At 36.5% G+C, this 288,358-nt stretch overlaps 1 protein-coding gene and 1 non-coding gene across 7 annotated transcripts; one reads left to right on the forward strand and one right to left on the reverse strand.

Moving 5' to 3' along the window:
• Positions 1–4,115: 4,115 nt before the first annotated feature.
• Positions 4,116–134,787, reverse strand: ASXL3 (ASXL transcriptional regulator 3). 6 transcript variants are annotated; one of them, XM_032697709.1, is made up of 14 exons: positions 134,569–134,601; positions 110,503–110,566; positions 108,599–108,681; positions 108,298–108,300; positions 77,685–77,793; positions 76,214–76,325; positions 66,641–66,762; positions 54,155–54,272; positions 53,113–53,232; positions 48,529–48,692; positions 24,197–24,293; positions 23,618–23,723; positions 16,038–17,976; positions 4,116–12,991 (listed from the first exon to the last, which is right to left on the reverse strand). In XM_032697709.1, the coding sequence occupies exons 3-14, from the start codon at positions 108,652–108,654 to the stop codon at positions 9,320–9,322; spliced, it is 6,618 nt and encodes a 2,205-aa protein (XP_032553600.1). In that variant the 5' UTR covers positions 108,655–108,681; positions 110,503–110,566; positions 134,569–134,601; the 3' UTR covers positions 4,116–9,319. The 6 variants fall into 6 exon arrangements, with proteins under 6 accessions (XP_032553600.1, XP_032553555.1, XP_032553566.1 ...); XM_032697664.1 differs by lacking the exon at positions 110,503–110,566 and having other exon boundaries at positions 134,569–134,787; XM_032697675.1 differs by lacking the exons at positions 110,503–110,566; positions 134,569–134,601 and adding an exon at positions 134,081–134,105.
• Positions 134,788–190,799: 56,012 nt separating this feature from the next.
• On the forward strand, positions 190,800–190,870 carry TRNAG-CCC. Its single transcript has one exon. It is a non-coding gene; the product is annotated as a tRNA-Gly (tRNA).
• Positions 190,871–288,358: the final 97,488 nt, after the last annotated feature.

Below are 288,358 nucleotides of genomic sequence, written 5' to 3' on the forward strand. Positions count from 1 at the left end.
ACCAGCAATGTGAGACTACTGAGGAACAGCACAGAAAAGTCGGCCTTCAGATTTCTGGCAATCCTATTTTTCAGGTTCTAAATTATATGAATAAAATCAGCCTTCTTTTTGCAGCAGAAGAAATTATCTAATATTTAATCCTAATTTAAATGTACTACATAGCCTACTTTCTTAATGCTTTGCTCTGCTCCAGTAGTCCTTAAATATAATCTTTTTATTTCATAAACATGTCACAATCATTAGATGCCAGAGAGAAGAACTCCTTGTGACTGACACCTCACATGTATTTCTTTCTATTCCTCCCCAGTGTTACTTCATTTTCCGCCCAAGTGTCTATAAATCCTTTTTAATTCAATATTCAAGTACCACTGGCACCACTGTACATATCATTTCTCTTTACTATCACCTACACACTTCATAAAGGTCTTGATTTTATTTCTCTGAAAATTTAGAAGATGCAGAATGAAGGTCTGTGCTTTAAATCCAATAACACTCTAAATAAATTCCCTTGAATCACATGGCTATTTTCCCTGCCCTTTCATTTAATTTTGAAGGAACTAAAAAAAGAAATGCAGATTTCCCCCCACCCAGAATACTTAATTGCAACAGGTGACACCAAATATTTTTCTAGATTACTTTTTGGGCTTTCCCACACAGCGAAGAACGTAAATCAGATTTGTGTGGCAATGTAAGCAAGGAATTTTATAATCAGGAAACTAAAGTAAGGTTTTGAAATTCCTATTTTAGGAAATCAAAACAAAGACCCTTAATTTGAAAAATGTTGAGCACACAGCAACTTTTAAATTTATAACCAGAAAAATACCTTCAAATGCAATTTTTAAGAAACTATCCTCGAATTTTTTGTAATTTTATGCTATCAACTAACCATGGACCTGTTTTTCCTTAAATATTTCTATTTCTCTCCCAGTTTAGAGCTGTAAAAGATGTTTGCAATTCTATAGATACTGAAAATTTAAAACAATTGGCAGGATCGCTTGTTCCATAAATGTAACTAAGCTTCTTTTTCTCCAGTCTCATGCTACCTCTTTATCCATGCTTCTTTGCAGTTGACAGTTGGATTTGAAAATCTTAGAGATCTCTTCCAACCTTTTCCAACCTTAACAGTTCAATGATTCTATCTTTGTTCATTCTGTTTTCCTAATATTCTGAGGACACTTTGGACTTTTTGAACTGTGAATGTTCACTCCTGGATGGAACCCAGGTCTATGGTCTATTCTAACTTGTATGGGTCAGCTCCTGCTCACAGTCACTAAAAAAACTGAGGCATGGACTTTTCCACTCAATAACCTAAAGGAAGTCAAGGAACACATATTATGATTATTGCATTTTCACAGTTAATTCTATTATTTTCCCTAGAGACTCCATCCTTCTCTGCAGAATGCAGAAGCAAAGAGTAAAGGGTGAGGCACTGCGTACAAGTCTCTCCACCATTGCCCAGATTTGCTACTTTAAATGCCAGAAATGCATACAGCAGTAGCAAAGATTCTGTACAATGGGTGTGAGGCTGAAAATTCACAATCAAGGGGCATGAAAATGTGATTTGCTGAACAGATCTCATCAGTTGGGAAAGAATCAGAAGCAAATAAGACTACAGCAAGGACCAATATGTTAAAAAACCCACCCTAGTAACCTTCTCCTTTATGGTGATATCAACATTTATTCACTCACTATAGCATGATTTCTTATTAATATAAGTCAATTATCCAACATAACCAGCTTATTTTCGGATGTGTTTTTCCTATGTGGGATATTTAACTATTCTCTGCTCTGGTGGTAGATGCATACAGGAAGATGCTCAAAGATACTGGAAGAAAGCTCTTAGCTTTTTGTTGGAAAGACATGGAGATAAGACCCTGATGGCTGAATTAAGCTCTACAAGACTGGGACAAAGGACACAGAGGAGAAGGGCTATAGAAAGGTGACCTGTACACAGAAACTCACATTTATCCAAGATAATCCTCTTCCAAATCATCCACTTCCAAAAAGTACAGTCCAGGTATTTTTCCCCCATGAATATGTGAAACAACTGTCGATTTCATCACTGGTGGTGAATCAATAGGCACCTCCCAGGCTGCAAGCATGAACCTTCAGTACTTTAAAGTAAATGGCTGTCATTTAAAAGAGATATAACAAACTTCTCTCATCAGTGCCTGCTATGGATTTGCCAATGTCCAGGTGTCTGAATCATCTCAAAATGTGACTTTATTTCTATGTCTAGCTCAGTTTTGACAAAAAACCCACCATACTAATAATGTCCTCTGCCTCCACGAGCAGATACCAGCAGGTATCAGTGTCTGTGACTGTCTATGTTCCTTGTCATGGAAAGCTGTCTCCAAGGTGGTGGTACTCCAAGGTTTTAAAACTGAAAGAGGGCTGGTTTACACTAGATGTTAGTAAAAAACTCCTTGACTGAAGGTGGTGAGGCACCAGAACAGGTTGCTCAGAGAAGCTGCAGATGCCCCACCCCTGGAAATTTTCAAGGCCAGGCTGGATGGGGCTGCAAGCAACCTGTTCTAGTGGAAGGTGTCCCTGCCCATGGCAGGGGAGTTGGAACTGGATGGTCTTTATCCCTTGCAACCTAAACCATTCTATGATCACAATTTGGTGGTCCTTGCACTGCAAGTCCTGTCATCCAAAAAAGGTCAGGCTTGATAACAGCACATCCTCTGCACACCAAGCAGTGGTACTACCTTCATATATATCTGTGAAGCACCTCGATACAAAGAGCTTTGTCGCCGTCTGTCTTCATCCATGGGTAACAAAGGAAACTGCAGGAGACAAAAAAAGAAAAAGCTCTGGCTCTGGCCTGGGGAGGAATTTTTTCCAGTGTATCAATACTTCAGTTCCAGACTGCACAACTCAGACAATGCCAAGCACAGGAAAGGATGATGTGAGCTTCAGGGCATCATGTCTACTGCAAGCCAAGTTCCAGGACTGGGGAGGAAGGAAGGCTTTTTTCACTACAGCTAAACCTCCCCAGAGAAGGAAGACAAACCCAGAAACCTACAGTATTCGTGGCTGCCTTTCTCTGTGCCGTGTGCTCCTGCTGAGGGACAGGAATAGGGAGAGCATAGCAGCATGTTTTCTCCTGATGCCATCTGCTGGCTGAACTGCCAGGATAAAGCTGGGCTGACCCAGGGAGAGACAAAACACAGACCCAAAAGCAATCACAAGGCTTAACTTATTAATACTTACAAGGTCCTTAGCAAACACCACAGAAAAACTGAATACTTATTTTTCAGGATCCAATAAAAACGTGTAAAAACATTTCACAGGTTTTAAAAAGTAAAAAGAAGGGAAAGGACAAAAGTGAGTATTTAGCTAGTAAAGATTTAATGAATTGATTTGTATGACGTTGCTTAGATGAACAATAAAATAATAATAATAATAATAATAATAGAAGCTGTTACTGTCAGAGCCAGAGCTGGTCCCTGCTTCAGCACAGGCTCATGCAAAAAAAAAAAAATAATAAAGAATTCTAAAATTCTAAGCAGAACAAACTAAGTTGAATTTGCCAGGTGGGTATTCGATATGAAAAAAAGGTCACTGGATTATAAACTACAGAGGTTGGTACTGTCTTCTTTCTGCATTTGGACAGATTTTGGCCAACAGGACTGTCATCTGCTGCTAACAAGACCCTCAGATGGTATCACATCTGAAATAAAAGTGACAGGAGGCTGGACAAAAGATAGTGTTTAGTTCTGATATTTCTGAGCAAGCCTGTGAAAAAGCTGTTTGTTGCTCCCCCTGTACCACAGTACTCAAAGCTCTCTTAATTTTAAGAGTAACAGGATGAAAATATTGACTTTTTTTTTTAATATAATGGCTACTGAATTTCCATTTTAGGAAGGCCTTCCAGACCTGAAAAGATAACTGCTTTGAGGAATATAACTTGGACTGGTTACCTTTCACGTACCATTGACATTTAATTTCTTCTGCTGTGGGGATGACAAATAAGAGGGGTGTATGCTGGAATGGTTGCTGTTAAGTGCATTCTGGTTGGGGTTGCAGACAAAGTACCAAATTACACCCAGCATTAACTATACAAAGCAATATAATCACTTTCATACACAAACTATTCTACTTACAACAACTTAATATACAACACCTAGTTTTATTTTACTAGTATAAGATTAATACTTGAATTACATCAGAAGTCATTCAAACTATGTCTTACATCATCATAACTGAAAAATCCTTTACAAAGGGCTGATTTTTCTCGCACATTTCTAGTTCATCAACCTGTACATACAATGGATGTGCACAAGCAGGATCTTCTGCCTAAGGCACTGAACATAAAATAAATAAACAAATGACAAATATTATTTTATCTCTTTATTTTTTTTCCAGAATATTTTAATATTGAAGCCCAAGTTGTTATTTTCAAGGGATAGGGAAGGGGGAAAGGAAAGGGAGAAAAGTTATGAAGACAAATTATTTCATTTAATTTATGGTTTTGTGAATGGTCATTTCTGTAGGCAACAAAAGGTTGTTTTCTTAAAAAAACCAAAAAAACCAAACAGCACCATTAAAGAAAGCATGATCCCTGAATTCTAAACAAAACACTGTCTGGAAATAAAAAAATTGCTAAAATGCTTGTTTCACCCAGTCACATCTGGTGGGGTAACAAAGCAAAGCATAACAGCATTAAACTGTAGCAATCTTGCTGAAACCAACTACACCCCCTTCTGAAGACTCAGAGAACCACTTTCCAAGCATGTCCTGTGGGAATAATATTTTCTTTGGTAGAGGACTGAAGGAGGGTACTTACTTCATTGAATGCGGATAGAAAAAATATCTATGCACATTAGGGATCTCCCCAAGAAATCTGTATTTCTCATGCATGTTAGGTATGAGTGGATTTCACATTGCTGTTATACTGCAGGAGTAATACTGCCCTATAAAGGCATAGAATGGCTAATGTTGAACAGATGTAAACATTCAGAATACTGACAAAAAAAATACATACACACAAAAAACCCTGTACTGAAAATGTGAATCGAGTTAAGTTTCTGTAAAGCAGAAAAAATATTTTACAGCAGTACAAGAGAATTATGGCAACAAAGTAAAGCACTTTTCTTGTAACATTCATGAACAGTACAAATACAACAAAGTTATTCTACGGACTAAATTATTCTTTAACTATCAAATATAGTACAAAGCGAAATATTATGTGCTATAAAAGAAGCAGCTCCTTAAATTAGACTAAAAAATGCTTTTTTTAACTTTTTGTTGGTTTTACAGTGACAAAGCATGATGACCGAAGACAACAGGATTTCATAGATTCAGAAACATTTAGCTACACAGGTCCATGATAAATCCACTGAATATTTCATTGCCTCCCACTCAGTGTTCTGCAGAGCCACAGCAGATGAACTGCTGCACTGCTGCCAGGAGACTGCAGAAGCCATTCAGTGTTCAGAACAGGGTCCTTCAGGTGTGTCAGCTAAAATGATCCCTTTCTGTGACACTTCTCAGCTCATCTTGAGTGTTTATCCTGGTACTTCACCACACCTTGGAGAAACTGCTAAACCAGAGGCTACAATAACGATTCTGAAATTGTGCGTGTGTTCATAAGGGGAAGGGGGTGCAGCATAAGGTAATTTTACTTCAGAAATTGCATTATAAAGCACCATATGCACCAGCTTAAAAACTGTGCAAGGAATTGCAGGGCCCTGAAAAACCATCTGCACGTTCTGTAGCTTACCCTGACAACATGCACCACCCTCAAGAAGAAAGTCTATAGCACAGAGAATATACCTTTCACTTTATGGCTCAACCTTTATTTATGTCTTTTAAATGCTATTTCATGTACTAGATCTCAACAGATAAATAAAATGCAAAGAGGGAGCATCCAGTTCGTAATTTCTTACTTATTTTTTAACATTATTTCAAAGGGAGTTTCTGCTTGAAAAATTATTTCAGAACAGAAAAACAGACACACACTCACTGCAAATGCCCTAACATCTGCATATCTCACAGGTATGCAATTAAAACAATAAAGAGGGAGGAAAGAAAAAAGTGTTTCTCCCTCTCACCCAAAAGTGCTGCTCCAGGGGTAGGAGTGGGGGAAAAATTTTGGAACTTAAAAAAAAAGGTAAATTATACATGATGGACACTGGGACACATGTATGTACACACAAACATAGAGCAGTGTGTTCTTAAGTAATTCTTTCACCACTTTTCAGTGCATAAACTATTAAAACCCCACGGTGCAAACTGCATGGCCATTAGAAAACATGACATCAGGCTTGAAACCTGAACAATTAAACAAAAAATCCTCAAGAAGTCATTTAAAATAAGCCTCTAAATGTGATTGGGTTCTTATTGAAGACCTAGGGTCACTCTCCCCTATGCATTTGTGTGATACTAGAATCCAAGTAAGGTTTTCAGTCACACTAGGATTCAGTCAGGCTTCCATATCACTGTGTTTGCTTTTGAGTATTATAATACCTTAAACCTAATCTGTAAGAAAATGTTACCACTGTTGCTGACTAACTGGCTAAATTTATTCCTGGTGCAACTCCAATGACTCAAGAATGAAAAGAGTAGAACTGCACTATGGCAGAGTTTGGTTGGTTGAGTAATATAACATAGCACCATCCAGTCCAATGCCATTTTAAATAACATTTTATCATGACCTCACACATGCAAGTTGCAATCCTGATACAAAAATGACAATATGACGTGAATGACTCACCTACCATATTAGTCACACTCTTACCCTTTGAACAAAATAAAACTATTTTGTGGCCGCAATTTATTTCTGTATTATGTCAGTCAATACAAGAACTACTTCAAGATGCAAATACAAACAAATATTGACTTATGTGCTGTGGACAGGAAAACCTGAGCTAGAAATAAGGATTCCCAGCAGGCTTATATAAACATAGGTAAATAGAAGTCTAAGACTGGTTGCTCTTTTTTTTTTTTAAATAGAAGTATCCTACCTCTACCAAGTATAAATACAATGCAATACAATTCTGATACAAAGGCTCCTCATATATGAATTTGATATGTATTAACTGACTATACTCATGCTTAGTCATGAGTATTTCCCAGTTGCTGTTTTGCCAGCAGCTGGACTAATTTTCATACGGTTACTTTAGGTTTTTGCTTGGCTGGTTTATTTTCCTACCAGAAGACCTGAAAGTGCTGAGAAGCCATTCCTTAGTTCACATGTCATATTAAGGAGCACTTTTGTATAGAAAAAATATATTATTGTATCAGCAACAAATTTGTTAGTTATTACAAATGGCCTTTGTACTACACAGTGTCAAAAATAATATTGATATGTTGCTAATTACAATAAAAGAGAACATCAAGGTGCACCATAGAGCTTCCTATGACAGGAATGTATGTTGTAGATATTCCAGCTCACTTTTAAGACAATAAACAGCATTTATCATGTTTGTGAAAATGGTCCCACAAGAAAATAAATATGGTTCCTCCATTCAGTAGAACCTCACTAATATGCACATGTGCCAAAGAGACTGGTTACAGCTGATGAGTAAGGATGTAATAATCAGATAAAAAAGGGTAGTGTAAAATGTAGGATAATTTTCATTTCCTAAATGCAGTTCTACCATTCACATCAATACTTCAGAATGCAACAGTAAATGCATGATGAAATCCAAGCAGCATTACATCTCACACATTCTTACTACACTGCTTTCTTAAAACCACGGAAGGAAAATCAGTTTTTGTGAGCAGGCCCTAAGGTCTTCAGATTAGTGAGGTTCTACTGTAATGGCAAAAAAACCCATTTATCTCTGATGCTGACATTTGGGCAGACCCAACCACATCTTGGCAGATGGATGACTTGCACTCCACGTTTTGTGTTCTTGAAGTGAAATTAAAACAAACCCAAGGTGTTTTCATCTTCCCAGCAACTGCATGTGCTTTATCCCTTTATAATATTTTCCTTTTAAGTGAATAGGGCCCCAAAATCACCATTTTTCTTCTCTGCTGTTATGGTGGCTAGCGCATCTGGAATGCAGCTATAGTCCTGAATGTAAATACAGTACTGGATAAATACTGAAAGTTACTTTAAAGATGCAGTATCCCTTTTAAAAATACATTTTGCTTCCAATTTTCTAAAAGGGTCTGAATACCTTTGAGAAAAAAAAAAGTCAGTGTTGTAAATAATTCTAAGAATTACTTTAAATGGCAAAACTCTGAGATGTTATTTAAATAGAGTAACTCACATAAGAGGAAAAAGAACTGACATTGTAACATTCAACCAACATGCAATTAAAGTCCTTCCTTGTTATTAATCAGAAGTATCCATCATTTTTAGGCCACAGAAAGGCTAAAACCTCAATAACCAATTACATAAGTCTGATCTCATATATATATATATATATATACACACACATATATATATATATATATTTGGGACTGATAAACCTAGTGAACAGATTAGACAGAGAAATACAAATAAAGACCATTTGAGTGGGAAACAGGAAGAGAAAACAGGTTTATAATCTCCAGGAGAGAAATTACTTTCTCCAGACTCTACCGAAGCCCACGTGATTCCAGTGTTGGTCCCACTAACCCATTGCATATACAAATCTTTCTCAAGGAATCAACAACAAGAGATGATGAGTAAGATTTGAGTTCCACAGTCCTTGGCAGGCACATAAAGAAACTCCTCTAAAAATCTAAATTCCTCTTTTAAATTTTTTTTGTTACGTGAAGTGACTATAATGAAAGTCAATTGAAGAAAACAATCTTATCAGCAGAAAAACTGCAAACTGACTTTGAAGCTACGATGACCGATACCCCGCACCTTGCCACTACCCCCTCAAAACAGTTGCTATTCAGTGTGTTATTCATTCTGCATAGTTACTCCACTTCTTACAGTGCTATTCTTCCACTGATCTTTAACCTGCAGCTTGTATCAACTATCAAAAAGTGGAGAAAAAAATGTGCTGCACTTTGTGCAAATAAATAGAAGCTACAAATGACATGCATTAATGCCTTTTTCTTTTTTCTCTTTTTTTTTTTTTTTTTTTTTTTTTAGCACAGCAAGAGCTCATAGAAGCTTCAGTTACAAGGCTATCTTTTTTTTAACTACTTCTACAGGTTTCCTCTTCTTCCCAGAAAATGGCACTCAGGTAGAAACAACTAAATTCTGAAAGCACCACATAGAAGAAAACAAACAAAAAAAATTTAAAAAAAAAAAAAATCAATCCACTAATTGCAAACCATTAGTGGCCTAAGCTGTTTCAATTTCTCCGTTCCTTTGTCCTGCTCTCCCGCGTTGATAAGGGATACTGCATCTTTGATTCAGCTCCTACCGCACAACTAGACAAGCTACACACAGTTTGGAAGGCCCTATGCAGTCATCATGACAGAAGGCTCCGCAGCCTTTGCACACGATCATGGCTTTCAGCCTGCAAGAGCATTTCAGTTCCAGTTCATCGGCATTGCTGCTGTCAGCAAATTTCTGAACCGGGATCTGCGCGTTCTGGTTAGACAGGCCTGTGGCAGTGTTTGAGCCACTTCCTAAAATCCCAATCGATTTCTCAATTGCAGATGCTGCCCTTTTGAAGCTTGTGCTACCGAAGTGTATTGTAGGATAATTTCCACAGAGCTGCTGCTGCTGCTGCTGTGGGTGCTGCACTTGTATTTTCTGAGCAGCAAGTTGGGTAAAAGGCTTCTGTGGCTCAGAAAGTAAATAGGAAGAGAAATCTGCATTTTTTAATGCAAATGCTTTTAACTGTTCTTTCACTTCGTTCTGATCATAGGAAGCTTGTTTCATGCCCAGTTCGCAGCTGCTGCTTAAACCTTCCTCAAAAGAAATAGGTTCAGATTTTATATTGCTACAGATGCTTGCTGGCTGAGGCCAACTAAGTCTTTTAGTGGTTTCCATAGTAACTGTCGGTTGTTTTTGATCAGAGGGGACTTCTGCATTTGGGTGAGGAGGGGGAGGAGGTGGTAGGGGTGGAGGGGGAGCAGGGGGATGCACTAATGTTTTACTCTGGAGAGTTTGAGAGGCACTGGCAATGTCATCACCTTCCTTAATCTGAATATTAGGGGAAAATACACTTCCTAGCCTCAGCTGGTGAGCTGCTGTAGAAATATTCACGTCTCCCAAGCCCTTCTGTTCAAGGTGTCTGCTAAAAGCAAATGTGTTGCAGCCAGGTGGGCCTTTTGAAGTAGTTTGCAACAAAGCTGCCGTAGGAATGGGGCCTCTTGCAGCCATGGACATTTGGTAAAAATGCTGTCTATGTGAGGTACTAGCTTCTGCGTGAAAGCTGCCATTTTTATCAATGTGAAATAAGCTCTGCTGGAAACTGCATGAAGGCAACGGCCTCTTCTGCTGCTTGATCTCTGGACTGTGAGCAATTCGGCTCTGAATGGCGTGTTTGTTCAGCCACTCCTGCTTAAATGGCTGTCCGTGGCCTAGCTGATTCATGCTGGAATTAATTACACAGGGAGCCACTTTAACATCTGTGTCCATTGACACCTTCCCAGGCTCACATTTAATTTGAGCATGTTCCCCTATAGTCCTGGCCATCCTCTTTTTCGGATGGTTTTCACGCTTTCTGATTTGTAGCGGGGCTATGCTGCCTGCTGGAAATCCTTTACCATCTGGATTAGGAGAGTTGGAAGCATGTTCAACAATATTTCTCTCGGACACTGCTGTTTTACATACTGAGGTAGTTTGCAAAGGCAGTGGAAGCCTATTAATTTCTAGTTTGGCTCCTGATCTGGGCTGCGGCAGCACTTTCTCTAAAGGCAGATTGCCTTGCAGTAACTGTGTCACTAAGGGATTGTTGGCCTCCACTGACGACAAGCGACAGCTAGAGCCCCCGGCACTCGTAACTCTCTTTAGGGTTTCTGTTGTCAGGGAGAGGGAGTCTTCCATGGAGTCTGCAATGGATGTCTTGGATGTTTGAGGTGGCTGTGCACTCGAGTTTATTTCTGCAGTCTGGGCACGCATTTCAGGTCCTGTAAAATCCTCGGTGTCCATCCTGAAGCATTTGTCAGACTCATTAGTTTCTGATTTAACAGGAACAGCAATGCTCGTCAAAAGACTCCTGGATTGCAGTTCTGACATTTGTGTGTAACTGGAAGGTTCAGTTTTGACATTTTTCAAGCAGTTTTGGTCTGCATATTCCTTATGCTTACCAGAGGAAAGATGGCTGACCACTGGCTGGTCTGTATTCATTGCCTCTTCATCACGCCAACAAATTCTGTTGTTGGCATTGTATTGATTGGTACAGGCAGCATTTGCTTCATTTTTCAGTGCTGAAGGACCTCTTAATTGCTCAGCAAAACCTTGGCTGGGAGTAACCACCTCAATTAATTTATCTTGAGGAGCAAGAGGCACTTCTCGAAGACTTGAACAACCTGCCTGCAAGTTCTTGCTGTCTTGCTTTGCTGTAATGGCGATAAAGCTGGAACTGTGTTCAAGGTTTTCATTAGGGACCACTTCAGGCCTACTTATGACAGACACCTGAGGACAGGCTATACTTTGTAAGGCAGCTTCTGTCCTTACAGGTCTGCTCTGCAGGTCAATGCTGTTTTCTGTGTTTTCAATAGAAGAAGAAAGCGACAGACTGGAATTCTGATTTGTGGTGTGGTCAACAATGACTTTGCAAGGTATAGACCTATTCATGGCAGTTTGCGTAAAACTCACTGGCTGAGATTTACCAGGGAGATCCATCCGGTTTCGTGCTCCAGAACTTTTTTCTATGAGATCAGCATTCAGTTTAGTAGCATTATCATAAGAGCTTATTGTCACCATGTTACCAGCAAACATGGAAATGGGTGGCCTTGCAACTGAATCTGCTACTGCAAGGGCCTCACTGCAACTTAAAGCTGACCTGACGGTAGTGTGAATGGAGACAGTGCTCTGCTCGTTACACCCAGTTATGGCTATCTTATCAGAAGGAAACCTGCTGGTAGTCCCCACCGGGGGAATCAGTACAGAACTACCAGAGAGATGGTTTGGCAAATTATTTGCAATAGATGAAGCTGGCACAGTGGCATAATGACTGGAGACTGTGTTATTCACACTGCTACTTGGTAGCGGCAACCTTTTGTCATCGATGGCATTTGGTAAGACTGTGTTGTCTATGGAGACTGGGACATTATTATTATCAATACATTTTGGTCCAACAGCTATGCATGGAGTATCAGCCCCTTGGATGGTTTTCAGCATATTTATATTACAAGCTGAAACTGCTGTGTTTGCGCTGTCAACAGACATTAACACAGAGGATTTATCAACAGAACTTGCAAAAGAAAGTTCTTTAATTGCTCCAGACATAGCAGTGCTGCAAACACACACAGAGACCGAACTTTTATTATAAAGCACTGGCACACTGTTACTTTCAGTAGAGGTAGATGAAATAATTTTCTCACATAATTGTGGCACAGGTATATTTTCATCAGAACTGTGCAGAGATATCTCAGTAGCAGTTTCTGGTAACGTAGCTGTGTTAAGGGACTGCTGCAATAAAGTGGTGGTCTCACGGTGATGAGCAGACTTGTTGCTAGGGGACCTGCAGTTAGGATTCACTATAATGACACCAGTAGAACCTTCAATCTTTGTGTCAGTAGACATTGGTATCTCCAGAGATGAGGTACTTTCCTTTGAGCTGAATTGTGACTTTGATTCTTTATTAGTCTGGAGTAAATGAGCTCTGGCTTGATGCTTTGCAAATAGCTTGGCCTTTGTTTGCTCCTTGATGTGTGCCAGTGTTCTTGTCTTTCCACCTTCGCATGGGGTCCCCATTGCTCCAGAGACTATGCTTGCAGCTGCTGCCACGGCTGCTGCAGCTGCAGCTTCTCTTTGGGCTCTTGCTTGCTGAGCTCTTGCTTTGATATCTGCCAGAGTCCTAGCCCCAGTGTTCCTCCCACTGCTGACCGATGTACTTGGGGAAACTCGAGGTTCTGGTTTAGAAACAGGTTGGCTCTTGATGATAAAAGGTGGTCCAACTTTTGAAAGCTGAATCTAAAGGAAGAAAAAAAAAACCCAGTAATTTTAATGAGATCATTGATTCACTAAAACAAACAGTTGTCTTTTAAAGGGTCAGAGAAAGGTAATGAAGGGAATTACTGTTTGGTGCAGCTTGACAGAAAAATGCTAAAAATTGATTATATTTATGCTTCGATATTCTATCATCCTACAGCATGAATAACTGACACCTGTATTAGCCTTCTCATATTGATCCTTCTGACAGGAAGAAAGATTGAACACGCTAACAACACGATGCTTATCTGATACAATTTGTCAGACCTGTTTTATACGTAGTGCACCTAACTGAGAAGGTCAACAAGCCTTGCGTAGTGGTACTGGAAAAGAGCCAACGACTAAGCACTTCCTGCAAATGTCTGAAAAAATAATGACCATGTATAGTGCTTTTCTCCTTGGTCTCCAATGATTAGGATACTAGGAATAGGCTGTGTTTTGCTTACATACACCACACAACAAATCTTGCCTTCAGACAGGATGTAGCGGTGTCTCCACTGAGCCTGTCTTCCAAATTCCATCCCAGAGGACTTTAGAGCAGTGCTATAGAAGTGAGTCACTAAAGGATACACCTTTCCCTTCCTCACTTGCAATTTTAAGAGACTCGCTTTAGTACATCCCTGGGATAACTCCTACACTACTCCACTTCAAAAACGAAATCCTCAAACCTATAAACATTTGTGGTGGTTTGGGCTAGGCCTTCCTTGGTGACCAGTTTGTAACCAAGGAAGGGTCCAGATTTACCCAGTATTCCCTATGATTTTTACGTAAGCCAGATTATAAGAAGAAAGGAGGAGAGGCCTTCGCTCTCTTTCCTTCCGGCGGCTTGGAGGTGCAGGTTCCCTGCTGTTGAGTCTGCCGTGTTGGGGAGCGAAGCCTGGTAGGGCCTTGTCGACCTTGGGAGGCGGAGGTTGCCGGCGATCGTACCGGAGCGACTCTCGGTTGTCCCAAGGAGAGTGGTGGGATATTTTCTTTGCTAACTCTTAGTTACTAGATCTCGGGCTACTGATTGGGATATATATATATATATATATATATATATATATATATATATATATATATTATTTTGGTTTTGTTCCCTTTCCCTTCCCCCTTCCCCTTCCCTTGTGAAATTCTATATATTTTTAAATTGTGTATATATTTCAATTGTAACATAAGTGTAAATATATTTATATATATCACTTTAGCTGTCTCTCTCTCGTGTCAGGTTTTCTTAGTTGGTTGGTTTTTTTTTCTCTCCCTTTTCTCCCTGAGGTTTGGGGGGGGGGGGGGGGGCTTCTGGTGGTAAGGTTTGGAGACTTGGCAGGGAGCCAGCTTCAAACCATATCAACATTAAACCCAAAATATTAAAATTTTAAATACTGAGCAGTTTAAGCAAAATAATAACCTGTAAAATCACTGGACTTATTAGGATGTTTCCTATTAGTCACATCTGTTTTCAGGATTAGAGATTAAGAGTCTTGGGACCACTTTGTAACTCATACACTCTCAGAATAAAAGGTTGGCAAAAAAAAAATTAATTTCTTAAAATGGACATATGCTTACTTGCTGTCCGCAGCAATTGGACTTAGCGGTTAATGCTGTGGCTTACCTTCTGAAAGGAACTGAGAAGAAAACTAGGCAGTATTTGTAGAAAAAGTAGTCATGAGATATGATGGGAAGTGACAGCCATATAGCAGAATGACTTAGGAGAACTGGGGTTCTTTCTCCTCTTTTAGTGAAAAGCATAGGGGTTTGTTGGTGAGATGACACAAGAGCCAAATATTTGTTACACAAAAAACATACTAGAATTGATTGTTCAAAATTCTTCAAAACATTTTGCTTTCTGTTTCAGCAGCAACTCTTTTTAGTTTCCACTTTGCACTGCCAAAACTGCTAGAGCTCTAAATGCTCGATTATTTTTATTATTATTATAGTCATGACCTTTTTTTATTCCCTAGTGATCTATTTTCCTTTGTGCTTAGAGAATTCTTAGAAATTATTAGGTTAGATAGATACCTTCCAAATATGAAAGAATATCACTAAACTCAGAGCGGGGCTAACTTCCAATTTCATCACTGCTCATAAAAATAAATTATATGAAATATGCTTCTGCACTAGTGATTAAAACAGTTAGCCTATTTGCCCTCCCGGCCATATTAACAATGTTCAATGACTGCAGCAGTTAAAAATAAATGCAGAAAAGGTCATTTCTGAATAATCAGGAACTAGTATTGCAAAGTCAGAGGCTTAACTTCAGGAAACTGGATCTTAACCTTGGCTGATGTCATCATGTACCAAATTGAAAGGGTCAAAACACTGAGCCTGTATGTAATTAAATCTATAGATTTAATTTCTGTTAGGAAAAAAACACTTTTAACTGTAATATGCTTTCTTATACAGCAGAATGTTACACATCAAAGTGTTTGTTGGGGTTTTTTTGGTTTGTTTTTTTTTTTTTTACCTTTTGCTTTGTCATTAACAGAGACACCTATACACAGATCACCCACTTCCCCCTGATAGTTAGGTCTCTGTTTCCAGTTAATTCTACAGGAAAATCTTATATTTCAGCCTACCCCAATCCCTGGGCTTGCAAAGGGATCTTCGACTACTCTGAATTCAGGTTCTCTTGCTGGATTAAGGTGCTGGTTGTTTTTAAAAGTATTGGTAAAAGTAACATTTATTATTCATGCTTGCAGAAGAAGACATCCACAGCGGAACAAGCAGATAATACAGTTGGGCAATTAGAAAAACAAGGAGCGCCATGTGAATGATGGGAAGCTCTTGAATTAGATTAAGCCATAGATCCTGGAAAACTTTCTTGCACAGAAAATCAATTTTGTAACAAAGACCCCAACTGAACAGCTACAGATACATTTGTATCAGAAGTAATTTGGCATGGTAGAAAGGTAATAGTAAAGTAAAACCATTAGTATTAACAGTCCTTATACCTCCTTAAAAAATACACCATTCACTGTGTCTGCATGCAGTTAGGAGGGAGATAATAACCCTTTATTTCCCAAGTACGCTGTTTTTTTCATTACTTTACCTTAAGGGGTGGAACTCGGGGTTCCTCTCTAGGTGGCTGTTCTTTATCAGACGGACTCGTTGATGAAGCGCTACGGTTAGGTTGATCATCATCTATTCTAGCTCTCTTCTCTTTGCAGATTCCAAAACTGTGCTGTTCTGCTGTTTTCCTCTTTGGGATCTCTGGGTCTCTACTTTCACTCCTTGCTTCTGGTGATTTTGTGGGTTCTAATGACTTGGAAGAATGCAAACTCTCTAGGCGACTTTGGGCACTGCCTGTTAGCTTGTGAGATTTATTTCTGCACACTTCAGGGAATGCAGTTTTCTCTAGAGATGAGGTATATAGTTTATCATGTGGCTTTGATGGAAGCAATTCGATATTTTTGCCAACTGATCCCTCTGATAAGACAGATACCTCTGAAGGCAAGAGTGTACCTTTCTTGTCACCTCTTTGCTGAACACTGTGATTTTTATTTTTGATCACCTCTGGAGGCGTGTGTTCTGGGATGGATGCAATGTAGGATTTCTCAATTTCAGAATGTGACTTACATGGCTGATGGCCGAGATTTTTGCTTTGGGGATCTTCCAGTACTAAAGTATCAGGTATAATTGCTAATGGACAAACTTTCATATTTTCAGGAGCACTCTGATGTTGCTTTGGTTGAACAAGTTTCTCTTCTTGAACCACCTTGGTAACGGCAGAGCTTTCCTCTTTCAAAGTGGGAAGGGAGTCTTCCAACAAACATGGTGATTGCCTTTGTTGCAGAGTAAGTCTTTCATTGCTTGGGGTACTGGAAACTGGAGATGTCTCTGATGGAAGAGGCAAACTATTTGTCACAAATGTTTCAGAAGTTAGAAGAACAGAAGATACTGAAGATGTTTCTGATGTTAAAGGCAAATCAGACATTGGAGATGTTTCTGATGTTAAAGGTAAATTAGAAGCTGGTGATGCCTCTGATGTTAAAGGTAAATTTGACATCAGAGATGCTTCAGAAGTGACAGGTGAGGTGGACATTGGAGAGATTTCCGACATTAAAGGTGTGTGCAAATTTTCATCACTGGCCTTTTGCTGAATATCACCTTCAATGTTTTCAGTACTGGACCCTTCAGACGAACAAGCTGTTTCAAGAGATGCCGGAGTACAGGGTTCCTCTGAAGTCGACTGAGTGTCTCCTCCAGGAGAGGCAACACAAACTTCTGGACTTCCAGAGGAAAAGGAAGTTTCAGAAATACAAGCATTCTCAGACAACTGTTCCTCAGGGTCACTATGAAGCTCCATATCCACTGCAATGCCTCCACCAGTGAACAAGGAGGCTTCCAGAGCAGCATTTTGCATTTCTGGCACAATTAGTTCTTTTGCAGACTCAGAAACCTTCTCTGCTGTACCGCTGGCAGAGTTTGTGGGTGAAACTGATTGTGCTGGTGATATGCAATCCTCCAGCTGATCTATCACAACTGACATCTCTTCCTGAGGGCATTCTGACTTCAACTCCACTTTAATTTCAATGTGAGATACAGTATCAGTTACATCATTCATCATGACACAGGACTCAGTGCTGTCTGCAAGCTTTACTGCTTCTGTTTCCTCATTTGTGCCAGTTGGACTTACAGACTCCTCAGAAAACTCATGTTCTGGTTTATGGTTCTCCTCTTGGCACTCACAAATACTTGTCTCGACCTCTTCAGCAATTTCCTCCTGAATGATTGACTCTTCAGGTATCAGTATATCCTCAGAGTCTGCCGTTAAATCCTTAACAGGAACCTGTTCCATACTACCAAGAGAAGGACTATAATCTCTCTCTGGCACAGGTGGAATTTTAGCACCTTTCTCCTCTTGATCCTCAAAGGTTCCTTGCTTAGAAGGACCAGGTGTGCCAGAAGATCCACACAAAGAACTGCTTTCATCTTCATCGTTCTGCACTGCAGTGAGTTTCATTGATTCCCCTCTTGACATTCCCAATCTAAATAAAAACGCACAAATAAAGAGAAGTATTTTCAGCACAGACAGGATAAAAGTATAGGATCACCTTTCCCACCCACATCTCTTGTTTATAAAAAGACATATTTTCTAGTTTAAACAGTTTGCTTAAGTGGTGGCTGACTAATTTACATATGGTTTTATATATTTTGCAAACCTAAATAACCAGATTTTCTTACAAGTGTTAAAAAATATGAATATTTTTAAAATAAGCAAACAAAATGAAAACAAAAAAGCAAGCTACACAGATTCACCACTACTTATACTCTGCTTAAATTCCTGTGTTTGGGTTTTGTTTTGTTGTTTTTCTTTAATACCAGCACAGCAGTGCAACACTAATACAACATGCATTTCAGAGTAAATGCACCACTGTATCTTCTTCTAGCAGTAACAGTTCTAAAGGAAACCCCTTTTTCCTTCCTACACCTGCTTTTAGGGTCAACACAGCCAGCAATATAATAGAAGTTTAGCATTCTCAAGAAGCTAAAAAGACACATATTTATAATCTGTGCATTCATTTTCAGGTATGAACTGCAAAGGAACCATTCCTAGTATACTTTCTTACCTTTGGTCCTGAAAATATTAGTTTAAAAAGTTTTATTACTTCAGCAGAATTACAAATTCAACAAAAAACCAAAACAAATCTAAAGACAAGAGCTGAAAAAATGGTTACTTTAAAAAATGTATGTGTTCTGGCATCCTCATTTCCTTCTAAGGCCAGTGGGAGTACAAGCGTTCAGCATTTTCAGTAAGATTTTCCAAGCAGACTTTATGCCTCAGCAATTCCACAGTAACACGAAATACACAAAAGCTTGGTTGGAAGCCTTAAAAGAAATTTCACGGTCTTAAGATCTTCTAATCTAATAAACAGATCCCTGTTATCATTTTAATCAAAAAGTAAAGAAAAATGGAAATAAGCAAGCATAAGAGACATTCAGAAGTTATGGAAGCAAGATGGCTTGTTCAGGTGCAGCTAGAGGATAGAGAGATCACAAAGGCCTGTGCATATGAAAGTACAGAATAAACAGGTGAAATACCAAAATCTCCAGTTGCACATTTTAAAAATACTGAACAGATGTATTACAGTGACAGCTGTAAACACAAAATCCCCAAACTCAGCCTGGAATTGGCATCCCAAAAGCACTATCACAGTAATTATTAGTATTGCCTGTTACTAGTAACTTAACATGAACCGTCTTCCTATGCCATGAATATGCTGAGGAATAATCCTCTAGAGAGAAATTCAGAGCAGCAAGTTCACCTTTCCCATATTGAATGTATTTCAGAAGATGTTTCTTTCTTCTCTATAGCCTATAGATTCCCCATATAGTCTAAGTTAAGGTTATAAGTTTAGGTGAGTAAAGTTAAGTTTATCTAGGTTTAGGTGAGTACCTTCTCCTAAAACTCCTTGTGTTAAGGAGGCAAAAGTTATCTCAGGAAAATGAGAAAAGAAAATGAATCCACTGCATTACTAAAAACTGAATCAGTAGCCTATTTTCTCTAGCTGGCTTATATCATGAAAAGATATTGCCTGATAGTTATCTTTAGGGATTGAAAATCAGCAAAGGAATGAAGGACAGGATAAAGGTGAATGCGACTGTCACACGGACACTACACGAAAACACACATTCTAGTAACATACTGAAGATAAAGAATTGTAAGAATAATAAGATAAAGCAGGATTAAGGCCATCAGAAGATGTACTGAATCTTAATAGTTTTTTTCAGTATTGGAAATACTACTATGTTGAAGAAGACACTGCAGTGAAGAAAAAGGCTTTCTAAAGAAGAAGTCTCAAGATCAGCATGTTTAAGGTAATCTCAAATTGCAAAATAAACAGCTGATCTGCCTTCTTCCTTAGAGAAGACACCTAAAGTTTGCAAATCACCGCAAAAATGTGAGGACAGCAGTAAGCAGCCTTCAGTGAAAGTGCTAAGGACAGGATTCAACTGATAGAGTAAGGGCACTCAGTCATCCAATAAAAAAAACCCAGACACCTACTCAAAGATATATGGATGCTGATATTCTAATGCTGTTATAAGCAGTATTTGAGAGAAAACCCTCAAAACAAAACAAAACAGAAAAAAAAAAGGGAAGGATTAAATCAGCAACAAAATTTAGAGAATGTCTACTTCAAATTAAAGCTTTGATTCAGTGAGCTGGTAGTACTATCTTGAAATATAACTCTCAAAAATGATAAAAGAAATATCATATTGAGACAAAAGAATATAACCCTTGCAGTCTTGAGGCAACAAACAAAAAGACTGCGGATTTCTGGCACATGCATCAGCTGATCTTAGATAAATGGCTGCAGAATAAAATTTTTGTATTTTGAAGAAAGTCAGAGAGAGGAAAAATGAACGAACATGAGGAAGTAGAAAGAGAACAAAAATGGATGGAAGTGAACTACAACTGACAGAACCATGATAAACTGCCTGGGTAAAGATAAGAGCAAACACAAGAAGCAATGCTACAAGGGAACAGGCACTCTAAAGTCTGTGAATGCCATGAACTATGGAGTGTGTAAGAATGTTTACAAAGATTCTACATCTATTAATGGCTCTTCTGTAAGGATAAGGTGAAAACTGAATTTACTTACGCAACATTGGAAGATCAAATTAGCTAAGGTCAGAGCAAAAATACATTGATTGTAAACTGAGCAAGTTAGTCTGTAAGAGAGATTAATTTTGCAGACAGTGCATGTGAGAAATAGGTCAGGAAGCTTACAAATACTGCTAGTTCAGTCAAATCAACAGAGCCGAAGAGGGACAAAGCCCAGGCATACTGAAAGCTAGTTTAAAAAGAAAGCAAAAAAAGGTGAGGCAATCATAGAATTGTAGGATATCCTGAGTTGGAAGGGTCCCACAAGGATCACTGAGTCCAACACCTGGCCCTGCACAGGACACCCCATGAACTTAAACAAGGTGGAAACTTCAGCAAAAGCTACCATTCAGTCAATAAACAATGAGAAAAAGTACTTAAACCAGCAAAGCAGATCTGCCTACGTAACAGCCAGGCAGAAGAATGCAAGTGAAACAAGTGGGGGAAAGGGCAGGCAGGACCAGATTCAATACTTTCAGTCAAAATGTAAATTATGTGCAATATGACATTTTGCATAACAATGTTGATGTCAGAAACCTATCAACCCAAAGGACATGTATGACCACAGACTGAGCAATTATCTGCCAACCATTATAGTGCCCAGCATTCAGCCAGCACGGCAGGACTGCTGGCTCTGCAGAATTCTGAGCATTCTTCTCTGTGTGTGTGACAGTCGTTTGTGACTGAGCAGCAGGCTTCAGCTGGACTGAGGTGCTCCTGTGCTGATGGTAACAAACTTCTTGTGGAAAACCCTATGCCAATACCTTACACAGCCCTTTCCTCCATGAAAGGTTGGCAACCAACTCTTCTCTTGACAAGCAGAATGAAAGGTTGTTATGTTCCTTATCTGAAAACCTAATTAATATTTTTTGATACTAAAGAGATCAACAACTGGACTAACCTGAGGTCTCAAAGCTGTTTAGAAGAAATTAAGCACTTTACAGTAAGAAAGTCTGCCACATTAAGACCCTAGAATTTCCATTACATGTAAAGATAAAGTGGTGTAGAAATAGCATTCACAGTGAGGGGAAGCACCTAGCAAGGACGTGCAAAATAAAATATTAAAATGGATCTGTCCATTTTTTGCCTTGTTTTCACTACATTTCCCAGTGATCCAAGGCAGTGGATTGTGAGAACTAGCATTTTTACTGCAGAAACAGTTAATGGTTTAATTTTTAAGTTAATCACTTGTTGTAATGAGTGGCACAGAGTGCATTTGGAGGCCTGTCACTAGTGGTGTCCCCCAAGGTTCAGTACTGGGCCCAGTATTGTTTACCTTATTCATCAGTGACTTAGATGAAGGGGCAGATGCCTCCTCAGCAAGTTCACTGATGACACAAAGCTGTGAGGAGTGGCAGATACACTGGAGTCCCTGCAGTCTTGACAGGTTGGAGAAATGGGCAGAGAGGAACCTTCTGAAATTCAGCAAAGGAAAATACACCTGTATAGGTGTACAGGCTGGGGACCAATCTGCTGGAAAGCAGTTCTGTGGAGAAGGATCTGTAGGTCCTGGTGGACAGCAAGCTGTCCATGAGCCAGCAGTGTGTCCTCGTGGCCAAGAAGGCCAATGTATCCCGGGGTGCATTCGGAAGAGCATTGCCTGCAAGTCGGGAGAGGTGATCCTGCCCTTCTACTCAGCCCTAGTGAGATGACATCTGGAGAACCGTGTCCAGTTCTCAGTACAAGAAAGACATCAAGCTCCTGGAGCGGTTCCAGTGAGTGATTAAGGGACTGGAGCATCTCTCTTATGAGGAAAGGCTGAAGGAGCTGGGCCTGTTCAGCCTAGACTGCATCAATGTCTAAAAGTATCTGAAGGGATAGTGACAAGAGGACGGAGCCAAGCTCTTCTCACTGATGCCAAGCAGTAGGACAAAAGGCAATGGGCAGAAGCTGATGTACAGGAAGTTCCACCTGAATATGAGGAAGAACTTCTTTCCTGTGTAGGTTACTGAGCACTGGAAAAGATTGCCCAGAGAGGTTGTGGAGTCTCCCTCACTGGAGATACACAAGAACTGTCTGGATGTAATCCTGTTCAATGAACTCTAGGATGACACTGCTTGAGCAGGGAGGTTGGACCAGACGACCCACTGTGGTCTCTCCCAACCTCATCCATTCTGTGGTTCCGTGATATAATTAAAACACGCTTGAAAGTAAACAAAAAAAAATCCCTTTAAGTAACTAGTTTATAAGTTCTAATAAAACTCTTAATATTTTTAAAAACAGATATGTAATTCTGAGTATTGATGAATTAACTTTCCAAACAGTTTTTAAAAGGAAAATTCTTGAATTTTAGGAAGAAGTGAATCTCCTTAAATTTTTTTTTTTTAAAACTGCCAAATATAAGAACTGAATCTTCAGCTGCTGCAGAATGCCATCTCTGTATCTTCATCAATGAAATTTTGCTGACTCACCCCAGTTTTGCACCTGGAGTGATACTATAATTAATTTTAGTCAGTTAAAGGTATTTATTTATTCTTTGCATCTCACTTCTAAAATTATATTAGTCAAAGCCACTTTCATTTATCTCTAGCCAATATTTCTTCTATGTCATATATTCTTCTCCAGTCAATGGGCCATCTCAGTGAAAAAATAAAAACCACTATTTGATTTTAGAAACTTTGCAACTAGCTAAGAAAAAATAAAATAAACAAAAACATGTTACAGAAATATCATCTTCTCCTCTGTGGAAGCTGTATTTATATTTTGCAGGAGGGAAGAATAGCCCTAATGTTGCATTTTAGAAGATAATTAAAAATTTCTCACATGCTTGGCTCTTGTGTCTTAAGTTCTCTTTGGAATGAATTTTTATAGATGAGTATGACTCTTAAAAACGCAATTGTAATGCAAGTGCAGACACAGAACTATAATTCTACCCACAACTTCTTATACTGGGGAATGACTGCCCTTGATAACTGCTTTGTTGAGTTTTACTGCATATGACCGTGTTATGTGAAGCATAGAATTACGTTTTCATTTCCTCCTAAAGAAATAAAAAAAATCACTTTATTTGCTTCAATACTTACTTTTCACCATAAAACCGTTCAAAGAATTTTTCTTTCCAAGGTTCTGTTTTCTTTTCCTTTTCAATCTCTTGTCTGATGCGCAACTGCATTTCTGGTGTAAATTCTCCTAAAAAACAAATACTAACATATTGAATAAAAGTTGTCAAGGATTAGCTTAATATGGGTCATGATAGATTACAGATACAAAGATGACGTACAGTGATTTCTCTTACAGTCATCCAACAATGTCAAATGAAAATAATGAAAACCAAAAGTGAGCGTGACATAGAAAGATTTAATTTACCCTATAACATCAGTAGTTCAAAAGTACATTTATAGGATTTAGTTGCATGCGTTTATGTTTCCAAGGCTGACAGTGATAAAAATGCTTGGGTTTTTTTTAAATTGTCAAAATAAGCTGCTACAGCAAGCTGTAAAAATGTACTCTAAATTCAAAATGGAATCAGCAATTTTTCTTTTGCTGAATTACTGGTGTATTACACTTTCCATTCGAAAAGTATTTCTCAAATGTAGAAAAAAGATACATTCTTCATAAAAACAATTAACCTTGGGTAAACCTGAGAAAAAGCAAATAGTTACCTTCTGCCAATCGCTGCTTCCACCCTTGTGCTGCATATGCAAAGAATTCATTATTTAGAGCAGAACTACTGAGGCGCAAAACTCCATCACTTCCCATCTAGAAAATAAGCCGATGGTAGCAGAAGATAGCGTCAGAAATAGCATCAGATAAGATTACATCAAAACAGAGTTTCAATTAGGGGAAATGGGGAGGGATAGGGAGTGGGAATAACAAAGAAAATGACTACTACTAAACCACCATTTTCATTATAGTCACCACTGTAAATGGAAGTGAACTAATCCAGCATCAACTTGCTCTCTTCAGTCATTAAGTGTTACTGATGATAACTCAGTTTACAACTGATTGATATGTTTTAATCACAGACCTCTGTCTTGAGCCTATGTCTAGAGGCATCGTACACAATCAAAAATCAAGATCGTTACTATACTTGTGCATCTGTCTGTAATATGGTACAAAACAAACTAATTAAATGCAATGAAGAATAACTTTGTTGTTTCTAAATAAACCTAACATTCATCCTCACTAATAAGCTGGAGTGGTCAAAGAATGGATGACAGGTATCCTTACCACCAGAACTGATATAAACTCAGCACTGAAAACTGAAAAGAGCTATACAGAAAATTTTATATGCATCAAAAGTGAAAACTGTGGAAGAACATTATAATTATTTTTATTTTCTACATCTATCAAGCATTCAGTGGTAAGACAACATTAAAAGCATTAATCACAGTATTTTCTACAGTAACTTTTAAAAGTAATCCAACGATTGTGTTTTCTTTTACCAAAAAATTTAATGGATTATTTTTAGGTTTCTGCGGATATGTCTGGTTACTGAAGGAATTCTAATAACTGGAAAAAGTAATTATATAAAACAAATTAGCAGTAAGTATCACCTCTAGCATAATAAATGAACAATAAAAACAAAGTAGCAAATAAAAAAGAGAAAGAGAAAATGGCAGAAGAAGTTATGTTACTAGAACAAACACTCTCACTATTTTACATCCGTCAAGGTAACTAAGAGATAAATGTTTGACAATAGTATTTGTAATCTAGCAGTAAAAACCAGCACATTTTCCAGCATATTAACAGATGCTTTAGCTAAGTAATATCCCCTAATTCTCAATGCTTGTTTCACACAGGAGCCAGAAAGATGCAGACATGTCAGAAACATTAAATGATATTTTGCTGTAGCTCCCTTGCTGAGCTCTATACTTCATTGATAACACAGGCCCTTATTTGAGAATAGTTTTTGCTAATTTACTTACTGCCTAGTTGACATCCCATCCCACAATTATCTCAGAAGAGTAAACCAGAAAGACGTGAAGTAGTAAACAGAGAAATAGTGAAAAGCATGGACTCTAAAAAGCTGACAGTGCTAGAGGAATTTGATTACAGCAAGAAAACAGTATGTGTATGGTACTAGGGTCCCTCAGCAGGATATGAACCTACAGTACTGCTGCTGGTGATTTCCTGCTATATGGCATTGTTTTGCCAACACATCATAGAATTTGCATTTAAGTGGGGTGGATATAAAACATTTCTACACTTCTCATGATGTGGGTTGTGGAACACATGCATATTAATCACAGGTAGGCTATGAGTAATGCTCAAACTAGAGAAAAAACGGAGAGAAACAGGGAAACATGCAGCAGAAGCAGCAAGAAAATAAAACCAGTGAGGTGAGAAAGGCCAGAAGGAACATTTATGTATTGTATAAATCATAATGGCATGACGCATTATCTTCTTTGTGCACAAATCAACTTTGCCAGAAATATTTAAATTCCAGAATTAATATACTAAAGTGAGATTTTTAAATGCCAGTGCCTCTTGCACTTGAACAAACAAAGCAGTAGATGGTCAAAACCAGCAGCACTTACACAATTTCCTAAAAATGTCAGATGAGAAGTTACAAAGAAAAGAATCAGAAAAGTAATTTAGAAATTACTAAATAAACAATTCTTTGTTCCTCAAAGAAAGGTGTTCAAGCTACCTTCAGATTCAATGCAAAAGGAGATGAAATAGAAACACCCGCTCACTTGTCAACATAGGTTATACTCCAACCTTCAGTAAATTAAAGATTTTGTCTCTATGCCTATCCGTGTCTTGCAGAAGAGTCACACAGACACGAAATTCTTTTATTATCATATTTAACCACATTTAACTGCAGGATATCTCTGCAAGGCATGGACCTTCTGAAATGCTCTGAAATGCTATGGCTCAGCTGATGGCAAATAGTGTAGCCATATCACTAGCCAGATCAATAAATGTCATAAGAAAGTAATAAATAGCATACAATGATTTTTGGTAAATGAGAAAGATGATCCAACTTATCCTAAGGTCATATGACCATTAGATCTCATAGAAAGTTTGAATGTACCACAAGAGGTGGAAATAGAATGCCACTTTTCAGCAGCAATCCAGTATCAGAGTGCACTGAACATCATATGAAACTGCAGCCAAGTCTGACTGAGCTATTTCACCAGGATGTATAAGTCAAGAGCATTATGAAGACTGCCAAGTTATATTAACATGTGAATACAAGAAGAACAGTATTATCTTCATTGTAACCCTGTCGTAACATGAGAAAAGCAAGCTTTGCAGGAAGAGTACTCCACCTTTCATTTTTGCTGGCTAATATACTTGGGAAGAAAAGTTCCAGGTGTCTGTGTGCAAATTTCTTATGAAGTTTGGAAAACAAACGGTGAACCTCAAGGTAAATGCTAGAAAGAGGTTCAAACAAAGTCAAATGTGAACTAGATCACCTGAGATAAAAGCACAGGCTGGAACTTCAGAGCAGAAGGCAAATGTTAGCAAGTTCATGGACAAAGCTCATTAGTTCTTGTGGACCAGAAAAAAATGCCAAGTAGGAAGTATCTGTGAGAAAAAAAAAGGTGGGGAAAAAAGCTCCCTGAAGAATAGCAAAAAGGGAGAATTAGAAGATTGAAGTGGGTTACCTAAGAAGGAAAAATACTATAGGTCAGCTAACAATGGAACAACAGTACATTTGTGAACTGTATCAGAAAATGGATGCACACTGCACTGACCACTTATAGATACTGACTGCAGCAGCTTACAAGTGCTGCGGAACTATGCTACAAGATTGAAAAGATGATGCTAAGGATGCTTAGGTTAAGAAACATAAGAACAACAAACAACAAAAAGTCACTGCTTGACTTCATGATAGACATTGCCTCTGATGAACTGGCAGAGGAAGACCTTTCTTGAGACCTGTGTTTATGGGATCACATAACTTATGGAAGATTTATGTAGCTGGAATAACCGAAATCTAGACATAAGAGCATCTAATGATAAAGAAGGTAGAAACGCACTAAATAGAATAGATTATTGGAAGCTTCTGCTCTAACATGACATGAAAGAATCATTTCAGGCTTAAACACTGTGGAGGGATGCATGAAACTAGTCATCATTATCTAGATTTGGTGCACATATGGATACCAGTGGAAAAAATGACGGAAATAAAGAATTGTCCAGCCCCAGTGACTTCGCCAAACTTGCTCAGAAATTTGAGATCAAAGAAAATGTTTGCTGGGAATGGAGCAGGAAGAATTTATTCAATCAATTAAAACTCAAAGAGAAAAGGACAAGGACAAAAATCCTAAAGGAACTCAATAGCCAAAGAGATTAAGTGAATGAAACAGAAATTTTCCAAATGTTATAAGAAGAAAAAAGCACTAGGCAGAAAGCAGATCCACTACCAAAGGAGGGAAACAACCCAAACTAAACTAACAAGAAGTTCAGTCGTTTGGCTATTTTTGATTCATTTAAAGATTTCTACCCAGGGAAAAACAATTTGAACAAGTTCGAACAGACAAAAACCAAGCAATTTTACATCTGTTGTTTTTAAAGACTCTATCAGAAACTACAAAACTAACAAGGATATTTCATCCCTCTTCTCAATACTCTAGTCACGCAAAACCAGGCTGATGTTTTTATGCTCTGTTAAACTTGGAAGGACTAAGAGGTCATCCTTCTACAATATTAGCTAACAACCTCTACTGAAACCTTCTTTTTTTACCTCACCTGGAGAACGCATTTTCACCTAAAGTCAAAAAGTTAAAGTGGAAATTGAAAATTTTGAAGCCCGGGGGTGTGTTCACTTCTCTAAGCTCTGATGACAGAAATAGCACAATTAATCACTAGCTCTAAATTAGAATTTGAAGAAACATGCCAATAAAGCTGTTCTTAAATACACTGTTAATTTTTATGGTATTTAAAAACTGCTGTCCAACAGAGACAGTGTGTTAATGACCTGGAAAACCAAAAATTTCTTGGAAAGTTTATGTTTTATTCTGTTGAGCTTTACGTTTCTTTTTTCTCTGATTAAGCACAATGCTAGAATTATGTTTTCTAATTAGTACTTCTATGCAGAATTCACAATAGCTTTTAAAAGTTCCTCTTTTTATTGAAAGCAAAAAAATACCCAATTCCAAAACATATCTGCTAAACCCCAGCATCTGTTGGCATTACAGAGCAAATGTCAAACATTCTTAGCGAAAGGAACCGAGCAACCTTTCTAGAAAAACTACTTCCATTATTCTCCTCCAAGTTTCACTGAAAAGTCTCTTCTGAAAATAAGGCTGGGATTATTCTTATAGCTCAACCTGAAGATACACACTGGTAGTTTTAGGGATACAGCAAGTACTGCACAGATGTGTACTGGTAGGTTATCTGATCTTGGCTAGAATCTTAAAAGACAAAGAATTAGCAAAGCTATTATTTCTCTCTTTCAAACGATTCAAAATTCTCCCAATGTATTTATTAGACTTCTAACGATCCCCTGTAGGCAGTTCCTGCGTAGTATATTTCCTACATGAAAGTTTATGTGTGAACATCATGCCATTTGACTAGAATCATAGAATAGTTTGAGTTGGAAGGGACCTTTTAAAGGTCATCTAGTTCAATCCTGATGCAATGAGCAGGGACATATTCAACTATCACAGGGCCACATTCACAATCAGGTGTCCAAGAGCCTCATCCAAACTGACCTTCAAAGGTTCCAGGGATTGGGTCATCTACCATCCCTATGGGCAACCCTTTCCAGTGTTTTAACACCTTCTTCATAAAAAAGATTCTTTCTTATATCTAATCTAAATTGACCCTCCTTCCGTTTCCATTACCCCTTGGTCTGTAGCAACAGGCTAAAAAGTTTGTCCCCATCTTTCTTACAGGTCCAACAATCCCAATTCTCTCAGCCTTACAATGAAAATACGAAAAAAACCAAACCAAAAATTAAAAAAAAAAAGCAAGAGAAGTGAAGATTCATCTAAATGAAGTGTACAGTTCCACTCATTTTTTATACACTTCCCACAAACTGCTGCTAACGCTCTATTTTATCTTGGGTGAAGAACAATCCTATAATTCACATACTTTCCCAAAGGTATGTAAAATAAATTATTTGCAAAAAAAGGGAAGATATGAGAAAATACATTTTGCTGCTTTTGCATTAAAGCTTCCAAAATATTAAAAATGAAAAATTCAGCAGCGTCTATATCACACACAGGAAAAATGACATTTTATTTATGTGAATGGAGAGACACCACTGCCATTTGTAACATGAATTTGTAACAAATGCAATTCCACAATACTGGGTACCAGAATCAAACTGACTTGTGATGCATGTACAGTGCAAATGTAGCATCTGAAGATGCAACCTTAGTGACTGACTTTCCGAAAGCAAACATTTTGAGAGCTAGATAGACAACATGCTGGCTCATGTTACTCTTGACGATCATAGAGCAAAAGTTCACAAGTGACAGGGAAGACCAGTATCTATGTTTTCCCCTAAAACCCTCCAATACTAAGAAGAACTCTCTCCAAGAAGCAGAACTGTTTGAATCCAAGTAGACAGAAATAAACATTTAATTTAGGTACTCTGCATCATCACTCTAGAAGAGCTACTCTTTTTCCACTAACAGTAAAGAAAGCATAAAGAAGATCAGACTCCTAATTAGGGTCTCTATATTTGCTACTTAAGCTAGTCAGCATGAAACACCCACTTACAACCTAAATCCACAGAGAACATCAATAGATAAGTTTGTAGTGTACCAGATGCTATCCTGATCCACAAAATCCATGAAGGATTAAAAACTGCTATCAAATCTAGTAAGAAGTGATAGTAAGCTCCAGAACAGTTGCAAAACACAATGCATGCCTCTATATGCATGACCTTTTACCAATTGGACGTTCCCTAAATACTGACTACTGTGAACTCTGTGATTACTTTGGAACACACACTTTGTTGACTGATATTTGTGCTTTTCATACACACCCATTAAATTTGTTATGCCAACCATGTCCAAATTCATGTTTGTTGATCCTATAAATTTCCACCACTTCCTACTCGTGATCATGAAGTCTGATGCATTAATTATTCTTTCACGGCACAATGTCTTTGTCAACAAAAAAACAGATCTCAAAGTGCTTAACACCAAGCCAGGTGTTCATGCTGTAACAGGAGGGAACTGCCTTCTCTTTCAAGGTTCCTACTTCTTAAAATAGTCAGCATACTTACTCAGATTACTTTAGGCACCCAAATACAGTTGTAAGCAATAACTGTTTGTAGCTATTAACTACCTTATTAGGAAACACTGACCTTTGCCCCAAGACTTTTTCAAGGCTTCTGAAACACTATATGGAATGGAAAACAGGAAGTGAAAAAATAAGATTAGCCCATTTGTGCTGGTTTTGTCTGGCCTACAGCTAATTTTCTCCATAATAGCTGGTATGGGGCTATGCTTTGGACTTGTAACCAGTACAGTGTTGATAACACAGGTATGCTCTTGTTATTGCTGAGCAGGGCTTACACAGTGTCAAGGCTTTTTCTGCTCCTCATCCTACCCTACCAACAAGCAGGCTGGGGATGCACAAGGAGCTGGGAGGGGATATAGCTGGGACAGCTGGCCCCCAGCTGATGAAAGGGATATTCCATACCAAGTGGTGTCATGCACAGCATATAAAGTTGGGGGGAAAAGGAAGAAGAGGGTGATGTTTGGCATGATGGTGTTTGTCTTCCCAAATCACCACTATGCACGATGAAGCCTAGCTTTCCTGGGGATCGCTGAACACCTGCCTGCCCATGAGAAGCGGTGAATAAATTCCTAGGCTTACTTTGCTGGTGTGTAGCTTTTGCTTTACCAATTAAGTTGTCTTTATATCAACCCATGAGTTTTCTCACGTTTACTCTTCCACTTCTCTCCCTCATCCCATTGCGGTGAAGAGAGCAAGCAGCTGTGTAGGGCTTTGTTGTCTGCCAGGCTTAGAACACAACACCAATTCACAAGCAAGTCCCCAGGTGATACTATCAAATATCTGTGTACAGCACCAAAACTGGATGCTTGCCACCTGTGATCAGTGGTTTCAGGCCACTTCAGGCCACCAGTTCTTCTGGGATTCTTTGAGAGTGTGAATAGAAGGGGTGACTGCTAGCAATCATAATGAAAACAATATCCAAACTCCCACTTTTCAACTACTGTTTGATGACAAAGATGAATATTTGCTATTAAGCAAATTTGCTATTTGTGTTAGCGTCAAAGGCATACTGGCCTAGGCGCTACAGCTCTCTAAAAATGTAACTTAGAAAGTAACGGAGGATTGTGGTATTCCTGTCTGGCATGCTGCTTAACATTAAAATAAGTAATGTAAATATCTAGGTGTGACCCAGGTTTCTAATTCCCTATGACCATCAATAGAGATCTAGCTGATGCAGCCAATGGGGCCTAGAGGACTATTGAGCTGACCGGCATCCACTTTGCAGTGAGAAAAACAGCTCTTAAGGGTCTTTGTTCATGTATTGACTCAATCTGTATCATCTGAAATGAGGGAACGAGGACAACAGAGACCATCTGACGAACCTCATGAAGGTGTTGGTAGGCATGATGGCTGCAAAATCTAGCAATGTCACTGTTTATGATGGCCCTCTACCTTCACTTTAAGAATACTGCCAGAAATGGAGTGGATCAGAAGTGACAAGGAGAGTCTAGGAATCATCATGGAACCTAGGGATCTGTTGATAATTTTATCAGCAGATATAATATACTGGGTGATTGTCCTACTCTACTCTGCACTGGTGCAGCCTCACCTTGAATATTGTGTGCAGTTTTGGTCTCTGCAATATAATAAAGATATTAAGTCATTAGAGAGTGTCCAAAGGAGGGCAACAAAGATGGTGAAGTGCCTTGAGGGGAAGCTGTATGAGGAGGGACTGAAGTTACTTGGTCTGTTCAGCATGGAGAAGACGAGACTGAGGGAGACCTCCTTGCAGTCTACAACTTCCTTGTGAAGAAAAGAGGAGGGACAGATGTTGATCTCATCTCTGTGGTGACCAGTGATAGGATTTGAGGGAATGGCCTGAAGTTGTGTCAGGGAGGTTTAGGTTGGATATTAGAAGAAGGTTCTTCACCCCAAGGTTGGCTGAGCACTGGAACAGGCTCCCCTGGGAAGCGGTCACAGCAACAAGCCTGATAAAGTTCAAGAAGCATTTGGATGATACTCTCCGGCACATGGTGTGACTCCTGGGGACAATCCTGTGCAGGGCCAGCAGTTGGACTCAATAATCCTTGTGGGTCCCTTCCAACTCAGCATGTTCTGTGATTCTGTAATGAAGTGGTGATTTAATAGGTGCTATGGGCAGAATGGCTTTGGCATCTTCACCCATGTGGCCCCAAAGTTTAGAGATATGGCAACAGGTAAGCAAAAATGGAAAATGGCCGTCAGAGACGAAAGGAACATGCTCTAAAAAACAAACTTGCTAATTTCTCCAGAATTTGAACACTGTACTTATATACACAGCACCATAGTATGGGCAAATCAAATACAATAAATCCTGTTCTGTGGACCATTGCCAAAACAAGTTTATTTATAAAAGGATGGGTTAAAGAAGAGGCTAATGTGATGAAAGCAGTACATTTATCTCAGTCTTTGATGATTGAACACTAATGCAAGAACTACAAATGGTACGTAGGAGGACTTGGAAGGTTTAGTTGACAATCAACATTTTGCCTTAATTGGCAAAATGGAGATCTGATAATTCATATGACTGATAGCAATATAAAAGACTAAAGCTTGTTTGGGAAAAAAAAAAAAGAAAGAAGAAATTACAACAAAATTAAAAAAAAAAAGTCTTTCAAGTAGGCATACTTTCATAAATGCACAATTAGTTGGAAGAATCCCCAAGAATTTGGTGCTAGTGAAAAAGGAGTTAAAAAACCCCTCATAGTTCTTTAAATAAACAATGCTGACCACATGGAGTGTAAAACCTCCTGTGAAGGACTAATGGAGATTGTATAATAAGATCACATTGTCTTAGTTAGGACCTCACTGTCGACCTCACAGCATGCAGAGAATGGAAACCCGGTCAACCTACTAAGCAAGAATACCACAGCAGAGCATGGTATAATGGGCCAAAATTAGACACAGTTGGAAGGGGACACATCTGACTCCAGATGAAGTAATTCTGTGAGTACATGAGGAGTAAGAAGATTATGAAAGAAAAAGTCCACTATGCAACACAATGGAAAAACTAGAGGGATACAAAGACAAAGCTAATGTTCATACTCCCTTTTTTTTGCATACATCTTCACCACAAATCTACCGGATTGCGGTGCTTAAAACAACGAGTATCAATTGCAAAAGGGTAAGAACTGACCTTGAACAAGCAAAGAGCTGAATAAATATTACTTAAATGCATTCAAATCATCTGGGCTTGATGGACTAGCCTGTTAAAATGCCAGATATGAATCTATTTCAGAACTGTTAAAAAACGGATTTTAAAGTAGTGAAGTGGACAAATACAAAATTATACGTGCTAGTTATACATATATAACACACATGTATCACCTGTGTCTAAAGAAGGGTATAAGTGCAGCTAAGGACTTACAGATTTAGCCAGCTTTAGAAGAACTCTGTGGCCTACACACAGACAAGCAATTCTTTTTGAGATGCCCTAGGCACATTCCGGGCAGACTTGACTCAGAATCTACAGGGGACCTATAACATTTTGAAGAAAAGTTGGGTACTAGACGACATACCACAGTGTATCTCAGTTGACACAAGAAGCCTATGTTTAAGTATCTTGCTTCTTCCCCTTGTCTTCATGCTCCAGAAAATATGTGAAATGGTTAAATGGTGAAATGGTTAAAGCACAAGATAGAATCATAGGACCATTTAGGTTGGAAAAGACCTTTAAGATCATCGAGTCCAACTGTTAATCCAGCCCTGCCAACCATGTAAGATATAACACTATACACAACTGCCTGGAAGTTAATCAGGAGTTGAGCGACAGCCAACACAGATTTGTCAAGAATAGGTCATGTCAAATCAGTCTGTTTTCTCTCTGACAGCATAAAAGCCCTTGTGATAGAAGAGAAGCAGCACAAGTTTTATATCTTGACTGTAACAATGCATAACATTTTGTTAAGCAAAACCAGGATACAGAAATTGTAATTTGGTCACCACAGAACTACTCAGAACTTAGGGAACTATTGCTTATTTATTATCAACTGGGAGGCTGTATTTCAGAGGCATCATAAAAAGATGGAAGTAATTGGCAAATAACATAAGTCAGAGAGTGATTGAGTACACTGAAATGTAGAACTTAAACTCAGAATTTTCTTGATGGTTTTGTGAATCCCTTTGAAAACATTAGGGATAAGCAGGGCATTGCAGCAATGGCAAATGCAACATTTCAGACTCTTGTAGTAATATATAACTAGAGAATTACAAACTGAAGAAACAAAGTGACTATGCAATCCTTCTGTGGAAAAGTATTTGTAGCTTATGAGCACATGGGCTGATCACAAACTGAATATATGTCAACCCTGCTGTAAAACTGCAAAGAAGGTGAGCACAGCACTGTAAGTTACAAACAGGAGCACTGTGTAAACACACAGAAATCAGTTTTGCTCTCCTTGGTGTTACTTATCACTTAAGTTGTAGTAATATGTTCAATTCTGACTGTTGCAACTCAGAACTGGTACAAAATGCAAAGGAGATAAATGAGACTGAGAACAGATTTAAGGTCCTAGATCTACAAAGACCATATTAATAAGGGCAGCTTCTCAAGAAAAAGAAACAGGGACATGGTAAACTCAGATGCCAAACTGAACAAAGAGTAACAGACAGAATTGCAGCAACAGAGATTCAGATCAGACCCTGAGGAATAAACTCTCTAACAGTGAAAACAATGAAGAACTAGACTTTAGAGAGGCTGTGAATTCTTCATCAGTGAACAGCCAAAAAACCTTTTAGACAATTTAAAGACAAGCAGACATTGTTGATTCTGTCTTAGTGTAGAGAAGACTAGATAAATTTTCCTTGGCATATTTTCTATGTCAAGATATAAAAGATGGTAAAGAAATTTAAAAATAAATTAGTAGTAAGAGTATTTCACAGTTTAAAAAGCTAAAGGATGGCATATCAAATTTCCACCTATTACATCATCATTAAAAAGAAAACTGTTGCATGCATTTTTCTTCTGACCAATTGCCAGCCTCCATTTTCAAAAACAGGTGCTTAAGTCAGTCTTTGCATTCTGGTTTCCAGGTCTCTAGCCTCTTAAATGCCTTTCCAATGGAGTCAGTCTGTGCAATCTAGTGTAACTGACCACAGCTCATGATTCATATCCGAAACAACCCCTCATTTGGACAGAATGGCCTTCAGAAACACTGTGATTTCATAACATAATGGCTTAGCTTGCTGCATGCAATTAAAACCTTAGATTACAACTAGTTTCAAAATACCTTAAATGGACGCCACAGCACAGAGCACTATGCTGCCTTCTGGCTCTGCTTGTACTGCGGACACACTCTCAGTTTCTGGAACCATTGTTCTCAAACACAGACCCATTGTATCCACCACCAGTTATGCTTCATGGTGGCTGGAAGGATCCTTACTCACTCATCATCTTTTTTGCTAGCAGTTGACAGGTTGAGGCATGCTAAAAGTCAAGGCAGATACTTTCTGCCTTGAGGCTAAGTGTGGCATCCCTGCAGAAGAGACCTCTCATTAAGCCCAAGAAACAGAAATTCTCATTGGGAAATACAGAATGGCTGCAGAGAGTAGTATTATAAGGCCATATACTTTCTCCGTACCAACATTTTCCATCATAAAATGGATGAGGTACTATAAAGTGGAACAGAACTTATTACTACATCTGCCCTTGTTAGTCTCTGGACTGCTCACATTCTGACTGACACAGTCTTCAGAAACTCTAACAAGATCTGCTTGCACTTATAAAAGCCTAAATTCTCTATAATAATGCAAAACAATCATTATCCTATTCAATACTTCGGCTAATGATCTGGCAACCAATTATGTCAAGGAGCTCTCCACAGCTAGAGCCCTCACTGCAAAGTAATAGTTGGCAATTACAAAACTAAACTTTTATCCACCTGAAAAATACTTTTAAATGAACTTGCATGTATTTCTAGTATGAAAATAATTGAGGAAGTTTCTCCATTTTCTATAGAATACTACTGACTGTTCAGGTATGCCACTATCTATCTAAAAGTAATTTTTCCACTTATACAACTACTATTCAAAGAGATTGTGATAAATGGGACCAAACTAAAAGGATGCTCTAACAGTTGGCAAGTCTATAATACAGAATGAGTGTGGAAGCACTTGGGTAAGAAAAGGAAAAGCATCTGTAGTTGTCACAAAAAATCCGTAAGTTCTGTTAAACAATGGTTGCATTTCTGCTGATAGTGTTTCTGCTACACAACTTGATGCTAAGCAAAGATGCTATATTTTTCAGCATCTAGTCATATCTGAGTGGTACCATATGGTAACACCATCAGATCAAAGCAGTGGTGGAACTAACCCTTGATAACTGCAAGGAACAGACCATGTAGATAAGGCTTGTAAAAGACCACATAATAGCAAATTACTAGAAGAGTTATCAAATAAAATATTTCTATTTCTATTTAGCTTAGCTGGCATAAGACTGAAAAAGGGGATTTTTATTTTCCATAAATATTTCAGTCCGTTTGATATAACTGTGGCTACTACTCATATACATGCATCCACCTTCTACTTATATCAGTTAAACCGTGCCAGCAATCAATGTTAACTTCTATGATGCAAAAGACTTCCATGGATTAATTGCCTATTGTATGAAACAGAAGTTGACTGTATTAAAGTTGATGCTCTTCACTTTTAATTTTGTTCTGACAGATTAAAAAGCTAAAATCCAGTATTTTTCTTTAGAAATTTTTATGGTTCGTGCAAGTTTTGGCGCCCTTTTCTGAATTCTTTCCACAGCTTCTGAAGTGAGCTGGCCATGCTTAATATTCAAGATGATGACTTAGAACTATTTTCTTAATGAAACAGTGTTTTCTTTAGAGCAGCATCCCTGCTATTGTTACTTAAAGGTTGACTGAACAGATGTTTCTGCAACCATATTTTCTTTACAAATTTTATTTAGAAACTAGCAATGGAATAACCCACATAATTTCCAGTGCAAAACAGTGTATGCTTTCCTACACTAAATCATAGAATCATAGAATGGTTTGGGTTGGAAGCAACCTTAAAAGATCATCTAGTTCCAAACTCCCTGCCATAGGCACGGACCTTCCACTAGACCAAGTTGCTCTAAAACCCATCTGATCTGGTCTTGAACACTTACAGGGATGAAGCATCCACATCATCTCTGGTCAACCTATTCCAGTGACTCATCATCCTCATAGTGAAGAATTTCTTCCTAATATGTAAGCTATTACCTAATCTAAACCTTCTCCTTTTCAGTTTGAAGCCATTCTCCCTCACACATTTAAAAAGTCCCTCTCCAGCTCTCTTGTAGTTCCCCTTTAAGTACTGGAAGGCTGATCTAAGGTCCCCTCAGAGCCTTCTCTTCTCCAGGATGAGCAACTTCAACTCTCTCAGCCTGTCTTCAGAGGAGAGGTGCTCCATCACTCTGATTATCTTCATAGCCCTAATCTGGACTTGCTCCAACAGGTCCACATCATTCTTATGCTGGGGTGACCAGAGTTGGACACAATACTCCAGGTGGCACATGAGCAGCCCCACTGCCATCATTAAGCTTCAATGTCTAGCTTAGATTGCCTTATTATAAACTCCTCAATACTGGATTACTTCTGAACTCTTGGGTAAACCTCACACGGTAAGGGAAATGGCCACAAACATACAGAGCTCAAGAGTCCACAGGAAGTACCTGTAGGTGTGACAGATAACCTAAAGCACAGGCCTTTCATTAATCTCCAAGACCTGAAAGAATCACACTGAAAGTACTAACATGACTGTGTTATTGAACTGTAATAATACACTTCAGATGGGAATGAAAATCAGTTAGTTTTTAATATGTCCAAGGATGGAGAACCCACAACCTCTCTAGGCAGCCTGTGCCCTTACTAATAAAAGTTTTACTCTATGTCCATAGGGAACCTCCTGTCTTTTGGTTTTTGCCCATTGCCTCTGGTCCGGTCACATCCTTTCTTCCGGTATTTATATATTGGTAAGACAGCCCCTGATCCTTCTCTTTTCTAGGCTAAGTCCTAGAACTGGACAAGGCGTTCTAGGTGTGGTCTTACCAGCGTTGAGTTAGATTGGATGGTCTGTAAAACTCCCATCACAATGGCATTCATGTCACTCATCTCTTCTTTGACCCTGACCACTAAGATCTGAACCAGACTGTAATCCACCTTATAGAAGAGGTCCATACATATATGCTGATTCCCTTGAGGGCAACAACCACTCTCCTTTTCTTCTTGGCCTGTCTTTTGTCTCAAGAGAGGCAAAGGCTTGTCAACGGTTCTGATATACATAAAAGGAAAGAGAAACTTGCAGAGAAAGGCACAGCGTAATATTGGAGAAAAGCAAAAAAAAGGAGAGGAATGAATAGTTAAGGACTTAGTAATTACCAAGTTTAATACAAAACATTGATGATTTCAGGTCTTGAGAACACAGATGGTAGGAATGTGGAAGAAGTAATGCAGTCGAAGACACAGAATATTTAAAAAAAACCAGACAGGACTTGCAAAAACCCACAGAGACAAAAGGATAGCAACTGTTTCTTTGCCTGAAGATAAGGAACATTCATCTCAAACAGAAAAATGCATGCAGACATTTACACACAGTGCAATGACTGATGAAAAATCTATCTTTTCTTAAAAGAGTTACCAAAACAAACAATGGAAGAGTTTCTGAGTAGAAAGCATATAAATAGGTGTATAAGGAAAATGCTTCTGACAAGGTGCAACTATCAGGACCTTTTTGCTGTTGTGAACACAAAATAGTTACAGTAACAATGAGAAGTAAATGAATGGTAAGAGATACATCCAACACTACAGAATACAGTAGACAGCAATACATGGATCTGACTTAAGAATTGCTGCCAGAACAATAAACTCAGTCACCACAAATTCTTCTTTGGGTAGGTGGCATGGAAAGATACCAGCTCACACTATGGCTTTCACAGCAATTCTGATGTAATACAACTTGAATGTTCACATGCAGTTCCCTTCCATGGGTCTCACCTCTTCGCAGTAAAGTATAACCTGCCCCAGGAAATGCCTAATTTTATTTAGTTCTGATTAGGAGGTTATCAGTCCTTATAGGAAAAGCTCTCATCATTCCCAACTGATCATCAACATAACATTAACAGTTTGTCTTCAAATATGAAATGAAGACAGATGGTGAAAGTAATTCTGAGTATTGCTTTGGTCCTTTAAAAAATAACCAGACTAAACTCAGAAGTTAAACATCAAAGGATGAAAAAGAAAATATCTACTACTATAGGAATAATTGCTTCAGACAAGAAGAGAAAATGAAGAAGCATCTTTTAGAGAAAAAACAAAGGACATTTTCCATCTTCACTGAAGTGGGAAATATGCCAAGTAAGACTGAAGAATTGCAAACATATGTTTTCAAAATGAAATGTGACTTGTTAATTTAGACCTTATCTAAATCAAGAAGACAAGTGGGATAGCTATATTCGTTCCAATACACTGTAGTGTCAAAAAAGACAATAGAATCCAATCTGTTTGAGCTCAGATGCAAGAAATTAAATGAAGAATTTAAGGCGTGTAATAAATCTGGCAAAATGAAAAGATAAAGCATGTTTTAAAATGAAGTAAACCCCAAGAAATATAGAAGGAAAATCAGAACATGCAGCAAACAGTACCTTCTAAGTGCATTCAAATTCTTGGAATAACAATTAAAAATCTTCTTTCTCATAGATCCTTCATATAAGTCCTGATCCCAAGCATGTCAGAATACAACACAAACAGCAAACATTTATAAAGTACCAGAAAAGGCACATAGGCCTTTTTACCTTGGGGTTAAAAAACCCCAAAAACAAAATAGAAAAACATATATGGATTGTGATCAAGCCAAACATCTATGGAACTTGTTTAAAAAAAGATGATTGGAGATTATGAGAAAGTAAAACATTATTAAATTATCCAAGAATGTTCATACGCTGGGGAAGGTACAGCAAAAGGGATGTAAGCAGTCAGGGTCTATTCGGCTAACTTTTAATAAAAATGAATGACATACACTTTTGAGCCTGAAGAGTAGAAGGTGAGAGGAAGTTACATGGAAGCATCTAAAATTAGTTAGTCATTTTTGATGAGTGTCATAAATGAAAATCCTGCAGTCAATCCCTTTTCTCTAGGCATTAGAAAACACTACCCTTCTATGCAAAAAAATGGCTGCATGCCCTTATCATGAGAACAAGCTAAAGGAAATTTGAGTTTAAATAATTAAAAGACAAAGAACAGTAATTTTCTGAAATAATTAGGAAAAAAGGCTCAGCTTCTTTTCCCTTTTTTATTTAAGCAAAACAAATATAATGGAAAATGGGGAAAAAGGAGGGGAGAACGGTGAGGGGAAAGGCAGAGAGAGGGTGAGAGCAAGGGTGAAGAGGATTGGTGCAGAGGCATAGATGGATCACGTCTTGATCTTCCTTTTGCTGCACCTGCATCCAATATCCTGTTTCAAGTCCTTGGCTGTCTTCAGATTCAGAACTGTAAGAAATCTAATTCCAGTGCAGCCCTACAGTGGCAACACTGGAGGTGCTGCAGACCAATTCATATAACTTAATTATCAGCACTTTGTTAGGGCAGAACAGTTGAAACACTACACACTGCAGCACTGCAATGAACCCTTAATACCTACATAACTTGAAGCACGTCAGTCCCTCGTGTCCATATAATTTGCCATTTATGTCCACATATTAGTTAAACTCTCGCAACATAGCTCCTAGAACAGTCTTTTAAAAAGGCACTTATGTAAGTACTTTCCCACTGGAACAAAGGTGTTTTATCAGTTCTCTTGTTAAAGTGCTAATAACTCTGTCAAACATAAATGAAACTTGCATTGCATTCAAGGTCCTCTTTTTTTTTAAGCACTAACAGCTGTGCACCGTACTTTACAAAACTCACTTAGAGGGAAGGAGAGGGGAACAAAAGCTTTACTAGTTTGCATCGGAAGAACAACTTCGACTGCAGGGCCCCTCACACATCAGAAGGACTTACGGAAAAGGATGCTGCAGAGATGGCTGTGGCTCTTGTATTTTTAGCTTTCAGTGGGCACAGCACCATTGCTATGTCCTACTAGATGTTCCAACTGACTTGAGCCTTGCTACAGACAAAAGCAAATGCAATAGTTCTGCTAAGACCTTGGCAAAATTTGTTTGTAAAGGTGAGACATGCCTTAAGTGTGACAACAGCTTGTAACTAGGGCTTCAGAAATCAAACATGAACTTCCACAACATGGATGCAGCATGGTGGAAAACACTGATTCACACTTCTGAAATACAGTGACCAAGCCAGCAGAAATACAAAAACATGACACTTAATCAAAAATGTAAACCTTCTTATTCACATATGTAGACATACTGATACTGAGGGGGACCTCTAGGGATTACTGCAAACAAGCAAACAAGAATTCCATTACCACATCAATCAGAGCAGCCAGATTGCAATGCAACTGCTGTGAGCTTTCCTTACTGGACTGCCTAGGGAAGCTAAAAGAATATTCGTGTAGGTAAAGACAACTAGAATTTTGAAGTAAAATCATTTCAGCTTTCAACTCATGTAAAGTGAAACTGGTATTTGTCGTTAATGCATGACTGTGAAATGTGCACAATACACCATCCACACAGCTGTGTTAGGAAAAAAGGTATTAACTTGCTGCACAAGGACAACAGGGCCAGCTGGGAGTAGTAAACCTGTCTGAACACTCTTGGCTAGCTCAGCTCAAGAATCAGAGCCCCAGAATCTTATTGAAAAGGCAGTTTAAATGCTTTGGAATTTTGTCATCTAGTCTATAAGATACCTACATTAAAACTACCTTAATAAAGATGTGGAAATAAAGCACATTACAATGACACCATGCTGTCCACATTAACCAAAGGAAAAAAATGTCAATTAAAGGGAGAAATGTGACATAAAATGATCTTCAGATACTTCACACACAGGGGTGCCAATTTAACAGCTTTTTAAATATGCTTAGGTGCAGAAGACATATGTTGCATTTAACCTTCAACTGCAAATGTTCTCCTCTGAACTAATTGCTTTTGTCATAACCTTAAAACTATTTCAGTGTAAAACTCAAACATTTACAGGAACATAATAATAAATATTTGAAAGCTACTGATGATAGAAAATTGAAAAGGACACAGCTAAAAGGTTGTAGTATTAGCAGAAAAGGCAGCTAAGTAAGATAAGGTAACCATTAGCTACTGCTACACAATAATTCCATGGATAGAAACATAAAATAAACCTGGGAGCACATAATACACGCAGCACTTATTTCTGCAGTTGGTCCTTTTATAAAGGAAATTATGGTAAAGACCAATGGCAAATATAATCCTCAAGCACTGATGAAGTTAATAAAGCAAACAGGAAGATGGTTACACTGCTACAGGAAAGGAACTGTGAAATCAAGCTTCACTTACTCTCTTTTAATATAAAACTAATATATAGTGAGATACTAAATACTAAGTATTCAGAATGTCAGATACCAGACCTCTCTCCTTGTCTTTTTCAAACACAAGAATATTTTGTATTATTCATTACCCGCTCTCCACTGTAGAATTCAAACTGATGTGCTTAGGAGTATGAGTAATTTGTGCACATCGAAAACGATGGTTATCTTTTGCCATCATTGCTCAAATGGTAGGAATGATATTAAGCTGATTCATACTACATGAAAGCAAAGAGGTTTTGAAGTGGAATTCTGTAGATAACCTCCCCAAAATTACTTCTTACTATTTTAAACAGAACAGAGTATATCACTAACTGACATCGCCCTGTACCTTTTTTCAATGCAAGGTGAGAGGGAATCTTTGCAAAGTGACAGAATTAAACTGGGAGTGCAGGCACCAACCTAAATTGAACAGGCCACGATGGAAACACAGAACCTGCGCCAACCTTAAAATAAAAGGATGCTGTGATGTTATGGCATGGCAATACTGGCACCGAACCAAAAGAGAGTAATTATTTTGGGATTCACTGATTTAGAAATTAAAAGAAAGAGATTAAGGTGCTGTTTGACCCATTTTAGAATCCTTTGATTTGTACATCATGCTTTTCTTTTTAGTAGACTGACTTACTACAAACTTGAAATATTCACAGATGCTTAAGCAATACTGCATGGCTTAAGTAATTCCTTAATAATATTGAAGTTTTTAATTTAAGTAACTAACTTGACTATCTATAAACTGTAGATAAAATATTGCTAAATTTCTTTCATTAAACAAGTAAAGCTAGGACAAGATGTAAGTATTACTATAATTTCCTCTAGTGTTTTAAATGCTCTTCCTGAATAGGTTTGGTCAGATAAAATGGCACTGCCACCTAACACACATGTCCGAGGAGGCTTTGAAGTGTTTTTGTAGGAAGAAATTCCCATCCTATGTGAAAGGGCAGGGAAGGTGCAAATCACAAGAGGCTCAGAAGATCCCAGTATTACCAGAGTAGAAAATATAGAACAGGGAGTTAAATTCTCAAAGATCAGAAATCGTGTTAAGCGTTTGTAGAGTCTGGAAAGACACATTTTTTTCACAGCATTCAGGAAAGAACATTTTCTTTAGCTCTCTAAGGATTAGTAAAATAATTTCAGCTTTCTGCTACTATTCAGATGGGGCAGTAATTCTCTTCCTGGAAGCTTACTAGATGGGTATTTTTCCCTTCCTATTGCCCATACCCCAGTGATAATAGCAGGAATTTGACTTCCCAGTAGCACCAACAAGGAAAGCTGGTGTAGACACAATACTGCCATTCCTCTTCAGCAACCTGTTGTACAGACCTGTTACTTCATCCTTGCACAATATATGTTGTTTAATTAATATTTAAAGAGGCACTGATACTGTATATCAATCTAGATACAGAGACAAACTTCCAGCTTTGAAGATGAGTATTTGCTGAGATGTGGACAAGAAGGCTTCTGTTACATGTAACTATCGCTTCATGTATCAACGTTAGAAGCAGGTATTCTTTGATGAAAATTCCATTGTTCTTCAGGTGTAGAATGTTCTAATTAGAGCAGAAAAATACTTTGCTGGAACTTGTGTCAACTGTGGAGAGACTTTGCTTTCCATATAGTTTCTATATTTACAGCTTAGTCGCCTCGGTCTCCTGTGGGATCACCCAACAGGCAGAAGCCTGTATCAGCTACGCTTCAAGGTTTTTGAGTCCATACAGATCAAAAAAGCTGAAAATCTGGATGTTCAGATTTCAGTCATGAGGTTCCCAGTATCCAGTGATGCAAGGTTTTGGACTAGTCTGCTAAACAGACAAGTCTAGGACATGCCTGCTTCTCAGGCACTGAGCTTTTCTCTCCAGTGACCAGTGACAGTACCCAACAGAACAGCACGAAGCTGTGTCAGGGAAGGTTTAGGTTGGATATTAGGGAAAGATTCTTCACCCATAGGGGTGGCTGGACTTTGGCAGAGGTTCCCCAGGGAAGTGGCCACAGCACCAAGCCATCCAGAGATCAAGAAGTGTTTGGACCTCAGGCACATGGTGTGATTCTTGGGGCTGTCCTGTGCCTGGACTCGATCCTCGTGGGTCCCTTCCAACGCAGGATGTTCTATGATTCTATGATTTGAACAATGTTTACATACTAATTCAATCTGAATCCAAATGAAAACAAATAAAATCCTTGATAAAATGTATCTACCATAACTGCCAACTTTCTCCAATTTCTTTTACAGGCATTTTCTTACACACAAGCCTCATTGCTACTCAAATAGAATATAAACTAATATACAAGCTGAAATCAATTTCAATTGTGAATAATGAATGAATTTATGTTTTCCCAAGGAAAAAAAACCAGCAATGATCATGCACTTCCTCTTTGTCAAAAAAATGACAGCACCAACATCAGCAGAGTTGTTCTCAACTTCTCCCATTCTGGGACATCTTTTCTAAGGCTTTTTGTTCCATGGACTCCAATGGCTCCCTGATAGCAACTACAAAACTTGAAAACAAAAGAAAGACCAGAAAACACATCCCAGTAAGCCCCTAGCTTGGCCCTAAACTTTTTTTGAACACATTAGACTTATCAGGGTTGAGACAGAAGTCATTTATTTATAATAAACACTTCCACACAAAAAAATAGAAAACCTCAACTCCCTTAACTAATGGTTTCTAAAAATGCTTATTCAAACTGACACGTGCATGACAAGTTTCGGCTCAGTACTATTTAAGGAGGAGGAGTTATACCGCCCAGAAAAATGGTGTTTATGACAGAAATGACAAAGAATCATTCATCATAGGGTTTTTCTATGTGGAGCAGTAATAAAGCCTAAATGAGACTGCACTTCATTAGTAATTTATTTCACAGATCACTATATATACACAAATAGCATAACTCTATTACATTTTTATAGTGCCATTTATTACAGTACTTCACATACTATATTCACATGACAACACAGAAATGCAGCTTTCTCTGGGGAAGACAACAGCAGCCAACTGCAGAGCAGCACACAGGGAGGAAACACTTCAGAGCCAGAGGAGCAGAAATAAGAACTCTCAGACAAAACAAGAAAAGGACAATAAAAAGCAGTGAAACTGAAGATTTGCCCAGAGATGGGCAGCTAACTCAAAGAATAGTTTTGCACTGGTTTTGCTTGCCTGATGTCCCATTTGATTTAGACAGCAGAAATAAAAGAGGAAAACTGAATACCCTTGCCTCGTCCAGTCAGTGACCAACAGCAGAGACTCCCACCAGAGTTCCCAGGCTAGAATACCCTCTCCTTCTCACTTTATTCCCGAGCACTACACTGGCATTTTCCACTTGTCACAGGAAACAAAAGAACAGTAGTTCAATTGCTTTCCTCAGTCTGTATCTGGGATGCCACTCTTAAGCCATAGCCAAGGGCATATTCTCAGATATTAAGAGATATCTTTCTCTAATAAGACTTCTGCAAAGTGAGGGTTCAGGGCTATTCCACTCTCCACCAGAAAACAATTTTCAAACTATCACTCTTAGAGGTCAAACATTTTCATTAAATTTCCAGAGATGAATGGTGACTCCTGCCTTCCAAATGCATGTGAAAACATGGTATGCTACATAAACCAACAGAATGCTCTGAGGAGATGACAGACAGGAGGACATCTGAAAATGTCTCATCACAACTGCTTTTTTTGATTAGTTTGCTTACAAAGTAACAGTGTCCAATTATGTAGTGTTGGGGCTCTGCAATAACATATTATATGCATTATGTGAACACTTTCTAAAATAAAAATTAAAAAGAAATGCATTGCTTTTAACTAGTGAGGAATGTTTAAACTCAACAAATATTCTCTTGATTTTCTTGCCAAAAACCTCTGCTGTAAGAACACTGATAAGAAGGTAAGGGGTTTGTGAGTTCTAGAGTCTTTATTTTTAAAAATAAGTTTTAAAGTAAAAACTGTACTTGAAATGTAATTTCGGATCATTGGAATTTTTGGTGAGAGGAGAGAAAACATGATTTTACCTAGTAATTATTTTTTTTTTAATCTCTTCTGATGAATTAACTAGAAAAAGAAGAAAAAAACCCAAAACTATCAGGAAAATATTTCCTGGGCACTATGTTAAAATCTGTTTCACAGCAGAGAAAAAAGTTCTCTTAATATTTGTTAATACTGATTTTGACTGCACTGTGGGAGCTTGAGAATAAATACACTTACATTTACATTGTTTCTCCTATGGCTCTTGTTTTAATGTTCCTGCTCAAACATTCTGTTATTAAGTGCACAACTACAGTTCAGTTCATACAGTATCTAATTTGATAAGAGGTTGAGTAAATGTACATCAATACAATTTTTCTTCCTCTTTTGGTCTCATATTGCACTGCTTTCGCCTGCATTGGTGGTAGGCTAACTACTAATAGTTTAAGAATGAAACCTGCAATACTGAAATGAAATACTGATTTAAGATGCAGGTTTTAATTACTCATTTCAATGACCTGCATTCTCTGTTATTACATAAAAAGAGGGATACTGACCATCTGCTAAAAATATAATTCTCTATTTGGGTAAGTTAATGAGTCTGAATTAAGTACATGAGTATTCCCCACTGAAACTGGTAAGACTGTTTAAATCCCTAAGTGAGGCAAATGAGTAAATAAAATGGTTTTGTGCTCTCTTTGCCATTTTAACTACTCGACATGCTGGAAAGCCTTTTTTTCTTGCTCTAAGAAACCCTGCAATGTGACCCACAAATGCAGGAAGGACAAACATTGTAGGAAAGATAATGAAATTAAAATTTTATTTCCAGCCTGTTAATTCTCCAAATCATTCTCCTCAACAGAACCGATTAATGACTTGTATGAGCCAACAACCATAAGCTCTGGAGAAGAAATTCCTTACAAAAGGTGTGAATCAATGGATTCAGTGCATTGAGGCTGAGAGAGCATACACACGCCTGCATAAAAAGTGAGGAGGATGAGAAGAACCTAACAGAACTAATATTGACCTGGACATTACTGACAGAGTGCAAAGGAAGATAACAGGTGAAAAGAGACTCAACGTAAATAAAGTCTTGAAAACGAGAAGTTTATCTTCAACACCAAAGGTAGAAAAGCTAATTAAGAGATTTGGCAAGTTTGGAAGATCTGCTGGCCAGTTTCCATCTAGGCAAATCAGGGAGTTGCAGAGTTTTCAAGAAGAAAAGAAGCAGGAGATGGTTGACACTTAAAGATAAACTTTACAGTCATTCCACATCTAACAGTTTTACCTAAGAGAGTATGGAAACTTTCTCCTTATTCTTTCCTGGAACAATTCCTAGTCAATCAAATCAGCCTATAAAAACACACCGTAAAAAAGTCTCATTAAAGAAAGAAATATTGCATGATGCTACTTACCTGCCTGTCTACTTCTGGAAGCAAAAGCAGGAGGTATTGTTGAAAGTGCTGAGGTAAAGAAGCAAAGGTGTGTTTATTTATTAAAGCCCTCAGGTTAGTGTTCACTAGAATAGATCCCGGTGTTTCTATGTCAATATCCTCAGCTTTGGTCCATTTCAAATGTCCTGGAGTAAATAAACAGAAATAACTTTAAACACAAATAAAGGAAGAGAGCAAGAACAAGTTTTTAGCTTTTATTGTATAATATAGTAAGCTCCAGAGAAACGGTACTCTGACAAGGGTAACACAACCTTTTCCAGGTGTCTTAACAGTTTCTTTTATATTCCCTGGATTTGTCTCTTGAGTTCTTACATGATCCATGTTTCAGTCAGCATCACAGCTGACATATTCATACTTTCAGCTCAGGAGACCAACTCAACAGTAGAAAATACTCCTGTCATGTCATCAACAATAATTATAAGCATCTATTTTCAAGCAAAAGGCTGCCTGACGAGGCTGATGTGAATCAATCATTATGGACAGCTTCTCTTTTGCCATGCTCCACATCTGCAGTTTCCCATAGCACCTGCTAAAAACCACCTGTATGAATAGACAGTGATCAAAGAGATGAGAATATTTAGTGTGTTCAGAGTCTGAAAACATGCATTTTTCAGAATTTTCACAAGAACTGATGATCTAAAATGATCAACACACAGAAGGCAGCGGGAATTATGAGAGGTTTCGAAAATGGTCTGTGAGGAACAGTAGAAACCCAGGAATAAGATAAAGACTCAGCAGAAGGAAGGTGAAATGCATATATACCTGATGCACAGGGGTACAGAATAATGTCTTCTTACTGTACACAGTGGATAGTAAAGGCAATGAGCTTAAACTCTTGCACAGTAAGAAATACATCTGTTAAGATACTGGGAAAAGAAAGCATTTAACCACCAAGGAAAAGGAGACACTTGATTAGATAAACAGGGAGACAATATAGTCTCCATCAGTGGAAATTGTTAAGAATATGTTAGACAAATACCTGTCAGGAATGGCAGGTGTATGTATGATTTTGCCCTATAACTGGAGGTCTGGTTTTGTTATTATTTCTAGGCTAATATTTAGAAGATGCTTTTTAAAGCTTCTTAAAGAGCAACTACTGCTACTTACTTCAAGGTGTGTGTGTGTGTACATATATATACCCACATTGCTACAATCCTTTTTCTTCCTTTCGGTCTTAACATATTATGATACTCAATGGGGCAAAGGAAAAAGTGGAGTCCAAGTGGCTGGAAAAACTCAAAAGCTTCTACCCCTCCCAGGAAACCCCTTCAGGTTTCTGTCTGTTGTACTTTTCAATATTTCAAAGATGCAACAAAACAGGCATTAACTAGAAAATATACAAACTCCAGCAGAATCTCTTAAAAAACAAGTGAAAGACTATTCTACTATGAGCAATGATGGCACTTGGCATTAACACAGAACCTCTCAACAAAGATTACAACTGACATGTTAGTGAGGAATAGATGTTTTACAAATGGGGGAATTTAGGCACACTGATTATTAGTAATGTCTCAAATGCTACAAGCTACTTAACAGTAACACTAATAAAAAGAATGCAAGTATGTGTTAGATTTCTTTGAAGACCTATGGTGGTCTCTTTCCTGAAAGGCTGTATCACCACCCACAAAATGTACAAAATGAAAGAAAATGCAGATCTGTAAATTCTAAAAGCTCCTTTTCAGTCACAGCCTCCCACAAACATTCTTGCAATTTCCTTTAATTTTTCAGCAGACAATACTAACTGAATGAGACCAGGCACTGTGTACCCAGCACAGGATAACCTTTTCCAACATGTATTTCCAACATACTGTATTTCAGTATAGCAGAGACTCCATTACAAACGAGTGCCCTGTTACACAGGACAATTGTATGGAAGAAGTGCTCATTTTCATGAATGCACCACAATAAACTGTCCTCACCATCTGTTCCACCCACTAAATATATATGCAAAAAGAACACAAGCATAACACAAGTAGTATGATGTATCCAATTTTATTGCTTGTATGTATATTCTATTCTTTAATAAATACAAAATACATATCTCCATCTTCTAAGTGATTCCAAATTAGAGCAACATTTTCACCAGCTAATGTTTCATATCCTATGGAAAGACATACACATAGAGATAATCCAAACTAAAACAAGTTATATGGCTGCAAAGTCAGTAGCATCTTTGAGTGCCAGGTATTTTAACAGCATGAAATGCCCAAGTCAGAAAGTAAAACCTAACTCTATGTGCCTGGGTCACACATTTCCTTATTTATTTGATCTGCTACCACTTACAGACTACTGTGGAAGTTTTATCAACTTGCGGAAGAAATATGTGTATTATTTCTAGGCCATTAGCAAACTGTGGATGCCCAGCATAGTCATATTTAAAAAAAAACCACCTCAAAATCTGTTCAGAACAACAAGAACAAATTCTCTCTCCTGCACCCTTCCTATGGTTAATTTAGCAGGTCTCAAGTTTGTAATCAGATTTAGTGAAGTGTTTGGGAGGAGCATGGAAGTATGCCACTACTTCACCACTAATCATAACTCTGAGAGGAGTTTATGACAAAACACATGCCAATGTTTTTTATGTTGTTTCCCACAGAGAAAGACACTTTGAATCCTTATATAGCTGCTATTAGAGTTCAGGGACATCACTGTCCAGATCAGAAATAGAACCTGTAAGATGAGAAACTCAGGCTTGCAGTCTTAAAAAAAAAAAAGACATTAGTCTCCAAAACAGAGAATTAACTATGAAGAGATGGGATCACCATGGCTCTAAATCAAAGTATAAAAATGAAAACAGGAAAAGGACAGAAATCACATATTTGGCAGAATCTGTTAACCAAAAGGGGAAAAAACTCATCATATTTAATCAGAGCTCAGAAAGTCTACCAAACACATGTAGTGAACGTTGGGCAGATCAGTGAATATCTGGAACTGAATTGTGCACTATACAGGATGCTGCACCTATTCTCAAAGATGCTCAACAACTGTTCTTTTAGCATCCCAAGAAATATTATGTCATAAGAGATATATTTCAGCAGGTACAAGAACAGTGATCCTTAAAACTTTACAAAAGGCCCTGCATTCCATGTGTGGTATCCCAAAAGGCCAGTGGATTTTTTTTCTGAAATCCAAAAAACCCCTAATTAATTCACTCTACATTTGATATCATCAGGCAACAACTGAGGTAATATCTGGAGATGGGGAGGAAGGACTTGAAATTATGTATCTCAGTCTTAAATGTAGAGAAAAGTTACAGGAAATCATCTAAAGTTAAACATAACTTTGCATAGCAAAAGCTGTAATACTGAAGGAATATTGTCAGTTTTGAATAATGCCATTGGGTCAACATAAAGAATTAGCTATCTATATGGAACTGATTAATAACCTGCAGAAAGATCACATATGAAACCAAAGTGCACTTTCATGGGAGGCTGTGATACAATATGGCTTATGGGAAACAGTTTGCCAGGAACTGGCAATAGCATATTTAAAAACTTACCTACGGTATTTTGGAAGTAAAGTGCCTTGGATTTTACAGGACGATTATATATAAAAATAGGACTAGGCTCGATGATTAATAAAGAAGAACAATCTTATCACCACAAAGAGAGGCATAAGATAACTTTTAGGATGATATAACCACTACAAAGAGCTTGTTTGCTAACTTTTCCAACATGGCCACATTGCAAATACTTCTCTAAATGATTCAGCAGTCTGCTGAATGCAAAAAGGACTTTGAAAAGATAAAGAAACAGTTATGTCATTATTCAACTTGACTTTAGCCAAGACAAGAGTCTTAGTGAATGCTACATTTTATGCTCCCTAGGGAACTTTTCCAATTAAATTTCATGCAGAGCAGGAAAATCTGCCTATCACACGGAGTTGCAAATTTACTCTTAGCATCTCTTCAGAGAAAATTCTTTGTTAATTACAGAACATCATCCATGAATCTTGCTAAAAAACCACTGAAAATAAAACCAGAAACTCTATCTACAGTTTTCTGAAGAGATGTAGCTTCAAAATAATTACAGATCCAACTGAAGAAATAAATCATCCAAAGAAGGAGAATCAACCAAAAATTATATGCCAAATCTCTATATGACATGAAATAATGCAAATGAAAGAAGGAGAAGGTTAATTTCTAATAGGGCAAGCACGTTAGCCAATATTCTATTATCTTTGGGAATAAATGCATAATAGATGGCAAGCAAATTTACCATGAAGAAAGAATATCTGCTGCACCCCGCCCCCATCTCCCACAAAATCCTTACACGACCATCAGAACCTAATTGCTAAATCACCTCTCTGCCTGCAGTTGCTTGGGTCTGTCAGACTTTAAAAAGCAACTACAGAAAAACATTCTGGGAGAAAGAAAAAAGACCATGGATTTTCCGGGTAGCCAGAAAGATGTCTTCTTGAGAGAGGGTAAGCTGCTGAGTTTGAAAAAGGGACAGATAAACCAGAAAAATAAATTTTTTAAAGAGAACACAGAGTTTAGAAAAATATCAGTATTACAAGTAAGATATTTATTTTACTCCTACTCACCTAAACCAGATTTTTTTAACCTCTTTAAGTGCTGGCTTGTTTGTTTTCCAGTTGGAGACTTTTGCCCATGTTTCATCTCTTTATCAGAACCATCTGCTTCACCATTTTTAGATTCAGATCCTTAGAAAAAATAAAATCCCTCAAACATGATGCTTTTGCACTTTTACCAACATCCCCCCAGCACCCCCCACACCGTAAACAAAACAGAAATAGGATTAAAAAAATTGACATCTACTTGCTGACAGGCAATATAACTTTCTGGTAACAATATGATTCCTTATCATCAGAGGAAATGGAAGTAAAAGCTCAATAAATCAATTAAGTGCTGAAAACCTAAGTTTACTGAACACTGCAGTCAATAAAAATGTTCACTGATCTAATAAAAATAACATAGTTCTATAATGCCCAAGAGGTACCCTTAAGAATATTTTAACCTCAAGTTATGGGGCAGCAAAGCAATCTAAAGCTGAAAAAAGATAATTTCTTTGTGAAGAAACATTTATAGAAGGGATATGCTTGGAAATACAATTGTCAGTTTGTGTTAAACATAGACATAGAAATCTCTTAAAATGAAGCAACTTAACCACCAGAGCTAAAGGTCAAGGTTATGCTGCAGTGATAAGCATGGTAACAGAACAAGAAAAGCTAACAAAAGGATTCGAGTATTGCAACGCAGAATTGAGACACAAATTCACATTCACAGAGAAGCTTGCCTTTTTTTCCCCCCTCCTCCCCTTTTTATGGCATTGAATACCAGCATGTGGTCCTCCATTAGAGCTCCAGAGCCAAACAAAATGTTACTTTGCATTCCTTTAAAGCTGTTGCTATTACCAATTGTCATTTTACTGTGTCTTCATTTCTTTATTAAAGAAAAATCTTCATCCTCAAGACACCAGATTTGATAAGGAAATAAAGACATTAAACAAAGCCACCCAGTGGAAATATTATTTCAGCAATTCCAAATTCTGTATGCTACACAGCTGATTCAGAGGAAGGCTCTGTGACTAGAGTTGATCTTGCAAACGGTCCTTTAGCTATTTACCTGAAGGTGAATCCGACTGCTCATCAGACACCTTTAATGGTGTCAAAACAACACGAGGAACAGTCTTGTTTACCATCATTGAGACTCCATTTCTTCTTTTCTGCTGCTGTCTTAAAGCCTACAAAAATGATAACAAAACATAGAACTGTAACAAAAAATAATGCTTATAAGTAAATTACACAAGACATTTCTCTACCATTAAACTGAATCCCTTCAAATAAGCATAATTTACATAGCTACTGACTTGCCAGACTTCATACTTGTCCTCTTTATGTCATTTTCCTTTAAAATATAAAATCAGGCTTTTTTTCCTTTTTTTTATAAAGAGAAAGAAGATGCACCTTAGAACATTTTCCAACCCAGTTTTTACAACAAAGAAGCACATAACTGTTTGCTCTACCTTAACAGCACAATGTGATAACCCATGGAATCTGAAACTAAGACTTCCAAAAAAAAAAGTAAAACCAAAATGCTTCAAAACCAGAATAAAAATATATATGTCTGCACATCTCTCGCAGGTGCATCCTCTCCAGTATACTGCTCAGTCAATCAAGTTAACACGGAGTGTCATCAGTATGTACAGCATGTAAGGACTACAGTATTGATGCACTCACTCAGCCGTGAGTAGTGCTGCACAAAATCACTGAACATGGCAGGAATCATTTATTTTCGTGAAGGGAATCAGTCCTAATCTTGGAAACCTTGCAGCATTTGGCTTCTGTCTGTTTGACTTTGGGCATTAACCTTCAGAACACGAACATGATGGTGTTCTGGCAGATCTGGGGAAAAATGATACACGAATAAATCTCTAAAAATGGGAGTGCTTTGTGTTTCATAAATGTATTGAATACAGGGTTGATAATGTAATACAAAATATTTAAAGATTAGAAATAGCAAATAGCCATCAGACTATTTTACATGGAAAATGATATCGCATTCAAAAGATCTTAAAACACACAAATATGAATACCTGCCAGTTAATACATCTGCAAGCATTAAAATTCTGGAATTAATCAGAATGGGCTGGGCTTAATATAGATCTCTCCTATTCTCCTGTCTATTTTTTTCCAATCTTACTGTGCACTCTCTTTTTACAGTTGTGATTTGTGTTATGATCTTGAGGGGGATTTATTAGAGTAATACTATATGAACAAGGAACATATTTAATATGAATTATCCCTATAGGTTTATGAGCATGAATGACTGATGCCTTACAAGATTTAAGTCTGTAACTTTAATGAATCTGTAATATCTTTCCAAAATGTTCACATAGTTAAATAATAGAAAAAAAAAACCAACAACCTAAAAAGAAAGAAATCGATATTGGTCTATTCCTCTAAATAACACACTACACAACACAAAATACACCAAGCCACACAGAAGCTATTTCATCGATTAACCCCTTTTATAGTACTTCTTAAAAGACACATAAGTACTGTGCAATAAAAAGCAAATTAGAACACTTGAAAGCAAACAAAGAGAAGAAGCTGGTCAGATCTGCGCTGAACCAAAGAAACAAACAGAAAGCCATAAAGAACAGCCTGTACTTCAAACATTTTTAAAACAGAAAATTCATATTGGTCTTGAGCAAGCACAGTAAGACTTACAGACAGAAAACTCTAAAATGTTAACACTTCTGAAAAATTCCCCACATTTCCAAAAATGACCCTCAGTGCAGTCCTGTCAAACCAGGTGATCCTTAATTAACAGTAAAACCACTGAGACGGTAGCAAACAGTTCACTAAAAATTAACTGAAAAGAAAGGCAATGTCTGCACTAACCACACACCAATATAACCACAACCCAAACTTCGTATCATTGTGCCCCACAGCCTTATTTGCCCGATGAAAAGCAAAGCAAAGAAATATCCATCCTCAATGTCATCCTCCCTAGGCAAATGGTTAGAGCCCAAATGATGCTCCATGTTCTCCTCCAGCCTCCTTCTGACATTCCAAGACAACTTCCACCTCTACCAAGGGTTCATAGCCTTGTTGCCACCATCCACAAGAAAATACTATTTTAATGATTTATACAGCCACTGTGACAAAGGCAGATTTTTTTGTAAAGCCTCACAGTTGATTTTCAATGCTTTAGACTGAACTCTCATAAGGAGAGAAAGTAAACAACAGTGTATCCTCCACCAATGACAGGCAGTCAGCATTTGTACACCTCAGGTGACACACATGCTGCTGGAGTGAGGGGAGTGGTACCCAGTCTTTGTCAGGTGCACCACTTACCTTCTTTTGTGTTACAGGAAGGCCCCTTGTGGACCTTAAGCACACATTTCTGCAACTCATCTGGCATTTTCAAGAAGTACAAGCCACTCCATGCTCACAGAGCACTAACGCAAGACACTCCCTGGACAGTCAGAGCCATAAAACCAGGGAACACAGTTGGAAGCAGACAAATGTAGCTACCAGAACTATTTACTTTGAGGTACAGCCCACTTCCCAAGCTACAGGCTAAGCTCCTCAATACGTGAGGGTCAAGACACCACTTCCCTTGGACACACATTTGTTTTTCAGGGTTTCTTTTTCCCTGAAAATTCAGGCAGTCAATTGTTTCACTGCCAGTCCCCTATCTCCTCCAGTTTTAAAACGCAAGGAACCAATTAGCACACTAGGCCCATAGTAAAGTATGTAAATCAGTCTCTATGGGATGGCTCAAGCTCAAGCTGACAGTAAAGCTATATACATCTAAAAGACAGGTTGTAGAATGAAAAAAAAAAAACCCAACAAACCACATGGGCACTAAAACACAAGTAAAACTTCTAACAGAAAGTGTCAATGAATTACCCTGTGTACTGAGACTAGAAAAATAACCTTCCCTATGCCTATCTTTCCATTTGTCAAAGGAATGATATGAGGCATGAGAGGAGGGTACAAAAATGGCAAGTAAATAATCTAACATATGATTTGCAGGGCTGAGATTCTGTGCAGCCATTCTGTTTAGTGGGACATATCATGCCCAGCTAATCACAATTTTGTGTTAAATTCTCCTTTGAATGTGAAGCTGCAGGGTCTGAAATTTTGGATAGACAAGTCTTTGCAAGACAACACTAGAAGCAACCCAGCAGCAGGAGAAACTGCTGACTGATACCTAGTTACAAGGAAAGCCAAACACCAGAAGGAGTTAAGTATAAACCAAGGACACTCTCTGTACAGTCTCTGTTGAGGACAAATATATAACTTCTCTACACTTAGCCTGAGGGATATTAATTTTAGGATACAAGACTACTGTAGGATAAGACAAGAATCTTGTATCCCAAGATTGATTCTACTTAGCTGGGAAGTCAATGAGATTACTCCAAGTAAAACATGCACCAAACGCTTTGCTATATTAAGCTTTTAGTGCACCAAGCTAATTTAGTGCTTTCCTAGTCACCATGATAAAATAAATCTCTAGTTTTGGCTCTTCTGGTGATGGGAATAAGCACAAAGTAGATGAGTCAAATTTGTAACTAGCACTGAAGAACATGAGAAATGTTATAACTTATTCCAAAAAAAAAAACCAAAAACAAGTTCCAGATTTCACTGTAGATATGAAAACAGTAACTAACACAAACCACACTGGCTTCTTTTACCAACATGCCTTTTGCATCTCATCCATATTAGAGATACAACCTCCTAGCTGGGTTTCCTACAGAACTGCAAGAAACAGCCAATGATATTAACAAATGGTAAGGCATCATTTTCTCCATGGAAATTTAGAGAAAAACACATATAGTGCATATGATAGTTTACTTAAAGCATATTTTTCTTTAATGAGACTATATTTACCTTTCAAATACATTCAATCACTTTGTGCTAAATTCTTGAGTTAAAAAAGCTGCAAGTTGTAAATACCTAGAACTGATCACTGTTGAAGTAAAACATTACTACCACCCTAACTGTACAGCAAAAAAAATAAAAAAAAAAGATAAAAAAATGAAAGTTCATGTGATATACAAGTCAAAACATTAAAAGCTCTCTTAACAGTACCACCAAAATACAATACTTACATCCAAGCCTTTCACAAGCAGATTTGCAAAGGACATCTGTGAATCTCTCGCATATAATGAGTATGAAGAATTCCCAATATTCCCATTCATAAAAATGAACCTGTGACCATCTGTTGAATAATACTGCCATGGTCATTACACAGGGCTTGGCATAATTATTTTGTTTAATGAAATTATTTTTATTGCTAAAATCTTTAAGTAACCTATCAATTCACTTTCATCTGAAGAACTCAAAATAAAATAAAAATATGAGAATTAAGAAAACATAAACTCTGAAGACAGATGGCAAAAGAAAAACACCATGAAATTAACAGTGAACTTCTAATTCCAAGCAGTTTTTTAATAAGGAGGTGACAAGAGCAAGTATCCTTCAATTTTTCACGGAGTTTCTGTCCCTGGAATACTGCAGTGTGTTGGAGGTTTCATGCATACCATTATATGCTTTTAAAAATAATAATATCATTTTAATTGATCTTAACACAGGAAAGACTTCTTCACCCATGTGACAAAATGGTTGGCTATCTTCAGTAAGAACGCACAAAGTCATTTTTGAAGAAGGAATGAAAGGAAACAATATGACCTAAAAGGTAACTGGAGAGAGGGGCAAAATGCATCCCCAAAAGAGCACCAGAAGCAAAATGTCAAGCTCTATGCTCTGATTTTACTGCTGCTTTGGATTTTTTTTATTATTTTTCTTTCCCACATCTTTTCAACTCAGAATGAAAAAATGCAGCACACAGATAAACCATTAATGCAGAAAAACACTTTCATTCGAGCTTAAATGCATGACATGCTGAGAATGTTAAAAATTAAGTTATTAACAACAAAGACATGTAACACTTGGCTGCATTAAGCAACATCGTCCCAGATTTCTATTTGTTCCATAAATGCCAAGTCTACATTCTGAAACTTATATCATGAAACATAAGCTTTGAAATTGCACACATTATGGATCAGAAATGTAAAGCTATGGAATTCTTCTGTTCTGCAATGTGAAAACACAAGCTATGATACACTGAGCAAAGTCTACTGCATAAAATAAATAACAACTCTACATCATGGTCATGGATCCCAAATTGACAGAGTTGAAATAGATTTATAATTTATCACTGATTCACTTAACACCACCATAAAATTCAGTCTTTGTCCTCTCTCTCATCCTCATTTTCTTAGTAAAACTAAGACAGCCTTAAGATTAAGACAGCCTTCTCGTGTCTCTGTTGAATTAAAATTTCTCAGTGGCAACCTGTTTCATGGATAGATGGAACAGTTAAACTAAAACAGTAAGCACGAAAAAATCATGAAGAAAAAACACATTATTATTTTCAGGATAACACTAATTCTTATATTAAACATACATTCAAAATACTTGGTTATAAGCATGCGAACATAAGATTAAAGCATAATAAAGGTGTCCTATGGAAAAAACTACAAAGTGCCATTTCCAAAGCAAATAAATTCATTTCCGACCAGACTTGTACCCCAAGCATATCGGTATGATGCTGAGTGTACACAGCCGAACATGTGGAGATGAACAGCAGTATTGGAATCACCAGGATGGAAGTCTGGAGACCTGGGGTTTATTTTCAAATAAATGCTAATAACTTCTCAAATAAGCATATTTTCTTGCCCCATGCCATCCTTCTACCTTGTGACACTTCTGTCTGTATTTGGAATACAAAGAATTTCTTGTTGCATATTTGTTCTTTAGGTCCCAATAGCGTTCAGGGTCTTTCTGTAGGACTACAGTATATATAAACAATGAACATTTACCTGTGTAGTAACCAACACTGAACTAAAAACTTGCATGTTTGCAGGGCAGAGACAGAGAGACGTGTGTGTTTATGTGCATGTCTGTACACCTGCAAGCCAGCACTGCTTTCTATAGGATTACAATAATGCAGTTACAGCTACAGTTGCTGCAGATCATGACTGCAAAGTAAATGTTTTTGTTGCTTTCCCAATCACAGAAACAAAAGAAGGAAAAAAAAATGAGATGTGTTCAACATTTGTTCTGACTTGTATGTGAATGGCAATGATGATGGCATATGCATCAACCCAGCAAACATTTTTTTCCAAAGAGAAGTGTTGTGGGTTTTTCTAATTGTTTGTGTAGCACTAAACTAATACCATCTATCAGCTAAAAAGTGGGGAAATCTGTTTTTTGGCGCAACAAAACACATATAGGTAAGGAAATAGTTTGTAAAACACAGTTTAAAATCAAACTAAAATAAAGACAGCAATGTCAATACAAAATCTTAAAACAGTAATCGACATTTTCCATTAGGTCAAATTCGCCAGTGTACTCTGTATAGGGTCCAAAGCATACAACACAGGCTTCAGGGCTAGACTACCACTCTCCAGAAAAAAAACCTTCTCATATTACCTCTCAGAGAATTTACATTGCACCAATGTAAGCAGTGTAACGCCTTTCTGCCAGACATCCTGTTTCAGCTTGGGTTCTGCCACGTGCACACGCATCCTGAGCACACAGCCTTCTGGGGACCTACTCTACAGCTCTCGGAACAGCTTGTCAGCATTTTGTAGGAGGCTTCCTCGAGCTAAGAAGAGTTGTGAGCTGTTCCAACTCCTGTCTTCCCCCAAAAAGGCCAACAATTTCTAGGATGCACTTCAAAATCAAGGCCTGATTCATTGTCACCTGGGTATAAATTCATATTACAAACTATTCAAATCAAAAGCTGTTCTTTTCATATGGCCCAGGAGAAGATACTCACTTCAACATTCACTGCCACTATATGGAAAAATCACGTAACATCATTGGAAAAGCTTAACTGGATTATATTTGCCATTAATGCAATCGCAACGACCAATACATCTTAAATAGTTCCCCAGGCTACTTAAAGAAAAACATGATCAGATAAATGCAATGCTTACTACTCGGCTGCTATCCCCAGCTTGATTATCTGAGGCTTGAAAAAAGCAACAGCAGCTACAGAACAGAAGAAAGTGAGCGCTTTCAATCCATAATTCAGAAGAAGATTCCGTTACGTAGCAATGGTAGGTTTAACCAAAGGTAATGCTTTTGCCATATTTTAAGCGAAGGACACTATCCTACAGTGAGGTAGGTGGGCAATTACACTTCAACATGGCACTGTTCTAAAGCTGCTTTAAAATTCCTTAGTTATTTCTCAGACTAAGAAATTCTGTGAAATACATTTATTAAAACAGAAAACGTGCAGGAACACTGTAAAAAGCACGCTATGCAAACAACCCCATAGGAGAAACAAACAAGCAGAGTGCCCCAGTAACTGGGAGCCAGTTATTAAAAAGCAGTACAAAGAGAATGCAGGGATTGTGTGGATTCCTGTCCCTTTCTTTCCATCACGGGTAAGGGATGAGGACCAAGGGGATGACCCAGAAGAGAGTCTCATAAATATTGTCTTGCGTCTTACCAAAGCACTGTGTTGAGCAGCTGGTACATGCTGCCCATGTATATGGACCTTTAGAGGGACATACCGTGCAGCCAGCCTTCGGGCAATGCATGTACTCCCTGAACAGCTTCGGCTGGAACTCTTGCTCTTCCAGCTTCTTCTCCCCATTATGCAGTCTCCCTGCCATAGCTTCTCTGTTCTCTTCCCTAGATTTGTCTTGGTAATCAGAAAATCAGTTTAGTTTATCATCTTCAAACTTCCATTTTTCTGAATGCATTTTGTAAATTCCATTGTCCCTTCCCAAGTCTCTCTAGAAGTCAAAAAGCAACATGTTTTCCTTCTTTTCCATTTGTTGACACGAAAATTTGTCAAGAATCACCACTTATGTTGCCAGACATCTGATGAAATGCTTCAGCTAGGGAGCCAGAATTCTCCAACTGTGGCATTGGTAAATTTGTAGGATCTGAAATGAAACACAGGAAGATGGTTAACAGAGACACTGAGGAACTGCAGCAAACTCTCTATATCGAGGAATTCAGTACAAAAAATACCTCTCAGTTCAGTGGATTTTCAGAGCCTTTCAGGAAGACACCCTGCACTTAATTCTAAGTGATAAGGACAAAAATCATAATGATCCTCTCTGTCACCTTTGCTTCTTTGGGGCGAGGAAGGGAAAGGAGGTCAGGCAAATCTATCAGGCTTACGTCAGAGCATGTGAGTGAGTAGTTGCTCAAATGAGTCAAAGGAGAGACACCACAGACAGACTCATACAGGATTACTTCCTATGGACAGCAAAATGCTTTGAGATAGCCTGCATCTGGCTGTAGTCAAGGAAAGAAGCCCTAACAGAATGAGTGTGGAGGGAGCAAGACTGGTGAGTTTGCTCTTGTTCTTCTCTCAAAGCAAGATAAGCAGTGTGAGCTGAAGACAGGAAAGCAAATTCACACCAGCATCATGGGAGATCAGGATTCTACCTTCAGTGCCAACCTAGGCACTTGGACACCTGTGTCCAAAAAAAAGAAACAAACAAAGAAATCTTGATAAATGACTTCTGTGAGTTGGGTAAATCAGGGCTAAATTACAGTGTTAACCATTCTGCTCCAAAATTTAATCTCCTGTAGGCTGTAGGTTGGTTTCTAATAATTATGACACTTGCAGTAGAAAAGTCAGCCTGAAATGTTATTTGGAGCTGTATAGGTCTATTGTCCTATAATTCTGAAGCAACACATGAGCTAAACTATAACTTCCCCATAGCTCTATTACTGCTTGGGGCCTGACAGCATCCACTGGAAAAAAAAGGGGTGTGAAGTAGCCATTGCTACTATAAGAACAAATCATATGGATGGGTGCCTTCCTTCTAAATAAAAAACTGCATCTACCCACTTTATGAATCAAATAGTGGCACATATATGAACCCAGCCACCAAGCATGCAGACAAAGCCCAAATTTAAGAAAAACAAAACAAACCATGGCAGTAACATACCTTGTGTTGATTCCCTTAATTCCTGAGCTTCTCTCCTCCCAAACCCACTTGGCTGCTGTCTCTGGAGTTTCTGTCTCTACAAAGAGATCTGGATGCCCAGCACAGTCTCAGACATGTCCTGGTCTGTATTCAGATCCTGAGTCTGAATGAAGTATCCTTCTCTTCTCCCAACAGAAAATTTATGGGTACCTTTCTTGGTGCTGATTCCAAAGTGCCAAAAGTGAGGCAGTATTTTCTTCCATGTCTGGGAGGTCTACTATCAACCCAGACACCATTATATCGTATCTTCTTTATCCTCTCTTGGTACTGACCCAGGAAACAACTGGTACACTGACGGACAAGGTGCTCTTACATTTGGCTATCAGAGTCCAAAAGACACTAATACCACCTCAATGTCCTGGATATTCACACATTCTCAGTGTTACCTATGTGAGGCCAGTTTGCAGGTATGATCGTTTCTTCTGAGAAATGTTCCAAGAACATCTTGATAGATATAGACAAATCTGTATATAGTGAAGACTTCCAAAAAAAGTATCACCTCAAGTCAATGGAACAGAAATTGGACCAGAGAGGAGCATGTAGATACTATGCCATGCCTTGATGTCCGTACTTGAGTTAGCCTTGTCCAGAGCAAGCATAATTCACACAGTAGTGTGACCATGTAACACTGCTAGCAGATGCAGGTGTAGTTCAGTACTTTCCCAGGAAGAGGTCCTTACATGAGTCTGCATGCCAAAACTCTCGAGTGTGAAAATGAGGTAAATCAGTATGGAACTGATCAGTATTGATAGGAAATCAGCATGTGACAGCGTGCCATAAGCCTTCTTTTCAAAGGTATTAGATCAGCAACAGCTGGGCACACATACCCAAGCTCTTCCATTAGCAAAAGGGAAACAGAAATATGTAAAATCTGCCATCAGAAAGCCAAACATAAAAGGCAGCTCTACACCATAGGCTCTTTTGTCTAAACCCCATGAATGGGAACTATGTTTTGGACATTACACCCAGAGCAAAGTGTAAGCATTACACAAAAGCGAAACTGGAAGTCCCTTAGAAACAAAAAAGAAGCATGAAACACACTCAGCAGTAAAACACTCAAAATCTCTCTCCCAACAAGGACACCATGGAAGGTGGTGAAGCTAGAAAGCTTCCATACCAAAAAGGCAACCCAGCCTTTGAAAGGTGAGGAGATGAGGACTGATCTGTGACACAGACCTTATGAAAGTCCACTGCAACTGCAAACCTCCTTACCCCCTGCAAAGTACCCCAAATCCACTGCTACTTGAGAGAAATCAAGACCAAGAGGCAGGGCTCAGAAAATGCCCTTTCCTCCAAGCTCCTCGCATAGTTCAAGATATGCAGTGTTGTGACTAATTTGATTCATGGAACATTCTAAAGTGAAGGCTGTTTCAAGGTAATATGAGATTGCTCTGTGTAATCTAAACCCAGGAATATATCTCTAGAATCCACTAAAAATCAAATCATATGTAAATCCAGTATATAATAATTTAAAGAGAATTATATATGAGTAGAGTGGTTAATAAGTAGATAAACGGTGGAGAAAATCTTCTAATTCCAGCTCAGATCTTCAAGCAGAACTTTCCTCTCACTTTAATTTTAATGGTTACAAAAGAAACACACACAAGACCAAGGTAATGTTAAGAACTCATTGGTTTTAAATAAATTAAGTAGGAAACTGAAAACTATCTTGTAGGTTTTCATTCTGTGAAGATTGTTTAGTAATAGATAAAAAGTAATAGCTAAGGAAGACCCCATCAAAATATATACATACAGTATATATACATCTATATAGCATAAGCACTTGCTGAGAGTGCGATGACACCTCATCCTCTGTTACTTTAGCATGGAACCGGTGAGTTTGTATCAGTTGAAAGAGTTTTGCATACAAATGTCAAAAAGCTGCTTCAGTATTCAAAGGTACTACAGGTTCTTTGTACAAATTTTAGCTACTGTGTATCCATAAAAGCAATAGAAAGTGAAAGAATAAATTTCCAACAGCAATTTTATAAAGGAAATCACTGTTAAAGTTTATTCACCTCCGCTACAACGACAAAGCAAATCTGCAGTGTATATACGGCAGTAGCCAACACTTGAAACTTTAGAGAACAAAGCAAAAATCCACTATTCCATCATAAAAATGTCCATTTGTCTAATATTGTACAGAGAAAACATTTTGCTGATAGATGTAATGCTACTTTCATACTCTGAAGTACAGGATCTAATTACCATCAACCTAATTAAAACTAATTTTTTTTTATCGATTACTTAACTTTCTGATGTTGCTCTAACCTCAGCCTTAGGGAATGTTTTCAAAGATTCACATCAGTGTTATGACTTTTTATATTAATTAAGCTATTCTGACTAATTTGCCCTTTTAAAAATTATTCTCAATGCTATATAGCTGCTAAGTGACAAATGGTAGAGTTTAAATGATTACAGAAGTTCAAACATCTGTGGCTTTGCTCTTTTTGTATTCTCCTTTCTCCTTTGCCCTTCCCTTTGCCTGCTCCCTTCACCTTAGGGAATTTCACATATCACAAAAGACCTGTACAGAAGAGTTTCCAAGAAGCTTGTCTTTTTCACAACTATTCTCATGGTTAGTGAGCTGCTTTGTACCCATTGTTCAATTCTCCTGACCAAACACACGTAAGACCACAATTTAATAATCCCTTCCAGTCCTCAAAGCCTCTAAGTACAATATAACCTTCTGTGAATGATAAAGGTCTATTAATTTTACTGGATTTAAACTCAGCCTGCATGAAAAACTAAAGTGTTTAGAGGATATGTGGACAGGTTTTGCTTAACTTAAAGTCTAAATCAAGAACTTGGCAATAAACTACCACATGAAATACTAGATCTCCACTAACCATAACTGAGAGCAGTTATGAGAAAAATTAAAACATCATCATCTCATTATACTAACACTTTAGAAAAGTTGCAACCCAGAACTGAGAAGATGTAATGATAATTTTTATTTTTTTTTAATACCTAGTTTTTAGTTTTTCATTTGCCTGGCTGTAAGCTTAACTAATTTAGCACTGTTCAAAAATAATTTTCACGCTTTTATGCTTTCAGTTAATAGCTGACTTTGAATAATCAGCTACTTTTACAAGCTTTACTACTTATTATGGAACATAAATTATCCAAATCATAAGGTTTTTTTTCAAAAAAACTACCCCAGTTTTATACTCTGTAGTGTCAAATACAGTATGAAAGAAAAATTACTTAACAGACTGTAAAGAAAAACTGAACAGCAAGTATACCTAGATTCTTATCTATCAGCGGCACTTCTCTCAAAGTATTTTTTTTATTTAGTTTAAGCCTCGAATAAAATTTCCAACATAAGTACTTACACAGAAAAAGTAGGGATGTGATAATATAAACAATTCTGATTACCATCAAACTCACAACAAATAAGACTGCCCCATCAGTTAAAAAAAAAACCAAACAAAAAACAGAGAAAAAACCCCAAGCATTACACCACTAAACATCCTCAGAAGATCCTTTAAATTCTGCTGAGAACCTATGCATATAGGAATGACACACATGCTAGAGGGAAGCCAATTGATTATTAGTCAATACAAGCTTACCTGTTTAAGTGCTTTCTTTGTGTGCTGCTGGAAGGAAGATACTAGCTTGCTTTGCACCGGTGCATTAGTAAGGCTTGAATCACGATTGGAAGACATTTCTTCAGATGTCTGCTTTGGGCAAACTTTATAAAAAGAAACAAAAAATCAGAATACTGTTATGGGGTTTATCTTCCCTATGTCTTGAAGAGCCCCGAGGACAGGAAAAAACCCCAAACAGGCAAATGCTCGGAAAACAAAAAGCTCATTGTAAAATATTCAGCTAATCTTGAGGTCCAGATCAGCTGAAAATCCACCCATATTCTAAGCAAAATGCAATGCTTCACAAATATTTGTACCTCATCACACCCTTTCTATGCAGTTCTGGAGGCCTTGCATATTTTGCCTTTCAGGTCCTGAAAGGTAACTGAAATAGTTTAACTATGGATTTCCCATAGAAGCTGGACAAAAATTACCTTCCTCACCAACACATTTTTAATGGATTGTAAGGTGTCTAAATATGCATTTATACAAGAGACATTGATGATCCTTGGTTCTAGAAATATTTATACATATATAACTTCAGACCAGTTTGTAATGTCATCTTAGGAGACAGACTCATCTGTTTTATACGTACTTCTTGGTAAAGCTAAGAACACACACTTTCCTGTTTAACGGGTAGACTGGAATCTCCTGCAAAGAGGAATTCTGGTCTCTCAGGTAGTACGTGCTGTTATACTTGTCAGCCTTCTAAATAACACATGCTTTAATGGACAAATACTACAGCGCTTGCATTGAACAGCCTCTTGAATAAATGTTGTGTGAGACACAGAAAAAAGTCTCCTGGTTAAAAATAAATGGAAATGTAATTAATTTTTTTTTAACAGTTTTTTTTAAACAGATATGAAAGCTGTAAAAATAGCTGGAGGATCCTATTACTAGTCAGCAAGCTCAACTAAAGAGCTGTAGAAACCTTCACACCCTTAATGCCTTGTATTATTACTACTCTTGCTCTCACTAGTGTCCTAAGATCGCCCAGCTAAACCAGCATTATCATGGATCCAGAAATGAAGTAGTTTTTTCCATTCTCCTCTGCTGACTCAGTTCAAGTCTGCCTTCCAGCGTTGCTCAAAGCTGGTTTGTGTGCTGACATACCTTCTTTATAATGCTTTGCAGCAGTAAATGGTTTTCCAAGATTTACCATACTTTGCACACCACCTGAATAGTCTGAAGACAGTCAAAGAAGCTGTACAGACATGTGCCAAAAATAATGTAGCCTAATTTTTTTGGTCTGTTTTCTCCTCCATCCTTCAGTGGGATGAGCAGACACCTGAAACAGCCTTCTAACTCCCTTGCCTTTAGCAATGTTTCATAGAAGAAATATTGTAATTTTTTTTCTTTGTGTTTGCAAGAAAAAAGATAAAGACAATTTAGTTATCAATAATTAATGGCCATCATAAGATGCATGTGTTAAACTTTTTTTCACACTGAAAGAAAAATAATTAATACTTCAGTAACAGAGAACACACTCTATGGCACTGGTGTTATATTAGATTAAAAATTTTCATTAGCAGATAAGACAAATGTTGTTTTGTCATAGTTTACAACTGATATTTGTCATTTTTTCCCTTATACTTGAAGGATTTATCAAAATATACAAAGAAACTGCAACACAAAACAGTTTCTGAGTTACAGTATCACCTGGTTTGGATCAATCTTTTCCACATGATGAGCAAAGCTTACTATCAAAAAAGACAACTTAAAGGAGCAGCAAAGTGCCAGCAGAAAACAAACAATAACTGGTTTATATAATCTACATCACTGTAATCGCTAAGCTCCTGAGACAAAGAACACCTACACCAAAATAAAAACTTGACATTTCAAATTACACAGCTTCTGTCTTCTCTTTTAAAGAGAATTTTTTTTTACTGTTTTCTGCCAAAGTCTGAGAGTCAAAGAACTGAAGAAAAACCCCCATAAATAGTGTGAGCACACAAACCCGAGTTAAGGAGAAGAGAACAGGAAAAACTTAAAAATGCTTAAAGAATGGAAACTGTTATATACTTAACTGCTCCTCCCAAAAGAGGATAGATACCACATGACCTGTCATGAAAATCCTATTCCTGTTCTCCAGGATGACTGCAACTCCTATTACTGTCCTGTTCAAATGGGAAATTTCGATTTTCATTATGGTGATGTAGGATGTTACCTAAGAGTCTCCCCTATTTATTCTGGTGATAAAGTTCATCCTGAAGAGGTTTGACAACACTAACTGATGATGCTCAACACTACAACCATTAATGTCAAAGTCATCACACAGCAGGAATAAAAATAAACATAGCTCTATATTAATTTTGTGCTTTCACTCATTTCTCCTCTAACAAATAAAGTCTGAAGTTGTGACACGATTTATTAGAGGCTATACATTTTATTTCTATTGTTACTTCAATTTTGCATAAAAATGTTACCAGTGTGTTGGTTTATTTTGCTTCTGTTTGTTTAAAGCTTTGACAAAAAAGTTAAACCACGGAACAGAACAGGAAGTGTTCAAATGAGTGAAGCAACCGGTACTGAAACTCACTGAAAAAATTAATACCTTTCCATCACTGTATTCTCTTCTTCAGGTACAGAAGGAATACCTCATTTCAGGTTGGTTCTGTAGGGTAACCCAAACCTAGTTTCTTCAGAGCTTTGAAAAAAAAAAACAACAAAAACCCCCACAAACTTTTTCCTGTAGTCTATGATTAAAGAAATATATATGAGGTTGAAATCTGCTGCTTAAAAAAATCTAAAATGACACTGTGAGTAGAAAAAGTCAACCTCATTTATTTACAAAAAACAATACTTCCTTTCTAAAATCTATTTTGTACATTATATTTTTCTTCATATATCTAGTAACTTTAAATAGTAAGTAGCTATTTCAAATATTACTTTCTATGTTTTAATTAAATTTCCAATTTAAAACCAGCTTGAAACAAATCATGGCTATAAAACCTAATCATCTAGTAAATAAAAGAAGTCATTGCCTATTTTCCAAAAGTAGAAGACATGAACATTAAAAATCTAAATACACTGTGTCAATTTATACAATTGCTTAGTGACATACAGTCTATAACTTTATTAGCAAAAAAATAACACCAAAATTGACATACAGGCTTTATTTAGAGGGTAATCACGATATTTTTTATGACTTTTCTGGAGGAAATTAAACAGAAATATGAGACAATGAATAAATTTAATCTTTTAAAAAAATGTTTTGCTACTTAGTAATTTAAATCAAACTGTGCCAAAAACTCACTGTACTAAAATGCTTGTGATCACAAAAAATTATATTTATTTATTAATTAATTTCTATGGATGAAGTCCAACTGCTTTTCTCTGAATGGGTCAAACATTCATTTCAAAAGGGAAAAATATGACAGCAAAACATGTAAGTGCTTGAAATGAACACCGATGATCGTAGCGAAAAAAACCAATACCTTAAGAACAGAGCAGGCATTTCTGATATGGAGACCAAAGAACACAGTAAAAGAAAAACAAATTCAAGAAGAGACAGTGTTCTCTGTACATATATACAAATTTGGAAAGCTGCAACTAGTTTGTCCATAAGCAGTGAAGATCCATGAATATTATCAGATCCTTGTTCACTTGAAAAGCTAGATCAGAAAAGAATGCTAAAAATAAACTGGATGCTAGGGAGGAAAAAAAAAACCTGGAAGAATGTGACAGATAAAGGGAAAATATTTGGGTAGCAAATAAAGAAGATTCACCATTATTGCTACAGTAGAAAAAGGAAACAAGAGCAGTTTTAAGCCTACAGGAGGCATTTCCATTTAGTGGAGAATAATTAGACTCCATTCTTTAAATCGGCTTCCTCAAGGGCCAGGACCAAATGAAGGAATAAAGCAAAAAGCAACTATTAAGCCATAAACTGCTAGGTTATGAGCTGGAAGAGCAGCTGGGTTTCTGAAGATAAGACCTCCTTAGTGAGTGTTCAGAGGCTGTTAACATGAATGATAGAATTAGAATTACTTAGAAAAAAGAGCATGTTAAAAATGTTTTCACCAAACTCCATTTAAAATAACTTCCTCTCTTCTATTTTTCCAAGACTAGTTTTCTTAATTATTATGAAAGGCTACCATTTATAAAAATCAGCAATATTGTCTTTGAATTTCAAATTTTATAGGCTATCTCTGTAATGTTTTATTACCTTTTACGTTCTCCGCCCAAGAAATGACACCTATGTAAAACAAATTAGAAGACACGTTTCTTCAAAGAAACAATTTTTAGAGGAAATTGGCCACTGAAAGTTATTTGGAATAACTGTAAACAGATTTATATAACTAGATGGACAGAGAAATTCCTGTCCAGTAAGGGGCTTATTTTCCCAAAATCAAGAGTGCAATTAATTCCGATTTCAGTCAGACTATACTGATTTAAAAGCAAACCAGCAAAATCAACAGCAGTTCACTTCCTTCTTTGTTAAAGAAACCACAGCAGATGAGAAGGATTGTTTACTAACGGCCACATTACAAAACACAAATTAATATTGTTAACATATGCTGAAGACTAGAGTCTACCTCAAGCATAAAATGTATGCACACACTCAGGAGATATGAAATTTCACAGAGAACTCCCTTAGGAAAACACACACATAAAATCTCTCTCTAAAATACCCATAAAATTCAATATTTTCTTTGTGTGACACAGATCTATACTTGTATTGACATAAATGGTTACACTTTGCCAACACAGATGTATCGAGTAATTCACCTCCATCACTCTTTGATCTCTAGAGCCCAACTTGCCAAATCTGAACAATTCAGAACTCGGCTGTTGCCATCAGCTCTTGAAAATGAAAACCAGTTTGAGAGTTAGTTAATTGTATGAGTTCGCCAAAACAAGCAAAACCAGATGTATATATCAAGGGTACTACTGTGACTGCAATATTCTTTTTGAAAACTTGTACTGTGAATTGATTATTACTGTTGAATAGTATTTTTCGGAAAAAGGCACCAAATACCACATCAGCTTCATAGCTTGCACTGAATCCCACTATATTCACAGCATGTTTTTGAGCCCAAACACTTCACAAAGCATAGAAAACTGTGAACCCTTATTCCAAAGGAAGTCAGCATTTTCCGCTAAAAATATACAGCCTGTCATCACTAAGCCACCAATTTCTAAGGCCTCATTAACTACTGTACAGGAAAAAAAAGCAGATGAGAAAGATCCTCAAGCTCCACAGTATCTTCTCTCATTCTTACAACTCCCCTCAAATGGCAATGAAACAAAAGAAGTTAAACTCGATCCTGGGTATTGTATTTTTATTTTATAGTTACCTGCAGAGAGATGAAACAAAAACACACCCAAAAAAATCTAAAGCAAAGTGAAAAACTATCTCTTGCTGATGTATCATCCAAAATTCTATATTCGAGCTGCTACTCCATTACTGCTCTTCTCCTTTTAGAAGATTGTATCCCATATCCAGATGTTGTCATGTGTCACAAACATTTTCAGTAGAATCATCCAATATTATTCCCAAGAAATGAGATGGTAAGGGTAACACGTTTCCCTGAATTGCCAGAAATTCCACCCCTGGAAAGAAACTAAACATTTAGATGTGGACTCAGGTTTCAAACAGAGGTGAATACACATTCCCCGCTACAGAGTTATCCTAGGGTTTCCTAATCCAAAAAGTATGGAACACAGTAGCTACAAGCAAAATGTCAGGATTCAGCACGAATCTGATCCTCTGCTGTCCATCATTTTGTCAACTACCTCTAAGAAAACTGCCTAGAAAATTAATTCTGCCATTCCATGTTCACAGTTGAAGAACATACAGTTCTAGGAAGTGCTGAAAACCAAAGTGTCTCCAGAGAAGATGTACGTGGCTCATATTTGGGCAAACACCAGAACCTGTGTTTGGGCTGGGGTAGGAAGTCACGTTACCCTAGGAATTGCTGTCTCCTCCACAGTTACATCACTGTGCATTCCATTGCTTGCATGAAGACAATTTCTAATCAACTGTGCTCCGTGGCTGATGGATTAGCCCTGGCTTCAGAAACCCCAGGGACAAATGCTTTTTGAGAACAGAACATCCTATTGATGGGCAAAAGGATATTATAGTCATCATTTTCCCAGGCAACAGTAATTGGGATTTTACTTCTTTTACCGACAGCATCTTTACATGCTACTGCTGTATTTGAAGGAAATGGAATTTTAAAGATACGAGACTGCTACAGAGCCTCTATTAGAAATCCCATTCCAAACAAAATCAACTGTACCGTAAAGAGTTTCTTTAACATATTCCTTTGGATAAGGTGGGGAAAGAAAAAGTCTCCATAGCATTTGAAAAATCCTGAGGTGTGACCATTCCACTTGTCCATTTAGTAATACTGATGTGCAGTAACAGCTTTTGCCAAATCATGTGTTTATAATTGTTAGGAATTTTCATATTATTCTGTTAATAAAATTGTTAGCAGTCTGCCTTTGTACTGGGAAAAATGTGCCTGCTGAGGATATGATTCTTCTGTGTTTGAGTGTCAGTTGGTACTTTTTATTCCAAAAGACCACCATCTAAAAGCCCACAAACAGACTGAAGTTGTCACTTACAGTTTCATCCTCTGCTTCCAGCTACATTTAAAGAGGCATTTTTTAAACTTGCTAAACAATTTCTGATCACTCTGTCAGATTTGGGACTTCGGGACTCTATCACAGTGGAAATGAGCAAATAAAAATGCAATCAATTGGGTAATTAAAAATTCAATGTGCAAGCAAAGCCCATCCACATATGTATCACACATATTCTAAAATCAAAGTCAGAGAATTTCATAAAGTGTTTTTTGCACTGAATTAAATGTTACTTTTATGCAACAGAATGGTTTCCTGGAAAGAGAAAAAATGCCAGCTTTAGTGTGAAAAGTGTAATTGCTCTGTTAGATCAAATATTTTCCATAGAAATACCTTTCCTCAAATATTAACAAGTCATCATCTCATCTTTGATAAACTTATTAGACTGTCCATATTAAATTTCCCAGTACAAAGGAGGTATTTTTTCACTCAGGACTTCTTATATGTCTTTTCTAGATCCTTTCCTGTTTTCCTTAATTTCTTCTTACAGCTATAATGAATGCAATACACTAGTAATCATTTAACTAGTGTTATACCCAAAGGAAACACTGTGCCTATATTCTTTAATCAGTACTATCAGAGTTATAGTCTAAGAACTGCATTGGACTAATTATCAAAAGCATCTCATTTATGTTCAATTCATTTTCTGTTTTGATCCTTAAATGCTCTTCAGATACACTGATTTATTGAATATATATTTCTGCTGTGCAAATGTGACCTTTTTCTTCACTTTAAAGTCTAAAAAAACTCACCCTGTTCGACTGTAATAATTTACAAGGCAATCAAGAGAAGTCCCAAAATCATTATTTATTATCAATAAATTTAAGCAAGAAGGATTTTATAGTGTTCAGAAAGTATTGAAAAAAAAATATTGAACAGAGTGGTTAAATCACACCCTTAAGAGCAAAAATGCCTAGTGTGGATGGTCTTTGCTGATTAAATACTTTGTAATTTCAATCCATTAAAAACTGGCTGTATTTCTTGGGCATGTTCCTATTTTTAAGCCAAGCCTTCTATACTGTAAATGAAATCAGTTACAGAATTCTATGTGCATATAAATGATACCTTTAACAACAAAACTTTCGGTCTCAAGAAAAGCTATTATCAAACGTGTTTGACAAAACTATGCTCTGTATTAGCTGACTGATACGCTATTTATGAAATATATGTGGCTTTTAATTTTCTATTGATCACATCCAGCACTGGCCTTTCTATATGCAATATAGACTCACTATTGCCATCCCATTTACTCTTTTTTAATACACCCATTGCATAACCAAAAAAAATTAAAATGTCTTGTTCTCAAAAAATTAAATATATCACAGTTTTCCAAGATTTGTTAAAGATTACACCAGGGGAAGTTCTCAGCTTTAAAACCAATCTAGGTGTAATTTAATGTTCTACTCCAAATATTCTAAAACATAAAATTTTAGCAGCTTCTCTTTTATGTCACCACAAGTGCTAGAATTATTTTTATTATTGTGAACTATGAAAACAGTACATAGCCTCCTCCCAGTCAAAACCCATCAATTTTCTACTTCTGGAATTATGACATCCTATTTACATCCTAAATAATTGCCTGGTTTTTGCCCGGAGTTTTTATTTGTTTGTAACAAGTGACATCAACTTGTGCTTTGTATTTGTAACCGTATTTCCACCGTTTTTTACTGTTCTATTCTTCCTGCAATTTGAGGAACTGCACATTAACAACATCAACAAGTTTTCTGAGTATCGAACAGGAACTGTTAAAGAACTACAAGCATGTAAGTTCACTTACACATGCAGCATACACTACACAAGCATAAAACCACTCCATGTGCAGAATTTGATAACTGATAGGCATAATAGATTAAAGAAAATGAAGACGCTGAAGCCATTTAATAACTCTTGACGTTTTTGTTTTCCACAGAGCTTCAAAACTTCACTACTAGATAGATCCACAACAACCTGTCTTGTACTCCCATCCCTGAACTCTTTGCGATTTCCAGTGGTGCTAGAGACCAATACTGAAATTGCAGTATCGGTCTTGTACAGGTGCAGCATGGAAGCTAAGTAAGTTGCTCGAGATCAAAAAGGAAGTCTGTAGCAGAACAACATGAGCTGAGCCTTTTCATGTCCTAGTTATAAACAGGGCACCCTCTCACCATACACCAAGTAAGCCAAAACAGTAGGCTGCAGTCCAGTGGTGGGACAGGTTGTGGGCGGGCAGCAGAACAAAACTGATTAAGGAAAGGTTTCAGAGGTCCTGGGAGGTTTGTTGTTTTGTTTTTTTTAATAAAGTATTCACTTTACAAACATTATATGAGTTTAGTTTTAATAAGAATAATAATCACTTCTGTTACTTGCAAGTATATTTAGGTGACTAATATTTTCTTTATGACCAATTATTAACTCTCAAAAAGAAAAAATATTTCTAAGGTTGCCATTTTCAAGTTCTTTCAATGCTTCAGTTTCTCATTATCTTAGAGAAAAAAAAAAAAAGCACAGCATTTGATACTTCAACATGTCTTTGTGAGGATGGCACACAGGAGAATCTCTGCCCGAAACAAAAAAAAATACAAACCTTTGTCCTCTGCCCAGAAGTCCACTGAGGGACCAAGCCCACATGTCCACACTGAAATCAGTGAAATGTCTATCTGACAACTGCAAGTCTGAAACTCGGTAAAGACAAATTACTCTTTTAGTTGTGGGTCCAAGAACGAAAAAATTGTAAGTCAAAAAATTACCTACTGAAAACACATCCAAAGCACTATTCTTTGTCTTTTAAAACCTTAAGTCAAATAAAGGCACTTAGTGTTCCTGGTTTCTTTATAAGGCCAAAAAAGAGAGGGAGTCACTCAAAAACAGTTCCACTGAGTATAAAACATTACTTATACTGCTTGGAAATCACACCACAAAAATCCCAACAATACTTTTTTTCTTTTCCCAAAACATGCCCTCTAATACTGAAATTAAAACACCTACCACCATTTTCTTCTCCATTATTATTGTTTGTCTCAGCCATTTCAGTACCATCTAACTCAGATTCACATCCTAAATCCAATGTTCCATCAGTAGGGCATGTTGATTCTTCTTTCTACAGTTAAAAAAGAAAAAGAAAACTAAAATTAACAAGAAAAAAAAATCAATCATGATCCTGCTGCATCTCTGAAAATAGATTACTGCAGTGTACTCTCATGCTTACATTTCAAAAAGAAAAAAAGAGAATAAAATAAAATATGCTTGTGAGTTACTTTAAAGAGAGCCATAAAAACAGACCTTGATTAAAAAACTGCAAATCAAAAGCAAAAAAACTGTTTTGTGAAGTCATAACATGCTATTTTAAAAAGAAAAAAAGTCAAATAAAATGCAAGATCTTCCACTTTTTCTTCTTCTTTTTTTTTTTTTTAACAGAAACAGACTTGTTTGGCTGTTAAAAATCCTAGTTTTCCAGTTGAGTGTCTACAACACTGCAGCAAAACACAAATCCTTTAATGTTTCTTTTCTGCCTTTGCCTGTTTCCTGAATTCAAATAGCTGAAGCAACCTGGAGCTCAAGCATGGGAGTGATTGTGAATACCTGGAATTGTGCCAAGAATCTCTCCCGATTTAAAGAAAAACAACAGCATTTGTTCTAGTGAATTAGGAAACAGAGCTCCTGAAAACTATTAATTTAGTTTCAGGTACAGAATTTTTAGTTATCAGGAGCAGGTAAATCTATATACTTTTATATTTTTATACCCTTATACCAAATACATCTGTCATAAATTACAACAGATCCTTCCTCTCAGCCCAAAATTTTAGTTGATTACATTTAGACTGCCAAGCAGATAATCTCACTTACTTGTTTCTCATCTCTGCCTCACATTCCTCCACTCCTGTTGTGAAACCCCTCTAAGTTTGATCATACACAACAAGAAAAAAATTTCACCCACAGAAAACATGTTCACAGCAAAAGAGAAAAACAAAACCAAAAAGGAATAGAAATAGCATAAAGGGAAAATGCTATCACTATAATTATATTCCTTCCCAAAAGCAACCATGCAACCTGTAAATTAAAAGCTGATTTATATTAGACTTGCAAATAATTTTTCACTATTCAAAAATCAAACATTAATACAACTACTTAATGAGAAAGTCAATGATCCTCTTGAGCTCACAGCTCATAAAACAAAGGCCTTTCTGTGAACAACTCTGACACAGCAGCATTTTAGCTAAGCTGCATGTTTTTTATACCATGTGCCAAATTCAAGAACATGTATACGCTTTCTAGGATAAAACATTCAATGTTTACTTTCATTATAAATCCTTTTAAAAGACATCTGAAAGCAGTTAGAAGGACTATCAGGTCATTTCCTCTCCAAAGAATCTAATCTGTTTACCTTTATATCTATTGAGACATTCATAAAATGGATTAATAGCTATATGTACATTCCATTTACAAAATTTAAACTTACTTTGAGAGCATAGAGTCCTGATTTCCCAGGGATTTTGAAGAATGTTCCATCACCTACACGAGTGTTAGTATGAAGCATTGCATTCAGGCAAGCTAATGGAGAGGTTCCACTGAAAAATAAAATTGTGCAGTCCAAGATTGAGTGCCTCTTGCAAAACTATTCCCTCAGTCTATTTTTTTTAAACTCATGCTTGCCTGGCTTTTTTTTTTTTTTGCCCCCCCCCCCTTTTTTTTTTAATTCTCTCAACCCTGAAAACATCTACATTACAATAACAGGCCAGTTTCAAACTTAATCATATGCATCTGTCCCCTAGGCTTGAGGCAAAAAGTCTGTGAATTATAATTATGCTTTTCTTCATACAGCAACCAGTTCCACATTCTGAGAGAACCAAAGTCCAAATATTTATGTGAAATTACTTCATAAATAACACCACGAAGCCTCATTTTTAAAATGTTACAGACAATGTGGCTGCTGCACATGAATGATCAAAACAGTACCAAGTTCAAGGGCAGCTGCATCCCATAGGATGAAAGGCAACAAAAGAATAATAAAGAGCCTAGAAAGAACACATTTAAAATTAAAAGTAATATATAGTAAAGCCACCTTCTGCCTTAACATGGTCAGCACGCATTATTATACATAAATATGAACACATTTGTACATTTTATGAAGCATTATCTTTTCTAATTAGAGTTGTTTTAGAGATTAAGAGATTGACCTACTCAAGGTAGTAATTGTAATACCACTGTGGAATGCATATTAAAGGACTATTTAAAAGAAAACATAAGTATTTGGACAGAGATGTCTTTGTAGTATATGCATGTTTACATCTCAGAAAAAGAAAGCACATGTTTCTAACCCTAGTTAGACATACACTATTCTGAAAAGTTGATCTAAAAATGGTGGGCAAGGAGGTATTCATAAATTATTTTATTTTAATTTAAAAATTAAAGTACAAGATTTATAGATGTACTACCACATCTTTGTCCCCATTTACTGGCTACTGTACATGGTGTACTCAGGGACTGAAGCTGAAACTGTGCTTCTTCCCTGGGGTCCCTAGTCTGCACGCACGCTTATCTTTAGCCACGTAAATATATTCCACTTGGTTAAGTGGAACAATGCCTGTGCATTAAATTAAGTGTGTTGCTAAGTATTTCAGGATTAATTATATACTCAACTATAAACCAAGAACAGGGCTTCAAAGTTCATCAGAAAGTACTCTTCTTTATTCTGCAGAATTATAACACAACATCTAATCTTTGTTGAAAATTGCATGTCCAATCTCTTTTTTATAAACAAAACTGGACTGAAATTTTTGTATTTCATATGGTGATGTTTTCTGTTGATTTTCATGGTTTCATTACAACAAAATTTATCCTTATTGTACATGTATTATTTTAATGGCAAGATCAATAGTGTGGTAATTGCTCTTCCAGTAAAAATTAAACTACAAAGTGTCCTCAGGCCAGGAAGTCCCGTCTGTTATAATTTATTTGCTAGAGGTCACCTAATGTATCACATTACTAACTCTAAAATTAAAAATTTCAGGTAAAAATGCTGCTTGTTGATAAACACAACAGATATGTAACAAGTATCTATTTTATGACTATCCTAAATATAATCACACAATATGAAAATTCTGGGAAGTGTTTTTGTTTGTTTCTTTCTTTCTTTTTTTCCCCTCTGCAAATAAAATTAATACCACATCTGGTTTTGATATAATACTGTAACAAAATACAAACCTAACTATATTAGAAATAAAATGATACTGCTAGGAGTGGGACAGAAAACATTAAGAGAGTTCATTGAGTTTAATGATTACTTAAAACACTTTTGTAATATCTAGAATACTTATCTTTACACATTTTCCTTACTGCAATGATGTTTGACAAGAAAAGACACAAAGCTTTTAATACAGCATTTAGTTGCGTAATCTCTTCCATATGTTAACATACATAATGTGAAGCAATTTCAACTCTCTCAATCTTGGATCTTTTTAGTGAAACGTTATTACCGATCAAGACTTTCTCTGCACGATAGAAAGAACTTGCTGACTCTGCAGTGGAAGACAAACTCAGTATGTCAACGAGAAACAAAACTGCATGCACATGTATGCACGATTTGTATCCTCCTATTCTGACAGAGACACTCTGGAATCCACACTTATTTTTAGATACCATTAACCAATTAAAATGATACAAGATGAATGAACCCAAAATAGAGGATTTGGCAACATCTCATGACCACTACTGTGCTCACAGCAGATATCTTAATCTTCAAAGTCTAGACAACTGGCAAGTCGACAACAGAAACTACTCTTTGACTTACAAAGAAACCCGTATTGGCTACTGAGCCAAGATTTACTTTAACTACTGCAATGCTTGTTGCCTACAGATATCTGCAACTCCTAATGGCATGCAACCAAAGAGCCATACCTACCCTTCTTGAAAACTGCACTTGGGTATGTCTATAACGAGCACAAAACAAACCACGCACAACACACTTAAATGGAAATGAAATAATAATCTGGACACAGTGAGATGGGATTTATTTATTTTGAGCTAGCAGATCAAACTGAAGTTCTATGTTGCCCTTTTTCACTGCTATGTTGACCCATGTTAACCAATGACTTTCCTATTCTTCTGGCAGCACTGGCATCCTTGAAACACTGTATTAAAATTCCCAGATGTTACTCACAACTGATACTGGAAAAGTTTGCAACACATGCTATCACAACACATAGGACTGTGGTTCAAAAAACCAGCAATCAAAGATCCCATGATGCAGACTGATGTCTGAATCACAGAGCACTTTCTGAGGGATCTGTACTACTTATTGCATGCTTTATAAATTCTCCTACAGCCTGAGGACATGTTTCTTCTGCTCACAGCTCCTGGCAGGTATTAATAAAGCAGTCGAGGCCTGCCAAATATAAGGCTGAGTATCTCTGAATATCAAAAATGGCACAGCTTGACCTAAGTTCTTGAAACACTCCAAATCAGTTCAACTTTGATTCAGTCAAATGAAATTGGATACAATAATATTCTACTTTGCAACTTGATATCTGTGAATTTTAAGAGCCATAATATATTTCAAACCGATATGCTGCAAGTTTTATTGCCATAGTCTGCACACAAGAAATATGTTTACCATTTACAGCCTTCAGATGCAGAACTTTCATACTATTTATCATCTTTTGGGTGAGACTGCTTTAAACCACTGTGGTATTCTAAGAGTCATTCACACACATGAGTTACCATCTGTAGCAGTATGTCTTTAAGACTGGTATTTTTCTGCTTGTCTGTTTATTTTATATGCGTATACATCTATACACACATACAAGCAGTGTACCCCCCCCAAACACATACTTTCAAATAGGTTTAAAAAATGAAAAGTTACTTACTTTCTGTGAAGGTGATGTGATGTTATGATGTTACAACAACCAGCAACATAGGAAAGAGAAAAAAAAAATCAAAATACAACACTCATTAGCTTTCCAATATAAAAGTTGCTAACATAATTCTATCATTTAAAAAATATCAGGCATTTCAATGTTCCATAAATTCTTTTCCCAAAATCACTATGAGTTAGTAGTATTCAGCACATCCTTTCAAAATTCCTGTTCATTATCAAAGCAAGCTTTTTACCCCAACTCCCCCAGTCAAAAATTTCTCCAACATTTAGTGATTCTGGGCTCCCTCTACTGGTCACGCAGCCAGTGTTACCTAAATCGAAATGCCAGACTACAGTTTCCACACACAAAACTCTGCAGAAACACGAGGGAGTACACATTTCAGTTATTTCCTCCTCTGCCACCCTTCCCCAAATCCTACAAAAATCTGTAAAAACACCAGCAAAACCACTACTTATTTTTAAATTGTGAACTTCTCAAACACACAGTTTCATCAGAAAAACCCTGAAAATGTCCATGGTTATACTCTTAATTTTAACAGTCTTTGCTAGACTGTTTGCCAAGAGACAACAATTACAATCTTGGCAAAAAAGTATTTTAAATATGGAAAATAAATTGACTAAAGCTAACTTGTCTAGGCAATATAGTGTGGAGACCATGAAAGTTCCCCAACATTATGCAGGCAAAAGGCCTCAGGTCCTGCAGCAAGGCAGCATTTCAACCACTCAGCCCCACTATATGTGCAGTAACCTCTCCTTCCTGTTATGTTCCCAAATCTATGACAACCACTGTAAGAGGATCACTGAGGTATCGCAAATTTGTTCCGTATTTATTTGTTTGAAATCATCTGCTCATTTCACAGAGATACATAAACAGTCACAAGGGAGCAACAATTTTTCCTCACTGCTGGAAAAAAGTAAAACCAAAAGGTTTCAGAACTAATTTCTGATTCGAAGTCACACAGAATAAAATATGTTTATAATGCACATAAGTTACACCAGTTTCAGAGTGACAATAGATAAAGAAAATAAAACATATGAGGGAAGGTTGTAGAAAACCCATTTGTGTGGTACAGTAAACAGAAAAGTAAAAGAAGGTATAAATTGTTATTTTCCAGAAACATGTAAAAGGCCACTGAAATTAATTGAGATAAATGTTCTTCATGGCCACTGGGGAAAGAAAAAGAAAGTTCATACATAGTCTAAAACTGTGAATGTAGCTGTTGATGTTTTAATCAACACCAGAACTGAGCAGGGGAGTCTGTAAAAAGACCTTCCTGGGAAGCTCATACACACACCAGTCCTGGCTGGTACATAGATGGGAACCTGTCCCAGTGTTTGCATCGAATGATCTCTTGAGCATGCATCCAGCACTGCAACCTATGATTCTTTATCTCTTCAATAAGTCAAAATTCTTATCAAGACTGAGCTAATAATATACCCTAAGTATACTTTTTCCAACATATACAGCACCTAGAAATGCTGGAAAATTGACTAGATGTCTATACATGCATTGCTTGCTGAAGTGTTCCACAGAGCACTACATGAAGCACTAGATACACCAAGTGTGATGAAGCCATCTTTGGCTGCTTCTTAGAAGCTTTCTACAATCTTCAAGGAGCTGTGTGCTCATGGTCCTGCAGTCAAGTGCCAGCAAAATGTCCCAACTTGCCTTACAAGATTGTAGCCATGACCTAGCTTGGGAATGCCACACAAAACCACCAGGAACCTAGGCAGCTATACCAAGACAAGAAGACAGCTGTCCTATACATGAGGAAGATAGGCAAACTGCTGCTGACTGGTCTAGAGCTGCTCTCATCCCACAGCCATACTTGACTGAGCTGGTAGTGTTGCAGCAGTTGTTAGTGCTGGGGCTGCAGCAAGATCTTCCAGTTGGGGCTCAGAAGGAATACCCAGGAGAAGTCCACTAAAGTGAGGACTGAAAACAAGACCTGGCCATTTTACTATATTCAAATGGCACAGGCACAGGATCCTTCCCTTGGCACAGAGGGAAGTAGAGAGCACAGGAAAACAGAAGACAATGTTGATCCTGCCAACCACTTGCAATTTTTTCAGCAATAAAAGTTTCAAATTAGTCTAAATAAACCAGCCAGCTGACCCCGGCTGGACATCATGTGCCCACCAAAGCTGCTCTATCACTCCCCTCCTCAGCTGGGCAGGGGAGAGAAAATATAAGGACAGGTTCATGGGTCAGAAAGAAAAGGACAGAGAGAGATCACTCAGTAATCATCATCATGGGCAAAACAGACTCAACATGGGGAAATTAATTGAGTTTATTACCAATCAAATCAGAGTAGGATAATGAGAAATAAAACAAAACTTTAAAACACCTTCCCCCCACCGCTCCCTTCTTCCTGGGCTTATCTTCACTCATGATTTTCTTTACCTCCCCCACAGTAACACAGGGGTGATGGGGAACGGGGGCTATGGTCCGTTCATCACATCTTTTCTTTCCTGCTCCTTCCTCTTCAGGGGAAGGACTCCTCACACTCTTCCCCTGCTCCAGGGTAGGTCCCTTCCACGGGGTGCAGTTCTTCAGGAACAGGCTGCTCCATCATGGGTCTCCCACAGGATCACAAGTTCTGCCAGCAAATGTGCTCTAGCACGGTACTGGAAGGAGCCTGCTCCAGCATAGGCTTCCCATGGGGTCACAGCCTCCTTTGGGCATCCTGTTCCAGTGTGGAGTCCTCCACAGGCTTCAGATGGATCTCTGCTCCACCACAGACCTCTATGGGCTGCAGGGGGACAGCTGCCTCACCATGGTTCCGCACCACAGGCTGCAGGAGAATCTCTGCTCCAGTGCCTGGAGCACCTCCTCCCCCTTCTTCTTCACTGATCCTGGTGTATGTAGAGTTGTTTCTCTCATATATTCTCACTCCTCACTCCAGCTGCAACTGCTGTTGTGTAGAGCTTTTTTCCCCCCTCTTAACTCTGTCATCCCAGAGGCATTACTACTGCTGTTGATGGGCTTTGCCTGGTCAGCAGGGGGTTTCGACTTGGAGCTGGCTGGCGTTGGCTTTATAGGACATGGGGGAACCTTCTGGCAGCTTCTCACAGAAGCTACCCCTGTAGCCCCCCACTACCAAAACCTGGCCATGCAATCCCAAAACACACAGGAAGACTGCAAGCAGTATATTTGCTTTCTTGGCCAACGTTAAATACAGACTACACATTTGTATTGGGTCTGGCTGAGATGGAGTTCAATTCCCCATAGTAGCCCTCACAGTGTTGTGCTTTGCATTGGTAGCTAGAACTGTGTTGATCACACACCAGTCTTTTGGCTACTGCTGAGCACAGCATCAGCACTGTAATGTTCCTTCTGGGAGGGGACACAAGTAGGCCAAACTAACCACAGGAAAGGAAAAAGCTAAGGAAAGAAGCAAGAAGGGGGGCATTCGTTGTTTCCAATGGCTGCCTGCTAAGGAACCATTATGCATGTTGAAGTCCTGCTTCTTGGAAGTGGCCAACCGTCGCTGCTGATGGCAAGTAGAAAATAAACCTTGTTATTTTTCACTTTGCTTTTGCGCACACAAGTTTTTGGTTTAGCCTTAATAAACTGCCTTATCCCAACCCACGAGTTGTTTTCCATCTCACTCTCTCTCCCCTTTACGACTGGGAAGGGGAGTGATTGAGCAGCTGGGTGGGCACCTGGTGTCCAGACAAGGTCAACCCATCACCAGTATTCCAGGTACAATTTCATTCAGAGTCATCCTTCACTCAACAGCAAAATCACAGACTAAGCATGTTAATCCAAACTAAACCAATTTAAATTATCAAACAGAAAACTTGATTTTAATAATCAATTAAAATCTTGCTTTTGATTTTTTCCCACTTATTTTCCTACTGCAAGGTTAATTTGTTCATTGCTTAAAATTATTAAAATACCCCAATCAGCCAACAAATAGAGCTTTAATGTAATCTTATTTTTTGATATTTGGAGACTACAAATGCATTCAGCAATTATCTAACTTAATGTACAGAAATTAATTCAAGCTGTATTTTCTGATGTTAAAATAGCAATGACATCTTATTTACCAAATCATTACAAGTATTTCTGTCAAATCATCTTTGGAAAGAAACTGTAATTTGATTAAGGGATTGGCTTTTAAATACTGAATGAAAATATATTAGATGTGCTGGATATAAAATGAAAAAAAGGGAGACTTTCCAAAATATCACATATCCAATATAATTTACTAAACAATAAAACCACCTCTTAATATATAGAAGTAGTAGCTAGGGAACCATCTACTACTTCTATATATAGAGACTAGTGAAACTGTAGAGCTGAAAGATCTCAGCCTCTCACACAAAGTACTTATTCATAAATTTGAACAAGAAAAAAAGCATTTTACTTTTTGAGGTTCCAACAAGCTTCTTCATTTTAAAGAAGCCAGAACTTAATGAGAACTACAGAAAATACTCCTGATACCTACAGTTGATGTGACTATCCAAACTATTTCTGTTCTGAAGTCTTAACTGCTAAAATAATAAATAAAGTCACAATAAATAAAGTCTTAAGCCTTAAGTCACTTGCTAAAGTTCTACAGGAGTTGAAATACATAGAGGTAGAATACTATTTATACAGTTTGAATAAATCATACTTAAGGTTTATTCCTATTATAAGCTGTCACATTTTGATCTTTAAATGTATTTTAAAGGATTAAAAGAAATTCCTTAACATCCCTATTTTTTATTTTTAATGAATTTTATCCATATTAGCCAAAATTAACACCAGTTTTGTTCCCATATTGGTAGCACCATGAAGAAAATTTTTACATCTCTGGTCTTCACACGTGGTACCTGACTTTCAGACTTCAGATATCACCAACAGGGCTACTGTTCTTGAGCAGGGTAAATAAGCCAGGCTATTAGGCTACAAGACAGACTAGCACAGCTCATTCACCTATAGTCTCACAGACTGTAAACTACCAGCAGATGGTAGGGGAAAAGACCCATTATATGTACTACTAACATTGCTCCATCACCAACCCTCATATAGATTTCTTGTTTTTCTAAATCAGATGAAGATAGAGACAAGATCATTACTAGTATGATGGAAAAACCAAGGACCAGTACAGACATGCTGTAATGTCATAGATACCCAATGTCTGTCTCAAAAACTAGCAGTTTTCACTGAAGTTAACCAAAGCAGTGAACGCCAAATATGTAAAGCAGAAGAACCTAGTAACCAGAACTCTGCCCTTTGCAGCTTGTGAGGGTGTTATAAGCAGCCAGAATCACAGCTGACTGAACTGATATCTCACCAAGAAACCAAACCTTTTCAGTGTCCTTCAAATGTAAAATAATCTGGAGCAATGCTGTAGAGAAACTCAACATGGATCCTAAATTCAAGCTAGGTATCATGAAAAGGTTTTTGGTTTGGGTTTTTTTTTTTGCCATTCTTAGCAGGAAATCTCGTTTACAAACTCATCTAAGTCTAGTTTTACATTTTGAATTGACCAAAACTGGAATCAGGGAAGGAGCTAGAAGTGAAGCTCCTTTTACAGAGCTAACAGGTGTCCTCAGTCTCTTATCAGACCACCTTTGAAGCATTAAGCAATGCTGTCTCTCCTTGGAAGAGAGACACACAAAAATTATTTTCAAGTCTTGTGTGAAGGATATACATAACAAACAAATACTGGAGATTATGCCACCACCCTTAAGACCCATTTCAACTACTTCTAGGATCCTCCTGCATGAAGCAATATCCCTCTGCGCCTTTTGTACATCTACACACAGTCATCGTTTCAGTGATTACATGGCATTGGTATATACAATAAAGACCAAACATAATAAACTTCTAGCCATGTGTCATCATGGAAAAACTAAGGGGGACAAGTGAATGAAACTGCTAGCTGCAGGTGAACATGACAGAAAGACAGGGGGTGTTGGCAAGAAAATGTTATATTATTTCTTTGCTGAAAGGTTTGCCAAACTGTTTGCATTCACCCACAGTCAGTCACAAGTGACTAACTGATCACACAATGTAAGACGTTTCTTGGAAAGCAAAGCTCTCATGCATGACTACCCATACATTTTTATTCTAATTCCCTCTCAGTATCCAAGAATTTGGCTCGCATTTGCAAATGATGGCATAGACTTCGGGGTTTTTTCCCCTCTTAGCTGTGTTGCAGCACTATGGTATATCTAATTTATTTTTTTTTTTCTGCAGGGGTAAAGATTATTGAAAACACACCTGATCCTGCCTTCTGCTCTGTGCAATGGCCTTTCACAGACATTTCAAGCAAGTCTGGCATTTCCACCCTTACCTTTAGAGCACTCTGTGGTCTGAGGCCAGGGTAGATGAAATTCTGATACCCTACAACACTGAAAATTAATCTTTTTGTTATCTAGAGCAAAGTATATTTTATCTCTGGCAGCCTGAGAAAACTTCTGATAGTGTCAAATCTGGTGACAATAGCCACAGTAATGTTCCAGAAGAACACAAAAAATGGAGTTCACCTGTAGTGAAAATGGAGCTTTATTTAGGACTGGTCTAAACCAATAAAATGAAAAGCCCTGGGAACAAAAGTTCATCGCAAATCTCAGTACTCCTTAAGCCAGCAAGGCTTTCTCTCTTTTTTTTCTTTTTTAACCATTTTTTCTCATAAGAAAGCCTTTATTTACAAAAGTTCCAGAACCCGTATAAAATTTAAGTGTTCCTGAACATAATTTTATAGAACTACTGTGATGGATTTGCCCTCGAAAATATTTACAATGTGTCTGAAAACAAGATGCCAGCAGTATAGCAGGTAAATTTGAGAAGAAAGAATAAAACCCACACAAATCTATCATATCAATCCCATATTATACACTACAGACTGAAAGATACTGACAAGTTTTTCCAAAATTTAAATACCCCATCTCATTATTTTTGTTGATTACCTTTACTCATGCCTCTGAGTAAGTCTCCCTGAATACCCTGAATGTTCTGAAAAATATGCTTGAAACACCATTACACCTCATTAAATGATATTCACATATGGCAACAAGCATTCCTCGACCAGAAAGGAAATGAGAATACAAGTTTTATAGAGACTGTTTACACTTTTCTGTGTTCCCTAACACCTGAGAAAACCCCAGGTTTTTCTTCTTTGTGAAGAAAAATCTCAAAGAAAGGATATATGTAAATGCATCTCTGCACTTTGAGTCTTTACCATTTCGTTAGATGTCACACAAATAATACAAGAAAGAAAGCAATGCTAACAAAAAAAAGGGCATTTGAATGTGTTTTTGAAAGACACAGGCAAAGATTAAAGAGTGCCTTTTGAAATCATCCCAAAAGAAAAATGTTTCAGAAAGAAAACTACCCCAAAAGAACAAGAAATCAGCATGTGTCAGTTAGTCACGACAGCTAAGGTGTCCCCTGGACTGAGAACACCCTCCTCATTCAACATCACTTAAAAGAAACTATTTGATTCTTTTGTGTAACAAATTCTTATACTGGTCAAATAACACTGTTCTTTCTGACAGCTACTTCCTATTCAAAAATGTATGGGGTTTTCTCTTTTTTCTTTTAATAGTTTTAACTGATTTCATTAAAAAGCACTAGTACATTTTTCATTTTCTACTCCAATATCAATGTTCACCATGAATGAAAAAACTATAAAGACAGTGAAAAAAAAAGATTTCTTGCCACATTAAAGGAATTCTGGAATAGAGGTTAAAAAATGGCTTTCTTAAAGAAACCATGGGTTTTATATATACGATGTCTTATTTTAGTATCAGATTTCACAGACCCCTGTGGGCTTTAAATACATATGTTTAGAAAAATGAAGTAATGACTATGCTACAGTCAAAAATGTACTAAACCCAAGAAAAACACTGCCACAAAATGTGCAATGTATAAAACGAAAAAAAACACCCCACCCTTCCAAATATTCTTGGCTTCAAGGTGGGTGAAGCTTACTCCTCAAAAAAAAAAAAAAAAAGTCAAGGTGGAAAGTAAAGTGACTATGCTAAACAAGACGTAGTCAGTAATCACTGAATGCCTTTTGGCCTCTAATATTTAATCATCCTACACAAGGGACCTCTATGAACTTATCCCAAGTTCTCTTGTTTAATTTGGCTTTTTAACTGGCCAGTCTCCACAACTGTCGCTGCAGAGTTTTAAGAATCTCTTGTGCATGTGTGTAATTGATAAACAACTGGTCGGTCAAATGCAAAAAGTACAGCCCACTCCCCCCCCCCCCCCAAAAAAAGTTACAGCTATTTTTAAGAACATTCAGCTCCACCAAGGTTCACACACTCACATAATTTACAGTGGGAATAACTTCCAGAAGTTATCTAGTCCAACATCCAACCCTCTACTCAAAGCAGGGCCACTTGGATCTAGGCCTCATCCACTCAGGTTTCGTGCAATCTCCAAGAACGGAGACTTCACAGCCTCTCTGGACAACCTTCCTCCTGTGCTTAACTGCTCTCACCGGGAAAGTATTTTTCTTAGTATCAAATCATAATTTTTCATGTTTCATGTTCCATGATACATGTTGTGTCTGCTGCCTCTCATTCTTTGCTTTTCATGCTGTCATTACGCAACCTCCAAGAAAAGCCTGGCTCTGTCTCCCCTACACCCTCCCATTAGTGAGCTGTGGAGTGCCATGGGATCCCCCTGAGCCTTCTCTTCTCCTTTGTGAACAAACCCAGCCCTCAGCCTTTCCTCATACACCATATGCTCTAGCCTCCAGCCATCCCGGTGAACCTCCACTGGACTCACTTTGATATATCAATCTCTTTCCTGGACTAGGGGCCCCAAAACTGGACATGGCTCTCCAAATGGGGTCTCACAAGTGCTGAAGGGGAAGGATCAGTTCACTTGACCTGCTGGCCATGCTCCTGCTAACAGAGCCCAACATGGGGTTACCCTTTGCTGCAAGGGCACACTGATGGACTAATGTATGCCTTGTTAACCACCACAACTCCCAGGTCATTTTCTGCAAAGCTGATTCCTGGTCTGTTAGCCCCCAACCTATACCACTACATTAATCACTATGCTCCAGAGGAACAGGTTTGCTCTCGCCTTTTTTGAGTTTCATGAGGTTCCTCTTAGTGCAATTCTCTGCTGTCTTGATCCCTCTGAACATCAGCCCAGTCTTCCAGAACACCAACTGCTTCCTCCAAACTTGCTGAATGTGTTGAATCTGTCCCGTTATTTAGGTGTTTAATAGTATTGTTACATACACCTAAATATTTAGGTGTTCAATGTCTGAGCAACACCACTTAGTAACTGGTTACCAACTAGAGTTAGCATGTTTGATCAAAACACTTTGGGGCCTGCAGTCCAGGCAAATTTCCCTCCCCCTTACTGTCCACTTCTAGAGTTCCTATTTCACCAATTTGACTGTGAAGACACTAAGGTCTTGCTAAAGTAAAGGTAAAAAACATCAGCCTCAGCTGGCTCTAATTGTCTCCCCTGACAATCTTGCTGATGTCCTTCCAGTGCACTGCACCTATCCTTCTCTGAAGGCAGAGAAGCTTCCTTCTATTGTCCAAAGTCATAACTTTCCAACTTCCCAATCCTATGAGTCTCTATTCACAGTCGGCTTGTGACTACTATGTAGGTAGTCCACAAGAAGCAAGTAGCCAACATAAACTGTTTGTCAGAACTGAGAGAGTCAAATGACTCCTTGGCCTTGACCTGCTGTGGCATGCCACCAAAGTCCCCAGAAGCTGGAGCTTCAAGAAGATTTTCCCTGAAGTTTCCTCAGGAAGCTCAAGAAGCCTGGAAACTTCTGCAAACTGCTCGATATCCAATTAGCTGCTTCTGCTGGAGGTCTGCAACAGAGTAACAAAATATACTGCAAAAGAACAACAGGACTTCTGAGCCTCTGTACCACCCACTGAGGAAGCCCATGCAGCATCTGACAGTGGCTTCATTAACTCTGTTGCGCAACGAAAAAGGGAAAAGAAGGCAGAACAAAGTGTTGCCAGAAAACCACTGTGAGCCAGGCCTAGTTCAGAAGGCTGAGTAGGATTCCTGCTTTATCATGCTATACTAGGAATGTAATCCTGATGCAGTCACAGCTACCAGCCACACTCCTCCCTTGAATGATTAGAAGAATTTCCAGCCTTTCTTATCATCCACAGCAGAGATTTCTGATACCACAGCCGTAATGGTTGCAAGACACCACCCTGCAGTTATACCAGCAATAATGCATCTCTGTACCTGTATGTAAGGCCATAGAATAGTTTCTGCTTTCACCAACGAGGTTTGCACCAAGACTAATACTGGGCTCACGTCACTTTCTGCCAGCTCTGCCACTTAATGAAGCAGTCTGAGTGGCTTCCCTCTAAGTCAGACCACGTGTTCCTGCCTCCATGACATGTTCTTCCCCAACGCCCCTTTCTTCTTTATTTAGAACTTGATTATTTCCCCAGACAACCATGTGAATGCTTGTGCCAGCATCCAGGGAGGTGGGCAGCCCAGAGCAGGAAAAGCAGCTTGGTGAGAGCAGGATTATTATTTCGGCTACAATATTGGTTTACAGTAACTGGAGAAGGATGGCCTCAGACTGACACAACTGGTTCCCATTTCAGACTTCTCAGCGCAAGGCCTGTATTTCACCTTTTGTCAGTTAACACAATGCGCTCCCTCCAGCCGCTCCCGAACCTACATGCCAGATGCAGCTGGCTCGCCTCAGCTATAACCCCTTGGGTTGCTACATCTGGACGCAGAGGAGGGGAGAGGCGGAGGTACCACCCTGCTGAGGGAAAGCAGAATTACCAAGCTTGAAGGAGCTCCACACCCCCACATGTTCCTCTGCTCGAGCCTTATGTCATGTCCCTGCTCTCTCACGCAATATCAGTGAAGTTTTCCAGTTGTTGCCATTAAAACCAATTGCAACTAAATTTATAAAACTAGAAGAGGTGCCGATGTACATACATCTCCTTCTACCTTCCCCCAGTAATGAAAAGAAAATAGAAGAGGCAAATCACAACACGCTGTTAAGACCTATTAGAATTAAATTTTAAAAGGCAAGCATATTTCAGTAAAACGGCTTAAATTATGGCAAGATTTAACCATTTATGGAAATAATAAAAAAGTATTGCCAAGCAAAGTACTGTACAAAGTACTCTACTAAGTACTATAGAGTTTAAAACTGTTTATAATTTATGAGAATTATGGATTTCTTTCTTCATATCAGAAATCTTTAAATCTTTAATGTTACTCAATGTTGAGCTACCAGACTGTTATATGACATTATTTTATTAAATAATATTTCTCCCTGATAGAAACAACAGCATTAAAGCAAATTGCTATGCTGATCTTAAGAGTGATTAATTTTTCTTTCTTTACACTCACAAGTAAAATCTTACTGAGTTATCCTAATTAAATTGGCATATCAACTTTGCCCATTCCTAAAAATTGATGCATGCCAACATGCTGGGCTGCCAGAGCTGGCTATGCTGTGCCATTTCAGTCACACCATCCACCTGCCGAAGTAATCAATTGTCCAACTCAGTAAGAAAGTTCTTAATGCTTATTACAATTTCTTTGGAAATTTTTACCTGGAAAGAATGTATCTATTCATTGAATGGCAATGCTGAAACCAAAGTTATTTTAATATAGGGATTTTACTGCTTTTACTTGATGGAAAGTAAAAGGGTCTTGGTTACCACATACAAGCTCTTCCAGTCAGTCAAAAATTTTTACTTCACTGCTAACAGCATGCAGTTACAGATTCCTCAACCAAAGTGGACTTGCTTGGACTTGTTTCCTTTTTATTATTTTTTTCCCTCTCGTTTTCTTTTGTCTCCTTTTCTTTGGTCCTTTCCTTTCTCTTTCTTTTCCTCCTCTCTCATCTCTATTTCTCTTCTTTCTTCCTCTTTTTTCTCTCTTTTTCTCTCTTCCACCTTGCATTTCTCTGTTTTTCTTTCCCCTTACATTTCTCTCTTTTTCCCTTTATATCTTCTCTCTCTCTCTGTTCTCCTCTACATCTCCTGTTCTCTCCTTTCTTTTCTTTCTCTCATTTTTATTGTCTTCTCTTTTCTTTTCTTTCCCTGTATATATTTTCTATCCTTTTCTTTCCTCTCTTCATTTTTCACCTTTTCTCTTTCCTTTCTTCTTTGTTTTCTCTTTTCTCATTTTTAATTTTTTCCTCTTCTTCTTCATTTCTCTCATTTCTTCCCCTTTCTTTCCTCTTTTCCTCCTCATTTCTCTTCTCTTTACCTTGTTTCTTCCTCTCTCTTTTTTTCCCTTTATTTCTTTCCTCTTGTTAGCTTTGGCCATAAGCCAAATGCCCACCCAGCCATTCATTCCCACCTCCTCAACAGGAATCTGGGAGGAAAGGGGATGAAAAACTTGTGGGCTGAAATAAAGGCAGGCAGATTGCTTACCAGTTACCACAAGAGACAAAACAGATTCGACTTGAGGAAAATTAATTTATTGCCAATTAAAGTAGATCTGGGTAGAGAGAAACAAAAGCTTCCCTCTTCCAGGCTCAGCTTTCCTTTTTCATTCCTGATTCTTTTACCTTCCCCTCACTGAGTGGTGCTGAGGGATGGAGGGTTACAGTCAGTCCACAGCAGCTTCTCTCTGCTGCTGCTTCCTCCTCACACCTTTTGTCTGCTCCAGCCTGGGCTCTCCAGGGGCAACACCTCCATCAGGAAATACCCAGATGTCCCAGCATAGTATTCTCCACATGCTGCAGTGAGGATATCTGCTCTGGTGTGGCCCTCCACAGCCTGCAAGGGCCTCCCCTCTGCACTGGTGCCCAGGGCACCTTCTCCCTTCCTTCTTCTCCGGCCTTGGCATTCACACTTCTGATCCACACACTCTTTTTTTATCCTCTTCTTCTGCCTGAGTGCTGGTTTTGTCCTTCCTTAAATATGTTACCAGAGGCACCACTGTCTTGGTTGCTGGGCTCAGCTATGTCTTGTGGTGGGGTTGTTTGAGTCAACTGTGTCTGCACAGAGGCCAACCTGCAGCCCCCCACTGCCAGTGCTGTGTTATGTACACCTCTCCTCCTTTTCCTCTCTTTTCATTTTTTTCATTTCCCTTTCCGCTCTCCTTTATCCTCCTACTTTCCCATCTTCTCTGTCTTCTCTTTTTATCTCTCCTCTCTTCATTCTTCTCCCACTCTTCTCTCTTGCCCTCCCCTCCATCCTATCACATCTTATTCTGATAAAAGAATTATATTTCTTTTAAAGCAGAAGTATAATATAATAATAAACCTTTTTATGAAGCATGAACAACTGAAATCCCTAAATTTAATTTTAGTTTTGTTCATTTCTACTCAAAATCAAAGAAAGTGCACCATGTCTTATGCCTTCTCTTTCACAAAAGTTCAGGAAAATTCCCACAGTTTCTTTTTTTCTTTCTCCTCAGTTTTCAATTAGGATATGACTTCTAACTGAAGGAATTTAGAATTTTGAAACTAAATGTCAAATTCTGGCACAACTATGCAAAAGCAACATGTTTAACATCCAAAACATCGCACCCAATCCAAAAAGAGAAAGCCAGAACATATGAGAATGACCTATTTCTACATGTTCAGCTCTTATTCAATTGAAAAAAATAATTGTGAAGTCTATTGTATCATGCAAGAGAATGAACAAATAAAAATAAACATTCCTTCCCTTACAAAAGATTTTTCTCAATATTCTTGTATTTGAAGAGTAATTCAGTACTTGAGAAAGTTTTACTCAATTACTCATTTTCTACTAACAAACAGGTAAAAAAAAATCAAATTGATACAAAGAATAAGGAAGCTCAGAATAATCACAAATAAATAAAGATTAGATCCAACAATGAATTACTGTTTTCTAGTAATACTTATTCCTACAATAACAGTTGTATAAGCAGGACCATAATTTCACCTTAAACATTATAATAAATGTAATTACTACAACTTGGCTGACTAATAAATGCCAATTATGTGCCTAAAATATTTTTGTTAAGGCTCTCATCTGTAAGAAAAACCTGAAAATAAATGCAGAATGGGCAATCACAGTACGCCCTGTAACTTTAACAATATAGCAACAAATTATTTGTTTTATTGTGTCAAATTAAAATATTTGTGTGGATGTGAAATGTTTAAGTTATACTTGTTGTACATTAGGGAGTTTAACTTGGCAAAACAGCATAGTAAAATTTCTTTCCTTCCCTCAAAGGACCAAGCAGATACTTTTATTTTTGTGTTTTAACTTACTCCAGCTGTTGCAGTTCAGTCTATTAGTAGATCTCCTTATTCTTTTTTGACTTAAAACAGTTCCTTAAGTCTGGAACTGAGAGACTTAAGTTCCTATTTAACTTAAAAGTCAACCTAATTACAAAATGTCACACACAAAATTTTAAAATTATAACAGTAGAAACCACCAAATATTTTGTGAAAACATAGGACTGATAGCTAAAAGTTTTAGACTGGCCATTCCTGATAGGCATATCATTCCATCTGAAAGGAAGCTTGATTCTGCTGAAGTCATTAATAAAGTCCCTCTGAATGCAGAAGCTGAGACACACATGCCTAAGAGAGCCAAAGAAACTAAAAATAATGTGGCTTTCAAAAAAATTCAGTCTTAACCACAAATTGCTTACTGTTTTTAATAAAGAATTAAATGATACATTTAGTATTAAATTAATTAACAGTACAAATTATGTCACTACTTCGTGGACTGTAGCTCAGGCACAAATAATCCTGTATCAACACTATTTTAGTTTATACAGTTCATTACATCATCTGACTAAACGACATTTTGATGCAATAGTTTACATTTTTACCATTAAGCTACTACTACAGAGAAAGGTTAATGGTTGGATTGGGTTTAGTGGTGCTATGTTTTGGATGAAGGGGACAGAGTTAAGAATATAAATACTGTTTGACTGCCTAATCTTCACTGGCCAAGAAAAGATTCCTGGATTGAACCTAACAAAACCAAAACAACAACTTCCTGCTTGACATTCATTCTTCATATCTTCCCAAAGAGTTCCTTGTTGTCATTTATAGGTCAGGTTTTTTATCTTTGTGATTACTGCAGGGGACACATATTTTTTACAAAATGATTTCATATTTGATAATGGTTACCTAAAATATTTATCAGTCTAGAGGACAAGAACTTCAGGTGTACTGGTAACATAAAAAAAAAAGAAAGGAAGGAATAGCAAGTAATGGAGGACATTTGCAAGAAAGATTAGTTGTCTGGATCCCGCACTTGTTTTATTTTATTTTCTAATTAAATATAAAAGCCTGCCAGTGAAGCTCTGAATGGTGTATCTTGACGGATTCCTGACAGCAAATAAACATATCATAAGCTTATTGAAACGCAAACTATACAGCAGTAGCTACGGATGCTGTAAGATCCTAAACAGGGTTACTCAGCTGTGTTTGCTTGGTATTTTCTTGCTGAAAGGTAGTACTTACTAAAAAGAGCTACGAGATCCCATTTTCCTTTCCTCATAATAAAATACAAGGAAAACCAAAAGAAATTAGGGGAAAAAAGTCAATTTGTCCTCTCTTTAGCTGTTGAGGACAGACAGCAAAACAGTTCTTAGGGATCATTTGAGCTCTTTCCTGTACTCTTTGCTATTGGAGTAACTGAGCAAATGACACATTTGAGTATAATTTTGTGATTTACAACTTTATATAAGGGCACGTGTATGAGTAGAGAGGTGAATTTGTGTCTGCAGGTGTATTTACACACTCGCCCATAAACACAAGTTTCATACATACAAATTTTAAATTCTTTTATTTATACTTTGATTTGAGGTATATGTTTTGGTTCCCTGTTCTCTGTTAATGTTGAAAATATTTGCCAGCCACACAGTTACCGGTTCTAGCAAACAGCTATCATAAAACAGACTCACTGACAAATGCAGAGTTTATTGGGATTACAAACAGAAGATGGGAGCTTTCGATATTGCTGAAAGAAAATAAAATCTTGAATAAAACATGTTCTTCTTAACATGACAGTACATAAGCAAACAAAATATGTTCAGGCACTTTTTAAATTCTGTTTTGAAATTAAGAGCTTGCACATAATTTAATTTCACAGTAATTAAGACTACCTATGAGACTCAAAATTAATAAAATGGAATGGTTATCAACTGGACTTAGATAGAAAAGAAATTCATGTACATAACAAATTTTCTGAACAGTTATACCTGATCTTTTTCATTGTCCTTAGACAGTGAAATTCTGAGGCATTTCTGGGGGGGCCTTGATTCTAAAAAAATGTACCTCAAAATTTTAAATCAAATGTGCCAGTGCACGGCTAAAAGAGAACTAGGAAATGTTTCAGCTCATGCAATACAAATAGGAAAAAAAAAAAGAAAATAAAATAAAAATCCTAGATTTTTCCATATTTTTTCCCCTTCAGTTAAGAAATGGTTTCATTACAGGTAAACTGAAGCATATACACCCATATCTTTATAGAAACAAAGACATCCACAGCAAACTGTTCCAGAAAAATAAATTATTACTAGAAAATTATGCTTTCATAGAAAGCCTGACAATGTTTTCTTCTTTCACATTCAAGTAAAACAGATTTAATTCAGTCTGCCAGAAATGGCTATGCTTCTGCTCTGTGAAAAATATGCTAATGATGAAAATAAGGACTTGACAATTTACTGAATACTAAGCGGAAAATCTGTAATGAATTGCCTGTGTTGTAGTGTTCAGTTTAGGCTCATTTTTCTTCCTCAGTTGCTATGGAATACTAGAAATAGCATAAAGAAGATTATACTATTTTGTGGGATGTTGTGCATGTCCCTTAAGACAGAATGCTTAGAAATAAAGACAAAAGTCAGCTGTGGGATAAATGAAATTCAAAGCAGTAATAAATAATAGGCTTAAGTACTAACTTTTCAATGCAAAAGAGAAATACAGAGAACAAAACAGAAATGCCAAAAAAATTCAACCCCAACAAATAAATCTCAATCAGCAACTAGCAAGTTGAAACCTACAGTAATTCATTTTACACCTGCAAGGAAAAGTAGCTTCTTAGGTTACTCAGATGGTGCAACAAAAGCTCATAAATCCATTAAATGAAGGCACGTCTTCAAGTTCCCAGCCAGACTTCAATTTTGACTGCAGGTTTTAAGCCTTCAGCAGATTAAACCTTTTTCCTAAGAATATTTTATCAGAGTGTACATTCAAAAGGTGACTCCTTCTAGCTAAAGTGTCTGTATCCTTCTGTGTTTGAAATTTTTATATATATGGCTGCTCCTGACAGGCTTATGTGTTGAATCGCATTTGTCCAAATACTACCTAAAGTAAATACAGGAGATTATTCTTGCCTTTTCCAAGCACAAGAGAGCTGAACAAGGTTGTTGGCTACTCAAGAAAGATTCTTGCATTTTGCCCCTAACCAGCATACACTGATACTAAGTTCTCTTGCAGGTCTTGCTTCTGACTTTTATTTTAAAATACCAGTACCTATGTACTATAATTTTAATAAGTGGCAGATCTTCATTTCAGAACAATGATGGAAAGAAGAACACATGCTGTCAAATCTCAGTTTCCCCAAAATTTTTTTGAAAATTTTGCATATGGACAACAATGGACAACTATTATTGGAAAGCTCTTCTATGTCCTTGCTTTCCTCGAAAAGATGCTAGCAAAACAATCTGATAAAGGAAGTAAAATAGAAGAATGTATTCAATCTAGTCATGGTTCAGTTTATAGGAACTGCAGGCAGACTTTGGATAAAAAAGAAAACACTCTGCAGACTGGAAGATCTCGTCTCTTCAGTCATTTTTAGAAAAGAAATCAGGCTTAAAGCACTATACTATAGGAAACATACTACACACACACAAAACAAAACAACCACCAAATAAAACAAAGCCCCCACCCCAAACAAATAAACCAACCAGAAAACTTTCACTGCTCAGAGGACGGACTGAAGATCTGGTGAAACCTTCATAACGTAACTTCTGCGAGTATCTAACTGTTTTGAACGTGTTCAGGATATTTTTATTTAATTTCTCTCTCTATGAAAAAGAGACATTATTTTTAAAGCAGACCTACTCTTTGAAATACCGAAACATTAAAGAAAAAAGATCTGTAGCATGCAGCGTAGTTACGCTGTCTAGGAGAAATGTGAGAAGACAGATATGACACAATACACTCTTTTGGGATAATGCTACGCATATGGTGACACCAATTTATAATGCAGAAGGTTTCTCTTTTCATCAGCCTGAACTACATTATTGCTTTTCAGTCTCTTTCCATAGCAGTCTACACTGAGACACAACATAGAAAAAAGACAAAACAAACTCTTACATTAAATATGAAAATATATTGATAAAAGAATCATTACACTATGAAAAACAACACTGAAATCGTTGAGTAATTTATATTATTTAGTCACAGTTGATGTCTCCTATTTCAAAATAAAATGTCCTTTATAGGAAGTGTTTTCATGACTGTACAAAATAAACAGTAAATCTTTTAAGATCATCAGCATCTGCACTGCTATCCATTATTTGTTACATTTAAGTTGTTGGATTTACACTTGTATTAAAAAAAGAATATCTTTAACGTTACCTTAACACATTATGGAGATCTTAATTTCAGCAAATTAGGTTGTCATAAAGAGGACTTGCATTCAAAAATAAAATATTTTTCCCATACAGATCTTTAGAATTTGAAATATGTCTATCACATCACAAAATCTAACACCACAATTTTTCCTATTACAGCTAAACAACTGAACTTTTAAAATTCTCACATATCCTCTGAATTATTGTAACTTGAATATCTAACAATCCTACAAGTCACTCTCCCTTACCAGTAAAGCAACCAACAAATAAAACAAAGGTTTATGCAGTGCACAAGCATAGTACTCTTTGAGAATATACAGATTGGGCTTGTGTGGAAGGAATAAAAATCTAAATGGCTGCAAAAGTAAAATAAAAATATTTTAATAGCACTGTGGAAGCAAGTGTGTCACACATACTGGATTGCTGTTTTCCCAGTCTTTGCAGGTGTGTTTTGCAGAACTGCTATCAGATGTAAAGCAAACAAGTTTCTAGCAGATCTTTCAAAAAATTAAAAAAAAAAAAATCAAACAGTACTATTTCCTATTACATGAGAGGTGGAAAGGTGGTTACAATGTATGTTTTAGCACACAAACACAGAGAAATATTGTACCAAATGGAAAACTGAAGTCCTGAACACTACGTGAGCACAAATGCACATGAAAATGCAGCAGCAACATGCTAATCTTAAAAAAAAGAGACAATCAACTGTTCTGAAATCTAGAAAGGAAGCTATAGGAACTTTTCTAAACTGTTTTAAACCATCAATTTAAGGTCATAATAAAATTCTGGAATTGTTCTGTTTTCTCATAACTGGTCCTACAATCAAACTAAAGAAGGACACTTGATTGGTCCCCAGTCAGGACATGAAATAAATACTGGGATGTCTACACTGTAATACTTAGGAAAATTGCAGGGACACTGAATGGAGTTTGAGTCCTCAAAGGAAGGGAAAAAGGATGACAGCAGATTAGGATAACTGGAGACCATGGGATAGGTGATGTAGTATGAGAAAGAGTGAAGATTCACCTTGCAGAAACTCTTGGGATAAGGGATTCCATACAGATGGGAACTAGAAGATACTGCACTGGCAACACCTCCTTCACGGACAAGATATTGGGAGTGGAGGAGCAGAGGACCAGGATATATTCATACCTCTGCATTTAAGCTTTGATAAATATTACTTTGCTTCTGTCTCCACTCTCTTTTTACATATGCTCAATTAATACTCTCAAAAGTAAGAGCAGTATCCTCCAAAGTATTCTGTGTCATACTCAAAAGGTTCTTACAATTTACATTGTCATTTATAATCTGAAATACTTCTAAAATTAAATCCACCACTTAATAAAACTAACACAAGACTTTTCATCTGTGACATAAGCATGATTTTTAGCCTGCCTGTAACAACTGGGGTACCTGCTACTTAAAGGAACCAAAATGAAACAAAGGTAATTTTATAAAAAAAGCTGACACGCAGACTGATTTTACTGGACTGTTTATTAAAGTCCCTAGTCAGAGACTCAACTGTCCTGTGAAGGAAAGAAGAGCAGCATCGAAGCTAACACAACAGCCCGGATAATTTCTAAAATACTAGAAATATGGAGAAGAAATTAGGTCAATGGTGGGTCAGGCAAAAAAAAAAAAAAGTACATTCAAGGTAGTTAAATGTCTTATATTGAAATATATCTTGTATAATATATATAATGGAAGATTCACCATCACTAATAAATAAAAATTCTGTCATCTTTGCATTAGCTGAGGGAAAACATTTGAGGTTTTATTATTTTACACCTGTTTAATCTGCATCCAAAACTAGTTTTCCAAATCAATACAAAGGTGGGATTACTGCTGTCCAGACATAAGCAAGCTAGCTTTAAACTAACAGTAGGGTAATCACAATGCAGCAACATGGAGTCCAGAACTCACAACCCTGATGTTTGGTTTGAGCTAATACCATAGTTGTTTTAGGGCTACATCACTCTAAAACCTGAAATAATTACCACAGAGGTGACAAGGGTGTGATTCTGCAAGTTAAAGTGCCAAGGCTGGAATGCAGTAATATAGGAAATTTACCAATTTTTATCAGGCTAAACTGCACCGTGCATAACAATGCTGGGAATGCCTAAGCAAGAAGGAGCAAGCCTGAGATTTTCAGCTGGCAAATTGCTGCTATCAAAACGGCCTACCAAATTAGGCAGTTTGTTGTTACACTGGGAAGAAGTGCGTTTCAAAGAGGTGTCTGAAGTGAATTTATGCAGAAAGACAGATTGTACTGAAAGTTTGTTTCTTTCACTACTCTACAGCCAAAAGCCACATCTGTAGATGCATGAAAATCAACCTAATAATGCCAGGCAAAAGAATCTGAATAGCTTTCTCTCTCTCTCTCCATCAAGGTTTCCTTTCAGTCCATTGCAGGGAATAACTATCTTCAGACAAAACAATGCACTCCCTTCAGCTGAAGAGGCTCCCAAATAAATTCTATCAGACATATGCAACCACAGAAGCCTTTTAACGTGCTCTTCTATTAACAACCAGAGCCTTAAGACAAAAACTGTGGTTCTTTCAATTAATTTTTTAAGGGTGTTTGGTAATTGGAGAGCATTTTCTTTTTTTCTTTTTTTTTTTCTTTTTTTTTAGTGAAAGATAAAAACTATGACTTAATTATGAATCATAATGACATCTTGGAATGACTTTACAGAGAAAGAAAGCAAAAATTCTGTCTACATGCATACACAATAAAACAAGGAACTTTAAAACGATAAACAACAGAAGACAGTTGCCAGCTCATTTAGCCTATTTACAGAAACAGCAGCATTCAGAAGGGATTTTATTTTTAAGTCAATAGCTCTAAGGATGAAGTATGCAAAGGCTTAAAGAGACACTGTCAGAAAGATCAAAGGATTCACAAGTGATGGTAATATTTTCAGGAGTCCCCTCTAACTTCAAAGCAAAATACAGACCCTGCACGGATCATGTGTTTTATTCCACTGATGACTCCCCTCAGCAGTTTGAAGTGGGTTTAATTCTAGCTAACCCACTAGTTTCATATTTCTGTAAAAAGTGTGTAAATCTAGTAAGAGCGTCTTCGAGACTATTATTAGCGTCATACTTTGCTGCTTTCCTAGGCTCAGAAGACTTAATATGTTATGATATAATTCATGATAAATATTATCAACACTGTGGAGCGGAGAAGAAACAGCACTATTGCCAGTGCCAATGGCAAGCACCTCTTCTTAGTCTTCTGAAAGACTACTGTCACAACAATAAGTCAATAGATAGCTTAGTCTTGCGGAGCAAAAGACAAAATATGCAGAGGAAAAAACTGATGATGAGGAGATAGGACTTTGATTCCCACAGCTGAAACTAAGATCAACAAAGAAACATCAAGAGAAAGAAGTTTAAAACTCTTATTGGAAAATGAAAAACAGAATGAGACAAAGGGACTTCTTTTAAACTCTTCTATGAATTACCTGAACAGAATCAAAGTTACTTGACCATACAGAGGTCAGTTACTCTAGCTGAACAGCAAAACCACTATGAAATTATCCCATTCCAGTCACAATCCTGAGTCTAATGCAGGAGGAAAGCAAATAGCTAGCATAGCTGTGGGCTAAAGTAGCACTCCAAGAAATTAAACAGTGCTTGTCCCATTTTGAAATTTTATTGGCTTTTAACTTGGACTGAGAAACCTTGGCTTTAATCTTATCCAGACAAGTCAATTTCCCAGCCTCACCATGCAAAGGACAAAAGGAACTACAGAAAGCCAAGACATAATCTAGGGTTATTAGCATCAAACATTTATCGGAGTTTGGCTGGATATTCTCCCCTAGGACTCAAACAATATGTAGGGCCCAAGTACTGAAAACCGATCTTAAAAAATTCATAGAAAACCGCAGATCAAGGGATATGCTAGTTCATTTCTCTAGTTCAAGGCAGGATCAACCAAACCTTCATTACTCCTGACAGACATGTATCTACATTGGCTTTGGAGAGATGTAGAGATCTCTCACATCTCTCCCACAATTCATGACAGAAATCAATTAAAAAATTTAAAAAAAATTTCTGCTGTCTAATCAGAATCTTCTCTTTCCACAATTTTAAAAGGTCTTATTTCTCGTTCTGTCCATATCAGACATTCAAGATAACCCTCACTCTTTCATATCTGTTATATAGTTGAAGACTCACTATGTCTATAGTCAATCTTTTCTTCCTTAATCCAAACACCTCGTTCATACCAACTTCTGTCTTATTTTTGTCTCCCTGATAATTTTAAGCAGTCTCAATTGGTCCTATTCTTCATGAAGGTGCAGTGTCCCAAACAGAAGGGAACAGATCGGTTATTTCTGGTGGTTCTACAGGCAATTTCCAGGTAATGACAAAAAAGGACAAAACTAAGGATGATACTTGGGTCAGAGTTTAATATAGCAAGAAACCAAGAGAATTAGAGAGAAGCTTTTTTTTTTTTCTGTGAGAATCAGCAAAAATTTTTCAAACACATGATGACCTAGTTAAATATACCCATTATGACCACACAGGTATCTCCTGGGAAAAGAAAGACAGAGACAGAGAAGCATCTGGCAAGTTTCTGAGCCTGTGTTAGGAACAAAAATCCTTGAACAGAAGATGCAAAAAGCAGTTAGAAAGGAAGGCAGTACTAGGTTTGACTTGAACCCGTGGGGAAGAGCCAGCTGAAAACATTGAGTGGTCATGCAGGAATGATTCTTCATTTTTAGGAAATTAAGGGAGAATACAAAAAAACCAAAATTGGCTTCAGGAAATTAAACTTCAGCAAACTCACTCACACAACATGCATAAAGCTGTGTAAGCACACTAACAGATAGGAAACTGGTTTGCTCTTCCATGGAGGGGTAGCACTGAGCACTTATACCAAAAACAGAGGTGTTAATGCCTAATCAGAAAGGTGTCTATGATTAGACAACTGCTAAAATCAACACCAGGAAAAAACACGGAAAAATTGATTAGATGATAATTAAATAAATTAGATATTCTCAAATCAGTTAAATCTACTGATTTACTATAGGTAATTAAATTTACTATAGGTAATTCACTATAGGTAATTAAAGCTGACTGGATCAGTCTCAGAACTATCAAGTCATTTTTGAGAATTTGTAGAGGATAGCAGTAATTCCAAACAGATGGAAAACACTTAGTGAATAGCTTAAAAAAAAAAAAAGAATGAAAGAAGGCTGGTCCAAAGAAGTAGAGATGCAACAACTGAATTTCAATTCCCCTCAAATATGGAATAAAATTATTTGGAAGCATTTAGCAAATAAGAAGTTGAGTAATACATAGAGTTGTCAAGAACAAGTTACTTCAAATCTATCAAAATATTATTTGTGACATAGCAGCAGACCCTGTAGCTAGAGAAGCAGCAGTAAGTATCCTATAGCCCAAGTAGGCATCCTACAGCCTGACTTAATGATTGTTTGGAAATTGTTTCTCATGGGACTTCCATAAGCAAAAAAGAGAAATGTCATGCTGCAAAAGGAAACAAGTTCTAATAAGCAGTTGACACTAAACTTGGAAGAGCTGCAAGCATGCTGAAAGATGAGAGTACATGGTTAAAGCAATCAATTATTGAGTTAGAGAAGCAGTCTGCAGAAAACCTGAACACAATTCAGTAATGGAAATTCTAGACCTTAACAGGAACAAGTAACAGGAGAAATACAAGATGGAGAACAACTATTGAGGCAGCAGACCAGTGAAAAGGAGCACTGAGGCTAGTGTGGATCATACTCTGACTAGTAGTCTATGTCACACTAGCAAAATCTCACACCTGGATACATACACACCAGGTTGCAAGTCTAGAAATTTACAACACGAGAGGGAAATGTTTTCAAAACATTGGGACAGCAGGTTCTAGGATAGAAAATCCAGAGCACTGTGCACTGAAGTGAGCTGCTGTCTGTTTTCCTTGTAAAGAGACTTCCATGTCCAGGACTGTTGGCCTGACACTGTTCACAGGTGTGAGTGTAAAATAAACACCTCTCCTCCCCACCACTCACAGAAGAAAACCAGCTTTTTCTACATCCTCAAAATGTTTGCCTTAAAACTTTTTATTCCTTCTAGGAAGCAGACCTGCCTGCCGACCATTTTACAATCAACCACCATAACAGGAAAAGTATTTAACAAGTACCCCCTCAAAGACACAGAAAACCAGGTAGGCTATAACCTCTCACAGGATATATCAGTGAAGTTTTTATTTTTGTTTGTAACCTATATCTGCTTTGTAACTCAGGAATTTTCCTCCTTTTGCATTTAATTATTTGAGTAATACAAAAATAAATATGCAACTTGATGTCTTTATGGCAAACAAAGAAAAAAAGAGGCTGTATAGTCTGACAGTGCCTTTTTAAAGATTACACATAATGACAATGAGATTGCTGAAAATCATACATTATTTTTTCAGATTTACTACCACAGCAAAAAGCTTTAGATTAATTAATGCTGCAATAGATATGAAAAATGACTAAGCCAATTAATCTCATTCATCTAAAAATGGAACAGTAGAGAGGAGAATTTTTGAAGAACTTCATTTAGAATTACCAAGGTTCTCCTGACAATGATAATCAGTATAAAGGAATAAGTAAAGTATATTAAAGTAGTAACATATTCCTGGCACAAGTTCAGACTTAGAAGAATGCACAAATCAATACAGAATAAAATACACTCATGCCATTCTGCTGCTTATGGCCAGGTGACTGCACATCATAAATTTACATCCCTTGCTTATCTTAGCTGGCTGCAGCAAAGAGACCAGGAAAGACCATCTTTAGTAACAGCAAAGGCACCACACTGGCAGAAAGGTACCAAAAAACATTGCAGGGCAGGATGAACTGAATGGGAGACTTTAAATTCAAGTACTGTGAAAACATTACATACACACTGAGGCCCAATCAACAAATACATGTACGAAGTCAAATACCTTATTGGATCCTACTAAGAGTTAGGCAAGAAGATAACCTTGCAAGTTTGTGCCAAATCAATATTGAAATGCAGCAGAAACAACTTTAACATGAAATCAGAAGTTAAATGCAAATTCAAAATACTTTAAAAAAAAAAATCAATACAGAATCAACATTTTTTCATTTTACAATTGCAGAATTTAGAATATTTAGGCTAAGGAGTTTAGGATCACCGAGCCTATAACATAGTAGAATGTTTCGAGTATGGAGAAAAGAATATTAAATTTATCCTTCTCAGTTTTCTAGGTACTCAGGACCACATATAGCATCCTGCAATCTACTACACATTCACACATATCTGCACATATCATACTATGAATAAAAATCATAACAAATCTGAATTTCTTTCCTATTTCTCTGCAATTCTGTTTCCTAGTAACTGAAGAAATGAAAGAAGTTCTAGCTTTGAACCTCTTTAAAGGAATCTTTCTCTTATTATCCATTCTGCAACAATTAAAAAGGGCTTTGACATTTTCTATACTTAAAACATAAAACATTGCCTTCATTCCCTCCCATAGGTTTTCCACGCCAAATTTTATTCATGTTCTGATCACGGATACAAGAATTTTTAAAATTACAAAGAAGTGCTATTATCAGGCATTTGAGCCCCTCCCATGCAGTTGTCTCATATCACAAGACGTAAGAAGAAGAAAGCAATCTAATCACTGCTGTGAGAAACAGTATCTTAGTAAAACAGATTTTCAAAATTGTGTTTTCTTGCTTTTTTGTTCTTGTATGCAAATCGTTGCAGCATAACACACATTTGGACATTCATTTTCTAAAGTTTTCATCCCCTTGTTTCCTTGGCATCATTGCCAAATATGCTTGAAGCAGTTTCTTGACAGGAACTAATACACTTAAATCTGTAAAAGGTGGCAAATTCAACTTCATCTTCCACACCACCTCTTTTTTAATTTTACCAAAATACAGCTATTATGAGAATGTTATGAGGCTACCAATAAAGTAGTGTACCATTATGCAGTGCAAACAATCACACAGAATGCTCTGTTTCTTAGGAACAACAGTGAATTCAGCAAAAATATGTCCCATGTTTACTTCTGGTTCACCTTTACATGGGATTTGAAGTTCTCTTGTCCTAGGCTTTAGGTTCCACACTAGAAGGATATAATTAAAATAAAAGCAGATTTCTACCTTTGGTTTGAGACAGCAACAAGTATTAAAACAATTTATTAAAACAGAAAGATTTTACTATAACATTTGGAGAAGAGGAAAGTGCATCTTGTAGGAAACCCCACCAAACAACCAATTTTTCCTTATTTTTACTTCCTGCTCAAGTTTCTATTTGCAGGTCACTAGAGAAGCTACCAAGTAGACAGTCACCTTTCAGACAAGAAGCTGCGTGCCCATCTGAACCAGGTGTCTATGGAAGACAACTGTTTATTTCTGTAGGCTCTGGATAACCCATCTATCCCCCTAAAAGCCTAATCATTATCGCTGAAATCTACATCCAGACTATGCTGTTATTAAGAAACTCTGCAGTGGAGTTGCTGCATCAGTTATCAGTTGCTGTATCCATCCTCTGCAGCCACACAGATAAGCTCCCAGTGCTCAAACACCCCTATCCTTCCATTCCCAGTTCTTTATCGGCATAACCCCTGTAACCACAGGCAACACCATCATGTCCTAACAGTGATTTAAGTGCCAGACCACAAACCCAAGGGAGAGGAGAAGTGTGCCGAGCTTCATCTTGCACTTTCTCCATGCACACAGTGGCAAAAGTAACCCAGCTGTCAAGCTTCAGTACTTGATCACACCCTCTTTGTAAAGAAAAGCCACTGGACTTAAGCTGGCCCACAGACTCCTTTTAGAAGGTACGAAGTTAAACCAGCCAGCAACCATTTTAAAAGCCTTGAACTAATAAACCTATCAGCTGTATTTCCCACTTTGGTACTGGAAATCAATTCAGACAGCACTTTAAGTTTTGTAAAGATTATATACCACTCCTGGATGGTTTTCAAAAATATAGCAAAAATACAGAACAGATAAACACTGACCTTGTTTCTTTTAACCCTTCTTTCTGAATGACTTCCAATATTTGTTTTGCAGTCATTGGTGAGTTGGGGTACTTTTCCAATGCCTGGAAAGAAATAATAAATGTGTAAGTGACAAGACACAGCTGTCCTGTGAATCTGAAAGGTTATATGATCATGCAGTTTTTATCTAGTCATTTGTGAAAGGCAGGGAACAGTAGTGTTGAGACTGGAGTCCTCTGTCTGTTGAAAGGCCAGATACAACCCAGGAAACTGCAGCAAGAAAAAGACTTACTTGCTGTTTTTGTACATCATCTGCTACATCTGCCTGGGAAAAATTCTTACCAGGTTCCAAATACAAGAATTGAAATATGCAACTAATTTTATGACACAGCAACAGATTTTCTTTCAGGCACAAGGGGGGAAAAAAAAATCCCCACAAAAACCCAAGGGAAAATATAATAATAATAAAAAAGACTAGCACTTTCTTTGATTTTTATTACTTTAGAACTATTTGAGGTCATTTGAATATTCTACACTTAGGTTTCACCATGACCTTCGAAAAAAATTGGCTAAAACCTCCCACTTGTACAGCAGGAGCTACTGTGAGAATTGACACAGTGAGGTTTCAATTTTAAAATGCTTTTTGCTTCTAAAAACAATGAAAAATGAAGCAGTCAGAACAGTCACAGCACATAAGATGCTACATGACAGAGTGCAGTATATTTTTCCAGTTCAGTTCAGTTTTCCACTTCTTTGCCTTTTCCAATTGAGCCCAAAGTAACTCACTCCTCTTTACAGATAGAACCATCTTGTATGGATTTTTCTGATTTTCCACTTCCTTTTTGTCCCCATCAGTTTTATGCTGTTAAACAAACAGCCATTCTTTTGCTCATGTGATGTGCCAGACTGACAGCCCTGGAAAATGAAACCTTTCAATCAGCAGTAAAAGGTGCCGCACAGGCCATGGCAATCAAGCTTCCCAGAGCATCTTGACCACATATCTTAGCCAGAACTTGCATTTCTACCCTGTGCAAATATAAAAGCAGTTTGGTCCGATTCTGTTTATCCTGAGCTTCTCTCTAGTAGTTACCAAATGATGGCAAATGTGAAAGTAGCTACTACTATATGGATACCTGCCCACCAGGAACTAGAGACATCACCACATCCTATCAGCAAGTCAAGCTGTGAAGGGTGCTAGCCAGGGTTGTAATTCAAGTAGCTCACCTAAAACCAAAGCCTCCCTACTCACTACAACTTGACCAGCTCAGCCCTCTCCTGCCATTTTACAGTTCCGATTTACTGCCTGTTCTCTTTTGCAGCCAAAACACAGTTTACCAAATCCTTCAGTTCTTTGTTAGAGATGAGCTTTGTATCCTTTATCTTTCAGTTCCACAAAGGAAAATGTAGAAGTGAGGGCTGCACTAGAAAGGTCTGGGAGCTGAACTGAGCTTATCTCATGTACATTAGTAGGCAAGATTCAAAAGGGATCCATCAGGAAAGGAAAATCCAAAGGTGATTTGAAAGGAGAAAAGGAAAGAGTAAGAGTACAGCAATGAGTAAGGACGGAAGGAACTGCACACAGGGCTGGGAAGAGGGCCACTGCACAGCAAGGGAAGAGAAATGATATGATGTATTAGTGACAGAAGCACAATGACACATTGGAAGAATGACAATGTGTATGAAGATTAAGACTAGAATGAGAAAAGATTAATGGCGTGAAGAAACAAAAGTGGAAACTTTAACCTTCAGAAAAAAGACAAAGAAAAAGGACAAGGTAAAATGAGAACATACCAAAATAAAGGGAAAAAAAGAACTAAACTGGGAACATTCCAGAGAGCAAACTGGAAAGGACAAAAGAGGATACTACACTGTACTGGACACGGCTATGAAGGAAACTGTGTGCACTTGAAAGTGGGGTTACTCACTGTGGAGGATTCCCTGTTTCTCTTCCTGAGTACAGGCCCCTCAGCACACCTGGGCAGCTCCTCCCTGCAATTGAGAAAATTTGGGTAGCCCTGTCCCCTTCTCTACGACATCACATCCTACTCTATAAAGTCAGTCAAGTGCCAAGTATTACCATGAGAGTTCAACAATAACAGTAAGGAAACAATAAAGCTACGCAAACATCAGAAGTCACCCTGTCCTGGACAATGGGAGAAGGGAGAGCACTTTGTGCTGAGGAAGCTGCACTGAACTGGCTGTGGAAACAATGGCCAGACATATGGATAGGGAAGATCATCTTCACCAAACAACAATGAAACCAACAAGTAGGATGCGTAACACCACTACAGAAAGTTTAATGAAACCCACAGGGTAGATTTCAAATACCACAGTATGAAGTGAACACATTCAGGGTATAATGACAAACTGAAATGCACAGTATGTTAGACAGGCTGAAAGTGCTGGGGTAAACAATTGCCCATTGTGTGGACTTGCTTTACGCCAGACATGTAGCGTGGGCTGCAGTTCATATACCCCATGAATTTAATTCTGTTCATCTAACCCTTTAAACCCTGTTATTTGAAGAACTGTTCATACCCTAACTGAAAAGCATTAATTCTCCAATTCAAACACTGCTTAAATTGAAAATACTGTTATTGTGCATATGATTAAGTTTTCTTTATCGGAATGAAGATTAATTCAGCAGAGAACCTAAGTAAGGATGGGGTTTTTTTCTACCCCTCCCACTATCCTGTCCGTCCTCACCTCTATTCCCCCCCCCCCCCCAGTTTTAAGTTCACTGTTTATCATAGTAAGAAAATAAAAATAATTACTTGTAAAAAACATTTCAATGATAACATCACTTTATTCCCTCAGTTACAGAAAACAGCATCAGAGTATTCTTTAAGATTCTATGAGCAAATGAATACACTGAACTGATAATTACACTAGCCTATCTTGCCTCTGTGTCTCACCATCAGTACTGCTAAAAGCCTGCAATCCCTTTTGCATTTCCAAGACTTTTAAAAATAATATTAGAAATTCAAACTGAATAACTAACTGCCTTAAGGCAAGTAACATACTAAAATGCAGTAGTGTAGTTAAGTCACAGGCTCACAGGCTTCTTGGTCAGAAAAACTAATGCACATCGGGGGAGAAAGCTCTAATCTGTTTTAAATATCTCTCTCCTTCCTCCCACTCCATCCACCAACACTCATATCGTATATGGGCAGTGACTAATAACACTGAAATTAAAGCATGCCAAAGGACTGTCATGAAGAATATGACTGTTTCGATGTATTTTGTTAAGAAGGACAATGACAGAAGAATGGTTTGCACTGACTTCAACCTCTATCACAGAGGATCAAATATGCTCTATTTATTCCTGCCATTCAACTACAGCCTTAAAAAGGGACAGCCGCTAAATAACTGGGACAAATAATGTGATACCCATCAGGACAATCTGAAAGAGAACAGAAGTAGTCATTGCACAGAACACATTCTTGGTGTTCATTCAAACCCGGGTTAATGGTTCAAAGAGAAGATGGCTCAGATCCTAACAAGCACAGCGGAAATCAAACCTCCCAGCAAATGGTAGCAGCCTGACAAATTGTTGTATTTGTGACACCTCCAAGTATCAACTTACAACTTCATATTAAATAATCACACAAATGCCACAAACAGATGTATTCCCAGTTTCATTGGAAAAGTCCTGTCAGTTATATGGGACAAGAAGAAAACACAATTCCTTTTCTCACCATAGCATCTATCATCTTTTGTGTGTTGACAACTGCTCAAAAAAGATCAGCTGCCACACCAGGGGAAAAACACTTTCCAGTGAACTGCTAACAAGAAAACTCTAGTGCAGAGTCAAGACTCTCAGCTTTCCATAAGAGAGAAATCCTGAATGCTCAGCTTGCCCACAGTATCGGAAGAGAACCTCCATATAAGTGATGGAATTGTTAGTCTAATTTATATACACAGCTGCTTGTGACTACCTGAATAAAATCTGTCCAATCATTTGCATTTTAACCAGTAGAGGGAACACAGCAGAGGGACAGAGCGAAGAAAGGCAAACTAGAGAGTCAGCCCTCTTGTCACCCATAAACATTCCTGCAGAAAGTGGGAAGTTTTGCCTGCAGCTATCAGTTATTACACTGACAGAAAACAATTCTTCTAAACAAGAACCAAGTGTGGCCTGATACTGTGCTGTGGTCCAAAAGCAGCAGGCAGATCAGTCTAGTGGGCTTGATGATCCTGATTGTGTGACCAGACTATAGTTAGCTGGAAGGGGCCAAAGCTTCTTAAATTTCTGGAAGCTGCTGGTAGGGATCTGAAGGTCAGACAGCTGACAAAGATCAGGATCATTTTATCATATCTGCTTGGTCAAACCATAGTCTGAGCCACTAGTCATAAACTGAAGCTATTCTCCTTAGAACATTATTTAAATTAACTCAGGAGGAGAAGAAAGAGGAAGACTACAGTTATTCCCAGTGCTCCTACTCATCAGCTAAATATGAGTCAGGCTGAACTGCACAATGGACAATCCTGATTGCCCAAAGACAGCAGGGTGAATTTAGAAGAACAAAAAAATTAACTTTCCTTCTCCTAAGCAGAAAATATAAAATATTTTCTAGCCACCCATTACTAAATTAATGAATTGAAAGATGGAATATCAAACAGGGTACAAGAACAGTGTCCTGGAAAAAATCCAGCATTGTCCTATCCAGCTGCTTATGTGAGGTTAACAGGAGGACTGATTTCTATTGTGGGAAATGCCCCACTAAAATCTTTTGTGTTCATTTTTGATTAACAGCTTTAGTCATTGGGGAATTATCAGCAGCCTGGTAAAAGTTCAAAGCCCTTTGTGTGAAGAAAGATGGGTAAATGGTTCAGAGAGGAGGGGAGGGTACAGAGTGGGGGAAGAAAGGAAGTGCACAGAGATGGATAAGCAGGCGAAAACAGTAAGGAGGAGTACAAGATAAATGAAAAAGAGGGGTGATAAAAAGGGAAGATGCACTACGATCCATTTTAACACAAATTCTCACATAGATATTAGTAGAACTATTGCTGATGGTGATCAAGAGAAAGGTAAAGAGTAGTTTCCAGATACTAAAATATTAAAAGAAGCTGAAACGGGAATAATAATTCTCCTGGTAGGACTTTTGTCTTTGAGCAGTTGCAATTACAATAAGGAAATTATACATTCTAAGTAGAAGAAAGTGCATTTCATAAGACATGTCTTTCATAGTATGCCCCGTACTATGAATTTGTCTTTGTAATCCATGTGACACTACAGATAAGCAAGAAAAGTAAAAAAGGAAAGGAACAAAAATGTAACATGAATAAGAAAGCAACACAAAATTTCCCTAACCTGCTGAAATATATTAAGTTTTAACAGCAGTTACATGCATACTTGCTAGTGCACACTTTTTTTAGTTTCAGAGGTAATGCTACTGACCCATAGAGTTCAAATGGTTTAAAGTACACTCATAAAATAATTTTCTCCAACTCTCTTTCACTCAGAAGTACTTTAGTGTGAACTGGAGGGAACAAATAGTAAAGTATTTCCTGCTAGAGAATTTCTACTGCAGAATTTGCTTACTAGATGTTCTGAAACTGTCTAGCTTTGCTAACCTGCCGTAAGATATGTAAGGCATGATCATCTCCTAAAACACTGAATGAAAGGAAAGAGCAAGAAAGAAGCTGAATGACTTCTTTGTTTATGCCATTGCTTTAACTGGATCATTTAAGGCTTGTTCTGAGATGTCTGAACACGTTTATTGTTCTTTTTTAAATTTATTTATAATGTCATATTTCAAACAGATAAAAAGGCAGCAACAGTGCTTTGGAAATTCCAGGTAAACTGTACACTTGACATTTTGAATTCAAAATGAACTGGATTAAAATTCAGTTAAAATTAAACATACAGTTGGGCTATTCCTTTAAAAGGCACAAGCTCTAACAGCAGTGACATCTTACATCTTGCCATTGCTAGTGGTCTCAAAGATCAAGCCAGAAAACGTAAAGTTTTCAACCCTAAACAACTTACAATAATTTATTGATCTGGTCTGACATACTGAAACAAATGGAAACCTTCGCACTTCTCTCCTTGCTAATGCAATCAGCCTGTCCAGGCAACCAGGAACTTCCACTCTAAAGGCTCTGTCAGCACAGACCCATAAACACCTCTGTGACTGTAACAGCATGAACCTAGTGACCACACAGAATCCTATCAGATTTCTGTAAGATCAGGATCAAAGATACCCCAGTATGATTTCAAACCTGCTATGCCGGTATGGGTTCCACTGTTAGCAACAGGATTACCACTGATGATTTCAGTTCAAGCATCCAGATTCCCAGAATGACAGCTCAGTTCTGACAGGCTCAGTCCAGCCTCAAGATTTCTGATTAGCCCTGTAAGACATACCTCTTCTTGCATTCTACTCCAACACTGCATTGCCTCTCCCTCAGCCCAGCATTTCCCTACTCTCCAAGTGCTACTCTCATCTTCTGAGGTGTTGCAATACTCCTAACTTCCGTATCTCCCACCTTTCCACATCCCTACCAAAATACCTTTTCTTCCCTAGTCCTTACCACAGTTTGTACTGGGATATTCCCATGCCCTCTACCTCCTCAAACATGAGCACATTCATACAGATGCAGTTCACTGCCATGGGTTCCCCAAAACCCACACACAGGTACACAAGTGCTGCCCAGGCAGTCAGCACTGAATACCTTGTCAGCAGCACACTGTACCTCTTAGGTGCTGACAGGACAAATTGCGTTGTCAACCTCCTGTGGCTTGTGGACCATATTCTTGGACTATTTAATTTAGAGAAGTTTCATCAGTGCCTCCAGCTGAAAAACATGGGTCAAAGCTGTTTAAAACTGTGAATAATTATTCCAGAGAAGGGACAAGGAGCAAAACATGGCTCTGCTGCCCAAAAATATTACTGAAACTGTACTCATTCAGTGATCACACAGGCCACAGTCCTGAAATGCCTCTGATTCCAGCAGGGATAAAAATTCTCCTTTGGCACTTACCCCTGTATAAATCAGAGACCATGCTTAGGTGACTGGAACTAATGGAGCTGAATGGACATGAGGGCCCTGTCAGCTGCCTTTATATTACAGATAACAGAAGAAAGAACTACCACCAGTGTGAATACATTCATCACTACCAAGGGAACAAAAAAAAACCCCAAAATACTAAGTAACATCAAACCTCAAGCATATTTGCTTCCATATATGCTGTTTTCTCTACTGAAAGATGATACAGATTATTTTTTTCTGAAAGGTTTGCTGTATAACTTACGTTTCATCATGGAAAAATTAAAAAAAAAGAAATTACAAAGAGTAAAACTTCCCAGAAAAATCAACAGAGAGAATGAATATGTGTTTATTTCAGAAGCTTTCATCGCTTAATTTCCTCAGGCAAACGTAATGTGTAAGGGCTACTTTTAATGTGAGAAATAAAATTCCTACTGGCTACTCTCTGAATGTACCAAATTTAACAGGAGGTGACAGTTGCGCCGATTTTCTTGCCACTGCTTTACTATCAGAGCTTATCTTGTTAGACAGTATCCTAAAGATACAGACCTAAGATTTCCAGAAGGCAAAAAAGAAAACAGAAAAAAAGGAAAAAAAGAGGAGCACATAGAATACAAATAAAATATTTTAAACTATGCACTCTACATAAATATTCTTACATACTAGTTTGGGCTGTTTTGGGTATTTCATCCTGGTAAAACTCATACACTAAAAAGATAAGAGAAGTTTCATAATGCAACTGACATTGACTCCATTAATGCACCATAAATATATTTATGTTTCTAAAATACATTTAATGACAGCAAACATAAAACTGTAAAAATTATACTTCCACTTTAATTTTGATAGACGGTATGAAACTAACTCATGAAATTTACAGTATATGTTGATATTTAGGTGAACAGCCAGTATAAGTCACACTGATCCTCTTAACCTCACAAAAGAAGTCCATAAACTTCACAACTCGTTTGTCTGGATTGTTCCTTATTCATTGGGTGATACTCTCTTCAAAATAATAAGCAAACAGAGATGCAGAAAATAACTAAGAATATTTCTTAGTAATTTTTTCCCAGAAAGAAAGACCAGAATGCATGCAAAACCTGGAATGAAATTCCTAAGAGGTGTACAGTAAGTGGTAAAGCTGGAAAAAATGAAAGTCCCTTGCAATCACAGACACAGCAAAAAGGCACTTTCACTTCTTTAAGTTTCCTGAGCCCACCTGTTTAAGTACTGGAGGCAAAATAGAAAACCAAAATCTCCACAAAATGAAAAATTATGATTTTGGTATTGGTTTGATTTTTGATTTTTTTTTGGGGGGGGGAAGGATGCTCGTTTGTTTGTTTATTTTACATAGGAGAGCTATTGTTTCTTGTCAGAAGAGACAATAGAAAAGCGCAGAGTCTTACGAGTCCTTGGATGTTATGCACCATTTCCTTCCAAAGCTTGCACAGTTATTTCACATCAGGTTTTATTAGTCTGAATCATGACATCATGATGTACAGAATACAGTTCACTGCCACAATTCAGATCTACTGCTTAAATTGCTCTGAGAGCAGATATGATAAGGCATGTTTTTGAACTAAAGAAATACAGCCTTCTCATAGAATGTGTAAAGAGAGAATTCTTTTGTTAGCTGTCAGTGAGATTTTGCTATCTCTGTTAAATATATAATGGTTAGTGTCATAACAAAGATCAGCCATTGTGTTATGGCATTTATCTTCATGAGTGAAGAGAGGAAGGGCTACTGTGATTTATTCTGTCTCTCCTCATGAGACGATTAACGTCATAAGAGATTAGTCTTCAGTACTGACTCGTATACAGAATAAAATACAGGGCAGGAGTGGGATGCTAGGCAGTTTTAATTGCCACAAATTTGGAAGCCCACATTACTTACTTACATATGGCATGGTTGACAATTAGTCATCTAAGATTTTCAAAAACAGGAGAATATTTTGCAGCTCAACAACTCATATCCATTTTGTGTCATTTATTTGTTCAGTCCTTTTCAGCAGTCTTTCCACACAGCCCTTTTCCCCATCTCATCACCTAACTCCACCCACACTTGTCCTCTTAAATACACCCTTTATTGGAGAACTAAAGTCCATATTGGTTGTTTACAGCAATTTTTGGTAGCATCTGTTTAAACATTTAAAAAAAACACTATTTAACAACTATTACTAAGAAACATTTGTCACAATACAGGCAGATTATAAAGAAGAAATAATGGCTCTGTATTTGTGTCTGTATAAGCTGTACAAACAGTTTTCCTGAAGATTTGAGAAAAGTTACATGCTCACCTCTTCCCAGCAACCTTGTAAAATAATCTGAACATCCTAAATTGAAGATAATAGTCTTTCAAAAGCCTATCACTTTGGAGAAATACACACAGAATATTTTGTTTACATGCTGCCTGCTTCTTCTTATGAAAGAAAATACTTCAAATAATACTGTGCTGGAAAAAAAAAAAAAGTACCAACATCATAAGCAAAAGTTCTGTTAAAAAGGGAATAATTATTTTTCTCCAGAAATGGTACACGAGTTGTCTGCATTTTCTTAAATGCGCTTCTTCTGGATACTGCTAAATCATAAATATTCTTGATATAAAAGGGTCTTTTTGTTAAAAACAGCAATTCTTTACTACTGGTGTACATCAAACAGGACACATTATTAAAAAGCTCTCACTATAAAGTGTTATCTTTATCTAGGCTTCTCAAATATTGACTTAAACATTTTTATCAGGCTGTTGATCACATCCACACTCAATGCAAACAGCAAACGAGACCAGTCCTGACAGTGTGACCAGACAGGTAACAGGGCAACATTATGGCAGGAAAAAAGTATTGTGAAAGCTAAGGACATTTCTTATTGATGGTAAGTGGATAGGAGAGAAAAATCAATGGGTCCTCATCAGTACAACTGTCTACCAGCTGGATGCTGATTTCCCTTAGAGATTAAAACCAATAGGAGCAATCACTTGGCACAGGTGTACAAATTCAACAGGACACCCAGCCTACAGAGAAGAAAAGTGAACAGTGACTTCAAAGCCGGATTTTGTGAAGAGATAAAAATGCTGATTGTTAAACCTACAGTTTGTAATCAGATCTTGAAACAAAATACAGAACGTGCCTTCCCCCATGGGGGTACAAACTGAAAACATTCAGGATAATCTGCAATTGTTGTGAAGGCTCCAAACTCCTGACCCTAATTGAAGGAATTATTTTGAGCTGCAAGACCGGCTGACCCCTTCAAGTCAAGCTGGACAAGCACTGACCAGGTTACAGTGCAAGATGGGCATTAGCCACACACATAATGCAACTACCATCACTGAATGCCAGAAGCACAACAAAGTAATTGGTCAACTGAGAGGAATCACAGAGGGTTTTATAAGGGAATATAAATACCGAGAATTCTCATAAAGCTAGGCTTCCTGTTCCAAGACAAGCTTCTATTTTTAAGGGCCCTTAACACCACAGCACATTTCTTATCCCAAGACCCCTCACTATACACTGAACAGATTAAACTGTTACCTGTTGGGATGGTGACTGTAAAGCAAGAAAAGCAAACAAAGAGAAAGTAAAACATGGTTGTTATACAGTATATTCTGCTATGGGTTTTATTCTTTTCTTATGTGAAACAACATAGGTACACATGAGGATCTGAGTTTTCCCAAAGCCTTATCTCCTCAGCAAACATAGCACTAAAAATTGTCAGCTCCTAGGAAATGCTACTGGCAAATAAATTCAATGTCTGTGGGGTTTAGGCATGTAATTTTATATTTAAAGTTTTAGAAGTTGATAATAACATGTTTTAGCTGTATGGAAAAATTACACTGCCAAGACTTGGGCTTCCAGTGTAACTACTGAACTAACACTGTACTTCTGAAATAATCACAGAATTACAGTATCATTAAGGCTGGAAAAGACCTCCAAGATCATTGAGTCCAACCTTCGAGTGAGCACCACCATGCCAACTAAACCACAGCCATGTCCGGTCATTTCTTGAACATTTCCAGGGATGGTGAATCCACCACCTCCTTGGGCAGTCCATTCCAATGCTTAAGCACCCTTTCAGTGAAAAAATTCTTCCTGATGTCTAACCTGAACCTCCCCTGGTACAGTCTGAGGCCATGGCCTCTTGTCCTGTCACTTATTACTTGAGAGAAGAGACTGAACCCCACCTGGCTATAACCTCCTTTCAGGCAGTTGCAGAGAGCGATAGGGTTTCCCCTGAGCCTTTTTTTCTCCAGGTTAAATAACCTCAGCTCCCTCAGCCACTCCTCATATGCCTTACTTTCTAGACCCTTCACCAGCTCTGCTGCCCTTCTCTGGACACGCCTCCAGCACTTCAATGTCCTTTTTAAAGTGAACTGGATACAGCTCTTGAGGTGCAGCCTCACTAATGCTGAGTACGGGGGGACAATCACTGTCCTGGTCCTGCTGGACACACTATTGCTGATCCAGGCCAGGATGCCATTGGTGTTCTCGGCCACCTGGGCACACTGCTGGCTCATGTTCAGATGGCTGTCGACCAGGACCCACAGATCCTTTTCCGCCAGGCAGCTTTTCAGCCACTCTGCCCCAAGTCTGTAGTGCTGCGTGGGGTTGTTGTGGTCAAAGTGCAGGACCCAGCACTTGGCCTTGTTGAACATCATACCACTGGCCTCGGTCCATTGACCCAGCCTGTCCAGGCCCCTGTGCAGAGCCTTCCTGCCCCCCAGCAGATTAACACTCCTGCCCAACTTGGTGTCATCTACAAACTGAGGATGCACTTTATCCCTTTGTCCAAATCACTGATACACATGTTAAACAAGACTTGCCCCACACTGAGCCCTAGGTAACACCACTGGTGACCGAACACCAGCTGGATTTAACACCATTCACCACCACCCTCTGAACCTGGCCATCCATCCACTTTTTAACCAGGGGAAGAATGCACACATCCAAGCCATGAGCAGCCAGTTTCTACATAAGAATGTATTCTACACTGAGGGAGACAGTACCAAAGGCTTCACTGAAATCCAGGTAGACAACATCCACTGGCTTTCCCTCACGCACTAGGCTGGTCACCAGGTCATAAAAGAAGATCAGGTTGGTCAAGCAGGACCTCACATTCCTAAAGCCATGCTGGCTGAGCCTGAGCCCCTGGTTGTCCTGTACATGTTACGAGATGGCACTCAAGATGATCTGTTCCATAACCTGCCCCAACACCAAGGTCAAGCTGACAGGCCTGTAGTTCCCTGGATCCTCCTTCCAACCCTTCTTGCAGGAGGACACCACATTGGCCAAATTCCAGTCATCTGGGACCTCCCTGGTTAACCAGGCCTGATGATAAATGATGGAGAGTGGCCTGGTGAGCTCTTCCACTGGCTCCCTCAGTACCCTCAGGTGGATCCCATCTGAACCCATAGACTTCTGAGTCTCTAAATGGCACAGCAGCTCACTAACTACTTCCTCCTGAATTGCAGGGGGTCTATTCTGCTCCCCATCACTGTCTACCAGCTCTGGGGAATGGCTGCCCTGAGGATAACTGGTCTTTCAGTTAAAGATGGAGGAAAAGAAGGCATTAAGTACTCCAGCCCTTTCCTCATCCTTGGTTACACTATTCCCCTCTGCATTCAATAAAGGATGGAGATTTTCCTTGGCCCTCTTTTTGTTGTTAATGTATTTATAAAAACACTTTGTATTATCTTTCACAGCAGTGACCAGACGGAGTTCTAGCTTCTAATTTTCTCTCCATTCTAATTTTCTCTCTACAAGACCTAATGACATCCTTGTACTCTTCCTGAGTTGCCTATCCATATTTCCCAAGTCACAAACTCTCCCCCACTCCCTCCTCCAAGCTCCAGCAAAAGCGCCCTATTCAGTCAGGCCAGTCTTCTTCCCCAACAACCCATGTTTCAGCACACAGGGATGGCCTCCTGCTGCACCTTTAAGATTTCCTTCTTAAAGTATATCCAGCCTTCCTGGACCCCCTTGTTATTAAGGGCTGTTTCCCAAGAGGCTCTCTGAACTAGTGTCCTGAACATGCTGAAGTCTGCCCTTTGGAAGTCCAAGGCAGAAGTTTCGCTGACCCACTTCCCTACTTCACTGAGAAATGAAAACTCTATCATAACACGGTCACTATGCCCAAGACAGCCTCAGACCTAGAATCCCCAACAAGAGGGTTTTTTTGTTGTTGTTGTTGTTCTAGAAATAACCTAGGCAATATAAATTGAAAACAATTCTGCAAATTCCAATAGGAGTTTTTACTACCAAACAAATGAGAAAATATTTCTGACAAACTGTTTGGGTTATTTTTTTCAATTATTTTTAAGGGATTACCTATAAATTTCAACAATACTCCTTTGGCTAAGTTAGACCATAGGGTAACTTGTTCTAAAAATAAACAGAATGCAACATAATGTAAACATAATATTTCATTTCTAAGACAAAGGCCCTGTCTTTTACAAAGGAGGGAAGACGGGGGGGTTTTTTTTGTTGGTTTTTTTTCCCTCTTGGTGTTTCCTTGCAATTCTTGTACTCCTAAAGCCCGAGAAAAATCCTAACTTCAAAGATGAAGGTTTGGGGACTTTTGCTGATTATCTAATTAAGTGAAATGGTAGCAAAATTAATAAATAAACAAATTACATGCAATTTTATCCTTGAACTGAGAAAGTCAGGGTTTTTCTCATTTTTTCATTGTCGGTCAGATTTTCTCCTCCCTTAGTATCTTTGCTATTCTACCTCTCATTGGTACAACAACATCTCCATTTTATTGTTTCCCAATGCAGTGCTGTCATTTTTCTCCCAAGGATTACATCAGTATCACCCAGGCACACACTCTTTTCACCACATGACATGTCAACAGACATAAACCCAGTTTCATTATCTTCTACTAATCCCAAAAAATGTATGCAAGTACTAAAAGTAATAAGCTTCATAACTATTATTATGTATGTATGGAGCATTTAAAACATTTTTTTTTTCAGAACATTAAATCTCAGAATGCTTTCCCCAGATCCCTTCCCTCCTCCTCCACACCCATATTTTTCTATAAAATTAAGTCCAAAATTTAACACTTTAACACATGAAGCTTCTTGCCATAACAGCTCCAACAATGCTGATTACAGCAAACAGGTGCAGTGTTTTTTTAATTTTCTTAAACCTCTTATTCTCTTTGCAGCTCCTTTAGAACCATTTTCCAACTACCATGCATATAACCAATCTCACTTATCTAGGCAGCCTATTTTGTAGATCTGGCTCAAAATGACAACAGGAGCATTATTTCAGTCTACTTAACATTACTTTAAATAGCTTGAAACCTTCTCCTACAAGCTCAGACACTAATATAATGAGTTAGCACATAAAAACTACAGTATGAAACTGAGTCTGTCATCATTAAGGACAGTTAAAATTTACTACACAGATAGATACTTATTTTTGTTGTTTTTTTTTTATTTAATGGAAGTGTTAAAGACTCTGAAAATTACAGAACCATAGAATGGTTTGGGTTGGAAGGGACGTTAAAAATAATATAGTTTCAAACACCTGCCATGGGCAGGGACACCTTTTACTAGATCACATTGCCCAAAGCCCATCCAAGATGGCTTTGAAGACTTCCAGGTATTGGGCATTCACAACTTCTCTGGGCAACCTGTACAGTATGATGAGAATGTTTTGAAAATACGACAAACAGTATTTCCAAGAAAAGTAGGTAACTCTAAGAATTAATGGAGACAGAAGTGTTTTCTTTTGCAAAATAACAATTATTTAATTAAATATTAATCTACAAAAAAAAAAATCTAACAGGTCCCTGAAGAAAAAAAATGTTTTTATTACAATTTTATCTACTTTTACTAAGGTACCTTGGATTGTTTTTTTGGTTAGTTGGTTTTTCTAAACAGATTAAAAGTCAGTAAGACAATGCTTTTCTATCTTTTAAAATCCATACGAAACATTTTTGATCAACTGTTTGGACTCCAGTACTTCTAATTTTTTCTAGTTCCCCATCTTCTATTGGAGTTTCACTGTGTAGTTCACAGAGCAGTTGAAAGACCACGGTTTTGGAGTCCATGGAACACAGTAGCTCAAATCGTTGCTCAGACACTCACTTTATCCTCAAGGCCTTTCACTCTGCCCAATCCTATTACTGCTTATCTCTTGCCCTGTATCCTGCACCCTTCAGTCAGTTATGCATCTGTTTGTTCACTTCTCCAACATTTATAATCTCTTTCACTGGAAAACTCCCCATACAGCAGTATACCAGTTCTGAAATCTCCTCTTCAGGTGCCAATGCTGCTGCGGGCCTGGAGGCTAAATTAACAAGCCACCACGGTTACAGTTAACATCAAACGTTTCCTGCGAAGGGCTGACCAATAGCACAGGTACTGAGAAGTTCCCATGGAGTTACTTAGTAAATGCAACAATCATCAGCGACGCGTGTATAACAAGCACGCAGTAACTTGCACAGACGGATTGATAAAAATCTCCGAGTTTACTTTAAGAAGCCACAGCCTTCTACTTCTTAAGTGCTTCTACAAATCTAAACCAGAGCATGTTTTAACATCACAACCACTTAGTAGGGCTCACCGTCATTAGAACTCTGTCTCGTGAAGAGCAGGAAAGATCCTTCTCCATAAAATAACTGCAGTGTTCAAGCTAGCTTAAAGCAGTAATTCCTTTTTCTTTCAGTGTCTGCTCTTTGAGTGCCCATCCCATGCTCTAAAAATGATAGATTTCACTAACAGACTTTTAGTAAAGACAAGGAGCATCAATCCAAGACAAAGTCATAAGGTTGGTTATCCTTTACATTCCACTCAGATGGGTAGCTCTCATTCCAAAAACGACAGGGGAAATTGCTAGCTGTGTGCTAGCTGATCCCTGAACACTGACTGGAGGAACAGCATTTTAGCATGAAGAATTTGACTGGCAAGACAAAACAATCACAAAAAACTGGACCTACCCAAGAGGTGGAAACAGCATCCACTTCTTGGTATTGATAACTGTCTACCCAAAGGACGCTGAGTAGATCAAACGTCCAGTAATGTAGCCTATTCTCCAAGTCAGTTTCACAGGCCTGTAACCCAATATTTGAAAAAAAAAATAAAATATATATATATATATATATGTAGAAAAGATTTGGACTGCTAAGTCAGGAATTCAAGGGGTCACATCAAAAATATTCAATCCTTACTCTGTCCTCCCAACAAATATTTCCTTTTGGGATAACTGGCAAAAAGCACTTTAGTTATTGCCCAGGAGGCCACTGTTGTACTGTGATCTGTATTTGAAGTCTCCAGCGGCACAGATGTACTAGGCAGGGCGAACGAAATCATCACAAGAACCTCCACCATTATTTCAAGAGATCAGTAGACTTATCAAAGGCAGCTCGTGCTCTACAGTACCACTGCCCTCTTGTTTTCTATGATCTGGCCTGATGGACCCAAGCTTTTGCTGAACTGCCCAATCACTCTGCTGACATGTGCTTAACAGACAGGAGATGTTTAGCAATGCAACACAACTTGACAGCACAGCATCCCAGGAACAGGAAAAAAAAAAGGCTAGCAACCTGTTGTACAAGGATTGTCAATGTAGCAAAATCGGCTATTTTTCTTATTCTTGACCAAAACCAACCAACTAAACAAACAAAAACCAACCCAAACTTTAAAACCAAGAGACCTCAATACAAGAGCAATCTGGGCAAACACTTGGTAGTCCCTGACATCTTCAGAAAGTACACACCTGTGGAGCCATGAAACATCTTGAAACCAGTAATAAAAAGGTATTAACATCTCTTCAATATAAACTTATTTGAAGATTTCTTCAACAGTGAATTATGGAGCTTGTTCCACAGATAGACAGTGAGCCTCACTATGTTATTATACTTTTTTTCTTCCCAAAATAGAAGACGAGTGCTTGCAAGATGTCTCAAAAATCTGCATTATGAATGACACAAATTATGAAATAGATCAGAATGCATTAAGCACTACTGCTCTAGATACAACCTGCTGCAGCATTGCTATATCAAACTGCCAAAAAAATCAAGCGTCTAAGTCCAAAATGCCTCAAAATAAACAGAGAATATGAATGAGAACCACTAACTGGACACAGAATTCTCAATCTGTACAAGAAAATTGATGCTTTCTGTCTGGTCACTGTCAGAAAAAAAGACTTAACAATGCATCTGAATTCTAAATCACATCCATTGGACAACTTTTCATAATCATTTCATTTTCCTAGTTCCCCCATTTTTTTTAAGTAGAATGTGAATTTCCAAAAAAAAAGATCAGACCGTGGCAAAGGCCACACAAGTCATAGCTTCTATGGGTAATGTAAGTTACCAAGAAATTTTACTGATTTCACAAAACTGTAACTAGTGTGACTGCTTCTCAAGTTCGAACAGACAAGGTGACCTTCAGGCCCTTTCCAACGTTACCTTCTATAATTATCAGAGTAACGCTCTAATTAAGATGCTTTTCTCACTCTCGAAACCAAATTCCAAAGAGGTTCACATTGGTCTTACCTGTCTAGAATTTCTAAATGACAGAAATGTCAAATGAGGCTCAAGAAGTTGGTATGATCAGGGAACGTCATGATTTTGAGATAGCTGCCTATCTGAGGCTTGCTTCAGAAGTATGACAGCAGGCTATGGATAGTAAGGGTCTATTTTCTCCCACTACCCTTGCTAGGCAATATTGGCAGGCAGGCAGAGTGACATGGAATGTCACTTGCTTCTCTGATACAGCAATGCCGGCAGCTGATGGATAACTGGGAATTTTGAGGCATAAAAAGAATTAACATTTATCCAAAACCAGATATAACAGAAGTTCACTTACAACTGATGGTACAGAAATATAAATAATCAAAACAGGAAGTTAACACTTAATGAAGAATGAAGTTAAGTATTTTGGCAATACAATAGTGGTAGAGCCTCATCTTATATAAAAAGAAGGTTCAAATCACAAAAACAAGAACAAATCATATGGAATATGAAAGCTGACTGTGATTTATTAGAGTTCTGGACATTTTACAAGGCATCTCACCACCTATGTGAAACCCTACACGGTTAGGCAGGCTCTCTAGACTGCTAAGTGTCAGCTGAAATGGAGTAAAACTTTGACCTTCAATGTTTGATATATACTTCAGTTAAGACTCCCTTCCCTCTCTAGACATCAAGTTACACAGAAAGCTAACTAGGATAAAACAAACAAACCCTGACTAGAATGATTGCTTCACTAAATTGCTGATCCTGTCTATACTTAGGCAAGATCAGAATAGAGAAAGAAAACAGCTTTGAGTTCTCTGAAACAAATAATCTAGTAGCTCAAGATCTTGTCTCTCAAGGAACACTTCCGAAGTCATAGAGGTTTAGGAAATGTTGTTATCTGTAAGTCAGATTATGCTTTATAGGATGCAACTGTCATCCACAGGATAATGATCTCTAAAGCTGAGCCTCTACAAGCAGCGAGGAGATTCTCATCATCACAGGCTTGGTTAGACCAATCTATGTATATAGGAAGACAAGTTTTAAAACAGAGCATGTAATACATGCCTTTTAAAGAAATCACATTCTGATGCTCCAAAATCATGAATAATAATCTAGGATATGACCTGGAATGTCTTCTACAGACAACTATAGCCCAACCCTCTGACGAGTCTGATGATTCCAGAGCAATAGACTGAACTGTGGTTGCTGATCCTGGCAGATGCTGTCAGACAGAAACTAAACTCAATGTTGTACTACAAAGCAAGTCTTTTCAGACACCTGAGGTACAGGAGGCCACATGACAGTCATAACCTGCAATCTAACAAGCTGTATCCTGTATGTTAAAAAACTCATGTAAAAGGTCCTCCAATATTGAGGAAAGTTACATGCCAGAGTCCACACAGATTTTGTCCTGTTGAGCTCAAGCGATTAGAAAGAGCTGAACTGTTAACAGTCAAAGGATGGAAACATTAGATCACCCAGAGATTCCTGTTCCAACTTCAGAAACACCAAAGTGGATGGAGCTGCTCTAGACCCCTTCGACACTAAGTGCCACCCCTAATCGCAATCAGTGGAGACACCAAAGAAGCTCCAGAAAGACAGTATGCACTGCCAGATGGCTTATTAACTGTCTCCTGACACTCATGATGCCTGTGCTAAAGCACTACCACCATTCTGAAAGTCATAGGTCATTCTTTCAAACTAAGATTAGCTTCAGGGTAATCAGCAGGCACCTCTCTACTGTTTTTCCATTCCCAGCAAGTACATCTCCTCCCAAGAAAGCAACTCCAGCAACAGAAAACTATCTAGCAGGACTTTGCAAAAACAGAGCAGCCTCAGAGGGACAGTACACCAATGATATGGGGGGAGGGTAATTGTAATTCAAAGTTGGCAAGTGATTAAATGGGTCACTTATGAACAAACTGTTGCACTGGAGCAGCATTAGGATTTGCTGCCTGAACTAAAAGGATGAACAAATGGGCTGTACCAGGATGTGCAGCTTATTATTCTGCCTTTAAATTTGAGGCTGACCCAGAGTGAAGGCTAAGGGATTTGATTCCTTCAGTCTGCAAGTTCCTCAGAAGGAGGATTTGCTCCGTTTCTAGTGGAACCCATGGAACCATAATGAAATAACTTCCACTAATCACATCCTCTCCGACGTCTTGGTAGCCCAAAAGGAGGCCTCTATTTAGTTATTGCTATTTACAGGGAACGCCAAGATTATCATCATCATACCCAGCAAAAGGTATGATTTGAAGTTTACAACATTAAACACCTTGAAGTTTACAACATTAAAAAAAGAAGAAGGAAAAAAACCCCTATTACTCCAAAGCCAAGAGGTCAAGTTTAGCAAATGATTCTCCAAGTGACTGCTGATCACAGTACAAAGAACAAAGAAAAGCTTCATCAGGAAGGACAGTTAAGTTTGGCTTTTCACCTTGAGGACAGCATGCTACCTAGTCCAGACTGGGTTGCTGCAATGACATGTTTTGATCCAGGGAAGTGGTCAACTGGGTTAGCAAATCCAAAGGAACTTAGCTGTGAAGGGTGAGCAGGGTGTGGTTAGTGGAAACTATTTCACTGTGGTTCCACAGGTTCCACATGCAACTGAGCAAATCTACTGGAAGAAAATAGATCAGTTACTTCAACAGAAACATGCCATATGTCAGGAAAATACTGATTCTTCTACAGAGAAAGGCAAGTCAGATGACACAGGAAACATTCACTAAACATTAAATCATACCTTAAGGCACTGAGAACACCTTCACACTATTGAGGAATGCTCACATTTAGGTTCCTATAAGGGTATTCTCCTATGTAACCCTGCTTTGATAGAAGTAATGTGAAATTACTGAGAACAGGTTGCATTCCTGGGTCAGGTTCCTGCCCACCTAAAGGTCTGCGATGCCATGGATTAAAGGGCTGTCTCAAGACAAAGAGTTAAAATCTCATTTTTTCTCCATCTACCCTAGAAAGATGCAAAAGGTGAGCTGTAATAGATGAAATTACTATTTTGTTTGTAGATCACCTTTTAAAAAGCATGGGTTTAATATTTTTTATTTTAATAGTGTTATTTCATACTAACAAAAAAAACTACCAAGAAGGTAGGAAAAAAAAAATAACTTCAGGTTCAACCTTGTCTAACAAGTGCAAAAATTACTTTGAATAAAACAAACTGAAGGAAACCCTAGAGCAAACCAAAGTAAAATATAGCTCTTCAAAGCAGCATTGATTGTGGATCAAAGGGAAGGGCCATCAAAACTTCCCAAGCCACAATGTTTCTGCATGTCTGAAAAAGAATTAACTTGGAACAAATATGGAAATAATAGTAGGTCTGTTAAGCCAGCAACAAAGAAATCCTTAATACCATAAAACAAAGTTATGTCAAATCTCCTATTTTTAAAGATACACGAAGCTCCTTTCTCACAATGCTTTAAAATGCTATTTATAGTAAGAAAAGCGAAGACTTAACATAAAAGTCAAAGGGATTATCATCACTAGTCTAGCTATACAGAAGTTACTCTTTTACTTTTTTGTTTCATCTGCAGTCTTCAAATATGAAGATGTAGTACAAAAATATTTCCATACCGCAATATGATCTGTTTCAACTACACTATCTCAGCATACCAGATGAAGCAACAATCAGCTTTTGGACAGTCAGACACATTAAACAGTAGCATGCAAGCTAACAATTCTAATGGGTTTTTGTTGTTTTTCATGTTTTTTTCCAGCATCGGTTTGCTTATTTAATTAGTATAATTTTCTTAAAGTTTACAAGAGCAAGTGAACAGTTCTCAATTAAGAGCTGGATCCTGTCAGGAGACTAGTGCAAAAAACACAAGAATTTAGGTATGAACATTAGGCACCCAATATGCACATGTCACCCGAACCACAAGGACTCTTCATAGCACTGTAAAGCACGCAAGTCTTCAAGAACACAAGAAAACCTTTCTTTCAGAACAAAATTTGGAGAAGAGCAAAAATATTAGAGAGGCAATCCAACACATGAATAACCAAACAAGGACTGCTGTTCTCACTCTTGGGATTTTCTTCAGCTTTATTGTCAGTTAGTTGCAGAGACTGGACTGAACTGCGTTTCAAAATACGACTTACAGGAAAGGGCAATAATAAGGGCAAGCTATTCAGAAAAGCAAAAAATCCTTTTAAAATGTTGCCATAAACTATCACCCTTCACAGGCAGATGGTCTGTGCTTCTCAGCTCTGCATTCCCGAAGTGAGCAGCCTCCACTCATTTTGTTCAGGCCTCTTTCCACCTTCTACAAATAACAAAAGGATCGTGTCTAGAAGTCAAACGATAAAAGTTGGATCACTGCAACCTACTTAAAACCTATTTGCCACTTGTGTGGCATAGTATCCTTCAGCACATTTCGTTCTCAGTATTTTTCATTTCACTATTTTTTATGCAGAATTTTATGGCATACAATTATTACGAGGCAGAATTCACTATTTCAGGACTTGAGGTAACAGCTTGAGAGAGTTCTTGTGAAACTAAATGTATAAAAGTTTTTTCAACTGAAAGGAATCACTACAAATTGCTTTAGCTACTCAAGTGTTTAACCTTTCTTTTCAATTTTAATGAGTTCCATGTATGACCAGAAAACAACAATACGGTTACATCAAATGACGATCAACTAAAAGACAGGATGTTTCTCCTCCTTCCTTGAAAGATTTTCTTTTGTTCTTTCAAGTGTTCTATCTTAGTCTATCAGACACAAAGAGCACAAAACTCGTATGGAGATAACGCCGATGTCATACATAAGCACTGCTGTAGTCTGCTGCAAAGTACAAAGCTGACATATCGGGTCTACATCAAAGATATGCCCTTTGGCAGGTTGCAAAGACAGGTTGCAACTTTGTCCATAAAAATGCGCGTTCTACAAAATGGGTTCTGTAACATGAACTGTTAGTGGTATGCCACCATTCCATTGATCCTGCACATGCGTTCATTTCTCAGGAATGCTTGTAAGCTGGGCTATGCCTTGCCCTAAGATAAGCAGACTTGCATGAGGAAAAAAGCAGCATGTCGCAGACAGAAAGATTCAACTCTCTGCAGGAGACTTCTTCCATAAAACACAAGTTCTGATACAGGACATGCCAGTGGTTCCTGCTTTACTGCCTGTATCACGTGGTATTTACAGCAAGAGATTAATAAAGGGGCAGTCCTTTCCTGCTTAGGTTTTAAAAATTAAGAGAACAGCTTGAAAAAACGCTGCATTGCAGGAACTTAAGTTTTCAAAGACTCCTTAATCAAACACTAAAAATTAGTAAATACAACACTATCAGTTTGGAGTCTCACCACTTCCAAGTTACAATGTATTTTAAGACTGCCATGTAATATATTTTTCTGAAGTACTTCTGCTTTTTTCATTGTGAATGTGGGAATTGGAGCACTGTGTAACGATTTCGGGCTCGAGTCCAGTTTTTGTACTCCTTTTTATCCATAACTATTACATGGTGCATTATGAGTTTCAATATAGATTGAACACAGAGAGATGACCATATCAATTTCTCTCATAATTACTGTGAGAGAAGCAGTAATAGAGAATGAATGAGGCAAAAGTGTAGCCACAGAAGGAAGATGATTTTACAACTATGAAACAGAACGACTACAGAGACGCTGTTGGTACCATAACTACCTCTCCCACAGATTTCCTGAACAGCTTTGAGTAAGGTACTTAATCTTTCCATGCCTCAACTCGGCATGGGTAAAGCAGAGGTCAAAATACTTAACCTCACAGGCATGTTGCAAGTATAGAAACATTTGCATTTGGGAAGCTACTGGGTGCTGCCAATAGCAGCTGTGTATGTACGATTGAAATATAAAACAAAAATCTGCTTCAGCACTGTCTGAAAGGTGTATAAAAATTAAGTACAGTACCTCACAACAAACAAAGAAAATAAAACTAAAATTCAGCAGCTCTAGTGAGTGAATTTAAAATGCTTGGGAAACTAGCATGCAAGTACAGCATTTAAAGTGCACAACAGACTAATAAAACAATGCCAGCAATGTTACCTCTGTCATTTCACACTTTTTAGCACTTCACTTTGAAAGCCCAATATTGTTGTAATGTAAGGGTTTTTGTAAAAAATTAACACATAAATATTCGTACAGCTCCTGTATGTATTAATTCACCCTCTTCTTCCTAAAAATAATTCAGCAGCATACAGTTTTACAACATATTGATCTAGGTAACTCATGAGTCATTTTTTGTGAGTAGGTATCAATCACTTCATTGTTTACTTGTCTGTGAAAAGAAATTGATTTTAATCGAACCTTGCAGTAATACCTTATTGATGTATCCCAAGAAAACAAAGACAAAATGAACCATCAGGGTCCAAACATAAAACACTGTAAGGAACAGCAATTTTGGCTTCAATCTTTCATTGTGATTTGCAAACATACATGACCATAAAAGTAGTAAAGCTCAGTGCAAGACTGTAGTTGGTCTGAGCAGCAACACATTCACATAACAGACTTGGGGCAACCTCTAAAGAACTTGACAACCCCAGGAGGCTGGACAAAATGACACTGTGGACCTTGCGTACCTCCACCACTTATTTACAGCATTGTATCAGCTTACACTTTACTTAATTTTAGCAAATCATGATTCTTCTGTGGCAAATGTGAGGTAATACAACATCATGAAAATAAGAGTCTTAGCCCTTCTCCAAAGCAATGGCTTAGCCTTTGTTCTCCAGAGGCTTTAAACTTTTCCATGTATTCCACCACAAGGGAATAGCAATTTTACTTGATACACAATAAATCCTTTTATGTGCGTTTGTCAAACAAAATACAGCTTACAGTGATAACTGCAGCAGCAACTTGAAAGAGTAAAGTTAGGATAGCAATTGATGTATTTTATAGATTTTTGAATACATGTTGTCAGTTTAAATCACAGAGAAACGAGTACTGTAGCAACATCCGCTGCCAAAATTATTCTGGCAAAAGTGAGTGTTTTACTGCAGTTAAACTTCTGTTAAGATCGTGAGAAGACATGTGGACAGTAGCGACACCATATCAGAACATCTTCACTAAAGCTGCATTCTTACAAAATGTTGGGGGATGTACAGTGAGCCACATCAGAATTTAGCGCTGCCCAAGCCTACGAGAACACCTCGATACAGCTTACAGAGACATCTATAGGTAGTGGCTGTCTAATACCTTATAATTACTTACATAGGAGAGAGGCTGGACTTCCTATCTAGGAATTCATATAACAAGGTGAAAACATTTTTACTAGAAAAGTGCTTCACAAATTAACTAAACAAGATATCACTATCCATTACCAGAAAGAGATGCAACATTAGTACTGGCATGTTACTTAAGCAATTCAGTCTGTATCAGAGGTGAATAAAAGATAAAGTTGGTGTAGATACAAAAAGCAATGTAACCAGCAGCCTGTCTTTCCAGCTTCGTCATCTTTCTACACACTCGGCTGAAGCTGAACCAATCCCAACTTCGCAGAAGACACACATACGAACGTGTACAACCATACGTGCTGTACCGTGCATAAGTATTGGTTTTAAAATCCCTAGAATGGAGAGAACCCGAACATACTCTGAAACGGAAAAACAACATAAACAACGTGCTCTGTTACATTTAGCAAACAGTAATACAGAATCATGAAAACAGATACAGTAGGGTAGGGGAGACAGTTTCTTAATGAAGTGGGAATGGACTAGCTCTCTAGAGCCACGGAGCCTTTTCAAAAGAGAGTTTGACTGCCCTGGATATTTGCAGGCTCGGTGGGAGAAGTAGAGAGGGTGAAGCGAAATCCCAGGACAGTTGTCTCTAACGCCCCTCACCCCGGTCCTCCTGCCCGCACTAAAGGGATAAAAACGCCATTCCCGGCTATTTCACTTTTCTCTACATTAAAAGGAGGGATTTCCTTGAGATATCTTATGCACGAACTTCGCAGAGATAAGCACAATCCCTAGGCATTTACACACACACACACACGCACGCAAAAAAAAACCCAAAAAAACAGAAGAGAAAAGAACAGAGGAATTTCCTCACGCACACACCGCAGAAAGGACGCAGCTATTCCCCCTCTCCAGGCAGGCAGGGACGGGAGGAAGAGTCGCGGGCTGCACGGACCGCCAGCCGGGCTCAGCCCGGCACTCGCACCCGCACCCTCCCGCCGACCGCTCTCTCCCGCACGGGCACTCTCGCGCCCCTTCCCGCTCCTCGCACACACACCCCGGCTCGCTCTCCCTCATCCTCCCTCTCGCTCGAAGTCCCTCGCACACTCTTCCCCTCAGTCTGGCTCATACACACTCTCTCTCGCTCCCTCTCTCTCTCCCCCCCTCCCGTCCGTCCCCAGCGGCCCCGACCGCCGGCAACAAAGCGGCGGGGCGGGCAGCGCGCCGGGCTGGCGGCGGCGGGACGCGCTCGCACCGCACACACACGCACACATACACACATACGCTCACACACACACACACACACACACACACACACGTACGTACATATACATGCACACACACAATGCTGCCGCTGCCGCGGCACCTACCAGGCGGGCAGCCTCGGCCCAGGTGCGGTCCTTCTTCTTCCTCTTGTCTTTCATGTTTGCATCTCATTGAGATGGTTCGGGGGGGGGCCGGGGGGGAGGGCGGACCAGGGAGGGGGGCGGGAGGGGGGGCGCCCGGAGGGGTTCCGCACGGACAATGATACGGTGACACGGAGCTCTGGAGCCCCCGGGGCGGGAGGGGCGGAGGAGGAGGAGGAGGCGGAGGAGGCGGAGGTGTGGGGGGGAGGCTCCCCGCGGCGGCGGCACAGCTGTGACAGCTTGAGGGATGCTCCGCCGCGCTCACAACAATGCGCTGTGACGTCACGCGGGGGGACCGCGCCCGCGCCGAACATCCCCCCGGCGGCGGCGGCGGCGCCCCCCGCCCCAGCGCGCGCCCGGCCCCCGAAGCCTCGCGAGAGCGGCCGCGGGCCGGGGGCGGCGGGCAGGGGAGGGCGATGGCGGGCCGGCCCGTGCCGCCGGACTACAACTCCCGTGGTGCACCGCGCCGGCCGGGCGGGGCGCCTCCCCGGGGACGCGGCGCTGGGGGCGCCGCCGGGGCGGGGGTGGCGGCGGGCGCGGCCCCTTCGGCCCCCTCACTGCCCTGCCCCCGACTCAGGCCACGCCGCCTTACGGACACACCCAGCCCGAAGTAGCGCCCGGCCCTTTCCCGGAGCGCGCTCTCCTTGCTGGCGCTTACTTACGGCTGGGGTAGCCCCTCGCCCCGGCGGTGTCTGCCCGTGCCCTCGTCGCTCCGTCTGGACCCGCTGCCGAAACGTGCCGAACCAAACCCAGCCCCTGCCAGCTCGCAGCGATCGCGCGTTAGCGCCTCAGCTCCTTCCCTTGTCGGAACAGGAAAGAACATCTTGTTCCAGTGTGTAAACAAAGGGAGTTGATGTGCTGCGCTCGTAAAACCGCCGAAGGAGGTTTTCTTTAATTGGATGACCCAGGATTAAGATGCCCACGAAATGCGAAGCAGAGGGACTTGGCACACCTTCCTGAGTTGCAGGATATTGTGATGAGGGTTCCCCCCCACCCCCCCCGTTTATTCTTCTCGTCCAGATATTAAAGTGCATTTGGCATATTATTGAAATACATTTGGTATTTTGTTTGGAGAGAAACGAGTTAGAAATTTTTCTGGGTTTTGTGTAGTCATTGATGCAGTGCTTTATCCCTCCTTAGTCCTTTTCTCAGCAGCACCCGTGTTCCGCCTTGCTGCGTTCCTTTGGTAACATTAAACCTTCTTTTTCCACAGCAGTTTGCTGGGGGGGGAAATCATGCCCAGCTACGACAATGCTCAACCTGTTCTATCAAGAAAAGGATCGGGGCAGCCCTGAGAACATTTAGGCCCCGAAGGAAGCAGAAGTGACATCCTGATAGCATTACCCAAACACTCTAAAGAGCACTCAGATGGTCTGTGGTGGTTTGCTCTTCCTCATCATCCTTATGTTTTAAGAGGAAACGATGCATGAAAGATAGTTCATGACCGTAACACCTTTCCAGATTTCAAAATTCACTCCCACTTAAAAATATTAGCAAAATAAAATTCTATTAAAACAGCTGCTTCTAAATTTTGGGTTGATTTCAGGCTCTATAGTATTGATCAGAGGATTTGAGTATGCCTCAGAAATGTTCTTGAGAAAAATGTTGTTGCAACTGCAATGTTTCAGGTTCAACAATGAGGTTGTGTAAAAATTTTAAAATCATCCAGTCGTTGAAACAGCTACATATTCCTTTCTTATTTTCTGAATGCCTTCTTTGTCACCTTAGTAACATTTAGAAAGGAAATGCTTGCTGTTAATATCACTTCTTTGTCTATGTTTTGTTTCTTTGACTTTATTTTTAACCTTTTATGTGTCTTTCCTACTTCCATTTTTTTCCCTTTGCATCTGCTCACCTTTAGTAACTTTTTATTCCAAACCATACAGGTTTTATTCACATCTCATCCCCCATGCTAAAATCCTAAGTCTGTAATAATTACGTACCTCATTAAAACTGCCTTTGAAATACTCTCGTTGTTTTAAGCATTGAAGCTATAACAAAATAAAAAAGCTCAGGCAGATTTATCAGTCACTCCCATCATAACTGGCTGTTATAAGTCTTAAATAAATATTCTGCATTACTTCCCATCTATTCATGGGTAGCTGCTTCACATACATAACATGAACTTCTATTACTCATGAGACCTCTGGTGTTGCAGGGTTGGTGTTGGACAGAGGAGGACATTTGTCAGGAAAAATAACTTCAATGAGCTCCTAAAGCTTATCTGATTGTGTGGATTTTTTGTTTGATTCAGCTGGTTTGTACCATTGCTTGTTGTAGTCAGGATTAGACTTTAATTTGGTATTTCTATGGACAACTGGAATAATATTTTTAGTATTACATCCTTTCAATTCAGCTGGTGAATAAACAAGACCAGTGTTGTACTGTCATTTATTTTATTTACATTGTTCCTACACAGTCCACGTGCTTGTAAGTTCATACAGTTGTACAATTGTTTGGGTTGGAAGGACCCTTAAAGACGACCTAACTCCAACCCCCTTGCCATGGGCAGGTACACCTCCCACTGGACCAGGTTGCTCAGAGTCCCATTCAAGCATACACAGAAACCAAATGCCTCAAGAGAACAGTTCAGTTCTGCTTTGAGGGATTTAAAAATTATGTGTAAGTCTAGAAGCACAGCAGAAACAGGTCAAGTTCATCTTATGGAAGAAAGCGTTTCCTTTTGATTATAGATAGTATTTACTGCATGAGTTGGACACTACAGGAGATTGTGATTGTTGCTTCTCTAACTGAATTAGCAACACGAAAATTGAGAAATGGTGAACTGCCTTTGAACTGCAGCCATTGGAACTATGGCTAAAAGCTTAGTATGTGTAGCACATATAAATGTATATATGTGTGTGTGTAAATATTTACAGCATATTGTAAACCAGATTGGATAACCTGCAAATACTGCAGAAAGATGTTACATTAAAATATAGAATGAATTTTTACCTAACCAACATTTATGTGATGTTACAGTGCCAGATGTTACTTTTTGACCACAGATGGAAGCAGTTATTTATTATGGATCCATTTGAGTTCAGTTACTTGTGTCAGTAGAACTGTCATATGATACTAAAATAACATTGGAGGCTGGTTTCTGAGCTGCAGTACCCAGTGAATGCATTTACCTGAAATGTTATAGAAGTTTGAGGCTTGACATTATCTAGTGAGCTACCTGAAGAACACTGTTATTGTTGTTTCATGCATAGAAAAATTACTTTTGATAAGTGCTGTTGATTTTTATTTTTGTGTACAGTAATACTCCTTTTCACAGAAATCTGTGAACTCGACTACTTATGCAAGTATATATATGCATAAAAATATGCATTGCTTCAATACAATGAAACACTGCTGCAATGCAAATTCCAGTTTCAGCTCTTACAAAAGAAGTAGTATCAGCTGGTACGTGGAAATGCCATATGTGTGCAGAATGATTTATTCACAGCATGGCAATTCAATCTAATGTGCCACTTCTACAATGGAAATTATATTCTCTACAATTGAACAAGAGATGCTGAGTAACAAGATAATTAAAAAAATATCCCAGAATGATACTAATGGAGAAATTACATTTCCTAAATTAGTGTCAGCACAGTGGTGACAGAAAGCAAACCAGAGTATTTGGTTTTGTGTGGACTTAGGGAAACCAAAGCCATTTGGATTGACAGTTAACCATTTACAGATACTGCTGTCATAGTTGTAGAGTGTGTTTTATACACTTGATTTAAAGAATGTCTATTTTCAAGTATCCAGACAGTTTGAGTTTCATAGCATTTGTTACACTTAATGGAACTGTTCTCTTTTAATCATACTCCATATGGACCTGAATCAACATCCAGAGCTTTTCAAATATTAGTATTAATAATTCTTAATAACAAGCTCAGAATCTAGTATTATCTGAGTGATGTTACTGTATTTGGAAAGTCTTCTGAAACTGATGAAAAAAAACCCTACAGGCTATACTTGAACATGTCAATACAGGAGGGTGAAAGTTAAATTTTGCCAAATACTAAATCAGATGAACAGAGTAGTCTTTTCTTGAGCACGCCATCTCTTCTTTGGGATTGGAAAAGGTCATAGAATATGAAGAAGAGCTCACTCTTCCCAGAAAAAAAAGAAAAAGAAGAATCACAACCATATTTTTCAGGTCTCAAATCAGGGTGTACATTATTTATGTACACCTAAATTATGTGCATTTATTTCTAACTGTGCAGTACATGCAGAACTATTAATAACAGTGCATTGTAATATCTAAAATTTACCTGAGACGTATTTCACCATAGCAAATTTTCAAACAATGAAAGGTTTGACTGTGAATACACAGAATCTATTCTGTTGGCTTTAGAGTTCACCTCAATTGTCGTTACTTTAGTCTCAGACCAGGAATGGCCAAATACTCTCGATGCAGGATTACTTCATTTTCTCCCTCCTAGCCCTTCAGCAACCAGATAAACACTCAAGTCTTTTTTATGGTGTTGCAGCTGATCTAATAAACTTGGTTGCAGCTAACTTGAGGTCCACTTTACCCTCCCAACAGATGAGCAGTGATACCCCCAGCATGGACACCTTCCAAACTACCTCCAGGCAGAACTTCCCTCAGCCATGCTGGCCATCATTTTTTCATACTACACATATGAGGCCACCCTTACCCAAATCCATGGGGACAATTTCTATGAGAAGACCATTGTCTTTGAAACATGAACAGTTTACAAGATGCCATAAAAATGTTGGAAAGAAAATATTTCTTTGTTCATACACAACAGAAGAGTAGGGAACCTACCTCTGAGGCATTGCACTTCAACTACATACAGATCACACCTCCTGGCAGTTCTATAAACCTCAGAGGAGCAGGAACTGTCTGCAGATAGCTCACAAGATTACTTTCATTTTTATATGACACAGTTTAGTCAAATCAAAACCACAGCAGCTGATAGCTTATCTCATCTGCTCTTTTTTAGATGCTTATCTAGATGATTATATGGAAGTTGCTGCATGGTTTATAAATATGCAATTACAGCAGAAAAATTTCAAACTGTTTACTTGCAGTGTCTGATTTAATAGAAATTATATATCTTCCTATCTAGAAAGTGATTTGGGATTTCCAGATGCGTGGATGCTGTTCTAATACCATATTTCAGCCTTCAGAATGAACTTCACCCACAAGATAGATATGTAATGAAATATCACTTCAAGTTATATGGTATTTCAAGGAGTTGTGAAGGTGTTCTAGAGGAATTTCAAGCAAAATTTGTACAACATGCTCATGGTGAGTCTCAAGTTGTCACATCAAAGCAACAATTACGGGACAAATACTCATGGCCAGAACTTGATATGAAGGACTGAAGCTTAATACTTAAAATTAAGACAAGTTACTCATGCAATACCATTACAGCCTACCCCTTGCATTATTTTTTTCTGTGCATTACTGATATCACAGCCCCTTTGGGCAGTTATTTCAGCTATCTAGCTATCTCTCTGTAGTAGACAATCATAAAATGACCAAACAGAGTGTTTACAATTGCTTTCTTCTCTGTTTTTGGCCAAAAATGAAAGGTGTAAGAATTAGTACAATTTAACTTCTTACGATGAGTAATTTTTTTTTCTGAAAATGTATATGAACGGTCATCATCAAGTTGTGGTGAAGCTGATGAACTGGAATTTTAAGGAGAATTTTAAAAGAGACTTAAAGGCTAACCTAAAAAAAAAAAAAAAAAAGAAACAACCAAAAAAGCTTGGAAGACCTTCTCAATGGACTAATTACAAGTTTAAAGGAGTAACCGGCCATGTAATCACATAAATAATTTCCTGAACTAATGCCTGGAGTTACACACATTGAGCTAAATGTTGCTAGGTTGAGGATCTCTAAACTTGCTGTAGTAACGCAATCAGATGCAAAACACACAGTCCAACAGCAAGAAGAGTAATAAAGATCATTGTTGTACTACAGAATTGCAGTTCAAATTTGACTTTGTAAGTGCAAACCTCTGGAATCCTGCAAAAAGGGGAGTCTGAGTTTAGGTTGTCTCTCAAGCTTTTTAGGGGTAAAGGACTACATAAATTTAAGCTATCTTTGGGATAAGTGCACACCTGCTTGCCAAGGGCAACTTAGAAATATTTTGAATTGTTTGTGCGTAATAGATTGCTTTTCCTTAACTTATCTGCATTACAAGACAAATGAACAAGTCACTCTTGTATGACTTCTGTAGTCTTCTTCTACTTGCAGGTAACTATCTGCACGGATCAGAAACTTTTAGACAACAACAAAAAATAGCAGAGAAATAAAATATTAATTTATTAGCACCACATTCTTAAGAAGGAGAATATGGTTGATGCTGTATTGGTGCAAAATGGCAGAGGGTATTTCTCAGATGCGCTGATGTGAAAAAGCAACTTCAGTTTGGGGAATCTTTTTTTGTGTTTAGTCAAGGTTCTTGCTGCAGATGTGGTGGAGGGTTTTCTCCTTTGCTGCTCCTTTATGGCTGTGAAAAGAACCATCAATTATCCCACACATCATGTGATGCTTCAGTACAGGTCAATAAACAACTCTGGTCTAGGTGTATTACATTACATTTCTCTATGGGAGCTGTGCCAGTTCTGCAGGAAGAATAACCATCTTCTCTCCCAAAGTTAGAAGAGGAATCTGTGCATTCTTGGAGCAAAAAAGGACACTGAGGTTCTGGAGCATGTCCAGAGAAGGGCAACAAGGCTCATGAGGGGTCTAGAGATTAAGTTATGTGAGGAGCAGCTGAGGAAGTTGGAGTTTTTTAACCTGGAGGAAAGGAGGCAAGGTTGGCATCAGTCTCTTCTCCCAGTCAACTAGTGACAAGAGAGCGTAGCCTCAGGCTGCACCAAAGGAGGTTCAGGTTGGACATTAGGAAGAATTTCTTCATGGAAAGGGTTTTCAAGCATTGCGATGGACTGCCCAGGTTGAGTCACCATCCCTGGAGGTGTTCAAGAAATTACTGGACATGGCACTTAGTGCTGTGGTTTAGTTGGCATGGAGGTGTTCAATCAGAGGTTGACTCAATGATCTTGGAGATCTTTTCCAGTCTTAATGATTCTGTTGTTCTGTGATTCTGCTGATCAAGGCCCCAGCTCTGCAAGACACCCCATTCACACCAGTACTTGCAGCACTGGTGCCATTTTACATATTGTCTTATATTAGTCTTATATTGTCTTATATTATAAGACAATATGTAAAATATAAATGTAAAATAATAGAAGCCAAATGAAAACCAAGTAACATAGTTATTCAAATGACAGCATTTTCTTATTATCTGTAGAAATGTCTATGTTGTTATTTGGGGCAAAGATTGGTCTTTGAGAGTGTGAATGTAGTGGGGTAACCACATAAAACATTAGTTTGTAGGCATCTCAACAAAAACAGTACATATGTACGTGTGTGTGTGTGTGTGTGTGTGTGTATGTATATAAGTTAAAGCTATGCACATTTGACTTATACTCTTTTTAAACTGTTAATACATAACCAGTTTAAAAATTCTATGACTATCACAAAGACAGCAATAGTCTTAATTAAAAACATGCTAGTCAGAACAATGAGGTTAAAAATTTTAATGTCAGAGTTTTTGGTGCTTGATTTCTTCAATCATTTTTCTTTTTTCATTCTCAGCTACTCTCTGTTATATATCTCAGATAAACTTATGCTCATGCTAGGACAATTCTATTCCTGTGAGCCATCCATTTTCTATACTCCAGCCATTCAACCACAGATCACTTAGACCTTTAAGAAATAGAGAAAATTAATATTTCATACTACCTTTTACCTTTTGTAAGAAAAAATTTCCCATTATAGTTAAGAAGTAAAACTTTCATTTCTATTCGTTTATACAGTTCATCATGCTCATTATAGGCTACAAAACTAAATCAAAATATAATATCAATACTGAACATATGACACATCAGAGTTTAATTGGCGTGTATTGGCCCAGCCGATGATATTCCAGTTTAAAGCAAGATGAAATCTGAAGCCCTGACTAGTCCCAGTTCTATACATTTTTCAATTTGAGATATGTGAGTAGCCCATTGAAGTTCATGAGATTAGTTGTGTTAGGAAAACATTTAAACGTTAGTAGAACCAGGCTTACGACATGGTAGCAGGTGATACATATACTGGAAACTATTTGGCTGGATTGCAGAGAGCACATAGAGGGGATGCATACCTATGATGTCTGGATCTGCTGTTTCTTTGTAAATTATTAAAAAATGGAAAGTGAATGTAGCACTTTTCTAGTAACAGGTCATATAGTAAGATATTGGGATAACATATAGAAATTAATTTTTTAACTCTCTAACCTCTAGATATTTTTTTAAGCATCCTTTTAAATATGTGAGTTTATAAGGTAAGAAAGTTAATTTTAAGTAACCATTTAAAAACTAATTAAACACAGACACAGATGATTTTGTATGTTCTCTAGAAGGATTTGTATCTATGGATGTTCACTGTCAGTACTGCTAGTTAACTACATGGATACACTGGGTTTTATATGGGCCTTGTGAAGTTTATGGGTTGGAAACACTTTCAATAAATTATGACAAGTTACTGGAAGGCTAATTTGGAAAATTTAAGGATTTGCATGGCAGATGACTCCTCTTTTCAGAGCCTGAGGGTAGGACAGGGACAGGAAGTAAAGGTTACAAGGCAGACTATAAGTAAGCATGCAATTTATAATAAAGGTTTGTGGACTGTGAGCTTTTTAGATCAATCACTTCAAATGGGTGGCTTTTAGGTTATACTGAGTAATTATAAGGGGGGAAACCTGTAAGGGAGTTATTTGGGGAAATAAAAATCTAACATGGTTTTAACAGGGAAGTATCATCTCTGATAACTGCCTTTATATCTGACTAGGTTGGTCTACTCAATTTGCATTTAAGAGGCAATTAAAATAACCTTATAATTTGCTGCCTTCATCCTGCTACAACTTATGAAAAAGGAAATAAAATAGTTATGCATAATTACTGAAAATAGTTGCAAAAGAATAATACTCTGCATGCACAGCATGTACCCTGCCTTTATGAAGGCCAGCCATTTACGTACACCAAAAACAAAAGAATTTTTATACAAAAAGGAGAAGTTGCCTTTATTTGATCAAAAAGGTCTAAATTGATTATTTATAAAAATCAAGGTAACTGGTAAAAGGAGCACATTACAAGCAGTTTTTCAGAGCATATGACGATGTCTTTTATTAATAAGCATTGTTGAAATGAAAACATCACTTATACCAATCTGGTTATGTTTCAGGTAGCTAAATTGGAGTGTTACAGCTCAGCAGCAAAAGGCCAACTGTAAAACTTCCTTAAACAAAACACAGCATATGCTGGCTTAATTCTTAGGTGGAAATTTGCCATTGAGGAAGAGGCCAGCTCACAGCCTATACAAAATTTACATGACATGCTGCATGACAGTATACGTTAGCTATTATGCAAGAGCACGGACAGCAAAAATACAAAGATGTGTTTTTAATCTACCACATGACAGAGATAACTGCTACTTTTCAGCTAATTGATACTCACTAAGCAGCCCAACCCCATACACTGCAGCCACATCCTATCCCAGGTCCACTCAGCCTATAAGTGAATTTAGCAATTTCAAAGAAAAATTGTTCATTTTCAGTTTTTCACATCAGGATTAGTCTAGGGTTACTAAGATGTATACAATGCTGTTCCTCTAATTAACTGTTTTGAAGGCCAGTTCTGTAAACGTTTACATGAGGGATTAATTTCATGCATCCATGAGGTAATCCTAAGAAATATTTCTCATGCTTACAGGCCAAGAAAAGGCTCAAATGCCTGAATTAGGCTCAGGCACGAATGCCTTAATCCAAAGTCACAAACCCCAAATCTTTTCCCTGAGATTTTCTTTTTCAGGAAATGTATGAAGTCTCATGGAGCCTGCTTGTTGAGCTGCCCATTACACATGCTTGCTACCACGCTGCTTCTGTGCATGGCTTCTGTGAACAGCCAGGCAAGGCACCTAAAACTGTGCCTTAAACGTAGCAAGCAGAGTACGATGGGACTCCTGGTTACGTTTAGTGATTTATTGTAAGAAAACAGTCTACTTGTAATCAAAGAATTTAGCAAGGCACTTAATACTCCATCTCTACTTCTGAAAAACAGGATGGTATTATCTTATCTATGTACTTTAATGTAGTTATACTTTCTAAAATAGTGAATAAGCTAGCTAAAATATACACATTTTCTTTCATAAGATCAAGTTTCACATAAAATTACTTTAGCTTTACTGTTGTGGTTATCCATACGTTATTAAAACATTCTTTTCCTTTGGCATTTCTTCTGTTGGGAAGAGGTTGGAACAAGAGTTTCAAGTTCCAAAATAAATGTAGGGTGGTTATTCTGGTCTGAACAAGCAAAACTGTGGTCGCTGTAGTCAGGACTGCAAACCAGATTTGGTTTAAAAAGTATCATATGTGAAATCCTGTGAGGCGTAGAAAGAAAATGTTCAAATCGAGGTGCTGCACTATGGCAGAAATTGTACACTCGGATCCTGAGTACTCTGCCTTTCAATCCCAGGAAGTCAGTTGTTTTTTTCTATAGCACAGTTCTCCATCTCAAACTAGAGATATTAATATTTCATTTCTTCCTCCATTTGTCTTCCTTGCTTATTCAAATTGAAAGCTTGTCAGAACAGGGACTGAAAATCTCTTGGTATGTATGCATCATGGAATAAAGAGGAAACCTGATCTTGGTTTGGTCTCTCAGGCTACCATGTGAAAGAATTCATATATATTTCTTTATACAATAAATGGCAGTTGTATGATATTTGAAAAAGACTGCACAAACTGAGGTAATAAATAGGTCTACATTATTTTTATGTGTTTCCAGGGAGAGGTACACAACATTATTCCTGCTGTTTGTTTTGTCCCCAAATAAATATATGCACTTTCACTATGCAAAGAAGTGGGTTTTGTTTTCATCAGCAATGAGAGAGAAAAGGTAGGAGAAACTCACAAGATTAAATAATATTTTGTGATCAAAAAGTGAGGAATAAATATAATTACATTTAAAATTTGATGTATTGACTCTTTTAGCTGCCGCTGTTCCATTTTTTTCCAGACTGTTATTCTTTTAAAATGCAAATTCTCAGTATTCTTTGAACACTGGCAGTAGTGTTCTATCTTCTACAATTGGGTATTTCAGCTTACAGAATATTATTCTATCTGAAACTTATAGGTTTTGACCTTTTTTCCTAAATGCTTTTTCCTAAATTCAATAGCTTTTTGAAGTTCAATAATCCTATGTGGTATATTTGTTCCATATTTTAACAGTCTCAGTGTGTTCCATAACTGTTGGATTTAAAATGTAAAAAGATTGAGATGCAGGTAGTTTGGATTTATGCACCTATGATGGGTGGGTTGACCCTGGTCTGGACACCAGGTTCCCACCAAAGCTGCTCTATCCTTCCCCTCCTCAGCTGGACAGGGGAGAGAAAATAGAACGAAAGGCTCTTGGGGCAGGGAGAGATCATTCACCAGGGAATGGGAGTTGCAGTCAGTTCATCACACGCTCTCTCACGCTCCTTCCCCTGCTCCATCATAGGTCCCTCTGACAGGAAACAGTCTTTCAGGAAGAGGCTGCTCCAGCATGGTTCTCCACAGGGTATCAAGGCCTGCCAGCAAACCTGCTCCAGTGTGGACTTCCCATGAGGACACGATCTCCTTTGGGCATCTACTTACTCCAGTCCTCCATGGGCTGTAGATGGATCTCTGCTCCACCATGGACCTCCATGGGCTGCAGAGGGACAGCTGCCTCACCATGGTCTGCAGGGGAATCTTTGTCCCAGCACCTGGAGCACCTCCTCCCCCTCCTTCTCCACTGACCTTGGTGTCTGCAGGGCTGTTTCTCACATATTTTCACTCCTCTCTCTGACTTGAATTGCACATTTTTTTTCCCCTTGTTCTTAACTCTGGTATCCCTGAGGTGATGTCAGTCATGGGATCGGCCTTGGCCAGCAGCAGGTCCATCTCAGAGCTGGATGGCATTGGCTCTATAGTTCATTGGGAAAGAGCTTCCAGCAGCGTCTCATAGAAGCCACTCCTGCAGCCTTTCTCTACCAAAATCTGGCCACACAAACTCAATACAATTCTTCAAACAGTTCCCTTACATTTTGCTTGGAAACTGATACTTTCTTCTTCCAAATAAATAATTCAGAAAATGTATTACGTTTTGTAACTGAGGAATGAAAGTCAATACTATTCATAGTGCTGTTGACATGCCTTCTAGTAATTTATGGAATAATTATGACCTTATTTGGGATATATCTGTTCCCTACATTTTTGATTTGTCCTCCTCCAATACATCTTGACAATGTTGTTGTAATTCATGTGTATTGTACAGACTGAATAAAGACAAGCAATTCGTTCCAGACAAATACATTAAAAATGTAACACTGCTGTTTGGCGCTCACTTTCTTCAGGAGACCTTTACAGAAGACATTTGGTTAGTAATGAAGGAATGCTTCAATTCTACCCTTTATTCTTAGTCTGTGAGACCAGAAATGATAATTTGTATTGAATCATTATTTAAATCTGTTTAAGCCTCTAAAGAATTCAGATGATAAATGCGCAAAGTGCTTTCTTTTATGAAGAGAGTGGTAGGCAGCATTTTACATATATGGAAATAAATCTTCAATAGCTTTGCCAAACTTTATACAAACATCTAGCCTTTAATAATTTTCTCAGATTTTAATTTTCTCAGTTAAAAGAAGGACACAAAGGTATGAACTTATTTCACCTTTAGTGTTTTTGATAATTCTCCTTATTATTGTATTTTGCAATCTTAAAAAATGTCATTCATGTTGAAAGAGACAAAGAACAACACAGAGAACTTTCAACTGACATTAATGCAAGTTCAAAATTGGGGAATTAGAAGAAGAAAATTAGAATTGAGGTCAGTCCTCACTATATAACCTGGTAATGTTGATTTTACACATCTTGCTGAAATTCACACTTGTGTAATACATAGATCATGGGCATCATTCTATGAACCTTAGAATTTGCAAGGGCAGCAATACTGACAAGTAAAAAGCACAACTAACACTTGCCAGCGCACGTAACGTTTTGTAAACCTACATGCATGTTGTCTTTCATTATCATCTAAAAGCAGAGTTCCGTTGGAAGTGACATGGCTATTCACTTCATAAAAAACAACTAGTTCTAAAAATGTCATTAGAAAGTAACAGATTTGTCATGTTTTCTGAACTGGGTAACTGAAAATATAATTAAAATATCACTGTTGGTTTTATTGAGAGTAATAAACTTAGTTAACAGGCTCTCTTTTGTGTAAATTGACTATTTTCTTTAGGACACCATCAGTAATTCATTTAAACTAATTCCTCATGAAAATTAAGTATTAATTATAAATTAGTATTTCATAATGATACCATAAAAATGCAGATCAGTTGCAGATAAAGATTGGCATTTTTAATTGTTTTTGTGCACTATTCATTTTCTTTCATTGTAAATGAACACTGGCTTACTTTCAGTGATTACCAAGAATATTCCAATAATATTAGAATATTTTAAAACCTTGACTATTGTTAAAATGTATCTTGTCACTGTTACTTGGTTATTCACAGAATTAAGAGAATAATCAGTCTCTGAATGTGGATTAAAAACTCCGCCCAGATAAAACACATTTGAAAGAACGAGAGGTAGACTACTGTCATAGTTAAATACTGTTTGGTAAGTAGAACTGTTATTAAATCTGGAATGGCTGAATAGGGAATATTAACTAGTTTTATTGTGAGTATTTAACATAATTTTTATGTGTTAGGAATTGTTTCTATTTCTTTTTCTCTCTGGTCAGAACTTTTTATTGTAGAAATCCATAGAAGATACTCTCTGATTTGGGACAGTGTTCATTATTTAAATGTAACAGAAATACAGGCAGTACGAAAATATATCTGTGCTTCATGCTAAAATGTATAAATATATAAACTTCCTGTACCAGTGAATGTTTTTAGATTATTTCCATATATGTAACAGCTCTAAAAATTACAAGGAACAGTGTTATTATGGGAACACTAGCCTTTTTTAGAAACGAATTGCAGTACAAGTATTACTAATAAATTGTGAGACCCACAAATAAAGATGTGATAGGTAACGTATTTCTTTCTGAATGTTCCCATAACCAATAGAGCATTACTTTGTGTAGATATTGCTTCTGTAGACTATGAAAACATTACAGAAGAGCTGTTCTGAGAAATGAAAAGATAAATTTGGAATGGAATAGTTTGGAGACTTGAAAATATCATTTTAGTGTCAAAGCAAAGGACGTCAAAGCAAATATCATCAACAGAAAATAATTGAGTTTATTAAAGGAAAAGGTTTCAGTTTGGTTCATATTTTTATATGAATCAACCATGTTGCTGGAAATATGAACACTGTTTTTGTAGACTCTGATTTAGAGTGGCATTCCCTCCCTTCCCCAATTTACATTTCATTGAAATAAAAATTTCAGATTCCAGATGCATTTACTTTCACCTTTTATTTCAGATAACTCATTCAGCAACCAAACACCTCTTCCCTAGACTCTACTACTGTAGACTAAATCTTCAGGATGCCTCTGGCTTCTCACTTGTGCTTCAACAAACAATGTAAAAATCCAGGTGATAAAATAGTGAATCTTAATGGAATTAAAATTCTAGATTCATTACAGAACTTCTGGAAAAAGCTTTCCACCCTCAAAATCCAAGTAATATTAGCGCTTCCTAAAAACACCTATATTTTTGTCAGATAATTCTATTTTACTCAATCTATAACAGCTTTTAATTCATCTGTATCTGCTGCAGTGTTTTGTAAATGAAGGGTCAGAGGATCTTGCGATGGAACCACTTTATCCAGAAAAGAAATTCTGTTTGAAATACGGAGAAACTACAGGAGTGGTGTGTCCAAAGTACTAGGTGCATTTATACATACTGTAGAGAAAAGAAACATTTCTTTATTACATAGTAAGTTTTTACATGACTTCATTTTCACCTTTGAAATAAACATATGTTCTTACTTTTGAATGTATTTAACAAGTTTTGCAAGTATTAAAAGTAAGATAGCAGATAATAGTTCACATGCTTGAACATACAAATAAGAATAGGGGATCCATTTTTTCCTTTCTCTTTTGTTCTTTTATTACATATGCTTCTAGACAATTTAGACAGTATGCATTCATGAGCATTTTATTGTTCAGTAATATCTGTGAAGGTAATGATGCAAAATAAGAATTCACAATCATTGACAGATAACATGCATTTTAGACTTATCTGAAAATCTTCGCTAGGTTAAAAATTTATTACATTCATTGTAGATTTTAAAAATTCAGAAAAAAAGTCTCTTTACTATTGGATTCCTTAAAACTTTTCCTATGATGGCTATTTTAGTAAAAGATCAAACTATAAAATATAATTGCAGATCTAAGAGCATCAGTGCTGTGAGTACCTGGACGATTGTCAATACATATGATTTAATTATTTGCATTATCTAGGCAACATGCTGATATTTAGAAAACACAGTTGCTTTCTCAAAAGTCAGTAAAGTGTATGATGCTTAATCTTCTTTCTTCTTGATAGCTAATCAAAACTACAAAATTTTAAGACATTAGAGTTTTTATGACACAACTTTTGAATGTCATTTCAGACAGAGGAGATGCATATTTGAGTATATCAGTTGTGGTTTGAAAAAAATGAAGAATATTTTGAAAACAATTATTCTTTTTATCTTTCTTAAAGTATTTTCCTTAAGCTTCATTTAAGGCATATAACAAACAATTAAAAATATTATAGTTTGCCAGATGTGTGAGATAAGATGAAATTATTGGCACTTCAGCTTTTAGACAACTTCAAAGTGAATAAACTGTTTTGGTTGCCAGGAGCACACTTTGGGAGGTATTTACATTTGCTATTTTTCTCATTGTTAAGTGTATTGTAAATTTTTTGAAAATGTGGAAAAGCATCTCAAATTTATACCACTGTGTTCTGCTGCTGTTATTATTATACTGTGTATAAATATTGTCGTGGTTTAACCCCTGCTGGCAACTAAGTACCTTGCAGCCACTTGCTGTGTATGATTATGGTAATCTAAGATATATTTAGGAGCCTCTTCTGGCTCAGTACCATCTTATAGGAGTGCTTAGTTAAGGAAGGGATCTTAGGGGAGAAGAAAAGGAAAGAATACATGTGTTTTTCTGCATTAATTGTAATAAATTCCTCTAGGTTAAAAATTTGTTTACAGGATATGTGTTCTTTTTATGTTTGGAGGTGTGTACACATTAATTCACACATTAGTCTACACTAAAGCCTGTGGAATGCTTGTCTTTGTCCATGGTGGGCTTCGTATACTTTTTCAGGCAAAGATTTATGATACTACACTGTTGCAAAATAAGAACTTTAAAAAGTGAAGTAGTGACACTGAATCAGTGGAATAGCTACTGGTAGTGGTTTTCCTAATGGGTAATTTCTAGTTAGGAGTGCTGAAAATCGTGAATTAATGTACCTGTTCTGGATTATGTAGAAACACAGATCCATATTTTAAGATTTCTTAGACACAAATGTATTTCTTGGGAAGAAATGCTCAACTGGTTTCAATTAATGTTTTTGTTTTGCTTATTTTCAAAAATTGATTTTTATGTCATTTTTAAGTCTTGGTTTCAGAATTTTCCAATCCATAACTTACCTTTAAATGAATATAAAGTCAACCATAGTTTTACAGCTTTATGTCCTTCCACACAGTGAAGCATTTCCATATCTATTATTAATACCTTGGTTGTAACTGTCTACTTTAAATTACTTTGTGTGTATTATGCCTGTAGCCTGTGTTTGTGTGTATTATCTTCACATGCCTCATCTTGTTTTCCTGTGTAGATCTGAGTGGGTAATTTTTCTTTTTAAATTCACAGCAGCATCTTCTGAGTTATCAACAGCTCTGTCACAAAAATTTGCATCTCTCACCTCATAATGATCAGAAGACAACGTCTGTCTCCCTGTACCTTGTATTTTGATGCTAGATATGATCTTTATCAGCTGTTCAATGCAAATCAACTTGACTCAAGTGAGAAATTCTACTCTTTTAGTGACAATTTCTTTTAGACTTGCAGGAATAAAAAAAAAACCCAAAAATTGGTTAGATAGAAAAAAGTATGTAAGTATCATCCAGAATCCCTGTTACAGTTAGAGAATGGAACAGAAATGGCATTTATATACATAGAAAAACTAACCCTTGTCACTGAACTTGCATTTAACACATGAAATATTGCAGTTTTGTGAGAGGTGATGATAACAATCATGTACAAGGGTATTAGTTTAGGCAGCCAAGACACTGTTTTTAAGCATAATATTTGGCTTTCCAGCATTGTCATAGCTGCAGTGTGTTCTAAAGAGATTTTCATGATTATTTGCCTTCTCAGGCAAAGTGAAAAATATATGTGGTGGGAGTGAGTCATAAAGAACAAAATTTCTGGCTTTTTACACTAGGAAAAAAGTTTTATGCTAAATTAAACATATTGTTTTGCTGTAATATAATTTTTATTTTCCAGCAACTGAAAGAAAAGAAAAGTTTGTAGACATCCACATACAGCAGACTGCTTCTATTCAGTAATCCAGTAATGAAGCAGCCAATCCAGATGCAAGAAACCTATACCTAGCGTTTCTCTGACTTATGTGTGTAATTCCTTGAGGGATTAAAACTATGCCTCCCCAAATTTAACTCAAATACTTCAGCATTTCACGCAGAATCACAGAATAGTTGAGGTTGTAAGGGACCTCTGGAGGTCATCTGGTCCTACCTCCCTGCTTAAGCAGGGCTAAATACAGCGTTTTTGAGACCCTAATAAAAAAATGTGAGGTTTATAACTTTTTTGCCCTGAAATGTAATTGTGAAAACATTTACAATTGTTTTGTAAACATTGGGGACGATGGTAGTACATCCTGCAGTACACTTAATTTTCCGTCACCCTAAATATTATGTGATGAGTTGTCAGTGTGATACAGGAAGAACTTAAACTTTCCTCTGTCATACTAGGAGTTTCTCAAAATTGCAGAATGGAAAACTCATTATGCTAAATACAATTAATTTTGCACTATTTGATTTGTAGAAAGTAGACATTATGAAGTGAATCTAGGACACATATTCTATTTTCCCACATGAGACAATACTGTATTATTAAAATATTGCATAAAGGCTGAAAATGTAAAAATTTTTTGAAAGAAACGTCAGGTTTTGTTCCAAAAATGTACTTAATGCAAATGGTGTGCTTCTAAACAAGTAAATTTTCTCCTTGAATCTGCTGAAACATTTGTAATGCATTTAATGAGCAATTGAGGGGGAATGTCAACTTTATATGTTGCTATTAGCATTGCAGGCTGAGTAGGACTATCTTGTAGTTTATACATTGCCAAAATTTGTGTTAAGCTATTAAATTTGTGTTGAATTATTAATAAATTTGTGTTAAGCTCTTATTGTGTTAAGCTACACAAACTTTGTGTTAAGTCAGTTACGCTCTCATATGTGTAATTGAAGCCACAATTTTGACATCTAATCATTTATTAGTGATGAAGTATGAAAAGGAAAAAAAAAGGAAGGGAATAAAAGTTGGGTTATTTTAGTGACACTTGGGTTCAAGGCCACTTCAACCACTTAGACAAATCAGGCTGGGCAACTCCATTCCATTTCTGGAGATGCAGACAAGAGAGGTGGCACAGGAGAAGTGTAAACTCAGGTCTTGAAATTATGAGTTGTGGATGGTTTTAGGTACTTCATTCTAAGTGAAAGCATTAAGTTCCTAGTTAGCAATTAGGCATAGAAATACTGCTATGGATGCTGGCCTGTTGCTGCTTCTGATGTGACTTACATCTCTCCAATATTTGTTCTTTTGTCTCCTCCATTAGTGGAGAAGATACATAATGCTATGTTTGCTTTTGTAGGTTTTTTTTTCATTCACGTACAGATTTCTCAGTTGTGTCGCAGAGGGGAAGATTAAGGAAGTGGACCCTAAATTTAGCATCACAATTCAGCATTCATTGCTTGGCTTCTTGCAGCTTCTGTTTGCAGTGTATGCAGTGTGTGTAGGCTGGAAAAAAGGCATAATTGGTCCCACATTTCCAAATCTTCCTATTCTGCAACACACACCATGCAGACCATCTGCACTTCCTTTATGGATTGATCTAGCATAGATTTTACTGAGAATAACAAAGGAAAAAAATCAGATTTGGACAGTGGAAGAAGCCTACAGGAGAGTAAAGTAATCTATATTTTATAATATGATGTGGTTTTGCAATGTTCTCTATTGTTTAATTTTATATTCCCTGGATTATAAAATAAATCTGTGAAAAATTCACAAAACATATAGTACGTCTGCAGGATTTTCCTAATTCTGTCAAAGTCTTGGTTGACTAGTTAATGAGGAAGAAAGGTGTAAAGAGATGTTCACTGGAAATACTTAGTTGGTAAAACACTAACTAGGAGTTGAGCATCTACATGGAGGTTTTTTTATGCTTGTAATTCCATAATTGTAAAACTTTAAAACTTTTCTTAATATACCTATACATAATTAAAACATGATGTACTTAGTCCTGCTTGTTTTCAACAATTTTTAAATCCTAACTTTTAGTGTTTAACTGTAAGAGTAATCGTAATGTTATTCTAAGAAAAAAAAAGGCACCAGACAAAGTTTTTATGAGATTAATGAATATATTAATACACTCTTGCAGCTTTATTCCCATTTATAAATAAATTATGCAGCTAACTACAAAGACACTCAAATTCAGGACAAATCTAGTTTTTACTAACAACATCTAATTTTTTTAAAAGTATCACCTGATAACTGGCAACTATCTAAATGATTTTTTCCTTAATTTGTTTGAGAAATCTACAAATAATAATGACCACAGTACTCTTATGATAGGCGTCAGAAGGTTAGACAACATGTTCTTTGTTTCACAATTGTTAGTAAGATCAATAACTACTCCACAAGATCAAGTACAGTAATGGTGAAACTTGTCATATATTTGTGACTCAAAAGAGTGACTTCTATTGCTTCAAGTGTTTTCCTTTCCCCTTGGAAAATGAAAGCTATGTATTCCAAAATAAGAAGTGATAAATGAAAATGAGAAATATGTGCGACAGCTTGGGGATCTGAAGTCCTCAGTTTAGCCAGGAAAAGTAAAAATGCAGTATCTATCACCTTTACCTATCTTTCTTCAGTCTTGGTAAAGGTTAAAATTGTGATTTCAAAGCCTGTAAAATATCAGAATGTGGTACTTTTTCTCCTGAAAACTGCTGGCGCACATCTTTCTTGGGTACTGAAGGTTATTTTTTGGTTCTCTTTAAAAGGGTTTTTTTTCCTTTTGAGATATCCATCTCAATGCAACATTATTGGAGAGATAAGTGTAGTTTTGACTGCTTTTCAAGTTGCCCCTCTATTTGCCATGAGGAACGTTGTAAATAGAAGTTGCCCCTCTATTTACGAGGTATGGGAAACATCAGTGGTAGAACTGGATTTAAAGTCAATGTGTGTTTTACAGGTTCCTTTGTTCAATGATACTTGCTAAAAATGCTGAACCTACAATATATTAGAAGGGATTAATGGTAGTACTGGCACGTGCCTCTAATGGAGCCTATCAGAAGAGTGAAGATGTGTAGCTGACACTGCCATTCTTTACAGATGCTTTTGTAACACCTGTACCAATAGCTCTTAGACCTGCTTTGTAGCTTGGTACACTTTGACTTAAAATAATTTTAGTTATAATAACACATCTGAAACTTTTTATCCTTTTGATACTTAAATGGGCATGATAGTAGTAGTACATAGAAACTGGACAATATTCCTTCAGGTTTGTGAACCATCTGTTACTCCAATATTTCAGCGGTAACCTAGACGTTACCAGGACAACAGAATGTTAGCCTTTGTATGCTATAGATTTAATAACCTGGAGACTTTTGAACCCACTGCTTTTATGTGATTACTTTAGAAGCTCCATATCTTGTCTTCACCAAGATTACATTGAGGAAGTAAAGTCAAGTAAGGTAAAGACTTATCACCCTTCTTTTTTTTTCTCATTAAAAACACATTAACTGAAGTCAAACATAGTAGAATTCACATAAAGACTACTCAAAGAAGTGATGAAAAAGACACAGAATGCAGGAGAAAGTGATTTTTTGATTTTTGGACTGTCTCCTAAATTTATCTTTTTTTTTTTTTTTTTTCCTGATGTGGTACAAGGTATTGAAAGAGAAATCAGGGGAAATCTAGGAGTAAATACAAGTGGGGCACACTTTGCCTATTCCTCTAACTCGATTTTAACCTCTTACCTTTAAAGTGAAGGAGAAGTATAGAAGGTTGAGCACATACTTCTCATGAGGGAACCAGATTTAATTGAGTGCTATTTGAGCCCTCAGAGAGTCCTAATCTCTACTTAAATTTGCATGAAAAGTCTTTTCACGTCATGCAAGAATTTCTGGGACTGGATTTTAATAATCAGTGCTGGCAGCAACCATGGGAACTGGCCCAGGTTTATTAGTAGCTAACAAAGTGTATAGGACAGAATAGACCAAGATGGGTTTTTTTCTTTGAGACAGCAGTTCCCAAATTTTGGACCATGGAGCACTGTTGACTGTTACAAGATTTCATTGCACGTCAACCTCAGCAGCAAAGTTATAACTGGAAATGTGTAAAATGGATATGATTTCAGGGCATTGGCTGAGCAAGCACTCCAAGTTGGAAAGCACTGATCTGGCAGAACTGGGGTACAGAGCAGGTTCTGAGTTTCCCTCGGGGATCATAGAACGGTTTGGGTTTGGCCTTAAAGATCATGTAGTTCCATAGCCCCTGCCGTGGTCAGGGACACTTTCTGCTAGAACATGTTGCTCAGAGGCTCATCCAACCTTGCCTTGAACATTCCCAGGGACTGGCTCATGGAAGCAGCACCTGGAGGCTTCACTGTTGTGCTTCAGCAGAACATACCCTGATGTGAAGGAGCAAGATTCAGGATGGGAGAGGTTCCAGGCGTGGAGAAAGACATACAGCAATTGACAGGACTTTATTCTATGGACTTTACTGTTATTATGTGGTTTCATTGTATTCACACTACACAGTGCACAGCCTGGACTTGCCCGGGCTTGCCACAAGTTTGCCTGCTCCCTGCTTCCCCGCTCCCTTCTCAGAAGCTGCAGAGAGGAGACAGCTACTATTCGCCCCTTCCACATTCCTCCCCCTTTTACCTGTGCCCCTATCCTGATTTGTTCTCCCGTTTGTCTGTCTCATGCTCCACCCCATGTTCTGACCCTTTCCCCGCCTGAACTGATAAAAAATCTTGTGCACACCTCAATAAAGCATTCTGTCTGCACCCTACCTTGTCTCTCGAACCCATCCATGCTATGTTACGGCCCCCACTCCCCCCCCTCGGACTGTGGCACCCAGAGTAAAAATCCCTTCTTGTTTTCCTATGTTGATCATATTGAGATGTATATTGAAAGTTGAGGGGCTGGTCGTGACTCCAAATGAAAATCCAGAATGTGATCATTTTGGGACTGGTCATATTCTTTCAAATTGCCCTGACTGGAAAACTGAATATGTTTGTTAACACAATGAGATCCCTTTTTTTTTGCATATGCTTTTGGGAATTGAGAGATTTACTAAGGGTTTGGAGGTGCTTGATTTGTAGTCCTCTGAGAATATTCCTCATAGAGTTGCAGTATGGCTGTCTCTAGTGAGACTGCGCCACTGTCATGTGCAAAAATGATACATGTATCTCCTAAGCCTGCTTCCCTATTGTGGGGCTCTCAATTTTTGTAAATGCTCTCATCTTTTCAGAGCATACAACCTGTGTGAGACTAAAGTTTTCCTGGCTTTAAGATCCGGTATTATGATGTAGATATGATGGTCAGAGGTATAGATAGCCTTTTGTAAGCCTTTTTGTAAAAAGCTTTTAGACCGAGTTAAATGATGACATGGTAGTAGTAACTGCACTCTAGATGATTGTTTCAGGGTTGATATTTTGTGTAATAGGACAAGTAGGTCTGAAATTGTTGAAGACAGAATGAGGGTAGGTGTCCCCTTTCGAAGGGTGATATTAGAATTTTATTTCAGCTTGTAGGCTAACCATATGCATCTAAAAGGGCTTTGCGCTGGCCTGGTGGATCACTCCCATCAAGGAGATTAAAGGCACTAAAGATTATGCCAGCCTGTCCCTATGGATAAAAAGTTAAAACTCTTTCTCTAGCAGAACCTGGATGTTTATATGACCTTTAACTGTGTACACAGTGTGAACTGTTATGTATTTGAGAACAAACCTGTGGTAAAGAAGAAATTTAGAGACAAAGTAAATATAGAAAAAGTCTTTCTTGCATTCTTTTTGCTCAAGTATGTAGCAAAATCTCATATAAAGCTTAGAAATTTACTTATGTGTTCATTTCGCTGTGTGTTTTAGTTTTGTTTGAAAATTTAAGTTGAATTGCTAAATTATGGGACACAAACACCAAGTAAAGGTAATGATTACATTTTCTAGAGAAAAATTTTTATAGTTTAGGATGTCTCACTTTGGAAGATAGATGGTGAGAAAGAATTTGTTTGAGTGAGCAGCACCTCCAGTTAGTTTGGGGATATTGTTGGTTTTTTATCTATCACTACTTTTCTACTTTTTAAGTCTTTTTTTCTTCCTCTTCTTTTTTATTATTTTATTTTATTTTCCTGTCATGCAGCGCTTTGTCCCAAAGCTGTCATTTTCTAGAGGTTGTATGGCGTGACAGATACAAGAATGTACTCTTAATGTAGCTATGTTCAGTGGTGTAATTTAGTATTTCCTTTAATGTTGAATCCTTAAAGAAAGGAGTCTGAGACTGTATAAATTAAAAATATTTTTCTGTTGATTTTCTTTTTAGACAAGATTTCTATATAGCATAAAGAATTAATTAGTGGCTAAGATCTAAGCAGTGCCACAAAATACATCTTACTCCAACTGAACAAGAAGGTGTTTATAGTTATAGTTACTCAGCACTTGATTTGGAATTTGGCAGGATCTTCTCTTCAAACTAGAAAACACACAGATGCAATTTCATGTTATTTAGTGGTGTGTTGTGTTCCCTTTTTTCATTTTAAATCAATTGCATGATCGTGCCAAATTTTCGACTCTGTTTCTCCAATCTTTGCAACTAAACTATTTATATAATATACATAATGGATAAAATTACTATTTAACTTCAAGTCCCTCTGAAACATAAAGTAATAAAATACATGCAGCTTAAAATGGGAAATCAAATAGACATAGATAAGCATTTTAAAATGTTTATTTCTCCTTTTTTTTCCCTCAAAAGAATGTAGAAGTGACAAAACCATGTATTATCATGACACTGGGGAACAGTGGAATAATGCTGACTGCGAGCGCTTAACTACATCATTCTTTCTCAATATGGACACAATGTCTTGATAGAGGGGGGCTGCAAGCATTCTGGAGGACAGGATCGTTTGGGATTTGAAATGGTCTTGAGAAGTCGGACAACAGGATGCAAATCAGGAAGAACAAGTACAAAGTACTATCCATGAGCAGAAATATTATGTACAGAGGACAAGAAAATGCTAGATAAGGTACCTAAAGTTCTGTAGGTTGCAGTGCTAAACATAAAAAACAGTGTCATGCTGTTGTGATAGTAGCAAGAGCTTTATCAGGATATGAAACCAAAAGAATTGTCCACTCTTCCTAGGTGAGGCATCAGCTGGAAGGCTGTGACCACCTTAGGGTATATATCTGGAAAGACCTGGACCAGCTGGGGAAAACTTGGAGGAAGAGAGTAGCAAAACAGTTGGAAAGTATAATCTCTGGGACAGGAGGGTGTGTGTGCAAAAAATTAGAAGAATTTTGTCTGTTTAGTGTAGAGAAGCAAAGAGATAGCAGTTCTCAAATGCTTAGGGAGTTGTTTACAAGATGAATGCAATCTGTTATTTTCTGGGTCCAGACAGATGTGACAAGGAGATTATATTATACATTAAGATAGCTAACTAATGACAAACATGGTTAAGTTTGGTTTAATTTTGCCTAGACATCTTGTAGAAACTGTGACTAAAAGATTTTAAAACAGATTTGAATGTATCTGTCAGAAATGGTTTAGATTTAGTTGAAATTGCCTTGGATCTTCCAATTCATTGAGGCATTATTTTGCAAATAGAATCTGTTTTCACCTCCTTCTATGCTTCTGTCATCATTAAAGAGAAAATAATTTCTCGACCTAGTTGGGCCCTTCTGCTCTATCATGGAACTTTCTGAAAACTTAATTAAAAAATCAATTTCTTTTTTTCCTTTCAGATCCTTTGTCATTTTTATGTAGATTGTCACTTTGTCAGTTTCTCTCTTTCTCTTTTTCATTTAGCTCACATTTACTTTGTCACCTTTGTATTTTTTTTTACTTAGTCCTTTTCCCTATTGTGTAATATGCGTTTTCTAACTTTGCTTGCAAGCACCTTTAATTCCTTGAATGCACTATCCCACCTGCTTCTCTTTACTATTGCCAGCACGTTCATATTCTGTTCTCTCACTTGTTTTTTGTCTTTTTTCTGTATTGTTCTTTAGTATGTATGTACAAGATCTCATCTTTTTCTTTTTCATCTGTATGTGTTTTACTTATAAAATAGTGAAGTTTAAGAACCCTACAAAACACAGTTTGATAGAAAGATTATGAAGTAAATGAAGGCAGTCACTGTAGGGACCCTCCAAGTACAGAGGTGGGGGGGTTTGTGTATTAAAGAAAACAAAATATATGCTGTCAAGGTGTATGGTCTGCCAGTGCCTGTACTCCACTAGCTTTTATCTATTCCAGATTTGACAGATGGCTGGGAGCCTCAAAGATGTTAAGTTCTTCCAAGTTTCATGAAAATTGGCAGACCAAAATTATTTCCTTATCTGAAAGAAAGAAGTTATAAATTAGCCATTTACATATTCTGTAGGGTAATAGTCAGCTGATTGATTGAAACATGTCTTGGATAGCCAGCCAAGCTCCAAAACAGTTCCATGTAACATGCCCAGAAGAGAATATCAAAGGAAGACAGATTGGTCAGACTCAGTGACACGGAAGGGAGCTGGGCTTCTGTGAGGGAATGTTGCACATATACCAATGGAAAAACAGACTTCACTGATTCTAATGATCATGGGAATGCTATAAAGTGTTTTTAATGTTGTTTCTCTGTTATTTGCAACATCAGTGAGGCCATCTCTTTAAAAATAGTGATTACTATGAAATTTCATTAGTCCATTTCTCTTGTTTTATTATAATTTTTTTGAGAACCTGTTATATACTTCAAAATTTGTGTGGCTCAGTTCCACAGGTTCATTAGTACTTTGATGATCTATTCATGCCAGGACAGTCTGAGGAGATAAGGTAAACTGAAAACTATATTCTGGGTTAGAAGCATGATACTGTGTGCTAAACAAATTCTTGGACTTCTCCTTTGCCTTTCTTTGTTGCAGTGTGTTGGATGATTGTGGGTTTTTGTTCGGTGTATCACAGCTTAAGAAAGAACTTAAGTTTCCAAGGCTTAAAGCTTTCAAGCAGAGATGATCTGTGTTGATTTTAACTATGATGTACTTGTCTGCTTATGTGTTCTGTATTACCAAACTCTTTCTGAATGCCTGTTTGTATTTCTGAATATTAAAATGAAACGTACTGATGATAATAAACTTGATAAGTATAAGGTAACTCTGAAACAATACAATCAGTACTAAATTATTGAGCAAACAAAGCTAGAGAAGGGAAAGGATGAAAGAATTCTAGTGTTGAAGTAAAAGCACAGGAATCCCATTGTCCTACTGTTGTTCTATCCCATGGGGTTGTGGATTTGTTTTGGATTTGGGATTTTTTTGAGATGTTTAAGATTCATTCTGGGATCTGATAAGGAAGTGGAGAGGAATTTGTAGATAATTCATGGGCTGGTTGAATGCGGTTAGTTTGTTCCTGCTGAATATATATTTTGTAATGCTGCTGAGAAAATTGTGCTGTTGTAAGACTGAGTTTCAGCATACCTAGAGTGCTTTTTTCTTTTCCACTCTTTCTTGAAACTAAAGACACAAATAAATTTGTCTTTATTCAATGTGAACCTCATTGCAAATGATAAAACCAAAATGTGTCCCAGGCTGTTGGCTGTGTTTATTTTTGCTGAAGTTTCTTTAGCTGTTTCTGGATGTTTGACTAATAATATATTTATTATTCTAAAATAATAATAATTTGAATTTAATGACAACAACAGAACTGGCTTAATTATCAATATAAAAAGATAACTTAAACAGTACTTAACTAATGGTTTAATAGAATGCAAGAAAATATGCTGTAATTATAAAAGAAAAGCGAATGAATGAATTAAACAAGAATATGTTGTGTTATGTCTATAAATACTTGAGCTCTTTTTTGTTTCTTCATTACTCTATTTTTAAAAAATGGAGTTAAGAACTGTCTTCGTTTCTAATGCTCAGAATAAGAGATGTGATTTGTATGAACATATGCAGCAATTATGCCAAAACTAAATTTCTTCAGTTCTGTGGTTACTATGGTAACAAAAATTCACTGTATTTCATTTAGACATATACAACAGAAGATGTTAGATTTAAGATTTAATAACCTTTTCAAAAATATTGTGCTATACTACATGATATTTTAATTATGTGTAAGGGGACAGATCAAATAACTAACATGCTTAGTAGCATGAACATTGGTACTAATAATCTTTAAAATATATTTGGATGATTCTTGTGGTAATAGCAGCTTGGATGCTAATATCTGACAATTAGATTAGATTTTTCTGCGTGATCAGGGAGATTGCTCCTACTACTGTGAGGTCTCTTTGGCCCCTCAGGAGTGAGGAAGAGAACAGTAGTTCTCCTGTTGTCTGGTTTCTGGCCTTGGAATGTGTGAGGAGGGACACTGAAACAGAAAATTAAGTAGCATCTTTAGTCAGAGATAGTTACGTTTTTTATGAACCCATGTCACAGAATGTACTCTTAGTCTTAAGGTATTTATTTTCTCAATACAACTTGTTAGAAGTATAATTCATCTTTTCTGATTCAAGTCAGAAAGGTGGAACTCAAGAATATGTAGAGAGAAAGACAAAGTGAATCATTCACGACTATGGAACAGAATACCTGGATTTAATTGCCTTATATATTAAAAATTTCCTGTGGACTTGACTTTTATCCTGTGTAATTGTATGTGGGTTGGTTGGTTTGCTTGGAGTTCAGAGTTGCACTAAGGTGTATGGAAAAAGAATAGGGATTAAGTTTACTGAGGTGCAGACTGTCTAGCTGGAAAGAACCACAAGAATAGCGGAATATTGAAAAAAAATCAAATTGATTTTGATACGGACCTATTTGAAGTATTTAGATGATAACAGTGAGAGCTCAACTGTAATATTTTTAGTTTTGAATATCATTAGAAGTTTGTGAGAGTACATTATTGGATCTTCATTGCCTTCTTAAAGATTAAAGTGGCTGGTATAAGGAGCTAGTTCTTGGTATCTTGTCCCCGCAATAGGAATAAAGCACAACAAAGAACCTAAGGATTTCTTCTTGTCTTTTGTTGATTTTAGTAGCAATTCTTATAGTTCTGTTAGAGTTGGTGGTTTATATTAAACCCTGTAAAATTCTACATGAAGCCTTGTTTTCAAGTGGGAGGCCAGACTATCACTATAACAGATTTTTAATCCTTAAAATTGCTATTTAAACAACAACAAGTACTATATTGGAATATCTGCATGAAATGTAGTTTGGGGGAATAATTTCAGGGATATCAATCCCTTTCTGTGTATTCTGAAGTAAACCTGGGCTGCATTTCAGTGTTTAAAATGATTCATTGCATCACTTGAGGACAGGCAGAAATTGCACAAGAAATTCTAGGAACCTAAAATCACATGATAAAATACTGTATTTTCAGAAAGGGAACATTTGGAGGTCGGAAAATGATAAAGTGAAGATTGTTCTTGGGATGTTAGCTTCTTTTAACTATGACTAGGTTATAATTTTTGTTTAGGCTGACTGCATTTTGTGGAGGGAGGAAAAATTCCGACACAAATGCCATAGTCACAGCGGAGCAGAGATTGATGAGAACATTTTAAACAAATATTTGGCCATATCTATTGTTCTTATGAGGTAGATCATCTCAATTTGCACTTAGTTTACTTCATGGGGAATTAGACTTTTGGTGAAGAGGTAAGTATGGGAGTTGGTGTGAAAAAGGTTCTTACAGAATAAGCTTTTTATGAAGCATATTTAGGAATATCCCAAGTCTCTGCCTGAGAATTGGCATTTATGATGAGAAATAGTAGCATTAGCTTATGTTAGGTGGATAGAAGTACTAATATCTGAATTCTGGTTTCTTTTATTGAAAAATTTTATCAAGGATTTTTTTTTAACAAAAATTATGTTAGTTTCTCATCCTTCTGTTTGAGATGTTGGTATTAGAATTCTATTTTTAGCAGCTGACAAATTATTTCTTTTATAGTAAAGTATCAAGAGGGTAATTAAAATGTTGTATGTGTTTGCTTTAGTTATATTCATATTTAATAATATATAAGGTACATATATTTTGATAAATATATAAACATGCATCTCTGATGAAAGATTCACAATAATTTTTTTTCTTCTTCTTTATGGAGTTACACGGAATCACTTTTAGGAATTATACTGTAGTAATATGACTAATGTACTGGTTATTTTTGTCAGAATGTTGGTTAGCTTGAATTCTGTAAAGCAGTTAGCGCAGAATAACACTTCCCTGTGGTCAGAGGTATATATTACAGAATTGTGAGTGCTATCTCACTGAATTTGGCTTATTTTTTCTGTGTAAGACAATATAATTTTTTAATTTATTTTTATTTTTATGGCTACAGCTGTGATCATAAATAGTGCAATATGCTCTCAGCTCTCAGTCACATGGTGTGACTCTTGGGGTTGTCCTGTGCAGGGCTAAGAGCAATAATCCTTTCGGCCCCTTCCAACTCAGCATCTTCTGTGATTCTGCGAATATTTGTATGCATTGAGGATAACATTGTCAACAGATACTAAACAAACTATGTGCTGACTAACTTTTTTTCATTCCTCGAATTGAAATGATTCTTTTGTCATCAACTGTATATTTGTCCATTATTTTTTTAAAGTGGGTTATTATGTGCAGGGGAATGCATTATTGTGTTATGTAACTGATTGCTTCACAGACAAGTGATGTTCTCACCTTTTTCTTAACACATGCTAGCATATCAGATAATAGTCTGTTCATACCTTGATTTGAATATATTACTGGCTATACAAGCAACAACAAATTGAAACTGTTTCTTAAACTTTTCTTCTGGATTTCATCCTTTCATATGTAGTAAGCAACTATTTTCCGTTTCAGAGAGTTTGGAATATATATATATCTAGTTTTTCATAGTACTACTTGCAAAAATATGGAATGCTAAAATCTATAATCTGTCTGATATTTGTTTTCAGTATTTTATGTTGATGAAGACCATAATATAGGTATGGGGGGAGGGGGGTCTTTTTTACTAGTTAGTTTTTGTAGGTTGATAACAGTTGGGAACCACAATTTACTGGGGACCTCTAATATGCCAATTGCACCATCCAGAAGCAGTCCACCTGGAAGGGTGATAGAGTATTCTGGTAAATTACCTCAGTTTGTGGTCCTGAGACTTAACTACCTAGCCTTCATCCAGTGTTATTTTCTGAATTATGCAAATTACAAATAAATAATCCTGGGAGTTTTTATTGTAGTGAATCTCAGTTATATGTTTACATGGAAGTAAGTGGATTTTTTTTCCACTCTTACATGTCTCCTGTCCAGTGAGATGACAATGTTTCAGACTACAAGTTTGTGAGTCTCCCTTCCACCAACAGTTTCTTAATTAAAATTCATCTCATATGTTATCCATTTTGTTTTCATGTTTTTCCAGTCACTGTTTGTTACAACTGTCATCATAGGATCCTAAATAGCATGTATAATTTAAAAAGCCAGGTCACATAGGTTGACATTGCATTGTTTTTATTTTTATTTGCTTTTTAACTGTAATTTCATTACTTAAATAGGATCCAGTCTGTGATTTGCAGTGACATCAATTGTTTAGTTGCTGCTTTTCCCTTAGAAGGACAAGTGAAAATGGATTTGCTAACCTTTAAAAATACCTCTGTTACATATCACTGATGTATTCCACTTTATGTTTCTAGCTTGCTTTTATAAAAGGATTAGAAGACTTGCATGTAAAATTCTTGCATTTGCCAAGGAAGACCAAAGCAGTAAAAGAATAATGTTTTTTAATTAAAGGCTCTCAAAAATTTCCTTTCTTTTTTAAATGGCTGTATTGTTAGTCTCATTAGTGATCTAAACAGAATAATTACATAACAGTAGAAGCAACTAAATGAAATTTATTTTGGTCTTAAAATCTGAACTTCTGTGTTGGGCTTCAGAATATAAGAAAGATATGAAGTATATAAATGCTTTGTTAGGATTGCGCTGTGGAGGCATCCTGTGAAGGTTTCTGGCTCTCTAAACAGGCAGAGCAAGATTCTATGAAGTAGGTTTTGTTATCCATTTTAGTGGGCTGTCTTTTCAAACAAAATATTGCAAACCACCTGTTCTATTCCAGTAAGGCTGTTTACAATGAAGTTAAGTTAAAAGAGCCTTATGTAACATAAAAACTTTTAATGTTTTAAGCTGACACTTCAGTTAAAACACGGAGATTATTCTTAAAAAAACCCCAAACAAACAAAAACAAACCCCCAAAGGTTATCTGGTTCTCTTTTGCTGTTTAATCCCTATTATTGTTATTTTTGGTTCGTCTCCAAGGCACATTGAAGCATTGTATCCCCCCGAACTTAATTAGGTTAACATTTCGTGTTTGTAGGACAGCTTCTTAGATTTTTTAATAGCTCTGCTGCTAGGTTCCAGTATCTTGTTCTCGTTCCTGACACCTCTGCAATCAGATTCCTGTTCTGTGTATTAATTCAATAGTTAACATTCAATAGTGTGACACAGAATCATTTATTTATGTAGTTATAAGGCTAACAGAGTTTAAAGAAAACATAATTGTGAAATCCGCATGTTCTCGTAAAACAGTTCATTTATGTCATGTAGCTTTAAATTCCCATCACGGGAATTACTGTTCCTGAACTTCACCCCTTCATAAGGTTGAAGCAAACATTTGCTGGAACTAAGTATTGTGTACATAAGAGTAGTCTAAGCTTATCTCTAAGGCCTTGTGACCTTTTCGATTTTGCTCTGGGTGTTTCTATAGTAGCTGTCACCTTTGCCTTTTCGAGTTGTGATATTTTTTTTATTAGAACAGCATCCTTGCTGAGGTCTAATGTAAAATTATAAAAATGGATTCATTTGGGACTAATTATGTAAAATTAGTTGTAGTAAATTGTATTTTGACCCGAGCTCTCTTTATCGTATCTCATGTCTTTGAAAATATTCCTTCATATTCCCCAAGCATTTTTTCATCTTCTTACTTGTGTTTGAGATTGTATTAAAAAAGGATAAGTTTTTGAGCAAATTGTGTGCATAGTAATAGATGTAGCTGTTACATTCTCTGGTAGACAATTTCAAGACCAAAGCTAACAAATTTGCAAATTAAAAGAAGAAAACCAGGTATGAGAAAACCTGATATCAGCCTGCATGTTTAGGAACCTTCTGTGTTCTCTTTCTTTCTCCAGACAAGAACAAGTGGATCACCACAAGGTGACATAGCTGTGCTTTTGTAAATACTCCATCAGCCTGTATTAACAAAATTATGCATCAAATTCAAGAGTTAGAATTAAAGGAGGAAAAATGCTTTCAACAGGTACATTTATGGTTGAAAACGGCCAAGTCCTTTTTCTCTTCATAGGAACATATATAGCTAATTATGGTTACTATGTTGATTTTTATAAAATTTTTAGCTTCATGTCTTATGTACTCCCCAAAATAGTGCCCCGGAATTTAATTTACTGGTCATGAGATGTTTTTAATGTACTTAAAAGTATTGGCAAATGGAACTATCTTATTACAATTAATATAGCACAATATCATAGTGTAATATCCGTGCATCATAAAGATTAATATATTCATGTATGATGATTCAGAGTCAAACTGACTCAGTGATATCATCTGCAAAATAGTTTTGGTTACTAATCTTGAGTAGATAGTCAAATGGAGCTGTGTGCCATTTTCTGTCATTTACAGCAAGAAATGTTTTTTCATGAGCAGTACATAACAACTCCTTGATTGAAAAGTTTCTTTAATATGGAAAGACATGAAAATGTTGTGGTTCTTTCTCTAGCAGTACATGATGTTTTCTTAGTCTGTACAGATTCGCACAAGTTAATAGAAGCAAGAATAAAGGCAAGTTAAAAAAATGGGTAGGTAGGTGAAGAAACAACCCTATATATATCATTGTAGAAGCTTCCCATTAGCTCCTCTGAGAACATGATTAGTATAATTTAAATAATTCACTTTTACTGGAAAAGTGTTTTCCAAATGTTAATAAATTTTGCATATGTCTACACTGCAGCAAGAAGATCTGATAGCTGCCCGCACAGACAAGTTATATTTAAATAATTTATCTGCAATACTGGCAGTAATGTCATCATAGCAGCACATCAGGAAAGCTGTCTTAGATTAGTATTCCACAAATGCTGTTAAATACTCTGCAGGGAAATTTCTGCAGCTGCAACAGAGATGTTAGAAGAATCCAAGGCTCATGAACTACAGTCACATCTTAATTTACAATATAGACATTAATTTGATTTGAAAATTTATATTGCCTCATTCACCTTTATTTACTATAATCTGAAAATAGTGAAATTATTTCAATGTCATATTTTTGTCATCCATGTACATGAATTGGATAAGCATTGACATGTCCAGATGTTTATTAATTTTAATGTTAGCTTGTTTCTGTAAGTCTCATGCATATTTTCCACATCTTTTCTAAGTTCTTGTTGCTAAATATACAAAGGCTCAAAATAGTCTAGAACCTTTGGATGGTGACATCAATTTACCCTCATTTCAGCTTGGCAAAACTAAGGGAGACAAGTAATTAGGAAAGGGAGTAGAAAAAAAGTTTGAATGAAATGGCCATTTCTTCATCACATGCTGCAATAAGATGGGGAAAAAACCCCAAGGTTTTAAAATCTTTTTCTTTCCTGATTTTCCTATACTTCATACCATTATTAAATGCATAATTTTTGTGTTTTCAGGGTAGTTTGCTAGCTATTTATGGTTAGTTCAAAAAACTTTTTTGCATTTGAGTGACGAAATTCCCTTGAATAATACTCCAGTGTTTATAACTATGTATCTTTAAAGTTAGAGAGCGAGAGAGGATGCTTGTTAAAATCAAAATAGAACATAGATCCTAAATGAAAAACGGCAAGTTGAAGATTTGGGCTTTTTTTTCTAGATACTGCAGGTAGCTAGAATATATACAGAGTTTATAAATGTTATAAAATTAAAATTAATTTAAAAATGCAAATTTAAAATGTAATTTTAAAACTAAAAACTCATGCAGGTTTTTTCTAAAGTTTACATATTTTTTTTCCTAAGCCTAGGATACAATACAATACAATACAATACAATGCAAGTATATTTAAAAGCCAGGTTCTCAGAAAGCACACAAAATAAATTTGAGTCTGTGATTTTAATTTTTCTTGATTCAGGGTACTTTATGACATAGTTCTAGTTAGATTCTCCTCTTCAAACTCCTCTTTTAATCTTTATATCTCGTGCACTGAACTTGTTGTCCTGACTGTTTTGCTCAACAAATCCTGTATTTCCCTGCATACTTTTACTTCATGTAAGATACACCTATTGATTTATTCTGTGTTTGCCTACTTATCCAATTCCTGTTTATCAAACTCCTGCTTCTGTATCTAATTTGATATCTCTTCAGGTCCCAGTTTTCCTGTCCAATGTCTTCCTATTTTCCATTACTGCTCAGATTTTCTTTTTTTCCTATTCCCTGTACATTTGATGTATTTTGTGTTGACTTCAATAGTATTTCTCTTGGTCTAGTTTTGGCATAGACTTGTTGATTGTTGTTTCTTCATGGCAAATGGACTATTTTGTGGAGTTCCTCCAAGTAGAGTTCTTTCATATATAGGTATGTTCAAGTTATGCTTGTATGTGTGATATAGCACTGTGACTGTAGGTTCCATTTCATCTTAGCTGCATATGAAGGACCTACATGTGCCCTTTAAGCTGCACATGTGGACGTAAGAGGGTGGTAGTTATCTTTCCTTCCCTTGTTTTCAGCTCCAATAGGCTAATGATCCCCTTAAGTTTTCATGAGAGTTATGATTTGCTTGTGTTCTTCTTTGATTTCTTGTGTTACTTCTTTCCCCTTCTCACTTGCAGATTAATTTTATCCTGATCTCATTTCAACAAAGCCCTCCTCTTCTCTGCTTTTGGATCTCTCAGATTTCAAATGCTTATCTGTTCGAATCCTGTTTAAGCCTTATGCCTTGATTGTATTTTTTTCATATATCTAAAAAAATCTTCTTCCTTTATTGTTGACCCTAAACTGATGACTTCCCTTAAACTGTTAAAACTGTATCTGATGTGCTGTGCAAGGTATCTGTTTCTGCACAGATAGAGCACTAGATGCTTCTGCTGCTTAGAAGAGTCTGAAAAGTACAGCACATATTGCTCCTGCATGTTTAGAACTTGGAAAGAATAACAGCTTTTCTACAACAGTTTCTCTTTGGCAAATTCTTGGTATGAGGACAAAAACTGAAGATCTGTGTAAGTACAAGATGTAAAGAAATCTGTTTCTTGTATTTCTGTAAAGAAATATGAAATGCATGTATATGACAATTGTGATATTAATAATTCTTCCGTAAGACTTGCAATTATTCCGTTTAATTAAGCAGCATCTAAATGTCTAAGATTTAAGAAAGGAAATTTTGACTTAGTGAAAGTAATGTTTATTTAACAAAGCTAATTTAAATTCAGTCTAAATTTTTTTGTGACGGTGGTTTTTACCCACAGGATAACAAAACAGTTCAGTGCTGACTCTGTTGAAGATATCTGGTCATCATTATCCACTAAGTTGGATTTTAAAGAAGCTGATGTAACTTATGAAGGTAAAAATATTTCATAATACTCAGCTGTATGATAGAAGTTACTTATCCTCTTTTAATCTGTGCTTTGCATTTGTAATAGTGGTAGCTTGTTCCCTGCTCCATGTCTTATGTAAATGATGTGAGTATCCTTTGAAATCTGTGTGTATCATCTGTCAAGCTGAAAGACACATACATTTTAAATGATATATTAAGTATTATTAAGTCTTCCTATTTGCAAGAAGATAATTTACATTTCTGTATTTAGATCCATACTGTATTTTAACCCATCTGGGATTTGTACCAGCTAAACTAGTTATGTTGGTTGTTGAAAATTCTGGAATTATTTTTTAAAACAAAGAACTGCATTGCTGTTATGGGGTATTTGTAGCATAACCCCAACATAGAATTCTGTTTTATACAGTTTGTGTCTTTAGTCAGAATATACTTTTTTAAATTAAGTTTTAAATATTAAAGAGATTATGTGCATTTTTTTTAAACCAGTGTGCAACCTTTTAAGTACTACTAGCCTGAGGCAATCCCATCTGCAGTAAATTGTGTGATAAAATTTTTCTTGACAGTAGTGAGGCCAAAATTTCGCTCCAGATTTTAAATGGTTTTCCTATTTTCAATGCTTGCAGTTTTTAATCAAAATAATTTAGGGAATTATTAACCGTGGAATCAAAACAGAAATGTCTTGGACTCTAGCTGATATAACTCCCATGTTTTATAGATCAGGACAATGGATGATGACCTGAAAGAATTTTTTATCAAAAAAACCCCAACAAACCGAACCAAACCAAACCAAACCAAACCAAAACAAAACAAAACAAAAAACCAAACCAACAAACAAAAAAACCCCACCCAAACCCAAAAAAACCCTAGGCTTTTTTGATGGCCATATTTCACAGAATGGAATGATGATTTCATTTATCACAAGCAAAACAGTGCTGTTGAAATATTATACTGAATATTCTTAGTCCTCCAAAGACTTTAGTGGTGTAATTGAAATTAAATAAGTATTCTTGAAAAAATTGAGACAATTAAGAACTTGTACTGTTGTTTGGATGATTACTTACCCAAGCAAAGAGGCAAAGATGAAAATTTTGTACCATGTATATTAATACATTTTTGTTGCATTTTACACTGGAAATAAGCTGGAGAAAAATGCTGCTGAAAGGTAACATAACTGAAAGTTATGTTTGTAACCAGTTGTTACAACTTGCCTCGATAGAGGTGAAGAGGTTAGCTTTATTCTGAGAAAGAAGTTGGAATTAAGAGTGTGTGTTTAAGCCTTCATAAGGAACAATTATAATGTATTTTTAAGGACAGAAATTTAGCTGGTTGTGCTTGCTATGAACAGGCCAACTTGGTGTTGAGAATGTAGTTTGACTAAAGAGCATATGATTAAGCTTTCATAAAAAATATTTTTAATGTATTTTTAAAGATGGCAAAGATGTTAACTTTGAAGCAGGAAACAGAAGCTTTGCTATTGGAAGTTACTGAGCTAATTAAGCAGCTGGAGGCTGATCTTGAGGAGGGAGAAAAAGCTTTGGAGTTGATGAAATAGTCAAGGAAAAAGCTTGGCATGAAAACTGATTGTATGTCACTTTGGAGGCTTCAGAAACTCCTCGCAGATGTGCAAAAAGGTATTAGTATTGAAACTAAGAATATTTGTTATTTTTCAGTCAATTCATTACCAAGAGTAAAAATTATGATATGACTACACTTCTGTTTACTGTAATAGGAGTACAATATTTACTCCTCTGAATTTGGTATACTTGAATAAATATCTGGAAAAAAAAAAGAGACGTCTGAGAAATAACGTAAGCATAAGGAAGACACTTAAGATGATAATAAATACTATGTTTGGGGCAAGAAATGAGAAGCCAAAACATAATTCTAAAAAAATGCATTTGAATTACATTACAGATTAAACCAGAAATAAATAAATAATTTCTTTTGAGAAAAATTAAGCCATGATAAATTTGAACAAAGTACTCATTTATTTAATAGAAATGGACATAACCATTGATAGGTATCCTTGAAATCCCAGATTTTGGGGATGTTTACTACTACCTTTTGTGATGAACAGGCATCCATACAATAGAATTAAAGAAAAAAAAGGGGTCGGGAGGGGGAAAGGAGCTACTTAGCAGTTTGCTCTTTGTATTCTTTGCTGTTTGTGTTCTTTGCTGTTTGTGTTCTGGCTCATGGGCAAAAGCAAGTACTCTCTGAACATAGGCTTGTAGAAAAGCAGTGTAATTTATCACAGTAAGTTCCCAAATATAAAATCACGATTGTACTCTAGTGCATATTCTGATGCATATCACCCTGAGGTTTTTGAGAAATATCTCACAGTCCAGAGTGTGGTGGCAGTGCAAGAGTCTCCGTAGCTGTGTTTACTGGTGGGTAAACATTAAGTGAAGATCAGTGTATAATGAAGGCAAGACAGTCCCAAATGCTTCCTCCCCCTGTCCATGAAGGTGAAATGTCAGATAGTGCTCATCCTTAACTATATATGAAAAAAAATATTTGTTTGTTTGTTTGTTTTAGCCAATGGCTAACTCTTGACTTGGAAATTAGAAACCTGTGTTAAGGTGCTACCAGTTTGCAGAGATTGCTTTTCTTAAAAGCAATTACCTCATAAGGACAATTTAAGATGCCTTAAAAAGAGAGGAGGACATTGGATAAAGAATCAGAACTAAAAATCATTGACAGGATAGAAAATGCTTTCAGGAGCAAATCCTGTGGCAACTGAAAGGTCAGTTTTACAGGAGTAAAGAAATGCAGTAAGAGAAGGTTGATAATATAATCTTCGTTCTTCAGCACAGTAGCTCAGGATTTTTGCTGCAGAGGTGTTACTTTTTACTTTTGATGTTCCTACCTACAGTGAATGCAGTTGTAAATAATCTTTCTGTGTTGCTATGCATTTCTGTTTCTTTACTGTTTAGCATTTTCTATAAATATCAAAAGTTTAGAATAGTAGAATATAATTAGCATATTTTCAGTTCTGTTAATATAAGCAATGATACAGTATTATTTTCAATTTTTTTTTAAAGCAAAATAAAGCAGCATGAAATTCGGCTGTGAAAATTAACCAGTTTTTTCCTCCCTTGATTTATCGGTGGGCTATGTCAGTATGGTGTCATGTCCTTGGAGTAAATTTGTAATTTTCAGGATTATAACATTTCATAGTATTATTCATAAGACAAAAAATATGTTAACATGGATCTGAGGATAAAGAGAAAAGACCCTCAGGGATGTTATAATTATCCCTAATCTAAGTATTACAAACCCAGGAGATTAATTAAGAGTTTGCGTGACCTATTCAGAGTAGACACTGAATCCTGTTATTTCTTCAGACTTACCTTGATTTCCATTGTTACTAACTCCTACTGTATCTGTGTCCTATAGCATGCTCAGGTAATTACAGTGATGTAACCTATCTTCAGAAATTACCTTCTCTGAAGTAGAACAAAAGTTCAGTGTAAACGACATTTTATTCATCTTAATGTTCAGCATCATTTTGTACAATGCAGACAAGCCACTTGTTCATGCAATGTCTTTCTAACTTTTAGTAGAAAATTACGATTTTGCAAATTTGTGATTTATGTCTTGTTAACATAGCAAAATTTATCAATTGTTGAGAGACTTCACTGAATATTCTACAGCTACTTTCAGAAGTAAAGTATTTTTTACATCAGTAAAATATGCTTCTCTCTCTCAAAATTATGACCAAGTTTACTTCTCTTGAGATGTTATCTGACTTTTTTCTCATCTGATAATTTTACTTTACTTTCCTTAGTTTCATACCAATAAGTTTTCCATCAGCTGCTGCATAACACCATCTCTAATAAACTTTTTTATTTCTAAGCAAGATAAAATATATGTTTTTATTCAGCAACCAGTAGTCTAGTCACATATTTTCTTGTAAAGACCCATTGGAAATTTATACTAAAGCCAGGAAATTAAATGCAGCAAACTGAATTAAGACTGACATACTTCCGTGTGGCAACATGAATATGTTTTGTTTGTTAGCTTTGAGTTTGTATCCTTAGTTTAGCTTTTTTGAAACCACGTTTAGTTCATGAAGTGTCCCTGAACTGAAAACAGTTTTCTTATTAAAAGGTTGTGGGATCTCTACTTGCCCTGTGCTTCCTGTGCATCAACATATGTCATACATCAACATAGCTGGAGGCTAGGAAGCTTGGTAAAGCTGTTCTTGTGTCATAATAGCCTCCTCTAGATATGCCTTAAGGCTAGATGTTTTCATTTCCTTCTTAAACCAAAACCACCCCTGGCTTTGAACATTTGCTTGATTTACATACTAGGATAATTAAGTATGAGTTTATAAAACAGTTCTAATCCTAATGCAATATTTGGTGATCTTTTGTAACCAATGTCCTTTTTCGGCCTTCAAAGTAGTCCACAGTTTTAGCATTATGATAACATATTTCCTAATCTCGCTAGGTATTTATGTTGTCATTCAGAAACTCACAGTTTTTGTGCTAATTACCTTTTTAATGGAATATGAAATGTGTGTTCAAGATATCTTGGAGCTACGATGGCGTTTTCTTAGTAAAAGCTGTCAGCTGCCACAGGTACAAAACCAAATACTGAAGAAACAGCCAACTGAGAGATTCGGGAGGATATAGACTCCATGAAGAAACACAGCCCTCTGCTGGAAGAAAAGCTGAATCTAGAGGGCGAAGCTGTGAAGGATATGTTACTGGTGTATGAAAAGGTAAATACAAACCGTATGAGCATGTTTCTTTTAGAACCTTTCCACTGCATAGGTGCATAACCTCTCAGAAAACAGCGGTCTTTTGGAAGTATCAAAGTCTGTTGTAAATTTAATATGCAAAGACTGTGGACTGTGTGCCCATACCACTACATACAGGCACTCAGTGCAGACAGAATCCGGGGAGCATAATGCTCTTGGCCTTTAATAAATGTCTCTTAAGCATACATTGACTGTAATTCTAACTTTATAAGTTGACTTCATGGGGGATTTTTCATGGGAAAGATAGAAGGCATATATCTGATATTTGCATGGATTCTGCTCACATTTCTCACAGACATCTGTGTTTCAGAATATGGAGATGTCAAAAAAAGTTTGCAAGATTCAATTATTCTTAGGTACTAATGTACATTTTTCCTAATTTATTTGTTTTTGGTATTTAATGATTGTAATATTGATAATAATATATTATTTTTTATAGTAAATGCTAATGTGGATTATACCAGTCTAAATAATCAAAGTGAAGCAAATTTCCATGTAGCTTAAAACTGATTTCTGAAACTGGAGGGATAATATTTTTCTTCAAGTTCAAATGTTAGTGATAATTATTATGTTTTCTATATAATTTCTATATAACAACTCTAGAGTGTTATATCTTTTTCAAGATATTTACAGTTTAAAATGGTCTCTTTTTTTTGTAGGTGATTCATAATATTGTCTCTTTTAATTTGTGTTATTTTCAATTCATATTTGGGTAACTCTACAGTCATGTCAAAACACTTCTAAAATGAAAAAGTTGATTGCCTATTACACAAACAGTATGAGAATTATCAAGAATTAGTTCTAACCTATGAAAAAGCTCACAGTTCTATCAGTGCTATGAGATACGTTTGAAATACTAATTAAAAATCAAGTTGATAACTTTTTTAATTGTATATTCTTTTTTCTTGTTAATGCCTTAAAATATATTATATGCAGTTCAAATATTGAGACGTACTAAAATACAACTCCGTAAGTAGACTTAAAATATTTTTTTCTAAAGACTCTTTTGAATAAATACTTTTTTTTTCAGAGCAGTTTTTTCTGCATATCATAAGAAGATAGACTTGGTGTTACTGTATTTGTATGTATTTATTTATGACTATTTATATATTTGTGTTTATCTTATTTATATATTTACTTTCAACAGAATTTCTAATTGTCAAGTAAATTGTCTGTGGCTTTTATTGTGCTACAATTATGTAGTTAGTTACTCAGATTTGGGTTTTCCTCCCACAGCCTTAAAAAAGCAGCTGATACTTAGTTTTCTTTGCAATTAAAACAACTATTTAATATTCAGTCTCTTTTTTAATATGCAAAGAACTATTTTAAGCAGTGATGTGCGAGATTATAATAAAGATTTTATTTTATCTATTTGTATTTGTAATATTTTAAAAAGCAGAGACAACAGACGTGCATATCTCTATTTGAGAGTTGTTACAAACCGAGTGTCCCAATACTATTAAAAACATTGAAAATTGCAGTCACTGTCATCATAGTCTCAGGCTCCTTCTTTACAAAGGTGACTGCCAGGCTTGCACAGCCTCTGTTACATGTTTCAGTTATGATTTTGTCAGATTGCTGACTGAAACCTCAGTGGCTTCTTTTGCACATTATTTCTTTCTTTCTGCTCCAGAGGTCACTATCTTCCCATGAAAGTAGCCACCTTTTCAAAAGAACTCCAAAGTTTTGTAACAGAATGAAAACCTTCTTGCTAAAATTTCATTATATTATGAAATTTTACAACACATTCTGTTGTTTTTCCTGGAATTTCATCTTTAAACATCATTTTTTAAACTGCCAAGAATCAGTCAAATCTTGAAATTATATTTTCTTTTAAACATTATGTATGATTTTTATGTAACATCTTTCAGAAAACTTGTTTTATTATTTTTAGGCATCAAAAAATATGCGGTGATGTTCATTGGGAACTTATGGAAAAACAAAAGACAATGAAAAGAATTGACCCTTGGATTATCAAGTGGAGCAATAGTAACAATAGCACACTGCTAATAAACAGTCAGCGACAAGTATTCTCTCCTTTCTATCGCTGAATATGCAAAGAGTCAGCACCAAGAATAACTATGCCAAAGAACAAGAATACCAAGTACTTTGATATTTGGTAGGAGGTTGCACTCGACTTTGCTCCACGTGCTGATGGCTCGATGCCAGGTTTTATTTGGCAAAGTAGCAAGTGACACAGTGGCTCTTTTTCAGTTGAGGTGAGGAAGGCTTATAGGCATAATTGAAAGACATCAGTACGTTTTCAAAATAAATCTGAGTGGCTGCAGTAGGTTTTTTCAAAACTCTGCATGGTAATTATGGAGTATAGAAATTTCATATAAGTCATGAAGTTTGGTCCATCTTATTCATTCAGAACTACTGGAGTTCACTAGGAATTTATATCCCAGTACCATAATTCAAGTTGTGCTATGCACTACCTGAGTTGGGTCAGCATGCCCTGTTCTGACATTCCAGAGAGTTAATGTTATAAAGTGCCTCATGTACAGTAGTGGCTAAAAACCTGTGCTGCTCACTGATGCTTCATTCAAGGAAGTAAGACTAATGCTAATGGTTGAGTTGTACGTGCCAACTTGTGTCCTTTGTAACCACATTTCGGTAAATGTTAATTTCTCATCCATTTCAAGGGACTGTCCCATGTAACTCCTATTCCCTGTTTCTTCTAAAGGATCATTTTTGTTTAAATTCACTACAGAGTTATTCTCATTAGTTTACCTAAGAGCTGTAAAAGAGCAATTACAGAGCTGAAGAAAAGTTTCTTGTTACTGAATGCCTTATTTTTTTAAGAAATGAGGACTTTAGAAAAGTATCTGTTATCTGAAGATCCATTTATCTTCTCAGGTTAGTGCCATGTCTCTTCAAAATGAAGACACTGTAATTCTCTTGATGCAGGATGTCTGTTTCCATACACTGATCCACTCAGCTCACATGAAGTACTGTGAACACGCTATACTCCCTGATCATTTGTAGAGGACAATTATGTTTATTGGATAAACAGTGGAATTTCATAAAGTTCTTGGCAGCAGCATTATATTCCTCAAAGAGATCTGTGTCTACTAGACAATTGGGTGATTCTAGAACACTGTGACACTCTTTATGCTTCCGAATGTGACTGTGAACTACAAGAGCTACTCTTACCACCAGCACAGGTGGAATACCTGTAAAAGCTGTTATTCACTTCTGCTCACTGGATGCCTGTTTGCCAAAGATGATTCTCATCTGCATGTATCTGAAAATCTTATGCCACACATCAACCCATCTTTGCCAAGAAAACATTGAACTCTAGAAGTTGTTACTGTCAGAAATAAATGTGGTCATTTTCATTGCGTACAGGCCAGCAGCATGCTTGCCAGACTTTCTAAAAAGACAGAAAATAAGCAGCATGAATAATTTATTGTTTTGGTTTAACTCCACTAGGCAGCTGAGCCCCACACAGCCACTTGCTCACTTCCTCTGAACCAGGATGGTGTGGAGAAGCAGAAGGGTAAAAATGAAAAAACTCCTGGGTTGAATTAAATACAGTTTAATAGAAAAAAACAAAAACCACACAGACAAGCAAAGCAAAACAAGGAATTTGTTCACCACTGCCCATGGGCAGGCAGGTGTTCTGTCATCTCCACAAAAGCCAAGCTCCATCACATCTGAGCATATGCTATGGAATATTCCTTTGGTCAGTTGAGGGTCAGCTGTCCAAGCTCTGTCTTCTCCTAACTCCTTGTGCCATACAGCCTGCTTGCTGGTGGGTTCAGGTGCAGAAAAAGCCTTTGATCTGTGTAAATGCCACTAACATTCCTGCGTTATCAGCACTGTTTCCAGCACAAACCCAAAACATAGCATCATACAAGCTCCTATGAAGAAAATTAATTGTATCGCAGCCATAACCAGTACACTTATACACAGCCCATTGTAATTCCTGCATTCAGTCTTTTGTAAGCTTGTCTACCATGAAGGCCAAAACCAAATCTTCAAATAACTGAGTAGCTGAGAGAGCTTAGGGTACTGTGAGTTACCGTTTTATTTGATGTACCAAATAGGAAGAATTGTTATACTATTTAACCCATATGTCTACTGCATTTGTAATATATGGTAGAATAAAACAAGGTATACGGTAGAATTAGGGGGTATCTTGGCCCCCTCCATGAATGGACCCACTCTCAGAGGGGCATAAAGAAGAGGTCATAGTGGGTGGAGACATTTTCTCTTGGTTTTAAATTTTCTTTTAAGTTCTTTCTTCAAGAAATAACTGTAATTACTAAATGTGATTTTTTTGCTTACCATTTATGGTGCTCAATATTCCATAGTAAAGAGTTGCAGCTGATTATAATGGGGGGGTTGGTTGTATCATTTCCAGTTTCTTTAGATTATAACATATTGGCAACTTTATTTCAAAAACTGATTAGCATTCAGGAACTTGAAACACCTCTTTCAGTCCCACAGAAGGGGTACTTACTGCCTGCCTCAGAATCTTGACAATTAATAAGCCTAGAAGCACAAAGTAACACTGACTTTTCCAAAAGAGAGCACTCTTACAATGTATTTTGTGGCAACTATCAACATCAGGAAATCATTACTTTGGCTAATATGACTGGTCCTTTTGATGTCTGCTATCCAGGGAGATCTGTGCTTGACAGTCAGCTAGAGCAGAAATAATACTGACACATTCCTGAACAAAGGAAGGTTGTTTAAAAGCAATAATCCTGTTTCTTTAAGATGTCACATCACTGTGGATCTCTTTGTCATTGGCACTAAACAGCAGAACTGAAGAAGGATCACACCTCTTTCTGTAATATGTTCATACTTTAATATGTGAGCAGGAGGCATCCTGGGTAACATGCGTTTACTCAAATGATGTAAGAGGGATAGCTTAGCAATACTAGAGAACTAAGTGTGTCTCTCTGACTTGTTTCTTTCATCACCATGTCTGAATTTTTCCTTTTTTTTTTTTTTTTTGATTCTAAGCTTTACATAAGCTTTATGATAATTATGCTAATTATATTTTTTTACCTCCAAGGTAAATTCGCAGTCAATACATTTAGTTTTAGTTACTAAAGCTTACGCTCTTAATTTCAGAGCCTAATTTTCATTCAGGAAAGAATATTTGTATATGAAAAATTAAAATTGTAGTCAGATATATAGCTAAATTGGAAGTATTTTATTATACAACTCCTGAAACTAGAATTTTGTCATAACACTTGTCAAAGCTGGAGTGACTTCTGAAAATAATTCTCCAATTAATGTCACTATGTATGTCTAAACAAAAGAAGAGGTGTGTGAAATAACACATTTTTTATGTATATGAGCCTGTGAATGCAAGCTTCACAATATCTCCACAATGTTTAGAATTTTAATTATAGCTTAAATATGTATATAGAGATGATCTGATCAAATACTCATTATCTCCTCCATGGATTCCAGCTGAGAGAAATCAGACAGCATGGACCTTGTTTCTGTAACTTGTTAAGTTCATTGCAAACCTCATGTTGATTTTAATTATGGAAAAGATCAGGTACTGAGTAAGAAGTATTACCAAAAATGTTGTGTGATTTATTACTATGTATTCAGATACTCTACAAGTCAGTTTAGTGTTTCACTGGCATATTCAATGTTATATCAACTCATCTGAATTAGAAGCTGCTGGTGAAAGTTGTTAGCAATGGTTATAGTGACCATTGCTGGAAGTGATTTTATCATGTAATACCAGAATAAAAATTATTAAAAGTATACTTTCTTTTCTAATGTTTCTTTCCTTTTTTTTTAACCATCCTATACCTATAATTAAACCTTTTCTTTATCGATTCATATTTACAGAGTGTGATCAACAGCTATGTGGTTTTGTCCTTTTATAAGCAAATTGGTGTAATTTGGGAGTCTAAGTCTTAAGATGTATGCAATGATAAATATTACTGTGTATTGTTAACCTCCTTCACTAGGCTATATTCTCCTCTACTTAGGACTTTGTTCATTCTTCCTTTCTTTTTTCTAAAGCAACTTTTGTTATTTTCAATGTGCTTTCAGAAGACTTCTGTATTTTATGGCCTTTTCATGATGTCCTCTGATTCCTTTTCATTACGGTGATATAATTCTCTGAAATGGGTTGAAAGGTAATGCAAACAGTATTCCAAATTAAACCATGTCACTGACTTAAAGAGGAACATATTACTCTCATTTTTTTTCTAATGTTTACATCCCATTTCTTAATTTGGAACTTTAAAATGTACTTAATTTCTCTGATCTTCTACTTCTTTTTGAGTTTGGACACTAAATGGTATGTACTCTTTTATTACCCATTTACTTAATTTGCATTGAAATTTTTCTTAAGTTTTTTAATTTGGTTTGGCCTTGCCTATTGTAATCACATTATATGCAGAATTTTAGTTTAACTACTTGTTGCTCTTTCATGTAATTAGTAAATATATCAAAGCACAGATATGGGACTTTGAGATACCATGCTGTTGACCTATTCTTTCAACGAAAATTGATCATTTAATCTTTCTTCTGCATTTTTATTGATATTAGGATTTTTCATCTTGCCTTCTGACTACTTCACTTTTTAAAAGTTTTTTGCGCAAAATTTTTTCAGTTCCCTGTAGAATTCTGTCACTGTGTCACAGCTGTCAGCTCGCTTAGCAGTTATAGGACAATGTGGGCAGTTTTTCTGTTTTGTTTTGGTAGTCTTGGTGCAAATCAAGGCTCTAGAGATTGTTTCATGTGCAAGAGAGAAAGTGTGGTATTTTCCTGTAACAAGCCTTTGTTCTGAGGTGCATTAAAATTTCTTTATTCTTTTGAAAGAAGTCATAATGTAAGTAAAATATTCATGATAATGGCAATAGGTAAATAATACGAGAAATTAATCATCTGTACTGACAGAAATATACCATGTATATTTTCTGTTTCCCCTAGTTATGTGATTTCCTATTCATGCACCATGAGAGTGACGTAGACTGCACCTTGCAACCTATTTTGTGTGACTGTGAATTTAACTAAAAGTGCTAATGATAAGGATGTTTTTAGGAATATCAGCATTTTGGGCAAAAAGCAGAAAACTGTTCTTTTTATACCTCGGTGAAAAAATTTATTTTTTTTTCTTATTATGTCTGTTAATTTTTTTTTCCAGCTATTTGCTAGACTGGTAGTTAAAATCATGCTTGCATTACAGAGAAAGTAGACCTTTCAGCTGCCATCTGAGGAGGACTAGAATAACACGTGGTATTGACAGGTGTGAGAAAGACAGATTTGTGGCGGCACAGACTTGAAAGACTGTTCTGCAGTTCATACTCTTTTCTTTATGTTCAGTGCCATCACTGAGAAAATGATGAAGATTGCACAAAACTGAAAATATTGAGGTTGTGGTACATCATATGGCACAGGCTGTTGCTTTTACACATACACATTGTGGCTGATAGTGCTGTAATTTTTCATGAGAAAACTACAACTCAGAAAGTTGCTAAAAATATGTTCTCTGACACTTCACAAGGTAAGTCTTTACTTCACTAGATGAAACCTTGGAAGCAAGTTAAGGAAGCAGGTCTATAAAATAATCTTGTAGAAATGGCTCTTGAATTAGTGATGAAGGCTCTTTATTTTTGTTTTCTGTTTTCTGAACTGCATCTAAGTATGGAACACTTCAGGATTTTTTGGGTTTTAATGCAATAGATGTCTGTAAAACTCAACTACTGTTGGTCTTAGTTCTGCTGTGGTGGATTTATTTTGCCATTTAAGGCACACTTTTGCATATGTTATTGACCAGAATAGTTCTCTAGGGAGCATGCAGGGAAGGGGTTTTCTGCCTGCTGAAATAATAATAAAAATAAGGTACAAAGACCAGCAGCCATTTAAAAATTTTAACTCGATATCCCTCTATTTATTTTGCCTTTTGTCAAATCAATTCCCACACACAGACATAACAAAAGTCCTCTTTTGTTATGCCTATAATAAGGCCTAAATGTGTCACATGGGAGTGCTTTCCTGAAGTTATTATTATCTTGTTCTATAATTATGGCAAGTTTTCCTTCTTACAATGCTGTTAAATCTGTTATTTAGAGTGAAAGTCCTTGTCCCCTCCTTTGACGTTGCCTACAAGTTTCTTTTAACACGAAAAATTGACGTCAGTAAAAAATTTACTTCACAAATGACATTTGTCCACAAAATTACAGTGAAGTGGGTTGATTAAGTGAAGATGGTTCTGAAGTAGATACAGCCACTAGCAGAGTGTTGACTCTTAGTTTGTTTCATAAACATATGAGATATGAAACAAAGCCTTGTGTTTAGCTACACCAATACCTGCACAGAGATCCAATGTTGGCAGGCTGTTTAAGTGCAAGTGAACTGGCAGCATGAGTAGTTTTGATATCTGGCTGAAATTGCATGAACCTGCCAGGGTAGATATTTTGAAATTCTCTCATGCTTACCTGTTCAAGAAACGTAATAGAGAATCAAAATAAATCTTTACTAATTCAGATCTGATTTACATTTTCCTTTATGGAAAGGGACTACCTTGGAATATTTCCAAATAGATGGATTCACTTTGTGTGTATTTCTATTAGGAATGAGTTAAAGCATTCTGAATTTATTTGGACCGAATACTGTATGAAGTTAAAAGAAACAGAGGCGAAGATTATAAAGGATGAAAAACACCTTGAGGAATTAGTGAAGCAAAAAGCAGAAATCCAGGAAGATGCAAAATGTTGGAACAGCAAAGTGAGTCTTGAATATTTATAAACAAGCAAGTAAATGAGTATCTTTTATTGAAAAGTACATGAATGCCTGAATATTTTCTATCTTTAAGAGTTAAGGTCCTCTGTAAAAGTAAAAATACAAATATGGATTTAAAAATAAGAAGTAATAGATTCTATAGAACTCTCTTGTTCATTATTTTCTTTTAGTATTATTTTTCAGCTTTAATTATTAAAAATATCATAAACATCTTACATTCCTGTAAGTGACTTGGATATTTTTAGTCATCGGATGTATATCTGCTTAATATTGCTTATCTTCTAAAATCATCCGGAAGAAAGTGTGCATTTAGTGGGACAGTGTAAGTGCCCTCTGTAATTATCAGATTTTTTGACCTGAGAAGGCACATGATACACTTTTACAGCATGCACAGTGATACCCTATTTTAAAATTCCTGTGTTTTCTGCTATATTTGTTTAGACTTCACTTTGAAATTTTGTACTTTGCGATCTAAAATCTGGAGTTCCTCACACCGCCTGACTGATTTTCAGTTAATTGACAGCTCCATATGTGGAACCAATAGAAAATGCCTAGAACAGGATTTAGATGCCCACAACAAAACCTTCTATTTTTTCTATCTGTATGTATATGTAAACAAGTGTAAATAAAATATGAAAGCCTTTCTCTTTTATATGACCAGTACCATTGTGGCTTGTGCATCTAGATAGCTACGTCTTGCCAAGGCTCCAGTGGAATCCAGAATACAGATGGAGGATTTCTGAGAAGCTGAATGTACCAAACAAGCCCAGATCTTAATAAAAAAAACAAACACCAAAGCAATCCCCTTTAAAAAGTAAAGATACAGTCATATTAGAGCCACCAATGGGCATGTTCTTGCCATTTTTTTCCAGCTGTGTATTACAGTTTTCTTCCTGTTACTGATGCCAGCAATTGCTACCAACTGATATATGGAACACAACTACGTTTAAATAGAACCAATACTTATTAGTAAACCTTTTTTTCCCTTTTATTTTTCTTTTTTCATGTGTTTCCAGCTGAGTTTGATGACCTGATATACTTCAACATGTACAAACTGGATATTAAGACCAACACAAGAGAAAGAGAGACATGCACAACAGGCATAATGGAACTACTCCATTAGGTGGCCACCTTAGTTTATGCTAAAGGTGAACCACAGTTAAGTTTAGCATAAAGCTGATTTGCCATTGTCAATTTTCTTCAAAAACATAGCTAAACCAATGAACTGAGTAAATATTTATAAATAATTGTGGCATTCAGAAAGCTCGAAGTGATTCTTCTGATCATCATAGAAAAGTTGCTGAGGTAATGGAGTTATTTTAGGAATTGGGAAAATATTGGGTTTATTTATTAGTGAATTTAATGGGGTTTGAATTGGATCCAAATTATAACATGACCACTGTCACATACAGCAATAAGTTTGAGGACAGAATGAGTGATGTGAACTAATGTTTTTCGGCGTTGTTTTTCGTTGCTCTTCTTTCTCGTTTTAATTCATGCTGGTTTTTAAATTTTATATATGACCTATTAGTTTCAACTTATGACACTGTAAGGACAACTCTGAGTTTTCTTTTTATCATGTTACTCAGATTTACATTACAAAAGATATCTGTATGCATTAAATCTATTTTCTGTATCTACATGGGCTTTGCTTTTCAAAGATTAGAAGAAACCCTTCTTATAAAATGGATCTCATACTTAACTATTAATCCTTTATTCTTTTGTCTTCATTAATTACCTGCACAGTGTGACAGTGTTTCAAGTCGTTCCTGTCAAAATGTTTGCTCTAAAAACATTGGAAGAGGGAAAAACATTTCTGTATAATGTTTTTCCTATGTACTAGCAATTTAAAAACTGGGACATTTTGCTCATACTTAATCAGTTGTGGTTTTCTCCTCTGTAGATGTAGCTAGATTCTCCTTGTCTTTCTCACACTTCCCCTGAAGAGTAATTTGAATCAGAATCATAGAATGGTTTGGGTTGGAAAGGACCTTAAGGATCATCTAGGTCCAGACCCTTGCCTTGGGCAGGGACACCTTTCACTAGTCCAGGTTGCTCAAAGCCCCATCCAACCTGACCTTGAGCACTGTCAGGGTTGGAGCACTATATTTCTTAGAGTATTTTGCATATTGAGAGCCTTAATAATTTGCTTTTTTATCTCCTTTTTCTAGACTAGTAAAGGTGCTTTGTTGCAGTTTTTTTCTCACAGATCATGTTCTATAATCCCTAACCATTCAAGTTAGGACATTAAATCCCCAGCCAGTTAGGAAGGTACAGCCACACAAGGACAGTTGGCAGAATGCTGGAGGAGTCCAACAGAGCTGTGACATTCTGGTCAAGATAACAAGACAAAGCCTGTACTGTTTCCCTCCTTAGCTGATGGGACTTAGTCACAAATATTCCTGTGTAAATCTGTTCTTCATTGTACGCTTGAGGTAACAGTAGGAAACTCTATAACATTTAAAGTACTTGTGTCCCAGTTCTGGACTGATCCTCCCACATGTGCTCTCTAAGACCCTTACCAACCTTCATACTGCTAGACAGAACAAAATGTTTGCTGTCTGAGCATATTCCAGTTAAACTCTTATCACTGTGTGAGTGTGATTTGCATAGGTAAGTTTTGCCAGGATAGCAATATTGTTTCAACCTCTGCAGAGGAAAGAGAGGTGGGGGAAGCAAAGTTCATTAGGCTGAATGTGAGCAACTATGCCTTTATCTATCTAAAGCCACTTTAGATGGTTTCCTCATCTTGTAGATGGTTCCTTCCCTACCACCCTCATTTTTCCTTAAGCTACAGTGATTGATCCATCCTTGATTTGCCCAGAGAAGTTGTAGATTCTCCACCCTTGGAAGTGTTCAAGGCCAGATTCGATGGGGCCCTGAGAAATCTGGTCGAGTGGAAGGTGTCCCTTCCTGTGGCAGAGGTGGTTGGAACCAGATGATCTTTAAGGTCCCTTCCAACCCAAATCATTCTATGATTCTATGAATCTCTGCAGGATTCTATGAAGTAAGAGAGATATTGAGATATTAAGGAAAACTTTGGGCTGAGAGAAACTTAAGGTATTCTACTTCTTTATACCACATAAGTCATGTATGAATTAGCAGGGTGTGAGTGTGTACTTTTAATTACAAAATATTTTCTAGATAGAATGTATGGGTAATAAAATAGCAGCCCAAGGAGATGAGAGTGTAAAAATATCGGATGCTATTTCTGAAATTATAAAAACTGTGGAAGAATTAGTAAGTTTTTTATTGTTTTTATATAAATGAGGTAAAAATGCTTGCATACTTGAATCTTCTGTGCTGACCTGAAATAATTTCAACTTATGATAAAGGTGTCTTAAAGTTTTAATGTTCATTAGAATTCCACCAAGGAAAGGGATCTACTGAATACAAAGCAAAAGATTCTGAGTAATAATAAAGCACTGGAGAGTTTTGAAATGTAAACATTAAGAACTTGAGGGAGAAATTGAAGAGCATACATATTTTGTAACTCATTTTATTGAGTCCAAACAGCTACACTTTAAATTATATTGTACATAATATTCTCAGTGCATTTGTAATATAACGAAAAAACCTCCCATTTTTTATTTTCTTCTGCCTTTGGACACTAGGTATATGTTGGTTTTATATAGCTGACAGGTTATCTTCTTTATCCTCCCAGAAACTTTGGATTTTATTGTCTGGTTTCAGCAAAGTAATCTGAAAAGTTCTTTAAGATAATTAGGTTCTTACAAGTTTTGTAGGAATTGATAACAGAGTTGAATAAATACATCTTGTCAGCATGAAAGCATTTCTTACTAGATCCCAAAAATGCCATACAAGAAGTGTTGGAAAAGGGAGGGGATAAAAAGATGAGAGAAAGGAGGAGCTATGTCCATACTTCTTATTAATGATCCAAGCCAGAGCTCATACCTTAACATACCAAAGTAAATCAATGATGGGACACAAATGGACAATAAACCAAGCTTCATTAGTTCTGATGTTGATGGAGCTACTTAAGGGATTATTAGAACATCTTAAAATTAGTGATGGAGCTTTCTAAATTTATTATTTTTAATTTCATTGATATCTTTCTCGAAGGATAAAATTTTTATTTCGTCATACCTGTCATAATGGAGAGAGATCTTACCCATTTTGGAAGTATTAACTGAAAAGCTGAAAGAGGAAACTCAGATTTGTAAGAACATATACAGACAAGCACGAAGAATCGGGATTGAAAGGGGAGTTCTTGGAAAACACATTTGAGAAACGTTATTACTTGACAGCATCTTGTGCACCAAAACTTTACAGGAATCCTAGAAAGACTGGACACATTCACAGGAGAAATCCTTAGAGCATTATCTATTTCATACATAATTAGTATTGTTGTGAGTATACCCCAATTATTGTCCTTCTATATGTTCAGGAATTCAAGAAATGCATGTGAAAGTTCAGATTCAAGACACAGAGGATGGTTACGACAAGTTCCTGGTAATGAAGGATTCTAGGAGCTAAATCTATTTATATCTTCAAAGAATGAGCTAAAGCCATCCTTTGAATAGGAAATATCTTTTCAGACTACCATTTAGTCTAGTTTGAGGAAATAATGAGTTTAGGCTGAACATAGAATTCAATTCAGAAGTATTACCTTTTAAATCTTGCTTTAGTGGAAAAACAGAATTCTTAGTTAGGCTGATACAATCCCAGATTTCTATTTATTGCTTTCTTATGATAATTTAACTCTTGGAAGGATTTTCTGGAATGCTATTTTATGGGACCCTCAGGCTCTCTCAATTCTACTTTCAGGACTGCTGACTTAGGATGTAACATATTAATCTTAAAGGAGAAAGCAATTGCTAACCCCTCCTAAAAGTTAGTTGTATTTATTCCTCTTATGTGTTACCGAGAGGATAAATGAAGAGGGTTGTTTGTAGGTCTTTTTATTTGAAAGTTGCCTTTTATATTTTTGGAGTTCTTGACTGAATAAGAAGTGTTTTAACCAAAGACTATAATACAGGGGTCAACACACTGCCTCATGCTAGTCTAGGAATTTGAGTACTTATTTTGATTAACTGTATCCTAACAGGGCCCTGACAGGTTACTTCAACATGACTAAAAAAGAGTGACTGTCCACTTCCTACAAAGCTGCAAAATAGGGAATTGTCTTCTAATGTTTCTCCTAGAAAGGTTGGCAGTGTATCTTTCCTTACATACTTGCATTTAGAACATGCAGTTCATATAAGAAATGCATCTTGTGCTCACCTGAGATTCCAGAGGCATGAGCAGTTTAAATAGTCTCATTTCCTGTCCTGTACTTTTCTTCATATGAGAGAGAGTGAGAGAGAAATGGATATCATATTTTCCTAGTATGTTTTATAAGTCTTTTGAAGAGGATATGCTTTTTACATTCAGAAGTGTACTTCAAATTATGGTGACAGCACTGATGAGGAAATCATCACGCACACTGATGTTGAGTGCTGTATAGAAGCATCCAGAAATAAGGTTTCCTTTGGGAAAATGGTCATGAATTCATTTTTTTCAAAAACTATTCCAAGACTGATTTTAGAAGGATCTAAAATACAAAGTTTATGCAAATTTGGGTGGGGAAAAAAAATTCCAGTTACTGGAATACTCTGGGATTTGTTGTCTATATGAACATTCTCTTCCTATTTTGTTACCTTTCTTTCATATTACGTTAAACATCTTGAATGAGAGAAGCTGGGGAAAACCAGTGCATTTGACCTGATATTAAACTATTTCCCATGAAGACTGTATATATCTTAGTGATACTGTTAGATCAGAAAATCTCAGATCTGCATGCTAAATGTATGAAAGCTTAGGAAAAGAAAAATCAAACACTTAGTGTGCTTCTCATATGGGGACAGAGTTCCTGAGTAAGCTGCAGAAGCTGTGATAAAACTTTCGCCACCCGTACATAGAGTGTACACATTGCACCAAAGAACTCCTTTCAGCTGCATTCCACTTGCTTTTCTGCTTGGAATATTTATATTCCTCTTGCATCCTTGCTTGAAGTGTTTTGACTTCTAGAGTCATGAGTAGCCTTGTGTGCATCAAAACAATTTTGCTGCATGTGAAAGGTATAGGAAATCAGAATGGAACAGTTACTGTTTGGTTCCTTTCATTTCTTTACAGCTTCAGCGCACATCTGCTTACTCTGCACTATTCAGGTGAAAAACTCTCTCTTGGCTTTGGTGTTTTGAAATTTAAGTCTTTTTATAACCAGAGACATTTTGGAAGGAGTCACTGAGGCCATTGAATCACTGCCTTCCCAAAAAGAAGATTGGCTCTACTTATACATATTTTAAGAAACAAAGAGATGACATTTTTAGGGTTTTCCATGTTGTCTGTTTCAAAACTTCCCTGGGCAAGGTGAATAGTTAATTGTCCAGTGACCTTTTGTCAATATTTTAGGATATGTGTTACGTTCTTCAGGTAATTTATTTCTGGTAGACAATTCTTTTTCCTCCTTGTTTTGACCTGCCTCTGAGGCAGGGTAACTGAGGTTCTTGTTAATAGATCCATTGGGGTAGATTAGAGTGAAATGACACTGAATGACTTCTCATTTGATTATTTGCAGACTGTAGGGAAGCACCAGTGGTGTAGTGGTATCATGCAAGATTCCCATTCTTGCGACCTGGGTTCGATTCCCGGCTGGTGCATGGAAAACCCTCAACTCCCACCCTGTGCAGTGCCTATAAGTGTTAGGTGTAGTTCATCAAGATGCATAAAGGCAATGTGTTTTGTTCACTTCCTTTGTGCTTTTTGTAACTTGAATTTTGGGAAGGGTAGTTAAGTTACTGTGGGCTTGCACTCTCTTACAGGTATTTCAAGGACTATTTAAACTGAAAGACTGTGTATTTAGGAACCAGCATTTCACATGCACTGAAAGTGAAAAGTGCAGTGTGTGTGTGTGTGTGTGTGCGTGCACGTATGCTTAGTCCTTGATCAGTTAGAAATCTCTGGGTTTTGTAAGGTAAATTATGCTTCCTTTCTATAACTAAGCTAATGACACCTTGTATTAAAGAAGCTGATCTTTGACAGAAATATTTTGGTCACTAATTCAGCAAAATAAATGTGTGAAAAGTGCTAATCTGTTGTGGGTTTGTGGACTAAGTAATAATGTTGTATATCCTGTGAAGGTCCTCACGATACCATTTAGATTTATCATTCTGATTCAGTAGATAGTTGTAGTAACAGTTTATTATTCAGTAATCCCATTCTTCTTCAAAGAAACTGTTTGATATATTGAAAGCATAATTATAACTTAATATTGAAAAATATTAAGTTCTAAGATTATAGAGATTGTATTCTATCAGTCAAAGCAATATCAGTGTTTATCTGCAGGTTTTTTGTAGTTGATTCAGATTGGATTTGCTGTGTAATCCAATGGTGTAATTGAGTGGTGTTTTAAGTTCGCATCTATTAAACAGTTCACTTCTGCTGAAAGTTAGTTTGTATGCGAATAAACTAAAATGGTTTTACGTGACCTAAGATTACAAATACTTGTAATTTGAACTCATCAACTATATTACTAACCTGTACCACTGCACTGTATGAAGTATACTGTACAAGGCCATTCATCATACGAAACATGAACTGAGACTCTGTGACAAATTTCAACATTTTAAGGTAAAAGGGCTGTTTTTACCACTTTCTTCTCATCCAATATTGCTAGTTTTATACTATATTTGGGCCCAAAAAAGCTATTTAATGTTCAAATATCATCTCCTTCAAACACAAGAGCAGTCCATTCCAATGAGTAGGAAGTCAGGCAAAAATGCTGGGAGGTTTGATTGGATGAATAAGGAGCTTTAGGGAAAACAGATACAAAAAGGAAGCATATAGAAGATGGAAGCAGGGACAGGTAACCTGAGAGAAACACAGAAATATTGTCTTGAGCATACAATGATGCAGTTAGAAAAGTTGAAGCCCAAATGGAATTGAATCTGGCAACAAGAAGGACTTCTGTTCATGCATAGATCACAAAAGAAAGACTACAGAAAATGTGAGCCTGTTGCTGCATGAGGCAGGGTGCCTGATGGCACAGAACATGGGAAAAGCTGCAGTACTGAATGTCTTCTTTGCTTCAGTCTCTACTGCAAGAGCCAACCTACAGAAATCCCAGGTCCCAGAGACCAAAGGAAAAGGCTGAAGCAAGAAATGTACACCCCTTCTGAAAGAGAATCAGGTCAGGGAATATGCAAACTGGGCATGCATAAGTCCACGGGCCTCGATAGGATGCACCCATGAGTGCTGAGGGAACTTGCTGATGTCATAGTGAAGCCCCTATCAGTAATCCTTGAGTGACTGAGAGAAGTGGTTGAGGACTGGTGGAAGGCAAATATCACTCCTATGTTCAAGAAAGGCAAGAAAGAGGACTCCAGGAACTATAGATGAGTCAGCCTCACCTCAATCCACGGAGAGGTGATGGAGCAGCTAATCCTGGACAGCATTTTCCAGGCACATTTCACAAGGAAAAGAAAGTCATCAGGAGTAGCCAACATGGATTTGCCAAAGCTTCTAGCAGCTTCTCACGGAAGCTGCCTCTGTAACCCCCCACTTCCCAAAACCTGGCCACACAAACCCAATACAGCAAGTCATAACTAGTATTATCTTCCCAGGTATGTAGTCAGTCAGAAATGTATCTCAAAGCTATACATTTTTGGTAAGAGAAGGAATTTCACTCTCTAGGTATTGTGGTTTACTTGTTGACCAACGTGAAGCCATTATTAGTGGCTGTACCCTCAGTAATAAGGTTGCTTGCCAGCACCACTCAAGTTGCTGTTGCACCACTCCATTCCTGTCACTTGCAGAATGACCAATCTGTCAACAGTCAGCAAAGTTAACATTGCTATATACAATATAGTCTTAGTTACAATAAATTAGCAAAAGCATAAGGTTTATAATAATATATAATATGTAACATATAATATGTAATGAATAATATACAACTAATGATACATTGTAGATTATAATATATATGTATAATATATATGTATTTAAAGCATACATATAGACATGAAAACACACACAGGGAAGGTGACCAGTTGCAAGAGCTATTTGCAAGGTAAAAGTAAGTGTGATTGAAGTGCACACAGGCTGAGATATCTCTCTACCTCAGCAACGGTTGAATAGTGGTTAATTTTGAATGGGATAATATAAATGAGGGTACAATTTATAGTTGATGGTCTGGTTTCTGCAGATATTCTGTTAGAGCAATTACGCCTTGGTGTGTCTAAACAAAGTGCCTCTCTGTAACCACCAGTTCAACTGCGTCCTTGGGCTACTGAATAGTCAAAATATATTCATGCAATCACCAAATGTTATCATTACTCATTCAAAATGTTGCTGCATTTTGGAGAGCAGTCCAGATGCCAGGTTTGTCCAACAGACTCGGGATTTTGATTCAGATTCAATATATGTATATACAGGCAAGAAGGTGGGAGGTGGAGGGTAGTGCCATGGGCAAGAGTTTTTACCTGGAGTTATCTCTGGAACAGATAGGTAAACTTTCATCTGGAAATAAGGCTTTTACTCATTGATTACAGGATGTGTTTTCCTCATGGACACTGATCTCTGTCGCTTCTATTTCCTTGAAGTTCCAAATAATCTTTGGGATTTGGAGTTTGAGAATATGGGGGGATATTTGGCACCTGCTTTTGTATTTTCTTAGGTATGTGGCATCTGAGAGATGTTTATGACCTTTCTCCTTATACAGAAACCTCCCTCTCCAAGTGCTGATGGCACATACACTTCCAAAGTGCAGGTGTGGATTGTAAAACAGCTTAGCTTCTTTGTGTATATAGTTATTTTAAACTACCTAAAGAAAACTAAATTAAATCTGGAAAATATTGTTACTTTTTTATAGCATGGTCTATATTTATTTATCTCTCTTGTACCTGAGACTCTGCCAGAATTTCTTTTTTTTTAATATTGTTTCATGATGTTTGAGAAAAAATTTAAAAGCTATGCTACTCTTTAGTGTGATGTTAGGGTTAGAGTGTTAGCACTTTCATTGCTGTTGGCCATTAACTTGTTTTCTTAAGCATTGTACAAGGCTTTTTTTCCCCCATAAGAATTTGGAGTGGAATCTTAAAATAGAAGTTCAAGATCAAGAAGGAGTTTGAAAAATGACTCTGGTAAGTATGACAGTAACGCTCTTAGTTCGACTCCAAATTCTTCGCTACCTTCTTTCTGCTTCTACCATGAATTAGTTTTGAGTAACTGTGACCAGCTCGCATAGAAGGGTTGTGTCTTTTGCCATAATTTAAATACTCATGAAAACATGAAACACTTTATTTGTATCTAGTTATTCACAATAATTTAGTTTGTTTTAGAAAATAAAAAGTCTTTAATAATAATCCATATATGCAGTGACATTATAATTTGAATTTTTTATATGTTTCTTCAGTTTCTGTAGAAGGTGCAACGAAACCCTTACTATACCTTATATTGATGCATGCATATATACAATAGGGTAGCCATCTATTTTCTTGTGATGTGAACTGCTAAATTCATATAACCCACTTTGGTGTCCTTTTTTTTGATTGTCAAATGTACCTCTTTTCTTCCGAACTTCAGTGATGTTTTTCAACCATCCTCAGATAAGTGTTGATATTTCTTTAGCTTCTCTGACTGAAATCCCAAGTTTGGCATCACCAAATGGAGTGCTCCATCTCTATCCATCCTTTGGCAGATGGATTCCATCAGCTGTCTTCTGCCAGGGCATGGTTATATTAAAATTGTTTTAATAATTAACAGACCTTAAAGCCTCAAGAAAAACACTGATTGAAAGCTCCAGGACTATTATCGGAAGAAGTCCTTAATTTCTGCATTCAGTATCACTAGCAAGAGGTATGAGACTTAATGTGGAGTTGTCAGAATGAAGCTCTGGCTTCTGTCTGAGCAGCAACTTCCCAGAGACCATTCCTTCTTTCCTCATGATACCAGAAAATCGAAGTCAATGTGTCTCTCAAAGTTTCCTGGTGTGGTAGATTTCACCCTGGATGGACATCACATGCCCACCACAATCACTTTATCACTCCCCTTCTCAGCTGGACAGAGGAGAGAAACTATAAGCAAAGGCTTGTGAGTTGAGATAAGGACAGGTAGAGATCACTCAACACTTACTATCATGGGAAAACCAGACTTGACTCAGGGAAATTAATTGAATTTATTACCAGAATTTTAAACCACAATTTTAAAAGACCTTCCCACCACCCCTCCCTTCTTCTTGAGCTTAATTTATGATTTTTAATGCCTTCTTCCCCGCAGGGGCTTAAGGTGATAGGGAATGTGGGAGGAACTGAAGCCAACCCTGCAGCCCCCCTGCTACCAAAACCATACCATGCAAAACCAATACACCTGGAAAAATCAGCAGCTGCTGAACTGGCTTTGTACTCAATGTGTTAGTGGTGCCTGCCTACAGAATACAATCAAATAATAGATTTTCAGTTGCTATTCTTGTGCATGTTCTGTGAGGAGATGGAATTCAATGATAATGGCTGTGCAAACCTCAAGCCACACTGGTTACACACAGATGCGGTAAAAGCATTGCCTTTTTCTTAGATAAAACAATACAATTAATTACTTTCTTCTCATCCAAATTCCCTCTAATAACTGGAAAAGATCTCCTGTGGTGCATTATTAGCACACCAGCGTATAATGCATCCTGAGAGCCTTCTCATAGTTGGTAGGTGGGTACCATTGAGATTCATCATCTCTTCATTCTTATAAAGGAGACCTGTGATACCCCTGCAAAAAATATCTCTACTATTAACACCACCACTCTTACCATTATGAAATACAGGATTTTTTTTTGCTCCATTGTTCCTTCCTGCTCATTCTCAAATGAATACTCCCATGCTGTGAGTTTTCTGATGTTGAATTCTGATCCAAAATCATATGGAATCAAAAGAACCAGCCAAAACTGGAGGGAGGCATTGCAGTATTTTACTGTAAGTCCTTGAGTCAGAACCCTCTTTGAGTCCTTTTGCAATGGTCCCAGATAGGAGAGGTTTACTCTGAGAGCTATCAAAGACTATTTTTCTTTAGAATTAAATGTTGGATTTACTGTGATGAACAGAAGTCCTTCTGAGGTTTTTATTCCCTCTTTTTTTCACAGAGAAAAGTCTGTACCATTTTTATTTGCTTCTGACAATCTCCATTTGCTTTTGTTACAAAATTTGTTCGCTTCTGTTCTGTGACCTTGAACTGTGCAAGTGGTCAATAGCAGAAGCTAATATCTATATCTCCCATTTCTAAATGGGGCTTACAGGGAAGCTGGAAAGGGACTCTTCATCTGGAACTGTAGTGAGAGGATAAGGGGTACTGGGTACAAACTGAAAGAGTGGAAACCCCTAGTGAAAGGTGTCCCTGCCCATAGCATGAGTGGTTGTGACTAGATGATCTTTAAGGTCCCTTCCAACCTCTTAACATTCTGTGATTCTATGAGTCTATGGAGATGTCAAGAGCATAAAAGAGTTTGAGAGACAAGTAGCAGATCTAGAACTAAAGATGCATTCAAAGACAGCCATGACTAAAAGTAGTAGAGTCTGGACCATTCACTAGCATTTTTTTGTCATTATGAAAAAAAAAAAGAAAGAGAAAACAGAAGTCAACAGCCCAGAAGAGCAGGATTTTGCAGCTGTGCAGTTGTGCTGTGATACAACATAAAACACAGCATCATTCCATCCTTATTTTTGACCTTTCTGTATTAGAAAAATCTTTCTGTCTGCTTTAACTGTGGTGTTCTATTTTCTTACAAAAGGTAAGCCTGTTTAATACTTTCTTATTTACTCTGTAATTCTTACTTACAAGCTAAAGATAGCAACTAATGGATAAGCCCCCAGTAATGGCATGCTGGGGACCTTCTTCATTTCCCTGCTTTATGGATGCTACTGATAATAATGTTTTTCCTTCCTCTCATGGGAGGTCCATTTTCTATAATAAGAAAAAGAAACAGAAGATTTTTGTATTAAAAACAGTCCTTCAATCTACTTGCATTTATTTAATTAAGTACACTTGTCTCTTCCAAGCTTTTATTTTACTCCTAGTACAGCATTCCTGAATTTTTCAGTTCTGTCCTCTATCTTCTTGAAAGTATGGCTAAAGAGCCATTTTATTCCAGTTGTATAGTGATGACCTAATAGCCTATTGCCCATGTTTGCAGATTATACCAGTGGTATTTGCCCTTCCTGAGGTTAAATTACAGGAAAAATTTCAGAGAAATAACCTTTTGTCCAGACGTGCTCCAACAGAATACTAACTGAACTTGTCTGACTGAGAAATATTCTTTTCATTATTAGACCTTTCTCTTTTAGATCTAATGATCTTTTAGATTTTTGAAAGCTTTGCTTATATGGAGTGCTACAGCACTGGTAATAGGGAACAGAGGGCATGTATTAGGTGGGCATGCATTGTTCATGGTAACAAGCTGTTTTATGATAGGAAAGATATTTGAAGCCTCCTTCCTGTCCTTTTCCCCTTTCCTCCCCCACTCAAGAAATAAAGTGTCTTAGGAACCAAAATTGAAAATATAGTAATCAGTGTGAAACAAGTGATTGTTCTGTAAGTGTCTGAAAGAAGAGGGCATTTTCATTGGACCATATTGCCAGAAAAGAAAAAGCAAAATGCGTTTATTTTTGTTTCCAAATCAACAGGGAGAAAACTAGCTATTAGTTAAGACAAGGAGTTTTCTGTAAGCCATATACTTGTTACAGAACATTCTCACAATCAAGTAAGATCAACATCTATTGAAACTGTTCAGTTTAGATTTTTTCTCTAAGCCCAGATGCAAGAATTGCTGCTGCCTCATCAAGAAGGGGTTTTTTTTGTTGCAGAATCAGTCTGTAGTAGTTCTGTTATCCAACTATCAGTACATAACTTGTCATGGGTTATCCTCTTCTCAAGGTTTTTAGTGTTACTCTATTTGAAGGTCTCTTAACACAGTCTGAATGCAGCAATACTTCCCCACTTTTGGAGGAGACACAGGGGTTGTTGAACAGTTCAATAGTTCAATAATGGATTATGGGTAGTTTATTTTGATGCAGATTTAATGAGTCAATTTAAAAAATTAAAAGAAAAAAAGATTCTTCTAATAACTAATAGTATTTTCCAAACAAGGCATTCATGGCAGTGAGTAATGTTGTTAGCCCTTCCCCAACTGAAACTAAGTAGAAACAATGTGACAAAGATCACATCATTAGTTTCCTGGAAACCTAGAGAGGTGTGGTATAAGTTATACATCACGGTCTACGCCATGTGTTAAAAGCTTGGAAACAGTTTGCACAAGCAGATTTGTGTGCAAATGATATCCAAAAGATATTGGTAACTTCCAGGAAGAACTTTCTCATTGATTACAAGTTTAAATTATTGTTTCAGAATGGAAATATGAATGCCTATTTTAAGTTTTTAATATATTTTAAAATAAATTTAAACACTGAATAATATAAATATTATACTATTTATGTAAACACATTTATTAATGTAAAATTTCCCTTACTACATGTATTAATAATAATTTCTTTCATTTAATATTTGGTGCTCATATTAATATTGCAAATGAAATTTATACAATAGATGGGAATAGTTTTCCTTGAGGTGCCAATTAATAATAAAGTGAATTAATGAAAAAGACAAAAAATTAGATATTGCAATATTTTATTTTCTTCTTCCTCCTCTTGTTAGCTGTCCTTAGCGGTATTTTGCATGAGGTAGTGACAATAGTTAATAAATTATTATTTTGCTCTTTATACACATTCCATGGAAGCTGTTCCAAATATATACTTTGATTTCAGAACTTTATTTCTGACTTTCTTTGCAGAAAGAAAATAAAGAAGCACGGGGAGCAAAGTAAGCAGTGATTTTTTTTTTCTGTAAGATAAAAAAGACTATATGAAGTAGCAGAGGTATTTCTGTTTTAAAAGTGCATTTTTTCATTCAAAGGATAGAATATAAAAACCTACCTGATGGAAAAATGGGTATGGAAGGAAAAACAAAAGTAAGCTTAAAAATGGTAACTGTTACAGTATTTACTAACATTTTTTTTCTATAAATATAGAACAATAGCTTTTGAATACTAACACATCTATTTACACATAAATTCTCCAGAAGTCCTCCTACGTGGATCAGATCTCCCATGTGGATCAGATGCGCTAAGTAAAGAGCAGAAGCAAATTGAACAACAAGTTGAAAAAAAAAAAAAAGAGGTATTATGCAGCAACAATTAAATGACATAGAGGTGAATAATTCAATGCTTGTATTGAAGTATGTTTAATGTTGTAATGCTTTTTTGAAGCATGTTTATTCTCAGAGGTTAGGTTAACATTTCTACGCAGTTGCCTTTGAACTATATGCACACATGCACTGTACGTACTATTTTCTCTCTCTTACTTGAACTAACCTATGAGGCCCATAGCCTTGAGACAGCATAAAGTACCAAGCAGAATTGATATTGGGGTCATTGAGAAGTCCTTTGCTCTCTCCATTTGCTACTCTGGCTCAGATTGCTTGAGGGGCTTTAGAAATGCAAGGGAGAAAATCAATAAAGAACAAAAAAATTTCAGTGTAATAGGAAGTGCCTGCTGATTGCGTGTTTGCTCAGCAGATGGCATCTTCTTGTAAATGATAGCTCATATCTGCTGTATCAGTTACTAAACTGTATAATTCACGAAAGGGAATTACTGAATTTCATTACTGAACACTGTGCTTTGTATAAACATGGTTATAAGCATTAGAAGAAACAACCTTTTTAGAAGAAACAACCATTTTCTTTCTAAGACTCTGTTCATTTTTTATTATTCTTTTACTTGTATATTGTAGAAACTTGTTAGATACTACAGGGAAGTCATATAGATTATCAAAAAAGAAGCTTTCGTGTGGTACAGAGCAGCTTTCAGAATCCTGCAATTTCTACTGAAAAAACTCCAAGACTTATAAATGACAGAATCTTAAATTAAGCATTGAGAAAATCACTGATTCACTCAGGTTCCTAAATTTGACAGTGAAGACAGAGATATGCATCTCTTTCTGTTAAAGATTGTGCTCTACCAAATGGCAGCTTTACCAATAGATCTTAGGATATGTGGAAATGACTGATGAGTCAGCATACAGATAATCAGTAATTTAACAATGTTTCTCAGGGCATTTATTTCCTATTTTTTTAATTGTTATTTTTAATGCTGCCTTTCCTAGTAATTGTAAATAACTATCTGTTGTTTGTTTGAGCAATATTTGAGTTGGTGTTCTGAAATAGTTATAGTAGAGGACTGCCCTGGTTAAGTGGAGTAAATCAATGTACAAACCCTATTTGTAGGGTTCTGAACTGGTTACACTACTTGGATACCTTACATATTTCAGTCTTAGAGACTGATACACTTCTTTTATGGCAGAAATTGAAGCTTTGTTAAAGGCAGGCTTTATAAAAGGGTTTGTTCTTTTTTCAACAATAAGTAATATTTCTAGTTGTGCAGGATTATACTATATTATTCTGCTAATCATGTTCTATGGTTTTTAAGAAAAAGTTATTTAAAGTTCTATTCAGATGTATTAAGGCTCTCCATGATTAAGATATTGACCTGTTTAAAGGTTGTCCAGTGTGTAGCTTAAATGATGTTACGGAAGAAATGGGGTCCCTTCTGTAGCATTCTTCATACAGAAGTAATATAGAGTCTCCAAATTTCAACCGATCAAGCAATTCACTCAATGCTTCATAGTACATCTATTTGAAGGCAAGGTGAATCACAATGTGAAGGCTTCTTTGTCATACCACTGAATTTGAAGTGACTTAGTTTGGTCAGCTGACATTTAAATGTCAAAAGCTAGATACTGAGATAACAGCATAAGAATTCTACCTCATAATACAACAGTACTTCTGTTCAGCAGCTAGGAAGAGATTGTTGTTCATGTATTGAACAGCTGAATGACCAAGTGTCAAGGGACTCATTCAGCTTAGGCAGGATACTGGACTGTTACCCACTACAGCAAGCCATAAGGTGCAGATTTTCAGTCAATAGATATTTGGATCACGTACTGTATCTGGCCCTGATATATTAATCATCTCAGATTTCATTATTTGCGAAGTTTAGGTCAGGTCAGATCATACAGACATTCTGTTTATCGTGGGCTATCACATTTCACCAAGCATTCCTGGTTCTGAACCTAAAACTTTTCCTCAAAGATTTGACACTCTCTATGGGTGGTTCAGTTAGACTGGAACTTGCATTAATTATCATATATTCATTTTCTTTCTAGCGATTCTATGTTCTTCCAAGAAATGGGACATTTTCATCTGATTCTATACAGATACCTATTACACTTTTACAAAGTTCGCAGGTCTTAAAAATCTCACATTCTTCCAATACTTTGCACACCTTCCATGCTAACATCTGTTACAAAAGCTTTGATTGATTGTTTTTTTATAGCTACCTTTTAGGTATACCTCTCAGAAGCAGTCCTTTCATAAGGAAAAAGATCCTTAGGCTATACATAAGGCTACTGCTCCAGAAAAATGGGTGAGTATCTAATGAAGAAAATTCTAAAATACTGATCTTAAAATACTGTGATGCATTCTTTGCCTAGTGAACTGTGAGGTCTTGAAATTTATATCGTATTTATACATGTGTGCACTTAAATGATATATGCATATATGTGTATATATAAGGATAATCAAAATGTATTTTCCTCCCTCTTAATTTAACCCATTTACATAGTGGCTTACAGCCCATTAGTCTGGGTTACAAAATCTAATGCAGCAAGACCACTTTACAAGTATCACCCAAATAGAAGACTCCCACCTGTTTATTACTGTTGAACTGCTACAATGCTTTATGTTTATCTTGTTTATTGTACGGAAGCTTCAGCTTTGTTTACCAGATACTCTTGCTTTTGAAAGTAGAATTTCCTTGTGTCATGAATTTTCACATTTTTTGGGTTCTGTGGCCATCGGTCACATTTATTATGAAAAAGACAGCAATTTAACCTCTCTTCTGTAGAGAGTGAAAACACTTTTTAATTTAAAGGTTTTCAGCAGCTTAATGTCAGCATCTTTTCAAGTTGTGCTCTTGCAGCTGAGGAAAGCAGGGAGGAGTTCAGGAGTCATTCTCTGTGCTTTAATCCTCTGTCTGTAGTACAGGACAATTAGGTTATGGAAAACTTGACATCTAAAAGAGGACTACTCTCTAGTTAGGCAACAAAATGAAAAACTGCTCTGGGAACAACAACTAAAAATACTGATTTTTCCTTAAAGTAAAATGCTTTGGGTATCTGCCTAAAACAGTATTACATTCTGTAAGTAGCTGGATGGTTTAGCAATAAAAACTGTCAGTTAAGGCACTGACTCTGCATACACTGAAATAAGTAGTTCCAGCCTTGGATGATATGCAAAAGTTTTTAGATTTTGTTGTCATTAATAATGATTTTGCTGTGCAAGCCAGTGCTTATTTGCAAAAATTTTATATGTAGGGGCAAAAATAAAAGGGACATGTATTTTATGAAGATGATGGCCTACAAATATACATATACCCACATGAAACATAGACAATTGCAAAAATACAAGTGCCATAATAAAATTTGTGCATATATAAGAATTGTGCAACAAGTTGGAGAACTGTAACTGGATTTGTGAAGCTGTTCTCTTACAGAAATGCAATTCTGCCATTTGTGTTAATTGTTTAACTGCCCTTTCTGAAAGAAGTTTCCTTTCTTTGGATATACAATGTCATCAATTGTTGCCCATAATCATGTGCTTAAAATGCAGCATTTGGAAATCTAGTCTTGACTAATTCACATGCTTTTTTAATTCCTAGTTAAATTTTTAAAAACTATCACACTATGGAAAACCTAAAAAATGAATTTGGATAATTAAATGAGTTCTGGAACATGAAGCAAATAAAACAGAAAATACAGAAAAATGTTTTGCTGATTTGCAGTTAGACCCACCTAATATACAAATTTTAAGGGATAATTAATTACTTTAATAAAAGCAAATTAGTAATTCTACTTTATTACTAAAAATGTTTTTGTTATTTTATGGTATTATTTCTAGGAAATATGCACTTATCATCAATAATTTGAGAGTATTTTTGTCTTATCATTGCTTGGTAGTTTAAACACACCTGTAGAAGTTATTAATGATAAATTGTCTGTCTACCAAACTGAATTTTGGGTATCGAAATTACTTTCAGAAATCTGATAATACTCATGGTCAGTTGCATCCTTAATTACTGGGGGATTCCACGCGTTTTGTGTCTTCTCTGGTTTAAGAAATGTGGACCTAAACTTACTGTGACTGATGATTCCTGAAAATAGTCTCAGAGGGCTCTATTCAACTGATAATGCAGACTGTCTTCTAGGCCATGCAAGCCTTGGAGGGCTGTATATGCTGATTGCACAGCAGTCTTACTCTTCAAGGATAAAGGCGAACCTGCTGTGCCATGTCAAAAGAAAGCAGCTCAGATTGTTGAATTGTGCAGGATGACTAAATAGTGAAAAACTTATTCTTACATCATTATACTACAACTCTCTGTGATCTCCTTCACTTCTGTACTGTCGATGTTGAGAGATTATTCCATAAAATTCTTGATGTGGGGGAAAAAAAATCTTTGTAAATTTTTTAGCTCAATATGTGGGACTGGATATGTTTTTTCCAAACACTTGATTCAAACAGAATGATCCAGAGGGACCTAATGTGCAGTGGAACTTAGTGAACTTCAGGAACTGAGGGCATCTTTCCCTTACTGAAAAATCTCCTTCTCATTTTTCATAGCTCTTTAGCCAGTAGTAAGTGGTTTCATATCAATGACATGTTACGTTCAAGCTCAGAGAAGAAAGGAATAATGCCAACATAAAGTGGCATTGAAAGTTCATTCCAGCAATTCGTTGTTTCTCTGTAGTCAAGAAGTCTGTCTCTTCAGAGAGGAGTTTTTTTGTGAATTCTGCAGCTTCTAGACCTAAACTAGTAAAGCAAAGTAAAGAAAACTTAAATGTTTTTTAAGACCTGCTTTTAGAGATCCCATCTAATGGAAAGAACTCTACAGTCAGAAAAAGTCCCCACACCTCCCTCTGACTTTCACATTATGCATCCCAGTGGCTTGTGCTACTTTTTGTCATTCTCTGAATATAGAAGGCACAGCATACAGAAATTTCTCCATTGTGTGACATGCTGAAAACAGGCAGCATGCTTATGCCTTCTGATTGTCAAAGCAGACTGTGAGTTAGGGGGAAAGGAGAGGAAGAGTTTAGTGTTGCTAGTCTTTTTTCTTTGCTTACTGCTATTCATTAGTGAGGATTAATGATGACAATATTCAGAAAAAAAAATTTCTTTCTGGGTAGTCTATTATTCTTCTATTCTTCTATTAATGTTTTTAATTATAGGATATATCACATGGCATTTCATCAATCTATTTCAACAAAGTCTGCTGTACTAGCCATGCCCTTTTATATTTTGTGTTATGCATATAGTTCAATATAAAATATTCTTATTCATTTGCACTGATCTTTCTTCTTTTTATAAAAGTCCTGGCACCTGCCTGACTTGCTAGAAGAACCGGGAATAACAGATTACCTGTTTTAACATTTAGTCTTGGCTTTTATTTCTTTTATTTTGGCAGCCTGAACTGGTGAAGAAACTTGAAGTAAATGAGTCCCTACTTCTGCTTTCAGTCTTCACTGTAGTTTGATGGGTATTTCATAGCATCTTTCTCTGAATAACAGCTCCTTGACTTATGTCTTACCATTAATGCAAAAAAACCACTAGGTAATAGTTACTAGAGTGAAATAGAAACACTGTCATGATGGTTTCAAAATAACAGTAGTTGGAGATGAATACTTTTCAACAATAAAATTTACTAATAAACTGAATGCTACTGCAAAATTTAGCCTAACATGCTAACCAAGGGAAAATGGCATACCACACGTATCCCATCTAGAAATCACCTAATGACTTTTGAAAAATTGTTTTTGCACTCTTGGAAGACAAAGACCTGTCTTCATATCTGTAGTTAAGAATGAACCTGAAATACATTTATTCAGTTCTTTTTATCTCAGTGGCATTTGGTGCTAATTAAATTAGATGTAGGATGAGCAAATTCTGAGAATTCAAGGTGTGTGTGAGGAGCATCTTTACTTATATTGAGTCCCCACCCCTTATATGCATCAGTTGCTGTATGGTGTGTCTACTCCTCCATCAGGAAAGGAAATAAGGGCAGGAAGTAAGATGTGGGACGTGCTGAAGATTATGAAGGCTGGAAGAGTGTTTCAGTGAAAAGGAAGCCTATGTTATTTCTGATGGTTCACTAAGCCCCTCTTTAGATTCAGAGAAGGCCTTAGATGCTTTAATTTTCTGCAAAGAGATCTGTTGTTCTGAAGAGAGTCTCAGAAGAGACTTGTGACCTCCAGAATTTGGAATCAAACATGAAATTCCTAAATACATGTGTTCTATCAAGTATCAGCTAATCACTAAGAAGGATAACAGTTTATTATTGGTCCCAGCTGTTGCTATCTTGACAGTGTAAATGGCTCCTGAGTGGTCAGCTTTATTGTTATGTGACAGATTTTTCCTTTTCTTAGGCTGTTTGGTTTGTTTTAAAATTTTAAAAAAGTAATTTATTTTAATGTTAAAATAACATTTATTTTACATAACTAAGCTTTAAATTAGAAAGAGTAGACTTAAACTTGTCTCTTGAGTTTTCTTTTTTGTGTGCACATTGTGATAGGGTCTTTATTAAGCAGCTAACTGTTATGTTACCTCCAAGGCTTTAGTTTAGGTTATCTTGCAGAAAATCAGTTAGAAAAGCTTTTTTTCTTTTCTTTTTTTTTTTTTTTTTTTTAATATTCTTCTGTCTACAAGTAACAGAAATATAAACCCTGAGAGAACAGAATGTCAGTACAAAGTGAAAACCTCTGAAAAGTTCTTAACTTTACATATTTAGTCTTTAGAGGTTAAAGCAACCATACTAGGTATGGACAGAAAGAAACAAAATATTACACAAATAGTGTGAAGTTCCCACTTCCACTCCCAATAAATAATAAAGCAGTAGTTACTCAATATAGCACTGCCCAGGGGGTCATTCTGTGTCTTAGAATATCGTTATTCAAGGAAATATTTCACATGTGCTGAACCAGTCCATTCTCTAAAAATGAAAGCAGTTTTTTAAAATTGTGAGAGTTATGTATCTCAATAGACTCATTGGATATGGATTGATAGACATAATGTCTAGGTGGTCTAAACATTCATGATAAGCTCTATCATATAGCTGCTTTTTGTTTTTAAGGGTATCATTAGTTGTGAGAAGACATTATTTTATGTATTATAAAATTAAAAATGAAACCTGTAAGTAAATACTAAAAAACAGTATAGCACTGATTACTTCATTGATTTTTTTTCTTTCTAATAAAAGTTTTAAGTGGTGTGATATTTAAGCAACAAAATGTTCAGATGGCATTTAATAATCTCCAAGATAAGTAGCAGAATATGAGAAAAGGTTAAAGCAGTAAGAAAAAACATATGGAGAATTTCTGCCCAAGGGTAGAAAGAATTAAAAAAAGCAATGCCCCAACTTCTGGAGTCAGTTTAAAGAAAACAGTTCAAGAGGTTCTTATCTAGGGTTTCTAGAAATTCTAGCGAGATATTATACTGAGTGAAAACTGCCTGTCTTGATAGTTGAAAAAATTAAAATAACTTGTTCCAAGTATCTTGAACTGGAAAATCTAAAAGTGGATTTTTCCTGTATAGTCTGTGATATATATGGTAATGCCATATGTATTCATAGCTAAGGTGAAAACAAAACCTCAAGCAACTCAACATGAGTTCTATCTTTTAGTTTGCGAGAAGTGCTGTTAGATGTTTTGGTTGATTCGGGGCCAGATTTAAGCAGGAAAACAAACTCAACTCTGAAAAGGGGAAGTTAGTTCATAGTTCCCTCCACTTAAGGAGAAATGCAGATGTATATGTCAGTACAAAAAGTTAGAGGTGCACAGAGATAGCAGTGCAGTTTGGAGGTCAGAATTACAAGTCATCCTCATTACCTCATTTTTAAGATGGACAGGTATGAGCCATTACACCTTACGCAGAAGAGAATGATGCAGTAATAAATGGAAAGACCAGTGAGATGGAAAATCCCAGTCTGAGGTCTATGAAAAGGTCCAATAAAATGTCCTGCAATAAAAGTGTAGGATTTGTGAGGGTGAGTAAAAGCTAGTAAGCAAGAACAAGAGAAAGGAAAAACTTTTTGCCCAGAGAAGAAGGTTGGAATTAGCTTGTCAGGAAGGGGATAGAGAGCGACATCTTTATTCAACCAAGAAATCCCTCTCTCTTGGAGACTGGACGGGACTGTTAATCCATAAAGGAGATCAAACAATCTCTTGTCAAGACAATCTGACCCTAAAGTAGGTGAGAAATTTGGTGAGAAATCTAGGGACCCTTCTTGTTGACATCATGGAGGGAAATGGAGTTGAAGAATCTTCGTAAGAGACTAGAGATTTCAGCACAGATACAGACAGAGAAAGAAATTTTGTGGGGTGACTCTTGCAGTGCACTGAGGGATAGAAATCCTCTATTCATGATCAGGACTCAAAAGAATGTGAACCTGAAGCATCTGTGTGTCTGGTTCTTGCAGGAACACATATCATGTGCGATTGGGCTGGAAAGCTGAGTTACTGATTTGCAGACCTTCCAGAGACTGTGCGCAGGAGAGAGGACTGCCAAGTGATAACACTGTGACACATAAACATAACAAATGTCACAGCTAAATACGAGGTGTGACTTTTGATTTACTAACAGGCATGCTACTGAATGGGGTGAAATTTACGTGTATAATGAAGAAGGGACACCTTCTAGGCCTGTTTTATCACTGTGCTGTTTGTAACTACTTTCACAGCATCTCATTACCTCGTGTTCTACAGAGACTGTACAGTCCCCAAACTATCATATTGCCGTTTGGTTCAGTGCCGATATGTGCTGTATTAAACACACAGATAAGAGTTCTTTGACGTAACAATTTGTAATGAGTGTTGGATCACGTTCAGAATGATTGTGTTGTGCCTTGTTTTCCTAACCTTGAAACAAGCTTGCTCGTGCTTATTTTCTGCTGCTAATGTGATTATTGTACTTTCAATTAAAGTAACTGTAAAAATGATTACTGTGGTTTTTGAAGATTGAGCAAGACATTTTAGATGACCAAAACTCTCTTGAAATATTCAAATTTGTCCTCGTTAGTATTTGCTATTGGACACATAATAATATATTTGTGAATTGCAGATGTATAAATCTTTGAGTCTTCTGCATATACAGACTTGTACTTAATATTAAGCAAAGCTTAAATATTAAATATTAAGCAAAATATATATATTAAACAAAGCTTTAACAAATATCTAATACTTTGACTTTTTTTTTGCTTTGAAACAGTAGCAATATCATAACTTCCTAACTCTATTAATTAACATTAGTCTTCTCCTAAAGAAAGTCATACCTCCCAATAGTTTTTCCATATTGTTTGTGAATTTATTTGTCTGCTGCATGATACTGGAAAACAAGATGGAAATAGATTGATACTTCTTTAGCATTGTACCTTTAAATTGCACCAAGTTCAGCAATGTTTCTTCTAAAACTGAATGAGAATTTCTCCTCTATATAAAAGGACATATGGAAATTCCTTTAATGGAACAACAATAATGTCTCCTTATCACAATTCAGAAAGTTTTAAAGAGGAGGAATCTGCTTAAAAAAATATTTACTTTAAATTTTATAGATATCAAAATAAGCTTTATATCAGTTATTATTAACCCCCCCCCCCTTTAGTCTGCAAATGTTTGATCAGATGCTTTTACCTTAACTTAAATCTTTTTCATTCTGAAACAAATCAACATGTTCCTATGAGTACTTTCTCTTTCATAGAAAAGCATTTTCCATCGGGGGAAGGATATATCAGAAAATCCATGTCTGGTTCTGACAGCTAGTCATGATATGTTGTTTCATCAGGTATTCAGAGTATTACTAATGAAATAATCTACAAAATGGCATATTTCAGAAGGGATTGTTATAGAAATATGATAATATACTGCTGAAAGCTGAATTAAGACATAGGGGAAAACAGATTTAGATCCACGGGGCTGTTTATCATCACAGTATTAGGTAAAATCCACTAGGTCTCTTTTATAATTTACTATTAATCTTTTAGATTATATTTTCTTCTAGTCATTCTTTTCAGTCTTGCTGCGCTAATACCTTCAGAACAGTTTCCATCTCTTACTTTCGAAAAATACTGTTAATCAATATTAATTTTACTGAAGAGCTTTGTTACAGCATGTCCACATAAACACAAGAATTGCATTTAAAGATATATGACAATAGAGGATTTTTTTTTAAAAGCTAGAGAGCCATTTCTCCCTTTAGGCTATTCCATGTTAGTGTATGGTAAGGATAACAAATAGTCTGGCTATAAAATTGTCTTTAATTAGTTGACTCAGTGGCTTCCAACAGTGTGTTACAGTGGTCTGTGGGACTTCCATGTTACAGGATAGACCTTTGAATCTTACTCCATGCTGCTGGGTAGTCTTAGTATATCAACTTATATGCTGTCCTGTGGGAAGTGCAGGTAGAATTACCCAAATAACCATCCCACTGATTTTATTGGCTCACAGGGAAGTCACATACCTTGCCTTCTGAGGAATATGCATAGCTGGAGGTTGGGTGCCATGACAGTAATAACACTCTGAGTGAAACTCAAGGGGACATAAAAGTAGAAGGTTAATAGAAATTTTAAGGGATAGTTTTACGTTTCTTCATTCAAAACAAGTCATATACATAATAATTAAAAGCAAATTAACCCTTGCTGTATTTTCAACAGCATGAATGAGAACTATTGGAACGGTCTAAATTTTTTTTTAATTAAAATTATTATTAATTATTCTTTCTACAAACACAAAATCTCTTCCTAAGATTTCAAACCAATTTGGGTTATAATGTTTTCACTCATAATATTTTAATAATACTTTGGTTTTTACTAAGGGTACTGTTCTAATTTCGAAGAAACTCTTTTCTACATTTTCTATGATAGGTGTGGGAATTCAAAGTTTCCCAGAATTTGTTTTAATGTAATCTAAAATCTAGTACAAGTCTAGAAACACGCATATTGAAAAATGGTAATTGATGCCTGAAATTGCAATTGCATAATGTGTGTAGGCTTGGAAGCTGAAGAATTAAGTGCAAAGTTTCAGACATGGGACATTTCCTTAAGATACAGTCCTAGAATTCTTTTCATGTTTTTTCTTACGTGTTCTTTTCCCTCATTATGAAACAAATTTCAAACTATCGTAATAGGCATTATGTGGTATTTGTTTTAGAATGTCTTAAGTGTATGTGTTACTTTATTTTCTTAAGACGAAGTAAGTATTTGTACTTATATGGTCAAAAATTCATAAAATTACATTTTTAATTTTCAGTTGAATTAACTGAAAAACAATACACAACATTAAGTATGCAAACTCCTATCAGTTCAAAAATGTTGGACTGGTTTTTTTGTCCTGCAATCTAGATATCTATGATGATAAAATACTGTTTATGAGAAACCCACATGTCATGCCACGTCTCCAATGCAGTGAAAGAAAACACTGAAGTTTTTAGACTTAGGTAGTGTTCTTTCTTGTGTTTTACTTGTACTGGTGCCTTAGAACTACTGCTGTGGTAGTCAAGCCTCCATCTGGTTTGAGGGAAAGATATTAGTCTTCTGAATATTCTCTTTCTACTGGACAAGTATATATGAGAATTATGCCTCATGTCCATGAATGAGGATTAGCATGTACTCTTTTGGAACATGATTAGTCTTTCTCTCTTTGCTTAGCTAATTCTAAGGACATTCAGGTGACTAGTTTGTGCTGATAGAATGTGTCAATGCAAGGAGGTCATGAGATAGCCTTTAATATTAACAACAATGTAGTAATTTATGGCAAATATAAAATTCTCTTTGTTGTGTGAAATTTGATGTACGCCTTTCATGAGGTATAAGTGTATTGAGAAGGTAACATTTGCTACTTAACATGATGGAACCAGGCTGTGAGGCTTCCTTACCAACTTCTTGTTTCTTATTGTAGCTCCAAAGTTAAAATAATGAATTTTCTAATCCTGATTTGGAGTTCAAGAATAAAGTGTAACTAGAGTAACTTTAGCTCCTTCCAAAGCCAATGTGTGCCAGTTCTGCTGGATGTTTGTGCACACCTGAAATGTTTAAGTGATACTGAATTCCTTGAGGAAGTCAATTGCACAAAGTGGCTACCATCTTTACTACATCCTCATAATTTAAATTGTGTTTCTTGGACATATGTACAATGCTCTCTGTCACTGCATTACTTTGTATTTTCAGGTGGCTTTTTTTTCCTTTCTTTTTGTCTGTTTCATTCTAGATTAAGTTTTTAAAATGAGTATCAATGTGGGGTTAAATATGAGAATATTATCTTTAAAAATCATGGCATTATGAATTATTAATATTTCTGCTCTTGCTGTTGCTTGGATTCATTGTGGGGTTTGTAATAATGTCATGTATGCCCTTTCAGGCCATTTTATTATTAAAACTACCAATTCCTATTATCTGGTATGGACAGAGTTATATAGTAGTGCAGACTACATGTAAATGACAGCTTTGCAAAGGTTTGACTGTTATAAATCTAGGAGTGTCTGTATGTCTGCATTGCATTTAAAACATACAGGGCAAAGTGGTCACTGAAACCAGAGTATATCCTTCTGCTACCACAGTGGGGTGTGTGAGTTACAACAATCTATCCCATTAATAAAATGGCAAGGGATTATGATATTTTTCACATCCAATGTTTTTACAGTGTTAAATATTACATTTACAAGGGGAGTTCTGTGGTATATGCTCAGTTGGCCTTTATTTCATTCTCTGCTTTTTCATGTTCTTGATATCTCTTTTGCTTTCCCAGCATGCACAGAGAATGTATACAAGTGTAGCGTGATCAGAAGGAACCTTCCTTGTGGGGTGATGAAAATTTAAGCCATTGAGAAGAACTTCATCTTATTATGCATGTCATTTACCTCTACCAAATCCTTGCTCCGTGCTCTGTGAAATTTTCACATCCTTTTGTAAGAGTCACTCTGAAGTGTGCAGCAAACAGGGCTTTTCAGAGCCTCTAGGAACCATATATAAAAATATAAAATAATCCTTTAAACAACTTGAAAGAAGCCTGCATAGTCGTTGTTATGGTTTTAAGAATATGAATCAGAATGCTAAGCATAATTAAAAATTACCTAAACATTTTCTTTTTTTCTTCTTGTTTGATGTAAAACTTCTCATGCTGAAAATGTGTTCCATCTCTATTAGTTGTAATGCTAGCTATAGAAAATATTAATAGGTAGAGTATATCTTGGTTAGGATGAAAAAACAAATCTGTGGGACTCATACACCTTTTAGCATAAAATGAATTCCAAATGCAAATGTAAAAAAAAAAAAGGCACAAAACCCCACACACTTGTTAATCTCATAAAAAGAACTTTTTATTGAAAATTCATAACAAGTTCTGTTGCTTTCTAAAGGCTACCTGAACACATCATGAAAATTCTATAGATCAGGGTGCAATGAAGTAAAAGTGAGTAATAACCACTGACTAGAGAAACTTGTGGAATAAATCTATTTAATTGCATATTTAAGAATAGCTTTGCTTTCGTGTGGTGTGAACAGAACTGAATGCCCTATTGCAAACCCAATAATGCCAGTGTCAGTGAGCCATGTGAGTTGTCTCTATGGGTTGTAAATTGGATCCCCTCAGTGACCAGTTAATGTTTTCTGTATTTACGGCAGTATTTCTGTTTTTCACAGCCACCGGGGCACTTTGGCAACATAAAAATTTAAAAATAATTTTTAGCAATCATACCGTGCCAATTTTTTATAGTTAAAGGGGCTCATTTAAATTGGAAAACCTTCTAGTCTGAAATTTTCATCTGAAGGATTACCACCAGCCAGAGCTACTTGTCTGATGAGGGTTTCACATGGCTTATCTAATGTGAAATCTCCATGTGGTATATAGTTTCATTAAACGGTGATCAAGAATACATTAGTTCAAAACAAGAAAAGGCAATGGAGCTTAATCCGCCAGGCATCTTGGCGCAACAACTTTAAAAGAGTTACTGAAGTGAAACAATTTGAGAATTAAAAGTCTTCCACTTATACAAGACTCCTGTCAAAAGCCTAAAAGTCAGGCTTTGCTTTTTCTGTTTGTGTATGTAAACAAATATTGCTTCTGGAACAGTATTTTGAGTGTTAGACATATGCAAGAAAATGCATATATTATAGAAATAAGGTTAGCCATTAAAAATATTTATCAAGGGTGAAAATAAAATCAGTTCATACAGAAAAACCACAGTATTGGTACCACAAATAAAATATTAGAAGAAAATAGCAGTGATGTGAAAACTGAAATACTGTTATAAAATGATATATACCTCATGTGATATACCTGACAATAAAAACATGCTTCTCAGTAAAAAGCAGTCTAAATTGACTTAATAGATAGAGTGATAGAGTTGGAGTGCAAATAAAATTATTCAATATAATTAAATGCCAATCATATATTTTCCAGGTGTATTTCTATGTAAGCTTAGGCATTTAAAGCCCAGTTCTCATTGCTGAGTACTCTTGACTTCCACAGAATGTCAGTACCTTGCAGGGCTGAAGGAAAATCTAATATTATTTACATTTCTTACACAAACACAAAAATTGAAGAAATCTGCTTCATATAGCTTTGAAATATTTAAAATGCTTTTAGTAGGCTGGAAGTTCCATATTTCTTCTTTAAAAAGTAAAGAAGAGTGTATTTTAAAGTGGAAATAGCTTTATGCAAATTAAAACATATTTTGTAGTGGCAGTGCAGAATCTATTTACATCAAACTTTTGCTTTCTAGGGACATAATTCACTGGACCCCTCTAGAAATCCAATTTCAAAAGTACACTTGAAGCTGGTCATCTTCATTGCTATATGTATATGTTCACTTCTTTGAGTAAATAGGCAATTTATAAATCTTACTCACTATTTCACTATTGTAATTCATATATCATGGTAATTCCATTACATACTTCATGTACACCAAGACAAAACTGTGAATTGTAATGGTGATTTGGATTCTCCAGTTGCCTCTTTCTCATGGTTCTCCACCATTTACATTAGCCCTCTTCATGAGGGATCTCCAGCAAGTATGTCATCCACCTCTCAAGTTACTGTTTTTTTAACTTATTGTGTTGGTGGATAATGTTAAATTAATAAGCTTGTAGTTGATAGAAAATCTAGTGAGGGAAAATGTAGGCACTTCTTAAATTCAATCAGAGTTTAGATAAAACACAGACTATATTAATGTATGGGTACTGTTATAAACTCTATTAATATAGCTGAAAGCCGTCAAGCACCAGTGACTCCCAGAAACATAAAAAAGTTTGTATTAAAAATCACTGAACAGTACAAAAATGGGAACAATACATATAAATTAAATTCTACACCTAACTTTATAAAATATCTTTCTGTATAGAAGTATCTTTTACTGCTATGCACAATGAATTGTAGTAAATTTTAGATTTTTATACTGTAAATGCTTATGTGTTTTATAGGTATGTGTGTATTCACATAAAATTGTTAACATATTAAATTGGTACAGGTAGTTAAGAAAATAATTTTTTATAGTTAAGCAGATCTTTTTATAAGAAGTTACTAGAAAGAACAGCAGTATTTACTTTTGTCTGCATTTGTGTGATTCACAGCTGAATACTTCTCTTGTGTATTCAGTGACAAATGGCAATCACTTTATCATTTATCTTATGACAAATAGCAGATTCAGCCACAAACTGCTGGCCGTAGCAAACTTACAGGATGAAGTTCTTTATTGTTTATGGTTTGTGGGTTGATGTATTCATGCCTTGTTTATTTGTGAAATGAACAAAAATCAGTAAGCAGGCATGAACAAAAAATTTGGCCACACAATCAATTGTACTCCCCACCCATCCCCATTTTCCAAGGACCTTGCAAGGAAATTCGCTGAACTAGGTCTAAGCTGTAAGCTGCCTTCTGGAAAAAAAAAAAGTCATTAAAGGATGCACCAAATTGTGACATTGTGCCCTTAAGCCAAAATAATACTGAATGGAGTTCCTACCTCACATTAACCTCCAGAATAAGGGTCTCAGTTTCACAGATAGCTGTTGTCATAGGCAAGTGTTGTCAGACAATGCTAGAAAAAAATTATCATGCTTTGGTGGAGTCAGCCTGAGCAATATTTTTGTTTTTACAGGCTTCTGTATTTAAAGGCAAGTAATAAGTGACATGTTTTATAAATTTGCATACTCTATAACTAAATGCCTTTTTAGGTCACTTTTGCTGTGGTTATTGTGTAGACAAGGAGCAAAGATGTCTAGAATTTTGTGTAGCTGAAACTAAATTCATAGTTTAGACCTTAGATGAAAGAATCCTTTTTTCAAACTGTATTGTGGAGCAAATATGTCTGTCTTAGTTATAATGAGCTGTACAAGGAGACAGTTTCTCAGATAAACAAGATTTAGCCCAGTTAGGGCTGTAAAAATAAGAAACCTGGTCTGGAGTGAATTAATAGGTCAACTACTGTACATGACGCACTGGTGTTATGTGTTCTCACTGATCTACCTTATGTGAAATTCAAGTCACTTCATTCTGAATGTTTGAGAGTACCTGCTTCTAATTTTGGTTCATTTTCTGGCAAAGCACACCCTAAGCCTGATGGAATCAGCCTTTATGATTCTACGTTGTTATAGGGAATCTTTGGGTTACATACTTAAATCATAGTTGCTCCTGTATTACTACTGCTCCTAGTTTCAAAGAGTTGTCTGGAACACAAGGCAAAGGAGGTGGGACCTGTACTCAAGTGATGTTATAGGTTTTCAGGCTTCTGACAGCCTGAGGCAGTAACTCCAAGGCCATGTCCTGTGATCAACCAAACTTAATATGTTTCTGCAACTAAGCAAAGCACAGATCTGTGGTATCTCAATTCCTGTCATCCCCACATACACTTTCAGTTTCATCTGGGGAACCACAGAAGAAAAATTTTTCATTTGAATGTTCTTTTAGTTCTGGAATTGATATTTGTAGGAGTCCATAGACAGAAGTCTGAATCTTTGAATCAGTTCAGTCAGTAGGACTTCAATCACTGGGACTTCACCAGAACAGTCTAAGATGTATATTTTTGTATTTCTCCTACCAAACTTCAAAACTGCACACCACCTTTGTAATAAGAACCAGAGGCTTTTAGTACCAAAATGAAGATTCAGCTTTTTTTTTTTTTTCATTTTGTCCAAGTATGGGTTCATGAGTATAAGATCATGAACAGATAAATTATTTTTCATCTTTTTTTGTAGTTCATTGACTCACTGGCATATGAATCGTGTGGTGTCTATACTGCAGTAAGGAAATGCAAAAGTTTTCAAATACCTCATCAACCTAAATTATTTTTTTAATTCATTTTAGTTGCTTCACATGTATACCAAAGGGGAAAAAATCCAATCAAAAAAGTAATGACACTTATATAGCCTGCTTTTTCAGTATTTCATGGAGACTATAAGTATAAATAACCACCAAACTGCCAACTTATGATAATAAGATGATTACCTGTCAGCAAAAACATCCATCTTTATCCGAAATCCGTGATCTTGATTAGTAGGGATCTAGGAAAACTGGATACACATTGGTGTCCCTAGTTTTATCTGGAGCTTCTTCTTTATACTCACCATTCTCAACACACAGATAACTATCAGTTGTAATTGTGTTACTCAGTAATGATTCATCGAACAGGTTTTGATTACTTTTTAAGAAAAAGAAAAATTTTATAAGAAAGGCATCATGTTCAGTAAAAGGGCATAATCTCCTGTCTTTTATCAATCGAGCAAGTATTCTTTAAAGATGTGGAAACATCTGCCCCTTTATTATGAAATTTTAATTCTAGAGCTTTATGTAATTGCTTAGAACTTTGTATTTTAAATAGCTTGTCTAAAAGATTATTTAAATGAATAGCAGGGGAATTTCCAGAATGCATTGTTGTATATCTGGCAAGTTGCACAGAGTGCATCTAAAAATTCTTTTCTAGGTGATTTACATTTTGACCCCATAATCAATAGCAAGAGAACTATGCAAAAGTAATATCAGTTTCATAGCTATGGCTCACATACTACAATCAAAAATAGTTTTGTTCTGCTTTTTTAAAAGACCTGAACCTGCCATCATATGGTAGAGCAATTTTAGTCAAATCATTTTAAACTATCTAATTAGAGAATAAGGGATCTGAAGTCTCAACTTCAAAGTGTCTCAACTGGCAATGCATTGATGAAAAAAGTGACTTTGTAGATCTTTTTGATGACTGCAACGTCATAGGGTACTATAGGCAGTTGCCTGAGGCCAAAGAAATTCAGTAAACAGTCCAACAAACAACCCAAAAACTGTGTTACTGGGATTCATGACAGTGAAATCACACACACATTAAACATCAGTTTGAGGTGTTGGAAGTCTTCTATTATCTCTTCAAAGAGAAGCTTCTGAAGAATATATAGTGTCACTAGAGAAAAAACTGTGATTTAAGTATTTCTTTTAAAATTTAATCATTAAAATCATGAAAATTTAAGATACATTGAACAAATGCAGCTTTGATAAAAAATGAGCTTGTACTTTTAGAGAATTTCAAATGTATGTGTACTTAAATTTATTATATGTTCCAAGAGTCATAGTCTGTATTGTCTCTTATTAGACTCACCAATGTAAGTTTAAAAAAAAATAGGATTTTTGAGCAAACGTTCTTCATTAGGTCACCATTCAGAAACTGCACTGAATCTGAATTTGTTACACATAGCCCCCAAATTTAGTATATCTAATAAAATAAACTTTACTGATTTGGAAATACAGAAGTATCTCCTACTGTTCCCTGTCATTTCTTATAGTGGGTTCAGCATAGAACTAAACATCCCATCATACAACTTCACTTTTTTTACAGGAAGAGAACCTGCTCTGAAGTCCAGCCCCAAAATGGCATCCCGTTAGCCTTCCAATAAGAGTATTATGTCCAAAAGACGTGGATAGAAGGTATTTAGAATGTTGGGAGTTGAGATGTAACCCTGCTCCAGCAGAATTGTCTCCTGCTTCTCAATGAAGGAGCAGAGGTTTTGATAAACTGCAAGGCAGACATTTTCTGCTCTTTCTATCCATTTTGAACATGAAATAATGTGTGTTGACTGTACTAGCTAGGAATAACAGGATTTTTAGGACCATAATTTTTAAGAGATTTCTCGATTAAGTCATAGACAGGAAATTAGGTTATACCTGTTTCTGCAACGCAAATAAACCCCATGGGAATACAAAGGACTATTTCAACTCAAATGGCATATGCCAGTATATTTGAATTTGGTACAAATCAAATTAAACTGGTAGAGATGAAGAAAAGAACACAATTCTACAGCTTTATTATTTTATGAACCTGTCTGTCTGCTAAGAAAGGAGGGGAAAACCTCCAGTATATGCTAATTATATTCATTCTTGGAAAATAATAATCTCTGTAGGTGAATTATTTATCTGTCATATTTTCTAGCACTGCAGTTCCAGTGCTGGTAGTTAGATCATAACAAGTTTGTTAGTTGAGACTTACGTTTGTGACATATGGAATGCAAAACTGTCTAGTCATCCACCAGTATTCTGTACTTCCACAGTCTTTAAGCATTTTCAGTCAGCCAAAATTTTCTATTATCAAAAATCATTTAACTGCATGATTTACTCAGGTTGATTTCAGTAGCTTAAATTTCCCAGCAAAATGTGTCCCTAAGAGGAATGAATGGTTAAATTAGCTGAAATAGCACTTTTGAGAAACCGAACAGGTGTGATTTGAATACACATTTTAGTTAGATATTAATAGCTGGGCAGACCTATTCCTTGCTAATAGAAATAGAAATCATTATTTAAATCTTAATTCATTTTTTTGTTAATTTGCCTTTGTCTCTTCAGCTAGAACACACCATCCCTCTTTGTTAAGGTATATTGCTCTTTTTTTGAGCAATGGTGGTCAAAAGATGTTGTTACTTGTTTATTATGTCAGAGATTAAAGCAGCTGCAAACCATTTTGCATGTCAGCTAGAGCAGGGATTGTCCAATGCTGGTAAATAGTGTTTTAATAAGCATATCTGTTTTCAGTAGGCATTGGTACAGACCAGTCAGATAAGAATGAAAGGGAGTTTGCCAGTTTGGAAGTTTGGTTCGGTTTTTTTACAGGGTGCTTGATACGACAGTAAACTTCGTATAGACAGTAGGCAAAACAAATAACTTGGACAAAGAAGCAGAGGACATTTTAAAGAAAAGAAAAAATCATTCTTATTTACCTAAAATCATAAAAGAATCTATAAATTAATGTCTCGGGTCTGTTTGGCCAATGGATAAAAATTATTGGTTTTTTCAGGGGTCCTAACCCAATCTGGTTGCTAGAATCCAGTTTTTTAAAAGGACCTGCATGAGCAGATTTTCCTTGTGTCAGAGTGTACTTGAACAAAGATCTGCACTAATAGTTCCCTCCCTTAGAATACAATGGTCATAACAACATAAATAGGTTTTGTAGGTTTTGACAGGGAAGTTCAACTGGACTGGTCACACAATGGGGCTTAGAAGATCTGTTAAAAATGGATTCTCTTACTGCAGATCAGAACATAAAGAAGTCAGAAGATGGGTAGAAATTTTTTCTTTTTTTCCACTAAAACCTGGAAATTCCTACAGACTTCACCAAGAAAATGATGAAAACGTAGATTAACTGTGAATATCCAGATTAGTTCAAAATCCAAGGTTAACCAGTACTCAGCAAAGACTTTTTCTCGATAAACATTTATTGTTTAATATTAATTTTCAACTTGATCTACAGTAAGCACCCCATAGGTAAAGAAAGTCATCTACAGACTACTTAGAAGATCAGGACCATGATTCCTATCTCATGATTTTGTCTACCTTCATTTTTTTAAGAACAGCTTTTGGCTATTGTAGAATGTAAAGTCTGTATCTTCCCTTTCCAAAATCTATACAGCCTCATTATTTTCAGCAGAAACTTGGCTTTAAAGTATTTAATTTTTTTTCTCCATTTCTTTAATATTTTGCACATTATGTTAATCAAGACCTAAATTTACTTACAAAGATAGTTAAAGGCCGAATGAGCTCCCAAAATGAAGCTGAAGAGTTTTGCTCTCTTACAAAGATCACCATTTGCAGTTACCCTTATGCAGAAACATGTACAGTTATTCAGTTCCCTTCTTATCATTCCTAAAAGCTTTTCACACTTCAGTTTCCACAAATGCAATTGTTTTTGGTGCAATAAGGTTTAGAAAACTGCTGTTGCATAGTGATATTCTTCTGCACTGGACAAGATCATACCTATTTTTTAAAAAATGCTGGATTTAGAAAAACTATTACAAATAGGTGAAAATGTTATATTTTGGATTCCTAAGGCATTATTTAAAAATTTGAGGGATTCCTCAGTTAAGCACATATGCTCAACACATGTTTTAATGTTTATTAAGTTATATATTTCAAATGCAGTATTCATTTAAGTTGGAGCCTGTAACAAGATTTGACCCAAATAAATTATAAACTTGAAGAGTACCAATGGTCTTGGAAACATACATTCACATCACAGAAAATTTTCAGATGTTTAAAAATTTTGCCATTTAGATTTGATGGATTTTAAATGATTTATAAGTAGAAAATGAAGCAGTTGCACAAAAAAAAAAGTTAGTATTCACTCAGTAAGGGTATTTTCGTATGCAACTTGTAATTAAATAAAATTAAATTTGTAATTTAAAGTTAAGTCAAAATCAAATTTGACATTTTAGTATTTTTTCTTAATATTAAATGTAAACTTGAATGTCCTGTTATTTCATCTATAACATAACCCTTGGAAAGTATAGCAGTGGCATACACTCTCAGGAAATCTGTAGGCTAAACCCCATCTACTTACTATTTCTTAACAACTGAAATTTAATAAGGTACATCTGTACTGAATGATAGCAAAATGGTTTTACTCTAAACTGATGAATGGTATTGTAGTTTTGACATTTTGGATACTGAAAATTCAGTTAATGTTCTTTATATCTATATTTTATTTTTATACTTTTTATGTTCCTTATATAGTACTTCTGAAAACAGTTACATTTGCCACTTGAGCACAGCAATTATCTTCCCTTAGCAATTTCAATCAAATATGTGTTTAGTATCAGACCGGGTCTGAATATTTTATTATATTTATAATCCATAAATAATTTAATAATGCAACAGATTTTATCATTTGTATATCCATAAAATATCTGTGTATATAGGCAGTGGACTTTCCAGGACAGTTAGACTTCAGAAAATATCTTAATGATATGTATGGTCTCAGAAAGCTCCTTAGTTTTAACACTGAAAAGTACTTAATGCTAATCTTTTAAATTCACGAGAGTGTGATTTTTTCTCATTCTGAATGTCAGAGTATATGTTCATATCCTGCATTATGACCTGTTTTCTCTAAAGCCCCTTCTAATCTAGAGCTGTTTAAAGTTGTTAAAAGAACCCAAATGATATTGCTTACATCATGGCCATTCCCAAATGAAAACATGAATACTATCCATGTAAATGCTCTACTTGTTCAGCTTCGAGAAAACTGAGGGAAGACCTCATTGCAATCTGCAACTTCCTTGTGAGGGGGAGAGGAGAGGCAGGCACTGCTCTCTTGTCTGTGGTAGCCAGTGACAGGACCCAAGGAAACAGTATGAGGCAGTGGCAGGGGAGGTTTAGTTTCGATATGAGGAAAAGGGTTGTCACCCAGAGGGTGTTTGGGCACCACAACAGTTTCCCCAGAGAAGTGGTCACAGCAACAAGCCTGACAGAGTTCAAGAAGTGTTTGGACAATGCTCTCAGGCACATGATGCGATTCTTGGGGATGGTCCTGTGCAGGACTGGGATTTGGACTTTGATGATTCTTATGAGTCCCTTCCAAATCAGGATATTCTATGATTCAATACAAAAAACCTACTATTTTTCCCCTTTAACTCAAAACACTATGTTAGATGCTATATTTTATTTTATTCTCTTTATTGTTTTATTACATGTTATATTTTATAGCTGGATCCCTGAAGTTTAGAGCTCATGTTTTTGGTAATCTTGTTTATGGTAATGTTATTGATTGGCTATACATCATAGATAACCATTACATGTATTAATACGATATTATTTTCTTAGATATACCTAAAATTCTGCATTCAAGTTCTAGCGGGAAGAAAAGGAAAGGACTTTGGAAACTTTTTTTTTTGTTTATTTTGAATTTATTTAAAAGAAATATTTCAGATTTTCATATAATGATGTGAGGTAGACGGTTGTAACTTACCCTGTGATGTAAGTACAAATAAATCCAACTGTCTATTGTATCATTCTTCTATAATTATTCTACTCTTAATTTTCTTTGCGCCCACAAACTTCTTATAGATGGTCTAAGAGGACCATTTACAAGGCCAGTGTAACATGTGTGTGGAGTGATGAGATTTTATGTTAACATCAGTGGTAGTGCCACTACAATGCTACCTTTATTCTTGATCAGTGGCTTAAAAATAAAACACAATTTGAGAAATATATTTTTGAAATGTTATTGACCATAGAGTTTTCCATAGTATTTTCTTTCATCTTGGCTTTGGAGACTCAAGACTAGGATAATGCTGTCTTCCAAAACAGCAAAGAAAACACCTGGCAGATTATTTGTAATTCTAATCAGTTTTTAAACTATTGGCCTTCATTACACAGCCCACAGAGTGCTTGTGGCCCACAACATGTATAATTGTAACCCACCATAAATTAGTAGCTTGGCCTCTATAATTTAGTGTTCCAGAAGCTATTGTTTATCCAAAAGAACATTGTTCTTGTGAAAAGATGAGTTACTTCTAAGATGTATACTAATTACTGAAAATTATTGTATGACAATTGGACATCCTCAGCCAGTCATAACAAAGAAATACTGTCAAGTTGTCAGCTCATAAACCTACTCCTTGGAGCTGAGGTACTGGCAGTAAGTTAGCTTATGTTTTGAATAGAGGCTGAGTTTCTCTAAAGCTATATTTTACTACTCTGTTCCTCTTCCCTTTTCTGATCTAGTGCATTGTATAGGAAAATGAAAACTACTGCCAATTTTAAATTATTTGTGCAATTGAGTTGCATAAGTATTTTAAGATAATGTTTACTGTGATTTATTTCTATTATAAGCATTATCAGGAAGAAGTGAAAAGATTGTCAGCTGTCTCTAATGGCAGATTTTCTTCAGTTTTAGAGATTTCTTAGGTTTCATGGATCTCCGCAGCAGAAGATATTTTCATTTGCACTGGGAATAACTATTAAATACTTCTGCTTTACATATGTATACATGACCACTCTGTGCCACCACAGATGTGACACGTTACTTCAGACTACAAATCTGATGTACTTTTTGTGGATGATATCAGTCAGGTAGGAATTTTGGTATTGCATGTCTTACCAATTTGGAATTAAGAAAAAATATCAATTTTTAAATTGAAATTAAAATAATTCCAGTGTGCTCTACAAGGAATAGTAAAACTGACCTTTTGACTTTAACAAAGTTCCCAGAAGGCTTAAGAGGAAATGAGAACTCTGTCTAACTTTTTGAGAACTGAATTATAACTTTATTGCTCAATTTTAAATAATGACATTTCTTTATTATGCTAATGCAGCAGTGGCCAATTTGTAGGGAAGAATACACATTCCCAGCCAGTTATGTCCAAAACTACATTAATTTATGAGTAATAAAGAGAATGCCTATTGTATCATTGCATGTTCACTAGACATGGGAAACAAAGAAATGCCATGATGTACAAGGAATAGTGTATGGGATATGAGACTGACTGTGAGGCTGTTGGAAAGTAAAATAGGAGGGGGGTAGACTGTCAGGTCACTTCTAGTCACTTAAAGGCCCACAGTTAAGGAACATATGGAGTAAGTGTTAGAAAGGTGTCCTATTGTCAGAGTAGTGCTAAAGCATCTTTGTTAAGGAGGAGAATGAGATGCCCCAGGCTTAAAATAATGTATTCATTTAGATTTGAAAATACCTTGGAAGGTCTGTAGTCCAGTCTCCTGCTCAAACAGGTCAAATTGCTTCTTCCTGGACCTTGTGTTTTTCCTACATCATCAAGAATGTGAATTTGTAACTCTTAAAAATCTCAGCCTTCTTTTTTCCTATACAACAGGGCAATGTGCCTTGGGTAGCATTGAATATAAAACCCCAAGGATGTTGACTGAGTCAGCTGGGTTTTGTTACTTAGGTTGTCATATAGGTAGATTGATTGTGAGGTGCTGAAAACTTTACTTAATTTGGAGTAGTATTGATATTTTAAAGGCTGACTTCAGCATTATACGAGCATTTGCATATTATGCTGTATTCAACTTTAAATAAAAAAAAATCAAAATAACGGGTTCCTGATTTATGTTTTGTTATATTATTTGTTTGTTTTTTGTTATTGCTTGGTAAAACTGAAGAGTGTTACTAGTATGAGTCTGCACATGTTGGCACAGTTGAAAATTTTATTTTTTCTGGACTTAATAAATGCTGATGTAAACTTTCTGAGGTTTTGGGTATATTGTTCAGTATTTAAAATAATTAGTATTTTGCATTAACCTTAAAAAAGATAGATATGTAAAGTAAGACAAACTTGGGAAAGCAAAATAAAATCACAAGTGACATTTAGTGGGAAAACCATGAAAGGGAATTGTCTTTAATTAGTTCACAGTTGGAGCTTTGTTCATACTGCTTATTTTAGTTAAGTCTTTCATCGAGAAGAAAAGAACTATTTAATTTTCAGGATCCTTGGAGGGAGAGGGCCTTACCGTACATGTATCTCAGACATCTCTTCCAAAATATTCTTATATTTTTTATGTAGCCACACTACACTACCTATAAATACATAAATTGTTATATTTAATCTATAAAAGTTACCATTTTCAGTGAAATTTATTTGGATTATTTTCAAAATAGTGCTACAGGAGAGAATATTAATGCTCATGTCTCTGAGCTGGTATATAAAAAAGCAAAGGTTTTTATAGCATTGGAGCCATACTCTTAGCTTAGCAGTATTTTGGAAGGTATGTGTCTAGTTCAGCAAGTTCTGACATACTCATTCTTAATATCAGCTATTAATGCTGCCTTTCCTGTCTAACAAATAAAATATTTCTGTACCTAAACAGATAAAGATACTTTATTTCAAAAGTGTGAAATTCTACTCTGTTTTGCAGGAGCTCAAGCCCAAAACATCTATGAGTTTGATAGCAAGTAACTCAGAAGGCACAACTACTGCTTCATTCTTCCCATATTCAGGAAAGGAGTTCCTGTTCCTTTTGTTTTGATCTGCCCTTCAATTAACTTGTATAAAAATGATGGGTTTTATTCATCAGTAAATTTTTTTTACTCGGCTAATAAGTTCATGAGAATGTGGTAGGACACCATTAATTGAAAGCTGGTTTATGTGCATTGAAATTCTGAAGAATAATACACTTTGAAAAATAACACACTATTAGTTACCTTGCTTAATCAATTAGGAACTGGTAAGTGTAGTATGTGCTGTTGGGATAAATACTTACATGCTGTAGTATCCAAGAGTTAGTTACTCACAGCCGTAAGTCTCTTTAGTTGTATAGCTGTTTCTATGCACTTTCAATAGATTGCTGACTTTCATGTTGTGAGGCCAAAAAACTCGCTCCATTTTCCTCCTCCTGTTTGCTAAATTAAATCCTGACCAAATTTTAGAATACAGCATATATACACTTGCAAATAAAGATTTACTCCTCTTTTGAGAATATAAATGTTTTGCTCGTGTTTGTCTTCCCTAAAACTCTCCAACAGGAAAACAGGTTATCAAGATAGAAATCATTCCAATTCTGCTGCAGTGATAGATCACCTTCAGTGCCGACTAGTACATTAAAAGTCTGGAAATCTTGATTTTTAATCCTGATGTGATACTTATTATATGGATTATAAAGTCACTTTAACTTTTTTAACTTACTGTCTTATCTGATAATTCCACTCAATATTTGTTGAGATTTATTATTCTTTTGAAAATTAAAAAAAAAATAATCAAAAAACGATTGTTCATTTAGAGAAGACCATCACAGATTTTCAGTGATGACCTTATAGATCTCACAAGAGTAGAAAATAGTTCTAGTGAGAATAAATATTTATCTTGTACCTATGGATCCAGATATAAAGCTCAAACTATCTCAGAAAGAATTTTACTGTTCTTTAGCTTTCCCTTTCTTGCATCAACTTTTCATACTGTCTTTGATACAAATGAATGTGGAAACAGTATACACATGAAGGCAAGGTTTAATACTAATATTCTATCTTGACAGAAGCGATAAAAACTGGGAGGCTATGCCTCATTGTTTAGTGACAAAATTAATGACTATTATTATCCATCTTTCTCTTCACCTTTATTTGCATCTACATCTTGAGTACTGTGAACTGAAAATTAAACTTAAAAATTAGATATTACACAGAAAGATGTAACTTTCTAACAAGTTCTGGATTGTAATTTTAATGTACTGGACATTTAGTTGGAGTTATTTTTTAGATTACCTGAGGGATACTTGAGGTGAGGGCTGGAGAGAAAAACAACACCTATAGCCCTCATGATGTGATATATGAGACTTCAACAATCTAACTTATTGGCACCGCTAGTTCTGTAGATTACCAGAAGTCAATAGTGTCAACATCCCTAGACACTAACCGGGGACAATGAATGCTTTCACTTTTAGTAACTTGAAAAATCTTGTATTGTTTTTTTTCCTAACCTGTACACTTCTATAAAATAGATCTGTTTGAGAATCTACTGTCAGCCTTAAACGTGTACCTGAAGATGGGTACAGGTCTTGGTACTTCAGTTAAGAAAAATTCATGAAAAAGGCCCTTTTGATTCTTTGATGTGTAAGATGTCCTGTTACTTTTGTTCTTAGCCATGCTATGATGCCTTCTAACTTGTACTAAGCCAATCAACATAAAATGTATTGAATTATCTATTGTCTGCTAGTCTATGGTGATTTTTTTTTTGCTAGAAATGTCTAGTCACATCTTACACTGTCCTTTCACTGATTTGGTTCTGTCTTCCATTTTTTTACTTATTAATTGTAAGAATTGGAAGCTCTGTGTTAAAATGAGAGATGTAGTGACAACTGAAGAAGGAAACTGTTGTAAAAAATACGGGAAACACAAGGAAATATATGTCCTTTTGCGGTCTTACAATTAGATTGAGGTTTTTTTATGGGCTAGTACAGAGGCTAGAAGGTACATTGTTTACAAATTCTAAGTGATAGAGTGAGTACCCAAAACTAAGTGGAGTTTGGACATGTGGGGGGAAATTTCCAGTCCATGGCATGGGGAGAGAAGGTTAGTCAATCTCTTTTTATCAAGATTCTCAAAAGTGTTTCCAAGCAAATAGTTATATTGCTGTACTTAGCTATCTTTTCATAGAGTCTATTATTTTCACAGATTATGGGAGCATTTTAAAGAGACTAAACATCTGTGCTATAGTGTTAACCATTTTGCATAATCTCACAAATATTTAGTGCTCTTTTGACCACTCTTTAAAATCTCAATAAATCATAGCTATGCCCAAATGTGGGAAACTCCTAGAGAATCCCAAAACACAAGTAGCCTTTCATGGCAGCTACTTGAATAAATAGGAAGAACAGATATTTCTTGTTCAAGTGCTTCAAGTAATGTTTATATCTGTACAGCACTGCAGTCTATGGCCTCATCTTACTCTTTCATCTTATCATGTGTAGGATCCCAAAAATCAAATACCTGCAGAAAGGTATTTGTCTCAGCAGTCTCAGCAAAAGGCCTTGGGCTACAAAAGCTGGGGAAAAAACCTCAGTTTGAGGACCAGACAAGATATCACGGGTTTGGAATGTCCTGCCCAGACCCAGAGAGACTGTACTCTGATTTTATCAAGCCTCTACATAAAATCCATTATTGTTTTCTTCCTCCCTGTGTATCCTGTGTATTCTGTAAACTTGAATATCCCTCCCCCATGTAAATCCCCAAAAATGTAATCCTAAAATAAGTGGGTTTTCCCTATGATGTAATTCCTAAGACCCCAAAAAGTGTAACTTGGGTTTTCCCCTTACTTCATCCCCTGAAACCCCCCACTTGTAATAAGTTCAACTCCCTGTTGTAAACCCTAGACCCTTAAAATATCCACTTTTAAGTCCAATAAAGGATTCCAGATTCTGCCTCCAACTGGGATCGTGTTAATTTCATTGACTCCCACAACCATGAGTGCTCTTCCTGGTTTTTCCTTTGGTTTTCTCAGCATATGTAAGACCCGCTCTTCCACAAGATTTAAGCAGTATAAAGAGTAGTATTTTGAATTAAAGCACAGAACCAAATATTGGGACAATTATCTTCCTTCTCTGATATTTGGGGTCTTTTGCCTATTGCAAGTAATTTGGGTGTACATATTGTTATTAAAATTACCAGAGTGTTAAGAAGGTTCCACATAAATTGAGCTCTTCTGATGCCATATCCATTTTGTGTTATTTTAGGTATCTTGATGGATTTTACTGAAATAATCAGGAAATTACTTATTCGTTAATAAAATATTTTTATACTATTTTTTCTCAAGTGATGTGATTTTTGAAGCCTTGTAATATAGTAAAGAAGGTTTTGATTTAGAAATAATGGAGTAAGAAACATAATGAATATTGAGAGTCTGTTGGAAAACCCTTTCCTTGTGCACTTGTACCAGTTGCTAAACATCAGTCGAAATTAGGCTGCCTAACTAAAAAAAACTCACAAAAAACCAAAATCTTTTAAAGCTAATTTAGCTTCTTTTCTGGTGCAAATCTGTACAGAAAAGAAGCAAGGGAAGGAAATAAAATTAAACACATATACAATGCTATCTCCAAATGTTCTAGAGTGAAGATGGAACACTGGGTACCCAATCTACCTTTTAGGGTTCATTTGTATTCACTGACTGCATAATGAAAAAGAAGTGTAAATAAAGAACCTTATTCAAACAAATAGGTTGATTTGCTTAGGATCTTACTCTGACAGAAAAAAATATTTATTTGAACTTGTCCATAAGCCTCAAAACCTCATTATATTCTGGTGTAATGTCCTGAGATGGAAGTTAAGAAGTATTTCTCAGGAGTTTCCCAGTCTTTGCTTATTTTTCAGCCTTACTACTCTTGTGTGATTTTTAACCACCCTTATCCTGTACTCTGGGAGTTTCTTCTCGCTGAACATGTTCAGTGGCTTTCAGATAAAGGATATGTTCCTCAGTCTCTCCTCAGTAGACTCCATCTAATCATGGAGCAGCAGCCAAGACCAAGAATAGAGGCAGGTCTTCTTTCTGCTTTCAGCCATCAAACATTTTAGGAAGAATAGAACACAAAATTCATAATTAACTATCAACAAAGAAAATGAATACTGCTTTTTTGACAAAAAATGTTATTTTGGTTCCAATAGAAAGCAAACAGTTTGTTTTTTTTTCATTTTACCAGGATTTTCTTTGCTATGCGCTGCAAAATTTTAAGAGTTGCCATTATTGGAAACAACATTATGTTTAGATATGTTAAACTCTAGTTGAGAGTATCAGTCTTGACCTTAGAATTTTCTTTTCACAAGTTTAATTTGAGAATAAAAACAGTGATGCAGTAATTTGAAACTTATACAGGAAATTTACAACACCAAAAAAAAGTATCATATTATACACCTACATGCTATCAGGATTGAGTAACAGTCGGAAAAAATTGTTTGACTTCTCTTTGGGGATGTTTGAATCTACCAGATTTTGAGCTAGAAGGTAGTTTTCTATCAGCTAACTTTGTGGTGGGCTCACCCTAGATGGCTGCTAACTACACACAGCCACTCCCTCAACTCCCACACATCTATCTAGGGAAGGGAAGGTTTGGGAAGGGAAGGTTTGGGAAGGGAAGGGAAGGTTTGGGAAGGGAAGGTTAGGGAAAGTTAGGGAAGGTTTGGGAAGGTTTGGGAAGGTTTGGGAAGGGAAGGTTTGGGAAGGTTTGGGAAGGTTTGGGAAGGGAAGGTTTGGGAAGGGAAGGTTTGGGAAGGGAAGGTTTGGGAAGGTTTGGGAAGGGAAGGTTTGGGAAGGAAAGGTTTGGGAAGGAAAGGTTTGGGAAGGAAAGTTTTGGGAAGGGAAGGTTTGGGAAGGGAAGGTTTGGGAAGGGAAGGTTTGGGAAGGTTTGGGAAGGAAAGGTTTGGGAAGGTTTGGGAAGGTTTGGGAAGGTTTGGGAAGGTTTGGGAAGGTTTGGGAAGGGAAGGTTTGGGAAGGTTTGGGAAGGTTTGGGAGGGGAAGGTTTGGGAAGGTTTGGGAAGGGAAGGTTTGGGAAGGGAAGGGGAGGACTGGAATTATTCTCTGCACGAGAGTAAGAAACGAGAAGGATTTGACACAGTGCAAACACTGGTCAGCAATTGCTAAAACATTAGTGTGTTATTAACACTGCTTTGGTCACAAATCTGAAAAGCAGTACCATACCAAGTGCAATGAAAAAACTAAACTCACCCAGACTCAGTACAAAGTTGCTACTCAGTAATGAGAATAGCTAAGTATGTAGCAGGAAAACAATGTATTTGAAAGTTTTGTTCTATGAAATATGTCTTCCACTTAGATGAATTAAAAATACTAATTCACCTTTTTATTAAGTAGTAGGAAATGTTTGTGAACTTAAATGTGGTAAAAAATCTTAAAGTAATAGAATAGTCACCTTCTGTAGGAAAAATGCCCAGAATTTTCTAGTGGGTTCTACAGAGTTGCTGCGTACAAGTATAGTACAAGCCTCTGTGACAGCACTGCAAGACCTCAGAACATGTAACAACACTTGGCAAATATTACCATGTGGTAACACATGGGAAATGCTAAGTTTTAAGTGAGGACTGTGGAACTGGAAGCAGCGTCATAGGAGCAAATTCACCAAATGTAGCCACGTGAGTTTTATAGCAAAGCAAATTCTAGTGACTCTCTACATATAAGCAAGCTCAGATGGGAAACAGATGTCTTGCAAATTTGTTACACAATGAGAAGGGTGGAACAGAAGATAGAAGGAATCTTTTTTTAATATTGTATTTTAAATGGTAAAGGAAGTCTATAGGGAAGGACACACGTCAAGATGATTTTATCTGCCAGAAGGCTTCAGGGAAATAGGGCCTGTTATTGCAGGTGGAATCTAGTATAAACCTTCAGAAAGATTATTTTGCTTTCTAGGTTCACAGACTAAAACAAACTAACAACCCCCCCCAAGCAGTCCATACCTGAAATTAAGTCTCTGCTGGGACAAGCTGGATATCTCAATACACTTTGATTAGCATTTCTAAATGGCCTTGATGATCTTAGAGGTCTTTTCCAACCTTAACAATTCTATGATTCCACAGTTTGTCCAAGTGTGGAAAACTATTTCTTAATTTGTCTTTTCATTTCTTCTCTGTCATTATATAAATAACTGCTGTGTCTTTATGGAAAAGGTTGATATGGGAAAATCTGAATACAATCTTTAGTTGAAGACCACTGCTTTGTAAGTAGATGTTCTTATCCTCTAGATATGTGACTGGTTTAAAACAATTTCCTTTGGGGGAATCAAGCACTGGAAATGCACATGCTCCACGAACTTAAGCAGAAATTAAGAACATTTGCATCTTTGATTACCTTTTTGGTGGCTACCAGCCCTCACTTTTATTATAAATGAGGGCCTTACTCTTTCTGATCCTGTGATCTTATAAAAGTCATGACCTGAGATATTCAGGTGAAAATATCTGCTATGCAAATACAGTTGCAACTTATTATTAATGTTTTAAAGAATATTAAATACAGAAATTAACCAAAGAATTATAATTAAATTATTTTAAAAATATCGCTAGGTTTGTGGAGGGTATTTTTTTTCCATTCAAAAGGACAGAAGTGCATCTGATTTTATGGGTTACCCTATAAAGCAATTAATAATGTTTTGGAGAACAATATGATGTGAAAACACAATGTTTAACCTCGTTTTCTTTAATCTTTAGAAAAAACCCAAATTAATAGTTCTTTTCTGCAGTATGACTTTTTTTTTTAAAAAAGATTGGGCATTAAAATGGATTTTATTTATATATTAAGATTGTGTGAACATTTTTAAAATTCTCTTACTACTGACAATTTTCAAATATGCTATACCTGTAAAGGTAAATTCAGCCTACTTTCTATTTTCTTCCTAGAAGAATATTCTTTCAAAAAAAAAATCAGAAAAACTAATAGAGACCTTTGCAAATAATAAGCTTTTATAATTTACTGATGAGCTACACATAGTATCAAACCTGTCATTGCATTAGGAATGAAAAAAAATTACATAGATGTATTTGAAATAACTAAAATTAAGAACATGTGACTGAGGTTATGTGGCTTAAACAGCAAGACTAGTTTTTGATTGTATTTTTGAATTGACAATCCAAATTCTAATATATTATTAATGTTCATCAAGCTAGTTAATTATGCTGTAGGATTTTTACAATATCATGTATCCCTATGAAAGAATTTATGAAACTGAAGAAAATAAAAAAATTTCATCATTTTGGAGTAAGATGTTATTATATAGAAATTTTTGTAATGGGACCTTATCCAAATTGTAGTCTTAACAGATGGGATCTTGTTGGGGTTCCACATATTTAGTTATTTAGGACTTTAGTAAACAGTGATTTTATCCAGTCTGTGATTGGAACAGATGTGATCTTATCAGGGTTCCACTTTTTTTCAGGAGCATAAAATTGCCATGATTTGCTGTACAGTGCTATAGTTTACTTTTTGTGCTTTTAGAACCAGAGTCCTTTTTAGCCAGAATTTGCCCTTGGGTCCTAAAAACATCATAATAGGGAGTTAATGTTTTATTCTCTATTAATCCCATTAAATCCTTTTAATATTAGAGCATGTGTTGCTTTATAGCATTAACTAGTGTCTTGCACTCAACAGTATTTTCACAGTTTATGACACTGCTTAGGGCATTAACAAACAGCTGTTTGAATTAAATGAGCAGTTAAGGACCCTGTTCATTAACTCAAAAGTTTCATGTATTTTTAATTCCTTAAATCTAATGGTATTATCACCCTCCAAGAAATCTATCTTTGATTATAATTTGCTGTGACCAGTATCAGTTTGGGTGAGATGAGAGAGATTATTTTTTGACTATAAACTCTACCAGTGATGAACATCCTCAGTGAATCTGAACTGTCTTCTACCACTTTTAATCTTTTGGGATATAAAACTTTTAAAGTTGTTTACAGCAGTTGTGTTAAGATTTCTTCCAATTTTGTTTACTGATGACTTCATTTAGCTAATGTAAAGAGGCAGTTGGAACAGAATTATTTGCATTTGAAATGGTGCTATCAGAGGTTTCTGACTGACTCATTTAAAAAAAAAGAAAAAGAAAATTGTATTTGGACAGTGACAGAACATCTAATGGAGTGCTATGTATCAAATGTGCATGGGCACTTCACACTTTATACAAGACTTAGATTTGTAAGTCTTTATTCTACTTAGAGTATAAGTGGTTTAACTTTTCATTTTAACATGGATTCCAAATGGCCTTTATTATGAAACAGAAAAAACATATTTTGAACTGAGACCAATTCACCATTGCATGACTTCAATTTGGAAAAAATCTCTCATATTATAAATGTGTGTGTTTATATGTTCATGTGCACACAGATATTAAAGACTAATATTGCTTTAGTACATTTTTGTAGTGTATTTTAGAATTACGCACTTAAGCTTAAATTCTATGCATTCAATAGGATTACTCATTCCACTAATTTAAACATGTGCCCAACTGCCTGTGGGACTTGAAACAATTTGTTAATTTTTTCATACTCTTTTAATTCTTAAAATATTCCTGACTGTTCAGCTTCACAAAACCAGAAATTCCTAATCAAGCCTTCACCGAAAATAAAATAATTCAGACATGGAATGCTTCACACTAGATTTTAATATTATTTTACTGTTTACTTAGTCCTCACCTTAGAGAGCACCTGTAATATACACTCAGTTTTAGGCGTGATAAGGCTTTCTAACAGAGAGTAGTAGTATTGTTTAGTTTAGTATTCTTTTAACTCCAAGGATATTTAAACACTTTCTCTCACACTGGGGTAAAAGATTGAGGTACCACTAAAACCCTGGAACAGTGTGGCCTAAGTTGTGGATACTCCATGCCTCAAATATTCAAGGTCAGGTTGAAAGGGGTCCTCAACAGTCTGGTCTAGCGAAAGGTGTCCTTGCCCATGGCGGGGGAGTTGGAACTAGATGATCTTCAAAACTTTCTTCCAACCCAAACCATTCTATGGTTCTATCAAAGTGCTCTTTTGTGGTGCAGATAGTCTATACTATCAGCAATAGCTGAACTGTGTTGCTTCTTGAAAATACTGCAACAGCCAGGAATGCGTTATCACTGAGTGATGAATCTTTTCCTCATATCAACTCCTCCAATTCCTGTATTTCAGTTCACTGCCTTCAGTCCAACTATTCACATTCATGTGAAGCTCTAAAAAAATATCCTTTTAGTTAGAATAATGTCTTTAGAATTAGTCAGCATAAATATTCATAATAATAAGTATCCTTAGGATACTTGTACCTTAAACTCTCCAAGGATTATTCTGCTCTTACATTATTTCTATTGTGACACATTCTTCTTCAATCCTTGTTAAGTGTACCTTTTCTCAGGAGAATCCTCAGGACATTTGAATGCAGATTGAAGGTGGTCTTTCTAACAGCTAAATCACTCAATGTAATTATCATTGCAGATTTCAACTGCGAAGGCCAGGATATTCACAGAGACCGAAGGACTGTACAAAAGATCTTGTCATGACAAGGGTGCAAAGAGGGAATAAACTAGCTGTAATACAAAGCTGTCCAGTCCATCCTAAACCTCAAACATTGGATTTGGGTTCTTCTTACTATATGAATTGTAGCAGATCACCTTAGGCAATAAAAATGTGATGTGTTCAAAAGGATATTTATCCTGATGATTTTGGACTATGCAAATTTTCAACCAAGAAATGGTTTCAGATTGTGCCAGAGGGAGTTTAGTTTGGATATTAAGTGAAATTTCTTCACCAAAAGGGTTTACAAGCATTGGAACAGGTTGCTCAGGAAGAGGGTAAGTATCCCTGCAGGTATTTAAACATCATGTAGTGTGGCACTTAGGGACCTGGTGCAATTAGTGGACTTGGCAGTGCTGAATTAACAGTTTGACTCAAAGATCTTAAAGGTCTTTCCTAAGCTCAATGATTCTATGATTCTATGCAGAAGAGCAGTGAGATTTTCTCTGCCTTGAGACAACTGATCTCAAATAATAGATCTCTGCCACCATGAGTTAGAAGGTTCTGGTATTTTTTTCTTTCAAAGCCAATTTACATGATTCCATGTTGCCAAACAGACCTCTGTATGCCTTTTCTCCCTTTCCTTTTCTCATTAGAATGGATACCATGCAGAGAAGTGATGATAATTCTCCTCACTCATTTCTGTGAAGGCTGCCATTCGCTCAATTCAAATTATAGCTGTTGTTGGAAAGGCCAGCCATGAGTTACAGGTAGTTTCAGCTTGCCTACCTCTTTAAAATGTTTTTGAAATCAAGCAAATTATTCACAATACAAATATCAACATGTTGTAGTTTCAAAAAGAAATCTGCTGACCAAGTACAATAAAATGCTTGATTGAGATTTACACATAAAGTGTTAAGTTTCACTCTTTCACCCTAGCCAGTATGATGTATTCTTCAAATTCAAAAATGATGGGTATTAAGTGATGACTATCTAAAAGCTGCTTAATTTTTGAAAAATGTATACAAAGAAGGTGGGCTTGAATCCTTCACTCCATATTACAATTATTATGTTATGTTTGAACTTTATGAGAAAGTGAGGTGAATGTTATAAATTAAATTTATTTTTTGTAAAATGAATGTTTCTTGGAAATGTAGTTTATTGAGTTTTCCCATTTTATCTTTAGATAGAATAAAGAAGAGTCATGTAGACAGAATAAAAAAAAATGTGATGAGACCTACTAGACGTATTCACCAAGAAACTTGAAGGAAGAGAAAAAATTAATCTCATCACCGGCATCACTATAATGTACTTGATCCCACCACCATGAATAGAATGTTATAGACTGGAAACAGAAAATTCACACCAAGGAAAAAATAAATCTACCACGAAGTCCAGAAAGTTGATCATCTTAAAAAAAGAATTGAGGAAAGTGCAGTTTTGGGGGATGGGGGACAATGGAGAGAGTGAATTTTCTAGCCTTCCAAAATAACTGGGATGTACACAATTTTTATTGATATGCATAATCTAGAATTTCTGTAAAGAGACAGGTTTCATTTATTTTTATTTTTCTTAAGAGAAGCACTTTTCTCTAAATCTAGAATTTTTCTGTAGAATTTTAACTTTCCAGTCAGTGTCACTATGGATCTGTCTCTAGACCTACCCATGTGCAGATCTCCGTTTGATCTATTTACTGTAGTGGCTTTTGAGATGATGATCAAATTTAACTGTAAGAATGATTGGACTGAAAATTATTGCCCTGAAATACTCATAATGAATTTTCCTAACATGAAATGAGGCTAAGAACTGTTTTTTAATACTAAAAGTTAACTCCGGAAGGAAAAACAAAACAAATCCCCAAACTTGTTCATCTGTCACTCTGAGATTTTTTGGAATGCAAATAAAAATTTTGGGAGATTTTGGACTTCTGACGAGTTCCTACAGTCCAGAAGTAGTTTATTTATACTTTATATCTGGTATTGAAGGAAACAAAGACTCCATGTTTTTTGAATTATGAAATAAAAGTTTTGTTCTTTCAAAATAATATCATCCATTATATCAAAATCATAGAAGTACTGTATCTTTCATTTTGATAAATCAGTAAAATACCCATTTTCCAAATTCTCCAAGCTGGACACTTTAAAGTTTCTGACATCAGTGTTTGGTTCTGTAGAATCCCATTGACTGTGATGGAAGAGTTAACTACCAACACATATACATATCTTTATATGGATTTCTTCCTATCTGGGTATTACTATAAAGATCTGAGTGTTAAGACTACTGAGAATACAAAAACCTACACAAGCTTTCTCAAAAGATGTTCTTTCCTGGAATAGCAAGATCCTGGTTTAGTTGTTACTTGAGGAAAAAAGTGAGATCACTAGGTGGTAGGCAGAGCTTCACAGTGTAAAAACATTTGCTCTCCTTGGTGATTATTAGTCCAGCTATTACTGGATATTACTCCAATGTTTAGTTATCCTTTCCCATATAGGTAAAAGACATGCTAGAAGAACACTGAACTTTTTTTTCGAAGGCAAGGTTAAAAATATCCTGTCCTAGTTGATAAGTTTTGTCAGTCTACACCATAGACAGGACATAGGTCCTTAATCATGAATCTAGGACTGTCAGTACTCTAAGAACAGACATTTTCAGTTAATGATGGGGACCACTTCAGCTCCTGGAACTCAGCCAGATTCCATAACCTTCTCAGTCAAATTCACCCATAGCATGCTCAGTCTTTGAAGATATTTAAATTCACAAATTGTAAATATGTCCAGAACAGAAGGCCAGAGAAAATAACATGACCAAAACTGTTTTGTAAATTCCTTTAAATCTTTCTTGAAGATCCTTATTAACGCTTTTTTAACATTTTGGATTGCCTCTACTGACAAAGAAAGGAGACTTGTTTGAGAAGCCCAGCTGTCCAGGAAGACGTTGGAGCTTAAGGGTTCATTCATTCTTTGTGCATTCTAAGATGGATGCTAAAGCATATGTACAGAAGATGGAATTTTATTGGAAAATTCCTTAAAAAAGTCTCCAAAAGAAAAGGTCAGGGTGGGTCTTTAAAAAGACTGAAAAAACCCACAAAAATCAACAGTGTGCAAGTCCTTATTTAATATTGTTTAATAAATTTTTGAACTGCAGAAGGAGAATAATTAAAATCAACAAAAGAAAATATCCTCTATGTCCTGACAAAATCAGTATCAGGCATCAATTCTGACTCAAATGGATTTTCAAACCATTTCTGTCCTATATTTCTCATGTTGTGCTGTAGTAGTTAGGAAAACAGGTGAGTCAAAATGCACACTCTACCTTCCAACTTCATTTTAAGAAGAATTTCTAGAGTTCATGGGAAAACTAATTTTTTTTCCATGTTGACTACAAATAATCACACATTTAGGACTGGATTTTTTTCAGATGAAACATAGACTGCTTTAGGAGCAAGTCTAGCCCTGTCTACATGCCAGTAAGACACAGATTCATTGCAGTGACACAGATTTCTAAACAAATATGTAACTTTCCTGTCAAAAATTTGCTTCTTTTATAAAAACTCTTTCAAAATAAGAAACAAATCTACATCACTGTCTTTCCACACGGACAAGTTTCCTGTTCTCAGTCGTATCACTAAAAACTATTTCAAATTTTTGTATTTGAACAATACAAGTCTTCCAGCATCAGCCTTGAGGCCAGGGTAATTCTTCATGCTGCAAGACTAGTTATAATATCATTCATGGGAAATCATTTTTCCTTCCTCTTACCTTGGCACAGCACTAGTCTCTTGATTTGGCATCTTATCCTGGTGTTTATCTCAGAACAGAAATTCTCCACCCATTGTTTACTTCATCAAGTCCCCTGAGGATTATGCTGCATGCTGTTCCCCTCGAAATGGATGTATGATGAGGAAAATAATGTCTTACTAGAAATTATTAGAGTTAGTATATATTTACTCTGAAGATGCACACATCCCATCCTTTTTTCCGTCTCTTTAGAGTCCTCAAGATTCTGCTGATTATTGGAAGCAAATAAGACTGTGGAGACTACTTAGCCCATTTGTGTCTATGCACTGTGTTCACATTGCTGGAAACAATAAGGGGGTACATGTCTTCTGCTCATTCATTCTGGAACAAGGGTAAATCCTTAGAGCTGTGGATCTGCAAGCAGCAGTTAAGGAGACACAATTATTACTTATCTAAGTAGGCTACACATCAAAAGACGTTTTTCCTGTCAGTGTTAGAGCAGCACAAACTGGCATCTGGGTTTTCTGTTTCCTGACAGTTTACTTGTAACAAAACCACTTTTTATATAACTCACATTAACAGCAATGAAGACATAGCCCGCAATGCAGCTTATATTCATGCTGACAGTAGAATCTTACTTCAGAAAGAAAAAATCTGAATAGGCTGAACAATGGCATTCATTTGTAAAGTAACAAACTCAGTCTCAATGTAATGGAAGCCAAGAAACTGCCTTGGGTATGAACAAAAAAAATAGGCAGTTTTCATAATAAGTTGATTCAAATTGTGTTCATTTTTTCATCATTCATTCGTTTGTTGGTTGCTAGAATGTTAAATATGCACAATGAAAATAAAAAAGGAAGTAGAGAAGAATGGAGAAAGAACTGAAAAGCTACAAGGGTGAATAAGTAGGGCTGTACGGGTATGAAAAAAAGGAAATTATTTCAGAAAACACTCTGAGTGGTAGCTACAACACGCAGGATGTGCTCTGATTTTATTGTTCTGCCGTCATTAGAGACTTCCTAGACAGTCTGGCAGTACATTTTAACAATAAGTTTTATCAAAATATTAAGTGCCTAGTCCATCCTTTCCCCCAAAATAGGAGGAAATGTGAGAGAACGTTTAAAAATTCTTCCTAGCCTGGTTAGAGGCTGTGCCATGCTGGACAGTAAGGTTTAGCAGCTGCCATTATGCTGTCATTAGCCAGACATTTGTTACCAATGAAATGCTCCAGAACTATTGTTCCAAGGCTGTTGCTGTAAAATCATAGTGCATTGTAGTTTGTTGGAGGGTAGTAGCACTTGTTAATTTGATCAAGGCTGAAGTTTACGGAGGATAAAGTAAACAATGCAAACTGCAGACACCATCAGTTTCCTATGGGCAGTGAAGTGTAGTTTGTTCCATTTACACTTCACAACAACATCTGATGGGCTTTGTCAGTGCTGCACAGAGTAATTAAACCTGAAATCAATAGCAGGCATTTGTCATGTTTACAGCCGCTCTTTCTGCTGGGTTAAACTCATCAGTTTAGTGCCGTTCTGTTTTACTGCAGAGACACGCTCCATTATTTCTTCAGGTACAGTTGAGATATTCAGTTACATGCCCAATAGTTTGAATACGACAGTAAGATTAAAAGGGGCGGGCAAATGGACAGGTTTTGTAATTTATTCACTGATTTCCTTAAACAGTGTTGGATTTCCATTGTCTTCCACCTACCCTTTATGGAACCGTTTATGCCCTGGGATAATACATTCCCATTGTCCAATGGCAGCAATGAAGGGAGCGCTAAAACTGCATGTAAGTTGACACAGAATATAACTTTGCTCCAATCACAGGATACTGTAGTGAACTAGTAAAAGCAAACTAGTGTAGTAGTTTCATGAGAACCTCAGTTTACATACTGATCTTGTTCGTACTTTCTTTGGAATAAAATGACCTGAATTATGGGGTCAGATCATCCTGAGCTTTATGGCAAAGAAGTTTTCAGTTCAGTGGTAATCTAGTTAGTCTTTGGACATGAAGTCCAAGAGAGAGACTTTGAGGAAACTGGAAATCTACACATTTACTTTGTAGAGATGTTATATGATTTTAATGTGAGGTCTAGTAGTCCATGTAGAAACAATCCCTGCCTAATGGTATCTGCTAACTTTCTTATTGTTGCTTTATAGACAGCTTTGACATAGTGGCATATTATGCATGTCTAGGCCTTTTTTGGGATGTTAATAGTGAGAGTGAAGTTTGACAGATTGGATGTGCCATTAATCTTACACTGGAGTAGTGATCCTATACTGCTGATGGCTCAAATACTTGTAAACCGCATTAAGGATTGCTAGAGTTTTGGTGTTCTGTTTTTGTTTTTTTTTTTAATATTGCTCTTGCATATATGTAGTCTCAAATTCTAATACTTATATTTAAGTCTATTTAAATATTTACTAGCTGATTTGTCCAGAGCACCAGAAAGGTTTCTTTCTAAAGATTTTTTACATGCAATATTTAGATCAGTGGCAGGCAATTATTTCAATTAGAATTATCTTAACTATGTAGCACTTTCATCTCAAACAATTCCGAAATGCTTTACAAACTGTCACAATTTATACACAGCTTGCTTTATCCGCTGTTGAAGTGCAGCCACCCTGGGTGAAACACAGCAACTATTCAACACTGCACAGCGTCTTGGGGCTGGAAATTGAGGATCTCTCTGTATTTGTAATTGCAGTGGGAAATTAGGTAGGTTGAATGTAATTACCTGAGCTGGAATTTGGCCAGCAGACTGAAGTTAACACACCTACTCTTCTGAAGAGTTCCCTGGGATTGCTAATGACCAGTTTGGGTAGGACCTTCCATTTATATCTCGTCTAAAAGAAAACTCCTACAGGAATACAATGCCCCTAGCACCATTTCTGTGCACACCTATTGCACTGACGGGAAGAAAGGAGGAGAGCTGGCATGTGACATGTGCTTGGGATTAGCAGTTACAGAGCTCAGAAAATATATTATTCAGTTAACATTTATATTTTTCTTTTTTTTTAAGTTTGCTGGGTGAGTAGGGTTGGATAACTACCTTAAGTGAGAACATGTATAATGCAGGAATTATGGAACATTTATATATCTATAAGGCCTTCTGTGAGAAGCACATCATATTTCTTACACTTTTGGCTGAGGCGTACAAAAGATTAAGTTTACTTAATTGTCCTCATTGTATTCCTTTTTATTATCCATGTAGAATGAGAAACTTTATATTAAAGCTGTTTTGTATGGTGCATTTCAATGTATATAATAGACACCTATAGAGGCTAATCAATATAAATTAGTAGCTGTCATAATTATGTGTGCCCAATCCTGATGAGGTATGAACTAAAAAAGCTCTAAAAATTCATCTGGAAACAGAATTTTTGATATTTGTTTAATCTTTCAAAAGCAGAAGGAGTTTTCTGAGGCAAGGATGTTGTTTGCCTATAGTTGTGTCTGTGAGTATATGGCTTGTAGACTTTCCTGCTCACTCCTGCTTCCTTTCCTAAAAAGTAAAATTTTTCCTCAGGTGTTACAGGAAAATAACTGGGAACAAGAGTCATATGGGGATTTTTAGGTGATACCATGCTAAATAATGCTATACATTGTGTTCCTCATAAGTTCTAGACACGTAGTCGTTCTCCAAGTGCACATATTTTCAAAGACAATATGTTCTGTGAATTACAAATAATTGCTGTCCTTTCTCTGAAGTTCACAGAAAATGAACTGAAATGATCCCACTGAATTGCAGAGCAAAACCAGTGGGCATATTTTCAAGAGTTAAATTAAAATATGAGATAATAGAAGAAAGAGCTTGAAAATAGAAAAGCTGAGCATACCATCTTCTTTAGGTAGCATAGCTACCTAAAGAATAAGCTAGTGGACTTTATGTCATGTGAGGAATAAGCCATTAGGCAGTTCCTTAGCTGTACTGAAAACAGTGAACAAATAGGTTATAATTTTGTTATTAAATTTTTGCCATATCAATGTTTTCATATGATATGAATATAAATCCCCCCATATTTTCCTTTTACATTTACACAGCAATGGCATATAATATAAAGTATATTCTCTGAGATGCTCAATGCCAGTATCCTCTGGCATCAGTTGTTAGGTGGTCAAATATCAGAATTCTATTAATATCAGAAATCTGTTACATTATTACAGTAACATACTGTACTGAGACATCCTGTCTTACTTCTCTGAGGGAGGTGACATGAGATTTTGGCCAGTCATAATTAAAAACAAACTTTGAAAGAATTTTGGTGATCAGCCTTTTGTCCAGAGAGAATGGGAGACACTAATGTCTAAGAGGAGTAACCAGATGGGTTAGCATCTTGGTAAAAGTTAGCGAGTTTGTATGAGTGGCTCTCCTCATTTTTGTTACAGTACTACAAAACATGGCAGTAGAATCTTTTCCCCCCTGGCATGTAGATCGTGGGAGAATGAATCCTGGAAAGAAAGACTCTAGAAGCGGGTCCATCACAGCAGCAGATCTCCGGGATCGAGCGGAGTGGAAAAACACCGACTACTTACATTTTTATTGTACGGTTCTCCCCTGAATTATGTAATTCCCCTTACCCATGTGGTCCCGCTGTACAGCACCATGTTGTCTCCCCTCTCCAAACCGGTCCCCACCCCTGCACAAGCATTACGGGTTGTCTCATCTGTTTCTCCCCAATCCCTGGTTTGTTATTGGACTTTGGTCCTCCTGTATCTCCCATTGTTTAGCAGAGCCCTCAAGCCACTCCCTTTCCCCTAGACCTTTGCCCAATCATGTTCCTCTTTCTAAACCCTCCCCTGGAAACCTTAAAAGCCTATGGGAGTTTCGAATAAACAATTTTTTGCCGCTGGAATCTAGAGAAGAAACCTTGTGGCTCTTTCCTCCTGGTGAGGGGGGATCGCGCCACAGGAGCCCTCTCTGAGAAGCTGTGAGTGAGGAGTCGCAAGCAATCAGCTCTGTCAGTAGAAGAACTAGTTCTTCCAAAGTCAGCAAAGTCTAGCTGCTGCTGAAGTAGAGTCATCTGTGACAGTTTTCTGATAAGGAGTAAAGGAAAAAGCTTCAGACCTTTATGACTCAACTATCACAGATGATGTTCTTTCCAAGTAGCTTCTTGGAAGTAGCTGTCCTACACTTTTTCTTGCTTCCTTACTTTTGCTTTAGTCACAGAGTCAGTATTTCTGTATACTTTTCCATACTTCATACGTGAAAACTGGAAGTATTTTCCACTTTGATATCTAGGGAATTCTTTGTTATTGTAGAAGGAAAACTAACCTTTTAAGATGATGTGTAAAATCATTCATATTAATTGCTGATGTGGACATGGCCTTCTCTGCCTGAATACATAAACTGAATATGAAATATTTCAAGGCGTCTTGTCGAACAACTGAAATACAGCCTTTTGCTCTCACTGGAATGTACCCAACAGAGCTGAAGCTGTATCAGCGGTGTTGCTAAAAAATGCTTCCATTCTTTATGTCTCCTGAAGCTTTATCTATATTCTTATCAACCACTGCAGTAATACGGAGGAAGACTCAAAGCTAATGCAGCATGTGATAGAGTGATTCTATTTGCTTCAAGAACTCAGTGACTGCTCCTGTGATGATTGTGGATATGGGAACTTACTGCTTGGAGCATTCACGTTACAAATACGTACATCACTCAAAGACAGAGAAAGGTACCACTGTCTGATCACTGAAGTTCTTCAGGTTTTGTAATCCACATATAAATTATTCTTATCCTTGTATCCCTCCTTTCCTATCCTTGAACAGTCTCCTTTTTTTTCCTTAGGATTCTGTAGTAGAGCACAAAATGACATTTTGTGTAGCTCGTTTTGCCTGTTTATGTGCTGACCATGTTCTCGTGGCACTGAAAGAGATCTCTTCTTTAGTTGTGACAGCACATCCACACACAGACGAGGGTAAAAGTACATTTAGGAGATATTTCTCAAAAAGTTTTCTGATTGTTGCCCTTTTTTGGTCCTGGGTTTGATTCTGAAATTGTTTGTAGAACATGCTGGTTTGTGCATTTACTTTAACATTCCTAAGACTCAACTTTGGCTAATCCCAAACATAGGAACGTAGTTTCTTCCTCAGTGACCATGTCTGTGACTTCAGTTGTGTTAACTACATTGAAGCTACAAGAATGAGCAAATTAGACTGAGTTACTGTTTTTATGTAAACAAGTACAATTGCTGTGCCATTTTTGTAGAAAATGACACTTCTGAAGTGAATGAGCAGTACTAAAAACCAAAACAGTTGCAGAAAAGCAGGGACTTTGTTGTCAGAAAAAACAGCGGGCTTTACAATTACTGTTATATCAATATTGGATCTAAATATATCCTGAAGTCCAATGACAATTATTTTGAACAGGCTATTTAATATATGAATGCTTTCTATAATATAAATAAAATTATTATATACATTATCTCCAGAAAAAATAATTGAATGTATTCATTATTTAAATAATTTCTGAGATGCTGTTTGATGCAATAACTAAAAAATGTAGAAAAAAATGTAGAACAATTGTGTGCCTCTATGCATGTTATAGGTACTTGCTTAGAAGATATATTAAATACCCATGTACCCTGTTTTATACAGAAAATGTCAGATTTCACACATCTGTTGAGCTGACAGGATTCTGTAAAATTCTAATGAGGAAAAATAGTTACTCAGTTTAAAATATTTGCTATAGTCGTCTTTTTTTGTTTTTAAGAGTTACTGTAAAATGGTAATCTGATTTGAAAAGTTCCAGGAAATACACTTTTGCCACTATGTGGAAAAGTATTTTTCTTTTCAGAGCATTATCAGTTTTTTAAAATCAGTGTTTAATAAAGAAGCCTCACTACAAAGTCTTTAACAATCCCATGTAAGTAGTTTGTATGAAATGTTGCAATTTACATAAGCTATTATTATATTTTCATTTTATACAGTTACTGCACCAGATTTTATGAGACTGTTTATGATTTGAAATTTGGCTTCTTTGAGGCTTAATCTGAGTGGTGACATATGCTGTACAATGAACACCCGGCAGAAGTTGTTATAACCTTCTGTCTCTTAGTGGTTTTTTTTCTGATGTTGATACCTTTTGGGGGTTTTTCTCCAGTAAGTGTTGTCTTCACAAGCGGTGGCCAATGACAAAACTGTTTTGGAAGATTACTTCTCATGAAACTTGACCATGTTCTGCCTTTGATTTGATGTTACCAAGTAGCAAAATCCTTGATACCTTTTGTTTAACATTGCAGTGCCTATACAGATACTTTAAGGACATCGATCCCCTTTTTTATATTCTTGTTTTGGTTCTAGAAGTTAACATCTCCGCACTGACTTCAGAATTCTTAAACTGAAGGCAGGCAGGTCTCCAACATGAAGCAACTCCACTCAAAACCTGTTGGATTCTTCCTTCTTGGATTCCCAGCTATCTCAGATCTTGTTTCTTAGCACTCTGTACATCTTGCTGTCTTTGTGTGATTGATCTCAGTGTACTGCATCTTTTCTGCTCTTCATATGTTGGGATCATCATAATATTTATGTTGTAGGTTTTAGACAAGGAAGGTTTACATAAAAAGACAAATCTCAGATTTCACCCTAAAGAAGACAACTGAAAGGAAAATTCCTAATCTCTGTTTCTTGGAATGTCTGCCAAGGACTCTCTGTTGAGTTGGGGAATAAGAATAAGATAATCTTTCAGGTGTCTTGTTAACAAGATTCTAGTATGGTAGAGAGAGTGTGAGGTGCAAACATAATTGTACAGACAGCCACAATATTACATTGATGGAGAGCTGAACTATGCTCTTACTGGTGTATTTTACCTGGAATGTAGGCTTGTTCTAATTTAAGTTCTGATATTCTATTATATTATAGTCATAATATAGTCTATGTTTAAAATTCAACTTCCATAATGTTTAAGGATACAAGATGCTTCTGAGGTTTTTATTGAGAAAGGTGATGGAGTTGACAGAAAAAACTGTTATTTATAAAAATTAAGTTTTTTTCAATCTTTCATTATATGTTTAGTTTTGGTTAGCCAAGGTTTTCTAAACTGCCTTTTTTCAAAATTTTAAACTGCCTATTGGAGCAGAGAGCAGCAGAGATGCATTCTCTGTTATTTAAAAAATCTGGAAAGAATAAGATGAGGAGAAGAGATTTTTTTCTGCTCCATCTTGAAATGAAAGAGGTGTTTCCTTCATTGTAAAAGATAAAATAAATCTTTTAAGGTAGTATAGATATTTTTATGCAGTATAAATATTACAGTAATTGTTTTTATCTTAATTATCTCAATATTAGCAAAAGAAATAAAAGTAAATAAGTCAAGAGTTTTCCAACACCAGTTAATTATTTTTATTATGATTGTTTTTATAGACATGGCTACAAAAAATGCAGTGGTCAATAAAATTTCAGCCGAGAAGTCTACTGGGAATCAGTCATGTGCATCGTCACTGTGGCAGAGTGGCTTGTCCATAGACCAAAGTACATAACTGACATTAGCCAAAATATTCTTCTACAACATTTCATTTAGAGCACTACTTTAGAACAAAATATCAATGTTGATTTCCATCAGGGGATTTGTTAGTAGTAATAATTTTTCAAAGAATTATGAAAACTTCTGGGTACCAAGTATTAAAACTGATTCCTCCAGCTGTGTGGAAATTAAAATAGATAAATTTCAAACCAGAATTAAATGCTAATATTTTTATGGTTGATTACAGTGTTTTTAAAAATAAAATACGCTATTGTGTAAAATAAAAAAAAATTAAAAAAATAGAATCCAGTTTATTTTTTATGTTTCAGGTAATGAAAGAACAAAACATTTTCTTGTTTCCAATTAATTTAATAAAAATTCAAAACAGCTTCCTTTTTTGCACCTTTGTCACTTCAGAGGCGATGTGGTCGTATGAAAGATGTGTAGAAGTCACAGATATTGTGTTGAATATTGCTGTTTACTTCTTTGATACCTTTCTCACTTTAATTTTTACAGCTGTAAAATTGAAAGAACATTTGGTTTTGCATTAGCATCAGAATAAGGGGGTTTATTATTTATTTGCTTCATCTACTCTGCATAGTGCCATTATTGCAAAAATATTAGTCTTTGTAATGACAAAAAGAAAGTGTGTATCTAATGACCTTACTGTGAGTAATTAGTGATACAGATTTGTCCATTCCTAAATATATAAGAAAATGGAGAGCCTTTATAAATCTTTAACAGATCATAATAATATAAATAAATGGACATTCCCATGCAGTTTCATCTTTTCCAAAATAGCATTGCAAGTGAAGTTCTCCCTCATAACATGCTCTAAAAATATTGGCAGGTATATATAATCAAACTGTGATGATATAGAAGAAAAATTAATGATGCAATAATAGGGAAATAAGTTTGTGTTTAACAGTCTAAAACTATGTTATGCAGAAAACAATAATGAAATCATAAACTCTTTTCTTTTTTTCTCTTCAGACAAAGCATATAAACTCAAGTATAGAGGATAATGTAGGATTGAAAAAGTTCATAATTCTATGTAATTTCAAAATCTTTTTTGTATTTATATCAATTTTAACCTGAGTTTTAATACTCAGTGAATGTGAAATTGCATTTCATTATATTTATAGACTGAGTTTAGTCCAAACTAGTAGCTTTTACTTTTTGTGAAATAAAAACTTTCTGCATGGAAAAGTCAGCAACACTGAACCTAAATTCAGTGTTAACGTTTTAGATTACATAACACACTTTGAAGGACCGCTTTTATATTCCTTGTTTTCACACTATTCTCAATAAACGTAAATGTTGGTTTTAAAGCAAATGTATTTTAAAAAAAAAAATCTGTTGTGGTATGAAGGCATTTTGCTATCAAATGCATAACTCTAAAGAATCTGCTCTTTATCTTTTCTGGTATTTGAATGATTGATGTTTTCTTCCATTAGCATTCAGAACCAATGGATTGGATGAGATCCTCTTTAATCTTCTTCTCTGAATTACTGGCACTTTATATCATAACAATTTCTTATAATTAACTTGTAATAAAAACTCCTAAAGTTACACTTTTCCATAGTTAGCAGCACTGTTCCATAGTCAGCATCAGACTCAAGACCTGTTTCCTCTTCCTTTTTGTTTTATAGTCTGTCGTCATTCATGTTTTCTGCAACAGCAGTATAATTTATTCAATTCCTTTTTGTCTTTGAGCTTTGTGTTCTGCTTACTTTAACACTTTTTTATTTTTCACTTCTATGTAGTCACTAATTCTGAAGTCAGTGTGCATTCTGAAGCTTTATTCCTGACACCACTGGTGGAGTCAGTGACCCCTACTACCTGAAGGCGTCGTGCTTGTGCTTCCAGTTCAGTGCTTTGATACCAATCTGTTTCCATGATATCAAGAAAGAAAAGAACTGTGACTTACTTAAGTGACATATCCAGGTTGCTGCCAGCAAATCTGTACTGAGCCCTAACACAATCATGGCATCAGATACCACGAAGATCTATCTATTCATCAGTTTATTTTCTTTATCTGCTTATATGATGCGAATTCTTTAGTGTGCTTCCCAACACAATTTTACTTTTTTTTATTTTCAGAAGTTATTGAAGGGAATTATCAAAACCTTGACATTCATCTCATGTTGGTTCAAGACTCAGAAACTTTCCAGTCTCCTGCATTTCTTTTGAATTCAACTATAAATAATGTATACGTGCTTAAAGCAGATGCAGTGCCATATTCTGGCCTTGCAAAATGAAAACAGAAAATGTCCAGTTGCTTCCTAAATATCTTGACTATTGCTTTTCTCCTGCTGAACATCTACGATCATGACAGATCACAAAATTTAAGTTGAGGCAAAATTCCAGTCATAGACAAAGCTCTCCCCCATCCTTGATTCTTCAATAAGAAAAACTTATTTGTCTCCTATGCACAACAAAATTAGTTAATTGTCAAGCAGCACTATGAAGGTACATTTCCATTCAGCAGGGCAGGAACACATTTCAAAATTTTGATAGACACAAGACAGATACTCAAGTCTTATGTTCTGAAATACAGCTCGTTCTTCCAGTTCAAAGCTTCTTTAAATGTAGCTATTGACAGACCTGATGGTGGAGTATATGCAAAATTCTCTAGAGTTTCATTGAAACCTTCAGAAGAATTCTAGAACACACACTTCTTGACTTTCAAAGAGCTTGGATTCCACAAAGGAAAAGATTCCCCCCTGTAATCAGTGTTTCTTGATTGCCAATAAAGATAGGGCTAAAAATGAGTAATCAGTTGTGAGATCTGTTCAAATCTTTCTTTAACAGTAATAAATTTAATACACTGCTATTTAGCCAGAGCCATTTATGGTTCTTTTATAGGTGATTTGATCACAGGTTGAGTCCTGAAAATTCTGTCAGTAGTAGCAAGCAGATCATCAGATTGCACATGTGTTTCTGATTCTCATTTTTGCAATCTGGAGGTAGACACCTTCATCGGGAAGAGCCCAACTGGATGCTAATTTTTTTCTTTCACATGTGAAAAATCAGTGTCACTACATACCCTGTAAAACAGACTGCTTCCCAGCCTTTCAACTGGTCTCTACTTTACCAGTTCAGACGTCTAGACTGGTAAATCCTTTGATTTCTCCAAGATTATTGTCTTCACTTCATTTCCAGGGCTCTAAAGAAGGTTCAAGTGGGATAAAATGAAATATTTCTAGTACTTCAAATATTTGCATTCTTTTTTTTTTTTACATCTTCTGCACCAATGTAATCATGGCTAAAGGGTACATCAACATAAAATAATCTTAGAACATTCAGGTCTTATTCTATAACCATGAATTCTTTTTATTGTCAATAAAATTTAGTTCATGTGCCAAAAACTAACTTTGGAGAGGTCAAGAATATTTCATATATAGGAAAGACTGTCTATGAAGAAAAATGTTTTCCATCTTTGGCTCACATGAAGAATTGTATATTATTGTATAGTATTACATACCACTTATTTTGGAATGCTTGTAATGTTAAAGCAGACAGGTCTGTGCTTATATTTGCCTATATTATTTTAGTAGCTTTATTATTTTAGTAGCATTTTGTTCATTATTATTTTATCAGCATTTATTATTTGTATAACTCAACATCCACATAAATTTGTTCCCAAACATTTAGTGCATATCTGAATTTATTCCCCATATTAATTCTCCATTTGAGTCCTTATAAGAATTAAGCTTGTTTTTTTTTCCAAACTGTTGGAATTGTCATTTGAAGTACTGTGTCATCAGTGGAAGGCTACTTGAAGTTACTGTTACTTTACTTTGCAGATACAAAAAATGCAACTTGTCAGAAAATATTTAACATCATATTCTATTGGAAGAATAATTAATTTGTTAAAAATGGTCTTTAGCAAATTATTAAAAAATATGACCTCTCACTTCTCTCTGTCAGTCTGAGTATATAATTAAACATGCATTTTCTAAAATTCTACCCAAATATACAAAAAAAAAATTCATGCCACAGATGTAAAAAGATATTGTCTTTCAGATGAAGAGTTAGTTTCAGCAACTCTGGACTATGTGGGGTTTTTTTGCTTTGGCTGAGGATACAGGGGAAGACCTGTTTCAGCTCAGAGACGGTCAAAATCTGTATTAGATCAGTATGTAATATCAACAACATAAATCCTCTGACTCGTGTTAGAGCTTGTTCAAGCAGGGCTCAGCTGTTTGCACTCTGTACCTTAAAAGGGTTGCAGCTGTAGAGATTTACTGAGTAGCTACATGATCCTTGGTGCATAAATTACCAAATATCAAATGCTGGTTGCAGCATCAACAGAAGATCAGAAGTAGGGAGAGTGAATCACTGATTATATCAGCTCAAATTCTGTTGTATCTTCTGTGACTTGTAGAGCCCAAACTATTTTCTGATAAGCATTAGTTGCATCAATCACTCCTCAGACGGGGAAAAAACCCCAACACCTCAGGCTTGCTTTACAAGAACTTTCTCTGCCAAAGCTGGGAGACTTGTCAGCTCTAATACAATGATCTCGTGGCACTTACTATCACCATGTTTCTTACGCCCTGGGAAGGAACACATTTGATGTGTAAAGACGCTATCGGAAAAACTTTGCTAAGCTACTCTGGGGAAGGTCTGTGGAGTTTGAGGGGCAGATGCACATTAACATAGTAAATTTAAGATAAGTTATTTCTTGTTTTGGTGTTCATATTATGAACAGGATATTTTACACCTACAAAAGAAACCCTCATTCTTGCCTCAGGAAACCATTTTCATTCCTCACAACATCAAGTTTAAGTACTATAGCCAATTAATATAGATCCTTTAATAATTAGTTTATTGTGCTGATGCACCTGATTGTCAAAATCAATTGTTCTTATCTTTCAAATAAAACACTGCTGTCAGAGTGACCATTCAAAACGACAATTGACCCTGTAAACTACAAGGATTTATATCATGTTTATGGGTATATCATTATGTTGACAAAATCATTGATCTTAAGATTTGTCTCTACAATTCTTTACATAGAACCATAAAAAAATTCTTGGATGTCTTGCAACACAAAGTGATTGGATTTTCTCCTAGAAATTGTATGCCCCTTTTAAATCTCTGTAAGTTTTTGATATTCAGAAGAATTTGTACACCTTAACTACACATTGTGCAAAGAAATATCTTTCATTTGTTTTTAACATGACCTTTGATAGTTTCACCTCATTTCTCTAAGCTGTGACTGAAGTTTCATTTCAATGAAGAGCCATCAAGAAATTCCCCTGAATTACAGGGTGTTTTCCACTGAAAAAAAAAGTAACTTCATTTGAAAATAGAAATGTTGAAAATTTCTTCTTATATTTTGAATTTAATTTCCAGAATGTTTGAAGAGGTCAAATGTACCAGTAGACAAAGTCTTATGTACCAGAAGTCTGATCAAGTTTTGCTAAGGAGCAAAAGAACAAAAACATGAATTGTGGTGCTTTTTATTAGTTCACAAGTCTACAAATTCAGAAGTTTTAGTGCCAGAGATAAAACAAAAAAAACAAATGTCAGAATTGTCTACCTGAATATCTTATGACCAGTTTTGACATTCATATCCCTGTGTTCCTACAATAGCAGAAAGAGGTGTGGTGTATATTCTCACATGCCAAGTTTGATCACAGTTTGACCGGTTCATCTCTTTTGTAAAGAAAGAATACTCCTTAAGACTTTTTTTTTCTGCCTATATTCTGGGAAATCCTCTGTGGAAATGTCAGTGAGTGACAGCCAGGTGTTTAAAGGACGTGTGCTTTTTACTTTCTGAACTTCAGCTCGTCTTTCAGAGGAGTGAGTGAGAGAAAAAGAACCATTTCACTTTATCTGTCTCAGCTGACATAAGCTATGAAATGAAGCAATTTTTGGGACTGGACAGCAAGTATAACTGGCCATATTTGGAGAAGGCTATTATCTTCTTTGTTATGATGTTATTCATTCTCAAAATGTCTGGACCATTTTAAGTCATACAAAACAGTAGTACTTCACTTGTTTGTAGTAAGGTATTGGTGAAAAATACTGTATTGATGTTCATAGTCTACAAGAAAACTTTTCTGTCATTTTCCCTTATTCCTTATATATGTGAAAGTACTGTGACGTTGAAAATATTATGTTTGCAGGTATTTCATGTAAACATATTAACATCAGGCAGTCTGCATTTGCTAAGGAAGCCTAAAAAAGAGGTTTTACTGCCACCCAAAGATTAATCAAGCAGATAATCACATCTTACTCCCTAAATCTTTCATTTTATTATTTTGAGATTTCTGTTAGACACATAGTGTTATAATATTTTAATGATGTAGAGATTGACAGTTCTGTACAGGAAGAATTTTTAGATTTGGTTGCATAACCATGACTAGCTTCTAGACAAAGTTCTTAGAAATTCTGTATAAATACAGAAACAAAAGTTAATATCCCTTTGATTAAAACATAGTAAAAGTTGTAAAATCGTTGTTAGGAACTCCCAAGATTCATTTAGTTACAAGGGAAGGCCAGGGACTTTTTCAGGCATGCTACTATTTCCCTTGGATAGTTTTGTCTTTAAAAGGTGAAACACTAAAGTATCCACTTGGGAACAGGTTCTGAAAACATATGATTCTTTAATATTATACACTAGGACTCCAGAAGAACTCAGACTTTATTAGTCCACTAATTCACAAGATTTCTTTCAGAGACATGGGAGACACTAAAGCATAGTCTGAATTTTACCAAATTTCCCTAGACCTCCTAGGTTCTGGGAAAATTTGTAGCTATAGTCTAAGGCTGAAATGTTTATTATTACAGAAATCTTCCCAATATGTATTTAAGTTTCATTTCCAAAGACAGTTTAACTAGCAGCAACAGGGTCTTTTTTGGGATTTTAATAAAAATAGTGATTTGAACGTGGAAAAATTAAACTCCTTTATGCTCAAAATATATTTTTTCTGCCTCAGACATGCATCTTTTGACTTAAACTGTTCCCTGTTTAAGGGGAGAAGAGCAGCAGATAGGTAAACAGATAACACGTAATATTTTTCTTTCAAAAATAAACCCCAAATTATTTACAATTCCTTTCTCTGGATTTTGGTGAGACAACTACTGGGACAGGTGGTTGCCCCCCACCGCCTGTGGTAGCACTTCACTCACTGTTTCAGATTGTCAAGCCGGAGGGCTGCCCTCGCTCCTGCTGGGCCGACAGGCTCCATCCAGGGAGCAGACGATGGTGACATTTGCTCCGACTGCTCTAGCGGTTCTGCTAGCTCTGCTTTTCTGCAAGGGTACACATGGTTCTGCGAGTGGGATTACAGAGAGCTCTCTTGTATAAAAGAGACTCTTAAGCAGACTCCTCTACCTTCAAAAGCTTTTAGACTCTGACTTTTGCATTAGAAGACTTTAAATTGTTGCCTTAGACTAGGGCAGCCACTCAGCCCATGGACATTTGGGTTTAATTAGTTGTCCAAGGCTTCTACACACCCTCATAATTGTAAACTCTCCTTCACTCCACCTTATAATGTGCAGGTGCTTTTAACAGAAATACCTCCCAAATACACCTTGCAACAACATACACAGATTGAATAAGTTTCAGGCTCGCTTGATGGTGGGGTTTTGTGCTTCTCTCTACTGGATAGCACTCATCACTAGCCCTATGTTTTAAACATGCATTTTAAAGCTGTACATTTAAAATATATTTGAAGAAACATTCTGAAATATCAAAATCAGCCATCCTGTTGTTTTATAGTGATGAAATTAAAGGAAGTTCTGAAGGTCAAATATTGAAATGACAATATTCAACTAACTTATGGGTAAAAGTCTACTGGGCTCCCTTTCTCCTAAGTGTTTTTTAATGGAAAAATAATGAAAATTAGAATAGAATTCTGTGCCAAAAATCAATTTAAAAATAAATTAAATCAGATTATGTCCTTGCAACCTAGATAAAATTCCTTAGAAAATTCTGTGATGGTTGCAATATTATACAATCAGAGAAAGTTCAATCAAAATCAGACTTAAAGGAATGGAAATTTTTCTTATAACAGAAGCATACATTCAAAACAAATTCAGCTTCTCTTGGTATCAGATTATGAGAGTCAAACATTTTATTAGTCTTTTAATCAAATTAATCCAATTGGAAACATTAAAATTATTAGAAGAGCACATGAGTATTGCATTGTGGAAGCTTTACAAACAAATTGTAAAGTGAGAGTTAGGAAAAATATGACTGAATTTGATGTATTCTCTGGCAATTAAGACAATATAATTTCTATACAGAACAGTCTTCTGTAGTAAGTTAGAGGATGTGTTCTATTTAGTAGTTTCTACTGTAAATATTTACATAATTGTTTTCTGTACAAGTCATTTATTAACAACCTATACTTTACTATAAATTCATTCAGCAAAATCCTAGCCACCCAAAACTCATTTACAGTTTTTCCATTTGTTTCACTGGAACCATAATCTTGTCATCTATTTTTTGGAGATGTTCATAAGTGAATGAGTCAGGGAAATTGTAGAAGTGGCCAATAATTTCATTTTTTAGAAGTGTATTTGGCAGTAAGTGTAATCATTTACTTATCTGTTTAGGCTTCTCTGGATCGAATCATTAAAGAAAATCTGTGGTTAGTTCAGGAATATAAAATCTTTCATGATTGCTACTTAAACAGTAAAAATCTCACAGAACTCTACAACAATAGTATCAGGTTGGAAGCTGCTACTGGAGACCATCAGCAGGTAAGTGTTAATACTGCTCATTCAATTAATTGGTCTCATCTCTAAAATTCAATGGATGCAACTATTTAATAACACTAGAATACTTGCAGTAATACCTATCACCATAATTCTCCTTTTCTTCTTGGATATTTCACACTTTCATAATTTCATTTTTTGCTTCCTTGCTGTGGTGGGGTATTTTATTATTTTTACAGAGCAGTTCATGTAAGGTTCTCAAAATACACTATACATAAATTGCACTTTTACATCTGAAATGTATTTACTGTTACATAAAACTTCTCCATAAAACACTTTTTCTGCTAATTGTGGGTTTTATGACATTTATGGTCAGACTCCATAAGCCTTTAATTCAGAAAACAGTCAAGTGAAAATCAAAAAAGGTAAAATTTATGACAATGGACTTGTATGATGGAGATATAGTGACCAGATGTAGTGTTTTATTGACTCACCAGATACAACTTAAAAGATTTTATTTTTTTGATTTAACAGTGCTGTGAAATCTGAGTCAAGTGATATTTTAGAACTTCATTGTGGCAATGACAGAAAAAAATATTTCCTATTTCTTTTCCTTGTGTTTATACATAGCTCTCAAAATAAAAGCTTATCAGTACCTATTGTAATCAATTAAAAATATTGTTCAGGTGTTTTAGGTTATTCCTTGATTGCCTTCAATGTCTACATTTTAGTAAATTAATATTCATTTAAGTCATGATCAGACCTTACCTTCATATCAGGAATTTCAGGTAAGAATCTTTATTAACTCAGATCATATGCAGGAACTAGGTTCTGATATATGGGCATTTTAGTCCATTTTCTGGATGGACAGTGTAGAAATGTTCAAATAAATACCTTAAATGTAAAATTCAGATTATTTGCTAGTACTTTACTCTTAGCGTCCATTGTATGTCTTATGCCTGTAACTTCATCCATTGCTCATTTTTTCATAATACTGCAGTTAATTTTGCATTGCAAAATTCACTGGATTCAGTTTGGTCTTGACAAATATAAATAAGAAAATCCCTTCCAAGATGTTCTTATTAACTATAGAGCTCTTCTATATTTCAGACCAAAACTCTTTTTAAGTCATATATTCTTATGCATAACCATATTTGGAGAAAAAGTTGGAGATTCAAAACATAAAACCCAAAAGAAATTATTGCCTATCTTTCTTTACCAAGTGAGTGTAAATTATGTTCTGTTGATATGACAGCAGAGGCAATGTTATGAGTATTGAAATGTTTGCTTAAAGGGACTGTATTATATCAGGAATATGAAGGGGTTTTTTTCTGCACGAAGAATTAGGGCATGCTCTCTTCCAGCCTCTCTACAGAGAAATATACCTGTGTAAGTTTATCAACTGGACCTTTTATTTCTTTGGATGTAAGAATATCTGGTTTCCACATTCTCAGAATTTAATAGTTCTTGGTAATATCTGCAAAAAAGATTTTCCACTCAATAGTTTACCTCTTCTGGACATAGTATAGATGATATTATCATGCATCTCAATGATGTAGTCTGGAAGCAAAAGAAAATTGCAAATGAGCTGGCATATATTATTGCTTTTTTCCCTCTCAATTTGAATACAATAAAATAAACATAGTAAAATATAGCAAAATAGCAATGCAGTACCAACAGGATCTAGTTTCATTAGCAATGCTATATAATATTTTTTGCTTTTTAAAATCTTGTTTATGAAGAAAACGGTTATGAAGCTCCTATTCTATAGGAGCTTATAATCAGCATTACAATACATATACCAAGCTTGAGGTAGGAATTAGTGATGGCAATGTTTAGAACTTTGGACAGTCCTCTGTGCCTTTCAGCAATGGTATGTGTATGAAGAATGGAAGTGCTCCTCACAATACTAATTTAAGGATTACAGAGACAATCTAATTTCCTTTTTGATAACTCTTCATTTTGTTAAATTAATAACTAGTCCAACTACTAAAATATTCCTACCATTCTCACATAAAGAAAGTATTTAATAATTATGACAAAAGGAAAACTCATATTGATTATATACACTACCTATGAAAAGATACATTTTCTTCTCAGGCTAATAAGTGAATTACATCAGCAACAGAAAATCAGTTCTGGAGAAGTGTCAAAGTAACGATTTTTATTGGTGCTCTGCTATATATGTGCACTAGTACAATGACAGGAACATTCAAGAAGTGTGTTTATCCTCAATTCCTGAGAAGTTACTTTCCTATATATATAATTACTCAAAATTAGAAGCCAATTTTTACTAATACTTATGTAAAAGCAAATTGACTTTTTTATTCCATTTTTTTAATTATTATTTTTCTTCATTTTAACTGGAAGACACCCACAAAGTGTTCAAGGCCAGGCTGGATGGGACTTTGAGCAACCTGCTCTAGTGGAAAGTGTTCTTGTCCATGACAGAGGGTTTGGAACTAGACGATTTTTAAGGTTCCTTCCAACCCAAACCATTCTATCATTCTATGACTCTTAACGTTTAATTTGATCAAATATCAGTGTAGTGAAATATCACTCTGAACAAGAAAAGTATTTCCCTGTAGTTCTTTCAGATACTCTTACTCTCAATTTATTTTTCTTAGTGGTTTACTCTGAAACAACACTTCCCTCCACAAAGACATTCTTCATATATCCCTTACATCTATATTTTCCAATGGGATGTCTGTCATGTTGAATGTGCTAGCTTCATTATAAGATGAATCACACATTTCCATTTTTTTCTAGATGACTTTGGAATAAACTCTAATAAGTCTTGATAATATCTTTAAAGGCATCCTATTTAGTACCAAATATTTTCCTTAAATATTTGGGTTTGAGTGTAGACACTGTGGGGGGTTTTGTTTGGTGGTTTTTGTTTGTTTGTTTTTCAATGCTGATAAGTTATTAGTTTGCACCTGTATATTGTGGTGTGGCAAAATCCTCTGTGTATGAGATTTGTAGATTAGTCTTTATGTGGTAGACAGCAACAAAATCTTGCTTAATACAGCTTCTTCCCTGCAAATATATAGCAGCAGTTTCTTCTGGAAATCTCAATGCACTAACATATTTGCACCAGGAATACGATTATGCTTTAAAAACAAATCTAGTCATTTACCATATCTTTCTTTTTGCCCTGAATAATCTTAGAATATCTAATCAATGAGCAAAATTTGATACTTTTGATGTGTTGCGCTAATGTGTCAGTGGTTGTACTGCAGACATCAACTTTTGTTCTCATAGTTAAATTAAGGAAGTTTTCCAAATATGAAGGTATAGAATGTCATTATAACGTAAGAACTTGTATCTGTCCTTAATACTGCAAGCAGCATTGTCTTACAAAACACTGATAATTTGGATTTTTTCACATAACTTTGATGCAAAAGTTATGTGAACTATAATGCAAACTATAATTGCTTTAAAACATAAGTAAAATAGTCATTTTTGTATTCACTATCTGCTATCTTCAGGTGGTCATGTTATAGTAATATTTTGGGGGGAGGAGGTCTATTGATTCCTGTTTCTTTTTAATTTTTTTTTCTTTTACTTTCTGGATAACTGACATATTATTGCAGTGAAACATATGTAGGGTCAATTCATGCTGAATAGTTATTAGAAACCATGATAACAAAAGTCATTACACTTCAGTTCAGTTTTGACAGTAAAATTTCTGCAACATTATCACAAATCCTCATGCATTAGTGCAATGATCCTTACTATAGTTTCGTATTAGAATCAAAAGACTGCTGTAGCATGCTTGATACAAAAAGTCATGCAAGTCAAGTGAAGTTCTTTTATGCTTTTATAGATAACATATTTTCACGTCTTGCTCATGCACGTATCTGAGTCTGAGCCCTCTCGGATAAGTCTGCCTTTAGTATATTTCTCATCTGGGATATGACTGTTTTAAAATAATGTCTCTGTTGTTTAGAAAGGCCAAATAAAACACAAAGTAGACCCAACAATGGGTATGTTTCGGTTTAGACAATTAATTCCTTCTGATTTTGTTGTTTCTGTGCACTGACCTAACAGAAAAAAAAATTAGTTTTCTCATATAAACAAAAAATAATTTTTATCTCTAAATTGTGGTTTTAGTTCACTTATCTGGAGATCTTGGTTTGCTTCATGTCATCACAGTGCTAACAATGAAAGCATGGAAAAGATTTTGACAAAAAATGCCCCACCCATTCCCAATTCTTTACAAATCTTAAAGGAAAAATAAAACTCTCAAGGATTCAGTGTGAAAAAAAAATATCATAGAAGGAATGCTTATAAGAATGAAAAAGAACTATTTTTATCTATTTCTAAATTTAATTTTAAACCAGCTTTCAGAAATGTTTTGATTTGGAACAGAAATGGGTAATTGAGCCGAAATTTGGGATTTGTCAATATAACAAGACTAGATAGTAGCTAGTAAGCAAAAATACATAATTTACAGATTTTTTAACTGAGGTTCTCTCTGCATTTAGAGTTTTGATACTATAATACATTGACAGAATACCCAGCTTTATATGAAAAGATGAGGGAAAAAGAGGTATCTTCAACAAACTTTTCATTATGTAAATTCACTAAACTTTCTTTGAGCTAATTATATTTAAACAATGTAAACGTCAAGTTGATGTTAGGATTAAATTTGAATCAATAACTTAATAAGTTCAAATGACTCAATCAGAAAATTAATGCAACTGGCTGCCAAACCAAATTATTATTCTGATAGCAAAAGGATGTTATCAAGATTATTTATAGAGAAGCTGGTCTCCTTTCCAGATGCATCAGCCACATCAGTGGCTAATCAGGTCAGAGTTTTGATGCACAGTCCTGCATCACAGAATGCAATGAAATCTGTAGGACGTCAGTGTTAGTTCAATCCTACGGTCACCCAGGAGAAGGTGCCCCATTTCAGCAAGTGAAATCTCTTTGTTTTGGCTTGCTGGTTTGTTTTTTTACTAAAAGAAATGTAGATATTTGATAATTTGGTTAGGCATTTTATGCTACAATTGAGTGTTTTCTAATGCCCAGAGAGTAAAGATGATGGAAAATTGCTGTGGTTTTTTTTCCTGCATAGTCACAGTTATTTTAAGAACATTTGACCCCTTTTGTACCTCAGCGCCACCTGTGCTATTAAGACAAATGAGATGAATAGGAATATTAGTAGTCACAGTGTCTCAGGTTTCTTACAGTACACAGTTTTCAAACAGAGGGGTCATGGATGGTGATGTCATTGGGCACCAGACCTTGATTCACAAAACCAGCAATTTTGACTGCAGATCAAATATTCTTTCAGTGCTATATTGACAGGAGTCGATGCTGAGAAGGTTGTGATGTCAGCCTTTGAGTTAAAAGGTAGCAGGCAAATAAACAAAAATTATCTTTTGTAAAACATAAAATAATTTAATCAGTAGAGATTTTTTCATGTGTTGAATTGCTGCATATCATTAACTTCACGTAGAAAGAAATAGTCAAAGAAAACTTGTCTGAGCTCAGTTCTTCCGCTAGCAGCATTATACCTTAATGCATTAGCTTATTTTTTTGTTATACCTTAACAGATTCTACCTTTAATTAAAAGGAATCACTGTCTCCAATTTTATCCCCACATCCTTATGGTTTTTCCAGACTCTATGCACCAGACTGAACAGAATAGGAAAAGATGGACTGGGGAAGCACCTGTCCTTTACTAAACAAAGTAGAAAGATGTGGATATTGTTAGCAGTTCTAGACAATCTATCCTAAGACATGTATAAATATTAATGTGCCTGTATGTACAAATTGCAGGGAAGGTCTGGTATGAGGCTGATCAATTCTTGGCCAGCTGGTGGCTGTGATCATCTGTCATATTTATGTATCTGTAAAAGCACTTTGTATCCATTTAAGTAGGAGATTTGGCTTACACAAGTTTTGCAACACACTTCCCTTAGGATGTAAACCTTACCCTGATCCCTTTTTTGTGAGACTTTTGTACTGGGAAATCTATGTATGTTGCTGACTTGCCCCTAATATAACACTGGTTTGTTCTGTAACACTTTACAGAGATATTAGAGTTATTACTGAGTCACAAATTTATTTAATCAAAAAAGGTAGAATCAGTAAGTGGAATAGCTTCCATTATTAAATTCTACACCCTCTTTTTTTTTTTCTCTCAAATTTTTACTTTCTTCCTCTTATTTACATGTGAAGTAGTCAGGTTGAATAGTTCCAGAGTAGTAAATAACTTCCTGAAGAAATGTTTAAAAGTTCAAAAATATCTATATCTTATTTTATCTACTTTACATGTTCATTTTTAACTGCATGGATTAATAGTCCGAGATTTGCACTCTTATTAGCTACATGAATTCATGTTCATTCACATTTACTTCAAACTTACATTAAGAGCATCATTAAGGTCACAGTGTCAGAGCTTAATCTTGCAAATACTTTATAAAAATATTTGGTGGCAAAGTAACTTGATTTAGCACTTAATAACTGACCAAAAAAACCTTGCAGCAACCAACAAACAAAATGCTCTAAATTAATAATAATAATAATATTTTTGCTTTCCTTTTTAGTACATAAACAGTTATTAGAATCTTTCAGTATTATAAAGCACACCTACACTGTAACTCGTCCCAAATGCCATACAATAAGGGTACTTACGTTAAAGTCTTATTAGGCCTACATTTTCCATGCTTGTTTGCTTGAAAAACTTAAAAATTCTTAGTAGTTTAACATATAAGATTAATATGCCTTGTTATGCAAACTGTTATTCTAAAAACTGATACTGACTTTGTGTTGTACCTTCTTAAACCTTTCTGCTCTGAAAGGATTATAGTAGCATACATCAGCAAGAATGGTCTCAGCTACAATTAGCTGGAAATAGTTTAACAAAATAATTCTCAACTGCCTGTGTTGAATGTCTGTTCTTGGTATTTTGACAGGGAGTGTATGTGGGGGTAAGATATTACAAGCTTTTTTTTCTTAAAAAAACCCACCATTCATTTTCTTTCAGTTTGGAATGAGGAAAAAAATCCCAACAATATGCCGACCAGCTCCAATCCTACTACATGCTCTATAGTTTACTGGAATTATCTAAATAATCTCCTAGAGGATTCATAAAAAGAGAAATTTACATGGATAGTGTAAGTCTGTGTAAGTAACCATCTCAAAGAAACTATTAAAACTGTCAGCAGTGTTTTTAGTTCAAGTTTGTACAGATAGATAATATCCCGTCTTCTGAGAAGAACAGGTAGAATTACTGTCTCATGTACTGAGGACAAGGAATATTATGAAAATTGACAGCACTATGGCTACCAGATTAACTTAAAAAATGAGAGATGGTTCACTCCAAAACAGAAATTTGGAGTGAGAAAGAAGAATCACTTTATCCTTTGAAAGAAAGGAAGAAAATGGTGCATGATATGAATCACATCAGCTTTCCAAATCAGTAATTTTCACAAAGACATAGAAAATAGCCTAATGTAGATTTGGTTGAAGGCCTCATTAGCATTATAACAACAATGGTCGAGATCTTACGAGAAAGGCCTATCTCACAACCAAGAGTAACTAAATGGTTTAGACTATTTTGGTATATGTCATGCATCAGTCTGCTCTGGCATTCAGTGCTCTACTTCAGATGTGTATCATAACCACATCCTGCTTTGGAAATAATATTATCACTATTCACTAAAACTTGTTCAGGTTCACTTCTGAGCATAGAAATGAAGGGCTGCCACAGACTATGCAAGAACAGCTCAGTGTTGCCAAAGGGCAACATCTTACCCCCGTTAGGTACTTAACTGCCCATCATTGTGAGCATCCATGGAATTGAGAAGGGAACACAGTAAGAACAGCTATGCCATTCTGCTGTCCCAGTAGTCTTGAAATTATTGAGATTCAAGCAAATCACCTTCCACAGGAAGAATGGTAGAGTCAGAGGGGCTTCTCTTGACAATAACAAGGAGACCAGGCAATGGCTCTTGGAAAGCATTACATTAATAAGCTGGAGAGTACACGGTTAGAGCATACGGTTTTGTTTGGAAACAGTAGACGAAAAAAATTTTTTTTACATCATATGTGCTTCCTCAGCTCACAGATGAAGATCCCTGACCTAAGAAAACAAGCAAAAAAGATGTAAAACCAGGAAGGAGTTCATGATGTTATAGGTCTCCCACCTGACCCTTTATTGACAGCACTTTTCTCACCATGTGTAAGGTTAACCACTGAGATCTTTTAAGGATTGTTTTTAATATGTGATCAACCAATAAAATATGAAAGCACCTGTCCAGAGAACCAAGTGGTTTGAAAGGTGCCCAGAGAACCTGATTTTGAAGAGGCAGAAAAACAAAGAGGAATTTATATGCTGACGTTGCCAGTGTGGAATCAGTTCAAGTGTTTGCTGGGCAGACTTATAACAAAGTATCGAAGTACTGATAACTCTCAAGAACACTGAAGGGTTGAAGCAGAAGGAATGGGGTCCACTGAAGAAACTGTAAAATTAACAATATTGCTGATATTGATTCCTGTCCATAAAACAACGTCTGATGGGAATAAGGGAAACTATCACGATGTTCTGAATCCTCTACTATGTCCTAGTGACAGTGAGTCAAATTCCTCTTCAATTTCAGCATGTTTTGTCCCTGGCATTTATTTGCCATGCTAGGAACTTTGCTCCTACTCCCTCGGAGAATTTAAAAGTAGTATCTGATGAGGTTAAAATGTCTGGACTGCAGCTTTAGTGCACCATTACATTACATTTACTGTAATTATTTACAAATAAATAAACTGTAGAAAAGGTTGGAATAAAAGAGTATGCCAGAAAAAAATTGGGCAATTTTTTGTAATCTCGCTCTACCACCAAATGGGTGTAGCAGAGCTGTGCAAGTCAGTTTTTAGTTAGAAACAAATGCTAAGAATTCTTCAAATTTGTTTTAGGCTAATCTAAAACTAAGATTTTCAGAATTTCAGATAGAGAGAAAAAAGTGTTGGAGGTTGGAGAAAACAAAAGTTTAGCTTCTGAAAATAATCAGTTTGTTTTGATTAGAAATATTTGCAAACCAATGGGTAGATAGATCTACAGAAAACATTTGATATTTTCCAGTAAGGTGAGATAGAGTACTTCTCCACTTAAATGTCAGTAATTCTGGTGCTCAGTATCCTCCCAGGTTCAAGTATCCTGTTAATATTATTGGAAATAAAATTCCCTCATTTCCCAAGAACACCTGCCTGAATGATGAAGTTACAAATTATCCTTGGCTAAGTCTGCCTTGATTTCTCACTGTATTTTCACACACTGTGAATAATTAGTTTTGAAGGAGACAAAAAGGATGAAATGGTCATTACGGTGTTCATCTAACAGTAGAATCCTGGCCTGAAATAAAGTTTGAGTAAATTATGCTAAAAGAAGTAGTTTCATCAGTAACGCTGAAGGAAGAAGCTCCAAAATAATGAAGGTCCCAGATCTTGGCACACAACTGAAAGGTATGACATCTTCTTTCAAATCTCTGCTCTAAATGAGACTGAGAATGTGAATTTGAGCCTTCCACTTCTTGAAAACCCCTAAAGCTGGGATTTTGCGGAACAGTCCCTCCATGATTTTCAAGGCTCAAGCTTTTATCCCTTCACATTATTACTGCATGTCAGGAAACTTCCAAGGGTGCTACCAGCTCATTGCCAGCCACTCCTGCTTTTTCTGGTTCTTCTGCTCCTGCCTGGCCTGCATAGTACAGATGAAAGATTTTTCCTTACTCTCTGGATACAGTGAGAGTGTGGTGGGATACTAGGACACTTTTTAAGGTGTCCCAGAGGCCTGGGTTTTAGTTGCACTCCCCCTTCAGTGAAGAGTAATTTTGCCCACCTCCTTTAATTTTTTTTTTGTCTGGAATTAGGCTGAATCTGTAATAACATTTAGAATATTAAAAAGTGAGAACACAAATACAAATAATGTTAACTAAGAATAAAAGAAAAACTGTGTTTACTCTATTTACACTGCAAACTGATGTCAATTCTTGTCTTCAACTAGCTTTCTGCTTCCCTCTGAATAAAGTGGTTGTCAGCGTTTTAGATTTTGTGAATGTTCCTCTCTCTTTGTGTTACACCTTGCGTGCTAGAGTCACTCATCTTTCAAAACTTCTAGGAGGGCTAGATTTAGTATTTTCCTTTAAATAAGCAGAACACATGACCCAAATTAATAAACGAAGCTTTATTAGAATAAAGGCTCTTTATACTCAGAAGTTCCCTTATATACTTAACTGGTTGGTAAACAACCCTATCCTTCAATGAGGTGTGAAATTCTAGCACCTCCCTTTTATGGCTACTTGACATTTTACAGCAGGGATATATCTTTCAATCAACCTGACATGCCATGTCAACCTTCAAATTAAAAAGAACCCACACTGACATATAAGCAATTAAGTTATTTGTAGCCTATTGCTGCTTCTTGTTTGAAATCAGACATTGATGGCAGTGAGCCAGTCACGAGGGGAATGGTTTTGGAGTGAGTGATCCCCAGTTTCTTTGGCAAAGTGCCATAGTACAGCCACAAGGGGTGAGGGATAGACGAAGCAGCAACACCTATTTGAGGTGAGAAAGGACTGAGGTAGGATGCAGAATTCCACCAAAACAAGTGTCTCACTGAAGATGCTCCTCCTAAGTGTAGATAGTAGCCACCTTTCATGGAGCCACTCAGAACACAGTCCCATGACAGCTTCAGCAAATCTAAATTACTGCAGCTGCAGTCTGGCTCTTCCCTCATGCTGCCTGGTCTAGGTACCAGCCCAGAGACCTGATATGGCAGAACAGTAACGGGGCAAATCAGGTTTACCTGCAGTCACACTGACACTAAATGACAGCTTTGCCAACTCTCTTTCCTGCATGTCCCCTTCTCAAGACAAACAGGAGTTGCACTGCTGGAGTTGCAGCATCGGGTGGATGCTGGAACCACCAACGCCCTGGCTGATATCTTCACACACTGCCATGAAGCTGTAACTTCACACACTCTCTCTCATACCTCTTTTTTAAATAGTCCTTATATAGCCTTTTCTGTAGAGCAGTGCTGGTAGAAATTTTTGATCTGACTACCAAGTACACTCAAAAAGTGTGATTCTATCAATTCTGAAAGAAGATGCAAAGATCCCTTTGTGTGTCTTGGTGGTAGAGTTAATATGGCATAAAATTAAAACATATCTATTTATCTTAAAGCAAATAGAGCTGAGGCCAAGTGTTTCCTGAAGAATTTTAGGTTTACATTAAGATAAATATTTTATTAGAAGTTAAACCAGAAGAATGTAAGGCAAACCACTTTTCCTTGCTTGTCTGAAGGAATTATATCTGGTACCTTGATCTAAGAGGTCTTTAAGATAGGAGTGTGATGTGTCCCCATCACCATACAAAGACAGAAATGAAACAATGGTCAAGGCTAGAAATCCACTTCTCTAGTGCGAAGTTGTAGAATACTGATTTGTGCTCTTGGGTATGAATCACTGCAAATCACTATAGATAAACCCAGGCTTTGGGATTTGTTGAAATAAATGCATTGTATAAATATCTAAAAGTTATCTAGCTCTTTTAATATAAAAAAGTATTCACAGTTTCTCAAAAGAATTTGCTAAATTAAAACTGAGTGACTGAATGTAAAAAAGAGGGGAAGAATGAGGAATTATAGTATGAAAAAGCACCAGAACTGATTTAATTTCCAGAGATAAACTGTGTTGATGCAATTTTACTATCTATTTCCCAGAAACCCAATGCAATTTTGTTAGTCCTAATACGTTTTACCACTAAATCTAGCCATTCTTGACATTGATTTCACTGCAATTTGTGCAATAGGTCAAGTAAAGTGGTGCTTATTGACTGCTGATTGTACATGTTTTTCCACCCGAAGTGTTATTGTTAATTGACATGCTCTTTCATTTTTCTGAGATAGTTTTTACTCTATTTAATAACTGCCTAAAATTCCCTCTTTGTAAACTAGGTCTCTTTCATGACAAATATCAAATATAGTTTTGAAAATCAAATAAATTGCAGACATTAATTTGTTTCTTCAACAACGGAACATTAAAATAATCACATTCCAGCTACTTTGTCAAACACAATTTTTCTTTAGTGTTAATATATGCCGTGTGCCCCTAAATAAATCACCCATTTCTAAATGTCTTGTAATCTTGTCCTACACCATTATTTCTAGTAATATCATTGCAAAAGAATGCTGGCTAACTCTAATGGCCTGAAGTTTTCTAAATAATTCTCTTTCTCTTGACATATTGCAGGATGCTCTACCTCTATTCCTAGGTGATTACAGGTCTTATGTTGCAAGACTCTTTATCTCAGTTCTTGGAGAGCATAAAATTGTAGGAAAGGCTATCTAATTTTGGCCTGTTCCTTTCCATTATAAAGCTTTTTCCTTGTATTTCAGAGATTGCCTTCAGGAACTTTTTGATAATTTGGTAATGGTGATAGGGATGGTACTTAGTTTTCTGATGTCAGGGCTGCATGCCTAACTTCCTTCAGGTAACAAGAGCGAACTGGCTAAAGTAACACATCAGAAAGAAGCCCAAACATAATTTTAAACAATAGCAATCTGATTTCTCCATTGGTTAACTAGCAGATAGTATGATTTTTTCCTCTTTTTCTTCTTTTGAGAAGTCCAGTGTTGATCCCTCTGCAATTCCATGTGTTTGCTTTAATTTATTCCACGTGTGTTTCTCTATTTCTAAGGTGCTCAAAATGGCTGTACAAAGACAGCAACAAAGGCTTCAAGAAAAATTTACTTTTTTTTGAGATATATTGGATGTGCATCTTCTTTCAGATCCACTGAAATAATGACTACTTTTTGTCATCCACAGAAGCAGACTCCTTTCTAGCACTCCTCTTATTACCCTATGACTCCTGAGTTTCTTCTTCATGCTGGGATCCCAGTAATACTCCTCTCTGAGTTGTTCTAGGAATAAATTGACACAGCTAGGCATCAAATCTCTTACTTTCTACCTCATTCTGTGGCAGGCAGAGAATTGAAAAAAAAAAAAAGCGTGAATTGAAATTTCCAGATTACATAGTCAAAAAGATTTACACAAAGGTTTACTCTGTAACCATGAAAGTGCTGGCTTCAGTAGAGCTGCATAACTTGCAAAACATGTTTTTAGATCCACAAGCTTTGTCAATACTCTTGGCAAAGTTTGGAAACGTTTCCCAGCGCTCACTCCACAAGGGAACCACCTTCCTGGGTACTTTTGTCTCCTATACAACCCTCATAGAGCAGGCAGCTATCACCAGCCCGGTGAAAACTCAGGCCAGAGGAGTGGTAATTGGCACTCTAGAAGAGGTTCCTAAACCAAAGAGTAGAGTTTTTAATCTCTTGACCTTAAATGATTATGAACACCTCATGATTTCTGTGCAAAGTCCAGGCTAGTTACTTTAAAAAACCCATAGAATCATAAAATGGTTTGGGTTAGAAGGGACCTTAAAGATCATCTGGTTCCAACACCTCTGCCATGGACAGGGACCCCATCCTACAGATCATTCAGTCTCCAAGTTGTCATTCTACTGCAAGATATATGTCAAGAATTGTACAGACTTATGCTTCTGTAATAGTTCACTACACCAAATATGCTCTGCAGGCATCCTACACTCTCTTTTGCCACTCCCATATCCCTGGTCTGCTTTCCTTAGGCCAGCTGAGCTCATCAGACTAACACACAGAATACACAGACACCTCTGTGTGGACTTCTCTAAGGGAATGTGTTCGCACAGGTGCAACTGGAAAACTCTCAGGGTACCTGGGAGGGTTGTGATGAAGCGTCAGATAGAAGGAACCCAGCCTGATTTGCTGAGCAACTGTTGTTGCTGTAAGTTAAGAAAAAAATCTATAAATAACAAAATACTATGTTCAGTACATTTGACTCTAGAGTCAATGAATGATATAAAATATTGAGTTAGGTTTTTTTCTAGAGAATTTTTATTTACAGTACTAGTGAATAGTGTCCTTTGTGAATCTGATTAAAACTGCAGTTTTATTGAACAGAGGAAAACTTCCTCATCTTGAGATGTAACAAAAACAAATTCACATCCACTCCTTGCAGAAATCTCTATCATGTTACACAATGCGCATATTTGGAAGATATGTTTCTTTGGCAGCATATTGTATATGGAAATAATTTCTATTATATTATATATGAAAATTATTTCTATTATGTTTTTCCTATGTGTATCTGAAAAAAAAATATATACCATGTTATATAAATATGTACAATGCATACTATAGAATATGATATACATATATAGGTGCATATATATATATATATATATATGTATGTATAAAGCCTTCTAGAGATTATATTCATTTCATTCATCAAATTCAGGGTAAGCAAATTGTCAAACTTTGTTTACTAATTTCATACTTATCTTTTCTTTTAATATCCTGTCTTGGTTCTCTAGTTATAGCATAGATGCACCTAAACTTTGCTAGAAACATTTACCATGAGCTTCTTCTAAAAAAAAAATTAAATTTGAGGATAATCCTACCTCCAGAGCTTATTCTGTTCCTGGCCATTGACTGTAACAGTGAAAGGCTCATCTGAAAGCAGTGGAGCATCCCATCTAAAAGCATAAAACATATTACATTTCATGAAAAAGCTAATTCAGATTGTTTAATTCTGGTAATATTGCCTCTGTCACCTTCAAAATCAAAATGTTCTTTCCTGTTATTATAAAGAAAACAACCAAATTGCTTAAAAACCCATTTGAATACACAGCTGCCTTATGTTGCATACTAATTTGATTAAAAATGCTTGTGCCTCACCAGCACTTTTTTGCATAAAACACACTAGTGAATTTAACAAAGGAATATAAATATATTTTGGTAATTTTGATGATAGAGTGCGCTATAGTGTCCACAATACCCCTGGACCGAACAAAGATCTCAACGCGGTGTTGGGAGACGTTAAACCGAATGTCTTGCTGTATTTGTTTGCTCAGTGCTTTGGGCACTGTGCCAACCTCATTGCGAATAACTGCATTAGTCAAGTGTATCCAAATTATTACAACACAGCGTCCACCCCAGTTATTGCTGTTGAAGCGTTTTCTGAATCTTCACATCACTAGAAACATTTATTTGAGGGGAGAGCTTTGCATAAATTCTGGACAACTTTAATTTTAGACAGAAAATCTTAACATCTTTGCAAGTTGCTTGTTATTCCTAGAAAGACTAATTAAGAAGTAATTACACTATTTTTATTTACCTATTTTGAACACTTGCCTAAAGTGGGGAGCTTCCATGGCAATAGAATGAAGAAAGGAGGAACCAGAGCAGGATTCAATGTATTTATTTTTCAGTTGCAGTTGATAAAAGTAAGTATTGTCAATAGTTATCCCACCTCTACTAGTTTAACTCCTTAATTTAACGATGGTGCTGCAATAAGTCTTTGTTGATCTCTATTTACCATGCTTTTACAAGGGAGATAGCAGACTGTATGTATTTTAATCTTTACTTTCTTTGAGGAGATCCTCCTCCTAGTTCAGAGATGTCCAGTGCTTAAGTGTGTCTGCAAACCTCAGAACATGTACCTTCACATGTTTCCACCTTTGCACTTCAGGATAGCTCAGGTTCAGGTGCTTGGATGGGTTCCAAAATAATGAAACAATATTGAGCTTTGCAGCCATTATTGGCTCACTTATCCTCCCAGTTGTCCGTTTGTTTTACTCTGTAATTTCCAGCTCAGCATAGTGCTGGCCAGGGGACATAGATCTGACAGAAGTACTGGAGTTGCTTCATAGCTATATGTCATGCAAAAGATGAAGTTTGATCACTCCTGTTACATACAGTAGGGCTGACAAGGCAAAGAAATCTCCCTAATCCTTGGTTTGGAATTACCGTTTCCTTCTTTTATGCTGGATGGCAGTGCTTTTTTTTCTTCATTATCCAGCCACAGTGAAGGAAGATTTCAATCTGCCACATTGGTCTTATGTCCTTAAGCTTTTATTCTGGACACCAGGTCCATCAGTAGTCTGTATTTTATTAAGCCCTTTGGTTGAGAGTGAAAATTGCAGCCTCTTGGTTACCAGCGTGTATGGCTGAGTTTGTTGTAGCTGGCAGTTTTGCATGATGCACCTTTTTTCCCAGGAAATTATATATCATCCTGCCATGACAATCTAAATTATCATCTACTAAACTTGGTTAAAAGCAAGAAGTGACAATAATTTAAAAATACTTGACATTATATTGAAAGCCAAAAATCTCTAAATTTGCTGTGAAAGAAAATTTTTAAAGCCATTGACTTTGAAACTTTGATATTTTTCATCATACGAAAAACATATTTTGATAGAGTGTATTGTAATGCTGTATTTAGAATATATCATTATATTACATGCAGCATGTTCATGTCAATGTTTTCATACATTGTACTAGCTCAATTAATTTAATAAAAGCTAGAGACGATGAAACTTTCAGATATTATCAAAATTTAATGGGAAAGCAGAAATGGCTTTTGGAAATATTGTCATGTAAAAAAAGATAATATAACAAAATCCTGGAAGAATACTCCTTTGGTGGAAAACTGAAATACTAAATGATCTTCCATCTATCTTTAATAATTGCTAAATACACTTTTTTGCTGCTTTTAATAATACATGGATGTTCATTTTGTGATGAAATATATAAATAACAAAATATTTTAGAAACTTAAGCCACCGCCTTCTGTATCAACTCCAGAACAATGTTTTCAGAAAACATTTCCTCTTTCTCTCACTAGGATCAGTACAAAATTACAAGTTTTAATGACAAACTGCCACACACTTTTCCTCAAGAATAAAGTAGACCCCATTTTTCACAAACGAACACATTGTCCATCAGCTACTGAGTGGTGACTCTCTGTGTGCAGTTCTGCAAGCAGTAGCAGGTAACCAGCAGTATGGTAAATTATCCTGCTATGAGTGAGGGATATATGATTTCCCACTCAAGTGTGGATGCACCTGCAGTATGGATAGATTGAGAGAGTTTATGCGCACATGCAAACCATTTAACTAGAGCCATAAATACCATGTCTTATGGTGTGATTGGTAGGTCTACGTGAAGAAAAACACTGACCACAAAGAAAGAGAGAAACCTGCATCTCCTTGCAAAAAGATTTAATCTGCTACAGTTCTGACACACCTATACAGCAACACATGAAAGGGAGTTAACGAAAGATACTAAATCAACGTACGTAAGATAAAATATGTTCCCCTTTCCTTCCTCGTACATATACTTCTATTTAGATGCAAGGTAATCAAAGTATAGCAAACAAGCCCTTGAGAGAATCTCTATGGTACTTGAAAGATCTTCAGCTACTCTGAACCTCTGTGTGAAGCCCAGATTCCTGCAGCCATAATTTTCTTCCAGTATTAAATGAAGAGAAAATTCTAGTACAGAATTATAGCTAGAATGCTGTAATTTTCTAAAGTATTGCCCATGATCATTGAAAGTGTTGTCAGCTACTGAATAGTGACTGACAATCAGTTCAGTGAAGTCCAGCTGCTGCTTTAAGTCTGGCATTGGAACATGCGCTCTGGGACACTGGGACAGGTACCCTGCAAGGGTATTTTATTAAATTAACAGTAGTGAATGGTGCATAAAATTGTCACTAGGATGAATTTATTATATTATAATTTTATTCTCACATTATTCTGTATGGGGTGCTACCCCAACAGAGTTTCCAATTCAGTACTATGCCTGAAGCCAGGGGCTTTATCAGCAGCATGTCAAAGGGTGCCTGGCTCTCATTCATATATAATTTACTCTTATTACACAAAATATTTCTATTTTTCTGCACTAACAGTTGTATATTTTCTAATGAAGGTTTAAATCAACTGGGAACAAGGGTATAAATAGAGTTTCAGTATTTTGTGCCAAATATGGATTGTTTGTCTTCCTGTTAGTTATGGATTGTGAGTGTATTATTGCTGAAGGAAAATTTTTGTGGGTTTTTTTTTCATGTATTTACGTATCATTTAATATAAATTATAGAAGCTTTTCAAGTGTTCAAAATTAATTATATAATTAGAAAAAAGTCTGAGATTATTAAGAAAACCATATGAGCCTACCTAGTCTGCCCAGGTCAGTTTCATGCTTCATTGAACTTATGAAGGTAACTCTGACAGTATTTTGGTATTTAGTATTTATTAGCTGGGTCTAGATAAAAGCTACATAGATGCAAGATTCCATAATTGCATCTTCTTTTACAGGTAATATTTGATGAAGTTTTGAAATTTCTCCCAATATAATTACCTTTACTTGTATCTGCTATTTTCATTGTGTCTAATTACAAAGTCCTAGGTTGCCTGTGAAGTGGTTAGCAACTGTTAGTTACTTGCAGAACTGAAGACATTTTAGTTTTTCGGGACATGTACACTTGAGTCCTTCTTTTCACATGTCTCTGGGAAAGCTCTAGGTGAATTGCCTCTCTTTCCCAGCCTTTTTGGGAAAGACAGCCAGTTGTGACTGTTGTATATGATGATGGAGTGCTTGATGTATGTCCTTCTTGATACATATACTGAAACATTTCAGGTTTATGTTCCCATAGTCATGTAAACTCTCATGGTGCTACATATATTGGGAAGTGCAGAGTTGGGCCTCACTATATTCCAGAGCTCTTCATGATGAAGGAAGCTTTCTGCTCATACTGCCAGCTGTTACAGTATCCTAAAATGACATCTGAAATTAGTAAGGAATTATACTTTTTACTGTAATGTGCCCTTTATTGTTATTTGTGTATTATCTGGTTTGACCAGCAACTTATAAAAGAGCAACTCATGACTTCTGTTCTTTTTTCTGGGCTTTTGATCCTTGTAAGTCCTCATTCATAAAAGCCGTGATTAATCACTGCTTTTGTTTTAAAATTGTCAAAAGATAACCTATTTTTTTTCTCCCCTTGGAAATTCCGATGGATGAGACTGTTGAATCAACAGTTAGGTTCTGTCTCTTTCATTCCATTATCCTTTTAAATTGTGTCACCTCCACTGGATTGATAAAGGAATTATTCCAATACCTACAAACCCCCACTTTTTCAACATTTCCCAAACAAAACAAAAAATTAACAACACTGTTACAGAACTCCCACCCAAATATAGATCTTTGTTACCCTTAAATCAGTGTATTATTCTCCTGAACGTGCCCACCAATTTTTCTATAAACATGTCAGTAACAATATTAAGATGGCTTCCTCCTCAAAGTGTGTTACCATTATCAAAAGAGTCTGAGAAAGAGCTCAGAAAGCCAAGTACCTTTATTAAAAGTATTCTGAATGAGCTAAATATCTAAAGAAACTGAGTATACTTGAATAAGAAATGTTTTCCTTTGAAAAATTGCAGGTTTTCAGAATTGAATTTTTCATAGGACTTTACTTAGAAGCTTTAACTGGGACATGCTCTTTGAGCCTAGGACAGTATTACTACTCATCTTGAGCTGCCAGAACTGGGACTTCAGCATCTGTCCCAAATAATCTTGGATTTTCTAAGTCCACGCTGCTGAATCTGTATGGTTAGACTTTTATCATTCTCTTCTCTTGAAGCTCTACTGGTGACTTTGTAGTGCATGAAAATATCCATGCCTGCTCTGAATTAATGCAGAACAGAGAACCTGAGCTTTGATAGTCAATCTTAAGATGAGTGCCATATCCAGTGGCTGGTTGACTCATGGCATAAGTGAACCCCTCTGTTAACCTCAGTCCCCAGTTTTTCACATATGTCACCCCGGTATGAAACAGGAGAATGTTTAAAATTGTGGCACAGGAGGGTTCTTTCCTGTACATCCCTAGTGCTGAGTTTTACTTAAGATCAAAGGCTACCCTTTTTAAAATGTAAATATTATAATATTTTTCTGTCTATGTGTGTACACTTTAAGCAGAAACTGACATATAAAAAGCTCTCAGTAGCTATGCAAGTCAAAACATTAAAGTTTAAACACTGAAAAGTATTCATCGGTGCAACTATTTTGCTGAGGTGATAAATATAATTTAAGGGAATATATTCGAATGAAGGCTATCATACTGTGTTGCTATCAATTTTTATATAATGAAAGAGATTAAATGAATCCTTGCTAATGCATTATTGGTATGTGAAGAACAAGAAGAAACAAATTACACACATTTTCCCACTTAATTATTGTGCTAGACACATTGTCATATCATTGACCTATTTGGTCATGCCCAAGTTAATCATGCCTGAACCTTTTCCCAGTGGGAAATAAGCTTCTGCACTTCCTGTCTTGCAGGAATATCAACTAAAACTCAGTCACATATGCCCACCGTAACCGCTGTCTCCAGCAGTGAAACCGCAGTCTGCGGCGTGCCCGTGAGAGTCGGTGTCAGAAACCCATCACTTCCCGTGTGCCTCCACTCAACCCGCTCAATCACTTACTACATTAAATTATAACAATCTCCGTTTGCAAAAGCATTCCCCTGCTTTTTTTCTTTCCTTTTTTTTTTTTGATGGTTGTTGTTTGCAGGGAACTGTTTTGTCACACTGAAATAGAGTTTATGTGCAGTGACAGCCTAATAAGCCAGCAACTTTAGTCGCTTATTAAAGTCAAGCATGTGTCTTTGTTTCATGTTGCTAATGATGTGGAACCGTGGAGGCCCGAGTATATTTCGTCTGGACGGTGTGGGAGCGAATGCTGAGAGCTCATTACTTGGCTCCCCATTGGAATCCTGCAGGCTTCTGCTCATTGAGGAGACTGTGGGGGCTTTGACAGAATTATTATACTGAATATTTTTAGACTCATTAACTATATCACCAAAGCAAAACATCTCCTCCTTAGATGCAAATGGCTGCAGCTACTGTGGCTTTGCTTTAGTTATTACAGAAAAAAAGGATGAAGCTTGAAAACAACTTAGGGAAGGGATTTTCATGCCCGAATGTTTGAATTTGTAACTTATATTGGGAATGTGTAAGCCTTTTTTACCACATTTAAGCCACTCATGCCATTTAAAAATGCATATATTCAGTTTCATGTGGTAAGCAGTGCTCAATCCTTTAAATTTAGAAAGTGCCATTGAAGTACACAGCAAAATAGAAGCTTTTGAAATTCCACTTCCTATTCCAAGGTGAAAAGATATAATGCTAAAAGCTCGTGTTAAAGCAATTACAGATGCTTCAGTTAAGCCTTCAAAGAAATTCAAAGTTAATGCTAAAAATTCTGACTTTCGTTTCACCTAAGTACTGGAACATATGTACTGTGCTGTATGAAAAATCACACACTTCTCCAGGCTGTACAATTCCTAACCAAAACAGAGTGATTTAAAGATGAAGAGTGAGACAAAATTTTTAGCCTAAGTCTGAATTTCCTTGCTAAGATGGGTTTAAGTTGGTACTTAATGTTACTTTATTGTAGCTTTTTGAGGTTTAATTGAGACTTAAGATGTACTTGAAGAAAAATATGAATACCTTAAAATTAATTCTTCAGAGCAAAGGACAGAAAATTACATTTATGGCTCCATTTGTTGGAAAAGTGAGGTTGGCTGTGAACTGTATATTATTTCACCTTCTATAAAATGATATTTTGATTTCTTGATGAGGACCTTCTCTGTATGTTGTGTACAAGCTTGCCTTCTATAAATTATCAGCCTGAGTATTTGCCCAAGTACATGCACACTCAAAAAATCTAGAGACAAGTGGTTTTTTTCTCGTAATGTGTGCAAAATTTCATTAGGATTTTATTCTCCAAAATTATTGTAGGTGAAAAAACAACTATTTTGATTCCAGGAAGAACGACATTGCTTTTATTTGTGGTTCATTTCCCGCTGTAGTATTCTCTGACAACGGTGACACTGTCTTTATACATCAAGAAGTTCTTCTTTCTATGACTGCCAGGGACTCTGGAGGGAATACTTCGTATCTGAAACGTTTTCCTTTGGGATTTCACTATCAGAATAACAGTTCTGATCAGCAGCCCATTAGAAAAATGTTGGTTGGTTTGTATTTTTTTCTGAAGTTATGAAAAAGAATAGTTAAAAATCTGACAAATAAGAAAATTATACTGAATTGAAGTTGAATTTTGTACCTGTAGGAACTTCATATTACCCCTCAAGCAGTAATTTATTAAAGGTGTAAGGGGAGTTCTGAAGTTAAGCTCTTTGAGTAACTGCAGCCTCAGGCAGCATGGGTGCAGTTTTTCTTTTGAGATTTTGCAGTTCCTCTTCTTACCAGTTTGTGGCACAATGCTATTTAATTTACATGTGGGGCAAAGCTTTAGAACTCCAGTTCTTCGTGCAAGGTACCTAAACACTTATATTCAAGCACCTAGATAATAACATCCCAATATTTCCTGGCGAAAACTAACCTTTCTGAAAGATTGGATTATAAATATGAGTCCCAGTAAGGAAGTGAACTCTAAAACCAACGGCCATGGTTGTTCAGTAAGTAAGATACTCTTCCTTAGAGCTGCAGGTGACTTTTCAAATTCACGTGTAAATACTCTGTCAGGAAAATTCTCACCTGCAGAACTGGTTCACAGTTGTGATTTCGATGTTTTGCAGCAAAAATAGCCTGAAGCCAACACACCTGTCTAGATACATAGATGATCCACAGGAAATTGAACAGACTCGAGCTGTAGGCATGCAAATGCAATTGTTTCATTTCCTGCAGACAGCATTATAATCAGATTAGTAGATGTAGTAGTAATATAAACAGATGTTAACTATCAGTTATTGTATTTACAGTTTTATTTACAGTCTTGCATTTATCCAAAATTAAAATCACTGTACAATCCCACTTTTTTTAATTATTATTATTATTTTAGCTATTTTAATACCTATGATGCCGTCCCTTTTCAGTTTTGGAGAGAAAAGGTTTTGTTGGAGGGATTTTTGTTTGGTTCATCTAAAAAGGTGTGTCCTGCAGTGAAAAACCAGTGGTAACAAACATGCCTACTCTGTTGGGGAATGTGGATTAGGAGGGTCTTTAACTCTTATCAAGATGCATTCTTGAACTATACAATAAATATTTATCAGATTATATGATATAATTAAATACTTCTTCTACATTTCTGGTGACTGTATTTCAGTGAGTTCTGTATTACAAACCTTTCTATGTCCAACGACACGCAGATTTTAATTATCAACTTTTTTGTTATTGTGTAGTTGTCAAAACCTGCCTTTCCTAGACTATTGATCAAGTTTAAAGCATTGCACTTATTTGGGTTTTCAGCATGTAGTGTAAATTTCTGCATTTCTTTTTTATCTATATCATAGTAGATGACTTTGAAGGCAAATGTTTTATCTCCTGTTGTCTAACCTTCATTCAAGATAAGATCTTTGTATTTATACTGAAGTGGTTACATTAGATGAGGTAGTTTTGGCACTGAACATGTAATTTTCTTCTTGATTTGGACTTATGGTGGATTTATTTTATGTGTATTTTTCAGGTAATAGAAAAAGAAATAGTGATATTTTATTCTATATAGCACATATGATTGACCTCAGAAGGAGTCATGGTTAAGGGACCTTTAAAACTTCTGAATGAAATACTTAAAGATATTCTAAAGAAAAGTGATCTCAGTCTAGTTTTATGTGTTGATTTAAAAAAAAATCAACTTGAAAAGGTAAATTTATTTATATACTCTTTATTGGTTTACAAAATTCTGGAGTAGTGTAAAGTATCCAAACAAGCACTTCTTTATTTGCATTAGAGGAGTGAAAAAGAGTTGGTGTGCTAGACAACTTAGTCTTTAATTTGAAAGAGAATTACCAATTTTATCATCTAGGATTTGGTAACTTTGTCTGTACTAGCAGTTATGCTGTGTGCCCTGTAGTCCTGCTCTCCTGATTTTCCAGACTGGGAAGATTTTGAAGCACAGTGTTTCTCTCCTGCCTTGTGTGCCCAAATTTCCTTCTAAAAGAAAGCAAGATGTATATAGTGTGTGTAGGTTTTTGTTTTCTTTTCCTCTTTGCAGAAAGAGGAAATTGATTAAAATGAGCTATAGTTATTCTTACTTCTGCTATTAGAAGCTGAACCTGTGTCTTAGAAAGTAGAATAAAAACAGACATAGAAGTAGGGATAAAAAGATCACCAAACCCAGAAAATTCAGCTTCTGACACTTATACTTTCCATTTTTCAGTACTATTAATGCAAAAAAGACTGACAGCATCGCTTTTCAGGTACTCGATACATTAAAAAAGGCTAAAAAAATAAGGAGACCAAGAGAGCTCCTTGGACTCAAGCCCAAACAGTGTTTCTTCTTGGTTTCTACCACACAAAGATGATTTCATCAGTACCACCGGCTTGTCCACCATGCACGGGACTTAGTCATGGATTTCTGTCCTCTGGACCTCAGCAGGGACCTTTCTGTCCTTAACTGGTGGGTAATGCTACGTATTTCAGTTTCATGAGAATCCACAAGAGTAGATTTTTTTAAAATTATTAAGGTGAAAATGTGTTTAATATGTCATGAGATGTGGCAAAAGAGTGGAAGACACTGTAGTTCTGTGGTAAGTCTGAGTCAATCTGTGGAGAAAGAGGAGAATCCGGAAAAAGATGAAAAATTATTTAGGCCACTTTGCTTTCAAAGACTGAGAAAGAATTAAAGATTCTTAAATCTTAGCTGTCATTTGATCTGTGAAAATTTTTGGAGTGGTGTTTCATCTTCTTTTACTTCTGTCTCACATGGAATATTGTTGCACACTGCAGAAATATTCTCCCACAGGAATATTCTGTTCCACTGTACATGTTGATCTGTTCACAATATGAGTCCACCCATTGCTTTGAAAGAGATAGGAAAAGAACTATGAACCATATAAATAAGGCTGTGTCATAATGCATAGGGTCTTAAATTAACATTGCAAAAGCAACTGTAGGTCTGGCATTTCCTAGCTTGTGAACATTTCTCTTTCCTCTTTATTATCCTTTTAAGGTAATTGTGTGTAATTATAAAGGCATTAACTAGATTCCTTTTTGCATCTTTCATTTATCTGGTAATCAGGAACATAACAGTATTATATCTGTGTAATTGTGGCTGTTAAGAATCTTGGAAATCTAGGTAGGTAGAACCTGCCAACTAACTCATGGTTACTAAAGTCACTGACTCAGTTCATTAATGGTTTAAGTGCTTCCTCATTAAAATAGTTTAACCAAAGATGTGTTTTCTGTTCTGTTTATTACTGCTGTCAACTTTTATCTAGGAAATCTGCTTTTGAAAGGGTTCATACAAACCACATTTCAAAGAAGTGTTATGAAACCCAAAGTTCTTGACAAACACAGTGAAAATCAGTCTGAAGCTAGTAATGACTTCTTTATTTTCATACACCCCTGAATTTTCATCAATTCTGGAAAATTTTCCATGAGTTGGGAAGGGATGACTATACATTCATAATCATTGCTAAGAAGAAAAATGAACAGACACCAGTTTTGAGCTAGAGCCCATTAAATACATACATCTTTGAAAGAAGTGTTCAACCATTTTTATCGTGTCTGTTTGTTTTAATGCTTTTTATTTAACATATTTGCCTTCTAAATATAATACCTGTATATGGGCTGATATGGACATATATAAAGCCCTTTTAATCAAATAATATCTAAAATTATTTTAAGAAACACACCTAAGTGATAGTAGCAAATAAGCGACAATCTGTCAGCAACGTTATTGAAACAAAGAATGAGGTGACTATTTAATGTCTTGTGTTCAATTAATTTCTCAACAATAGAAACTAAGTTTGCAGTGCTACCCTGCTTGGAGCTGGAAAGAGATGCTGGGGGTCTTGCTAGGCTGGGGTCTGTGTCTCCAGCACAGTTTCTCCAGGCAGGCTGCCAGAGGCCTAGGCAGCATGACTGTGCCTGTGTGGTCCCCCAGAATAGAGATCGTGGTCTCAGTTCTGCATCAGGGACTCTGGTACCTTACAGCAGAGCCAGATGCTTGACACCCAGAGGTCCTGAGGTGTTGCCCAAAATCTAGGGCACAGGTCCTAAGGCCTTGTGCCACTGGGGCCAAGAATGTCGGTGTTTTAAAAGTCTGCAATTTCAGGGCAGTCAACCTTGCCAGTGTTAATAGGCTCCCCACTGGGGTGCTCAGGGATGAGGCAAGGATCTATCTGGGCTAGAGCCTTGCCTCCTAGGACTTCTAGTTTCCTTACTAAAATGTAAAAATGACAAATCCTAGGGGCCATTGCAGATGCGAGCATATTTGACTTAAATTGCTGTTATTTCTACTGACGTTGTTGCTTTTGGTTTTTTACTTTCCTCATAAGTAGAAAATGTGGCTCTTGTCTTTGACACCATTATGGGGCTTTTCTCTGAAAGGGTGTGAAACAGAAGGTTCAGCTGTGGTTGTTTCAGGCTTTTTCTGGGCTCTGGAGCTAGAGCACACCCAGCTCTGATGCGGGTTGCACATCCTGGCTATTTCCCCATTCAGCAATAGGTCAAGACCCACACACATATCAGCTGTATGAGGGCCCTGAATTTCGCTGTACTGGAAATTGCTGCATGCTGACAGAGAGGAAAATATGTTGTGTCTCTATGGGTCCTCCAGACGAGGGGACGAAGGAGTGCCACGTAGCACTGATAGCCTGAAGTTGAAAAATGAGCAGGTGAATCTTAAAATTGGTACTTCCAGGAAGCAGAAACACCAACAACCAATATTTCTTTTCCCTAAGAAACGCATGAAGCAACTGGAAACTTCCTAATGTATCAGAAAATGAAGATTTATCTAGCTTTTGCATTTAATTTATAAGTGACAAGAAGAGTATGATTCTTGATTGAAGTTTTTATGAGGGACTATACCAGGGATCTCATCTTACTGCAACATCAAGTGCTGCTTTGTCATTATGAAATATAATAAATAATTTACAACGGAACTACAATCTAATTGATGGCTTCCAATCTCTGGACGCTCTTGAGGAGGAAAAGTGAGCGAACTATGGTACACACTTGGAAACAACAGAATTCATCTTGACTAAGAGATAAGAAGTAAAAGCATGGATAACTGTTAAAGGACATTTTGAGCAATGAAAAGACTAAATAAAGAGAAAATAATGAAATATAGGAGTGCAGAAATTAGTCTCTCCTTGTTTATAGTTACAGCACTGTGGAACCTACACTGTTGCAGTTTACTCAGTGTTAGTTAACAGCACAGTCTATCATTATTAGCTTGTGTGGCCCATGTCTATTTGAATCTGTCTGTTATCTGTGACAGTCTGTAGGAAAAAAAAAGTCAGCTTGTTTGCATACACAGTCTTGCTTTATTTCATTGATACTTAGAGTATTCTGCCCTATTCAAAGTACATGTGTGATGAGTTGACCCTGGCTGGATTGGTGGTACCCACCAAAGCTGGTCTATCTCTCACCTCCATAACTGGATAGAGGAGAAAAAATACAGCAAGAGGTTTGTGAGTTGAGATAAACACAGGACAGATTACTCACCAATTACTATCATTGACAAAATAGACTGAACTTGGGGATATTGATTGATTTTATTACTAACAAAATTAGAGCAGGATAATAAGAAGTAAAAACACTTTCCCCCACCCCTCTCTCCTTCCCAGCCCCTCCCCCTCCCCAGTGGCATAGGGAGACAGGGAATGGGGGTTATGGGTCAGTGCTGTTCCTGCCACTGCTGAGGGGGAAGAGTCCTTCCCCTGCTCCAGCATGAGGTCTCTCCCACAGGAGACAGCCCTTCATGAACTTCTCCGGCATGAGTCCTTCCCATGGGCAACAGTTCTCCACACACTGCTCCAATGTGGGTAACTTTTTCCACGGGGTGCACCCCCACAGGGTCACAAGTCCTATCAAGAAATGTCCCAGGAGCACTGGCTCCTCTCTCCACAGGTCTGCAGATCCCAGGCAGGAGTCTGCAGCAGCACGGGCTTCCCATAGGTTCACAGCCTCCTCTCAGGTATCCATCTGCTCTGGTGTGGGTCTGGTGTGGGCCGCAGGTGAAACTTTGCACCCCCGTGGTCCTCCATGGACAGCAGGGGGGTAGCTGCCTCACCATGATGTTCACCATGAGCTGCAGGGGAATCTCAGCTCCAGTGCTGGGAGCACCTCCTCCTCCTCCTTCTTCACTGACCTAGGTGTCTGCAGAGTTGTTCCTCTCATATATTCTCACCCTTCTCTGGCTGCAATTACATGCTCAAACACTTTAAAAAGTTACAAGTAATGTATTTGGGAGTTTTTCCAACAGCATTTTTCCAACAGCATTTTTTCCATATTTTTTGGATTTTTTTAATGAGATATTGAGGTGAGAATATCGTAAATTGAAACAGACATGCAAGGTGAAGAATTCTAATTCCTACCTTCTCAGACATATGCTTTCTTATTTCTCATTCTTCTGATTCTTGTTCTTAATTTTCTTCATCTTTCTTCATTTATCTTCTTCTTAATTTTCTTCATCTTTCTTCATTTTTCTTCTTCTTCTCCTTAATATTCCTTCCTTTCAGAACTGGAAGAAGGTTGTACAATAAATCAGTGTTTTTGAAATACCATCCAGACTTCTTTACATTAGGTTGTAACCTACATCACATTGTCTGAGTCTACATTACCCCTGTGGTGTTTCCTATAATGTGATACTTTTGTATTAACAACTTACAGTACCTTATAATGTGATACTTCTGTATGAATGACTTATAGTACCTACTGAGGGATTTAATTACTGACAGTCTGTGACTTCATTTAGCCTTTTCCTTCTGGTCAAATTTTGCTTCCTGCAGAAGTGTGGCTGAATGCCCTAGGCCTTCTGAGGACAAAGGGTTCTGGCAAGGCCTGAAAGACTTTATTCCAATTATCTTAATGGCTAGTTAATATAATACATATTATGACAGACTGAAGCTAAGTATCTATCTAATTGTAAACTATATTCTATGAACATCCTTTTAATTTCTACATTCCCTGTAATACTAATTTTTGCAATACAATGTCCATCCTTTTCGAAGACAGGTAGATAATGGGGGTGGGAAAATACAGGACTGCCTGTTTGAGTGCTATGTTCTCAGATCAGGGAATCAAGTAACTCTTTAGAGGTCTCAGTGGGAATACTACCAAGAATCATACAGAATAAATGATTGTAGCGAGAAGCTGATGTGTAGATGTGGTGCGTATTGGAATCTGAGCCTTTGTAAACCTCAAAAGATGCTTATGTTTAGTAAGGAAGAAAGGGTGTTCTTTTACTTTATGCTTACCTCTGGGTCAAGCAAGAAGGAAAACAACTGCTTAGCCTAAAGATGTTAATCAGAACTAGAGTTGAAGTCAGAAAAAGGAATGACTAGGATAAAGAATTTTCATAAGATTTATGAAATCTAATCTCTGGTGCTGGTATAAGAGGAAAAGGATGCTTGGTTAGACTAAGGATGTCAAATTCAACTAGCTGATCACTTAAAGACTTCAGTTTACGACTCCAAGATATCCCTTTTTCCCTTCACAGTATAGGTCTCAATCTGACCTACTATGATACCTTGTAGCCACAATATTTTGCCTATCTTCCCCTACCTGTTGAAGCTAGACCCTTTCCAACCTTCACAATCCCTTCCTAATCCCTTCCAGCCCATGAATTCCTATTATTTATGAATTCAGTGCTTATTGTTTATGAAGAACATGTGTTTCATCGGCTTTTTCCAAGACACTTCAAAAGGAAGATCAGTATACTGTTGGCCATGAAGGACTACATCTAGTTCTGAAAAATAAAATAGGGTTAGGGATCTAGCTTGACCTGCTCTGTGCTACTTTATACTGTGTATTTATGTACCATGGCACCTCATGGTGACTTGTGCTAGTTAGCACTTTCCAAGAGAAGGACTATCAAAATTTGAGGAATAACATTCACCAGGCACTGCTTCAAGCAGGGAAAGGTGAACAGGACAGCATCAGCTTTAGTTTTCTCAACACAATACAGTATTCTTACACTATTCCAAGGGCCTTTGCCATACCCAAAGGTGTGCCGTGCCTACACTGTGTTTTGTCTTCATAGGCCGAAGCGTAACCTTAACTTAATTCAGTCATTCAGACATAACACCTTTCCCCCCTAAAATGCTGTATGTGTCCTTAGGGCAGTGAAGTCATCACACAGGGCTAAGAAGCGGCAATGGACTAAAGAGTGCGGACAAAACCAGCCCACACCACTTAGCCTTACTGCCACAGAGTGGTTCCTAGCTCCTCTTTATTTAAACAATATGAAAGTAGCCCCAGGGGTTGAGAAACAATGTGCTTCTCTAAGATGCAGTCAGCCATCAGCACAAAGGTAACATCTGGCAAGAAGTTATGCACATCTTAATTGGCCAGCTGTTCTTCTGATTGATTCATTGCTTTTCAGGAAGCACACTTACCCCTCCATGCTCAAGTTGGCCCTACAGGATATCCAGCCCCTGGGCTGCTTTTGCTGGCTGAGCGGTGTATTGCGCAAAACCCATGTGGGAGATCCCTGTGCAAAGCCTGTGATGCTGAGGGCCATGTCATTCCTGAAATGGTTAACCAAAAATCAATTTTCTGTCGTGGATAAAGGGGTCCTTATGGGATTCAGCCAAGCATCTGGGGGCATGTCCAACTACAGAGTTGCCTGTCATATGACCGGGGTGTTTGTAATGCACAGTCACGCTGCACAAAACCTAGGGATGGGTTGGTGACTGACGTCACTGCCAGGTGCCAAAGGCCCAGAAACACGAAGGAAATGGTGTACTTTGGTCATGATAGGCTTGCTTTTGACTAGAGTGCAAGATGGGCTTGATCTATGATCTTTGCATTTCCATTAAGTTATAGGGCATAACTGATAAATGTATGTTTCATCTAGAAAAAGATAAAATTTCATCTTTTGAATTTCATTTTATTGTTCTGCAATAATCAGGAGGTACTTTATATGAATTGGAAGCAACAGCTGAATATAAATGTTTATCATCATAATATTTTATGATTTGTAAAGACAGGCAGAGTGCTCTCTCTCTATTCTGCTAGATCTACAGATGACGTAATAATTAAATGGTAATTAATCTTAGTGTATTTCAAAGGTAGCAAAGAAGGCATGAATTCACTCTTCCAAAGACAAAGCTGATCTTAGACCTCATCATTAAATTGTTGGGGAAAGTAGTATAAAGTATTCCTATTAATGTCAGTTTATTAGTTTTATGTTTAAGATTATGAGCTCCTGAAAAAAAATCGTCAACATCACCAAGTGCTAAAAGAGCACTAGTTTATTTTTTCAAAAATGTGTTAACAATTATACTCCGGAAATCCTTTAGGAGGGGACAGAGGATGAGATATGGTATTTTATTGTGCAATTTCTGCAGAGTAAGCAGCACAATCTGTAAAAGGAATGACTAGGGATTACGGCTGCTTTAACAGGAGAATTAATGGCCAGGTCAGAAATTTCTTGGAGTGATCTTGTTTACTTGCAGGGTTTTGACACTTCAGCTTGTGCTGTCTGACATGTTCCTCTAACGGCCTTTTGCAAATACCAAACAAAAGCTGGAAAAAGTTGTAGGCTTCTGCAGATCAGAGCTTTGGAGGTAAAAAAAAAAATTAAGCCTTTGGTTTGGGGTCGATGCAATTATCTGCACCTTTTGAGATATTTCCATTTGTTGCTTCAGGCTTCTGGGGATGAAATAGCAGCATTTGATTCTAAGTGTTACTAAATGATACAAAGAGAGGATAAGTACAGACATATTTTCCTTCTATAGCAGTAGAAAGGGCAAGGATAGAAATCTTTGAAGAGAGAATAACATCATATATATTTTGAATCTACTCAGTGTCAAAATCTAGGCTATATTTTCAGGAACCTTATATAGAAAGCACACTTTTAATTTTCAAATTTCAGTGAGTAGCCACAATAAGCTGAAAAAAGATATCCTGATCTTACTGCATTGTCTATTTCCTCAGTTTTTCCTGACAGCAGTAAAAATCATAATATCACTTTCTTTTTTTTCTTCCTATATTAGCCAATATTTTGTCTACATTCACTAATATTTTTAGTAGAAGATTGATTTTCAGGCTTTTCTTAGTTTGTTTTTCAGTGGATCTTGAAATACAGTTTTCTCTTTTTAAATTTAATGCTGCTAATCTGCTTATTAAAGCATTAACAACTGGAATAAGGTCAAAAAAACAAGTACTTCTTTTCATGTATACTTGCACATCAGCTGAGATTTGTTTTTTACATGAGGCTTTTACTCATTTTTAAAGTATATCCAGTCTGTTGACAAAAGAGCTTTATTTAAATGAGCTATGTAATCTTTACCAGCAGTCTGTGGAGCAGATTTGACAATAAAGAAATATCTCATTACCTAGGAGCTTTGTATGTTGTACAGGTGTAACTTGGTAGTTGAATAGTATAAAAAGATAAATATTAACTGGATTTTGCTAATAAATCTGCCACTCTCACAGTGCCAAAATCTGTAGAGTTGTTGTAATTGCTGTTGTTTGAGTTGTAACAATGAATGGAACTGATAAGGCTTATATCATTTACATAGAACTTAGCATTCACAGTGCACTG

Source organism: Chiroxiphia lanceolata, chromosome 1 (genome assembly GCF_009829145.1).
Source record: "Chiroxiphia lanceolata isolate bChiLan1 chromosome 1, bChiLan1.pri, whole genome shotgun sequence".
Lineage (NCBI taxonomy): Eukaryota > Metazoa > Chordata > Aves > Passeriformes > Pipridae > Chiroxiphia > Chiroxiphia lanceolata.

Coding starts and splice junctions, on each gene's coding strand:
- ASXL3 (XM_032697664.1), bottom strand. CDS start 134,622: ATGAAAGACAAGAGGAAGAAGAAGGACCGCACCTGGGCCGAGGCTGCC. Junction 53,233..54,154: donor GCAGTCGGATTCACCTTCAG/GTAAATAGCTAA, acceptor ATTTTTTCTAAG/GATCTGAATCTAAAAATGGT. Junction 12,992..16,037: donor CCCGAGTTCCACCCCTTAAG/GTAAAGTAATGA, acceptor TTCTTCCTTTAG/ATTCAGCTTTCAAAAGTTGG.